This window comes from Panthera leo, chromosome A1, assembly GCF_018350215.1.
Source record: "Panthera leo isolate Ple1 chromosome A1, P.leo_Ple1_pat1.1, whole genome shotgun sequence".
NCBI classification, from domain to species: domain Eukaryota; kingdom Metazoa; phylum Chordata; class Mammalia; order Carnivora; family Felidae; genus Panthera; species Panthera leo.
In genome coordinates, this window is record NC_056679.1 from 22869237 (window position 1) to 23109885 (window position 240649).

Consider the following 240649-nt stretch of genomic DNA (forward strand, 5'->3'; position numbering starts at 1 on the left):
CTCTGTAAAATGGGAACAATAAAATCTTTCATGTTTTAGAATATAGCTGTCATGGATGGAGAGGTCTGTTGCTTTTTTTGGCTAGCTACCTTACTAGAGTCACCATGGATGAAGAAATGAGTATCAGGTTGCTCTGGTTCAGAAATCCAATCTTATTAATCCACCCAGAGTTTGATGGGTTGTAAGAATCTGACTCCTGAGATTATAGGTCACAAGAGATTGGTGGTTCTCTTTGCTTTTTTTTTTGTTTTGTTTTTTTTTAAGTAGGCTTCATGCTCAGTGTGGAGCCCAACGTTTGCCAACGTTAGGCTTGAACTCAACGTTGGGCTTGAACCCAAGTTGAGCTTGAACTCATGACCCTGATATCAAGACCTGAGCTGACATCAAGAGTCAGATGCTTAATGGACTGAGCCACTCAGTCACCCCTCTTTGCTTCTTTTCCACATTTTCTTCCTAGGTCATCTCTCTAATCTCAGGCACTGTTTGTATTTACACACCAGTGACCATCAAATATCTGCGGCAGTCTGGACCACTCTATTAAACTTCATTGCCATGTATCTAAATGGCCATTGGATAATTCTCATTCCCTCTGGGATCTCATATGTTTCACATATTCAAACTGAACTCTTGTTTACTTCGTAACACCTACATTCTCACCCACAGCTACATCTAATCTATCCCTCATTTACCCTTGCTCATCTTAGTGAATGGATGCACCTCTTCAAGCCAGTTGCTCAGGCTGGAATCCTGGAACTGCCTCTCCATCACTTCCAGTCTATCACCAAGGTCTAGTAATCCTATTCCTAAGCATATCATCACAAATCTGTCCTCTTATATCTACTCCCACCACTCTTGTCCCCATTAATGTTATCCCTTGTCTGGACTATCGCAAAATGCCCTATCTGGTCTATTCCTACTTTAATTTTTCCTCCAACCCATTCTTTCTGTAGCAATCAGAAGGATCTTTATAGAGCACAAATGACATCGTAAGTCATCTTATTTTTGTAATTTGTACTCAAAATAATTCCCTACGGTTTCTGTGGCCTCCATGGCCCTTTGTGATCTGACCTGCTTCTCTCTCCAGGTCATTCCTGTGGCCTTTCTATCCCTTGACTCCTTCCAGTCTATATTGGCTCTTCTGATCCTCAAACACAACAAACTCTTTTTTAAAAGATTTTTTAAAATGTTTTTATTTATTTTTGAGACAGAGAGAGACAGAGCATGAACAGGGGAGGGTCAGAGAGAGAGGGAGACACAGAATCCGAAGCAGGCTCCAGGCTCTGAGCTGTCAGCACAGAGCCCAATGCAGGGCTTGAACTCACAGATCGTGAGATCATGACCTGAGCCGAAGTCGGACGCTTAACTGATTGAGCCACCCAGGCACCCCAACATAACAAACTTTTTACTGCCTTCTGTCTGACAGCTTTCTCCTCATCCCATCATCTGGTTGACTCCTGGCTCCACGTAAAGTATCAGAAAAGCCGATCTTACTAATGCAGCACTGGGCAGGAGATGCAGTCGTGGTTTCATTTGTGTAATTACTTGTTTGTCTGTCTCCCCTCTGGACCGTAACATGAGGGCAGGCACTACTTACTGCCATGTGGTGCCGGCCAGAGAGGAGGGGCTCAATAAGTGTTCGATGAATGAATACTCATTTACTCGCTTTATAGCAATTAGTGTTCAAGTTGTTCCCTTTCCTGGTGCCTGCAAGGCTGATCAAAGAAAAAGTACTTGCTTGATAAGCATCGACAGTTAGAGCCAAAATATTTGCACGGTGTCAGGAGAAACTTTGTTCCACGAACTTTACCACTCTCATCTCCTACGAGCATCCCTCTTGATTAGATTGTGCTGGATAAACAATACTAACTTTTTCCTTCCTAGCTCTTCAGCTCCTCTGCCCCACTATTAGGTTTTTGTGATTACAAGCAATCGTGTTGTTTCAGACAGTTGGATCACAATACCATCGATTGGGTGATAGAATTACTCTGATACTAATAACAGTAATCAAAACCACAAACGTTTATATCATACTTTATGATTTTCTAAGTGCTCTTAATGTGCATTATCTCCTTTAATCTTGGAGACTGGGTCTGAAGATACATTTGCTACCTTGATTCATATGGATGGATCCCCAAAACTTTGTCTGAAGCAGCTTACATGTGGCCTGTCACCGAAGGAAGGACTACTTCAGCTCAGGGCTGATGTGGGGCTTTTTTATATTGACTTTCGGTGGTTCCATCTCAAGACAGTGAATTTTCCTCACCACATCCTCAAATTCGGGAGACATTTACTGTATACAGCCCTCAATTTATCAACTATCATTCCTGCTAAGATTGTTAAGACAGATAAATGAGATAATAATAATAGCAAATATTTGTTTGAGTGCTTACTATGTGCCAGACAATGTCTTAAGTGCTTTCCCCACACTAATTTATTCAGTCTTCATAACTGCTCCAACTTATAAGACATAAATAGCCTTGTTGTACCCATTTCTAAAAGGACAACTAAAACCCAAAAAGATGAAATAACTTGTCCCCTTGCTAATCACTGGGGAAGCTGGGACATGAACCCAGCAGACTGATTCTAGACTCCATGCTCACAGACAGTATACATATGGATGTTTATTCTTTAATTAAATAATAACATTTGTTCTTTTTTGAGTTTACCTATTTATTTTGAGAGAGGGAGAGAGAGAGAGCATGAGCAGAGGAGGAGCAGAGAAAGAGAAAGGGAGAGAGACAATCCCAAGCAGGCTCTGGGGCTGGAACTCACAAACCATGAGATCATGACCTGAGTAGAAATCAAGAGTCGGATGCTTAACCCACTGAACCACCCAGGCACCCTAATAACATTTGCCCTTTATGGACATTATTCTTTAAAAACTTATCAAAATTTAAGGAGTGCTCACTGTGTGCCAGACATTAAGGTTATTTCAGGAACACCACTTGCCGTCTAGTGGGGAAGATGGATTTGGATGAATGATCACGAGTGTGCCGTGTGTTAACAAAAATGAAGGACCACTGTGCTGTGGGGGCATAGAGCAGGGGACCTGGGCTCATCCGGGGTACAGAGAAGTTCTCTGTGAGGAAGGGACATTTTAACTGAAGCCTGGAGGACATGCACAAAAGGGAGGAGGGGAGACTTTCTGTGACTGCCTGAGGAACTAAGAGAGGTCGGTGTGGCTGGAGTTTCTAGAGCGGGGAGACAAGCAGTATGTGGTGATGCTGGAGAACAGAGGGCCAGGGATGCCATAATAAGGATTTGGTGTTTTATTCTAAGGGCCTTGGGCGGCTACTGAAGACTGCTTAGCTGCAGAGAGGAGAAGATAGAGGTCATTGGGAGGATTGTGCAGTCCCGCAGGAGAGGGAGGCTGGCAGGATGAGCAAGGATGGGGGCAGCAGGGACACAGGAAGTGGATGCAGCCAAAACAGATCCAGGAGGTAGAATGAGCAGAACCCGGCAATTGACTGGATGTAGAGGATGAGGGGGAAGGAGGAGTCAAGGTTTCTGACTCGAGTCAGGTTTTGATAATGGAAATAAAAATGGACAACAGAAACAGAAGCAGATTTGGATTCAGGGATTAACAGTGATGGATTGAATTTCAGGGGTGTTGACACAGAAGTGAATGTGCCCAGGAGGCACTTGGCTCGTAGGGGTTAGGAAAGAGGAATTTCTTTGGCTCTAAGATAGACGTTTTTCTTTTTTTCTTTTTTAAAAGTTTATTTATTTACTTGTTTATTTATTTGTTTATTTAGAGAGCACACAAGTTGGGGAGGGGCAGAGAGAAAGAGAGGCAGAATCCCAAGCAGGCTGTGCACGGTCAGCACAGAGCCAGATGAAAAGGTTCTAACTCTTGAACCGTGAGACCATGACCTGAGCTGAGATCAAGAGTCAGGCACTTTGCTGACTGTGCCATGCAGGTGCCCCTAAGATGGACATTTTTCATGTTTACTACTTCTGAAATTAGAATGTGGCTTAAAAATAGTTTATTAAAAATAGTGTTTTAATGGTGAACTATAATTGATGATGTCTTTAAATAGACAATAGTCTGTAAAATAAGACTATTTCATAAAAACATAGCTAATTTGGGGGTACCTGGGTGTTTTGGTCCATTAAGTGACCAACTCTTGATTTCAGCTCAGCTTATGATCTCACGGTTCATGAATTCAAGCCCTGCATCAGGCTCTGCGCTGACAGTGTGGAGCCTGCTTGGGATTCTGTGTGTGTGTGTGTGTGTGTGTGTGTGTGTGTGTGTGTCTGCCCTTCCCCCACTCACTCTGTCTCTCAAAAATGAATAGATACTCTTTAAAAAAAGTAACTAATTTGTATTTAATGATTTTTGAGAAATCAGAGAAGGACAGACTTTAAAACACTCTTTTATCTTAAATTTAAAAAAAAGGTCATTCGATGAAAGTAAAATTCAGCAGTAGCACTAAATTTTAGCACAAATGCCAAGCTGGTAAAGTTCAAGTAACGAAGCTTTAATCATAACTGTTAGGAGCTTAAGGTGTCTGTTCTTTCTAAGTCCATGCCATCCATTCCTTCTTCCCGTTTCTACCTCCAACACGATTTTGCCTCCGGGTTAACTTGATGTTAACTTGATTAGCTGTCTCTGGCTCCACATTACAAAGGTATGCTTTGTCAACCTTGGATAGAATAATGTGCCTTTGAAATTCAATCTATCATCCCTTTTTCCCAGACTGTAAAATGCTGAACCTTTTCCTGTAACTATGGCAATGTTTCCCATACCCTGCCCCACCCCCACCCCCCCTCAGCCACACATGTGAGACAAGAGCTAAAGAAAGAGTTATGTTAGTTTAGGAGAAGAAAAAGACTTAGTGACATCCCTTTCTCAAATCCTACATCATTCAGTCTCTGAGTTGTATTTTGGCCAATATGCTATGTTCCATTGTTAATTTAATATTCATAACTGTGCATATAACCTTCCCAATTAGATTTTCACTTGGCAGGGGAACAAACAGCCATAGCTACTCCCTACATTCCTTGGTTACAGTCTTTACCTGGCTTTTTGCTCCAATTCCACCAGATCATTGTGGGTCTTTCAATTAAGACCCGGGTCTTGCACAGAGACCTCGCACTTTGGCCTAGTACAGCCAAAGCTCAAGGGAGCTTTTCATTTTAAGGTTATTCATTTTATTTTGAGAGACAGAGAAAGAGAGCACGAGTGGGGAGGGGCAGAGAGAAAGTGAGAGACAGAGAATCCCAAGGAGGCTCAGGCACTGTCGGCCCAAAGCCCGACACAGGGCTCAAACCCACTAACCGTGAGATCATGACCGGAGCTGAAGAATCAGACGCCTAACCGGCTGAGCCACCCAGGCGCCCTTCAAGGTTAACTTTTTATTGCAACAAAATACACAGGGCACAAAATTTATCATCTTAATCATTTTTAAATTTACAGTTCGGTGGTGGCAGATAGATTCATCATGCTACCCAACTATCACCACCATCCATCTCTCATGGAAACTTTTATGAATTCTGTGTGTCATCCTTGTGCAGGGGCCATGCTAATCTCTGTATTGTTCCCATTTTAGTATATGTGCTGCTGAAGCCAGCACTCTCAAGAAAACTTTTAAAAACAAAACTTTACTTCCCAACTTGCCTATGGGGCCAGCATTACCCTAAGACCCAAACCAGATAAAAATACAACAAAGAAAATTACAGACTAATAAATAGCTCTCATGAACACAGATGCAAAAATCCTCAACAAAATAATAGCAAATCGAACCCAACAATGTATAAAAATAATTATGCACTGTGACCAAGTTGGATTTATTCCAGAAACGCAAGACTGGTTCAACATTTGAAAATCAACGAATGTAATCCACCGTATCAACAGACTAAAGAAAAGAAATCATATGATCATATCGATTGATGCAGAAAAAGCATTGACAAAATCTAACACCTATTTATGATGAAAACTCTCAGCAAACCTAGGAATAAAGAGAAACTTTCCCAACATGATTTTTAAAAATCTACAAAAAAACCTATGTTCAACATCCTACCTAATTGTGAGAAAATGTGTACCGTTTTTAAGGTTGGGAAAAAGGCAAGTATGTCCTCTCTCACCACTCCTATTTAGCAACATACTGAAACTCCTAGCTAGTGCAATAAGACAATAGAAGAAAATAAAAGGTAAATAGTTTGAGAAGGAAGAACTAAAACAGATCTTTACTCAGAAACAAAGGTAGGCACCTCAAGTCCCTTTTAGAATTTGTAGACTTTTAAAAATTGCATATTTGTTTTCTAGTTCAAAGATTTCTACTCTTATTTTTATTATTGCTTTCTTTCTATTTCCTTGTGTTTAAGTTGCTGTTCTTTTTTTAGCTTCTTAAGATGAAAGCTTAAATCATGTGGATTTTCGATTTTTGCTCTTCTCAAATATATACAATTAAAGCTATGAATTTCCCTGAGTCCTGCATTATCTGCACCCCAAATGTTTTGATATGTCATATTTTCATTATTATTCCATTGGAAATAATTTATAATTTCACTGCAATTATTTCTTAGACCTACAAGCTGTTTAAAAATGTGTTGCTTATGGAACACCTGGGTGGCTCAGTTGGTTAGGTGACCGACTCTTGATTTCAGGTCGTGATCTTGAGGTTTGTGGGATTGAGCCCTACGTTGGCCCTACCTGGGCCTGCATTGGGCTTTGAGCTGTCAACACGGAGGCTGCTTGGTATTCTCTCTGTTCTTCACTCTCTGCCCCTCCCCTGCTTGCTCTCTCTCTCTTCCAAAATAAATAAATAAACATTAAAAAATGTGTTGTTTAAGAAACAAAACAGATGAACGTATGGGAAGGGTGGGGGGAAGAGAAGAGAGGGAAACAAACCACAAGAAACTCTTAAAATTTTTTTTTTAATGTTTATTTATTTTTGAGAGAGAGAGAGAGAGAGGGAGAAAACATGAGTGGGGGAGGGGTGAGAGAGTGGGGGACAGAGGATCTGAAGCAGGCTCTGTGCTGACAGCAGAGAGGGCTCAAACTCACAAACCGTGAGATCATGACCTGAGCCAAGGCTAGACGCTTAACGGACTGAACCACACAGCAGCCAAAACCACAAGAGACTCTTAACGATAGAGAACATACTGAGGGTTGATGGAGGGAGGTGAGTGGGGGATTGGCTAGACAGGGGATGGGTACTAAGAAGGACACTTGTGATGAGCTCTGGGTGTTGTATGTAAGTGATGAATCATTGAATTCTACTCCTGAAACCAATATTGCATTGTATGTTAACTAAGATTTAAAGAAAAATAAAAATGTGTTGCTTAATTTTCAAACATTTGCTTCTTTTTATTGATTTCTAGTTTGATTCCACTAGATTTATTGATTTCTAGTTTGATTCCACTAGTCAAAAAAACACATTTTGTATGACCTCAGTCCTTAGGAATTGTTTGAGACTTGCTCTATGGCCTAGCCGACAGTCCATTTTGATAAGTGCTCATAAGCTCTTGAAAACATGTATGTGGCAGTTGGTAAGTGCAAAGTTCTGTATATGTCAGGCCGATTTGGTTGTTCTTGTTGTTCAGGTTTTCTATATCCTTACTGATTTTTTGTGTGCTTGTCCTATCTGCTATGGAAAGAGGTGCGAAAATCTCCCATGATTGTTAATTTATCCGTTTCTTCTTTTCTGTCAACTTTGCTTAGCATATATTGAAACTATGCTACATTTTTCACCAGTTAATGATACGTTATAAATTATTAGGTGCGTGCAAATTGAGGACTCTTTTATCTTATGTGAATTGACATTTTTATCATTATGAAATGTCTCTTTTTCATCTCTAGAAATATTTCTGCCCCTGAAGTCTTTGTTGTCTGATACTAATATAGCTACACCAGCTTTCTTTTGGTCAGTGTTGGCATGGCATATTTTTTGTCCATTCTTTTTTCTTTAAAACTTTGTGTTTTTATATTTAAGTTGGGTCTGTAGTAAATAGCCCATCTATTTTGCTTTTTTATCCAAAAGCAATTTTGGCCTTTTAATTGGATAATCATCTATTAACATTTAAAGTAATTATTGAAATGTTTATATTTACTATCTTGTTATATGTTTCTATTTCTGTTCTTTATTCCTTTATTTCTTCTTTCTTGTCTGTTTTTGGGAGAAGAATCAGGTACTTTTTTTTTATTATTCTATTTTTTCAATCCTATTTTAGCCTACTGGTTATTAGCTTTTAGAGGCTCTGGATTATTTTGTGTGTGTGTGTGTGTGTGTGTGTGTGTGTGTGTGTGTGTGTTTTAAAAGAAAGGCAAATGGTGCAGACAGGTCACCTTAATCCTGTCAAGGATTGGTTTTAGGCTTTGTTAGAATTGGTCCTTTGGGTTTACCTGCATTACCAAGCTATGGTCTTTCTGGGGTCTCAATCAGAGGTTGGGTGTTGCTATTTCTCATTGGTGGGCCTTGTACTCCACCCTCAATCTCTTCAGTCTCTGCTGCTGTAAAATCTTTGCACAGAGCTTCAGCCACCCAGCTGCTGCTTTCTGTTAGCTTTCCTGTGGTTGCGGCTGCACAGGCTTAGCTTGGGAGTTAGCAAACATCTCCATGGGAGATCGCGTCTAGCCTTCAGGGTTCACTTGTCTGTAGTTCCCTCCTCTGTGAGATTTTACCACCTACATCCCAGCCACTTTGGCACCTTTGAACTGCAATCTGTCTCCTCAGCCCAATAGAATAATCAAGTTAACAGCTACTTACTCTATTCCCTGCCCTGTGAATTGGCCAGAGTGTACATGTGCTTGATGTGTTTACCTTCTCTTCGGGATCGTCTTGGTTACCCTTCAATGCCTTCAAATGCTTGTGTTACATGTTCTGTCCAGCTGTTAATAGTTGTTTTCAGCGGGATAGTTGGTTCAATATAAACTATTCTGTTATGGCTGGAATCATCAGTTTTCCTCTATTACAATTTGGGACACTCTGTATTATAAACAAAATATCTAAAACAACTCAAGAACTCTGAAATATAAAAATTTAAAAACTCTATCACCATCCTCAAGGGTTTCCAACTCAGCATTCTATTTAGATTGAATGCTCTTCCTTTCTCATCTTCAGTTTGGTTTTTTGACAGGAGCTTTGTACTTGGACTGAGAAAGTGAAGGTTTGGTTTCTAGACTTCTATATAAAAATTATATAATCCTGGACAAAACTCTTCCTTTTACCACCTTGGTTTTATAATTAGTCAAGGAGGATGGCCATTAATGCCTGCCTGCCTTAACTCTTTTCAGGAATAAGCAAGACAGTTCTTCCCCTGGCTTCCTAACAGAGATGGTGTTCCATCAGCTTAACCATGAAAGCAAGGTTCACAAGGGTGCCATCCCCATAGAGACATGGAGGCTTTCACAGTTTTTCAGCTCTTGGAGAATTTCTTCTCATGCCCTATTTTTCTTTTTCTCTCCTTAATTAGAACTGTGAATCAGACACAGATATGATTGCTGTTTCTTCCGCCATCTGGGTCAGATTGTCCTGCCTAACCCTTAGAATAAAAAAGAACACGTGTTTGAGTGGGATGTTGGTTTGGGAGAGCTGGCTGGCCCAGTGAGCCTGACCAGAGACCATTTCCTGTAGACAGGCCATAGAGGAACCCAAACTATCAGAAAGGTTTTTGCTCAGTTTGGAAACAGAATAGAAAAAGCCATTTATGTGATTCCAAGACCAAATGGCATTAAGCTTGGACAGCCAGATGGGTATGTTGTTATGAGTGGAATTATGTTTTAGCCTTAATTTTTGGGCTTGATGGGGCAAGGCTTTAGTGGCACAACTCCACTTTGTCTCTGACTCTGCTTTTTCTAGGTTTTATCTCTGACTAATCCCCTTCTGGTTGGGAGAGCTTTGTTTAGGTATTTTACTAAAGTCAACCCAGTTGGTGTCTTGCTGTCCATTCATGTTCAACTCACATCTCTGCTCAGATGCTTTATGAGCTCAGTTTACAGATTGGCTCTTCCAACATTGTTGCTTCCTGTTCCTAAATTTGGGGAGAAGACCTATTATAACCTCCGTGTCCAAACCTATTACATAGGTTATTTATATATTTATCTCCTTTGACCTTCACACCAGGTTCTTTATATATTTACGTCCTTTGACCTTCACCCCAGTCTGGAAGGTCATCACGTTCCTTTTACAGATTTAGAAACTGAGGATCACAGAGACTAAGACATCTGTTCAAGTTCACAAAGCTTGAATGGTACAGAGAATGTTCAAACTCAGGTCTGACCTCAAACTCCGAGTTCTGCCTTCTGCTGTTGCTGCAAAGTAAGTACTACATGGGTGAATCACTCAAATTCTCATGTCACCTGCAGAAGAAAAGGGACCTAAAAAATAGTGATTTAGTCAAAGTACCCTCCAATCTAGCATACCTTCATGTCTTTCTATCTTAATTCATGTGTCTCTTCCTAGAATTCTGCTCCTATTTACTGAGTACTTACTATGCTGAGAACACATCGAGTATGAGTAGGGACAACCTACTCATACTCATTTAACAGCTTGTTAAATTACGACATTTTTCATCTTCCAAATGTGCATAACTTTTGACCAGCTGTTCTACTTTAGGAATTATACACATATGCTCATAAAGCTACAGTCTAAGCATATTGATAAACATATAAAGAAATGCAAAGTCTGCAACTTCAAATTGATTTAAGTCCATAAACAAATAAAAAACTACTATCATTCAGGTTTCTACCTGAACCAGTAGTGTGCGTGTGTATGTGTGTGTGTATTATACTGTTTTATTCATGACAGAGAGATTTATTACAAGGAGTTGGCTTATGCAATTGTGTAGCTGGCTAGGCAAGTCTGAAATCTGTAGGGTAGGTCAGCAGGAAGGGGAGGCTGGAAAATTTTAGGCAGGAGCTGATGCTATAATTCCACAGGTGGATTTCTTTTCCCTCAGAGAAACTGCAGGTTTGCTTTATTTTTATTTTTATTTTTTTTAACGTTTATTTTATTATTAAGAGACAGAGCGTGAATAGGGGAGGGGCAGAGAGAGAGGGAGATACAGAATCTGAAGCAGGCTCCAGGCTCTGAGCTGTCAGCACAGAGCCCAATGCAGGGCTTGAACTCATGGACCCCGAGATCATGACCTGAGCCGAAGTTGGATGCTTAACCGACTGAGCCACCCAGGTGCCCCAAAAGTAATCCCCCTTTACTTAAAGTCAATTTAAGTAGATTTTAATCCCACATACAGAATGCCTTCACAGCAACACCTAGATTGGTGTTTGAATGATGGGGTACTATAGCCTGACCACAGCATAAAACAAACTAGCACAAGAGGGTAAACTATCAACAGAAATGGTAAATAGAGATGATCAGCAAGCTATAGTAATATAGCTTATATATATAGGAAAAACATTTTAAAAACTGGTTAAAATATGTTACTAAAGTACGTTGTTAAAGCATGCATTCAGTGGAAGAAACAGAGAAGCTAAATCAAAGTGTTTAAATAATAAATTTATTGGTTTACAGCACAGGAAAACCAGAAATAGGGTGGAGTGCTTTGGCTCTGGCCATCTGTATGGCCCTCTGTCCTTTGCTGGCTCCATGCTCTGTTGCTTGACAGGTGGCTGCCCTAGTTCCAGGCCTCATCTGCATGAGGAAGAGAGAGATCATATCTTCCTATTACTCTCTGAGGAGTAAGAAACTTATTAAGTGCCTCCAGCAAACCTCCTTTTAAATCCCATTGACCCGAGTTGATCATGGGTCCATATTTGGGCTAATCTTGTGACTAGTGAATACCATGCACTAATAGACTTAGCCTTGAGGTCCAGAGTCAGTCAGTAATGAGGGGAATGGAAGGTCATGATTGCCTTAGGCTACAGCCTCCTGATCTTTTTGACAAGTAATAGTGCCCATATGGCTGACAGACTGGAACAGCTCAAAGCAAGTGCCCTGGGGCTCCAGACCTCCCAGGGTCCACCTGGCTATCTCAAGGGATAAATATCTCTACACACCAATGGGTAGCAACTTGTATGTTGCATTAGACCAGTTAGGAACCACCCCCTAGGGAAAGAGTCTATCCCCAAACTATGATACTTCTACCCAGTGGAGGAAGAGTGGACTGGTTAGTAATAACATAATAGATAATAAGGAGAGGGGAGCATACAAGAAGGGTCCAAGGATGTTTTCCAAGGTTCCAGTTTCAGTAACTGGGTAGACGCCAGTGTGTAAACTAGAGCTGGATAGTATTGGCTCATGAAGCAAACTTTTTGTGTCCTGCCTCAATTCTGTATTAAGTGATGTCTCAGAAATTGACAAATGCCACAAATCAGTGTTTTCCTCTAGAAATCAGTTTTTAAGCCTTTACCAGCACATGAAGGGAGTGTCATGTCCCAAGATAGACACACTCGTGATGCAACAGGTTTGCTTTTTATTTACCTGTTGGGAATCCTGCTCATTGTTTTTTTAAATTGAGGTGAAATTCACATAATGTAAAATTCACCATCTTACTCATCCTTTTTTGAAGTGTATTCAAGCTCATGGTTATTGTATCTTTATTGATTATAACATTTTATTTTTGAGAAGGTAACACATTTATGTTCAGAAGGTACAAAAGAATATCCAGTAAAAAGCAGCCCTCCTGTTTCTCTTGCCCAGCCATCTAATTTCCTTCCCTAGACAAAACCCAGGGTAATGAATCTTTAGGGATACTTTCTGAAAATTCTTAAATAAATCAAGCCTTAGAATATTTTTAACCACACACACTGCTCTGGCCTTGCTTTCCTTTATCTAACAAAACACCTTGGGTGATTCCAAAACCAAACAAAGACCTCACTAAAAAGGACAACTACAGATCTATTTCCCTGATGAACACGGATGCAAAAATCCTCAACTCTTAAGATACTAGTCAATCAGACCCAACAATACATTAAAAGAATTATTCACCACGACCAAGTGGGATTTATACCTGGGATGCAGGGCTGGTTCAATATCCACAAATCAATCAATGTGACACATTGCATTAATAAAAGAAAGGACAGGAACCACATGGCCCTCTCAATAGATGCAGAGAAAGCATTTGACAAAATACAGCATCGTTTCTTGATAAAAATCCTCAAGAAAGTAGGGATAGAAGGATTATACCTCAAGATCATAAATGCCATATATAAGAGACCCACTGCTAATATCACCCTCAATGGGGAAAAACTGAGAGCTTTCCCCCTAAGGTCAAGAACATGACAGGGATGTTTGCTTTCACCACTGTTATTCAACATAGTATTGGAAGTCTTAGCCTCAGCAATCAGACAACACAAAGAAATAAAAGGCATCCAAATCATCAAGGAGGAAGTCAAGCTTTCACTCTTCGCAGACAACATGTTACTGTATGTGGAAAACTCAAAAGATTCCACCAAAAAACCGCTAGAACTGATCCATGAATTGAGCAAAGTCACAGGATATAAAATCAATGCACAGAAATCAGTTGCATTTCTATACTCTAATAATAAAGCAACAGAAAGAGAAATCAAGAAATTGATCCCATTTACAATTGCACCAAAAACCATAAAATACCTAGGAATAAACCTAACCAAAGAGGTGAAAAATGTATACACTGAAAACTATAGAAAGCTTGTGAAAGAAATTGAAGAAGACACACACCAAAAAATGGGAAAATATTCCATGCTCATGGATTGGAAGAACAAATATTGTTGATAGTACCCAAAGTAATCTACATATTTAATGCAATCCCTGTCAAAATAACACCAGCATTCTTCACAGAGTTAGAACAAACAATCCTAAATTTTGTATGGAACCTGAAAAGACTCCAAATAGCCAAAGCAATCCTGAAAAAGAAAACCAAAGCTGGAGGCATCACAATCCCGGACTTTAAGATGTATTACAAAGCTGTAATCATCAAGAAAGTGTGGCACTGACACCATAACAGACACTCAGATCAATGGAACATAATAGAGAACCCAGAAATGGACCCACAACTATATGGCCAAATAATCTTCAACAAAGCAGGAAAGAATATCCAGTGGAATAAAAACAGTCTCTTCAGAAAATGGTGTTGGGAAAACTGGAGAGCAACATGCAGAAAAATGAACCTGGGCCACTTTCTTACACCATACACAAAAATAAACTCAAAATGGATGAAAGACCTAAATGTACGACAGGAAGCCATCAAAACCCTAGAGGAGAAAGCAGGCAAAAACCTCTTTGACCTCAGCTGCAGCAGCTTCTTACTCAACACGTCTCTTGAGGCAAGGGAAACAAAAGCAAAAATGAACTATTGGGACCTCAACAAGATAAAAAGCTTCTGCACACTGAAGGAAACAATCAGCAAAACTAAAAGGCAACCCACAGAATGGGAGAAGAGATTTGCAAACGACATATCAGATAAAGGGTTAGTATCCAAAATCTATAAAGAACTTCTCAAACTCAACACCTGAAAAACAAATAATCCAGTGAAGAAATGGGCAAAAGACATGAATAGACAATTTTCCAAAGAAGACATCCAGATGGCTAACAGACACATGAAAAAATGTTCAACATGGCTCATCATCAGGGAAATACAAATCCAAACCTCAATGAGATACCACCTCACACCGGTCAGAATAGCTAACATTAACAACTCAGGCAACAACAGATGTTGGCAAGGATGCAGAGAAAGAGGATCTCTTTTGTACTGCTGGTGGGAATGCAAGCTGATGCAGCCACTCTGGAAAACAGTATGGCGGTTCCTCCAAAAATTGAAAATAGAACCACCCTATGACCCAGCAATTGCACTAGTAGGTATTTATCTAAGGGATACAAGTGTGCTGTTTCAAAGGGACACATGCACCCCAATGTTTATATAGCAGCGCTATCAACAATAGCCAAAGTATGGAAGGAGCCCAAATGTCTATGGACAAATGAATGGATAAAGAAGATGTGGTATAAATATGCAATGGAGTTTTACCTGGCCATAAAAAGAATGAAATCTTGCCATTTGCAACAATGTGGATGGAACTAGAGGGTATTAGGCCAAGTGAAATTAGTCAGAGAAAGACAAATATCACATGACTTTACTCATATGAGAACTTTAAGATACAAAACAGATGAACATAGGGAAAGGGAAGCAAAAAATATAAAAACAGGGAGGAGGACAAACCATAACAGATTCTTAAATATAGAGAACAAACCGAAGGTTGCTGGAGGGTTTGTGGGTAGGGGGATGGCTAAATGGGCAAGGAGCATTAAGGAAGACACTTGTTGGAATGAGCACTGGGTGTTATACATAGGGGATGAATTACTGGATTCTACTTCTGAAATCATTATTGCACTGTATGCTATGGATATAAATTAAAAAATAAAAATAAATTAAAAAAACATCTTGAGGATGGTTCCATACCAGTACCTACAGAACCTCCTTTTTTTTTTTTTAACAGCTACAATGTAATCCATTCACATACAGTTGCTATGAATGACTTTAAACATCCTTCTTTTTGCATCTGTGTGGATCTATCTGTTGGACCCATTCCTACAAGCAGAATTACTGGTCAAAGGTTATGTATATTTGGAAGTTGAAAGATGTTGTTAAATTGCCTTCTGCCGATACTGCACTGGTTTGCATTTTCATTACAATTTGCCTGTTTCCTCACAGCTCTGCCCACAAAGTAGGTCTTCAAATTTCTTATTCTTTGTCAATCTGATAGGAAAAAAAATGGTATATCAGTGTAATATAAATTTCCTTTCCTTTTATTATATGTAAGGTTGTGCATCTTTTTATATGTTCATGGGCCATTTCTGTATCTTTTTTTTTTTGGTAAACTATCTGCTTGTATCCTTTCCCATTTACTCTATTGGGTTTTGGTACTTTGAAAATTAAATATTAGAAGTTCTTTTTATCTGAAGGAAATTATACTCAAACACTTTTTTCCTTTTTGTCATTCATCTTTTGGCTTTGTTTCTGGTGGTTTTCCCATGCAGGTCTTTTTTTGTTTTTAAAATTTTTTATGTAGTTGAATCTACCACTTTCACATAGTAGAATCTTTGATAGCTTCCTGGTTTTTTTTTTATTTTTTAAACATTTATTTATTATTGAGAGACAGAGAGACACAGAGCTTGAGCAGGGGAGGGGCAGAGAGAGGGGGAGACACAGACTCTGAAGTAGGATCCAGGTTCCGAACTGTCAGGACAGAGCCCGACACGGGGCTCAAACTCACAAACTGCAAGATCATGACCTGAGCTGAAGTTGGTCGCTTAACCAACTGAGCCACCAGGCAACCCTATAGCTTCTTGGTTTTATGTAATACTTCTTCACTCCAGAAATTATTAAAAATGTAACACAGTTTTTTCTAGTCCTTTTATGTTTTCATTTTTACATTTAAATCTCTGCTTCATTTGGACTTAGTTCTACTTTTATTATTTTTTCCATGTGGCCATACAGTTGCCTCAATATTATGTGTTGAATAATCCATCTTTTTCTCCGTTGTTTTAAATGCCACCTTTAGGCATTAATTTATAGAAGAGAAATTAGGAAGAGGTATGATACCTGCCATTTAGACAAGAGAACCAGCCCTTGCTGTCTTTGGGAAGTGACAGTAGAGGGATGTAGCTACCCGCTTGACCCAGATTTCTCTGTTTGCTTTAATTTCCTATTAAGAATTCTGTGTGTGGCAGGGATGGGACAGGGAATGCAAAAGTTTTCTTAGGATAGTTGGGAAACTGAGTTACATAATGTGTCGATTTTTGTTGTTCCTTTTGTTCTTTTTTTTTTTTTCTGGAGGGGGAGGTCATATATATGAGAGAAGAAACTGCAGAACTAAGCTACTTCTTGCTTTCAACGACTTGGTTACTTCCTCCCTTTATCAAGAAGTTTCTTGTGTATTTCTTGGGTAACCTCAATTTTGCTATGAACTGAAACTATAGAAAACAAGAACAGGAATGGTGAATACTGTATTAAAATCTATTTCATAGTAAGTAAAATTCCTACTTGTAAGAGAAAACATTTTGAACACTGTTTTGGAGAATGGAGAATTTCCTAGTAACTAAAGCTTATCATGGCTCAGAATCTGCAGAAATGAGACCTTTAACGGTCATTGTTTATGAGGTCAGGAAAAGAAAAAAAAAAGGAGGAACTGCAGAGAGCTGACAGAGTGACCGGACATTGTGGCTCTGTCACATGTTTATCTCCAGAAATGGTCTCGGACCAGCAGACAAAGACTTGTTGGTCTGAGGAGGTGAATGGCCCAGGAATTTTGCTTATTCTTTGTTGTGCCGTCTCCACACAACAGGGTCCTGAGCTGCTGAGTGGAGCTGAGAGATGATAGGCAGCCTATTGGGTAGCTTGTGGTGGCATCCCTACTTCAGGGAGAAGAAGGCTTGGCGAGTTGAGGCTTAAAAATACAACTAACTTTATCATCCAAAGCATGACCCAACACCTAAAGAACCTGGGATGGCCTTCTCCCTTCTTCTGTCAACATATTCTGCCTACATATTCCCGTAGTAGCTCCTTTACACTTTGTGGGGTCCTTGGTGTTAATTTCAATTTGATTTCATTTACGTGTGTTTAGGTGGGGAAAATGGGGTCAGCAGGTAGGAGAGGCACACTGTGTTGTCCCAATCCCATTGAATGATTCTGGGCTCCCTTTCATATCTGCCTTTACAAGGGAAATCTCAGGTAGAATAAAAATAGAAAGCAAGCTGGGGCATCTTTGGCTGCTGTTTCCCCTTGGTAGGTTATTGACCAGGAATGACTTTGGCATAATAGAAGCTTATTCTTTGCAAAACCAGGAAGTAGAGGAATCTTGTCCTTGGTTTTTTCGAACCCCCAACTCACCTCTTACTGCCTTCTCACACTCTCTTGGTGGTCCTATGGCCCTTAGTACCTGATACACAATCCCCTTCATCTTAGTCTTGAGACAGGGGTCAGGACATTCTCTCCTGTCATCGCTACTAGCCTATCAAGTAAAAATGACCAACATACTAAAGTAACCTCACCCTCAAGTAAAATATTAAACCTTTGTTATGTAAAGAAAACACAAGGGGTGCCTGGGTGGCTCAGTCGGTTAAGCATCCGACTTCAGCTCAGGTCGTGTTCTCATGGTTCGTGAGTTCGAGCCCCATGTTGGGGTCTGTGCTGACAGCTCAAGCCTGGAGCCTGCTTCAGATTCTGTGTCTCCCTCTCTCTGCTCCTCCCCTGTTTGCACTCTCTCTCTCTCTCTCTCTCTCTCTCAAAAAATAAACATTTAAAAAAATTAAAAAAAAAAGAAAATACGAAAGCATTAAGCATAACATAAACACAAATCACATTCTTAAAATGTTGGCCTCTTGAAGAGGAGAAGAAAGAGAATGTATTAGCAGAGGAAATAGGGGAAAAGAAAGAGACAGGATATAGGTGGAAGCCATGGATTCAGCGGAGAAAAGCAACCGTGTTGACTCATATATACTCACTTCTCTCTGAAGTATCAAAATATTAAAAAAACCCAACTATTTCCAGCTTTCCATTGCTTTCATTCTCAACTGTTGGTTCTGATTGAGCAACCAAATCATCATCTTCAGTGGAAATCATTTTCTAACCTCAAAAACAGGAACTGAAGTTAACTACAGCAAGGTCCTGTCAGAAGCCAGAGGATAAGAGCCGAATGCCTGTGTTTTCCCAAAATTCACACGTTGTAGCCCTGATCCCCAGGGTGATGGCATTTGGAAGTGGGGCCTTTGGAAGGTAATTAGGTTTAGAGGAGATCATGAGAGTGGGATCTTCATGATGGGATAAGTATCTTTATAAGAAGAGGAAAACAGTGAGATCTTGTCCCTCCAGGGCCTGAAAAAAGGCCATATGAGGTCATGTAGATGACCACCACATATGGGTGGTCATCTACAAGTTAGGAAGGGTTCTTATCAGAAACTAAGTGTGTTGGCACCTGGATCTTGGACTTCCACCCTTCAGAACTGCGAGAAATAAATGTCTGTGGGTTAAGTCACCCAGTCTATGACATTTTGTTATAGCAGCCTGAGATGACTAAGACACCAGAGAATTGGACAACCACCTATTGGCTAAAGGTCATGGTCATAGTAGGGATTGGGGGCACAGACTACATGTGTATGTAATGCAGGAGTCTGCATGTAAAAGTCGTCTCAAGGATTCTGATTCCAGTAAGAATCCCTGGCTGCCCTCATATAAAGTATCTGCATTTTGATATAGGCCTCTTAAATGCCAGGTGTCTGTAATACACAAAGGAATGAGTCACTAATGATGGAAGGTCAGGTGCCATTCCACGTAAAGGTTTGTTTCCTTGCAGGGAGGGGAGAATTTTCCATTCTTTCTCAAAGGGGGAAAAAAAAAACAACACCTTTTTTTCTTTGGTTTCAACTCTGCCATTGGCCCGAGATATTCTTCCTATAAGACATCCTTCTTTGTGGACATATTTATGTCAAAATATTTCCCCCCTATTTCTCACCTCCTTTCTGACCTGTACACATGGTAAGTGCTGCTTATTGAGGAGCTATTGCTGGGGGAAAGGAGAAGTTGTGTTGGGGGACCCTCCCTCTTCTCAGCTATCATGGACTTCTCTGGCTCTGCTTCAGCAGGATGACAGGGAGTGTCCCACCCACTGTGACTAACACTTTTGTTGAAGCACTTAATTGCTGTCCCTCTGACAAGTCTTTATAAGCACAAGCATGCTATATCCTTCCCCCCATCTTACTTCAACAGATAGCTGATAAGCTGCTGCTCGGGATTGGGGTGGAGAACGATTCACTTTCCCCTCATTTTCTAGAACCTTCCATAGCAGAGTGCCTGTAGAGAGCTGGCTAATGTAACCTCTCACGGTCAATGGAGCCAAGGACAATTTCATCCCCAAGAACATTGTTGGTTTGGGGGCAATGATTTGCATTTAATGAAAACAATAACTTTCCACAGCTGCTAGAAAACACAATTTGGCTCTATTGTGGTGACAAGTGCTTACTTTCTTTCATACCAGCCCAAAGAAGTTTCACACTTCAGAAACTTTCCTCACTACCAGTGGGTTAATAAATACAGATGGAAATTTCTTCAGCAGCAGGCTGAGGAGCTGTGAGAGCATAACCAGCCCTCAGCTGATTCTTGCCACCCAAAGCAAGAGGAACTGGTTTTCTGCAACCGGTTTTATAACACCAGTGGGGAAACTGATTACCCTCCAGGTAGAAGCTCGGTAGCCGGTTTGTTCTGGATTATCATGCTTGCCTCCTTCTCAGTTTCTGCCTTGTGTCAACTGTACCATCTCCCTTAGTTTCAATTCCAGAAGCACCCTTTCCCTGAAATGGCTCTTCTCTGACCACCTGGGCACCCCAGGCTCTGGCCACACCTTGCCTGCAAGGCAAATAAGCACCTTTAATAATCACTTGGGAATAATCTCCTGAGTGGAAATAACAGATAGTCATCAAGAACAGAGGGCTCTTGCCTGGGCTTGCTCTGAAAATCCCCTTTGCAGAGGGGGTGCAGCTGTCTCTCCAGCTCCCTCGTTACACATCCCTTACCGAATTATCAGGACGTTTATTCTGTCAAATATTAACCCTTGTCCTTGGTTGCTTTAGTGAAGAGAGATGGAGGTGGAAGGTAAAAGAAGAAAGAGAAAGGTGCAAGTAGAAAACAAAGTGAAAGACGCTAAGGGAGGACCAGAAGTGGGAAGGGAAAGAATGGTGGGGGAGGGGAGGGGAGGGGGCTGGCAGGTCATCTGGGCACAGGGGGCCTCCAGCCTCATAATCTGCTCTGTGCATTCTTCTCACCAGGTTCATTGCTCTGCTGGGGCTTTCATTCTTATTGTCATGAAAAAATATATAATTACCAAGTGAAAAAAAGCCAGGTAAAAACAGCATGTAAGTATGATCCCCCTTTGAAGTATTTGCTGGCATAAAGATTTGGAAGGCCACAGATAGAGATTTTAAGTGTTTATCTTGGAAGGGTAGGATTATAGATGAGTTTTTATTTTTTTTTCTTTTTGCCAATCTCTACTTTCTACAATGGATGACTATTGTTTTTAACAGAAAAGTTAAAATCATGCTAAAGCGGGAAGGGGGCACCTGGGTGGCTCAGTTGGTTAAGGGTCGGACTCTTGGTTTGGGCTCAGGTCGCGGTCTGTGCTAGCCCTGTGTCACACTCTGCACTGACAATGCGGAGCCTGCTTCAAATTTTGTCTCCCTCTCTCTTGCCTCTCCCCTGCCCCTCAAAAATAAACATTAAAAGATAAATAAAAAATTAAAAGGTAAGGGAAAAGACAGACACAGAGGAAGAAACAGTGGACTTAAGGGAAGGTGACAAAGGTTTTTGAGGCTATGTGATAATGCAGATATTTAAACAAACTATGTATGCATTTCCCGTTTTAATTAATTGCCTGTTCTTTGCATTTTGACTACTATTTACAGTTTTTTAAGACCTCTAATTTTTAAATCTTTAGAGCTGTATGTCTTAAGGAGAGGCATACACGGGAATCAGCAAGGAAACTTTTTCAAAATGCCCTGCCAGGGTCCCACCCTCAGAGGTTCTGATTCAGAATACAGACATAGGGACTGGGTAGGAGTCTTCTGGAAAACCTTCCCAGGGTCTCTGATTCTCATCCTGGTTGACAGTTCCACCATGTGCAAGACGATTCACTGGGGGTACTGAAAGGAAATATTAGAACTTCTAATTTTATTTTCTATGGCATCCTTTAAAAATCTCTACTTGTATGTGTATTAATGCTCTATATAATACTGATATTATAAGATATGTATAATTTGCAAATACATTTACGTATTTTAGGGAGCATCAAAGACGTTTTTCTTATAAGGATCTACAATAAAAAATTTGGAGACAACTGCTTCAGAGAATGAATTATAAGTGGGATAATTCAAGTGTCCAACCGAATTAGAAATTTTTCTCCAGACTTAGGTAGAGAAGTGTCACACTATGGATGATGACTCATTTTGACCTACTTAGTCTCCTTCTTAGAAATACATTACTATTTACTGGTCCTGGGTCATGATTTGTGGTGTATTATCTTCCCCAGGTAGGCTGCAGGTGTCTCCTTGGTAAATACACATGCACATACATGCCCTAACTATAGACGTCAGCATTTGGAAGCTCTAAAAGCCTTCAAGAGGCTCATCATTATTCCGTGGTTCCTACATGATAAACTCTTATAACTGCTTTGAAAATAAGCACCTGCATTGTCTTAATGTGAAAAGCAAAACAATGAATAATAAATAGTAAATAAATATTGATTAAAAAATAAAACTATAGGAAAAAGAGTGAGAAGTAAATCTTCTAGGTAAAGAGAGAGAATTGAACATGCACACATCTCCTTTTGCTTTTTTTAAAGCCTCAGTAAGATGATGGTAAATGGATTTTTTTAAAGGAAGAAATATTAGCAATCAAAAAAATTTTAACTCCTCAGAGCAACAAAATTTCGAAAGCTGAAAAGTAAGAAATGTGGCCATGACACAGCAGACAGGGGTAAACGGAATCCTAGCGAGCAAGTGGGGAAATTCAAGAAACCAATCAGAATTTCCCAAAGGCTCAAGAATTGACGGCCCCGGAGACCTCTGTCAGTGAGGTGGGGACATGCAAAACCATAAGGGGTGGTTCAAACTCTATTTAGAAAGCAGTTAACATCCTCTCCCCTCTCTGCAGAGCAAGGCCAGTACCCACTGCAGAGAGACTAGATCAGGGGTCTGTAGATTGGAGGACATTGGGCAGAGATGATGACTGGATGTCGTACTGAAAACAGAGGCATGAAGTGGATAGGTGGAGACCCACAGCTCTTTGTTTGCTGTGTTCCCCCCAGTGCCCACAGCCAGAATGATGTCTTTGGACATAAGCTTGTAAGAGTCCTCTCTGGGGAGTTTGGTCTCCCCAAGAGGAAAAACAAAGGCACTGATTTGGGAGTCCCCCAAGCAAACAGCCCAGCCAGAATGTATGGTGGAGCCTCTGGTCAATAAGCCCCTAAGGTTCAGAACTTCACTCAGCTTTTCAGCTCCTGTTCTTAAATAGGAGCAGACAATCAAGGTTTACTAGACATGGAGAAAGGCCTCTTACATAAAATATAAAGACCAAAATGAATAGAAGAAAAGAACTTAGAGAAAAGGGAAACCAAACAGGTTGAGGAAAACATCCAGTACCCTGTGATTAATATCCTCAGAGCTGGGGCACCTGGCTCGCTCAGTCTGTTAAGCATCTGTTTCTTGATTTCGGCTCAGGTCCTGATGTCACATTTTGTGGGTTTGAGTTCTGCATTGGTCTCTGTGCTGACAAGGCAGATCCTGCTTGGGATCCTCTCTCTCCCCCTCTCTCTGTCCCACTCCCCTACTTGTTCTCTTTCTCTCTCTCTCTCAAAATAAATAAATAAACTTAAAAAAAATCCTCAGAGCTAAGATATGTAACCATCAAATAAGTATATGACATTAGAAAAAGGAACATCCAGGAACAAATATTAGACGCCTTGGAAATTAGAAATAGGATAATAAAAACTAAAATACAATAAAAGGGTTAGAAAATGAAGAAGAGTAAGTCTCTGAAATTAGAGCAAAAGAAAGACATAAGCGAAAAATAAGAAAAAAGGGATATCCAGAACAGAATATCTAATTTATGAAAATAGGAATTCCAAAAAGAGAGAACAGAGAAATCATAGGAGAGACCATTATTAAAGACATAATTGAAAAATATTTCCCACAACAGAGGAGCATGCATTTCTGAAAGGAAAGGTCCATCAAATGCCTACACAAGGATTGAAAATAGACCCACATCAAGACACACCAGTGTGAAATCTCAGAACAATGAAGACAACAAAAAGATGCCACAAGCTTCCAAAGAGGAGGAGAAAATAGCTCCTATGAAGAGGGTGATGAATTAGAATGGTTTCAGGCTTCCCAATAGCAAACCCAGGGGCCAGATGGCAACTGCCTTCAAAATTCTCCAAGAAAATGATTTCCAGTTTAGAATTCTATACCCAGCCCAAACTATCTACCAAGTGTCAGGATGGATTAAAAACGTGTCCAGGGTGCCTGGTTGGTTAAGCGTCTGACTCCTGGTTTCTCACTTTGTGAGACAGGGCCCCATGTAGAGCTCTGTGCTGACAGTGTGGAGCCTGCTTGGGATTCTCCCCCCACCCACTCTCTCTCTCTTTTTCTCCCTCTGCCCCTCCCCACCCTCCCACCTCTCTCTCTCTCAAAATAAATAAACATTTAAAAAAATTTTTTTCAAAAGTTGCAGACATACAAATTCTCAAGAATTTATCTCCCATGCCCCTTCCCCAGGAAGTTCCCAGGACATTTGTCAAAACATGAAGCAAATAACACCAGAGCTTACACAGAAGGGAACTACCCTGGGATGACCACGAAGCGAGATTCCAAGATGAGAGATGTGCCTCAAGTCCAGGTTGCAGTGCATTAGAAGGCTTTGGGAGAGATTTTGGGGGAGATTGATGAAATTGTTAGAGTACCCAAAGATTCTGAATGTCTTGAGAGCAGACACTGACAGATAGCAAATTTAAATGTGTAGAAGATGAAGCAAACAGAAAGTAACAGAGTTGTTAGCTCCAAGGACAACAAAAAGGTGTGCAGGAAAGGAAGTTATCACGATTTGCTGTGGTTCAGCTATGAGTGATGTTTTATACCCACTGTAACACAAACATTGACTGAGATGACAACATTGTGGAATGGGAAGAATGGAGGATGGGGAAGGATGAACATGTATGGTGGGGGCAGTGGAAGGAAAGACACCTTATCTTCTATCCTGGACAGAAATCAGATAATGGCTAACATTGAAAGGGCAAGGAACAGCATTTCAAGCTTGTTAATTTGGAGACCTGGAGATAAATACCAAAAGAAAGAGGCTTAAGTGTAGAAAATGGTGAGGAGGAGAGGGGATTGCTGTTTTTCATGAAAAATTTTGTAGAACAATTTAACATTGTAGATTATGTGCATGTAGAACTCTGAGGGACAAAGAGAATATTTAAAAAGTGCCTATTAATATTTTCTTCAGGAAAAACAAAGCACATCTCCTTTCCTCTCTGGATTCTAATTCCCAGAGCTCTGCTTGCTAGAGACTGCTTGCTCTTCCTTGTGAGTTCCTCCAAACATATTCTGCGGCTCTATATGAGGCTTACACTTGCCTCATAAACTACAGTCCTGATTGAATCTTGTGATCCACCATGATCTTGAGTCAGACACATCCAGGCCACTTTCATTTTTTGAGGCTCCCAATATATCGAAAAAGAAAAAGTTGCAAAAATGGGATTAAAACTGTGGGTGAGCTTTACATGTCTATGTTAATAAAGGAATACATTTATCAGATACTAGAGTGATGCCAGAGTTCTAAATTTCAGGCCCTATGAGAATGTGAGGCCCAGGCCAAGTGGCTTTCCTGCACCCCCACCCCCCAGCACTCCCCAGCCCCTTCCCGTTCTGTGCTCAGTCTTATCCTGAGATCCTTTTCTAATTTTACCGTCTTCCCTCTTCCCTCGCCCCGCCTGTTATTGTGCTATTTCCTTCCCTTCTACAGAATGTGTATTATTCTGCATTTGCCTTCACTGAGCTTCATTCAGTTCCAAGCAATTCCTCTGGCTCTTCCTCACCCTGCTGTCACCTGTCCTTTGAATCAATATGCTCTCCATCCTAACAACCCTCATTAATTAATTAAAATGCCCTCCTCCGCCTGTTTTCCATTTTGGTACCACATTCACATTTAATGAGCATGCTGGCCATTCCATTATTCGGGTCACTGATGAAATGTTACATCACCAGCCCCAATCTCTGTGGACACCACATTTGTTATGTCCTCCTAAGTTAATAATAATCCACAGTATTCATTCTCTAGGCACGCAGCCACTCGTAATTATGTGGTTTAGAATTTAAATTTTAGACCAGTGGTTTGAAAACCTGGTTGCATGCTAGAGACACCAAGGGAGATTTTTAAAATGTGGATCCTAGATCTTACAACAATCCTATCATACTATATTAAAAATAGGCCCAATAAATGAACCTGGTCACCTTAGATACAGAATCTTCTTCGTCTGTTTGAAGAGAAGAAAAGTAAAATATTAGAGATGACGTTCAGGGCCTTGCAATACAAAGAGGTGACAGGCTGTCAAATTTTAAGTTCTAGTTTTCCTTTCCTTGAATTCTAAAGGGCAAAAAAAATTTAACTTGGTCATGGGTGCTCTATTAGTTTTCTATTTCTGTTGTAAAAAAAAAAAAACTACCACAAATGTAGTGGCTTAAAATAACACGAATTGATTATCTTACAGTTTGGGAAGTCGGAAGTCTGAAATGGATCTCACTGGTGTAAAATCAAGGTGTCAGCAGAGCTGTTCTGGCTCTATTTCTTGCCTTTTCCTGCTTCCAGAAGCCACCCACATTCCTTGGCTTGTGGCCCCATTTCTCCAGCGATGTGGAGTCCTACACATGCTGTTACCTCTCTGGCCCTCTCTCCTACCTCCCTCTTTCCGCTTTTAAGGAAACTTGTTATTGCATTGGCCCTGCCCAGATATTCCAGAATAATCTCCCTATCTCAAGGTCAGCTGATTAGAAATCATGTGTTTTTGCCATGTAGCCTAACATGGTCACAATTTCAGGGAGTAGGACATGGACATTATTATGGGCAGGGGGTATTATTCCGCTTACCACAGGAGCATATTCAGTTTTCTCCTAGTAATTTCTTTTTTTTCTTTCTTTATTTTGGGAGAGAGAAAGAACACATGTGCAAAGGGAAGAGGGGCAGAGAGAGGAAGAGAGAGAGAATCTCAAGCAGGCTCCTCGTTGCCATTGCAGAGCCTGACATGGGGCCATGAGATCATGACCTGAGGTGAGATCAAGAGTCTGACACTTAACTGACTGGGCCACCCACGCGTCCCTCTCTTAGTAATTTTTAGATAAGATATGAGTGCATATAAAACTCTTCATTTAGAATTCTACACAAAGCTCACAACCCCCTGGGCACAGTGACACATCCTGCCTCCTACCTAAAGGCCTATCCCCAGAGCCCAGGGACCTGCTGTGATCAGGGCCTCTCATATCAGGCTGCAGGACTATTGCCTAACCTTGACTCTGGAGACCACCTCATTAGGCCAGCAGCCTCCAGTGTGGGATCACTGTGTTCAGTGTAAGCTGGAAATCTCTCTCCCATGGGCACTGGTACAGGGTGGGTTTGGAACATGCAGTACAGTCATCCCTGGGTTAACTTCAATCCATTTTCAGTCTCTATGGCTGCACAAAGGATTCTAAACCATAAGTTTCCACTGGGAAGTCCCTGGTGCCTTTCTGCATTCCCCATTGAATCAGAAGCTTAAGAGATGGGGCCCAGAAATCTGCATTCTTTAATATTTCCAGTTTAATTCTGTGTACTGTCAGGGTTAGGAACTATGGGTTTAGACCATGTTTTTTAGTTTAGTGAATATATTGTAAAGATTAAAACTGAAACCTTGCCAAAATCAAGATTATTAGTAGCACCTATTACTTTTTGGGAAATGTCAGATTCTTACATACAATTAAAATATATTATGTATTTTATATATATTATATCTATATATTATATAGCATATATATTATGATATGTTAATGTATATTAATGACATATAAGTGTTACATATTACTTTCTGATAGAAAAAAATCAGATTAAAAGTATGTTCTATTTAAGAAAATCCAATGGCCTGAAACCAAATTTATAAATAATAACAATAAAAATAATTAGGGGGTAATAATTTATATTACAAAGTAATTCATTGTATTATTTCCTTTAAACAACATTTCCCTCTAGGTCTCTTAAAATGCCAGTCAATACACAAAAATTCAGTTTGTGTATTGTTTTTCAGGAACATTTCTAGTGCATCAAGCATGGTGCACCTGACTCCTGATGAGGTGGGGCTTGTGGTTTGAGGAATTTGAGTGGAAGAAAAAACAGAGTTGACTGGTCTGTGGAATCTATTGCCTAGGTCTTCCTCTCTGTGGTGTCCCAGGGCCAGGTATGCTAGCTTGGTCACACCCTTGTCTGCATTCGAGCCCACGTAGCTCCAGCTTTAGGCTCAGCCCTGTACTCATTCCTGGGATGACTCCTAAAGTCACAGGAGTTTCAGAATCCCTAGCTCAGCACTGAGAACAAGCATCAGATGGCCCTGACCTTGGTCCTCACTTCTGATAATTGGGATTTCAGCTTTCTTTCCCAAGTGTTGGCCTATAGCTTGAGCTTCTGCTTGGGGTGTCTGCCTTCTTTGGAGCTTTTTACTTCTCCTCTCCATGGCAGGTTCTCAGGACGTTTAACTTGAAACCTTAGCCATGCGTGCAGAACCTGAGATTGTCCCTGAAAAGACAGGCTCACACCCACCAACCAGTGGCTTGAGAAGGAACTTGTTCTCCTGTACTAGGATCCTATGATGATCTGGCCATCTTCACCCCCTTCACAATGGGCTCTCTCGAATGCCGGTGACATTGCAAAGCTGGGCTTTCTTCATTTTGGTTCCAGACCCCTGGGTCTGTTTGTGGCCTTAAACTGGGCTCTGGCCTGCTTGTCTGAAAATTTAATTCTCTCTTCATGTTAACATTTCTTCTGACGCAAGGATTAGATCCCATTCTCTATATCCCCAGCTGCTCATTGTGACCCTGCTTCAAACTAAGCAGACCATCTGGATCCATCTTAATGGAATAAGACCTCCCACTAGATGAGAGCCTCTTAGATCTCAACACCTGCCCAGAGTAGCTTCAGCACCTGAGAGTGTAGTGGTTTGCTCTATTGTCCATCCTTTGTAAGACCTGCCTTAAAACTGGTTGGCTTTCCATCTGGACATGTGGTATCATGTGGTTATTTGCGTCCCAATTCTTCCATGTAATAGATGTGAAATCCTCAAGTTTTGCTTAACTGGTTTGATCCTGAATAGATTTTATAGGGTTCTTCCCATCAAAATGTTCTGACCTATTTCATAAGTAGTTGTGGAATAATGTATGTAGAATGCCTTGCGCTTGGCCTATCATAAGGAGATATTACTATTTCTTTTTTCTTATTTGTTCCCCAGTGACTGCTTGTTTGTGTGGCTAAAAGCCCCATGCATCTCAAGGCCAAACAGGTCCAGAAATTCTCTCTGGATGACCTATCTCATCTCTACATCCTTAGAAGTCAGGAAAAGCCTGAGTTATTTGCAATTTTTGAGGCTCTTTGTATATAAATAAATGTTAAAAGAATGAAAAACTAAGACTCAGACCAAAGAAAATATTTGCAAAAAGAAATATCTGATAAAGGACTTGTATCCAAGATATATTAAAAAAAACACTTAAAACTCAAAACAAGGAAACAAACAACCCAATTAAAAAGTAAAAAGTGGGCAAAAGATCTGAGCAGATACCTCACAAAGATATACAGATGGTAAACGCTCATTTGAAAAGATCCTTAACATAATATGCCATTAGGAAATTACAAATTAAAATGAGATATACCAGCACATGACTATTAGAACGGCTAAAATCCAGAACATTGGCAACACCAAATGCTGGTAAGGATCGGAGCAAAAGAAACTCTCATTCATTGCTGATGAAATGCAAAATGGTACAACCACTTTCTTTTTAAAATTTTTTATAGATTTTTTTTAAGTTTATTTATTAGTTTGAGAGAGAAAGCACATGTGTGAGCAGGGGAGGAGCAGAGAGAGAGGGAGAGAGAGGATCCCAAGCAAGATCCACACTGTCAGCACAGAGCCTGACACAAGGCCTCAACTAACGAACCACGAGATCATGACCTGAGCCAAAACCAAGAGTTGGACACTTAACTGACTGAGCCACCCAGGCTCCCTGGTACAGCCACTTCAGAAGACATTTTGGTGGTTTCTTGCAAAACTAAGCATACTCTTACCATTTGATTTTACCCAAATGAGTTGAAAACTTATGTTCACACAAAACCTGCACATGGATGTTTATAGCAGCTTTGTTCATAATTGCTAAAACTTGGAAGCAATGAAGGTATCCTTCATTCGGTGAATGGATAAATAAATTGTGGTACATCTAGACAATGAAATACTATTCTGTGATACGAAAAATTGAGCCATCAACAAGGGGAAGACATGGAGGAAACTTAAATGCATGTTGCTAAGTCAAGGAAGTCAGTCTGGAAAGTCTACATAGTATATGATTCCAACGTCATGACGTTCTGGAAAAGGCAAAACTATGGAGACACTAAAAAGATCAGTGGTTGCCAATGGCCCAAGGGTAAGGAATGAGAAGTGAACAGGTGAGACATAGGGGATTTTTAAAGCAACAAAGCTAGTCCATATGATACTGTACAGTGGATATATGACCTTGTGCCAAAACCCATAGATATGTTCAACACAAAGAGTGAAACTTAAGGGAAATGATGGACTTCAGTCAGTAATTATGAGTCAAGACTGATTCATCAATTGTAACAAATATTCCATACCAACACAAAATATTAATAATAGGAAAAACTCTGTGTGCAAATGAGGGAGGGCAGGACTTGGGAACTCTGTAATATCTGCTCAATTTTTCTGTAAATCTGAAACTATTCTAGAAAGTAGTCTATTAATTATAAAAAATAAATACTAAAATAGGGTTCATTTTAAATGTAGTTTATTTTAAATATTTCCATTTAAAAACTCAGTGCTTTTAAAACAAACAAAAATATAACGCAATGTAATTGTGCTTCTCACAAGGTAATTGTGGGATTATAAATATCTTTTTTTTAATTCCAGTCTAATCAGGGATTATAAATATCTTAATGCATAATGCATGACAGATGAATGGTCTGCTAATGGGAGGCATGTTCCAAGCTGCATGATGAGAGTTTTCTTCCTTCAGTTCTCTGAGTGCATCTCTGTAATGTACATGAAACTTTACTTGGCAATAACCAGCATGGAGCCCCTTCCTTAATGTGAGTCCTTTGGCAATGGAGCACCATGATGGGCCCTACTGGGGCTTAGCTTTGTTTTTCCAAGCCTGCTTCCAACCCTACCCATTCTGCTTTTGAACTCGAGTTGGCTGGCTGTTTGCAGGTAGACATTTCTAGTCCTAACTGCCTATCTACCTAAACATCCAAGGCTCACCTGCTTGTGATGTCCCATTCCTATCCTCTGCCCACCTACTGAGCCTGGGCCAGCCACAACACTGAACAACTACAATGACTGTACATTGTGTTTTGCCAGCTGGACTACTTCTGGTTAATAGCTCTCCACAGAGAGGGACTAGAGATGAAAACAGAAGGACTGATTTCATTATGCATAAGGCTTTCTTGCAGGGTCACTTCTGTGTCTACTTGCCTTTGCTATACTTCCTCTATTCCCAAGGGTGAGGCCTACCTCCCAGAAAGATAGAAATGAACACGCTTGCTGACTTCCCTTTTCTTTCACTTTTTCCAAGTTTTTTCTCATTATGATAGTGGTAAGTACTCTTAGAAAATGTGCAAGTCACAGAAATGAAGAAAGAAGCACAGAAAAAAAAAAGTCACCCCAAACCCTGTGTTACCCCGAGGCAACCCCTAATGTCATTTCACTTCTGTAAATTTTTAGCTCCGCATTCACTCTTGAACCTCACACAATTAGATTTTGCCTCCTCCATTTTCCTGGAACTACGCTCCCATAGGTCAATGTCTGTCACAGGCGACCTTCCCGGTATGCTCTGTATTCCATCTCGTCTTCCTTCTCAAGAACTTCATTTCTGTAATTATTCACTTCTGCCTGCATTATTCGTTCTCCCCTTTAGTGGATCACTCCCATCAGTCTGCAAACCTGTCTTAGTATTGCACATCTTAAACTCTTCCTTAAACCCATTACCTCCTCTCTGTTCCTCTTCATAGTAAAACATCTCAAAAGAGATATCTATATTTACCTCCTCCACCTTCTCCCCTCTGGCACTCTTCGATTTGCTTCAGTAGGGTCCTCTTCACCCTACTGAAAAGACTCTTATCAAGATCATCCGTGGGGCGCCTGGGTGGCGCAGTCGGTTAAGCGTCCGACTTCAGCCAGGTCACGATCTCGCGGTCCGTGAGTTCGAGCCCCGCGTCAGGCTCTGGGCTGATGGCTCGGAGCCTGGAGCCTGTTTCCGATTCTGTGTCTCCCTCTCTCTCTGCCCCTCCCCCATTCATGCTCTGTCTCTCTCTGTCCCAAAAGTAAATAAAAAAACGTTGAAAAAAAAATTAAAAAAAAAAAAAAAGATCATCCGTGACTTCCAGCTTGCTAAATCTAACGGTCAATTCTCTGTCCTCATCTTCACTTCTCAGTGGTATTTGACATAGTTCAGTCTCCTTCCTTTCAGAAATAACTTGTGCTGTTGGTCTCCGTTGACAGCACACTCTGCTGGTTTTCCATTTATTCCACTCTTCCTTGTCACTCTTTTTTTGGTCCCACCTTCTATGTCTGGCTTTGAAATATTGATTGAGTCTGAGGCTTGATTTCAGGCCTTTCTCTATAATCTCTCCTTGGTAATTTCACCAGTCCCACTGTTTTAAATATCATCTATATGATACTGACTCTCAGATCTATATCTCTAGTTTTGGCCCCTAGGATTAGTTTGCATTAGGTTGCATGTATGAGCAAAAGCCAAACAATAGTGGCTTAAACAAAATAAAAGTTTGCGCTTTTTGTTCAGTACTTAAGGAAATTCAACATACAAGGATATTTATTCAATATACAAGGAAATATATATATATATATATATATTTTTTTTTAAGTTTATTTATTTTGAGAGAGTGTGGGGGGGGAGGGGCAGAGAGAGAGAAAGAGAGAAAGAAAGAATCCCAAGCAGGCTCTGCACTGTCAGAGACATGGGGCTTGAACCCATGAACCATGAAATCATGACCTGAGCTGTAGTCAGATGCTTAACTGACTGAGCTATCCAGGTGCCCCATAAAGAAGCATATTTGCTGTGTAAGTTTGAAGGAAAGCAAACTAGGACTTATATGGTGGCTTGATTGCCATCAGAGACCCAGAGGACTTCCCTTTATGTGTTTCATTATCCCAGCCCTTGGTTTCCACCCTCAAGGAGCACCTCATTATTTCAAGATGGCTGCTGGAGATCCAGCCGTATCATAAACATTCCAGACTGCAGGTAGGAGAAAAGCAGGAGGACAAAGTGTTCATTTCCTAGGTGAGTTAATTCCCTTTAAGGAGGCTTTCTAGTTTCTTCACAAAACTTCCACTTCTACCTCATTATCCACAACTTAGTCATATGGCCACACTTAGTTGCCAGGAAGGCTGGGAAATACAGTCTTTATTTCAGTTAGCAATACACCTAGCTAAGTATCAGGGTTCTGTTACAGAGAAGAAGAGGAAAGTGGGTATTGGGTAGAGATCTAGCAATCTCTGCCACACTAACCCTGACTCTTCCTGTGCTGTGAGCTTACGTGTCTCTGTGTCCATAACATCTCCATTTGGACGCCTAATGGGCTTTTCATACTAAACTTAGATAAACCTCTTGATTCCCTCCACCCTCAAACCTGCTCCTCCCAGCCTTTTCCATTTCAGTAAATGGCTTCACCTCATTGTTCAAACTAAAAACCTAAAGTCATTAAAAAAAAAACAACACAAACACCTTTTGTTATGAAAACTCAAACACACTGAAAGGTAGAGCAAATAGTATAAAAAACACCGATAGATCCAGCATCTATTGTGCTTGTTTAACCTTTTTTTTTTTGAACTGAAGTATTTTAAAGTACAGTCATTGTGGAGTACCTGGGTGGCTCAGTCGATTAAGCGTCTGACTTGGGTTCAGGTCAAGATCTCGTGTCAGGCTCTGTGCTGACAGTGCGGAGCCTGGAGCCTGCTTTGGATTCTGTCTCTGTCTCTCTCTGCCCCCGCTCCACTCACACTCTGTCTCTCTTTCTCTGTGCAAAAATAAACATCAAAAAAAGTAAAGTATAGTCATTGTGACATTGAACTCAAATTCTTCAGTTGGCATCTCTAAAACATAAAGGCATTTTTGTGTATATCTGTGATACTATCACCAGTCTTCTCAAAATGAATAATTTTTTACTCCTCTCTTCCTCATCCGCCACAGCGAGTCAATCAATAAGTGATGTCAACTCTCTGGCCACTCCTCACTCTCTCCAATGCCATCCCATCCCAGCCACTATCAACCCTTAACTAGACTTTTGCTCTGCATTCTTCCTTCTAACTCTCTATTTTGCACATAGTATCAAACTATTCTTTCAAAAACTTAAACCATGTTATATCACCTCCTTAATTAAAACCCTCCAGTGATTATCTCTTTGTGATTAGATTAGAATCCAGGCTTCTTTAAGACCTACTTGACCTGACTCCTGAGTACCTTTCTAAGCTCTCCGCCTTCTCTCCCCTCACTCCTGCCTTATTTTGTTCCTTTGAATACCAGAGTAATTCCTTCCTAACTCTAGTGTTTAGGCTATACCTTCTGCCTGGAAGGTTTCCCCCAGATCTTTGTATGGCTGGTTTCTTCTCATTCTTAAGTCTTACCACAAATGTCACCTCCTCAGGGAAGCTTCCTCTGCTCATCCTATCTGGAGAAGTGCCCCCCATCTGTCTTCAATCAATTCGTAATCTATTATCCTGTTTTATTTCATGTGGCCTTTATTGCTATTTTAAATTATATTATTTGTTTACTTACTGATGGCCTGTCTTCCTCTTGTACGGAAGCTCCATGAAAGTGCCTAGAACAATGTACAGTGCAAAATATACAATCAACAAATGATGTTAGAGAATAAATCAATAAATTGATCTCTGGATATTGAAAGACTTTGCTTTGAATTTCAGCTCCATTACTTACCAGATGTAGTGGGAAAGTTACTTAATTTGTCCCTAGAATACCAATGTCACAGGACTATTATAAAACTTAAGAGGGGTAATTATGTAAAGCACTTAGTATAGCTTTCGATGTATAGTAAGCCCTAAAAACATGACAACTGCTATTATTACTACTGCTATTAATTATTACATGTCTCTGCTGCATTTGATCATTGTGAACATTGCCTCCTGAAGACTGTCTCCTCTTCTGGCCTTTTTGATGCCATACACTTCTAGTTCTGCTGTCCTTGGAATGCCTCAGAACACCTTCTGTGTCACAACCCTCACCTGATGACTCCGTAATTATTCTTTCCATGCCTGGTACCACGTATTGCTTGGCCACAACTGACCGGACAAGAGACGAGCACCTGGTCCCAAGGCAGTGTCTGTTCATTGGCCTAGGTGCTACCCCGGCTCAAGAGCTCCAACCACATGTTCTCTATGATGGGTGATTGCTAAGTAGATAAATGAGCTCATTTCTCCTGAGGAATATGAACAGAGTAAGAGGGAGCACATGAGATAGAGAGATACTATATCGGGAGCAGGAGAAGCAGGGACAGAGAATACTTGGTGACTACAAGGACGCCTGGAGTGGGCAGATGAGCATGTAGCCTAGTCACAACAACTTCATTGTATCTTGATGACCTTTCAGGCTCCATTAGTCCTCCATTAGTCCTGCTGCTTCTAACTTTCTGTGCAGCTTCACAGTAACCTCTATATCCAAGGTCGCTTATCTGTTCCTCACATGGCAAAGAACCTAACCAACACCCTCACTGCACAGTTTCACTGGGTTGATTCAACAACCATTTCTTAGCATTTACCATTGGCCACACCCACTCATTTGCTCTCATAACTTGAACGCTCCTCTGTTGGTAATTCACCAATTGAATCTCTAACCTGACCTGTTTTCTGAGGTTCCAACTCAAACTTCTGGGGCCCCACTGGCACTTAAAAGAACTACCTTCCAAACAAACTCATATTTTCTCCCCTTTCTCTCCTCTCATGCCCTGCCTGGCACAAATATGTTCCTCTTCTTTTGTTCCCTGTCTCGGCTGATGACACTGCTTACTCCCAGTCACTTGGGCTACAAATCTTGGAGTGATCTTTGCCACGTCTGTCTTTATTATCTTCCACAGCTAATCAGCATCTGCTGATGCATCTGGCCCCTTTGTTCTTTTTACAATGTCCTTCCAGACTGTAGGTGCCTTGGCCCTCCCCTCCTACTCCTCTTCCATCACTGCTCTCCCTTTGCTCATGTGCTCCCGGCCCACCAGCCTCCTTGCCTGTCCCTGAACAGGCAGACACAAACCTGCTCCAGGGCTTTTGCACCTGCTGTTCCCTTTGCCCAGAACACTTTTTCTGAGCTCCATTCCTCTTCTTCTTCACATCTTTGCTCAAATATCCTTGTGTCACCTTTCCTAATCACCTTGTTTAAATTCTAAGAACCTGACAACTGACTTTCCTTAACCTCTTCCACTGTTTATTTTCTCCACAGCCCTCCAACGTGCTACGTAACTTACTTATTTTTTTCATTTGTTGCATACCCCTTTCTCCACTTGGCAGCCCAACACAGTCGAATGTGTGCACCACGGGGGCAGGAATTAATATCCCCAAGGCTCAACAGTGCCTGGTACGTAGTAAGCACTCAATAACTGTGTGTTTAATCCATTAATTGATTACTCAGTCTCTCTCTGCTACCATTGTTTGTTTGTTTTCTTTTTAAACTGTTTCAAGACTATTTTTAAAACCAGTCACGACACTAAGCTTTTGGCCCGTTTGCCCACTCTACCAGCTACAAATGCTTGCTCAGCAGCTGAGGGGCACTCTTTAGTAGCATGTGTGAAAAGTAAATAAAATCCATAGAAAACAAATCGTTTCCATAGGCTGCATTCTTATAGTCTTGCTACAATGCCAATGCTACATCCTGGGCATATGTTTCTGACCCACAAGGAAAAAATTATAAATCTGGCCAGTTGGAACTGCCATCTGGAGTAGCGCTAGCTTTTTTCTAATAAGCTCTGTGTCTTGGCCCTTCTCAGCCATTAAGGGCTTAGAACTGTCAGAGTTATAGTGGTTTCAGCTACCCCCACCGTTGTTTGTCCTTGCCGCAAAAGGCAGTGTCCTGTGCCTCCTGGAAAAGCAGAGACCCATCTGGTTCCTCCAGTAATATGGTGGAAAGCAAATCCTGCAAGAATCCATGATCTTTTTCTTTTAGTTTTCTATTTGCACTGAAGCCTAGGTCCCTCCCTCTTTTTCAATAAATATCTTTAGAATATTTAGAATATTCAGAGTGATTAATTTTGTTTGAAATCCATGTTACATTCTGCTTTTATTTTTTTAAAGTTTTTTTTTTCCCATTATAAAAACAATATATGCACAGTTTCATTTTAAAAAATGTAAATATGGGGGAGAAATCACCCAACAACTTTTGGAATAATCGCTATTCATGTTTTTCCCTGTTCCTTTCTATGAATATTCTTCTCATGAATATATATTTCTTGCTTTTTTTCAACTAAGATTACACTATGACAATATGTCAATGTTAATACAAAACTATATAATTTTGAATAAATAATCTAATTTAGGTAACGTCATTTATTTTTTCCTTTTTAAAATCATTCTACATTTGGACATGTATTTCGAACTTTTTGCATTAAACTGAAATTGAGATTAACTTCTCTGGGCATATGGTTTTCCTGACTTTGATATTATTGACTTAGACTAGGATTTCTGAGAGAAATTACTAAATCATAGAGTATGAATGATTAGAAAGCTCCTGATGTACAACCTAACTTCTTTTCAGAGCTGTTTTCCTTAAGCTTCTTTGAATGGAAGGAGTCATTCAGGTTGCCTCAGTCATTGGGAAGTTTATAGGAATGACAATTGGAGAAAAACCTAGGGCAGGAATCCAAGCCATAAAAGCCAGGCCTCATGTAATGTCACAGAGTGAAAATGAATTATCTGAGCCATGCAGGCTGCAACTGAAGGTCAGTCAGGATGCAGGGAGCTCTGGGGAGCAGCTTGTCACTTGTCACCCATGAGCACTCACAGCCCAGGAGGCTCTGCCCTAGAGATCCCTTGTTAACAACCGGTCTCTTTCATCTTCTGTTCCTATCACCGACTCCTCAACTCCTTTTCCTATTTTCAATTCATTTTCACCACAGAAGTAATAACTGGTTCAGCCAATAGTCATCATACTTATTGAGACTGAATTTTTACTTCAGACTTCATCATTGGTCAGTTGGACAGATTATATTTGGTTATTCTTGGCTAAGTGCTCGTTTCTGTCTCAATCCTTTGTGGGGTTAGGCAAAATAGAATGTGACCTTCCTTCATTGAACTTGTGATAATCTGCTTGTGATGATTCAAAATATGTAACTACCAATGGCAGAGGCACTGACCAGTCAGTCCCAGCGGAAATCACAATATATATATATTATATATATATAATATATAATGTATATATATATTATGAAAGGAAATCACAATAGGTTACTAATTTTAAAAAGCTGAAAAATGCATTCTGAATATCACAGAATCTTGAAAAAGAACATAATATCTCTACTAACGAACTACCTGACACATGTCTACATTTCTCTCTCTCCCTCTCTCTTTCTCTTTGGTTGCATACAGTGGTTACCTCTTCTAAAGTTTATTCATTTATTTTGAGGAGAGGAGCAGGTGAGTGGGGGAGGGGCAGAGTAAGAGAGAGAAAATCCCAAGCAAGCCCCACACTGTCAGCACAGAGCCAGACACAGGGCTAGATCCCACGAACTGTGAGATCATGACCTGAGCCAAAATCAAGAGCCGGATGCTTAACCAACTGAGCCATCTAGGCACCCCCTGATTACCTCTTCTATGGCCACAGCTTTATAATATAATTTTAAAGACAGAGAGCAGAAAGATAATTCAGACTTCTTTTTAGCATGGTTGGTTGAAATTCTTTTTTTTTTTTTAGTTTGGTAGTTGGGATGCATAAAGCATTCAGTTTCACACAGTGTGATATGTAGTGCTGCTACAAGTTTGTGTCCTACAACTCAGAACCTCTGATAAATTCTATTTCACATGATTCACATCTTAAAAAAAGATTATAAATATATGGTGAATTTATCAAATATGTCCTAGTAGGCAAGAATAGCCATTTTGACCAGATATCTGTAAAAAGTAAGCATCCTGCTTATAATTTTGCATACCTAACAATTAAAATAATTTCCCACAGATTGGCTTCTGGCTCCATTTATTTCGAGCCTTGTTTCTTTCCCACTACCTACATAATTCTAATATCAGGCACCATAAGACATGTTCATATTTCAGTGTGATCTCTGGCCCTGCAGCTTGTTGTCAGATCAGCAGGTGGTTGGCAAAGTAAGTTGTAGGAGTATTTGTGGAAACCATTCCTACACCAGAGGCCTACCAATAACCTGGCTCTGATGGAGGTGACTGCACACCACATAAATGCATCCCACTAAATCCAATCTAAATGTGTCTCCAAGTCAGCTTCCTTTTACCTGATTTCAGGAGTTCCTGGGGCACCTGGGTGGTGTAGGTTGACCCTCAGTAGGTTGAGGGTCTGACTTTGGCTCAGGTCATGATCTCGCGGTTCCTTGAGTTTGAGCCCCACATCTGGCTCGCTGCTGTCAGCCTATCAGCTCAGAGTCCGCTTTGGATCCTCTGTCCCAATCTCTCTGCCCCTCTCCCCCTTGCACTTTCCCAAAAATAAATATTAAAAAAAAATACAATAAAAGGATTTCATGGTGCCATTCCAATGCTGCACTTCACAAAGTAAAGCATGTTGGAGAGGACCTCCGAGTGGAAAGAGAACAATGGTCTTAACCAATTGTGATTAAAATACCTTATTTTGCAAAGGTCTCAAAAACAACATAAGAAGTTGAAAAATTGTTGGGTATCTTCCCAGGGCCTCAAAAAGGGCCTGTGCAAGTGAGGAGTCCCAAAGTTTATGCTTCATTAGCTCCAAAGGAAATCTGCCAAATTGCCCTTCATAGAGGTTATACTAAGTTACTGTTCTACCCATAATGCAAAAGCTTCCTTTCCCAAGGTCTTGAATGCAGAGAGCATTACCAAATTTGTAGATTTTTGCCAACCTGATGGGTAGGGCAAAACAACTTAGGACAGTTGTATATTGCATTTCTCCAATTATGAATTAAGTTGAGCATTTTTTTCTTAACTTTAAGATCCATATGTGTTTTTTCTTCTGTGAACTCTCTGTTCATTTTTTTCCCCTCTTTTTTCTATTGGGTTGTTAGTCCTTTTCTTCTTGATTGGCAGGAACTCTTTATGCATTGGTAGATGCATTTTATCTTGATATGAATTGCAAATCCTTTTTATGTGTTTGCTTTATTTATTTATTTATTTATTTATTATCTCTTAGATTCTTTATTATTATTTTTTGTTGAGGTATAATTGACACATTATACTAGTTTCAAGTGTACAACATAATGATTTGGTATTTGTGTACATTTGCAAAATGACCACTACAACTAGTCTAGTTAATATCTGTCACCATACAGGGTGCCTGAGTGGCTCAATTGGTTACGCATCCAACTCTTGATTGTGGCTCAGGTTGTGATCTCACAGTTCAGGGGATTAAGCCCCATGTTGGGGTCTGTGTTGAGAGCTCTGAGCCTGCTTGGGATTCCCTCTCTGCCTCTCTCTCTGCCCCTCCTTGCTCTTTCTCAAAATAAATAAATTAGCTAAAAAATACCTGTGACCATACATAGTGACAAAAATTGTTTCTTGAGATGAGGACTTTTGAGATCTACTCTCTTAGCAACTTTCAGATATACCATACAGTATTATTAACTATAGTCATCATGCTGTACATGATATCCCCAGGACTTATTTTGCAAAAGGAAGTTTGTAAACTTTGACCCATTTCACCCAGAGAGACAGTGTGAGAGCAGGGGAGGGGCAGAGAAGGGAGACATAGAATTCAAAGCAGGCTCCAGGCTCTGAGCTGTCAGCACAGAGCCCAACACAGGGCTCGAACCCACGAACCGCAAGATCGTAACCTGCCTGAGCTGAAGTCAGACACTTAACTGACTGAGCCACCCGGGTACCCTGAAATTTTAAGCTATTATATTGTTAACTTTATCATGATTTCATTTTTTATATTTGAATTTTTGATCCACATGGTATGAAAAGTTTTTCCATCTGTAGAAGATGAAATTCTAGACATTCATTGAGGAAAGGGTACTGTTCCTAAGTCTCATCTTAAAAAACAAACAAAACAAAAAATCCTATACTTTTAACTAAAGCTTTATTATTAATATGCTTCCTTCAATGAGTTAGAATTTACTGAACATCCATATGTGCTAAATCTTTACATTTCTCTTGTTGAAAAATGCGACTCTAGGTTTCAAAGTGTTCCAAGTAAAGACTCATCCACTCTTGAAAAAAAAAAGTAATAAATAAATAGAATGCTCAGTGGCCAGAAATAAAAATTCTTCATGCTTCCCAAACAACTTAACATTTATAGTATTTTAGATGGTTCTGTCCTTTCTTCATGGTTGGTCCCATATGCTTCCTGTGTCCTTCTCTGGGGATAGCAACCCTCCTTTGTAGTGCAGGTACTTATTTTCCAAGAAAAGATCAAATGCTCCTCTCAGCTGGAAACACCCACTCTCCGTGTTGTTTCAAAGGGTTTCATACTCCTGCATTCCAGACATGTCCAAACTAAACCCTGGTCAGAAAAAGACCTGGCCCTGATTTTCAATGCAACTTGTTGTCTTTTACTCTGGAATGAGATCAGAAAAATGTGCGTATTCTTCACTTATGATTGTAATTTATTAATTACATAATAACTTTACATTAATGCTTATTCAATATTCATCATTACCAAAAGTAGTCTTTATTATTCTCTGGTGTTCAAAGGTGAATTACCACCTGGATTCATTTAACAGTACTATGGTTCTTCTTTTGGTGCTTAACAGAACTCTTTGAGCAAACTTAGGGAACTAGAACATACTTAGTTTTGAAGGAAAGTGCCATCCCTGAGGCATAATCAGGAACCAAAAGACTGAAGTGTTATTAGAACTAAAAGGTGCCTCTGAAATCTCTTGGTTCAATCCCTTCATTTTAAAGATGAAGAAGTAGGGGTGCCTGGGTGGCTCAGTCAGTTAAGTGGCCGACTTTGGCTCAGGTCATGATCTCGCAGTCCGTGAGTTCGAGCCCCGTGTCGGGCTCTGTGCTGACGGCTCAGAGCCTGAAGCCTGCTTTGGATTCTGTGTCTCCCTCCCTCTCTGCCCCTCCCCTGCTCATGCTCTGTCTCTCTCTGTCTCAAAAATAAATGAAACATTTAAAAAAAATTTAAAGATGAAGAAGTAAAGACCCAGAGAACTCTGAGCTTAATGACATGTTTCTTATATTTATCCCAAGTCAGCACGGCTATAAATAATGCCTTCTTTATTTTTATTTGATTAATTCATGTGGTTAATATGTTATTTTTGTTTCTTTTTAAAATGTGTAAGTGTAAAAAACATTGGGAGGAAAAAATCACCCCAAATCTCTCTACTGAGGGGCAGTCACTGTTAAAAGGCAGCATGACCATCACTTAAGGGAATGAGCTTTGGAACCAGACAGTGCCAGACAGAACCTCATCAGTTAACCTTTCTGAGCTTCAGTCTTGATGACAACAAGGGAGATGATAGTATTCACCTCATGGTGAAAATTAAAGTATATTGCATAGGTAAGGCATTCAGGTCAGTGAGCTAAATGTTTGTATTCAATTCATGCTAGCAATCCTTAGTATTACAGTTGAGATAGTACTCTATACATTTTTATACCACGTTTTTTTCACTTACTGCGTCATATGCATTTTCCCAGGTCATCAAAGAATCTTTATTAATGCACTTCTTTTATGTCATGACCATCTTGGTAAAGAAAAATTGGAGTTATTTTCCATTCCACAGCCAAGTTGTGTATACCTTCTCAACAGAAGCTGAATCAGCAGCTGCCAACAAAGGGGAAAGGAAACAAGGGTTAATTAAGAGGAACTATTTTGGAATAAACAGCTGGATTTACAAGGGTGTGCATGAGAATGCTTTGATGCATGCATTTAGAGAGTAAAGGATATAGAATAATTGATGGCTATATTGGCAGATCAAAGTGTCTCAAGGGCATTGCAGGCTTGCAGAGTTAAACTGTTTGCACTTTTCCTGCATTTAGTGTGTGTATTTTGTGAGCATAATAATAATTTGTACTCACATAGAAGCTTTCATCTAGGGAGGAGCTCAAAGCACTTTGAAGATGTTAATAAGAAAAAGACCTGCTAATTAAGATTGCTTAAAAAGAAAAACTCTCCTTTCAGCAGGCTCACATGATTGTTGGGAGGATTCGGACTTAAAGAGATTTGTTATCACAAGTGAATTATTTCGAATGTTTTCCCTTTAAAACACACCGTTGGCCTTAGTTTACTGATAAAAATGTCTTTCTCTGGACAGTCACACCACATGTAACAAGAATAATGGAACAGTCTATGACGTGCTTGATTTTGGAGAGCACACTCTTATCTAAAAAAGTACCGTGTTGGACATTTGTAGTGAGTTTTCAGGTTATCAGATAAAGATGTAGATTAAACGTAACAAAACAAGCTTAGAAGGACAAAGCATTCCCAGGCCTTTCTGGAATTATATTTGTTAAAGGAAATTCAGACAGCAAAAATCGTATCTCAGTGCATGGTGAAAAGGGTGACTTTGTTAAGAGTTCTACAAGCTTCCAGCTCAACTTCCCTGCATCAAATACATGAAAGCAAATCCCTACATAGATGAAATCAATTCATGAAACCTTTCCCAATCCCAACTGTTAGAATCGGATGCCTCCCTTCTCTCTGCTCCCTGGTCAGCGAATGGTATTTGTTTGGAAATATTCTTTGTATGATGACTTAGTATTGGAGTCTTTTTTTCATGCGTCAGATATTTATAGTTCTTCCCCACTAGAGAGTAAACTCCAAGTAGGCAAAAATATTTTTTATTCATCTTAAAATCCTATAACAGGACTTAGCACAGTATGTGATCCTTAACACAACATACCCATTAATAACTATTTCTTTTAATTAAGAATTTTATTATAACAGTTTCATAATAGAAAAAGAAATTGGAAATAGCATCAATGTCCATCTATAGGGCAAGGGGTAAATAAAGTTATGAGACATCCATACAATGGGATACCACGTCACTGTTAAAAAGAATGAGACAGACTTGGAAAAATTCAATGATCTATGGAATGAACAACTCAATTATAAGAATATATTTTAGGATCTCCTTTTTTGCAAAAAAAACCCAAAACACAAAAAAACAAAAAAACAAACCAATGGGTGATTGAGAGATGCCTGGGATGAATACATAGATAGAAAGTTAGACAGACCAATCAAATTTTTTTATTATTCATAGAAATTGGAAGCCCTGAAAAATATGAGCAAATCATCAACAGTGAATATTCCTGGTGAATGGGGCTCCTCAGCCCTCAGTCAGTGGGCTGGCTTTGAGAGGAAAGTCCCTCACTTGTTACTTTTACCTCTGTATTGTTTGAAGTTTTAGCAATGAACAAGTATTATTTTTGGTCATAAAAAAAAAAAGGGAAACTATTTATTGACTTTAAGTTTGTATTTGTTGAACTTGCTTTTGGTCAGGCAGATGACCTAATATCCCATATTTCTGCACTTTGCAGCCTGTCTCCCTGACAGCCTCTGGCACTGAATGAGCTGGAGGGGACAAAGCCTTCCTTTTTTCAAGAGTAAGCATTTAGCCCGATTCAAACTGACTCTCTTGGGCATCTTCCTGGGGCACCTTTCCAGGGCCTTGGTTTCTAAATTCGGTATACTAATGGGCTGGGACAGATTCCCTGGCTGACTTTGGAAGTTGTCAAAATCTCTCTGGTAACTTTCCGAGGCTTTTTGGTCTCTAACAAGACATGGACCTTTTTCAGTTGTAAATCAGCTTACATCAAAATTCATGTGGGAGGCCGTGCTGCTCCTGAAATGTCTCTGCTCACTCTTTTCATCTGCTGAGCTCTCGGTCCCTGGAAACTCCTGCCTCCTGGGATAATCAGAAATAGCCACGTGGGCTAATTTCCTAAGTGGCCATTCTCTTGTTTTGACCAGTAGGAGGGGCGTGATCTGTTTTCTCCGTACAGTTTGTATAGTTTGGCTTGCTGCCAGCATGGTTCTCTCAACCGAAAGAAAACCAAACACTATCGAAAATGGGAGGAAAAAAGGGAATTTGTGGGAATATTATAGATTAATCCAGTTTGCTGGGATCTGGCCTGGCCCATTTTTAGTGGGGGCTGGTTTAGAGTTAGTTTGTGGTTACATAAACTTGCCAACCATCCGGAAGAGGAAACAATACCCTCTGGTGGTAACATTATATCCTGCACCATGTACCCTAAATTTCAACCTTAGGCCAAGTTGCCTTACCTGCACTTGTACCACAGTACATGTGAACATTTTTAGTCACAGGAATCTATACTTTTTTTTAAAGCTTATTATTATTATTGTTATTTTAGTAATCTCTACACCCAATGTGGGGCTTGAACCCACAACCCTGAGATCAAGAGTTGCATGCTCTTCTGACTGAGCCGGCCAGGCAATCCCAGAAATCTATCCTTAAATCAACTCCACCTTTCCCTTGAGTAATATATAGAGATGCAGACGGTAAAATTTCCATTTCCCAAGTATGCTTTTATTGCTCTAAGTTACTGTGTTCAACATCATGCAGATCAAAATTCTTAAGTTTGTTATCATTCTATTAAGGAAAACAATTCCCATCATTCTACAAACTACAGAGCTAGAGTTGGTTTTTGACTATACCATTATTTATGATGTTACCATTATGCTTATTTCAGGTCCATTTCAGTTTTTTCAGAATGTGTCTATTGTGTCATATAGATTTTTGTCTCTCAGAACATATTACTACGTTCTGCTATATGTGACAACATTCAGATATAGTCATAATCCTAGGTCCCGATTTTCTTGTTAATCTACGCACTTGAATTGTCGCAGTCAGGTCGATTGCACAGGGACATTATCACACCAGCTGCTCTGCTCTGCAATTAGCAGGCCTGGTATGGAATGTTCAGAGTAAGTTGGAGTTCCCGTGGACTCTGGACATTTGCCTTTCTGAGTCTCTGCCTTTGACTTTCCCTTTGGGAATCATGCCATAAAGGTCACTGTTTCCTGTTCCAAATACTCCTTTTAGTTTCTGTTTTGTGAGAACTCTGTATAAAGCTTTTTCCCTTGACCATTTGTCCTCCCAAGCCTGAGATTGCTTCTGAAGTGGAGAGAATTGAATAAACCCAGGATTCCTTTCTGGGAACTGGGCACTTGTCATCGAAGAGTGAAGTGTCTTTGGAGAAGCTTGTGGCACCAGGATTTGAGGTGAGAGAGGAGAAAGGGGGCTCAGCCCATTATTTAAAACCTGCATTTGCTTCTTGTCAAAATGCTCATTGGCCATCTGGTAGGTGACCAACTGTGCCAGTTTGTCTGGGTTTGAGGGGTTGCCCAGGGCATGGGACTTTCAGTGTTAAAACTGGCAAAGTTCCAGGTAAACTGGACCGGTTGATCATACCAGAATGGGTTTAGGACTGTATGAATCCTTTCTTTGCTCCTGTCTCTCTCTATGGTTAATTGTTCTTCCTTTTACCACAGATCTGCCAAGTGTTGTTTCTTATGCGTCCTAATAAAACCCATGATGTCTGAAAACAATTACATATTAAGGATTTACTACGTTTCACATGTGTTAACCATGGAAAACCTTTCATTTGAGTTTAAAAATCACATAAAAAGGTGCCTGGGTGGCTCAGTTGGTTAAGGGTCCCACTCTTGATTTCGCGTCAGGTCATGATCTGAAGGTTCATGAGTTTGACCCCATGTCTGGCTCTGTGCTAACAGTGTGGAGTCTGTTTGGGATTCTTTCTCTTCCTCTCTCTCTGTCCCTCCCCAACTTGTACTTTCTCTTTCTCTCTCAAAAATAAATTAAAAATTTTTTTCTAATAAAAAAATTAAAAAAAAAAAAAAGAAATTACCTAAACATGAACTTGAGACAGGCATGCCTGCACCAGTCTACCATAATAATTTATCATCGTTTCTAGGCACGGAGTGAAGATTGACTGTTATGTGCCATGTCGGATGCTGGGGGAATGGGGAGCTGAATGGATAAACAGATAAATGCCACAGAGTTACCAGTGTTGGGCAAGTGGTGTAGGAGGCTAAGGAACAAAGTGATTCCTGTGGGCTGGGACTTAATGCTGGGAGAGGCTTAAAACAGGAAGTGGGATGTGGAGAGGACTGGAGAGGAATCCAGAAGAAAAGGTAGACTCTAGATGAGAAGACTATTCCAGGCAGAAGAAAACAGCTGCCTGTAGACTCAGGAATGTGTGGGTGGGATCTGTATAGGCAAGTTGCCCTGAAGCTGAGTTTTCAAATGGGTGATCAGTTTGAGGAGGGTGTGTAGGACCATTCTAGCATTTCTGTACTGCTGCTTTTGCAATTACTCTAGACCCAGTGAGTACATCTTTACCAAACAGAGAGAGCCCTTCTTTCTCCTCCTGTCCCTCCGCCAGCTTTTGTAGGTTAGGCCGGGCATCTGTAAAGAATGACCTGACTTTCTCAGTAAATATTTGGGGTGCAAAGAACTGGAGCATTGTCAAAACTCTGTGTGACTACTCCACCCTTCCTCCTATTGAGTCCAGCGCAGAGTAGGGCGGACCACAGAGTGTGGCCAAGGAAACTATCCTTCACCCCCTTGTAAACAAGCTTTGGCACAGAGACTTGGAGCACCAGCCCCTGCACCCCAGTTCTCAGCAAAAGCAGCGAACATTTGTAGGTGAAATGGGGCTGTTAAAGGACTACTGGTCTCCCTTACGCTGTAATGCTCATTAGTGGGTTTTCAGTGACCTTATCGTAGACTGGACGTAGCAAATTATCACAGCTCAATTTTACCAAAATGACCTTTGCCTTACACAAATCCCATTGTTCTTTATTGAAAAGAAACTCTTTCAATCTGGGCAAAGACAACGTGAAGATGTGTTGGGGAACCAGATACAACTGTCATCATAAATGGTGATGACCAAGGAAGACAGAGGCAAAAGCAGAAAGTGCCTTCAGTGAGATTTGGGAGGAGGGACACCAGGGAGGTTCTTGTATCTCTTCCACAGCTTTCCAGCTAAAAATTCCTGCTCATGTAAAGAAGAGCTTTAATCTGTAAATTCTCCTGGGAAGATTATGCCTGTCTTTACTCTCACACTAAAGAGACTGCATCAATACTTTCCTTTTGGTGAGGAATAGGTAGGGACTTCAGTGCTTAAAAAGAAGTGTCTGTAAATATGAAAAAATGCTGGCAAAAAGAAGGCTTAGCATCTTAAAATCAAATTCTTTGCATCTAAATTTTTTTTTGGGAAATTTGTTATAGCTTTTATCTGAAATGGGTTGCATCACAACAGCACTCAGGAAAACTGTATTTTATTTTCCTTGCTTTGGATTTGTAGTTCTTTAATACTATATGGTCTTCATGGTCTACCACCTCCCTTTCGTTGTTCAGTTTCCTTCCTTTGCTCTCAAACTCTTTTGTAAACTATTTTAAACTGTCCCATTTCTGCTCCTGAATTTCCCCCTTGGTTCCCAGTGGTCGTGTTTATTTATTAGCTCACAATGATTGCTTCCTTTCTCAGGTCTGGAGAAGTGTGACTGTGCTAAGGTGCATGGATCCAAGACATAAATATCATTGAATTGACGACTGCATCTATTAAAAATACTGGGATCATCTTTCTGCTTTCATTGTTTTATTTGAAAACATAGGTTGACAACTGATACTTCTGTACTGTAAAAAATGGGAGGGAAATTCCATTAGACGGTGTGGATTAATCAGACACACTTTTCTTTAAAAACAAAAACCCTACCTTGATAATTACTTCCTGTGCCTGTTGGTTCTTAATCATAGCTGCAGCTGAAACTCCTCTCCCCATTCTTTTAGTCTCTGGTATCTTCTTACCCACATCTCTTTGTAAATCATTATTATTATTTTTTTTTAATTCGCAATTGGTTCTGCCCTTGGTAGTGTCAGTTAAAACACTCTCATTGGAATTAAATGCCAAGGTATGGTGTTTGCAATTAGGTTAAATGTTTCCTTGGAATGGGTCCAGTTCTTTTTTATCTTTTTTGATAAGCAATGGCTTTCAAGGTCCTGGCTTGAAGATTCTTATTTTGAATTAGGAATCCTTATCTCTACATAATTTGAACAACCCCAGACTATACAGGCATTGCGTAGGTCCACCAGATAGTTCTCCATTAGCACTGCTCAGTGTGAAAGTCTAGAGAAGAACTTAGGCAGTCATGGTGGACCAGGCAGCTTAACCAAGAACATCCAAAGTATCTACTAGGAGAATATTCTAACATTTATGTCAGTTTAAATACCCCTGGCAAGTCATAGTGTTCTCTAAAAGTTCAGTCAGTCCTGGTTCATGGCTCAAAGCACTTTGTGTGTATCAGCCCATTAGCCCTCTGCATTCCTCTGAGTCAGAGAGCTGACAAGTGGAAATAACCCCATTTCCAAATGTGGACTCCAATGCACAGAAAGCTTAAATAACTGCAACGGGATCACTAATTCAAGCAGCAAAACAGTACACACATGGGACCAAGAGCGTATCACAATGTTCCATAGGGTGGGATGTAGTAACAACCTCTGCCGGTGTTCCTTTGAGGGGCAGAGACAGCATCTGTGGCAAGATAAAGCACCTCTGCCTGGACTCCTCTTTATCCCTAATGCTTGGAAGAAAACCAGCTGACTTCAGACAACATCATTCATGTAGGGAAGTTTTGTTTCCTGGGACATCCCCTCTCTGAGCCAATTTTCTTTCAGCCATGGCCAAGAGTATGGACGCTAGGACTAGAAATGCCAACGTTCGAACCTTGATCCTACCAGTATGACCCTGGGCAAGTTTCTTAACCTCTCTATGACTCAGTTTCATCATCTGTAAAATGGTGATTAGTAATAGTATGTACCTCAGACAGGGTGCTGTGGGGATCAAATATGCTAATTCAGGTAAAGCACTTAGAACAGAACCTGGCACATAAGTACTCAATAAATATTAGTTGTTTCTCTTGTTATTTAATATGCTTCCTTTCCTTTTCTGGGAAGCCTTTTCATTCCAGGGCTTTCGCATTCTCTTACTTCCTCTTCCCATCAAAATAGCAAAGGATCCAGTATCAGCTATTAACATTTTAGGGAGACCAGCTGGTTTGCTTATCAAGCATTGTCTCCAATTGTGGAATGAAAAACTTGATTCCCTGTTTCAGGAAGTTGGGGTACCACAAATGTTTTGAGGTAGTAGGGGAAAGTGGGAGATGAGAACGAAAAATCTCAATTAGCCTCAAAGATATCTGAAGGAACCTGCTCAAGTATTTACCAGGCCCCTTTTCTGCTAAAGAGCAGGTCTACCTACTTGACCAGAACCCCTTCCTTCTTCTAAAATCCCTCTCCATCCCTATTCTGTTCCTTCCTATCTCAACACGAACAACTTTCCCTTTCCTCACCCTTAGTATTTTATCCTTCTTTCCTCTCACTTTAGACCAAGACCTTTAAATGCCAGGAATGCAGGGCCTGTTTTCACGAGTCTTCTGCTCCATCAGCCACTTCTGGCCTTGGTTCTCTTTGTCCCAACCCTGCTTTGCCATGATGGTACTATTGTGAGGACCAAAAGTGAGAAGAGTTAAGCTACGAAAGTAAAATTTGCATATACCAGTTATGCCTGATTGTCTACTGGCATAATAATATAGAGTTTGCATTATTAAATATATAAAACATTAATTTTATTTTTTATTTTTTTATTTACATTTATTTATTTTTGATAGAGAGAGACAGAACACAAGTGGGGGAGGGGCAGAGAGAGAGGGAGACACAGAATCCGAAGCAGGCTCCAGGCTCTGAGCTGTCAGCACAGAGCCCGATGTGGGGCTCGAACCCACGAACTGCAAGATCATGACCTGAGCCGAAGTCGGAGCTTAACCAACTGAGCCACCCAGGTGCCCCTAAAACATTAACTTTATTAATCTCTATTCTGAAATAACAAAACTGTTCACATATGCTTGGCGTTCTTAATTAGTCGCTGTTTGTAGCCTTATCATTTGGTCACAGCCTTGTCCACGGCATTTTTCCTGCCAGGCATGTGTAATTAAATACATGAAATTCAACTCCTAACCCTTTGCTACATGGGGGAGACTAAGGCTGAGGAATGGAGAGGAGAAGGGACCCCAGGGGAGGGTAGATGTGAGACAAAGAACTCCCAGAAGCCAGGGATAACTTTCCCCCAGGCCTTTCCCTCAATGTCACCACCCAGAGGTAATATCTGAAAACCACAAGCCTTAAAAATTAATGAATCTCAGATTTAACCTCTAGTCATCCTTGAATGACGATCTACATTTCAGAGCCTTTTTCTTAACATAAATAGAAATTACAGTTCACATCACATGTTTAAATGACTTAAGCAACTTAACAAAAGCCCTGGTCAGTTCTTAGAACACTAGGCAAATTCGAGGTGGTTAGTTTCTTAGTCAAAGTTTTCTCACCTGCTTTTTATGTCCTTTGTTTAAAATAATATCATTTGTATTAGTATATGAAATACACAGGCACTTAAATTTTTTACTCACTATCTCACCAATGTCCTATTATTCATGTTTTAAAAGATTCTGTGTATATTCACAGTAGCTCCAAATAATGGATTTTTTAAGTTTATTTATTTATTTTGAGAGAGACAGTAGGAGTGAGCAAGGGAGAGGGAGAGACAGAGAGAGGGAGAGAGAGAATCCCAAGCAGGCTCCACACTGTCAGTGCAGAGCCCAATGTAGGGCTCAAACCTACAAACTGGGAGATCATGGCTGGAGCTGAAACTAAGAGTCAGACACTTAGCCTACTGAGCCACCCAGGTGCCCCCCAAATAACAGATTTTTATTTCCTTGAAGCTGGTCTCTTGTTAACTGTTTCCCATGACACTGTCAGTCATAAACCCTTCAAATAAAATCAAGATCACACTTGTTGGCATAGACACCAAGCGTTAGAAGGAACGCCTTCAGCAGGCCCAACTTTAAATGTTGCCTCTGGTTATTCTAGCACAAGTGGGAAGTATGCCTGACCTCACTATAATCAGTTTAGGACATACAGTGTTGTTGTTGTTTAAGATTTTATTTTACAAGCACTCTCCATACCCATCATGGGGCCAGAACCCACAACCCTGAGATCAAGAGTCACATGCTCCACTGACTGAGTTAGCCAGGTGCCCCTAGGAAATATAGCTTTTATTTTTGGTCCAATAACGCAATGGTTTCCAAACTATGTTCCATAAAAACTTTAGATCAGTGAGGGATTTTTGAGCATCTTAGAAAAAAAGGGCATATCGCAGAATATGCTTTTGATTTGTGTCCCAGTTCATCTTTTCCAATCACCACCCCATGACCAGTTACTACTCTATGAGCAATTAAGTAGAAATCTTGCTTATGTTTGGACAAATAGGTTATGATTCACATTTTATAAGTCAGGTCATACTTTATACGTATGCTATTTATCAAGTATGTATTATATGCCAGCATTGACTTGGATTATTCACATTAGTCTTAACAACTCTGTGACATAGGTCCCCTTATTATCCCCTTCAACAGATGAAGAAGCAGAGACTTAGGAGATGAGGAAACTTGCTCAAAGTCTCAGAGAAAAAGAAATCAGGTCAAGCCTGAAACCCTAGCATTTAGCTCCCAAGTCCATGCTCTTTAAACACCCTGCTCTGTTACCTCCTTAATAGAGGCAATTGCTGCAGAATAATCTTCTACAAATCAAGCTTTCCCTTTGTATGGTATGTTTGGCCCTCCTCTCCAACATACCCCCCTTGATGAACGTATGAATTATAAGCTTGGCATTTGTGTGAATCATCTACCAAGGGGTACCCTTGTGTAAGAGAGTCCCAGGGCTGTTTTCCATGCAGTTAGTTGAGAGTCTATCTATGTTCCCAAGTTCCACAGGCCAGGAGAATGGCAAAGACTCTGTTATCCGATGACCTTTCTTATGGCACAACCTCCTCCCAAAGGTCAGCATTGCTCAGGGAGGGGAACTGCAGGCCTTCCATACCCCCAGCTCTTTCAGTTCCTGGGCATGCTGTTTTTGGAGACTGCCCCCTCATGGCTGCTTACAGGTCTGCAGGGGCCTTCATGAGGAGGCCATTTCTCCATTTCTTGGAGGGATCAACGGATTACTGTTCTCTTATTATTCCATTTTGTCAGTGTCTGAGTTGCCGTGGAGGGATACAGGTTTTGCTGTGGGTGACCTGACCAAATCCTTCAATAGCAACAAATGGTTCTCTGGAACTCACCACTGCCACACTGAAGCTTGCAAGCAAGGCCACACTGACTGCATTCCCAAATCTCCTCCACCCCTCATTCCCCCACAAGTCTATCCATTATGAGGACTGCTCAGTGGCCCAAGAAACCCATAACGAAGTCTATGTCAAATAGATAGAGCCATTGCCTCTCAGGATTGCTACTCCATGGACAGGGTGTATCAAAGGGTGTAACTGCCCATTTATCTCTCAATCTTTTCCAATAGACTAGAAGCTCCTTAAGGGCAGTTACAGTTAATCACACATTGTTATAAGTAATGTGATGGCCTTTCTGAGCACTAAGGGGGCACCTGCAAATGGCCTTGATCTTTCCATTTTCTCTTTGGGTCAGGCATATTCCATCTCATTGTGACCTCTGACCAACCTCATTAGGCTCTTCAGGGTCTGGGCTAAAGTTCAGTTTATAAAAGACAAGTGGAAAATGCCACACCCTTTGATAATGAAACCAGCCCACTTCAGAAGCAAAAGTAATACTGAGAGAAAACATGTTTTGCAGCTTGGATCAGCTTTCTTCCTTTCTTTTTTTCAAATGAATTACTTGAAGCTTTGAAGCACTGGAAAACACGAATGTCTGCATTATCAAGGCCCTTATCCAGTCAATTCAAAATATTTATCCTGAATTGCAAATTCACTTTCTAGGCTTCAGTGGGTGCACTGCAGTGTTTACAGTTAAAGATGTCTCAGAACAATTATTTTGTCATGCACCTTAACTCTGAACATGTTGATGAAACAAACTACCTTGTAGTTCTTTCTAAATGTTCTAGACCCAGGAGAACATTCATATTTCCAATGGATCTTAACTTGGTGCTCCATCACACCCTCTACAGGCTTCCTAGAATAACCATGGCTTAGACCTGCTTCACTTCCCTGAAGGCAACATTTTGCCCTCCATCCTACTGCTTCAAAAATGTATTAAAGGTCTTCACATTCTTGATTCACAATTCAGTCAATTCTTTTGCTCCACAAAACACCCTGATATGTGTAACAAACACCCTGAGTGTCTTGGCCCTTTGTTGGCCTGACCCAATAATGACTCAGATACCCCAAAAATCCTCTTGGTTAGAAGAGTGAATATAATTAGAACCTGATAGATTCTAGACACTATGCTAGGTATTTTCATTTATATTATTTCATTTAACTCTCAAAATAATATTACAAGGCAGGTAGAGCAGTAGTTGGTACATAGTGGGCACTCATAAAACACTTGGTGAATAAGTGAAGAAATTACAATTCCTATCTTACAGTCTAGAAAACCACAGATGAAACAGATCATATCATTTTCTTGAGACCACTTGGCCAAGCAGGTCTGTCTCTTCCCTGGCCATGCCCTCTGTACCACGTGACTTTGGGCCTGTAAGTGTTAAATACACTCTCTGAGAAGGCTTATGCTGCGTCACCACTTGACGCCCTAAGGATTTTCTAAATCATTGTAATCAACACTTACTAAGCCCCCTCAAGTACTCAAAATCCTTTAATCCTCAAATGTGAAAACAAAAAGTAAGGCTTTATCTTTATGTCCGTGTTAGATAAAAGTTTCTCTTGAACCTCATTGGTCTTGGATATCAATTATCCAAAGAAGTGTAGAGAAATTCTCAGGAAAATTCACAGGGCAAAATTAATTTTAATGGCTTTAATTTACACAAGAGCCATGAAGTAACACTAGCTTCTTGACACAGTCTTTGCCACATCGCCCTTTGTCTGCCCTGATGAGCTCCAACTCCTTTCCATGCTTTGGGTTCCCTCTCTCTCCCTTCTGCTCCCCAGCGTGCTCCTCTGCGTCCTGAGACTTCCACGGCTCCCTCCCACCTCTCAGCTTATTCCTATCTGTGAGCCATTATTTATGATCCATCCCGCACCCTAAAGACTTCTGTGTCTCCTAGGACTTTGTGTATGTGGTGTGTGTGTGGCGGGGGGGGGGGGGGGGTGTTTCCCCATGACTTATTAAAAGTAAGGCCATTCTTATTTCACATACAGCCTGCCTCCTCTTCCAATAGTGGACAATTGCTTTAGTGGACATTTGTGGCACTGGCTATATAGTCCTTAGTATTATCTTCCCAATTGGATTGGACATTTTTTGCCCCGTCTTTTTTTTTTTTTTTAAATTTAAATCCAAGTTAGTTAAGATATAGTCTAATAATGATTTCAGGAATAGAATTTAGTGATTCATCACTTACATATAACACCCAGTGCTCATCGCAAGTGTCCTCCTTAACGCCCCTTGCCCATTTAGTCCACCCTCCACCCGACCACTCCAGCAGGCCTCAGTTTGTTCTCTGTATTTAAGAGTCTCTTATGGTTTGTCTCCCTCTTTGTTTTTGTATTCTGTTTGCTTCCCTTCCCTTATGTTTATCTGTTTTGTATTTTAAATTCCACAAATGAGTGAAATCATATGATATTTGTATTTCTCTGACTGACTTACTTAGCGTAATACTTTCTAATTCTATCTATGTTGTTGCAAATGGCAAGATTTCATTCTGTCCCATCTAAGATACTCCTAAACCTGTCTTAATTGTTCCTGGGTGTAAGAAGTAGGTGGTGAAAGTTCTACTAAGTACTCTTGATAAGCCACTCTCATTCCCTTCTGGGCACCAAATAGAAGAGGAGCTTCTGAATTTCTACAAAAAAAGAATAATCATCCTGGTAATAGCAATGTATATAGTTCTCTTTGTATCCTTAAACTGGACTTTGGGCCATGTTCCTCAAATTCATCAAGCTCAAAGATGAACTCCCCATTTCTCCAGACCTGTTCCTTCTCATGTCTTTTTCATCTAAATTGATGATACTACCTTCCCCACATCACCACCTAATTTAATCATTTAACTCTTCTCCATCCCCCTACCCACACTTCCTTTTCATCTAAATTCAGTTAGTCAGCCCTTGTTATTTATCTACTAAATATATTTGAAGTTGTCTACTCCTTTTCATTCCCCACTCTTCCTATCTTGTTTCAGACCCACATTACTGCTTCCTGGGACTGTTGCAATATTTCTTTACCTGGTTTCCTTCCTCCTGTCTCTCCCAACTCCCCTCCAACCCATTTGCTACATGATTGTGTTGCTCTCTTGCTTAAAAAGCACTCGGTGACCTCTTATAAAACCAAGTCAAATTTTATTGATTTCTAGCTTAATTGAATCCAATCAGAAAAACTTTATAAAATCTCTAGGATCTCTTGTTAAGATTTTCTTTGTAGCTAAATACATGACCCATATTAGTAGATGCTTCATCAAAATAGAAAAGAATATATGGTGCTTGTTTCTATCTCACAAAGAGAAAGGTCTATATTCACCTTTTGTAGTGTCCATATCCTAACATGTTTCTACTAAATTGAGCTTGATTAAATTTTTCCATAGAATGTTATTTTGTGTTTATTTGGTATTTGGAATTTAAAAATCTACTTACCAATGGCTATATTATAATGGTGTTTTGTCAGTTTCCTTATGTTTCTAGTTTTTGGGGGTTTGTTTTTGTTTTTATAATTGGAAGATATAATTAGTGTACTCATTTTTGCAGTTGGGAAAACATTTTTGTTGAAAAAAACTTTTACCATTTTGTTTTTAAGTCTTGGAAATAAAAATGTCTTTCATGATATGACTTTCCTTTAACCCTCCAGACTTTTCTTCTGCTATTCCCTACTTTTCTCTTTACATTCTAGTAATACAGCCTGCTTCTGGTACTTCAGGTCCTTCAAATACACTTGTAATTTTGCTCTTCCTCACATTGCTGTGTAACTATGACTTGACCTTTATGTCTGAGCTCAGCTGTTATATCTTGAACCTCTTTGTAAACCCATAACACCTGTGCTTACCTGTCTTCTCCCTTTCCACCTTATGTTACCTGTGTACATGTCTGTGTTTCTCACTAGACTGTAAGTCCCTGAGAACATGGGCCAGATCATCATTTGTTTTGCTCCTACACAAGGCCTGAAACATGATAGGTTGCTTAATTTTCTTGTACTGTACCCAGCCAAACTGATCTCCCAATGGTCATCACACTTGGGAGCCTTGTCCCATTCCGCCCCATCTTCCTGATGTCCAACATGATTGATCAACCTGGGTTTCCGTCATCCCTTCACTTCCCCCTGGCTCTTTACCTCTTCACCAGGAGGTAGCTTCTCTTCCAGGTTCTTTTGCCACATCTTCCAAGAGTAACCACCTCAGGGTTTGTGCTGTCTTGCCTCAGAAGTGGTTTCTTGCCGTTCAGCATCACCCCCTAGAGACTGAGTGGGAGAGAAACGGGTCCATTAGACATGAGGCCATTCAATACTTTTTGTTCTGAATCTATGCTCTTGAAGCTACTTCTGGATCGTAGCTGGACTAACCACATTGAAAAGTAGTTGATCTGTAAACCCGAACATCTATGATCACTCAGGAGTTATATTTTTCATTATAACTGCATTAATTTGCATTCCGTTTTAATTAATTCACTTCTTGAAGAATTCACTTGTATAACCATTACTGTTTTATTCAAATTCCTTAAGTTGCAAGAAATAAAACTCAATCAAACTAGCTTGTGTAATGGAGCAGGGGTAGGATCCTTTCGATGCAGCAATAAGGGAGACAGAAATCATGGGAATTTATGAACAGAGCACAGGATAAAGCTGACTGAACCTTTTGGGAATTGAACCTGGAAAACTGTCAGGAGCTGGGCTGCTAGGGACTGACACTCACTCCCCTCCCTCTCTCATGGGCCACATGTACTCTTCTTTCCCACTACCCTTTTCTTTCCCTGTACTCTGCATACCTTTCCTTTTCCTCACAGCATCTACATATCCTTACCGCCTTATAAATCTGGCTTACACAATTTATCACGGCCTCTTTGGCTTTTCTCTGTGTTAATTTCATTCTCTCTCTCTCCTTAATTTTTCACAAAGAGAGTTGATGCCAGGTTATCTTTTCAAGCTGTGGATAAAGGTATCTGTAATCAGTCAACTTTCCTCCATCTCTACGACTACGATTGGTCAAATGACTACCATTTCTCACCTGAATTACTACGATGATTTTACTACCACTGTCTTCCTCCCCTCCCAATCCATTTTCCATACACTTCAGAGAATTCCCATTGCTTACACGATAAAGTACAGATATTTTAACATTCTTTTTTTTTTTTTAACGTTTATTTATTTTTGAGACAGAGAGAGACAGAGCATGAACGGGGGAGGGTCAGAGAGAGGGAGACACAGAATCTGAAACAGGCTCCAGGCTCTGAGCTGTCAGCACAGAGCCCGACGCGGGGCTCGAACTCACGGACCGCGAGATCATGACCTGAGCCGAAGTCGGCTGCTTAACCTAACTGAGCCACCCAGGCGCCCCTTAACATTCTTATAATACACTTCATGTTGTAGCCTCATGACCTGGTCCCTAGGTACCTCACCAGCCTCATTTCTTACTTCTCAATCTTGTACTCTACCTCCCATCATACTGAAATTATTTAAGTTGCTTAAAATATGCTATGTTTTCTCTCACCTCTGGTTATATGCTGTTCCTTCATTAGGAAAGCTCTTCCTCTTCTAGAACTGGACTTCTCTTACTTAGTCTTCAGCTCTCAGCTTAAACATCACTTCTTCCAGGAAGACTTCCTTGATCAGGTTACTTGACTATGCTGTTATATGCTCCCATAGCACTGCACTTTCCCTATCTTAGCAAAATAACTTATGTTTGCCTATTTAATTGTCAGTCTTTCTAGGTAGAGTGTAAGCTTGAGGGTAGCAAGGAAGGTGTCTGTTTTGCTCACCATTATATCCCTGGCACATAACAGTCACTTCATAAATATTTGATAAAGGGCACCTGGCTGTCTCAGTCACTTAAGCATCTGACTTCCACTCAGGTCATGATCTTATGGTTCACGAGTTCATGTCCTACATCAGGTGAGCACAAGCCCCACTTTGGGTGAACATGAGCCCCACTTCTCTCTCTCCCTCTCTCTGCCCCTCGTGGGATTCTCTCTCTCCCTCTCTCTCTGCCTCTTGCTCACTTGTGCCCTCTGTCTCTCAAAAAAAAAAGATGACAAATGAGTGTGGCCCAACCTTAGGTCACTGATACTATTAGATATTGGGAGCAGGGGCAGTTCATGACTTTGTTGGATGTACCTTTGTTCTAATTGATATATCTTAAGCAGATCTGTCAGAAGAGAAGCTTCCCTTCGTAGGGGCTGTAATCCTGATAGACAACATGATTGAAATGTTTAACACAGTTACTCAAAATCTGATTTGTCTCTGTGACCTTGAAGATCAAATGACTCCTAGGTTGTTGGAATCTTGTGACGCTCACCTTAAAGCAACCTAATGACTGCCCTCTACACTCCCATTGTAACAAAACTAAAATACTAACTCACTGCATGACCTGCAAAAGCTCTACGGGACACATGATGAGGCCTCTGTGTGACACGCTCAGCTCATCGAACCCACTGCTTCACTCACTATGCTCCAGCCTCCTCAGGGCCTCATATAATTCCAGGTGTTAGGAAACAGCCCCTTTGTACTTGCTGTTCATTCTGCTTGGAACTATCTTCCCTAGATTGCTGCATGGTGAGGTCCCCCTTTTTATCCTTTAGCTCTTACCTAAAATATCACCTTCCTCAGAGAGGCCTTCACTGGCCACTCTATGTAAAATGGCCCCCACTCCTTCATAATATTTATCATAAACTAAAATTATCTGGCATGTTTGCTCATTAATTTTCTTCCATCCCCATTTAGAAGGTGAGCTCTAAAAGGGCAGGGAACTTATTTGGTTCATCCTCTGCTGTATTGTAAGAATCTGGAACAGTACTTACTATCACTGCTCAATAAATCACTGAATGGGGGCACCTGGGTGGCTCAGTCAGTTAAGTGTCTGCCTTCAACTTGGGTCATGATCTCACCGTTCATGGGTCCAAGCCCCACATTGGGCTTTCCGCTGTGCGCGTGAAGCCCGCTTAGGGTCCTCTGTCCCCTTCTCTCTCTGCCCCTCCCCCACTTGCACATGTGCTGTCTCTAGCGCTCTCTTTCAAAAATAAATAAATAAATAAGTTAATTAAAACAAAAAATATCACTGAATGAATGAATGAATGAATGAACAGGAAGGCCTGGGCCCAGAGTTGACACAAGATTTTTTTTTTTTTTAATCTAACCCTCTTCAGTTTTCCACTACTGTATTATTTCCTGAAAGAAATGCGAGAAGGAGACAGTCTAGCCAAATGTTTGCCAACTGTCCCTGACAGAGGCCTGTGCACTATCTGCTCTTCCCTGCAGACTAGTCCAGGATTCCTCGTCTCTCTCTGATCCCTTCTGACCTTGACCCTTTGTCTTGTACCGACAGCCCAGGGCAGTGTCAGACCTCAGCAGTCTCTTTTTCCCTACTGCCTGGGGCCATTGTGAGTACTACCCAGGTCCCTGGGATGCATGCATACCCTACAGAAACCGTGTGAATATCAAGTATTACTTGGAATAAGAAAGAGGATTAGTTGGAGCTTTATAATCCCTGGACTTCTCCCCATCTCACTGTACTTAAGGCACCGACAGGGGCCAGGCTCTCCAGTAGGACTGTGGCTGTAGAGTTGACTGACCAATATCTTAGGATGCAAGCAAACCAAAAAGACATAATTTTGCAAAAGATTTAAATATGCCTCTGTCAGAATGGTCACTTGTCAAATGTTTATGTTCCACAATTCCACCATTTCACCTCTAAATCCAGCATTACACCCACAGCAGGACTGGTGTCTAAAGACTCAGGGAAGAACCACCGATGCAGCTAAAACTGAATGATCTAAATTCACTCAGAAATTGTAAGGCCTTTGTTGAGGAACCACACAGTAGTCCCGCCAGAGCCCAAGAAATACCTTTGGAGCGCTGTGCACAGCACATTGGCCCAACAGGAGCATTGTGTACAAGCCGATCTTGGAAATGGATTGCCTGGTCATCCAGCAAATGAAGCATTATGCGTTTGTCTGGTTGAGAAGAGATAAAAAAGCATGGATCAGACAGAGTGAAATGTGGCCAACGTTTGGCAGGGGCTTTCCAATGAAAATAAAAGGGCCTAACAAAGAGTGGAGCTTGCATTTTCAGATCTCCTAGGAGGGAGAAATTGGTGTCTGTAATTAGAAATTTTATATCAGGTGTTAGATTCACAAAATGGGCAGGCCAGTCTCTGGAAGCCTGATTGCTGAGGACAGAGAGTCACTGTGCTCACTGCTGGCTTGGGGCAGCCTGAAGGGAATAACTTGTGGGTTGGTTGGAGGACCAGACCTGGCCGAAGCCCAGCATGTCAAAGAGCAACAAGTTATCCAAGAAGAGGCAAGGGCCAAGCACCAGAGGATCTGAAAAGACAAAGAAGCCACTGTTCTGTCCTGATGAGTGCCAAGATACCTCCTTTAACCTCATTGCTTTTATTCAAACACTTAGCAGGAAACTCATCCTTATGTCTTTAATGGGAAAAATCTCTGGTTGGGGTCAAAATCAGATAATACGAGGATGGATGAATTTGAAAGTAAATGGAAAAATGGGAAAGAATGATGATGTCATTATACTAAGGGAATATAAATGGTCTGGGAATTTGGTGGTTTTGAGGTGGGTTCAATTCTTCATTTCCTGGCACTTCAATATTTATCTCTGCTTTTGCAGGGGATACAGTGACTCATTTGCACACAGGGTCATACAGTACTTTTTGGATTGCGATAAACATTCAGAGAGACAAGATTAAGGTGATCTGAGGCCAATTTTGCCAATTGAACTATAGTGTTTAGCTCTCACAAGGTGTTTTTCTAAATTAAATCAAATCAGTAAACATTTATCAGGCATCTGCGTATCGTGTGAGAGGCTAACACACGAAAATGAACAGGATTTGAAATGCAAGGAAATGAAAAACAAACCGGCAGCATGGAGATTATAGTTAATCTTTTCTGAATTGTGTCCACAGTTAGAGACAGGAAGGGAACTAACTTTCTAGCAGCCAAAAAGGAAAGTTTTCTGGGAAATCTCCCTCAATCTAGCCAAAATAAATATTTAGATCTCAGAGAAAACAAAAGTTAAAATGAATGTAAAACTGATCTTCACATTAAGATGTGAGGAAAGTCAACCAACTTCAATAAAAATGCTGAACCTTTACTATGTGGTAGGTAGTGGTTATATGAAATTAAAAAGACATGGCCAACATTCATGAGGACAAATTTAAACATGTGTTATTCCATGCAAAACAAAGTTCTTTTGTCCTCAAACTTTTATTTATTTATTTATTTTGGTTGTTGTTTAAGAATGTTAAACGTAGAAGACTTTTTTTAAATATTGTATTTGAAGTTCATGAATTTGGCACGATCTATTATGGATGCCTTGTGTGTCAACCGAAGCAATGTGGGTAAAGGTATAATTAGGTGGATTTGTATTTGGTTAATTGACCATACCCCAGCTGCATTGATTTGTTGAATGATGGCTGCTGCATCCCAGAAGATTCTTAAAGGCACTAAAGCTATTGGGGCTAACTGAAACATCACATATCTTTGCTTTGGATTGGAACTATATTGACTTTATTCAGCAAACACTAGCAGAGAAAAACAGAAAAGAACATTTACAGTGTATGCAATTCATTCCTTCTTCCAACTACCTTAAATTCTATCCTCAAATCAGGTTATATCACCAGAAGACTATATGCCTGCACAACAGTAAATTAGCCTCTCACAAAATCATCCTCACTGGACCCAGAGGACTCTAGGAGGCAAGGCTTCCAGAAAAAAAAGGGGCATGAAAACTTCCTGATAAGTTGGAACTTTTGGAAAAATAAATGAAGAATTGTTGTAAGAGATTAAGAGAAGAAAGAGAATAGAAACTACTATAAAAACTAACAGTTGTATAGCAAGGGATTATGATATTAATATCCTACTTTGTTCTTCCCCGAGCAACAATTATATAAATTATAATATTGTAAACATCGTTGAGCAATTTAACATGGTTTAATGGTAGTTTGCCTGAAAAACATCAGAATTTTGAAAATAGACTTATATTTTAGAATAGTTTTAGACTAACAGAAAAAATTATGAAGATAGTAGAGAGATTCCCATATACTCTACACCAGTTTCCTCTATTATTGACGTATTAATATGGTTCATTTGTCAAAATTAATGAACCAATTCTAATACATTATTATTAACTAAAGCCCATGATTTCTTCAGATTTCCTTAGTTTTTACCTCGTATTCTTTTTCTGTTCCAGAATCCATCCAGGATACCACGTTACATTTGGTTGTCATGATTCCTAGGGCTCCTTCTCTTGATTGCGCCAGTTTCTCAGACTTTCCTTGGTTTTGATGACCTTGACATTTTGGAGAAGTCAGCTGCTTTGTAGAATGTTCCTCAGTTGGGATTTGTCTGATGAGATTATGAGTTTGGAGGAAGACCAGAACAGTAAAGTGCTATTCTCATCACATATCAAGGATACTTATGATTGACTTATTTCTGTTGATATTAATTTTGATCACATGGCTGAGGTAGTATTTGTTAGATTTCTCCACTGTAAGGTTTCTTCCCCTACCCTTTCCATACATACTGCACTCTTTGGAAGAAAGTTACCATGAGCAGCATACATTTGGGGGAGCAGGGAGTTTATGCACCAACTCCTTGTGTGTTGAGCACCTACATAAATTATGTAGAATTCTACATGAGAGATTTGTCTATTCTCCCCAATTTATTGATTTATCCAATCACTTATTTACATCAGCATGTACTCATGGATACTTATTTTGTATTTTAGGTTATGATTCAGCACTGTGTTATTTATTTTGTTATTCAGATTGTTCTACCTTTCATCATTAGGAATTCTTTCATTGGCCCTGATGACCCTTTGACATACCCCACCATTGTAGATTTTTTTCTTTTAACATTTCTTACTTGCTGGAGCTACAAGATGCCCCAGGTTCATCTTGTATATTTCTTGTCCCAGTGCTCAAATCAGCCATTTCTCCAAGGAAATGAAGAATGGTATTAGAAACCAAGAACCAAGATCAAGACCCTAAGTGTGCTTGTTGCTATGAGGGGACAGGGATTGTTGCTTCTAGGCCCTCTCAAGAAGATGGATCAAGGAAATATATGTGTATGTACTAATCAGGATATATATGCACACACACACACATATATAAATATTTCTCTTTGTAACTATCTGTATCTCCATTAAGTAAACATGAGTTCATACTGATGTGTCCAACTCTAATCCACTACCACATGGATTATTCTAGCCTTCTCACCTTGCTTGTTTATAATATCTTACCCCAATAGGGAGAAATCTGGCTCCCACACCTGCCATCTATTTATTTAACTGTTCAATTCCAGCATACATGTATAGTAGTTTCAGAATTGTTAACCTATACTCCATTGGGAAAAAACTTTATTACCTAGACTACAGTATTTATATATCATTTATTTTGCCTTTAGTCTTACAGATGAAAGTTACTTAGATCAGCACGTTTTATACTCACCCCTTTCAGTGAGGTTGATTCATACATTTATAATATAGTAAGTTGATTTTGTCACATTCCCTAGGGTATTCTGACCTCCTAAATAATTTTTTAATTTGCATACATTAAGGTTCACTCTTTGTGCTGTAAAGGTCTATGGGTTTTTACAAAAGCATAGTGTCATGTATCCACCACTGCAACATTGTATAGAATAGTTTCACCACCTAAAAAATCCTCTGTGTTTCACCTTTTCAACCCTTCCTACTTCCTGATCCTCTGGCAACCACGATCTGTTTCCCATCTCAATGTGTTAAGCCTCTTTTAGAATGTAGTATAAACGGAATCATGCAGAATGTAGCCTTTTCAGACTGACTTCTTTCACTTAACAATATGTGTTTAATATTTTTTCATGTCATTGCATGGCTTGATAGCTCTTTTTTTTAACGTTTATTTATTTATTTTGAGAGAGAGAGAGAGTGGAGGAGGAGCAGAGAGAGTGGGAGAGAGAGAATCTCAAGCAGGCTCCACACTGTCAGCACAGAGCCCAACTCGGGGCTTGAACCCATGAACCATAAGATCAAGATCAAGCCAAAGTTGGACGTTTAACCAACTAAGCCACCCAGGTGCCCCAGATAACTCATTCTTTTTTATTGATGAATAGTAACATGTTACATGGACATACTAATGTTTGTTTATTCTATTACTCTTCCAACATATTGAAAGATATATTGGTTGCTTCCATTTAGGAATTGCTTTAATAAACTGCAAACTTAAAATAAATCAGCAAAAATTACATGACTTCCAAAAAGTTACTGTAATACTAGGATGCATTGAGGAAAGTAAAGCAGTTATAATGTTAGTTGCTGTACAACATAGTATAGTGGTGAAAAACACAGTTTTGGAATTCAGATTGTCACCTCCCAAGATGTGTGAGCTGGGCGAGATTGCCTAAACTTTCTGGGCCTCAGTATCCTTGTCTGTAAACAGGGAGAATAATTGTACTTATAGAGCATTCAGCAGTACTTGGCTCGATAAATATTAGCTATCATTATAACATATAATATTTCCACATATCATGTAACAAGCACTTTATATATATTATTTTATGTCTTCCGAGAACCTTTCAAAGGAGTATGATTATCCCCATTTGTAGACAGAGAATCTGAAACACAGAGGCCATAAGTCAATGGAATCAAGACTTAAACTGCAGTCTACAATATTGCAAAGGCTCCGATCTTTTAATTTGACTGCAGTGATTCTCGAGAGCACAAGAAAAGTCCCCTTTTATTTAGCTGTAGACAAACTGTACTTTCACGTTGAGTTGCTGTATATTATGAAGGACCAACTAGAATGTGTGAAAGAGATGATAGAGTAATGAAACATCTAGAAACCCTTTTAAATGAGGTGCTACTGAAGGAACTAGGGATGATTGGTATGGAAAGTAAAAAGCTGGGAAGAAATTACAGTAAAATGGTAACAATATGTGTTTCTTAATGGAAGGTTAAAAGGTGATTTTATTTTTTCTTTATATTTCCTAGATTTTTAAAGATGAACATGCTTTTCTTTTGGTTTGCCTTTATTTTTTATACTTTTTATAATAAGAAAAAACATTAACAAATCATAGTTAAGAGAAAAACTTGAGAGATGGAAGTTAACTAAACTTACTCTGGTAATCATTTCTTAATATACACACATATCAAACCATTATGTTGTATAGCTTCAATTATACAGTATTATATGTCAATTGCATCTCAATGAAACTATAACAAAATAATGGTTATGTATAAATATCCAGCATAATATTTAGCCTCTTTTTAAAAAATGAATTATTCAGGTTTTATTTTGAAATCTAAAACTGAGATTTTGAAATACATATTTGAAAACATAACCACTTTTTCCCTTGTTAATTCTATAAATACAGTTCACACTGAGAAGAAAAAAATAAAGAAGAAAACCTTGACAGCCTGTTCTGTGAAAGACAGATTAAATGTATTACTTATGACCTCAGAACACAGTTTGGGTCCAATGTGTGAAAATTATCATCATGTACTTTGGGCTCAAAATAAATGAAAATGACTGATGGTTGAGGAAGCTAGCTTTCCTCTAGCAGAAAATGTTTAATCACAGGCTGGGGTCAGACTAGAGCAGATGACCTCCGAGATCTCTTTCAGCGTTTAATCTGTAACCTGGACTTTTACTAATGAGCACAAGATTTCTTAAGTTTATTTATTTATCTTTGAATGAGAGAGAGAAAGAGAGAGACAGAAGAAGAGAGAGACAGAAGGAGATACAGAATCCTAAGCAGGTACCAGGTTCCGAGCTGTCAGCACAGAGCCCAGAACAGGGCTTGAACCCACCAACCGTGAAATCATGACCTGAGCTGAAGTCAGACACTTAATTGACTGAGCCACCCAGGTGCCCCAAGCACAAGACTTTTTGAAGCTTATTTATTTATTTTGAGAGAGAGAGAGAGAGAGAGAGAGAGAGAGAGAGAGAGAGAAAGGATGAGAGAGAGGCCAGTGCAGAGCCTGACACAGGGCTCAAACTCACAAACCTGGAGATCGTAACCTGAGCCTAAATCAAGAGTTGGATGCTTAACCAACTGAGCAACCCAGGACCCCCTCACCCCCACCCCGCCACTGCCCTGAGCCCAAGATGTCTTTAATTGTTTTAGCTCATGATACAAGAAATCGACGCTGCTAATATTAATGCATTTAGTTTATTAATCTTCAGGCACCCAAGAAACACTTAGCAATTTGTTTTACTTATGAGAAGAAATGAACCTGTATTTCCTTAGAATCTAATTAAATTTTTTTTAATGTTTATTTATTTTTGATAGAGTGAGAGAGAGACAGGGTGTGAGTGGGGGAGGGGCAGAGAGAGGGAGACACAGAATCCGAAGCAGGCTCCAGGCTCTGAGCTGTCAGCACAGAGCCCACGAAGGGCTGGAACTCATGAATCGTGAGATCATGACCTGAGCTGAAGTCAGATGCTCAACCAACTGAGCCACCCAGGCGCCCCAGAATCTAATTTAGAATGTCTACTCATTCAAACCAGTTTGTATTAGTTTCCTAGGGCTGCTGTAATAAATTGGCATAAACTGGGTAGCTAAAAAACAACAGACATTCATTCTGGGCCAGAAGCCCCAAATCGCTGGCAGAGCTGTCTCCCTCGAAGGGTCTAGGACAGTGCTCTTCCTTGCTTCTCCCTGGCCCTGGTGTCTGCGGGCGTTCCTTGGTTTGTGGCTGCATCACTTTAATCTCTGCCTCTGTCCTCACATGGCCTTCCCTTCTTCCAGGGTCTCCTCTCTGTGTCTCACATAAGGACACTTGTCACTGGATCTAAGGTCCGCTTGAATAACCCAGGGTCATCACATTTTGAGGTCCTTAATTTAACTAATTCTCCGAAGACCCTTTCTCCAAATAAGGTCACGTTTGCAGGTTCTGGAATGTAGACATATCTTTTTGGAGGTCTACCATTCAATCCACGATGCATCTGAGTTATGGGGCGCCTGGTGGCTCAGTCAGTTAAGCGTCCACCTCTTGATTTTGGCTCAGGTCACGATCTCACGTTTCGTGGGTTCAAGCCCAGGATCGCTTTCTTGCTCTGCCGTGGCAGCACAGAGACTGCTTGGGATTCTCTCTCACTCTCTCTGCCCCTCCGCACTCTCATGCTTACTCTCTCTCTCAAAATAAATAAACTTAAAAGCATACTTAAAAAAGAAGTCAGTGAAATATTTTAACCATTCTCTATCTGACATTAACTCCTTACTCTAGTTTTTCCTTCCTCTATCCCTGCCAGTCTTCCTGCCCCATCGGCTTTCTTAGGAGTTTCTGCTTTCGCTTCCTCCAGGAAGACTTCCTTGACCACTGTTGTCTTGTTCCCCTTTACAGGCCCAGCATTTAGTATAGTCCCTGGCATATAAACACAGCTTAGTAAACATTTATTGAAAAAACAAGTGAATCTATGAAAGGAGGCCAGTAATGCTGCCCACCTTTCTATTGAGTTACTGAGAAGCGGTTAGTTTTCAGAGACACCTGGGGAATTTCAGGGAGAAGATGAGACTTTATTTACAGAAGGTCTGTTCATTCCAGAAGGCCTTTCCATTGAAACCACACCACAAATATTTAAAGGGAATAAGATGTGCAACCTAACCTGTTTTTTTATTCTCAAGGCACAGGAATGTAGGGAGTTAAAGACAAATGCCATGCTTTCCACGGGGCTGATAATTTTAACGAACACTGAGCAGTTTGGGGCAGTGGGAGCTTTTGTGCTTTGGAACGTGGAGGATGAGTTCTGATGAAGGTTTCACGATGTAACTAGGACAGGGGTGTGAAGGAGATAAGAGGCTTTATTCAGACTGTGAAACTTCTCTTGATGTAGAGCAGCCCCAGTTAGATATACCAGAGATAACTTGACTTGTTAAAAGCAGTTTAAACGGCACATTTGAGGCTTTATAATTGATTTAAAAACTGATGTTGCTGGGGCGCCTGGGTGGCTCAGTCAGTTGAGTGTCTGACTTCGGCTTAGGTCATGGTCTCGTGATTTGTGGGTTTGAGCCCCACGTCGGGCTTTTGCACTGACAGCATGGAAACTGCTTCAGATTCGCTGTCTCCCTCTCTCTCTCTCTCTCTCTCTCTCTCCTGCCCCTCCCCTGCTCACACTCTCACTCTCAAAAATAAATAAACCTTTTAAAAAACCCACAAAAACTGAAATTGCTGTCTTAAAAGCCAGCAAATTGCTGGGAACCCACCCCTTCCCCCCAGTAGCTTTCTGAGAGGTAATTCATGGTTTCAAAAACTATAAATGGTGTTTTTGAGATGGAAGCTTGATCCTGAATTGAGTGGTATTTTTACCTGGGATTAAAGGCTCTGAAATAGAATGTCAAGGTTTTTTGCTTCTTAAAGACAGTTAATGAATGTATTTGGTCTGTTTTCCTTTTCTCACTGCCTGACTACGGGGAGAGAATTGCCTGAGTCTGACTCTCTACCCCACTCTTAGTGAGTGTGATCTTGAACATGAGCCTTCAAACTTACTTCGGTGACTGGCTGGGGAAATAAGCTTCCGGACTAGTGTTTGTTGGGTTGCAAAGTAACCATGACAGCGTCTACTACTATGCTGCAGAATATTGCATTTCTGGTTGAGGATATTATAAATATTTGGAGTTGCTTTTGAGAATCCTTAAGGAGAATGTGGACAGAAAAGACAGAAGATAAGGCTTTACCATTTAGAGGCAAAACTACAGATATCTACAGTTTGTTTTCAGCATCTTTGGTGATTTTAGCACCTCTGTCAACAACAAATCCAATAATAGTCATCGGTGCCCACTCTGTCAGGCAGCCTTCTGGCACTGGGGCAATAGCACTGAGCAAAAGACCAGAAATTCTGGCTTCATGTAGCCTACATCCCAGTAGAAGAGATAATTAGCAAAACACACATCAACTAACTTTTTTTTTAAGTTTATTTATTTTGAGACAGAGGGAGAGAATGAGCATGGGAGGGGCAGAGAGAGAAGGAGACAGAGGATCTGAAGCAGGCTCTGCACTGACATCAGAGAGCCCAAGGCAGAGCTTGAACTCACAAACCATGAGATCATGACCTGAGCTGAATTGGAATGCTCAGCCAACTGAGGTATCCCCTCAGGGCAGGTGCCCCCACCAACTAACTTATATAGAAGGTTAGAAAAGGACAAATGCTATGGAAAAAAGTAGAGCAGGGGAAAGGGTATAGGATGTGGGGGTAGATTGCAAGTAGGAAAAAGGATGGCCAGGTGGGCTTCTTTGAGAAAGGGCTGTGCCTGCAGATGTGAGGGGAGAAGCAGAGAGAACAGCTCAAAGGCAATCCCAGTAAATGCAGCCGAGGCATGATGGAGATGTGGACCTGAGATTAGAAATGGAAAGATGAGGGGCAGCTGGGTGGCTCAGTTGGTTAAGCGTCTGACTTCAGCTCAGGTTATGATCTCAAGGTTCATGAGTTTGAGTCCCACGTCAGGTTCTGCTGACAGCTCAGAGCCTGGAAACTGCTTCAGATTGTGTCTCCCTCTCTCTCTGATCCTCTCCCATGCACACTCTGTGTCTTTGTCAAAAATAAATAAACATCAAAAAAAAAGAAGTGGAAAGATGAGACATGGACAACTTCTGGGCATGTCCTGAAGGCAGAACTATCTGGATTCCTGATGGACATGATGTATGAGAAACAAGGAAAACCCTATGTCTTTTGCCTGAAAAATCAAAGTGAAGAAGCTGCCATCAACTGGGCTGGGGAGGGGGGGGGTGGTTGGGGCTGCAAGAAGTGTGATATGTGTGTTGGGCGAGAGGGGACGTAGATCAGGAATTCGGGTTTGCCCATATATTTGAGACACCCAGTGGGAACTGTAACAGCCCTCCAGCTGCTCTTAAGGACTAACTTGCTTCAGTCTTACACACTCCTCGCTTGCTGACCAAAGTTCCCTGGTGTGTAGCAGAACTAACCCACTTGCCTTGAGACCTGCAGACTGCTGGCCTAGAGGAGTGAAGGACGAAGCTTCCCCAGAAGGTAAGTCCTGACTGTATCTCCAAACGGCTGCGGCTGATGTCAGCAAGTCTGTTCAGGGTCAGGTCCACCTCGGACTAGCCGCCAGGGCACCTGCTTCTCTCGCCTGGAGCACCTTCCTCCGTTTCCCAAGTCTTTCCCTTTAAAACGGTCCAGCTTCACCTAGACAGGGAAGATAGTGTTTGGGACATTAGCCCACTGTCTTAGGTTACCAGCTTCTGAATAAAGTAAACTTTCCTTTCCCCCCATTACCTGTCTTGCGAATATTGATTTTCCAGCAGAGTGTAGCCCCACCTGAACCGGTTCTCTGTGCAGTAACAGAAGAATCTAGTAAGAACTGGGCATACAAGCCTGAATTCAGAGGACAGGTTGGGGTGGGAAATACAAATTTTGGAGTCAGCATACAGACAGTGTTTAAAGCCCCTGGACTGGGTGAGATGATCAAAAGTGAGCTGGGGAGGTGAGGACTTAGAAGTGTCTCCCAACCATTCCTCTGTTTAGAGGTCAAGGTTGAGTGGAGGAATCAGCCAGAGAGATGGAGAGGGGAGATCAGAGAGGAAGGAGAACAACAAAGAGAGACCGGCATGCTAGAACCCAAGTGGAGAAAGTGTTCTCCAGGATAAAGGAGGATGTTAACAGGTCCAGGGCCTAGGAGCTGCCAAGCTCGGTGAGTGCTGACCATTACATTTAGCAGCATGGCAGTCTTCAATGACCTTTACAATCTGAGTTTTGGTGGGAAAATGAGGATGGAAACTAACTGAAATGGGTATAAGGAAGAAATGGAATTGGAAACAAAGTATTTAGGTAACTCCTTGTAGGTGTTTTGCTGCAGAGGGGAACAAAGAAGTAAAGTGGTTGCTGGTAGGGAAAGTGGGGTAAGAATATTCTAAAACTAGGAAAGTAGCAGGTATGGCGATAGGAATAAGTATATGATGAAACATTGTCATTTGGGAGGTAGGAGGACTACGGTGCCTTCAGAAAGATACAGCTATTGGGAGAGAATTTCTCTGGCTAGGAGCAAGGCAAGTGCACGGGCAGCAGCTAGCCGGGCGGGGCGGGGGGGGGGGGGGGGGGGGCACGGTGCTGGCGGGCAGACACTGGGGGGGCCTCAGTGTGTGAGAGTCCTATCTTCAGATTTCTCCTCTTTCTCAGTGAGTTAGAAAGCAAGGTCCTATGTTGAGAGTGGGAATTGGGGGAAAGAGGTGTTGGAGGTTTGGAGAGACAGGAAATGGTGTGAAATTTCGTCCAGGACAGAGGAGAGGGTCTGAGGTACAGCCAAGGCGGGGTTAGCATCATACGGATGCAGATTAAAGATAGGTTAATATTGAGACCAGTCCATTTCACAAAGTACCAGATACAACAGGTGGGTCATTATGCAATTTCCGCAAATGCTTGAAATCCGTTGAACTTCCCATTCCTTGTGAAAACGACAAGGCGCAGGAGAACCTGACCGCCTTGCTCCTCCCTGTCCTCCGGCTCTCTCTCTAGGTTAGACTGAGAAACTCTCGCTCGCCCATCAGATGGCGCCGCCGCCCTCAGTGCATCTCCAGGAGTATAGGGGGCGCTGTGTACTGGCCTCTTTTCCCCCGCCTCGGTGACTCTTGCTTCCGCCTCCGGAGCCCGCCTCGGCTCCCCAGTGCTCAGCTGCGCAGTCGCGGAAACGGGCCTGTGGGGAGCATGGCGGCGTCTTCGAGTGGAGAGAAGGAGAAGGAGCGGCCGGCAGGCGGCTCTGGAGCGGCAGGCGGTAACAGCACGCGAGAGCGGCTCCTGTCTGCGCTGGAAGATCTGGAGGTCTTGTCAAGGTAATGCCGTCGGCCTGAAGGCCTGAGAGGGCTGGGCCCGGAGGACTGACTCTGCATCGGCCGGGCCTGCCGGGGTGTTCGTTCCCGGTTCCCGGGGCTCGGTGGGGAGGCCGCGCTCCCAGAGACGATACACAGGTGTTGGCACTTGAGGTCTGCAACCCTCCGAGACGCCGACATGGGAACCCCCCGCCCCCCGCCTTAGAAGACGTTTTAATAATGACAGTGACTCTGGAACCCCGACACGGTCAGAACCGTAGAGGACCTTAGAGATCGCCCGGTGTGAGTACCTTCGTCCACGGACACTCGACAGACACTTAAGGAACTCTCCCTGGGTCCCAAGCGCTGGGAGACTGTAGTGAAGGGGGTGGGGGACTAGGTCCCGACGTAGAGGAGCCCAGTGTCAAGGGGAAGAGACAGACGTAAACAGTGACCGTGGTGCAGAGCCTGTTTTTACAGAGTCGTGCACTGCGGGATACTGGAACCCGAGGACTCAGGGTGCCTGTCATGGTTGTAGTCAGGGTAGGCTTCCTGGAGAAAGGACTGCATGGGAAGAATGAGTTCACCAGACTCAGCAGGCGGCAGGTAGCTGGAACAGCATGTGCAAAAGCCTGGAAGCATGAGCACGCACGACTTGGTGGTGCTTACATACTTGCAAGTTTGGGAGGGCAGGAGTGCAGCGTGTGTGGAAGAGGTAGGAGAAATTGGATGCCTTTCTCCTTAGTCTACCGTGGTTCGTGGCTGTTTGTCAAGTTGAAGCCTTCTATAACTCCCTCACATTCACTTGGATGTTAAAATTGTTTTGATTCTTCCCCCTAAAACCTTGCGCAGATTTGACGTCTTGTTTCCACCCCCACTGTCGTTAACTATTTTTTAATGCAGTCTCCGGAAAGTTTTACTTGTCTTTATGCTTCTGCACTTTATCTTACTGTATTGCCCAGGGTCAGAGCTATCTTTTTAAAAGGCATCTCGTCTTACTTTTCTGCTTTGAAATACTTGGTAAGTTCCCACCGCCCGGTGAGGTAGAAACCAAATGTCTAGCTTAGTGTGCCACTTTTCTGTGACTATGTTGACTTCTGAAGAAGTGACACCCCCTTTGGGAAGTAGTGGCTGCTGCCTTTTGCTCCAAGTCTTGGTCATAGAATTTCAAATCTTTGCCCTAGTATAGTCAGTGACTTATTCTCACCGTTTTACTCTGGAGCCCAGTAAATTCATTTCTTTTCTGAGCTCACTTGCTGTAACATAATTTGTCTGTTTTGTGACCCTAGTGTGTATTTCATACTCTGCAAGTTCGGGAACTATGGCTTTTTTGAACCTACTCATCCAGGATAATGGTATTTGAACATTTCTTCTGACATTGGACCACTCCGTAGTCACTTTTAAGATCTTGTTCCGGGATTATTTGGCCGTATATCTGAGGTGCGTTTTCCTGACAATGTCGGTACCTGCAGGAGTGCATATACATGATAGTCATGTAGTCTTCACCTGAGATAGCATAATTCAGTAATTTACCAGCTGTGTTAAATTTGAGACTAAATTGGAATTCTCTTGTATCTAGCTAGGATTGACCAGTTTCTCTCTCTCCCTATTTGCTTGTTTCCTTGAGTACTGAGTATAGCATTTTCTGCTTGGTGAAATGTGTTGACCTGCTGGAGTAGTGGATCATTTCAGTTTTCCTCAAGAATCTCGGTGTTTCAAAAGTTGCACAGCAGCAGATCCTAATGTAGTTTTGCTCTTCTCTGACCTCGTCAGGAAGAGGTTGAAATCCGATGCATTCTTTGTAGAGCTCTTCAGTCATTCCACAAGGCTCTGCAGTCCTTGAGTCACATCAGCTTCTGGCCACATTGGCTTCTAGTCACATCAGGGTCGCAGTCTGTAGCAGAGCTTGAGTGTGGAGTTCTCTCTTGTCCTGAATTTTCCCTCTTTATTTTTTTCTTTCTTGTTTTACTTTCTTTATTATGGAGAGAGAGAGGGAGAGGGAGAGAACCAGTGGGGGAGGGGCAAAGAGAGAGGCAGATTGAGGATCCTAGGCGGGCTCTGTGCTGACAGCAGAGCCCAATGCGAGGCTTGAACCCACAAACCATGAGATCATGACCTGAGGTGAAGTTGGACGCCCAACCCACTCAGCGCCCCCAGGCAACCCTAAGTTTTCTCGCATTATATAATCAACCTCACTTTAAGATACCTTTACTTCTTTTTTCCTCAAGAGAAAGTTGCATCTTCTTTTCTTTTATTGAAAACATGAATCCTACTTTTTTTTTGCAGAGTTGTTTTCCTTATTTATTCTAGTAGCTTCAACCACTACATTAACTAGAATTCTTAACCCTAACTTTTAGTAAAAACTGACTGTAAGCAGTTGCAAACAGTCTGCTGTACCACCATGCATTAGACCAGCATATTCCTGAATACATTTCTTAAGTCCCAGCAATGTGTGCATCTTCACAGCACGATCTTTCAATAAAGCACAAAATGAGTTTACTATGAGACCAAAAAAAAAAAAAAAAAAAGAATGTCAGCATTTCTGAAACCTTCCCCCTTCGGCTTTCTAGTTGTGCATGATTAGTTGAGGCGCTGAGTTCTCTTTTGATTTCTTTAAAAGAAGCTGTCGTTTTTCTATTGCCCTTTCCCCAGGAATGCCACTTTGATTTCTGGTTGATTTGTAGCCTCCACTGAGTCTTGTGACAAATTGGAGATAAGCTGCTGCTTTCTTGAGGTGCTCTGCACCCTGGTAATTAATTGCCTTAAAAGTTTTTCTTTTCCTCTGATTTTCTCATGACTTACTCTGCTGTTATTTTATTTATTCATCTCTAAAGAAAGACTGGGTGACAGTAAGTGAAAATTTATCTTTTATGACCCTGGAGATGGATGGTGGTGGCAGTGGAAGAGATGTCACTTTGTAGTTTGCCACCTAGGATTCATTGAGATTTCACAGAGTGAGGTTGTTCCAGTGTGGTTGGCTTTTGAAAAAAATCCATTTTGTTAGCAATTGGATAGTTACATATACTGATTCTGTCATCTGAAATTTGTCATTATCCTCTTAATGAAATTTTTCTCGTGTTTGCATTTGTTATGAAAAAAAAATGAAAAGAAAACTCACTAGTATAACTTCTTGGCTTTTAGAAAATAGTAAGTTTGAAATTTAGGACGTATCTTTTACTGTAACCTGATTATATAGCTTTTTAGTATATTTTATTACTTTGGAAAATATGATAGAATGAGGTAGTCTTTAGATGAATTTAAAAAAAAACACAACAAATTGTAGTCTGGGGTGCCTGGGTGGCTCAGTCGGTTGAGCGTCCAGCTTCGGCTCAGGTCATGATCTCGCAGTTTGTGAGTTCGAACCCCGCGTCGGGCTCTGTGCTGACGGCTCAGAGCCTGGAGCCTGTTTCAGATTCTGTGTCTTCCTCTCTCTCTGCTCCTCCCCTGCTCGTGCTCTGTCTCTCTCTCTCCCTCTCTCTCAAAATTAAACATTAAAATTTAAACAAATTGTCTAAAAGTTGTTTTTTTTTTATTTTTAATTATTTTTGAGAGAGAAAGAGAGAGAGACAGAGTGTGAGCAGGGGAAGGACAGAGAGATAGGGAGACAGGCTCCAGGTTCTGAGCTGTCAGCACAGAGCCCAACGTGGGGCTTGGATTCATGGATGGCAAGTTCATGACCTGAGCCAAAGTTGGACGCTTAACCAACTGAGCCATCTAGACGTCCCTAAAAGTTTTTCTTAACGTATTTGTAACTCAGAACTCATTGTCCCTCACAAACCATGTTGATAGGAGTCTTGAGGTTTTCACAGCAGCCTATTAATTCTGTTTACCTATAATTTACCTGAACTGTAATACCACTAATACCCAACCTAACCCCCATCTAAATTATATTTCTAAGGGGAATTGTGGATGGATTCTAATTTTTTCTATACCAGGACAGGGCTCTGTCTCCCACACCTGTAACCAGAGAGTGGGCTCAGGGCTTCCTTCAGCCTCTTTTTACCATTGGGGAAGAGAGAGGTTTCCACTTTGTTCCAGATGGTTACTGAACGTACTGTCTTACAGCTTTCTCCTTCCCCTTGTAGTTCTGTGCCTAGGGCAAGCCCTTTTAAGGTTCTCTGTGGATTTATACTCCCAGATTTGCAAGAAAGGCAGAAAAGGCTCATTCCACATCTCCCACTATACCCCCCCAGTGCCCACCTCTCCCACCCCGAAACCAGCCATTATATAGATCAGAGATTCTCAAGTGTTTATATCTCCTCTATGGGGTACAGAAAATGATTAATATAACATGCTACTTTCATGAAATGTTTGTTTAATCCATCATTGTCTTGCCAGCTCTACCTCCAAAATATATTCTGAGTCTGTACATGTTTCACCTATTACCATTACTAAATCCTAGTGGCTAGGACCCAGTCAAAGCCAATGTCATTTTTTGCCTGGAACATTGCAGAAGCCACCTAACTTCATTTCCATTCTGGCCCTCTTACAATCTGTTCTCCAGATAGCTTAGCTTGTTTTAAAATAAATCAGGTCATATCATTTCCCAGCTTAAAATGATCCAGTTGCTTCTCATTCTCTGGAATGATACACTGATCCTTTACCATGACCTACAAGGACCTGACACAGTAGTCTGGCCCCTCCCTCCTTCCCTCCCCTTGTCCTCATTTTGTATCCTGCTCCCCAGTGTATACTACGTTCTGGCCACACTTCTTCAAACCATCTTTGGGCCCCTGAACTAGCTGTGACTTTTTACAAGCATTCTTCCCTCATGGCTGACTCCTCTCACTTGGAGAATCCTTTCCTGACCCTACCCAGGGCAAGTAGCCAGACCAGCTCACTGACACTCTGCTTTATTTTCTTCCCAACCCTTATAACCCTAGTTTTATTTACCTGTTTTCTTGGTTATTTTTGTCTCCTGTATTAGAATTTAAATTCCATTGTTCACTGTTTTTTTTAATGTCTATGTATTTTGAGAGAGAGAGAGAGAAAGTGTGTGTGTACATGTGTGAGTGAGAGGATGGCCAAGGAAAGAGGAAGAGAGAGAATCTCAAGCAGGCTCTGCACTGTCAGTACAGAGCCCAACTCGGGGCTTGATCCCACAAACTGTGAGATTATGACCTGAGCTGAAACCAAGAGTCAGATGCTCAACCAACTGAGCCACCCAGGCACCCCTCCATTGTTTGCTTTTATAACTCAAGCATCTAGAAAGTGCCTGGCACGTAAGAGGCACTCAAGAAATTTTTAATGAATGGGTGAATGAAGACTTTCCATTGCCATATCCCCCTTTTTCATTAATTAGCAAATTCATACACAGTGGTACGAGAACCTAGTAGTGGGGAAGGTTGGGTCCAATTGGCACCATCCAGGAAAACCGTATGAAGGTAGGAGTAGGAAGATGGAAATAGGAGGGTGAAGATAGCCTAGCAGCCAGCAAGAAGGTACAAACACTGGGGCTGACTGGTCGTGTCAGGTAGCTAATTGTGCAGCTGTGCCTCTTGCATAATTTCTGGAGTCCATCTGTCAGCAAGTTTGAAGCTAATATATGGATACTACCAGCGACATATTTTATACTGTGATATATTTTATAATGTATATATTATGTTTATACTAATTTTCATATAGGAAAATTGGTATATCTAGTAAATGCTCATTCCAGAAAGATAGGATTTTATTATATGTAAGAATCCCTCTTAGTTGATAACCTGTGCGGTTAATTAAAATATTCAGGGGCTCCTGGATGGCTCAGTCAGTTAAACGTCCAACTTCAGCTCAGGTCATGATCTCACTGTTTGTGGGTTCAACCCCATGTCGGCTCTGTGCTGACATCTCAGAGCCTGGAACCTGCTTCGGATTCTATGACTCCCTCTCCGCCCCTCCCCTGCTCGCTCGCTCTCTCTCTCTCTCTGTCTCTCTCTCTCGATAAATAAACGTCAAAAAAATTTTTAAAAATTCAGTTAGGAGCACCTGCGTGGCTCAGTTGGTTAAGCGTCCGACTCTTGATTTCAGCTCAGGATCATGATCTCGTGGTTTGTGAGTTTGAGCCCCACTGCTTGGGATTCTCTCTCTCTCTCCCCTTCTCTCTGCCTCTCTCCCACGCATGTGCATATGCTCTTAAAAGAAATAAACTTTATAAAAAAATTCAATTAAAGTAGAAAATGATTAAAAATGATTCATCTACTCCTTGTTTTATTTTACCTTAAAGCATATAAACTTATGTTTTCACTAATCTTTTCATCTAAGACAGGTGTCAGATAACTTTTTCTGTAGAGGAAGGGCCAGATAATAAATATTGTTGATTTTTGCAAGCTATAAATTTTCTGCTGCAACTACCCTATTCTGCCATTATAGTGGGAAAACAGCCCTGGATGATATGTAAATGAAGGGGCATGGCCAATGTGTTGAATGTAGGAGTTTTTCTTGCATAAACCACCCATAATGCAAAGTCTACCAGTTACTAGTTTGTTTGTTTGTTTTTTTTTTAAAGTTGACTTTTATTTTATTATTTTTTTTAATATTTATTTATTTTTGAGACAGAGAGAGACAGAGCATGAATGGGGAGGGTCAGAGAGAGAGGGAGTCACAGAATCCGAAGCAGGCTCCAGGATCCGAGCTGTCAACCCAGAGCCCGACGCGGGGCTCGAACTCACGGACCATGAGATCATGACCTGAGCCGAAGTCGGACGCTTAACCGACTGAGCCACCCAGGCGCCCCACTAGTTTGTTTCTTTAAAGTGAAATGAGGGGTGCCTGGCTGGCTCAGTCAGTAGAGCATGCAATTCTTGATCTCAGGATTGTGGATTCGAGCCCCATGTTGGGTGTAGAGATTACTTTAAATGAATGATAAAGTGAAATGAGAACTTAGATGCTCATCAAACAGTCTTAGGGCAGACTCTTGCTGAATTTGTATGACTTTCCCTGCTTCTTTGAAGTAGGCCTTTGCAGACATCTCTTGAGTCTTTCCCCAGCATTCAGCTTAGGTTTTTACAGAAACAGCTCTTCTCTGTTGGCAGTCATATTTCATTGGTATTTATGTAATGGATATTAATTTATGTAATTACACTAGTAAGTAAAACTTGCATAGATGCATCTGGTAACAATCAAAACTGAGTCTTGAAGCTGGTGAGAGCCCAAGCGCATAGTCACTGTGGAGCAGTGGCTGTGAATACTCAGCGTACTGTGGGTACCATGAATCCAGCAAGTCAGTTAGGTACAGATGGTTGAGAAGGCTTCTACTGTATTTGCTTTGCAAAGGTGTTTTGTTTTTTGTTTTTCTTTTTCTAGAGAACTTATAGAAATGCTGGCAATTTCAAGAAACCAAAAGTTGTTGCCGCCTGATGAGGAAAACCAGGTAAGTGGCTTCTTTTTAAATTACAAACAAGAAATCCCCATCATTTACTGCAGTTTTCCTACTTACATTTACTTTGTTTGAAAATAGGAAGATTGAATTCTATTAAATTATTAATTACAACTTTTAAATTGATACTTTCTTTGAATCTCTTATATAAGGTCATACTGCTTAAGATGCAAATAGTTGTCTAAGGGTGAATAGTATTTTCTCTTATAGTTGTAGTTACACATTTATTCATTTTTGTCTTTTGAATTAACCATCAAAGGCTTGTTAAATGGACATTACAACAATATTTGGAATAAAGAAAGTTAATGCTCCCATAAACCTTTTATTATAGGCTTGTCCCCCTAATGCATCTTGAAAATGAATAGAAATAAAAGAGCATACAACTATTAATAGAAGTTATTTTGTAGATGTTAAGTTTATAAGTAGTTTTTATTTTCTTTATTCCTTTCTGTGCTTTGTAATCTTCTACAGTGAGATTGATTTTCTGACCCAGAAACTTTTTAAAGAAGAGGGTAAATGTCACTTTGTGTTTTTTTGCCATAATTAAAAAAAAATTTTTAAGAGGAAACAGATAGGAAGAATTAGCCTATTTAATGATGTGAGACAGGAGAAATCTCTAATAGATCTTTTCTTTTTACTTTCCACCCCTTCATCATTTTAATTTTATCATATGTTTTGAGGGCAGAGAAATTTGGTTGATTGTCAATAGTGAAGTATCAGAAAACTGTTTTCTTCAAGGATTAATGCCCTCAGGAAGAGAGGGGGGAATTAGATAAAGCTACAGGTAGTGTAAGTTGGTAATTTTAGGGATATTAAAGTTGTTCTTTGTATATTGCTTATTTTGTTTTTAGAAAAAGCTTATAGAGAAATATGGTAATAAAAGAATGCTAGTCTCAGATACTTTATTCATAAATACCTGTGAAGCCAAATAAGAATTACAAAATAAGCAAAATGAAATATAAGTTCTAACTTTACTTCCTAGGCAATTATATGCTTGCTATGAGCCAGGCACACAGATGATTCAGTAGGTCATAACTAACACCTGTCTTATCAGCACTAATATTTCTTACACTTTTTAAAAACTAACAGTTCTGTCCTTAAAAATAACAGTACCTTGTCATATAAGGTTGTTGTGAGGATGTATTATACTGCATTCTTAAGTACACATAGGGAGAGCTTAGTAATGGTGGGTAGTTATCATCACCACTCTGGAACAGAATTAAACGTTATACTTAGTACTGTGAATTTTCATTGAAACTGTTAAATATTAGTGTGATGTGCCCATTTGAAAATTTTCTAGCCTCCATTTTATTTGAATATTCGTATTTTCATGTATGTAGAATTTTACTTAGAAGGGACATTAATGGTCTTTATAACCTCCTGTGTTATAAAAGAGCTTGAGTTCCAGAGTGGATAAGTGAACTAGAGGTTGATGGATGAATAGAACTAGAATCGAGGTCTGACTTCAGTTGAATAATTTTTCTCTACTCAACAATAAAATATCCAAAGAATCTTTACTGCTCTATGGTAGTATACAATATAGGGCAAAGTGTAAACTTCTTGAAACGTGTTGTGAAACAACAAGTTGGTTAATAACTTTTTAAATATACTTTTATAGAAGTGGAAACCCTGCTTTCTCTTGTGACTTGAGAAGAATAGGGACTGTAGGTATATTAAGTAGAATATACTACTTTTTATAGAAGAAACTATTATTCAAAGTAAATACTTTTAATACATGGACAGAAGATATAGCTCAGTCTTTTGTCTGAGTCCTATAAAAATGAGAAGAACTTCATATCGAAAGGAACTTGAAGAGGCAGGTCTATACTTTTTACTCTTTAACAAATTCTTGTTAACAGTTTTAAAATTGATTCTGAATTTTGATAGCCATTTCCTTTCTTGAAGTATTATTCCGCACTTTGCACAGTTAAGTAAGGGTATTTAGGTAAGATTGCATCTTAATTCTGTAGTGGGGTAGTGATGATGATAGCTAGCCTTTATTGGGCTCTTCCTGTGTGTACTTTACATGCATTATATCATAAATCCTCACAATAACCTTATGTGATAAGGTGCTGTTACTATATCCCTGGTAAACGAAAGACTAGAGATTTGGACCCAGACTTTCTGTTTTATGCTTTTTAACCTTCATAGGTCAAAGGTTGTATCTGCATACCACCTATTTACTATTTTTGGAAATTGCTCTTTTTTAACCATCTTCATTGTAAAGCAATACTATGAATGAAATCACAGGTTTAGTGTGAGTTTTATATATATGTATGTTTTAAGTTTATTTTTTATTTGCGAGTGTGTGTGTGTGGAGGAGGGGAAGAGAGAGAGGGAGAGAATCCCAAGCAGGCTGATGGAGGGTTCAATCTCACAAACCGTGAGATCTTGACCTGAGCCGAAATCAAAAGTCATACACTTAACCAACTGAGCCAACCGGGTGCCCCATTTCTCTGTACATTTTTACAAACTTTAAGTTGCAAAAATTTTCTGTCTTAGCAACTTTCAAGTATACAATGTAATATCGTTAACTATAGTCACCATTTCTGTACATTGCATCCCAGAACTTACTTGTCTTATGAGCGTAAGTTTGTACCTTTTGATCATCTTCACCCATTTTACCCACCCCCACCCGTGGCAACCACCAATCTGATTTCTTTTTCTGAGTTTGTCTCTTGTAGATTCCGCATATAAATGAGATCGTGCAGTATTTGTCTTTCTCTTGCTGACTTTTTTCACTTAATATAATGGCTTCAAGGTCTATCCTTATTGTCACAAATGATAAGATTTCCTTCTTTTTTATGGCTGAATAGTATTTCTCTATCTGTGTGTACATACCACACATTTTCTACTAATTTGAAGGGATACATGCCCCTGGTGTTTACAGCAGCATTATCAACAATAGCCAAATTCTGGAAAAAGCCCAAATGTCCATCAGTTGATGAATGGGTAAAGAAGACAGACACACACACACACACACACACACACACACACTGGAATATTACTCAGCCATAAAAAAGGAATGAGGGTCGGTTAAGCATCCTACTTTAGCTCAGGTCATAATCTCACAGTTCATGGGTTCGAGCCCCAAGGGGTGCTCAGAGCCTGGAGCCTGCTTTGGATTCTGTGTCTCCTTCTCTCAGTCCTTCCCCCACTCACACTATCTCTGTCAAAAAATGAATAAATGTTTTTTAAAAATTTTTTTAAAAAGGGGGGGGAATGAAATCTTGCCATTTGTAATGACATGGATGGAGCTGGAGAGTATTATGCTATGGAAAAATAAGTCAGAGAAAGACAATTACCACGTAATTTCACTCAGATGGAATTTAAGACATAAAACAAACAATCATAGGGAAGAAAAAAGAGGAAAACCAAGAAACAGACTCTTAGCTTTGGAGAGCAAACTGATGGTTACCAGAGGAGTGGTTGTTAAGGGAGTGGGGATTAAGGAGGGCACTTGTGATGAGCACCAGACATTGTATGTGAAGGTTGAATCACTGTATTGTACACCTGAAACTAATATTACAGTGTATGTTAACTAGCTGGAACTTAAATAAAAACTTACATACAACATGTCCTTTATCCATTCATATATTGATGGATAGTTAGTTTGCTTTCTATTTTGGCTATTGTAAATAATGCTGCAGTGAATATAGGAGTGCAGATATCTTTTTGAGATAATAATTTCATTTTCTTCAGGTAAGTAACCAGAAGTAGAATTGCTGGATCATCTGGTAGTTCTCTTTTAACTCTTTAAGTAATAGCTTCTATACTGTTTCCCACAGTGGGTTTCCCACCACTAGTGCATGAAGGTTCCATTTTCTCCACCTCCTCACCAACATTTGGTATCTTTTTTTTTTTTTTTTTTTTTTTTTTTTTATTACAACTGTTGTAACTGGTATGAGGTGATATCCAGTTGTGGTTTTGATTTGCATTTCCCTGGTAATTAGTGATGTTGAGCACCTTTTCATGTACCTTTGTTCATTTGTATGTCTTTAGAAAAAGGTCTATTCATTTCCTTTGCACTTTTTTAAAAATTTAAATTTTTTTAAAAATTCACATCCAAATTAGTTAGCATATAGTGCAACAGTGACTTCAAGAATGGATAGATTCCTTAATGCCCCTTACCCATTTAGCCCATCCCCCCTCCCACAACCCTTCCCATAACCCTCTGTTCTCCATATTAAAGAGTCTTATGTTTTGTCCCCCTCCTTGTTTTTATATTTTTGCTTCCCTTGTGTTCATCTGTTCTGTGTCTTAAAGTCCTCATAGGAGGGAAGTCATATAATATTTGTCTTTTTCTGACTAATTTCGCTTAGCATAATACCCTCTGGTTCCATCCACATAGTTGCAAATGACGAGATTTCATTCTTTTTGATTGCCGAGTAATAACTCCATTGTATACGTATACCACATCGTCTGTATCCGTTCATCCGTCAATGGACATTTGGGCTCTTTCCATACTTTGGCCATTGTTAATAGTGCTGCCATAAACATTGGGGTGCGTGTGCCCCCTCGAAACAGCATACCTGTATTCCTTGGATAAATACCTAGTAGTGCAATTGCTGGGTTGTAGGGTAGTTCTATTTTTAATTTTTTGAGGAACCTCCATAGTGTTTTCCAGAGTGGCTTGCATCAGTTTTCCTTTGCTCATTTTTTAAATCAGGCTGTTTATTTTGTATTTTTAAGGATACACAAAAATTTTATCTTTCCTGGGAAGTGAATAAACCTCATTTTGGCATATTGGTAGTTCTTATTTGCATGAAAGAATAGCATATAATGAGAAAAAGTAAAAAGTCTTGATAATCTTCTTTCCAAAATAATCAGAGGTAGGCTATTTTTATTCTTAACATTGATTAGAATAATACTTTGGAGGTGTTAACATTTTATAGCCTAGCCAATTTACATGTAGACTCTTTGTTTCATTGGAATGTCACTTTTCAATATTCTGTTGTCTGCTTTAATCAATATCTGATAGGTCCTGGAGTTGTTAATTCACAGAGATGGGGAATTTCAAGAACTGATGAAATTGGCACTTAATCAGGGAAAAATCCATCATGAAATGCAAGTTTTAGAAAAGGAAGTAGAGAAGAGAGACAGTGATATTCAACAACTACAAAAACAGCTAAAGGAAGCAGAGCAAATATTGGTAAGTTCATAGAAGAGGAGGTAAAAAAAAAAAAAAAGATATTGTTTAATTTATTTCTGAAAAATAAATCTGTTTTAAAGTATTTTGAATTGGCAGAAAACTTAAGTTCCTAAGTGTAAAAATGAGAACTTGACAGTTTGAATGAAAGGCCATTGTCATCCCTTTTTAACTTAATGTTTTAAGGTAGTCTGCATTACTTTTGAACCATATTTTCATCATTTAAAGATTTCACAGTGTTGAATTAATAGAACTAATGGAATTGAATTGAATTAATAGAAGTTGTACTTTTATCCTGTCCTGATAGAAGTTTTAAGTTGTTAGTAATCTAAATCTTTACTTCAACTTTAAAAATATTTTGAAATCAGTAGAAATATGTACCAATTTTATAAATTGATTAAAACTGACTTCATTAACTTATTTCATCCTCCATTCTAAACTAGGTGGATTTGGGCATATGTCCAGGACTCTAGTTCTTGGCTACTATTTCAAAAAAGCAATTTCTTTGCTCATATTTATCCGGTTATTTCACGAAATACTAACTAATGTAATTGTTATATGGTGATATTACAGAAACAGCTGAGTTTGATTCTCATATGGACCAGACACTGCTGGAATCCTTATCCCTGATGAATCTTCAAAATGTGTCCAAATGGGCTCCAATAAATAGAAACCTGAATGGTTCAGGGTAAATTAACCATTCCTGCTGAAAAAATGACCCCAAGTAAATGCTTTAAAAAAAAAAAACAAAAAAAACAAAAACATAGTAAAATCTATTTTCCATTAGGAAAGTAATAGTTGCTTATCAAAAGATATTCAGAGAATACAGAAAAGTAGAAAGAGGAGGGAAAAAATGCTGTCAGTCCCTCTGTGCTGTTATTCATAGTTTTTTGCCTTTCATTTCAGTCTCAGGTGTATTATTTTATTTTTTTTAATTTCCCAGTAGGCTTATAATTGTTTTTTAAATCAAAGTATAGTTGATACACAATGTTACTTTAGTTTCAGGTGTACAACATAGTTTTTTTTTCCCCCTCAGAGGAATTCATTTTGTATCTTGTAACTAGTAGGATACCAACTGGTGTTCTATTACCATTTATTAAAACTGAGGGATTTTTCGTATATTGTATCCATTTTGTTTAGTTTTCCAACTTACTGTTACAAAATAATACTTTGATGAATATCATTGCAAAAAAACTTTGTTTTTCTTCTGCATTTCAGATTATATTCTTTAGATTTCCAAAAATATAATTATGGAGTTAAATAGAGTTAACACAAGGACCATAAAAAGACTGAATTTTATGATTTAGGTAATAGCAACTGACATTGAGCACTTGTGCATCAAGCCTTGTGCTTGCTTGCACTTTAAATGTTTTAACTCACTCTTCTTAATAATTATGCGAGGTTAGTACCATTCCATTTTACAGATGAAGAAACTGAGATTTTAAATTGATAACTACTTTGCCCAGGGAGAGTGAAAAGTAGGGAGATGGAACTTAAACCTAATTCTCTCTGTCTCCATACTCCTAACCACTGTGTTACAGTTGAAGATGCATATACATACTAGCTTAACTTCATTTTACCCTTTCATATATCTTTCCAGTGGGAGTGGGGGGTGGTTGTGGGTGTTTTCATTATAGTAGTTATTAAGCTTAGAGATAGTGGTAATGTATAAATGAATAAGATCATCAATCCAAGAATGTATCTTACAAACTAAAAAAACATTTTGATATTTTATCCTTGAACCCGAATGCTCTTGGGGTGGTATGTGGTCAGAATCTCTTCTGCATGTTTGTGATAGAATTTGTGAATGGAGACTGATTCATGAACATATATTATTTCTTTCATTAACTGATACAAATGATACCCACGTATTTGAGAACATTACAGATAAATTGTGGGGATTTCTAAATTTTGCATGTTGTTCATATGGAATTAATGATTTTGTGAATTAAGCCAAAAACTGTTTGATATAGTTAAGAATAAACCGTATTTCTTTTTTTAATGTTCAAATTAGGCAACAGCTGTTTACCAAGCAAAAGAAAAACTCAAATCAATAGAAAAAGCAAGAAAAGGTTAGTACAGTGGGAAACACTGAATGACTTTCTGAAAAATCCAAGTTTTTGTTTGAAGAAGCAGATGAGAGTGTTAACTGGTAATCATTTGCTGCTTTTGAAATGGTTCCAGTAAATTTTTATTGTAAAGTGCTAGGCTATAGCACTGAGCTATGTATTACTGAGGAGACATCACACCTTTCTCAGGTTATAAGAAGCAGTAGCATATGGCAAGTTACGGCCTTGTATCCAAATGCACAGTAATGACAATGAGTGTATAAAGTTGTTGGGAGAAGGGAAAAGAACTGTAATCTGGAAGCAAGTGGGATTTGAGATCTTGGAAAAGATGGATCTTGCAAAAGTGAAAGAGAATGTGCAGTGGACAAATGGAGCAGGACTAGAGTGTCATGAAGTCAGAACTACATGTGGCTTTGGGGTGAGTGCACATTTAATGGTGCAGAAGCCCAGCAGACCTTCTTTTCCTGTCCTGCTCCTCTCCTTAAAAGACTTCCATTTTGGATTTTTTAGTTTGTGTACTAAAAGTAGAGTTACAATGAAAATTTGGTTACTTTTGTTTTAAAAAAAAATTTTTTTTAATGTTTATTTTTGAAGGAGAGAGAGACAGTGTGTGAGTCAGGGTGTGGGGGGTTGCAGAGAGAGAGGGAGACACAGAATCCAAAGCAGCCTCCAGGCTCTGAGCTGTCAGCACAGAGCCCAACGCAGGGCTTGAACCCACAAACCGTGAGATCGTGACCTGAGCCGAAATCAGACTCTCAGCCAACTGAGCTCAACCAACCAAGGTGCCCCAAACTTCGGTTACTTTAATGGTTTCGTAGATGATTTACCTTTAGTCACCTCAGAGTTGTCTAACTTTCTTCTTCTTTTCCTGTTTCAGATAACTACTGCTAATGTTTGGTGTGTGTCCACTTTTTTTTTTTTTTTTAAAGATGTTTAATACAGATAGAATGGGAACAATACAAGTATATATGTACATATATTCTAAAACAAAAACCAGGTCATGCTATACATATTATTTAGTGGCTTACCTTTTTTAATCTAATGAATGTATTGTGGATTTGTTTCTACTTAGATCTACTTATATCCTTAGTGGCACAGTAAGCCAACAATTAAGTGATATAGCGTGAACTGCTGTTCTAATTTAATAGCTTTGTCATTGGGAGACAAAACACTCTTGCCTCTATTTTGTGTTCACTGTTGCTTTCAGAACAGTAAGACTAATGGTAGCTAATAATTGAGATAGTGAGCATTATCATGCTAATGTCCCAAGTTTGACACTTTGTCAGACGATTTTTCTGGACGTTTTGTTCTTTAGTTGGGAAATCTCTATGATTTAAGTTTAACAATATACATATTATTAACTTTATTAGGGAAGGTAGGTAACTCAGATTATCTTGTATACAGATAATAAAAAATAAAGTATGATGTGTGACTGTGAGGCACGTGTTTATGCCCTTGTAAGTTACTAGACTAACATGCTATGCTCTCGACTCTCAGGTGCCATCTCCTCTGAAGAAATAATTAAATATGCACATAGGATTAGTGCGAGTAATGCTGTATGTGCCCCACTGACCTGGGTTCCAGGTAAAATACTTCTCTTTTTAAAGTAGACATATGTGGTTTTAAATCTTAGGTGATTTTCACATCTTTAATATCTTAGAAGGAATAATATGGGCCATGGGTTTTATCAGTTTGATTTTCTACAAAGCTGTTGCCACAGGAACTGTGTTTCTTTCCTTTTTAAAGAAAAATAAGAAGTTCATGTTTAAAAGTACAAGATGATATGTGATGATTCAAAACCTATAGATTTATATGCCTGTGATACCCAGGCTGGCCAGAAGCCCACCTTTTAGAACAGTTGGAGTTTCCCCAAGGGTTCTGGCCTCGGAAGCAGACAATTCCAGCTCTTTGGTGATAAGGATGAAGCACTGAGCACCCAACAGCAAATACATGGGACTGGAAAGAACAGGAGTAATTAGAAACAGCAAAGAGCAATGAGCTGCAACATACATTGACAGTACATAAGACAGGGACCTAATGTAGAGCAGTGGTCTTCTGGGAGGAGTGGGAGATACATCTCTCAACATCAGTAACTTGTGAATGGTATTTTACCAATTACCAGTTTGGGGGGGTAAGTGATCTGGAGCGAGTAAGAAGTATTACCAAAAAGTCCAAATCTGCCAAATTTTCATCATCCCCAAACTAAACAGTATGCCTTCATGATTGGAAGTGAACATTGGCTCTAGATACTCTCCTGGAAGGTTCTAGGAATTAGTCTTTAAATGACAAGATCAAAGAGGTTGGTTAGAAAAAGTTTTAATTTAGACAGTCCTTCAAATAAGCATTCCAGTCAGTCCTTTCTGTCTTATAAACAGAAGTGTGTCATGATCGATTTATTCTCCCTCAAGAGTATGTATCATTTGTTACTTTCTTGCTAGGAAATGCAGGTAAATTACAAGAATCAAGACTGTTATAATTTTCTTAATTTGTTATCTGGAATTGCTAAAATGACAGACTTCTCTCTCTCTCTCTCTCTCTCTCTCTCTCTCTCTCTTTCTCTTTTTGTATAAAGAGTAGTATATTTCTATGCAGGTTCAGAGAAGAAATGCATGTATTTTTAAATATATTATGCTCTTAATAACAGTTGATAAGATGACCTTCTTGTTCCAAAATTGAAATGTAGTTTGAGTTTTTCAGAGTGAACCAAGGAAAATCAATACTTCTTTAGAGAAGGTATCAATGCTTATTTTGTATATGATTGAATTAAAAGCAGTCTGTTTTTTTAGGGGACCCACGGAGACCATACCCAACTGATTTAGAGATGAGAAGTGGATTATTGGGTCAAATGAACAATCCTTCCACTAATGGTGTAAATGGTCATTTACCAGGAGATGCACTTGCAGCAGGCAGATTGCCAGGTAATGTTGATTAGAAAAATGCTTTCGAACAGACTGAGGTTTTTCAGACATGGTGATGGAATATCTATCTGGCTGTTGAACAAGTTTGAGGTTCTAGACCCAAGTTGTTTTATTTATTTTATTTTATTTTTTAAGTTTATTTATTTTGAGAGAGAGAGGAAGAGCGGGAATCTCAAGCAGGCTCTGCATGGTCAGCATGGAGCATGACTCAGGACTTGAACTCAAATCGTGAGATCATAACCTGAGCCTAAATCAAGAGGCGGATGTTGGACCCAGTGAGCCGTTCAGGCATCTGACCCAACTCATTTTAATAGCTAAGTTTTCTGCCAATTATCCTGCTCTCTGCTTACTCTAGTTTAAAGATTGTTCTAGCTGGAGTTTATGAAACTACAATAAATTGACTTTTCTCTCATTTTTTAATAGGTTATTTTCCTTGGGCATTAGGCCTCTCTTTTATTATTATTAGGATCTAAACATAGCTTTTTAAATAAAATTGTGAAATATGCTATATAAACAGAATAAGAAATATATATGTTCATTTTAAAGAATACAAAGTGAACCCACTCCTGAAAAACTCCATATTAACCAAATGAATAACAAAGCTTTTTACAGACTTTTTAATAACTAAATAAAATAGCACTCTTGTGTGACTCAGTTTATTCTGAATTTCATCCTTAAGTTTTGCATATAGTTTTGTGTTATTCATAACCTTTATTTATGTTCCCCAACTTTTATTTTTTGTAGGTGACTTTTGTTTTTATTTGGTAGAACATTTAATAAGTTTTAATAAAAAAGGTTATAAAAACCAAAAACTATGGGGTTTTTTGAGCAATCACTTTTAATATTTTACCTATTTCATTTTTTTCCTTGTATTTTTTACAGTGTTTAAAACATGCCCTAGATAATGCTTTCTGCTTCATATTTTATTGTAAGGATGTTCCTGTGTTACTGAAAATGCTATGTAAACATTATGTTTATCTAACGTACAAACTGAGAACTCACTGTGCATTAATTTACCTTGATATCTTTTCATTTTCCTCATTTTGATTATACTGTATTATATGCCAGTCACAGCCCAGTCAGGATGCAGAAAGGACATCAGCAGTATGAACAAGGAAAATTTAAAGAATTATTAACTAGTAACAAGATGATACTACTAAAGGGTAAAGAGAACTATTTTTTAAAAATACAGTAGTAATAAATGTGGGAGCAGCTGCTACATCTAAGATCAGGAGAGAGTACCCAAGGAAGGGCCCAACTGAGAAGAGACTCCTCCCACCCCCATCCCAAGGCTGTTTGTTCATATCATGGCGCTCTGGGTGGAGAGGGTATAGCTGTGGCCCACTGGCTGGCAGAGATGTTAGATGGATGAGGTCAGGCCAGAGCTGGCAAGCAGGAGGTGATCCACTAGGGTTCCAGGGAGCCTTGTTGGGAAGCCACCTTTGGCGTAATATGAGACTTAACGCCACGGCAACTTGCTAGGGGGTGAGCACCACTTGATGTCCTGCACGCCAGCCAGGCACTGCGCAGTGAGAAGGAAAACATCACATCGGATCCCTTAGAGGCCTGTTCCCCTTGCAGAGTCCCTCCAGTGCCCTCTGCTGACAAAGATTAACATTGCGGCTGCTGGCAAAGGAGATGTTTTCAGGGTTCAGGGAGAAGAGTGGATTTAAAGCCTAACAGGTAGTTTAAACTTGTAATACTTAGTATAGTAAATATTAGCTATTTAAAATCTACAGAGAGAATAGACAGAGAATGATATAATCTGCATATAATTTACATATATATGCATATATATATGAAAACATTTGATTTGTAATTGTGAATGTCTTACAAAAGAAAAATTAGTCAACTGACTCTATAAAGTTACTTAGATGGAAGCATGATTTCCTAAAAAATAAAACACACGTTCTAGTTATTAAAATATCATGCTCTTCCTTGATAAATTTGCTTTTTCTTAATTTAGCCAAATGTATATTTTGATTCCTGGCCTTAAAAAGAATATTTACTTCAGGTTGTGTGCATGAAGGGAAGAGTAATCAAGTAGTAAATTAATAGTAGAAGTGTTGTTATATATGCTTTCTTTTCTCCAGATGTCCTTGCTCCACAATATCCATGGCAGTCAAATGACATGTCAATGAATATGTTACCACCGAATCACAGTAATGACTTTTTGTTGGAACCTCCAGGGCATAATAAAGAAAATGAAGATGATGTAGAAGTTATGTCAACAGACTCCTCAAGCAGTAGTAGTGACTCTGATTAAAAAACATAAAAGACAAAATTCATACAGAATTGAATACTGTGGAATTCTGTTTCTTACACAATAGCAAGCCTATAAAAAAAGCCAGGTAATACTGCCTATAGTGGAACCGTGCAGCCCATTAAAAATCACTGGACTTTCTTTTTTAAGCCAAAAATTATCGTTTCAGTTCTAAACCACTAAGTGAATATTTAAAGAATAATCAAAATTTATTGTTGGAAAAAAAATTACTCATTTCAGTGCTGCCCTATCCTGTTATGTTCCAGTTATGTTGGACTTGTACATAGTATTTCTGGAAATAAAAGTTGAGGGAAATAACCCATGTACATATCACTAATCAGCCCCTGGAATTATTTAGAGAAGCATTTTGAATAAGGGCAGTGGATCACTGTGCATCGTATCTCAAAATAACAAAACCCTCATTTGAAAGTGAAGGCTGGTAGCTTCTGTCACAGTAACGGGAAGTTGTCTCAATTTTACTGTCTGTAATTATTGTAATATGTGTAAATAAACATATTTTTGTTTGTACTCTGTATGATTTTTTTAAATTTAAATATTCCTTTAGTGTAGGTAGGAAATTATTTCTGTAAATCCAGTTTGATTTTATACATACTTAAGTAGAATTCTGGAGTGTGAATGAACATGATGTAATGCATTCAGCTGAACTAGTAATCACAACTGGTAGGTTTCACAAAGGCCCATGACAGTCTCAGAAGAAATAAAATGAAGTTGTTGCTTTCTTCTTTTTTTCCCCATTAGTCTTCCCACTAGTTTTTTATTTTTTTCTCCTTTCCTTTCCTTTCCTTTCCTTTCCTTTCCTTTCCTTTCCTTTCCTTTCCTTTCCTTTCCTCCTTTACTCTTTCTTTTCCCCTTTCTTTTCCTTTTCTTTACTTCTGATTTCCTTCTTTCTTTCTCCCTTCTTTCCTCTCTCCCTTTCTTCCTCCCTCCTTCCCCTTCCTTCCTTCCTTCCTTCCTTCCTTCCTTCCTTCCTTCCTTCCTTCCTTCCTCCTTCCTTCCCGTCTCCTTCCTTCCCTCCCTCCCTTCCCCTCCTTTCTTTCTTTTCTTCCTTCCTTCATTTCTTTCGAAAAAACTTACCATAATAATGTCTGATTTTAAGACTAACAGATTGGCTGAAAGTTTTTAGAATGGAAAGCACTGACTTGTCTTCACCTTCCCTCTTACTGCAGTTTTCACAAGGAATCACTTTTAAGCAGTGTTAAATTCTGATGGTTAATCTCCATGTTTAAATAATGTGCTTACACAACTATATTTTGATTTATTTTAGTGTACTTAAAAAAATTTTTGTTTCTGATTGCAAAAGTAATACAACATCCATAGTGGAACATTTAGCAAGTATAGTAAAGTACAAAGAAAATAAAACTAACATTCTATCTAGAGATCATAGAAATTAACATTTTGGTTCTTTATCTTTTTTAAAGATAAAAGATGGGATGGATTTAAAAATCCACATATATATACATTTTTTTTTAAATGAGAATGTATTTCCTGAGGTGCTATATAGTTTTTAATCACATCCTTGCAATGAACTGCAAATTTGATTTTTCTAGCTTTTTTTCCTTTTTAATATTTAAATGAAACATGACCTATAGAAAAACATTTGTCTTCCAACTTCTGCAAATTCCTGGGAACAAAGTACATTTTTTAGTTGGATATCTTTAATAATACATGGAATGAAATGAGTATCCTAGTTTGGAATTCTAACTGAAAGTATAAATTACCTCACAGTTCAATTTCTTTACTTTTGTATTAATGTGAATCCAATGGCATACCACTATACATAAATTGCAGTTATAACAGTGTCTATTATACAGTATAATAAAATATTGGTTGTCTAATTAATATATATATATATATATATATACTGCAGCCAAGGAAAAGAAGGAGGTGGAAAGGAGAGAGCTGAACCAAATAAGGCAAAATCTTGGTACCTGCTGAATCTGAGTATAGAGTGTATGGAAGTTCATTGTACTATTCTCTACTTCTGATATATTTGAAAATTTTCATATTAACATTCTTTGTTTTCCACATCAAAAGTTAACTTCACACTCTGGACCCTGTTGTACGAGATGCCTTTGTTGCTGCCAAAGTTCCAATTCAAGGATGGCAGGCATGGAAAGTGTGGGAATCCACAATAGCAAATGTTCATTGATTCTGTTGCAGTTCCTTAAGCTTTGAAATTTAGGCCACCTGTTAGCTTAGTTTGTTAGGTATGCTACAACAAAAACAGACTCATGACTTAAACGGGAATTTATTTTCACACAGTTCCGGAGGTTAGAAGTCCAAGCTCAAGGTGTAGGGAGGTTTGGCAAGTCTCTCGTTGGCTTGCCTTCTTGCTGTGTTCTCATGTGACATCAAACTGCTATCTACAGACTCACCTTAAATTTATGTATGCAGATCTATGACCCCTCATCCAAAACCCTGGGGTCTAAGTGTATTTCACAATTTGGATTTTTAAAAATATTTTAGAAAGCAGGATATATATAGATATATCCACATATCATGTTATATCTATATCTCTCTATATATCATATGTTATATAATACCCCCAGCAAGGTCTGAAGAGGCACCTTATAAAGAGAGCACTTAAGATTTCTTTAGTGGGGTGCCTGGATGGCTCAGTTGGTTAAGTGTCTGGCTCTTGATTTTGGCTCAAGACATTATCTCATGGTTGTGAGACCGAGCCCCACAGAACCTGCTTAAGATTCTCTGTCTCTCTGACATGATATTCTATGGAAAACCCAGAGATTCCACCAAAAACCTCCTAGAACTGATATATGAATTCAGCAAGGTCGCAGGCTATAAAATCAGTGCACAGAAATCAGTTGCATTTCTATATGTCAATAATGAAGCAACAGAGAAATCAAGGAATCAATCCCATTTGCAATTGCACCAAAAATCATAAAATACCTAGGAATAAACCTAACCAAAGAGGTGAAAAATCTATACTCTGAAAACTATAGAAAGCTTAGGAAAGAAATTGAAGAAGACATTAAAAAAATGGAAAAATACTCCATGCTCCTGGATTGGAAGAACAAATATTGTTAAAATGTCGATACAGCCCCAAGCAATCTACATATTCAATGCAATTCCTATCAAAATAACACCAGCATTCTTCACAGAGCTAGAACAAACAATCCTAAAATTTGTATGAAACCAGAAAAGACCCTGAATAGCCAAAGCAATCCTGAAAAAGAAAACTAAAGCTGGAGGCATCACAATCTGGGACTTGTATTAGAAAGCTGTAATCAAGACAGTATGGTACTGGCACAAAAACAGACACTTAGATGAGTGGAACAGAATAGAAAATCCAGAAGTGAATCCACAAACATGGCCAACTAATCTTTGACAAAGCAGGAAAGAATATCGAATAAAATAAAAATATTCTCTTCAGCAAACGGTGTTGGGAAAACTGAACAGTGACATGCAGCAGAATGAACCTGGACCACTTTCTTACACCATACACAAAAATAAACTCAAAATGGATGAAAGACTTAAACGTAAGATAGAAAGCTGTCAAAATCTGCCAGGAGAAAGCAGGTAAAAGCCTCTTTGACCTCAGGTGCAGCAGCTTCTCACTCAACATGTCTCGAGGCAAGGGAAACAAAAGCAAAAATGAACTACTGGGACCTCATCAATATAAAAAGCTTCTGCATAATGAAGGAAAGAAACAATCAGCAAAACTAAAAGGCAACCAATGGAATGGGAGAAGATATTTGCAAATGACATATCCGATAAAGGGTTAGTATCCAAAATCTATATAGAACGTCTCAAACTCAACACCCGAAAAGCAGAATGCAGTCAAGAAATGGGCAAAAGACGTGAATAGACAATTTTCCAAAGAAGACATCCAGATGGCTAACAGACACATGAAAAAATGCTTAACATGGCTCATCATCAGGGAAATACAAATCCACACCACAATGAGATACCACCTCACACCAGTCAGAATGGCTAATTATTAACAACTCAGGCAACAACAGATGTTGGCGAGGATGCAGAGAAAGAGGATCTCTTTTGTACTGCTGGTGGGAATGCAAGCTGGTGCAACCATTCTGGAAAACAGTATGGCGGCTCCTCAAAAAGTTAAAAATAGAACGACCCTACAACCCACCTGCACTAGTAGGTATTTATCTAAGGGATACAGGTGTGCTGTTTCAAAGGGGCACATACACCTCAATGTATACAGCAGCACTATCGACAATAGCCAAAGTACGGAAAGAGCCCAAATGTCCATCAACAGATGAATGGATAAAGAAGAAGTGGTATATATATGAAATGGAGTATTACTCAGCAATCAAAAAGAATGAAATCTTGCCATTTGCAACAAAGTGGATGGAACTAGAGGGTATTATGCCAAGCAAAATTAGAGAAAGACAAATATCATATGACTTCACTTATGTGGAATTTAAGATACAAAACAGATGAACATAAGGGAAGGGAAGCAAAAATAATATAAAAACAGGGAGGGGGATGAAACATAACAGACTCTTAAATGCAGAAAACAAACTGAGGGTTGCTGGAGGGGTGTAGGTGAGGGGATGGGCTAAGTGGGTAAGGGGCATTAAGGAAGACACCTGTCGGGATGAGCACTGGGTATTACATGTAGAAGATGAATCACTAGAATCTAGAAATCATTACTGCACTGTATGCTAACTAACCTGGATGTAAATTAAAAAATAAAATCTTAAGAAGAAAAAATGTTCTCCATCTCTGTCTCCTGCCCCTCCCCTACTTAAATAAATACATAAATAAATAAATAACATGAAAAAGATCTCTTTGGCAAAGATTTGTATACTCTGTGACCCAGCCTTCCCATTCGTAGGTTTACATCCAACAGAAATCAGTACACATGTGAACTCTAAAGAAAGCATGCACACATGCTCATAGCAGCCTTATTTGTAACAGCCTCAATTGGAAACAAGCCAAATGACCATGAGATTTAATTTTCTGAAAAGGCACTCTAGGCGTACTGTCAAAAATAAGTCCGGATAAATTTTATGTCATGTGTATTTGACCTCAATCAGTTAGTTGGAGGGGTAAAAACTGCAGGCGCAGTCTGGGAAAAAGAGGACAAGCACCCCTGCACCAGAGGAGAGGCAGCTGGGACAACCTCAGGGGACATGGATTCAGAAGACATGAAAGAAACAGAATGGACAAGAGATGGTGGCTACTTTACGTGGGGGAAGGGAGTCTAATTTGAGCAATTCAGCAGATGATGGAGTCATCCCTGGAGAGGAATACAAAGGCAACTTCAGTTTGGAACATAACAAATTAGAAGGACGGAAAAGCTCAGGTAGAGATGGGTGGTGTGTGGTTGGGTCTGAAGCTTAGGAAAAAGGTCCGAGCTGTACATAATGTCTTTTGGAGAGTCCTCAACAATGGGTGGAAAGTGAATCTGTAAAGAAGGAAAAGAACAGAGGACAGGAGGATGAAGTCAAACAAGCTGGTGAACAGCTTGGCTCGCCTGCCTGCTACTTTGTTCCTTCTGCCCATGATCTGTTCTGATAAGTAAAATGAGGAGTCCTATGTCATTGCATACAGAGCTATTGAGCATTATTATTAGGCAAAAAGCCAAATACTTAAACATAGCATACTAAAAATGAGAAATCTAGAATGGAAATTTGGGATTAAATGTGATAGATTCAACTTACAATATAATTAAGTACCTATCATAGTACTTGGCACACAGTAGGTATAAACTAAATGCTTATGGAGGATCTTAACTATGGACTCACGTGTTCACTTTGTCAAGTCCATAAAGCGGAAGGCTTGGTCCATGCCTCTCAGTCATTGTGTCCTGTTATCTTTATTTGCATTCTTCACAAAGGCTACTCAAGCAAAGCACTGGCTTCTAAGTACAACATGAATAATCGAATTATTTTTTAAAAAGGCAGCATTGATATGACTGATCTTATGTTGGAAGAAGACTTTGTTTTCTCCCCCGTAGATGATTCCCTGAGCTTTCCTTCTCCACAGTTCTCAGTTAATGTGATTCTTGCTGCCCCAAAGACAGTATTTTATTTGCAAGCATTTGCCTTATTTGGATAGCTATTAAAGAACTGTTTCTCCAAGGGAGGCTGAATTCACCACATGCTCCACTGGGAGGGTTTTTGCTAGGATACTGCACTTGCTTATCAGGGGATACAGGACACCTCAGGGATTGACCTGGCACACAGATGAAGGAAGAGATATTTCAGACTCCCCAGTGTCCTGGCAGAGCGAGGCATACTGCAGGAACTGTAGCGGACATTTAATTGTATGAGAATATTGCTAGTAGTCAGCATTAGTTTTTTTCCATTAAAGGTAATTCTCAAACCATCTAAGAATTAACTGCTTACCTAAGAGTTCTAAATTCTCCAGTCATCTGCTTATTTAGAGAAATATTTACTGAGTGATTACGGATGCCAACGGAGCATATTAGGTGCTGGGGAAAATGCAATCCGCTTCTAACTTGAAACTTAAAAAAATTTTTTTCACCATTTTATTGAAAATACTTATTTTTTAAATTTCATCTCATTTTATTTTTATTTAAATTCAAGCTATTTAATATACAGTACAGTCTTGGCTTCAGAAGTAGAACCCAGTGATTCATCTCTTACATATAACACTCAGTGCTCATCCCGCAAAATGCCCTCCTTAATGCCCATCACCCATTTAATCCACCTCTCCCTCAGATCCCCCTCCAACAACCCTCAGTTTGTTCTCTGTATTTAAGTGTCTCTTATGATTTGCCTCTCTCTTTGTTTTTATCTTATTTTTTCTTCCCTTCCCCTATGTTCATCTGTTGAGTTTCTCAAATTCCACATATAGCCCAGGTTAGTTTTTTTCTTTCCATAAACCTTCATATCTAATTATGTGTATTTAAAACAAACAAACAAAAAAAAACAATCTCATAAGCTCCTAATGAACCTGTCCATTAAGAATTTAAAGTAGCAGACATGGAAAAACTCTATTTTGTGGTAAGTTTTTGAAGCTATAAGACACCTGCTTGGATAAGCACTAACCTGAAGAATCAATGAATTTCCAATCAACTATATTTGAGATAAACCTATGGAACGGTTTCATCCATAAGGCTTGCCTGGTTTCCTCTTAAATTCAATCTGTTACAATACCACACATCACTTAGCCTCTGGACAGCTTCTCTGTACACTCATGAAAGAATGACAATGAGAAAGGAAAATAATGTCCTGCCTATTATGAAAACATCTTTGACCTTGAGTGCCCTTGAAAGGGTCTCATGGACCTCCCCAGACGTCACCTGGAGGACCACTGCCCTAGTCTAATCTCATTTTACCTATAAGGAAGCTGGATCTCACAAAGATTATGTGAGAAATCCAAAAGTCCATGGCCTGTTAATGACAGTATAATATCTCAGACAGTTTGTCTCACTTCACTTGAGGTAGCTTCTGAATCAGAAACCTGGGAAATATACCCTAATGACCTGTCCTGTCACTCCAGTTGCAAAGACTGTCACACTATAGTACCAAAAATTTTGTTTTAAATAAAACAGACAAGGAAAGTCAACAGACAAGGAAGTCACAGACAAGGAAATGTGATAAATTCCACAACAGGCATACTGTGTTAGCATCTGAATTAGGATCTCTATTTGAACAGAAACACTAGGGCAAATTCTATAGCCCTCCATGCCAGGCAGGCTGGTAATGACAAACTGCACAGTAAATATCACAGAAAAATACAGAAAGCAGAATTGCCACAATATCACCATTCACCACATTTTCTGAGTCTGAAATGCAATTGATGACATCATGCCGGCAAATTTTTCATAAGTACTGGCTGAAAGGGTGGTGGGTAAATTAAAAGGCGGGAAATCAACTGGCAACCATGTAGAAGTTTTTACATAACATGGAGTTGTTCTGAAATGTAGATATTTTTCATTCTCTCACAGAACCTATTTTGTTTTTTCAAAGTATATCCGGTTATCTTCTTCTTCCCCTAGAGATGATGACCTTTGTATCCTACCAGGTGATCTAAATCTTCTTTAAATGGATTGTAGCCTTGTTCCTTTAAACACCGCAGTGCCCAGAAAAGCTGGTCCAGTGGAGGAAATTCTTCCCAGGGAACCCATTCCCAACCTAGAAAAGAAAGATACCAAATCAATTTATTTAGCTGGAAGGAAACAAAGAATATTTATTTTGGCAAGTTAACCTATACTTTGAAAAAATTAATTAAATATAAAAATGACTTGCAACTAATAATAACATGCTACTAATCACAGTGATGCTATGCATTAGCTCAGCTGTACCAACATCATTTGCCTTTAGAATGAAGATCTTAACAGAAGGGGGATCATTTAAAACATGCTGTTATTTCAACATGAGACCAAGCTTACAAGGGCCCCATGATGGTAAAATCCAGATTTAAGAGAATTCAATTTTTGCTTGAATATTTGGCTGAACAAAACATACAGAACTTTACACATGACAGGTGGTAACACTACATGAAAACAAACCAGCTGCCCCACCTATAGAATAAAGTAAGTTACAACATTTCTAAGCTATCCTCCATCTTGTTAAAAAATAATGGAAGCTGTGCAGAGAATAAAAATATTCTCTGGCTGTGGTACACTTTAGATGGAAAGACAATATGGATGGGACAGATTTTCAAAAATCCATTGAAAAAGGAAAGATTTAACAGGGTCTATTGTGAAATACACAAAATCCTAGAAAAATGTTCTAGGCAACAGTATTCTCTTTGATGACTTAAATGTAAGGAACATGAAAGCACAGATGTTCACAACAGGTGAATATATAAATATTATATTACTAAGATGTACACTCCATGTTCTAAGTTTCTTCATGGTCACACGCGTATACTTATGTTTAAATGCAGTTTCTTCCACTAAGTGCTTCTCTGCCTGTAACATACAGGTATGCAGTTTCACTCTGGGGACAGGGGACAAAGAATCCATGAAATTAGAACAAGTTCAGGAAGGAGTGATCAGCAACTGTGACCTAAGAGTCTAAGAGAAAGAGAGTAGGACAGAAGGAGGGAGAAAGAAAGAGACAGAGGGAGAGAGGCAGAGAGGTGTCACCCAACAATGTGTTGCAAGATGCGCAATTAACAGTCTCAAGGGAGCTGTCTGTCAAGTTTATCCTGTCTGCGAGAAAATGAAGCATCTGGCTGATCCTCCTGATTATAATTGGATGGCTGGAGAAAAGATGTCATAACCAGTAACCTGAAGCAGGTGATCCAGATCCAGGATCTGACGAACATGGGAGAGAAAATGCATCTTTATGCTATAAATAAAACCACCACCACAGAGCCGCTGCACCCTGGCTGTGGTGCAGCTGGCTACCCAGCAGGAGCTCTCAATGGGCAAAAAGTGAAAATAACTCCTGCTATGTTGTTATGAAGGGCTAGAGAGGAATCAGTGTTTCTTTTTTTCTTTTTCTTTTTCTTTTTTTTTTTTGAGGAATCAGTGTTTCTGATCAAATCTGACTTGGTGCTAGTCACCTTGGGCCTTATAAAATCATACTGTGTGACCTCAGATTACTAGCCTGTGAGAAGGTCAACAAAATGAAGGTGGACAAGCTCAAAAAAAGTTATATAAATGAAAAAAAATCACAAGGCATGTAAAAATGAGTCAAAACTACCAGATTCTAGGAAGGGAAAAACATTACATACCATAACATAGTAACAAAAACTCTAACACAGAACTTTATAACGTAGGATAATAATCTTTTAGAAGTTGTTCAAATGTAGGCCGGTCTAGATACTATACTGAAGAACCTCATCCCCTTGTTCCCTTCTTCCTTCAACATGGTCTGAACAATATACTCTGAATAGGAGCCAGGCACGGGAGAGTCAAAGGTGAATGAGCCCAAACATCTGCTCTTTATGCATTCAAAGTTCAGTAAAGGAAAACTAGCGAGTACGATTTGAAGCTGAACACCCCAACTGAACCTGAGATGCCTTCTAACGTCAGAGGAAGAAATTAGAAATACAGGCCTACAGTGCAGAGCAGGACAGGAAGTCGTGCCTTGCACCCCACAACAGAGGCGGAGGCGGAGAGGCAGAGGCAGCCGGCTGGAGATTGGTCAGAACTGATGGGACAGTCAGTGGCTCTGCTGTTTTCCCCTCAGCCCTTCTCCACAAATGAATACTATGTCTGCTCCTTGTGAAGGACGCTAAGTATGCAAAACCAAAGTATTTCATCATTTTGTCTCATCTTGTGTCAGGTTTTTGCTGCTGGTAGAAAAGAGAAAAATAAGGATATGGTCATTCCTTCCAAGTTTAGGGCTCTCTTTTAAGAGAACAATAATAATCTGTGCTTACTGCCTGAATATATGACACCTCGAACTAATTTTTGTTTTAATTTTTTTTTAACGATTATTTATTTTTGAGACAGAGAGAGACAGAGCATGAACAGGGGAGGGGCAGAGAGAGAGGGAGACACAGAATCTGAAACAGGCTCCAGGCTCTGAGCTGTCAGCACAGAGGCCCGACGCGGGGCTCGAACTCACGGACTGTGAGATCATGACCTGAGCCGAAGTCGGACGCTCAACCGACCAAGCCACCCAGGCGCCCCTCAAACTAATTTTTAAAAATTCAGTTATGGGAACTGTACTTTGCTTTAAAGAAAAAAAGTAAATTGAGTCCTACAAAAAGTATTAAAGTGGAAATATACATATTTACACTTCAATTTAATATTAAAAAGACAAGTAACTGTTCCTCCTCAAAGCTTCAGGATGTCAAGACTACTGAGTTTTGTTTCCACTGTTATCTGGACTCCCCTCTCTCCTATCCCTCCTTTTATCCAGGATCATTGGGGATGTGAGAGATAGAAGAACTTGTAGACAGCACCCCCAGTGAACCTGGTACATTTTCTCACCTGCCCTTCTTAAGGCATGAATGATTTTAGTTGTACCTTAGGCCAACTGAAAGCCTTTGGATACTTCTTGGGTATTGCTGTGTGTGTCACTGTGATATAAGGAAAATATATATATAATATACATATCTATATTATATATATATGTATATATATATTATAGATATGTATATTATATATATTATATATATATATATATATATATATTCCTTATATCATAATCTATATATAGCTTTCCTCCCTGTTTTCTGGCACAGAGTTTCCGAAACCTTTGTATTTTCCTAAGTGATAGGGACGAGAGGAACACTTGCTATCCATAATAAGCCTCTTTCAACCGTACCTGAGTTTATGCTAATAAGCTGATGGGTGGCTGGGCTGAACCTATCCTTAGATAGGTTCAGAATTGGGGGCTGGTGACCAGAAAGATACATCCCACCTGAGGAGAGAGGAGAGGAGCTGGAGATTGAATTAATCACCAGCAGATAATGATTTAATCAGTCATAGAGACTATGATAATATGTACCAATCCCATTACATAGGAACCTCCATGAAAACCCCACACAACAGGATTCAGAGAGTTTTCTGGGAGGTGAACACGTCAAGGTGCTCATTGAGAGTACGGATGCTCTGCGTCCCTCCCTCTGCCCACCTTGCCCAGTGCGTCTTCCTTGTGGCTGTTCCTGAGCTGTTTCCTCTATAACAAACTGATAATGTGAGTAAAGTGGTTTCCTGAGTTCTGAAGGCCATTCTAGCAAATTACTGAACCTGAGGAGGAGGTTGTGGGAACCCCAATTTATAGCCAGGTGACCAGAAGTACAGGAGGCCAGGACTTGGCGACTGGTATTTGAAGTGGGTGCAGTCTTGTGGGACGGACTCTGTAATGTTTGGGATCTGACACTGACTCCAGGTAGACAGTGCAAGAATGGAACTGAATTACAGGGCATCCAATTGATGTCTGGAGAACTATTTGATGTGAAGAAAAGAACCACACATTTGGTGTTGGGGTGTAGTGAGTAAAAATAGCTCAGACGTCGCTAGTTCGCCTTAGATGATTCCAAGTCATTACCTGTTTTATAAAAAGTCGTATACGACTCAACAGGCCTTCGGGTAGAACATGCCCTTCTGTTCACTCAATGAATTCAATCTGCAAACCACTTAACTCATGATTTATCCATTCTAGAAATTTCACTTCTTCCAGGCCTCTGCACATATGCCCCCTCCTCAGAGGCCCTCCATGACCACCCTGTCTGATGCAGCACCCATGGGTCCTTTACACCGTTTTACTTTTATTCTTATTCTTATTCCTTATCATTACATTGTAAAGTATCTGCTAATGTGTTGCCTTTCCCCCGGATTAAAAAAAATCCCCTTAGAGGGGAGGGACTTTGTTCCACACACCACTGTTTCTTTAGCGCCTAGAATGGTACGTGGCATGCAGTACTCAGTAAGCATTTGTTGAATGACAAGATTCTTCCATAGTGGAGAATAAATGAAATGTTTATAGGGGAGGTCCAGTACACAAGACCGCTTGGATAAGGTTTCACAAGGCAAAGAATATATTTGGTAAGTTTGATATTTTATTCCTTCTCATGGAGTTTTATGAAATTTGAAGAGAGATGATCCATGCAAAGCCCTTAGGACAATGCTTAGCACACAGTAAATCACATCAATGTTGTTAAAGCTTTCAGAGCACTCGACTCAACACCGAGGATAATTGTTTTGTCAGGTTAGTCACTCTCCATGCAAGGAAATTTGTATCTTTCTTACACAGGTGAGAAAACTGAGGATGGCACCTTCAACGTTTTGCTTAAAATCAGTCTGAAGCAAAATTAAATGCTAAAAATAAAACTATGACTTACTGAGTACTTACAATGTTCATTTGGTTCTTTATATGTATTAACTAATTTTATCCCTACAACAACCCATCGGAGGTAGTTGCTATTATCACAGAGGAGAAAAGAGACCCAGAGACATGAAATAACTCGCCCAAGGTTACAAACCTCTACGTGGAAAAACCAGGATGCAAGTCAAGTAGTCTGGCTCCAGGCCAGTTCTGTTTCCTGCTATATGCTTATGTCTCCAGGATTTAAGTATATGTATTTACACTTCTGTATGAAAAGACTAATTCTCTTTGCATGGCAAACATAATGTAATACTCAGATGATAAGCTCCTCAAAGAACATGAATTATTACACATAATTCTCTTACTTTCATTTTTTTCAGGCTCTGTGTTCTTTGGTTCTGAATCATAAGTCATGTCCACTTCCCCTTTCATTAGTATTGTCACATAATGGTAATTTTCTTTCTCAGCAAAGGAATTCACGACTGAGGCAAAGCGAACATTTTTCAAGTGAAGAGTGGCTTCTTCCCAGGTTTCCCTTTGAGCACATTCTTCCCACGTTTCACTGGAAAACAGAAGCACAGCACTGTATTCAATTCTAGTTATGTAACTTATTATTTTTTTGCCATGAAATTCCTGCCTAGAAATTTCTAGTCTAAAGCAAAAAACAAAAAAACCCTGTAATTGGCTCTTGCTTTCTAACAGTCAATCAACAACCCTGCCTTTGGACATTCTCTCTTTTTTTTTTTTTTTTTAAACATTTTTTTTAACGTTTTATTTATTTTTGAGACAGGGAGAGACAGAGCATGAACGGGGGAGGGTCAGAGAGAGGGAGACACAGAATCTGAAACAGGCTCCAGGCTCTGAGCTGTCAGCACAGAGCCCGACGCGGGGCTCGAACTCACGGACTGCGAGATCGTGACCTGAGCTGAAGTCGGCCGCTTAACCGACTGAGCCACCCAGGCGCCCCTGGACATTCTCTTTACCTCAAGTATAAAGTATCTGAAGTTATCTGAAGACCAAAAGGACTTCCTATGGAGAAAAAAAGAACATTTAGCCAATTCAGCACTAGTTCACATGCCTGGCAACTGTATGCAATCAGGAGACAGTTAAGTATCCAGTTAAGAGCACAGGCTTTGGAGTCAGCTAAACCTAATAAAAAGAGGTAATACTACTTTCCAATGGGGTTGTTGCAAGTACATCAAGAAGTGGATGATGTCTTTTCCTGCAGTCTCAGAATTTTCGTTGAAGCCTTAAAATTCAGGACAATAGGCAACAAACACCTCAAATTCTAAAGAGTATGGCAAGAGAGTAAACAGATGCCATCTGAAGGCTTGCAAGTCTTTTGACCTTCACCCTACCCAGTCTACATAAGAAAGGAGATTTAGGGCAGGGAGGAAAGTTATGAATTTTCAAGCATAGTAGCAACGTTTCCCTTCATCCTGATGAAAGGACAACTCTGCCTGAAGCCAAGTGAGCGGTGCTTCAAGAAAACTGATCAGAGAGATTGGGTGTGATTCCCAAGGAGATACTGGCGTGTTCCTCCCCTGCTAAAGTCATATCGAGCTGCAGAAACTCACAGGCCTGTGATTCAGAGTAGAGGTGGTACAAAGGTAAGAGCTCTTGGGCAAGTCTAAAGTGTGTCCCTTGGTGTTTAGGGATGTACGTGAATAGAGAAGCTGACGTTTATTCCCACTTTGAGAATCTGGAAAGCAGGAGACTGGCTACAGAAGCCCACGATGAATGAGCAAGGAGAAAGGGTGACAGTGAGGGCATTACTCCCATTGTGAATTTTCTTCTGGGTCCAGTAGATGCTACAAGAGACTGCTGGGGATCCCAGCAGAAAGAAAAAGCAAGGTAGTGTGCTAACAAGCAAGAGCTAAATCAGCCACCTATGTCTGAGAACTGTGCAGGAGAGACATCCTTGTGGGATTTCCAAACAACCAACAGACATACCCTGAGGAAGACGGCACAACATCCAGAGGGCACCAATGGATGGATCACAGCAGCACTAGTCACGTGAAAAGTCTGGCCCACCCTCTCCCTCCCCAACATCCTGGAGAGGGAAGGAAACCAGAAACAGTGAGAAAAGGAGGAGGTCTTCCTCCTCTTTCCTTTTCCCCACTACAGACAAATGCTTGGAAGTGGATCATAATGACCAAATGTGATTTATTTTTCTAATCAAGTGACAGGAAAACAATAGAATTTGCAGGAAATGTCAGAGAACAGCAGAAAAGGGAAAGACAACAGAAGGAGGAGTGCCTGCGTGGCTTAGTCAGTTAAGCCTCCAACTCTTGGTTTCCACTCAGGTCATGATCTCTTGGTTTTGTGGGTTTTAGCCCCGTGTCAGGCTCTGCACTGGCAATGTGGAGCCTGCTTGGGATTCTTTCTCTCTTCCTCTCTCCCTACCCCACTGGCAGTGTCTCTGCCTATCTCAAAATAAATAAGTAAACTTAAAAAAAAAATTATAAAGACAAGGGAAGGAGAAAACAAAGCCATTTTCTATTTGTCTCCTCTCAAACTTAGCCCATTCAGTATACCAGTCATATAAAGATAAGTGAAAGCATACATGTGAAGAGCTTGGCATAATATCTAGCACTCAGTAAAAAGCTCATTAAAGGACAATTTTGCCTATTATCATTGGATATCTGAGTAAAGATTCCAATACTTTATTGTGTTAGCATTAAGATATCTGTCTCTAGCCATTGCAATTGACAAAGTACAATACACTGTGTCCCTCTGGGCAATGTGACCCTTAACCTGGAAATTTTATTAGTTATTAACTGATGGTTTATCTTAATTATCTAGGGGCACCTTGGTGGCTCAGTTGGTTAAGTGGCCGACTTCGGCTCAGGTCATGATCTTGCAGTTCGTGAGATCAAGCCCTGCGTGGGGCTCTGTGCTGACAGCTTGGAGCCTGGAGCCTGCTTCTGATTCTGTGTCTCCCTCTCTCTCTGCCCCTCCCCTGCTCGCACTCTGTCTCTCTCTCAAAAATAAACATGAAAAAAATTTAAAAAAATTTTTTATCTTAATTATCTAAAAATGATAAACTTATTGATGCTTTTTAAAATCCTGAAAACCATTAAAAAAATTCCATGTGCTAAAAGATCATAGGAATTCCATGTTTTATCAAAGACAAAGTCTGATTAAAAGGCACTTGCATCAAGTCTCTAGCACTTTATAACAAATAGGTAGATTACAAGAATATAGTCAGAATGTAAGAAATTCTCCTAATGACCCATACTCTTCAACATGGGATGGTAAAAAAAAAGGGAAAGAGGGATTACTGTTAGATTTGGAGACTTAAATTTATCAATCCCAAATTAGAATCAATCCCAAAGTACAATCTTCCTTTGATCTTGATTGGTACAAAACAATACATTTTCAAGACAAATGGGGAAAGTGGTACAGACTGACTATATCACAGGTTATTAAAGAATTATCTTGTTAAGGTGTGAAAATGTATTTTCTTTAGGTGTGAAAATGGAGTTACATTTTTTAAAAAAGCCTATGACAGGTACATAACGAACTGTTTATGGGCGATATAATAAACGTCCGCGTTTTCCTTCAGAAGAGTCTAGAAAACAAGGGATCTGTGTCTGTTGGGATGGAGCAGTAAAGATGAAACAAGAACAAGCCGAGTAGTAAGTATAGGAGGATTCACCAACTGTTTACTTTCATGTGTGTTTGCACTTTTACACTAATGGAAAAACAAGCGCTGGCTCTGACCGCTTTAGATACTGTTCATCCACCGTTGACTTTAACCTATTCTCACTTCAGAACCCACCTTTTAGCAAAATCCCCGGCTTTCCGCACCATTGGGTAGATCTGACCCTTAACTGTCCAATTTCCTTTATCGGTCTGATCCGCCATCAAACACAGAATGCCACGTTAAAGAGTGCTCCGTCCAACCTCCCCACTGTATAGATGAAGACACCGAGGCCCAGAGTTTCACTAGCCCATGTGCTTGGTCACGGCGCAGCCAAACCTGCGCGGGCAGGAAACAGGCTGTCCATCCGTGTACGTTTAGTGCACAGCCCGAACCGTGCAAGTGCCTGAACTGACACAACTGGGCAAGATCTTCATAAAGACCCACTTTCCGCCTCTTACATGCAAACATTAAGAAAAACACACCCTACACATCAGCCCGCCGGCGCGGATAGAAGGCTGCCGGCAGAAAAAGCACTGGGCGGGCGGGGCGCAGGCCGACCACAGACCCTTCGCCAGACCTCCGCAGCTCAGCGCCCCCTCCCGGCCGGCGCCTGCACCCAGGAGCGCTGCGGCCCGAGGAGAGAACAGAGGAACGCGCGAGATGACGCTTCGTCGGCGCACACGCAACGACGCAAGGACGCACGCACGGGGAGAACTCGTCCTTCCCGTGCACGTTCGGCTTTCCTCTGGTGGGCTCGGTGGTTGCTCACCCGAATTCCAAATGGCCCCCGGGGAGTTGATAACTGCCGGCTCCTACAGTCCCTTTCCTCTTCCCCAGGAGGACGCAACGAGGATGCCTGCTGCTAGTCACCACTACTCCTACCCCGACTCCGGGCCGCCTACCCTGCGGCTCCGCGCGGGCCGTCATAGCGCGCGAGACCCGGCAGAGGCTGCGGGAAGTGACGTTCGCCCCGCCCCATGGGCCACGACCAGTCTCGCTGAGCCTGCGCGGGCCCCTGAAATCAAAGCCCGAGTCCCTGGGACTTAACCTTCGTGCGTGGTGTCTCTGCCTCATGTGGGGATCCCAGCTTGAGAAGTGTCGCGATGCCTACCCCAGGACTGCCCGTCAAGGTTTCGTTTTAAGTAATGCCACTTACTGTTGTACTTTCAACGTTTATTATTCTCTATTCTCAGATTCCTCCATCATGCGTTTACCAGCCACACGCTTTTATAAACCTCTGGGCCTTTGCACTTCCCATTTCTTTGTGTTTGGGTGAACTTCACCACCACAGTAAATTCATTCTAATTGTAACTCCAGTCAGTGTTGGACCAGGACAAGGACGGATAGTATAGAAACAACCTAGTATAAATAATTGAGAGTATTAACACAACATGGGAAAAAATTAAGGACAAACAATAAATTGTGCTGGAAGGAGCTAGATATTTGAGAGGAAAGAGAGGCACTGTTCCAGTTGTTTGCACACCATGCACTGGCAAAATAATCCCACCTGAAACAGAATTGTAATGAAAGTGAACTAAAAACGAGCAAATAACTAGACTTTGGATGGGGAGGATTTAATTTTTTTTTTTTTTTTCATTAAAATAAATTAAGTTTGGGGCGCCTGGGTGGCTCAGTTTGTTGGGCCTCTGACTTCGGCTCAGGTCATGATCTCGCAGCCTGTGAGTTCAAGCCCGGTGTCAGGCTCTGTGCTGACAGCTCAGAGCCTGGAGCCTGCTTCAGATTCTGTGTCCCTCTCGCTCAGCCCTTCACCCGCTCATGCTCTGTCTCTCTCTAAGAATAAGTAAAACATTAAAAAAAATTAAAATAAGTTTTACTTCTACCAAAATAATGTACATATAATTTAAAAAGTCAAATGGTAGAAAATGAAGTAAGGATGGGTAGGGAAAACTTTACCCACTAATACTCCTTTCATTCACTTTTAGCTCTTTGAACTATTATTTCTGACATTTGCCTTTGTATTTCAAAGTAATAAGCTTATTATTTATGTTCAGGTGAGTGACTAAACACTTGTACAGCATCTGTCCTTCCACCCACAAATGCATCCTTTAATAAGTTAGGTATCAGAAAGATATTCTGTAATATTTTCCCAAATAAAAATTGGCAACATATAGAAAGGATAATATGTCACCACTGGACAAGGGTAAAATACAGGGTGGGCTTAATATTTGAAAAATCAATCGATGTAATTTACTGTATTAAAAGAAAGAGGAAACACATATAATCATCCTAATAGATGCAGAAAAAAACTTGAGAGAATTCAAGACTTATTTATGATTTTAAAAAGATTTAAGCAAAAAAATTTAAAAGAGAATTTTAACAACCTTACACTAGGGCATCTACAAAGACCTACAACTAACATATTTAATAGTTGTTATGGTCTCAGTTAGGTCCCCCCACTAAATTTGTCTGTTGGGAGTCCTAACCCCCAGTACCTCAGATTATAGCTGTATTCAGAGATACGGCCTTTAAAGAGGTAATTGAGTTAAAATGAGGTCATTAGGGTGACTCCTAATCCAATATGACTGGTGTCCTTAAAGAAGAGGAGATTAAGGCACAAACACAGACAGAGGAAAAACCATGTAAAAACACAGGGAGAAGACAGGCTAAGAAGAGAGGCCTCAGGAAAAGCCAGTCCCACTGACACCTTGATCTTAGACTTCTAGACTCCAGAATTGTGTGAAAATACATGTTATTTAAGCCAGTTAGGCTGTGGTACTTCCTTATGGCAGCCCTAGCTGCCTAATACAATGGTGAAAGACTAAGATTTGAGAGAAGCAAGGATATCACTTTAAGTCATCACATTGCTGGAGATTCTAGTAAGTGCAACCAATAAAATCAAGAAATATCAGTAAAAGACCGTTAAGTCAGGAAGGAAGAAGTAACTGTCTCCATTCACAGAATCCTAAGAAGTCCACAAAAAAGCTACTGAAACAAATTTAGCAAGTTTCTAGGATTCAAGGTCAGTATACAAAAATCAATTATATTTCGATATATGGGTAGTCCCAACTTACAATGGTTCTATTTATGATTTTTTTTACTTTATGATGGTGTAAAAGCAATACACAATCAGTAGAAACCATAATTTGAATTTAGAATTCTGATGTTTTCCCAGGGTGGGGACATGTCATGTGGGCAGCAGGTTGTGATGCTGGGCAGCAGCAGTGAGCCACCGGTGCCAGTACCTATGCAACCATTCTGTTTTACACTCAGTACAGCATTCAGTAAATTACATGAGGTATTCAGTGCCTCATTATAAAATAAGTAAATAATAAATAATATTTAATAAATTCAGAAACCAAATTCAAAACCAATATCCTAGAAAATATAAAATACTAGGGGATAAATCTGGCAAAAGATGTGCAAAACCTGTATACCGAAAACTATTGAAAATCACTGAGGGAAATTAAATAAAAGGAAAAAAATACGTGATCATGGACCAGAAGTCTCCATATTGGTTTTTTTTTAAGTTAATTTATTTATTTTGAGAGAGAGAACACACACCAGTGGGGGAGGGGCAGAGAGAGGGGGAGAGAGAGGATCCCAAGCAGGTTCCACGCTGTCAGCACAGAGCCCGATGCAGGGCTTGAACTCAACGAACCATGAGATCATGAGCTGAAATCAAGAGTCAGATGCCTATCGAACTGAGCCATATGGGTGCCCCAGAGGACTTCATATTGTTAATCTGACAAATCTGTTCAAATTAATTTATATGGTTTCAATGATATCCCAACCAAAATACCAGGAGGCTTTTTTTTCCCCCAGTAGAAATGAACTGATTTTAAATTTTATTTAGAAATGCAAAGGAATAGAATAATCAAAACAAGTTTTAAAAAGGAGAAATTTGAAGGATTCTTACTACCTGATTTCAAGACTGAGGATAAAGCCACACTAATTTAAAAAATATGGTATTTATAAAAGCATAGACACATAAATCAATGGACAGAATGGAGAGGTCAGAAATAGACCTTTTTTGACAGACGGTGTTAGAACAACAACCAAGGATCATTTAATTTATACTTGGTGCCACGTATAACAAACAGGTCATTCATAAAGGACTATTACTAAATGAAAACACCTAAAAGTATATATTTTCTATAAAAAAATATAAGAGCATATCTTTGTGATCTGGGTAGGCATAGATTTGTTAGATATGACACCAAAGGTATGATCTGTTAAAAAAATTAATTTGGACTTCTATCAAAATTTAAAACTTACTCTCTTTGAGAGACACTATTATGGACTGAATTGTATTTCACCCCTCCCCAACTTTATATGTTGAAGTCGAACCCCCAAATATATTTGATTACGGGGACCTTGGGATTTAGATGAGGTCATAAAGGTGAGATCCTCATGATGGGATCAGTGCCTTTATCAGAGACCAGAGAGCTGATCTCTCCCCAACGTGTGAGGACATAAGAAGAAGGTGACTGCACACTAGAAAGATGGCTCTCACAAGAATCTGCTGGCACCTTGATCTTGGACTTCGCAGCCTCCAGGACTGTTAGAAACAAATGTCTGTTGTTTAAGACACCCAGTGCATGGTAGATACTTGATTTTAGAAGCCTGAGGTAACTAAGACATACAGTATTTTTAAAAATGAAAAGATAAGCTGCAGACTTTGGAGAAAACTTTGCAATCACATTTCTAACAAAGGATTTGGATCTAGAATATGTAAGGAATCCTCAAGACCAAAAACAATAAAGCTAACAACCCGATAAATAAATGGGCAAAATGATTGAGCTGAGATTTCACCAAAAAGAGATATGAGTGGCAAATAAACACATATAAATATGTTAGAATGAATAAGATTTTTTTTTTTTTTTTTTTTTAACCACAAAAACTGGTAATACCAAGTGCTGGCAGTCCAGTTAGGATTCTCATACATTGTTGGCAGGGGATGTGGGAAACAAAAGCAAAAGAAAAAAATTAAATTTCCTTACTGCCTACAGCCCACTGACAAGTCCTTGAAACTGGCAGAGTGGCATTCCTCTAGGAACTCAGATGCCTCAGTGATGATACTTTGCTAAGGGGCCAAAGGGAACCTTAGCTTAACATTATCCCCAGCTCTGGGATCCTGTAAGTCTATGACATATAAAAATTCCTTTGGAAACTTGCTTTATCTCTACCCCCCCCCCCCCAAGATATATGTTAGCAATCATCCTCCAAGAATATGGCCCGCTGATACACATCTGAAGGGTCTCATTACTCAGCTTTTACTAAGCATTAATAAATGACCTTTTCCTAACAATAGCTAGCCCTCTCAAGGTCCTGGGAACCTTGCTTCCAAAATTCCTTAGAGATTTAATACTATCCATATCCCCCTCCCAACTTGAAAGTATATAATCAGTCACTCCTCATAACCCCAATGCAGCTCTTTCTGCCCATACGTCCTGTCCCTGCACTTTAATAAAACCACCTTTTTGTAACAAAGAGGTCTCAAGAATTCTTTCTTGGTCATCGGCTCTAAACCCCAACATTCATTTCCACATCAGTGGGAATGCAAAGTGGTACAGCCACTTTGGAAAGCAATTTACTGTTTTGTATAATGTTAAGCATAGGTTTATCCTACAACTCAGCAATCCCATTCTTAGAAATTTACCCAGAAGAAATGAAAACTTATGTTCAAAGACCTATATGCAAATATTAGAGTGGCTTTATTCATAATTATCAAAAACTGGAAATAATTCAAATGGTCTTCTATTGGCAAATGGATAAATCAGCTGTAGTACATTCATACAATGTAGTAAGTTCGTACAATAGAAAACTACTCAGCAATATAAAGGAATAAACTTCTGATATATTTAACATGGATAGATTTACATTATATTAAGTGAAAGAAATCAAATATAAAGAGCTGCCATGTATATGATTTCATTTATGTGACACTCTAGAACAGATGGAACTACAGACATAGCAAACAGGTCAGTTTTGCCTGGGGCTGAGCTTGTGAAGGGACTGACTATAAGGGCACAAGGGATGTTTGTGGATGAAGGAACTGTTCTATATTTTGATTGTGGCAGCGGTAACATGACCATGTGTTTGTTAAAACTCACAGATGCACTGTGAGTGAATATGCACTAGAATGAATTTTACTATATGTATATTACACCTCAATAAATCTGACTTTAAAAAAAGAAACCAAAAAAGAAAAATGCAATATGAACTTGTGGAAAGAAAAAGTTGAGTTGCAATTCAGCGGTGCAGAGGTTCAAGGCAGCACAGAGCTAAACTGCTCTATTTACCAATGTCAAAAGTTGTCATCCTTGTGTGTGGAGCTGTTTTCTGAAGATTGTGGTGTTTCCTGGGAGCTAGTCTTAGGCTGGAGCCTGAGCTGGGGGAAGGGGAGGGGTGGGTATGTTCTAGGTCACGCATTCCTGTTAAGGAGAGTAGGCCACTCCTAACACATGGTAGGAAGTCAGGGGCTAAAGGAGTGGTAGGTGAGGACAGCCTGTGATATTCAGAAGTCACATTTAGTAGCCAGTTTAAAGTTTTCTCTTTTGGGTTTATAATTTCATTTTACCATCCTGAAGCCTTCAATAAAGTCTGGTTGTATGTAACAGCCTGGTCTTGCCTACACTTTGAAGAATCTTGTAAAGATGTGAAAAAAGAATAGCATCAGCCCAGAGAAGCACTAAGGTCAAGGAGAATGTCTTTGATCTTGGTGTCCTGGGGACTCAGAGCAGTGACTCACCTGTAAGTGCCCTATAGACGAATACTTAAACAGAAGCTTCTCTCCTCATTACTGATGTGGAGAACCAACAGCAAAAGAAAAAAAATTAGATTTTCTTATAACTTACAGCCCATTGGCAAGTATGTGGGACAGGCAGGGTAACCTTCCTCTGGGAACTCAATTGCTTCGATGTTAGTACATTGCTAGAGAGAGGCAAAAGGCAACCTTAGCTTGACCTTAGCCTGACCTCCAGGTTCCTGTAAGTTTACTTAAACGTGTGATAATCCCTTTGGAAACTTCCTTTATCTCTGCCCCTTACCCTCCCAAGATACATGTTAGCAATTATCCTTCAAACATATGGCCCACTGATACATATCTGAAGGGTCTCATGACTAAGGTTTTACTAGACAGTAGTAAACGACCTTTCCCCAACAGCAGCTAGCCCCTCATGGTCCTAGAAACCCTTCTTCCAAATTCCTCCTCCCAACTTGAAAGTATATAGTCAGCCACTTTTCACAACTTCGGTGCAGCTCTTTCTGCTCATAAGTCTTGTCCCCATGTTTTAATAAAACCACCATTTTTCACCAAAGAGTTCTCAAGAATTCTTTCTTGACCATTATTAGCTCCCAAACCGCAACATTTCACGTCAATTATCGGTATAACAAAATAGTTTCAATGTATTTGAGCAAACTAGAAAACAGTTTTCCCTGATACATTTATGCTGTATGTAAAACAGTGGCATGATCCACATGAAATACAAATAGTTATGACGGGAAAAAGACACCATTCATATGTTTATGAATCACACAAAAGAAATGTAAATCAACCCACTTAGTTGATACTTAAGTCTTTTCTGGAGAATCCACATGTCACAATTCCCTTTTGGAGAGTTCCCTACTCCTTGAACAGGGTATACTAGTAGTTACTGAAGCGTGAGAACCTAACACAGCTTCTTATTGCCACATCTCCTTCCTAGTTTATCCAGATTCCCAGCCGAAGGGTAGGTAGCCAGGCACACAAGGGCCCTTTCCCTGCCGGATTCCAGGACTTTACCAGGAGAGGACTGTTTCCCTCGCAGCCTGATCCGTGTTTGATATTCAAAGTTGTAAGTAACTCAAGAACCCACCTTACGGTTTTATGTAGTATGGCATTGTATGCATTATAGCAGAATCACAATTTAATTCACATCATAACTCAGATGTACAAAAATAATGACTATCTCTTTCTCTCTTCCTCCTCCCTTCCTTCCTTCCTTCCTTCCAATTTTCTCCCCAAATTCTTTGTCATTAGTTGGGATATGGGTCTGTAGAGAATTCATTAAATATTCAATCTGGTTCAAAAGAGTCCAGTCTAATAATTTAGTCAGGCCCCTTAAATCACATTCACTCTCTCTTGGCCTTTCAGTCACCTTTCTCCTCCTTATTTTTACTTAAGATGTCCAGATGTATGAAGTTGATATATGTGGCTTGTAACACTTTTGGAAGACAGTTTCCTTGAATCTATGTAGGCTTAACATGTGCCTAGGGATCTGGTAGGCAGGAAATGTGGAGTCCCCATGTAACAACCAAAGTTGGCTATTGGCCAACCTCTGCCTGACTATACCATGTTACCAAGTGTGTTCTGCTTCAGGAGACTAAGAGGCGATATCCTCTCAGAGCCTCAAAATGGAAGTGTGACAAGGCTGGGGCAGAACAAAAGAATCTTCTTCTGCCTTCAGTATTGCCCTTGCTCATCTATGAGCCTTCCTTTTCCAGGCTGAAGATCACAGAAAAGAAAAACTGATGTTTCACTCACCTCTTGCCTCTCTATTTACAACTATCCTTAAGGGCAGGGCAGGTCAGAGTAGCCTGGACTTGTTCTTATAGTGGCACGATTCAGGAACAGCAAAAGGGCAAGCCCCAGTGTGCACACCTCTGCTTGTCACATTTGTTAATGTCTCATTGGCCGAAGCAAGTCACGTGGCCAACTCAGATTTAAGAGTGGAGCAATAGTTTCTGCTTCTTGATGGGAAGATCTGCCCTGTTCCTTTGCAAAGTATGGATGCAGGGAGCAGAAGAATTTGTGGCTATTTTTACAAACTATCAGAGAGATCTTGGATCCTTTAGCCAACCACAGTTTTCTCTTAAAATGAGAATGATGAGTATCTATAATAGCTTAGAGGGTTATGAAAAGACTTAACTAGGACACCATAAGTAGAAGATCTAGTGTAGTATATGCCCCATAGCAGGCATTCTCTGGTAGTTATCCCCTAAGCAACTAAGGATACAATGTCTTTCGTCTTCACTGCATTTTTCCAGTGCTTACCACCATAGTAATTGCTCAGTAAGTGAATGCGCTTTGTGATAGATTGCATTATTATTCCCAAATATTCACTGACCCCCTTCCCTACAAAAAATGATTGCATATCCCTGCCCATTGCCATGTGATTTGTGGCACATCCTTGGAAGGAATATAAGTCTCTGGCTTATTATTAGGTTTAGCCATTTCACTTCCTTTAATGAGAGAGATTACAATATGCCAGCTCTTAGCAGAAGCTTTAACAGCCATTGCTATTTCCCATAAGGTCAACATTTTTGTCTGCTGTAAGAATGTCATATCCAGATAGGAATTGTTCCTTCAATCTGGGTCCTAGAATGAGAAGAAATATGGAGCAGAGTTGCAGCCAACATGAAACCCCTGACACGGAACATGAATGAGAAATAAACTGTTGTAAGCCATTGAGATGTTGGGGGCTGTTTGTTACTGCAGCATAGTCTAGCTAAAGCAGACAAATACACATTTCTAGTTCTTAGTTGTATTGAAATAAAGCATATATCCTTGTAGATGCTTCACATAAGGGACAATTGTGTTTAAAAGTTTCTCATCTAGTTTCAAAGTAATATCCCTCTGAGACAATTAGACAATAAGAGTTGCCTCTACTTTAGTAGCTTGTCATGCTGATTTCCTAAAATGTGTCTTCCTCCCATTATAGTAGCAAGCTTTCTTGCAGCCTTGAATTTTCCTCTAATATAATATAGATGGTGTTTTGTGATAAGTATCAATATTAAGTCGCTAATAGCTGGTGATTTGCATGTTATCTGTTTTCCCAACAGCTTTCATTTTATTAAATTTACTAGGTATTGATTCTTCACAATTACTGCGCCACTGCTAAAAGTACCTTTGGAACCTTATAATACCTTTAGTGCATATTGTTATTGGATGTTGCTGCTCCCAGGCCTCCCTGGTGGACAGAACATGTAAACACACATATTTATATCTGTGATGGTTAATTTCATGTGTCAATTTGGCTGGGCCATGGTGCCCAGATATTTGGTCAAACATTATGGTGGGTATTTCTATGAAGGTGTTTTTGTATGAGATTTACATTAAAACATTGAACTTTTTAGTAAAACAGATTGCTATGACATGGGTGGGCCTCACCCAATCAGTTGAAGACCCACATAGAACAAAAGAGTGGCCTCTCCGGAAAGAAAGAATACTCCAGCCTGATTGGCTTCAGATTTGAAGGAAACAGCATCTCTTCCTGTGTCTCCCACCTGATGGCCTTTGGACTTGGACTGCAACATCAGCTTTTCCCTGGGTTTCTAGCCTGACAGTTCATCCTGCAGATTTTAGATTTGTCAGGCTTCCTAATCCCATGAGCTAGTTCCTTAAAACGAATCTTTCTCTCTCTTAGTGATTAAACTAAGGATCTTGAGTTGGGAAGATTATCATGGATTATAGTAGGCTCTAAATGTACACATATCCTTATAAATGGAAAGATTTGACACAGAAGAGAAGGAGGTAGAGATTCGAGTGAAGTAGCCACAGGCTAAGGAGTACCAGGAGCCACCTGGAAAAGGCAAGGAGCAGATTTTCCCCTAAAGAAGGAGTGTTGACACCTTGAATTCAGCCCAGTGATAGTGATTTTGGACTTATGGCTTCCAGAACTGAGAGAGAATAGATTTATGTCTTTTTAAAACCATCAAGTTTGTGGCAATTTACAACAGCTGTTGAAGATGAACACACTTATTTTTACAAACATGGAACCTGGGACTCAGAATATGTGACTTGCTTAAGACCACATAGCTAGGGGTGCCTGGGTGGCTCAGTTGGTAGAGAGCTAGACTCCAGTTCAGGTCATGATCTCACAGTTTGTGAGTTTGAGCCCTACATCAGGCTCTGTGCTCACAGCAAGGAGACTGCTTGGGATTCTGTCTCTTGCCATCCGTCTCAAAATAAATAAATGAACTTAAAAAAAAAAAAAAAGACCATACAACTAGCATGTGGCAGAACTAGAGTTTAATCCAAGTCTACTGATGTTAAATCCAGTGCTCACCCATAGTGGTTGCCTTTTTCCTTACTGAGTTCTCCAGTGAGACAGAGAGGATAGTGGCGGAAGGAGCAAGACAGGAATGATTGTCATTACTGGGTGCTTATTAGAAACACTGGGGGAACTCTTATAGAATACCACTCTAGGTCCCACTCCAGACAATTGGATTAGACTCTTTGGTGGTGGGGCCTAAGCAAAGGTATTTTTAAAAGTTCTCCAGGTGATTCTTGGATGCAGCCAAAGTTGAGACTGGTTCAGGAGACTCTTCAAGTCAATGTCCTCTCAGAGCCTCAAAACGGAAGTATGACAAGGCTGGGGCAGGACAAAAGAATCTTCTTCTACCTCAACAATGGAGCAGTGGAGCAGTGGTACCACGTTCATTTGATATTTTCATGTGTGGGAGAAATATGACTATTTTTCTACATCTGAAGTTGAATTCTCATCATTAACCTTATTACATCAAGTGCCAGAATCTTAATCTCTGTTAAATCAGGATCTATCCCCCTCCTGCCTTCTTCGATGCAGGAGATATATATGCAGTGACAGATGAACAGGGAACATCTAGCCTTTGGTATTGTTATCTAACTGACATTTATTGTCACATCCCTCTTCCCATATGCTCTGTGTCATTGTTCTTTACAAATCTATCCTTCCATGTTTCTACCTGTCATCTCTCAATGCTTGTCTACATAGCTCTTGAGGGTTCTGCAAGCCTTTGCAGGCTTCCCCAGCTTTGGTAGGATGGGTACATATCCTAAGAATATGATTCAGCTCCATCTACAGGGGTATACTGGCCTGCCAGAGGATTCCACTCCTGTGCTGCCACTGTGCTCAAGGGATTTTGTGTCTCCTTCCAATACTCCTTGTTTTAGATCCCCAAATCTCTTTGGGGGTGGAATTACCCTTCATCCTGGAGACAGTGGCCTTGGAGAGTGCAAAACATAGGGGACCTCGTCAAGGAACCACCACTGTTCCTTGCTTCCCTCCCACTTTCCTCTCTCTATCTTCTTTAGGGACAAGATAATTCCAGTTCTAAAGCATCAACTTTCCTAGAGCCCTTCTTGGTTCTGGCTTTTGAAACTTGAAGTTCAGTCCCTTGTAATTCCAAGCGCTTGCATTTACATCTCAAAACCTGTCCTCTGATGATCTGTACCATCATTCTTTCCTTTAGGTGGTGAATACTATTAACTAAGTGGAGTAAAAGGTAAAAGGTTAAATAAAATGATAAGATGATATGAATCTCAGTTATTATCTCAAATTCTCATCTGGTCAATACAGAATTGGGTTCAGATTTTGTGCTGGTAAAAGCTGTGACTCTGGGAAAATTACTCACTGCGTCTGAGCCTCTGTTTTTCCTTCTGTAAAATGCAGGGTTGTGAGGATTACTAAGAAGATGTATTTCTCTTTGCCCTTTGCCACTGCCGTTCTAGGTTGGTCTAGATAAGTGTTTCTACTATTATTTCTGAGGCTTTAAGAGAACTAAGAGAAATCCTGTGTAAACATACAGCTGTCCCATACTCTGTTACTCATCTTTCTTCACCCCTAAACTTTAGTTCAAGAACCTATATAGATCTGGTAACTGTTTCTGTGGCAGAGGTTGGATGGGTAAAATAAAATAAGATGAAAATCAGAGAATTCTGAAAATGTCTTATGGCACCATAAAGGATAGAAAAAAAAAATGTAAGGATCTGGCAAAAACTAAGTGTTCAGTAAATAGCTATTATTCACTCAGCCCTCAGTAGAAGTTCAGGGTAAGCAAATATATTGGAAGTTGTTTCTGTAGCACTTTGTAATTCTATTAATTCCATAGTTAACAATAGGAAAGTTTATTATTTCTTTTGAGAATTTCATATTTCATTTCTCTGTAAAAAAAAATTAGCAAGAGTAATTTGAACTACATTTCAAACTTTCCTCCTTCTTTTCGTGACTTACAATACAAACCAAGCGTCTTTTCTGTGACTCGTTGAATTTTCATATTTGTTTCTAAGTTTGAATTAGCCTCCATTTTATCCATTGAATTTTCAAAGTCATACACGACAGCCACTTTTCTCATCTGTGTCGATAAGTCTGCACTCACTAACTGGCTGTGTATCTAGAGTCTCTTAAATCTAGTTAGTGTTAACACTGATAGGCAGTGCCTATCTAAGTCAGCTCTTTCTTCTATAGCTCCATTTACATTTGACTCACATACTGCAAAGTTATTTGTTGAGTTAAAGATTTTTTTTAAGTTTTTATTTTAATTCTAGTTAGTTAACATACAGTGTTATATTAGTTTCAGGTGTACAATATAGTAATTCAACAATTCCATATATCACTTGGTGCTCATCAAGTGCACTCCTTAACTCCCATCACCTAACCAATAGGCCTTGCTCTGGGCAATAAAATGTGCAGGGTAAAAAACTTTAATTATTTTAAAGGACTGTGAAAAAATTAAAGTCTTCTCTTCCTTAGGACATCCCCCTGATTTTCCTGCACACCACCTCGGTCCTTAATCTCCAAGTAGAAGGCAGAAATAGACACAGTGGGAGACTACAGGTCATTGTGTGTGAAGAATAATTCCTTTTTCCCTTCTTCCTCATATACTCTTGCTCTACCCTCCACCTTAACATGTTCTACCTTCTTTTTTTTTTTTTTTTTTTAATTTTTTTTTTAACGTTTTATTTATTTTTGAGACAGAGAGAGACACAGCATGAACGGGGGAGGGGCAGAGAGAGAGGGAGACACAGAATGGGAAGCAGGCTCCAGGCTCTGAGCTATCAGCCCAGAGCCCGACGCGGGGCTCGAACTCACGGACCGTGAGATCGTGACCTGAGCCGAAGTCGGACGCCCAACCGACTGAGCCACCCAGGCGCCCCTACATGTTCTACCTTCTACATTCTGCCTACTGCTAGTTTCTGAGATCCTTGCAGATAAGAATTACAAAAGTTTTTGCTGTGGAAAAAGTAGTTTCTTAGTAAAGCAATTTCATTTTTTAAGGCCGATTGTCTAAAAATAAAACAAGGTTAGCAGGTAGGAGTCCCATCATTTCACCTCACTGAATTCTTTTAGTGAGGTATGAAGACATACAGAGCTCTGGTCACAGTCAAGGAGTGCTGAGGAAGGAGTGCACCTCTGCCCCCTTGCTTAGGCTTCCAAAGGAGCCGGCCCCACAAGATCTGCATGTTCTCTTTCTCATTCCTCGGCTTATCCCATATTTTTGCTGCTGCTTTGCCTGTTTTTAAGCTAGTATCGAAAAAGACACACCAGGAGACATGTTTAATGGATCACCTGTGACGTGGACTGGAAGGGTGAGCCAGTAAGGCTCCTAGAAGAATTCTAGCCTTACATCTTATTTAAGTTCATGGACTTGTTCTGTGTTTGCCCATGGGAACTTATTCTGAGTTTACCCTTTAAATAAGCGGCCTTAGACTCAGATGGTTGGTTTGATCTGGTAGCTCAGCTTCTGTGTTACTAGCAATTAGATAGAAATGGCTTGAAAATAAGTACATCCTATTCATAGCTGATGGCATATGTGTTCCTAACAGAAACTGGTAGGTCCCAGCCACAGCTTTTTAGACAGATTATCCAGATTTTTTAAAAAAATGTTTACTGATTTATTTATTTTGAGACAGAGAGAGGGAGAGTGCAAGTAGGGGAGGAACAGAGAGAGGGAGAAAGAGAATCCTAAACAGGCTCTGGGCTGTCAGCACAGAACCCAACTGGGGGCTCTATCTCATGAAACGTGAGATCATGACCTGGGCCGAAATCAAGAGCAGGACATTTAAGAGACTGAGCCTCCCAGGCACCCCAGATCATTCCCCAGATTTTATTTGATTGGCAATGATGGGCAGTAGAAGGGTGGAAGAAGAGACATTTGAACTACCAGTGTCTGTTTTTCCCTTCCCTGTTTCTAACTGCACATGGTGTCTTTTAGTGATGAAAGGAGCCTTGAGGACAGTCCTTCATGAGTGCCAATGAAATGAAAAAGTCCTTGAGAATGTCTTGCCTTTAAAAGATCAGAGATTCTGGGGGCTGCAAAAAGCCCCTTTTCATTCCATAAGCGGAGAGGCTGCTTGTTTCGGATTCACTTTTTTCTTTATACATCGCTGTTCGGTGCATTGCGCCACTGCACTTCAGAAGCAGGTGCCAGAGTCTGGATGGTACTTGTCAGCCACACCCATCCATTCCTGGGTTAACATCTTATACTGAAAACTTTGACACATTTTATAGCTAGATATCCAGTGAACAAGCGCCCAGTCATCCGTCCAATGGTCAATTCTTGATGGGGCACACGTCATCAGGGTTTTCAATTGTCAATGTGTGTATCTCATTAAGAGATACACATAAGAGATACACATAAGACTCTACTCCTCAGATGGGCCTGGTGAAGGAAATTTTCTAAAGCTTCCCAGATGATGCTGGTGTGCCATCTGGACTGGTAAGTAGTGACTGATTTTTTTTTTTTTTTTTGAAGGCAGAATCGCCTTTTTTTTCCCCCTCACTGCTCTATGAACGCAGACATTGAGTACTTATTTTTTTAAATGAACCCCATCCTACAGATAAGGTAACTAAGGCCCAGAGAAGGGAAGATCTCACCGATGGTGGCGATGGTCATCTTTCCAATACCACATCTTACCACTTTACTAGGAAGTGTTCAGGTTGCCTTCTGGCCACAGGTTGGCTATTAAGGCTGCGGTGCTGACTTCTAAGGGTCAAAGTTTGCTCCGTGCCCGCCAAGCCCAATTTAGCTTGAGCTGGTAATCCCGGCTGAGAGAGAGAGTCCGCATCTGCAGAGTTAACCGAGGTCCCTCCCGCGAAGGGTGGGGCGAGGGGTGGAGTGCGCGTCGCTAGCAGCTGGGTCGCCGGCCGCCTTGCGCCTCTGCGCCTGCGCACGGCGCCGAGGGGACGGGGTCGGGCTCAGAAATGGCGGCCTCCATGTTCTACAGCCGGCTATTGGCCACAGCCGCCCTTAGAAGCCGCGGGTCCCGGCCGGCGCTGCGGGCCGCCGCCCAGGTATTGCGGCCCAGCCGGCTCTCGCTTGGAGGGCCGGCAGGAGAAAGGGCGAGGTGGGAGACCTGGTTCCTGTGGGCGAGGTGTGAGGGGATCTGAGGCCCGGCTCGGGGTCACTTCGCAGTAGGTGACATTGCGTGACATGGGGTGCCCAGCCGGGCCCGCGGGCGGCGTGCCCTGGAGTGCTGCCTGCCGTGACAGAGAGCGGGCCCATGTTTGCGCTGCTCTGCTCCCGGGCCATCTGGCTGCGGCTGCTCACCCAGTTGCCGAGGGGCCGCAGGGAGGCGGGTGGAGGGCGCTTCCAAGTGGAGGTGGAGGTGCCTGGGCAGTTTCTGCTCCTTTTTCTGTGCCCCGCGAGGTGGGCCGAGGCTTCTGCGGCCCTTCTATGGGGAGGGGGAAATGCCCTTCACGTGTACTTTCGTGTCCCTTGGGAGCTGTCATAGGTGGGAATGACTTCACAGGACCAGCTTGCTGACTGGCCTTTTTTGGGGACGAGGCAAGAAGTTTCCCACGTCTCCCAAGGAGTTGTGTACTGTTGGTGTTAACCGTGGGAATAAGATGATGTTTGTTAGCTTACCAACTGGGGAAGACAGTTATCTTTTGGATCACTTCATTTCTGTAGAGAGTATAGCATAATAAGCACGGGTTTTTGTTTCGTTGGTGTTTTGTTTCGGAGTGTTTACCGTTTCCAGGTACTGTGCTAAATAAATAAGCATTTTACGTCTCGTTAGGCTTTTAAGCAACGCTCTAAGGGCGTCATTAATATACTCATCATTGATGAAACTGTGGCTAAGAGAACAAGTAATTGGGGCCAGGTCGGGAAGCAGGTAGGGTCAAAGCTAAGGCCTAATTCCAGACTGGCTGGCTCCAAAGCTTGTGTGCTTGAATCTGCTCTTCACTTTTTTCTTCGCTTTTTTTCGGAAAAACTTGGCCTGTGTTTTCCAAAGTTGATACAGACTTGTGAAAGGGCATGATTGGTTTCATAAGTCAATTTCAGGGTTTTAGATTGTGTTCTGAAATTAAGTCCTTAGACATGACAAAAATAAATTGATTTAGACTTTTATTCTTTTTGGAAGCTGTTCATACTTAAAACTTGGAGATGGTATATACTATGAGTATGCTTCTTAATAAGAGAAGTGATTTTTTTTGGCCTTGAACTTCCTTCTTATGAGTCTTAAAAAGTGCTGTCTAGTTTTCAGAAAATGAGGATTTGGTGAACAAATATGTTTTCATCACAACTTTTATCCTTTTGGAAATTGTTTTAAAAGCTTTTGTCTCTCCATATGGAGATGCCTAGCATGTTGTCTTAATATCTCTTTTCTTCCACTGTCACATTAAATAATACAGATTTAGAATTTGGAAGGCCCTTAGTCCAACCCCTTGCTTTTGTAGATGAGAACACAGAGGTGCAGCGTCCTAGAAAACTTGTTCACCGTCACACTGAGTTTAGCTAATGCTCTTAAACGTTTTGTTTAATTCTCTGACCCCTTCTAGTTTCTGTATCTTCCTTATCAGTATATTTCTGATAAAATAGTTCAGGTTATAAGCAGATGAACTAATTTAAGATATTTTCTTAGTTGTCGTGAATCACATTCCCCAGTAACTACATTTACCCACTTTTGAGTACATATTATTTAAACTAGGTAAATCATTGAATGGGTGGTGGGTTAGGAATTTAGCCAGGAATTGGGGCCTTTTGGCAGTAGGAATCTTCTGAGTGATGATGTCAGGAAAGACAAAGACTTAAATGTGGGAATCCTTGTGATTATGCAGGGATTTGTATTGCCAGTGAAATTAAAAACTGATATTTCAAGTCATAACTTCTAGTGGTGCAAGGAAAGGATTATCAATACCTTAGATATTAAAAAACCTTTAAGGTAGTATAAAAGCAATCAACATTACTTTATGAATACTACTGATTCTTTGTGAATATAGGTACTTGAAAGAAACTGTAAAAATATACTCAGAGCTTTGTGTCACTCACTGGTTTGCCTTGAACTTTTTTGGGAAAAACTTCAAACTGATAGAAATGTGCCAGCAGTAGTACAGTGAGCACGTAATTGCCTTCACCTAAATGTAACATTTTGCCACATTTGCTTCATCTTTATAAAATTGTATTCATGTGTGTGTGTGTGTGTGTATAAAATTCCATTCCGTTTATTTTTTGCTCAACCATTTGAGAGTAAGTAGCAGGTAGCATGGCACTTTATCCCTAGATGTTTTAGCATATGCCTTTTAAAAATGAGGACATTCTCCTAAATAACCACAATATGGTTATTATATACTTAGGAAACTTATAGTTATCATACTTAGGAAATTTAGATTCAGATTTCCCCAGTCGTTCCCAAAGTGTTCCTTATAGCTGTTAGTTTTTTTTTTTAAACTGAGATCATGCCTCTGTAGCATTTTTTCTAGTCTGTTCAGTTAATTAGGTGCTGCCTCATGAGTCTGTTAATGCTGTTATATGTGCTATAGTTGTTCATTTATATGTTTGTATATACTACATGAATTCTGCAGCTGACGCCAAGTTGGCTTTATTCTTTTAGCATCCCTAGCACAGTGCTGGTATATAGGCATTCGAAAAATGTTTGTATAACTAACTTACCAAGCTGTGCTAAAAACTCCCTTTCCCCCTTATTTTTGTTATTATTTTGAGGTATAATTTATATAAAGTGTACAATTTGGGTAGCTAGATTAATTTTTATGTATGTATACATCTGTGTAGCCACCATTCTGATCATGGTATGTCATATTTTCAGCCCTCGAAAACACCCATGTCCTCTCTCCCTATTAATACTCCCTAACAGAAGGTGACCATTAATTCTATCACCAATTTTGACTGGTTTTGAACTATATAAAAAATATAAGTATGTGTTCTTGTGTGTGGTTTCTTTTTCTCAAACTTGTGTTTTTGAGATCACTGCCCTGTATTGTGAGCAATAGGTTTTTTTTAAAAAAATTGCACTGTAGTATCCTAGTATATGAATATAACATTTTATTATCTTATTGATGGGCATTTGGGTCGTTTTCATTTTTTATTTATTAGGAATAAGCCTGCTATGAACTTTTTTTCTTTTTTTTAAGTTTTTAAAATATTTATTTTGAGAGAGTGTGCATGAGCACCACAGTGCCAGTGTCGGTAGGGGAGGGACAGAGAGAGAGAAAAAGAAAATCCCAAGCAGGCTCTTGTGCAAAAGCCCCAGGCATGGCTGTATCTCATGAATCAGGAGATCATGACCTGAGCCGAAATCAAGAGTTGGACGCTTAACCAACTGAGCCACCCAGGTGTCCCTGAATATATATTTGCCTTTTGGTAGACTGAACACTAATTTCTGTTGCCTTTATACCCAGGAATGGGATTTCAGAAAGTAGAAGTGTGCTGAACAGTTTGGGATGTTGCTGGGTTTTAATATTGAAGTGACACTAAATCAGGGAGTTGAGCTACCCTGGTGAAATGTTATCCAGGATTTTGGCTTACCAGATGAATCAGAAATAAGTGGTTACTAGATGTGATTGGCTTTTTAGACTAGTGGCTCTCAAACTGTAGGGTGCTTAACTATCAGGGGAATGACTTGTTACGAATGCAGCTTTCCTGAGGCCCATTCCAGAGATTCTGAATTTCGGGTGTGAGTGGGGCCCCAGAATCGGCAGTTTTAGACACATCCCAGGTACATTTGCATTTTGACGCAAATAGTTCATGAATCCCCTTTAAGAAGTAGACTGTTTATATATAATTCCTTTAACTTCAATTCTTATATTGTGTGTTTGATATGAACCATATTTCAGTATTCTGCCTTCTGTGAATAGAGAATGGAAATGTATGGGTGATAATTAAATGTGTAATTTCAATTCACTCTTTCAGAGCTTCCATAGCACTTAATTTGTTCTACATATTGCCATATAAGGTTGGTAGGATTGAGGAATTTGAACGGTATTTGCAGGCTGTGAAATGAAGAGTTTCATGGAGGAAGTCAACTGGAGAGGGACATCTGGATCAACCCCTGTGGGAGAGTGAAGGGAGGAGGGTTGAATAGAGGGAGAAGTAGAACTGTCATGTAGTTGCAGTAGGAGCCTTTGCCTTTCCTGTGGGAGATCTGGAACTAAGATGGTCCTTCAGAATTATCCAACATTGGGGCGAGGTGCTAGGACTTTATATCCTTGCCTTAACCTCCATTGACCAGTCATTGGATGTAGGCTGCAGTGTGAAGGTGTGACTTTGGGCAAGGAAGTGCCAATGAAAGAACTCAGCTGAGAGCTATCAGCAGCCCACACGCCCAGCAGTTGGGGCTCTGAAAGGAGAATCTGAGCAGCACACTACAGTGACCACTACAGGTGAAACCAGGGTTTTGAGTCTTGTGTGTATGAAAGAGTAATGGTACTAGATCATTCAACTACTGCATATCTAGTGCCAAGCAATTGGGTAGGTGCTTAAAGAATGGTGGAGACAAGAAAGGGAAGGATGAGGTTGGCTTTAGATCTGCTGAATTTGGCACTGAGGTAGAAATCTGTAGGTCATTAGAGATATAGTGGTAAAGCTCAAATAAAAGATAAGGACTAGACATGATGAGGAAATAGTTAAAACTAAAGGGTAACGTTTGATATTTAGCAGGTAGGTTAGCTCTTAGGTTATAATTTAGGTAGCCTGAATATTATACTTTGATGATTTAATGTAACAGTTTTATTATAGTTATGAAGAACCAAATATTCTATATAAAAACGTATTTTGAGAAGGTGTTTTTAATAATAATTTCCAAATCACTATCATGTATAATATGTCTCCAATATCTCTAGGTTCTGGGAAGTTCTGGATTGTTTAATAACCATGGACTCCAAATACAGCAGCAGCAAAAAAGGAATCTCTCACTACATGAATACATGAGTATGGAATTGTTGCAAGAAGCTGGTGTCTCCATTCCCAAAGGACATGTGGCAAAGTCACCAGATGAAGCTTATGCAGTTGCCAAAAAATTAGGTACTAACTTAAGAAAAACTTTTGCCACTTTGACATGGGCACTCTGATAAGATGTGAACTTTTGGTTTATAACAACTTAACAGTTTTTATTTTATTTTATTTTTTTAAAATAAATTTTATTTACTTAAAAGAGAAGATGGCACTTTATGATTGTTGGCATTCTAAAATTAGTATGAGATTATTATGAGCTCCCATAGTGCTAGTAACTTAAGAATCAATTACATTGGTATTAGGAATCTAAAGTCCTGTTTTTAGTTGGAATATAATTATGAGGAAGGAAGTTCTGCTTAATACTCTGAAGCTGAAAAGATTGGTGCTTGTGATGATTCTTCAAGGAAATGGTGAAGGAAATCTTAGCTGTTTATATGGTTTGATGGGAAAAGTATGGAACCAAAGGGAGGGAAAAAGAAGCTGAGCTCTAGACTGTAAGCTCCATGAGAGCAGGGTTTCTTTGTCTTCTTTTGTCCACTGATATATTCCAGACTCTTAGGAGAGTACCTGGCACGTAGGTAATCAATAACTGTTGTTGTATTTTAAATGAACTAAATATTTGTGCATGTTTATTAATAGATTCTTTTATTGATAAGAGAAACCTTAATAGCTTTTGTTAATGTGAATTCTGTTAATTTATATTAATCTCTTAATTAAAAAATAAATTTTGACTTTAGAAGAAATCCTTCACTTTACATTTTTAATGGTTTAATATGGGGCCATAATAGTCATGTACTAGCTGTACACTGCATTTTATTTTTAGTGGTATTTAAGATCCCAGCAATTTTATGGAGATTAGCACAATCTCTCCTGTATGTATACGTGATTAATATAGCTTTAAATGTGCTTTGATGAAGACTTTGTTTTATTAGTTCTTTAAGAAGGCTATGGAGCATTTAAAAATGTTTAAAAATTTTAAAGCTTACTCATTTTGTACTTGTTTCTAGAATGGGTTTTTCTTTCAAAAGTGGGGGCATGGACAAGTTCAGAAATATATCCTATATTAAAGCTATGTTTTTGAATGACAAGTTGACCTGGAAACATGATTTTTTATAGTTTAATTTTTTGTTAATCAGAAAAAAATACTTTTTATTCAGATTATAAGCAAACTTCTTTTTATTTATTGAAAGCCTTGTGTAAAATAGTATTAATTTTGGTGAAATTTTTGTTAATTAATGGTGACCTGTACTTTGAACTTGTGCATGATGAAAGATGTGCCTCAATTTTACCCTCAAAACAGTGTATATTAGAGGCTCTTAAAGGTCAAGTTTAAAGAAAACTTGTGATTGTACTTTGTATTTCTGTAATATTTCTTGGAAAGATTTCTTTCTAATAACTATTCCCTTGAGAACTGATCTTATCTATATGACCTAAACTTTAATTTCTAAAGAAGACCCAGCTAAGTAGGAGGGAAAACTCTGAAATGCAGTTGAGAAAGTATAAGGTTTTCTTATTCTGCTGTTCCCTTCTTAAGGATGACACTTAGACCAGTTTGACTTCATTCTTTTAATTTTGTTAGTCTGATCTCTTGAGAGATGATTTTTTGTTTACCAATTCATTCATTTGTAATAATGCTGAACCATAAAATGTTTTTCATGCCAGTGTTGGTAAGGCCTGTTTTATATATAATGAGGTCAGTAAAAGCTGTATTTTTCTATTTCCAAATTATTATAATTGGTTTTTCTGTCTTCTCCATATATTTTCTCATTTAGTCAAAGTTCATTGTTTTGTCAGAAAAAATAATCTATGTAGAAACTTTTTCATAAAACAAGTAGGATTTATTTGGATGCCGGTTTCTTGATTTCTTTATTCCTTGTAAAAATCTTTAATGGCGCTTAAATGATTAAAAGAAGAAAAAATAGTTAATATGTGCAGGATATACTATGAGTATTGATATACTATGAGATCTGGCAAGGTCTCTGGGACCAGGACTTCTATGAAATAAGGAGCAGGTAGGCAGCTCTGATTATGAGCCCATTTGAACAGAAAGTGTCTTGTTCGTCTAGAAAGTATGTTTTTGTCAAATAACACTGCAGATGATGATTACAGTGTGGAAGTGGGATTAGTGACTAATGAGGACTTTTAAATTTAGCGGATCAGAAATGCTACTTTTTAAAGATATGTTTGGTAACTACTATGAAGATGTTGAGGGCAGTTTTGTCTTTTGTTGGGAGTCATTAATATCAAAAGGTATTGATTATGGGATCTAAATGCCTTAGAAATATACCTGGTTCTGTCTATCTAGCTAACAATTCCTAATGCTGATTTTGGCTACTTTGTTTTTTGCATTACTGAAAAATTCACAGAGTATTAATTTCATTTATTAAAAAGCTCTTAAATCACCAACCAATATAGAGAGATACAAATGCATTATAGGTGGGCTAAACTTGCTTCCCCTCAGTTCTGTGGGTGGCATGGGGACTGGGGCCACTGAGCCTTAAAGCTGGTGACTCCTCCTGAAATAGCCCTGGCCTCTTTCCCCAGTATTCCCTTCAAGTTCTATAATTTTCTTTGTACATCATGATATGAAAAAAGCTGGAAGCACCTGTTCTGAAGGCAAGTTTTGCCTGTTGTGAATAATTGAAGTTGGGGATGGAAGAGTGGTTGGAAGGAAATCTAATTCTAGTTTGTTTGTAGACTGGTTTTCTCATATCCTTTTTTAATGATAGGCCTTTGGTAGACAGCTCATTAGTTTCATGGTTCTGTATTGCCAAGAATAATATCTTTTAGGCTTGGGAAGTTTCTCCCTTTTGTTCTAATTTTCAGAGGAACTATAAAAGCTGTGCTTCATAGGGGTGCCTGGGTAGCTCAGTCGGTTGAGTGCCCGACTTCAGCTCAGGTCGTGATCTCACCGTTAGTGGGTTCAAGCCCCATGTCAGGCTCTGAGCTAATAGCTCAGAGCCTGGAGACTGCTTCAGATTCTGTCTCCCTCTCTCTCTGCAGCTCCCCGTTCACACTGTGTCTGTCTCTTGAAAATAAATAAGTGTTTAAAAAAAAAAAGCTGTGCTTCATAGAATTTTAAGAGCGGAAACCCTAGTACATAGCTCAAATACAAATACATCTTAGTTCCCCATGACTGTAAATAGAATTGCATCTGTATTGGCTTTCTATGTTTGAAATTACAATGTAATTATTTTGCTGCTTGAAAATTGTTCAACCTAGTGAAATTTATGTTGTCTGACTAGTCTTTTTGTTGCATATTTTGTTGACCATTTTTAGAGTATAATTAATTTCATTGATAATAGTACTTCTATCTGCTACATATTTTTTTAATTGCTTAAACATAAATTTATTCTTACATTTAATTAGGTTAGAAGTTTGAAATGGGTCTTAGGTCCCATTTGTTTTCTTTTTTTCTTTAATTTTCACCCCTTTCATCCATTTTTTTCTCTCCCCCACCCACTGCCTCTGGCAGCTACCAATCTGTTCTGTGTATCTATGAGCTTAGGTTTTTGTTTTGTTTTTGTTTTTTTTCCAATTTAATATATAAGAGTGTTCATATGGAATGTCTTTCTTTGACTTATTTCACTTAGCCCTTCAGGTCTATTCATGTTGTTGGAAATGGGAAAATTTCATTCTTTTTTATGGCTGAGTACACACACACACGTACATGCATATACCATAATTTCTTTACCCATTTATCCATCAATGGATACTTCGATTGTTTCCATATCTTGGTTATTGTGAATAGTGCTGCAATCAACATGGGGTACATGTATTTTTTCAAGTTAGTGTTTTCTTCAAGTAAATACCCAGAAGTGGAATTGCTGGATCATATAGTAGTTCTTTTTTTTTTTTTTTTTTTTTTTTTGAGATTATTTCATTTTTTAAAATGTTTATTTACTGAGAGAGAGAGAGAGAGAGAGAGAGGAACAAGCAGAGGAATGAGGGGAAGGAGACACAGAATCTGAAACAGGCTCCAGGCTCTGAGCTGTCAGTACTGAGCTGGATGTCGGGCTCGAATTCATGAGCTGAGAGATCACAACCTGAGCCAAAGTCAGGCGTTTGACTGAGCCACCAGGCGCCCCTGGTAGTTCTATTTTTAAGTTTTTTGAGGAATGCCTTTACTATTTTCCCTAGTGGCTGCACCAATTTATATTTCCAACAGTGCATGAGCGTTCCCTTTTCTTCCATCCTCACCAACACTTGTTATTCCTTGTTTTTTTTAATAGCCATTCTAACAGGTGTGAGATGATAGCTCATTGTGGTTTTGATTTGCATTTCCCTGATGAATAGTGATTTTGAGCATCTTTTTGTGTGTTTATTGGCCATCTGTATGTCTTTGAAAAAAATGTGTGTTCACATTTTCTGCTTGTTGTTTAACCAGATTCTTTTTCACAATTGAATTTTATGAGTTCTTTATGTTTTGGGTATTAACTCCTTATCAGATATATGATTTGCAAATATTTTCTCCCATTCAGTAGGTTGCCTTTTTATTTTGTTAAAGGTTTCCTTTGCTGTGCAGAAGTGTTTCAATTTGATATAATCCTGCTTATTTATTTTTGCTTTTGTTGCTTTTACTTTTGGTGTCACATTAAAAAAATCATCACCAAGACCTTTGTCAAAGATCTTGTCGCCTATGTTTTCTTCTAGGAGTTTTATGGTTTTTTAAGTCTTATGTTCACCTCTTTAAAGCACTTCAAGTTAATTTTTGTGTATGGTATAAAATAGTGGTTAAGTTTCATGCTTTTGCACATGGCTGTCCAGGTTTTCCAACACCATTTATTGAAGAGACTGTCCTTTCCCCATTGTATATTCTTGGTTTCTTTTTGATAAATTAACCATATATACATGGATTATTTCTGGCCTCCCAATTTTGTTCTATTGTTTTATGTGTCTACTTGTATGTCAGTACTATACTATTTTGATTACTTTAGCTTTGTAATATAGTTTGAAATACGGGAGTGTGATGCCTTCAGCTTTTTTCTTCTTTTGCAAGTTTGCTTTGGCTACTTGGCATTGTTTTTATGGTTCCATACAAATTTTAGAATTGTTTTTTCTATTTCTGTGAAAAATGCCATTAGAATTTTGATAGGGATTGCATTGAATCTTTAGATTGCTATGGACATTTTAACTGTATTATAACAGTCCAGAATATCTTTCCATTTGTGTCTTCTTCAGTTTCTTTAATCAGTGCCTTATAGTTCAGTGTATAGGTCTTTTACCTCGTTGGTTAAATTTATTCGTAGGTATTTTGTTCTTTTTGAGGCAGTTGTAAATAGGATTTTTAAAAAATTTCTCTGATAGTTATGAATGTATATAAATGTAATCAATTTTTGTATTGATTTTATATTCTGCAGTGTTAGTGAATTCATTTATTCTAATAATTTTTTTTTTAAGTTTATTTCTTTATTTTTGAGAGGGAGAAAACACAAGTTGGGGAGGGACGGGGCGGGGGGGACGGAGGGAGGGAGGGAGACAGAATCTGAAGCAGGCTCTAGGCTCTGAGCTGTCAGCACAGAGCCTGACATGGGGCTTGAACTCATGCTTAACTGACTGAGCCACCCAGGTGCCCCTAGTTCTAATAGTTTTTTGATGGAGTCTTTAGGGTTTTCTGTATATAACACTATGTTAAATGCAAACAGTGAGAGTTTTACTTCTTCCTTTCTAATTTGGATGCTTTTTATTTCTTTTTCTTGCCTAATTGCTGTAGGTAGAACTATATTGAATTAAAGTGGCAAGAGTGGACATCCTTGTCTTGCTGATCTTAGGGCCAAAGCTTTCAAATTTTCACTGTTGAATAAGATCTTAACTGTGGGCTTATATATGGCCTTTATTATGTTGAAATATGTTCCTTCTCTACCTGCTTTGTGGAGTTTTTTACATAATTGGATGCTGAATTTTGCCATATGCTTTTTCTGCATTTTTTGAGATGATCATATGATTTTTTACCCTTCATTTTGTTAATATCACATTCACTGATTTGTGGATATTTAAGTAGCCTTTGATTCCTGGAATAAATCCTATTTGATGTTGGTATGTGATTTTTTTTTTTTTTTTTTTATGGTATTGATTCTTTTAATGTGTTGTTGCATGCAGTTTCCTAATATTTTGTTGAGGATGTTTGCATGTGTGTTGATCAGGGATATTACCCTGTAATTTTCTTTCCCTTTGGCATCCTTGTCTGGTTTGGGTATCAGGGTAATTCTGTCCCTGTAAAGTGAATTGCAAGTGTTCTCTTCTATTTTTTTTTTTCAAAGAGTTTGAGAAGGATTGGTATTCTTTTTTTAATGTTGGTAGAATTCACCAATAAAGCCATCTGGTCCTAGACTTTCATTTATTGGAAGGTTTTTGATTACTGATTCAATATCCTTACCAGTAATCTGTTCAGATTTTCTGTTTGTTCATGATCTAGTCTTGGTAGGTTGTATGTTTCTAGGAATTCATTTCTTCTTGGTTGTCCAGTTTGTTGTCATTAATTGCTCATAATAGTCTCTTATCTTTTGCATTTCTGGGTTAGCAGTTGTAATATCTTTTTGTCTGATTTTATTTATTTGAGTCCACTCTTTTTTCTTTTTTTGGTGAGCCTAGCTGAAAGTTTGTTATTTTGAAGAAGCAGCTCTTATTTTCATTGATCTTTTCCATTGTTTTTCCTTTATTTCTGTTCTAATCTCGTTATTTCCTTCCTTCTACTAACTTTGGGCTTTGTTCTTTCTTAGTTCCTTGAGGTACATAGTTAATTTGTTTGAGACTTTTCTTGTTTCTTAAAATAGGCATTTATTACTGTGAATTCAAACTGCCCTTTCTGCATCCCATAAATTTTGGTGTATTTCCATTTTGCTTGTCTCAATGTATTTTTTTAATTTCTTTTTTGATTTTTTTCTTTGACCCATTGGTAGCATGTTGTTTAATCTCCACGTATTTGTGAATTTTCCAGTTTTCTTTAATTGATTTCTAGTTTCTTACCACTGTGTTTGGAAAAGATGCTTGATATGATTTCAGTTCTCTTAAATTATTAAGACTTGTTTTGTGATTTATCATGTCATCTGTCCTGGAGTATGTTCCATGTGCACTTGAGAAAAATATATATTGTTGATTTTGGATGGGATGTCATTCAATATATATATTCATATATATTTAAATATGTGTATATATGTTATATATATATTTAGACCATGATTGAATTTGTTATTTAAGGCCTATATTTGCTTTTTGATTTTCTGTCTGGATGATCTATCCATTGATGTAAGTGAGTGTTAAAGACCCCTACTACTATTCTATTACTGTCTGTTTCCCCCTTTGGTCTGTTAAGATTTGCTTTATATATTTAGGTGCTTCTATGTTGGGTGCATAAATATTTACAAATGATATATCATCTTGTTGGATTGACACCTCTATCATTATTTAACACTCTTGTCTCTTATTATAGTCTTTGTTATGAAGTTGATTTTGTCTGAAATAAGTATAGCTACTCTGGCTTTCTTTTGGTTTCTGTTTGTGTGGAATATCTTTTTTCATCCTTTCACTTTCACTCTGTTTCCTTCCATCTAAAAGTGAGTCTCTTGCAGCATGCATGAGTCTTGTTTTTTAATTTATTCAGTCACTCCATGTCTTAGTCCTAGTGTTTAGGATTCTAGTATAATTAAGATGGAATTTCTGTCTGGTTGAATAAACATGTACAAAGGTTGCCAATTGATGAATGCCAGTCTGGAGGGAGACTTCTAATGGCAGACAATAGCGCTTTGCCTTCTTTTTTCTTCTTCGTAGTGTTTTATTGGATGACTATATAGAAGAATGCTTAAAACGTTTGTGAATAACTGAAGCTAGCAGGGATAATGAATATATTTTAAATAAGTCTTGGAATCCATAAAAGCTCTTGTCTGACTAGAGCAAAGGGCCAAATCTAATAAAGACTGTAAGCTCTCTAAGGGCAGGGTAGGTCCCTTTTGATCATTGTGTCTACAACTCCAGCACAGTAACTGGTATATAGATGTAATTTTTAAATGAATTAATGGAATTGAATAAAATCTTGTTTCAATCAGTTGTCCTCAGATGTCTCTTGTAATCCTTCTCCTTCTCTTGATTATTGATGAAACGGTATTCATTAACTTTTTTTTGGCTTTTCTTTTGTTGTGAAAGGCTTTTATAGAAGGAACTTTTGAAGAATCATCTCTGCCCTTAAGGAATTTATATTCTTATAAATTTTATAAGACAGAAGGCTCTTCCCTCAAGGAAGAAAGGAAGTTGGCACTTGGGGGAAGAGTCTTCTGTCTTATAAAATATTTTTGAAAAAGCAGAGCTTTACTACTCAAATAGGTCAATATTTTAAATCCTCAGCTTAATGTGTGAATATTTGAATCTAGCCTAGCAAAGCATCAGTTTAACTCTTGACTATTTTTACATGATATTTACACTGTTGGGATTACATTTATCCTCTTTGGATATAAATGAATATTTCTAAAGTACCAGAAAACCAGGACTTGGCAGGTAACCAGAAAAAGGTAAAATGACTAGTGGCTGCTTCTTTTAGTTTGGGCATGAACTCTGTAATTTGCCTTTGTCCCTGAGGCTACCTGTTGTCTTCCCGTAGGAAAATTATTGTTAGTTTTAAGGAAATTTCTTAAGTTTTCTCTAGTTTTTTATCTAATATTAAATTGTTTTCACTTGGGAATGGTGGGGACTGTGGCAGATAGAAAAGGGTCTATCTTGAGGGCTATGGCAGATAGAAAAGGGTCTATCTGTGTAAACAAGGCACTTCTAATCAGCTTTAGTTGCAGAGCCCAGTATTTCCAGTTCTCAGTTTTTTATTTTTTTATTTTTTAATGTTTTTTCATTTTATGAGAGACAGAGCACGAGCAGGGGAGGGGCAGAGAGAGAGAGGGAGACACAGAATCTGAAGCAGTCTCTAGGCTCTGAGCTGTCAGCACAGAGCCTGATGTGGGGCTTGAACTCAAAAATTGTGAGATTATGACCTGAGCCAAAGTCAGTCACTTAACTGACTGAGTCACCAAGGCGCCCCCAGTTTTGAGTTTTTTAAAGAGCAGTGGAAAATCTAGATTTTTTTACAAATTCGTTCCATTTTTTTTTAAACGTTTATTTTTGAGAGAGTATGAGCACAGTTGGGGGAGGAGCAGAGAGAGAGAGAGAGAGAGAGAGAATCAGAAATAGGCTCTGTACTGACAACCGAGAGCCCCATGAAGGGCTTGAACTCATGAACTGTGAGATCATGAACCTGAGCTGAAGTTGGATGCTTAACTGACTGAGCCACCCAGGCATCCCAAATTTGTTCCATCTTTAAATGTTCTTTTATTCAACATTCAGAAAATATATTCTAGGAACCCTCCCAGGAGCTTGAGAACATCAATAACCACGACCAAGATTTTGCCCTTCTGGTCTATATTCTAGTGGGCGAGCAAAACAATAAATGATAAACATGAGAAAATTATGTATTATGTTTGAAGGTGATGAATTCTATGGGGAAGAAAAAAGGGCAGGGTGAGGGGGATTGGTCACAGGTAGGCAGATCGTAGTATTAAGTAGAGTGATCAGGGTAAGCATCATGGACAATGATATGTAAGAAGAAAAAACTTGAAGGGAATGAGGACCTTTCTCAAATGGTTATAGGTATCTTCTTGTATCTGAAAGTAGAGCATTCTTGTGAAACATTTTATAAGCCAAAATGGCATAAAGCAAAAGAGCACCTACCAACAATTTATATGGAAATGTTTTCAAGCATTCCCAGACCCAACAGATGACCCCTCCTAGGCTTTTCTGATACCTTAGAACACATCTTGCTAACAGAGATGCACAAAATAAGTCAAGATAAAGCACAGACGCTCAGAGACACAGTTCAAAGCTATGGTGGCTTGATGCTGAGGCACTGAATTTAGTTCCTGGGTAAGGAGCTTGGTGGGGCCACTCTTGCTGTTTGGGGTGCATGCTGCCTCTGTAATGGCTCTGCAAAACAAGCACTGAACATTGTTCTTATAGAAGTGAAAATCATTTTCGGATTTCTTTTGGTTAGTGAAAACATACTGATGTAGGTCTTTTGTAAAAGCAAAGTGATGTAATGCGAACTTTTGAAAAACGGGATTCTTGTACTTGGATGACCAATATTCCAGGTGGCAGGAGCATTAGAGCCAAGTCCTGTAGGCAGGAACATGCCTGGAAACAGCAGAGACTAGTGTAGCTGGAGTGGAGTGAGCAATGAGGAGGTTATAGGAAGAGTACTGGGAGATTCTATAGGGCCTTTAGGCCATTGTAAGGAGTGTGAATTTTACTCTGAGTAAAAAGGACATTGCAAGGTTTTAAATAGAGGAGTGATGTGCTCACTTTGCTGCTTTGAGAATACTCTGTCAGGGACAAGGGTAATCTAGCTGAGATATAATGGTGACTGGGACCAGGATCCAAATGAGGTGATGAGGAGTGGTCAAGATTCTGGATAAATTTTGAAGATAGAATCAGTATGATTTCCTGACTGAATGGGTACGGAGTGTGAGAAAGAGGGTTCTTTTAAATACTGCCTTGACTGACTCAAAGAACCGTCTTCTGGCTTCTAAATGTACACTCATTTACATCATTAATTTTCTAAATATTCTTTTGTAATAGTTTAAGTGTAAACTTTAAGTCATTTCTTACTGGTTTTATCACAAACTGCATTTGTTACCTCTTTGATTTGGTTGCTTTATCTGATTAGGTGGGAGTCCCCTCTCATTCTGCATGGTGTGGGCATGGATTGGTAGTTATATCCCAGGGACTGCTTTGGGCTTATAAGGAATAAGGATAAAAGTGTCCCTAACCCTGACCTCAAGGCTTATTATTTTGCCATAATGTAATACTAGTGTTTCACTGCTAGTATAGGCAAAATGCTGTAAGAGGGAAAATGAGCAGGTTCTGAAATTCTCCCTCATTCTCAGGGAGACTGAGAATGCCCCTCCAAGAGCTATAGCTCTGGATCATGAATGATGAGTGTGGTACCTAGGCTAAACAGCTGGTTTGCTGATTTTATTCAGCACTTTAGAAAGAGGAAGATAGAAGAGAAATCGATCTACCTGTTAAGAAAAATTCAGAGTGTTTATTTAAAAGATTATTTATTTTTTTAATGTTATAAACATAACACCCCTGAATCTTTTGATAAATATAATTTAATTCCTGATAATACTCCTCATAATAGTATAGCTCAAGAATGTGTATATTAACAGGTCTCTCTGTTAGAGGAACAGTGTGGTATCAATATTGGCACTTACCCCTTAAGTCATGGTGTATTTCTGCGCGAAGTAGCATTTTTAACTCAAATGTTCACAGAATAGCAATTTTACATGTGAATAGAAAGGGAAGGAAATGTTGGGAAGACATTTGAGTCTCAGTTTTGTACTTTTAATACCTTCCAAAGCACTGGATACTTAAAGTGTTATAGAAAAGGAAAATTATTTTCAGTGTACTTTAAGGAATGGTGTCATATGAGTGGCTAGTTCAAGTTGTGGATCTTTAGATGATGGATGTTTTAATGTTCTAATCTAGAAAATTTATACACGTGGAATACTTCATTTTTTTGACACTGTGGGTAAATGAGACTACTACATTTGATAATATCACTTAATATGTATGCTTAATAACAAAATACTGTCTTGAATGCTGTTACGTGCTGCTTATCTAACAGAAGTGTTTTTCTTCTAGGTTCAAAAGATGTTGTGATAAAGGCACAGGTTTTAGCTGGTGGTAGAGGAAAAGGAACATTTGAGAGTGGCCTCAAAGGAGGAGTGAAGATAGTTTTCTCGTAAGTCATGTTTTTTAAAGCAAAATCATTATTAAAGAAAAAGATATATTGTAAAAATTGCCCCTTATTATTGAACTGATGAAAATGCTGAAATTTAAATATTAAATGAGATAAAATTTTGGCTGTCATGTGCTTTTGTTTTCCTCAGTTGGAGGAGAAAAGAATTTGAGTTCTTTTTCTTATTTCAGTCCAGAAGAAGCAAAAGCTGTTTCCTCACAAATGATTGGGAAGAAGTTGTTTACCAAGCAAACGGGAGAAAAGGGCAGAATATGCAATCAAGTGTTGGTTTGTGAGCGAAGATATCCCCGGAGAGAATACTACTTTGCAATAACAATGGAAAGGTCATTTCAAGTGAGTAATTGTAGACATGATACTTTAGGATGATTTTATTACATTCAGTTTCAAAAGTTGATTATTTCTATTTCTATGGGAAGGATTAAAAAAGGTATAATCCATAATTTATTTGTATGTGTCATGAGCACAATTTTTATTTTTGTGTCATTAAAAAAAAAAGCATGGTTAATGCCATAAAATTTAATATATAATATTGTGGTAATAAAAGCTATAGGCAAAACTTTGCTGAAATAGAATCCACAGGACTTCTAAATTGTTAATTTGCTAAGAGCAACTTAAATCCTCTCAGATTCATCTCCAGATTCCCTAGACTGAGAAAATAATTTCTAGCAGAGTAAAATCTAATAAAGACAGTTTCTGAACCCATTAAAAGAATGTGTTTCCATGGCTTCATCTTCTTTTTCAACCTTTTGGTGTTTTTTTACAGTTTGGGGTTTATTTTACTAGCTGATTTAGTATTTGGCAAGTTGAAGGGTGACATTCACTAGCAAACAATATGATTCTAGGGAGCATAACCCTAGCTCTGCTCTTCTCTCTTTATGGAACCTAAAATGCTAGTTTTTAAGGCATCCGGGGAAGAAGAAGACCTTTCATAGACCCGTTGCCATGGAGAGAGCATTGATAATCATTTTATACTCTAATTATTTGGCTTTTTGAGTACATTAGTTACACTAAATGGGCTGAATCTTTGTGCTGTATACCTTGTTTTTCCAGGCAAGTTGAGTACGTATTTGGAAGTCCTAGTAAGGATTTGATGTAAATTACACAATCACACAATGAGTAATACAACAAAACTTTTAAGAATAATGAAATTAGTTTTTGTATATAAAACATCTTTTTAAAAAGCTATTTTCCATACTGTGATTTTTTTTTTCTTACAGTTAATTACATCTTCTGGTAATGTTTGAGTGATATTATAAAGTGTCTTTCATAACTTAATTTTTACAAGAAAGTATTTCTTAAGGTATAACACTAGATGGTAGTAAAAACCCACTCAGGAGATAAGATAAAAGACATTGTTTTATTTGTAAGTAATATGTTTACCATTGTAAGTTTCTCTATATGGTAGAATTTAGATTTGTAAGTTATTTTAGAAATCTCATGACAATAACCTCATATATTTTACACATGTATAAAAATTACACTTTTATAAATTCAGTTATTTTCATTACGTTTTCTTTTCCATTGATGTTTTATATCAACATCTTTCATTTTGTTATTTTGTTTTTACTTTTTGTTATAGAGATAGGAGTCCTATAACGTTGCACAGAGTACCTCATTTTGATTGGAGTAAATATAGCAAACTGAATATGTGTTATTAAAGATCTAAATATAATACACTGACTATACTTTATTAAAGATACAGCATTGGGGAAAAGAACCAAATTTGAATTCATTTTAAGAACTTGAATTTTTAGAGAATTATTTGAGTCTCATTCAGAAAGATATGTTTTCATTTATATTACATAGTTGTAATAATTCAGATTAAAAACTTGATAGTACCAGTAAAACCATTTGGTCAGACGTTCTTTGATGCTGACATATTAGACCAGTGTAAGAATTGGCTGGTGTTACTTTTTGGGTTATGACAAGCTCTTGTGGGAATCTCTATTAAATAACAAAAAATCAGCTATTTAAACTGAAAAGAGAAGAGCATTTTTGATTGAATTAAAATTCTGTGTATAGGAGTCGACTGATCATAAAATATTGCTTTTGTTCCTTATCTGTTTTTAGGAGTGAGTCATAGGGTCTATTGGTCTTCTTTAGTATGTGTGAAATCAGGAAGCTTGGGCAGATATATATCATATTTACCAGATTTGGTATGCCAAAAAATCAATTTAAGTAGCTCCTCTGTTTTGGCACTTGTTAAAAATTAGATTTCTTAGCATTTACCCAGTGCCTGTTGGGTACTTTTGGGCTGAGACAAATCTAATTTAACAAATCACATTTGCAAAATATTTTCATTTATTTTTCTAGTAAAATATTGCAATCTGCTGTAAATGAATGGCACATTTAACTATGTCAAGTTGTTTTTACTTTCCTTGGAATAGATATAAAATGTGCCACAAGAATTCCAAATTTTATTTCCCATATTTATATTGTTTTTAAAAAAGGTCTTTATTTTATTAAGTGACTTATTTAAAATTCAGACCTATTTTAAGGCAAATTTTTTTTTATGGTACTAATGAGAAGAGGAATTTAGGTTAAGAAGGAGAAAATAGCATTATTCATTAATTTGAAATTACAGCTATTTGTTAGAATTTAATTATTCTGAACGTTTATTACTAAAATTTAAAAGTTAAAACCAAATCACTTAAACAAACAGCATTCATTCAGCAGTCACGACCAAATGCAAAACTATAGTCATTGTTTTAACTGATTTATATTTACTTTTGTAAGCTTTCTTCTGACCAGCTGTCTACAGTTTTGGGGTTTCTTTCTAATTGGTTGGGAATTAGTACAGAGAAGGGCTGTTCACTTTATTTTATGTTATTATTTCATATGGTTTTTTTTTTAGCCTTTCCCTCCCCCCCCCCCCCCCCCCAACTTACAGCTGACTCTTGGAGACTTAATCATTACTTTAATGAGGATTTGATATTATCTTTTTTCCCCCAGACTTCTATGTGGCTTTTTATTTCTCTTGTCAGTATATATTAAAGAAAAGTAAAACTAAAATAAAATGTTCAAATATTTTACACGTTTGTTGGTTTCTACCTCTTTTGTTGAAAAAAATTACATTTTGGGGTTATCTATAGTTAAATTTACCTATATTCTACTTCAGTAGCATGCTGTTAGTTTGCTATTAGTTGAACAAGCTCTTCTTAAATGAGTCGCCTCCCCCCCTCCCACTTTAGATCTTTGTAAAAGCTCTAGCCTTGCTAGAGAGGATATGAAGAATACCTTTTCATTTGAAGCTTATAGAAGAACTAAAAATTAGAGTATAATTTCAAACATTTCTCTTTACTTAAGCTTACTACTTTTCTTGAGGCTGAGAAGGCACAATTAATTCTTTCATTAAAAATTTGTCTGCTGTGTATGTTGTAGTGAGTTCTGACACCAAGGACCCAGAATTGGGCCAAACCTCACAGGTTAAGGGTATAGTCCTCCGCATGCCTGTGTTCTCTTCAGACACCAGCCTCAAGTTTTGGGTTCCTTGGGTTACTCTTAATGCCCACTAGCTGGCTAGAGATCTACTTTCTGTTTTTAAGAGTTTGACTGTTGTAGATATAGTCAGACCTCATGTAAGTGGAATCATGCAGTATTTGTCTTTTTTGTGACTTGTTCATTTTACTTAGTGTAATGTCTTCAAGGTTCATCCATGTTGCAGCATGTGTCAGGATTTCCTTTTTAAAATTTTATTTATTTATTTTTAGTTTTTATATTTTTCAAGTTTATTTTGAAAGAGTACACATATGGGGCACCACGGTGGCTCAGTCGGTTGACTGTCCGACTTCGGCTCAGATCATGATCTCAGTTTCTGAGTTCGAGCCTCACGTCAGGCTCTGTGCTGACAGCTCGGAGCCTGGATCCTGCTTTGGATTCTGTATCTCCCTCTCTCTCTCCTCTTCCCCTGCTCACATGCTGTCTCTCTCTCAAAAATAAGTAAAGATTAAAAAAAAGATTAAAAAAAAAAAAGAAAGAGTACATGTGTGAGTGGGGAAGGGGCAGAGAGAGAGGAGAGAGAGAATCCCAAGTGGGCTTCATGCTGTCAGTGCCAAGCCTGATGTGGGGCTCGGTCCCATGAACTGCTGAGATCATGACCAGAGCTGAAATCAAGAGTCAGGATACTTAACTGACTGAGCCACCCAGGTGCCTCAGGATTTCTGTTTTTTTAAAGGCTGAATATATTCCATTGTATGTGTGTATATATATATAGTTTTTCTTATTTTCTTTATTTTTCATCTCTTGATGGACATTCAGGTTTCTTCGTCCTGACTATTGTGAATAATGTTGCAGTTAATGTAGGTATGCAGATGTCTATTGAGATACCATTTTCAGTTCCAATGGATATATACCTCGAAGTGGGATTGCTGGATCATATGGTAATATGGTGTTTAATTTTTTGAGGAACCTTGATACTGTTTTTCACAGTGGTTCTACTATTGTACATTTCTACCAACAGGGCACAGGAGTTCAATTTTTCCACATCCTCACCAAATGCTTTTTTTTTTTTTTTGACAGAAGTTATTCTAACGGGTGTGAGGTAATATCTCACTGTGGTTTTGATTTGCATTTCTTTAATGATTACTGATAATGAGCACCCTTTCATATACTTGTTGGCCATTTGTATATTGTTATGAACTGACTGTTTATCCCCCCCACCCCAATTCATATTTTGAAGCCCTAAGCCCTAATGTGATGATATATGGAAGTGAACCTTTGGTAATTAGGTTTCTGTGAGGTAATGTTGCGACTATGAGGTGGAATGCTGCTATAACAAATAGATAAAAACACTGAAGTGGCTTTGGAACTGGGTAATGGATGGAAACTGAAAGAGTCTTGAGGTATGTGGTAGAAAAAGCTGGGGTTATTGTGGAGGGACTTTTGAAGGTGATTCTGGTGAGGACTCAGAAAGAAAAGAGCTATAGAGAAAACCTCCATCTTCTTAGAGAATATATAAATAGTCACGAATAGAATGTTGGTAGAAATATGGGTAGATATAGATATGGAAAGATCATTCTTTTGCGGTCTCAGACTGAAATGATGAATGATAGAAAAAAGGTGATCCTTCTCACAATGTGGCAAAGAACTTGGCTGAATTGTGTTTATGTTCTAGCGTTTTGTGGAAGGTGGAACTTGGGAGGGATGAATGTTTAGCTGATGAGATTTTTAAGCATTGTATTGAGGAAGCAGCTTGGTTCCTTCTGACTACTTACAGTAAACTTTGAGAAGAGAGAAACAAATTGAACAAGGGATTGTTAAGCGAAGCAAAAAGATATCAGAATTTAAAGATTTGGAAAATTCTCAGCCTGCCTAAACTCCAAAAACTAAGAAAGCTATTTGGAAAAGAATATGAAGGATGTGGCTGAAAAACCATTTGATAAGGAGATTAGTATGAGTATAAACCATGAACTGTGAGAAATAAATGCCTGTTGTTTAAATCACCCAGTTTACTGTACTTTGTTATACTACCATAAGCTGATGAAGATCTGCATCTTCTCTGAAGAAATGTCTATTCAAGTCCTTTGCACATTTTTAAATTGGATTGTTTGGGTTTTAGTTATTGAATTGTGGTTCTTTATATATCCTGAATATTAATCTCTTATCGTGCATATGGATTGCAGATATTCTCCCGCTCTGTAGGTTGCCTTTTCGCTCTCTTGATTGTTTCTTTTACAGTGTTGAAGTTTTTGAGTTTGATTTAGTCCAGTTTGTCTCTTTCTGCTTTTTTTTTTTTTTTTTTAATGTTTATTTATTTTTGAGACAGAGAGAGACAGAGCATGAACGGGGGAGGGTCAGAGAGAGAGGGAGACACAGAATCTGAAACAGGCTCCAGGCTCTGAGCCGTCAGCACAGAGCCCGACGCGGGGCTCGAACCCACGGACCGTGAGATCATGACCTGAGCCGAAGTCGGACGCTTAACCGACTGAGCCACCCAGGCGCCCCTGTCTCTTTCTGCTTTTATTGCTTGTGATTTGATGTCTTATCCAAGAAATTATTGCCAAATCTAATGTCATGAAGTCTTCCCCCTGTTTTCTTCTAGGAGTTTTGCTGTTTTAGATCTTCCATTTTGGTCTTTAATCCATTTTGAGTTAATTTTTGTTTATAGTGTAAAGTAAGGATCATCTTCATTAATTTGCACGTGGATATTCAATTTCTCCAACACCATTGTTGAAGAGACTATCCTTTCCCCATTGTGTAGCTGTGGCACATTTGTCAGAGACCGTTTGACTATATATGAGGATTTATTTCTGTGTTTTCTGTTCCATTGGTTTATATGTCTGTCTTTGCCAGAACCATACTGTTTTGATTACTATAGCTTTATTATGTGTTTGAAACCAGGAACTATGAGGCTCTAGCTTTGTTTTTCTTTTTCAAGATTATTTTGGTTATTCAGGATCCTCAGAGAGTTCATATGAATTTTAAGTTTCTTTCTTTTCTTTTTTTTTTTTTTTTTTCTATTTTTTCAAACAAGGGACAATGGAAAAATACCGTATTGGGAGAAAGTGCTAGTAGGGATTGCATTTAATCTGTAGATTGCCATGGGTAGTATTGGACATTTTAATAATATTAAGTCTTCCAGTCAGTATCTTTCTGTTTATTGTGTCCTGTTTAGTTTCATTCAGCACTGTGATACAGTTTTTCTTGTACAAGTCTTTTATCTTTCTGATTAAATTTATCCTATTTTATTCTTTTTGATGCTATTGTAAATGGGATCATTTTCTTTAAAAAAATTTTTTTTTAACGTTTATTTATTATTAAGAGACAGAGCATGAGCATGTGAGGGGCAGAGAGAGGGGGAGGTACAGAATCTGAAGCAGGCTCCATGCCCTGAGCTGTCAGCACAGAGCCCGACACAGGGCTCAAACTCACAAACTGTGAGGTCATGACCTGGGCTGAAGTTGGACGCCCAACTGACTGAGCCACCCAGGAGCCCCGGGATCATTTTCTTAATTTCCTTTTCAGATTGTTCATTGTTAGCGTATAGAAATGCAAGATATATTTGTATGTTGATTTTGTATCCTGTGACTTTGCTGATCTCATTTATTAGTTCTTAAACAGTTTTTTGGAGGTTCTTTAGAGTTTCTATATCCAAGACCACATTGTAAACAGAGGTAATTTTACTTCTTCCTTCCCTGTTTGGATACCTTTTATTTCTTTTTCTTGCCTGATTGCTCTGGCCAAGACTTCCAAATATCATAGTGAATAAAGTGACAAGAATGAGCATCTTTGCCTTTTTTCCTGATCTTAGAAGGCTTTCACTTGTTTGCCATTGAGTATGTTGGTTGTGGGTTGTTTATATATGGCCTTTATTATGTTGAGGTAATTCTTTGTATTCCTAGTTTGTTGAGTGTTTTTATAAAAGGATGTTGACGTTTTTGAAATGCTTTTTCTGCATCAGTGGAGATGATCATGTGGTTTTTGAACTTGATTCTGTTAATGTGGTGAATTATTTTGATTTTTATAGGTTGAAACATTGCATTCCAGGAATAAATCCCATTTGCTCATGATATATAATCCTGTCAGTGTGTTACTGAAATTGGTTACTAGTGTTTTGTTGAGAGTTTTTGCATCAATATTCATCAGGGATGTTGGTTAGTAGTTTTCCTGTGGTATCTTTGTCTGGTTTTGGTATCAATGCTGACCTAGCTGAATGGGTTTGGAAGTGTTCCTCCCTCTTTAATTTTTTGGAAAAGTTTGAGAAGGATTGCTATTAGTTCTTTAAATATTTGGTGAAATTCTTTAGTGAGGTCATTTGGTACTGGGCTTTTCTTTGTTGGGAAGTTTTTAATTACTCATTTAATCTCCTTGTAATATGTCCAGATTTTTTTTTTCTTCAGTACTCATTTTTGGTCTATTTTGTGTGTCTAGGAATTTATCCATTTCTTCTAGGTTATCCAATTGGTTGGCATGTAATTATTCATAGTAGTCTCTTATCCTTTTTGTTTCTGTGGCATCCATTTGTAATGTCTTCTTTTTCACTTCTAATTTTTGTTACTGTGTTTTTTCTTTTCTTAGTTTACCTAAGGGTTTGTAAATTTTGTTGATCTCTTCAACAAACCAGATTTTAGTTTTATTATTTCTGTTCTATTTTCTTTTATTTATTTCTGCTCTAATCTTTATTATTTCTCTCTGCTAACTTCGGGTTTAGTTTGTTCTTTTTCTAGTTCCTTGAGTTATTAAAAAAATCCATGAGCTGGCTGCTTTTCCCCAATTTGTGAGAGCTATGTTGGCTTCTTTCTTCAGTGTTATATGTTCTGTGGTGGTGCCCTAACTGCTGAGCTCTCACAGGCAATTACAATATGCTTTTCCCAGTTTTCTAAGTTAGGTAAGACAGAAATCAGTTAGTGTTTCTGTGGGAGAACGAGTCTAGGGCTTCCTGTTCTACCATCTTGGTGAATCTGATGTCCACAGTTTTTTGGGGGTGCTTTAGTAAATAGGTATGGTGGATTAAATCATTGACCACTTTGTTGAGCTTAAACTCCAGGACCCCTTTGCTTCCAGAAGGTTGGGCTGATATCATGTGGCTCAAAGCTCCAAACCTCTAATCACAGTGTTTGCCTTTCTGTCCTTTGCATGCCTTCTGCCTACCTGAGTCATCTCCTTTGTATTAACTTGGGCCTACCATGAGTCACCTCATTAGCATAAACTCTGAGTTGTACTGGATGGTTTAAAGGTGCTTTTCAGACATTGGGGATAAAGGTCAGCCAAATTCTTTATTACACATGCATATTGAAATCTAATCACATAATGTAAAATTTAAAGGGTGTGAAGATGTACAAGGAAATATCAGTCTTCCACCCACCCCTGTTTCTCAGCCCCCCAGTTTTTCTCCATGGAGGCTGGTACTATTTTTTAAATCATTTTTTTTTCACCTAAGTAACAGTTAATTACCATAAAAAGTAGTAGGTTTTTCCCCCCTTTGGCTATTGCTTATTTTGAGGATTTGAAGGACTGTTTTGTTCTCCAAACAGTAATGAATACATTTATGTGAATGAATCCTTTACTTTAAATCTTGAAATGAGTTTGTTACTGAAACACACTAGTTCCTGGGATAGAAAAGTGAAAATAATCTTTTGCTTTTGTTTTTTTCCCCATGAAAGTCATGCTTTCTTTTCTCCTGGATTAAGAATACTATGTTCATTGTAAAAAAATTTGAGGGGGGAGAATAGTGACACATAGGGTAACAAAAGTCTTACCATTTAATGTTTTCCCATCTTTTTTTGCAGTTTGATTAGTGAGTGGTTGCACATTTAAACATACTTTATGTTAAAAAGCTTCACATAGTTTTGGAAAACAGTATGGAGGTTCCTCAAAAAACTAAAAATAGAACTACCCTACGATCTAGCAATTGCACTACTAGGCATTTATCCACGGGATACAGGTGTGCTGTTTTGAAGGGACACATGCACCCCCATGTTTATAGCAGCACTATCAACAATAGCCAAAGTATGGAAAGAGCCCAAATGTCCTTCGATGGATGAATGGATAAGGAAGATGTGGTATATATATACAATGGAGTATTACTTGGCAATCAAAAAGAATGAAATCATGCCATTTGCAACTGCATGGATGGAACTGGAGGGTATTACGCTAAGTGAAATTAGTCAGAGAAAGACAAAAATCATATGACTTCACTCATATGAGGACTTTTCAGATACAAAACAGATGAACATAAAGGAAGGGAAACAAAAATAATATAAAAACAGGGAGGGGAACAAAACAGAAGAGACTCATAAATATGGAGAACAAACTGAGGGTTACTGGAGGGGTTGTGGGGGGCGATGGGCTAAATGGGTAAGGGGGCACTAAGGAATCTACTCCTGAAATCATTGTTGCACTACATGCTAACTAATTTGGATGTAAATTTTTAAAAATAAAAAATAAAATAAAAAAAATAAAAATAAAAAAGATTTACATAAAACCTCTAAAAATGTAAATCTACTAGGAAAAAAAAAACTCACACAGTTGACAATAGAATCTAGAGTTTTATATCATTTTTTCCTGTATAACACTACTGAGATCATTTTCCTATACCTTAAATAATCTTCAGTAATATAGTTTTACCATTTCCTCGTTTTTGCATGTTTCCAGTTTTGTGCATAAATTAACAAATCTATTAGATTATTTTGCTTTAAGGTTTTTTTCTTGATTGATTTTAAGAGACTTAAAATTTAATTATTTATTATTTTTATCTTATATCATTCATGATCATAGTCAGAACTATTGTTTCAAGGTAAGTAATTTTTACTGACTTGCAGTAGGGCTAGAGCTTACAAAATTGACTTATTTATTAGACTTTTAAAAAATATCAGTATCTTTTTAAATGATTTTTAAAAATGTCCTTTAAACAATAGTTGTCCTTCAGTTCTTAGGAAAAATTTGTAGGTTATATTTTATATGTACATATTTATATTAACTTAATTTGGTATAAGTTTTGTGTATATTTTTAACCTTTTTGTCTCACAGGTGAGCTCTTGTCTTCCTCTACTTTTTCGCTTCTTTTCCATTATTTCAGTTGAACATTTATAAAGGGGTACTGTGCAGGAGATGTAAGGATAAATTCTCAAGGAAATTTAAAGATAGGAGTGGGGAGTGATAGATACATAAATCTGATAGTGTGCATAAGTAGGTTTTAAAATTTTATTGATGGGTCCAAAAATAAAATCTAGATGTTTTGGCTGTTTCCCCTCTTGCTAGGGTCCTGTATTAATAGGAAGTTCTCAAGGTGGTGTCAACATTGAAGATGTTGCTGCTGAGACTCCTGAGGCCATAGTGAAAGAACCTATTGATATTGTAGAAGGCATTAAAAAGGAACAAGCTGTCCGGGTATGTTGTATTCTGAAGAATTTCTACCTAGCTTTATTGGATAATTGTAATACTTAAAAAAAGAAAGAGAATTAACTTTGTATAAGTTAAGTGATTGACAAAACTTTTTTAAAAAACTTTTTTAGTGTCAATGCATGTTAATATCTTGTTTGAAATTGGAGCCTTTAAAGTATCTACAGTAGGGGTGCCTGCATGGCTCAGTCAGTTAAGCATCCAACTTCTGCTCAGGTCATGATCTCACAGTTTGTGAGTTCAAGCCCCGCATCGGGCTCTGTGCTGACAGTTCAGAGCCTGGAGCCTGCTTCAGATTTTGTATCTCCCTCTCTCTCTCTGCCCCTCCCCCACTCATGCTCTGTCTCTCAAAAATAAAGAAATGTTAAGAAAATTTTTTAGAAGTATCTACAATATTTTCCTCAAGTATTTTAATACTTGTCTTTAAAAGGCAAGGATTATTTTAATTAGCCCCTATACCATTGTCATACCTAGTAAAATTAATAATTCTTTATAATCATTACCTACCCATTCATTCAAATTCCCTTGTCTCAAGTTTTTCATTTTTTTTTCTTTTATAATTTGTATATAATTTCTCAGGCTGATTATCCTCTACTTACTGGTATTTGACTTTTTGCAAAAATCATATACACCCTTAAAGAATTTAAGATTTGTATGAGAATTATAATTTGTATGAGTTGGGATCCATATAAGGTCTTTCATTGCTATTGGTTATTGTCTCATAGGTCTTTTTCTAATTTATAGGTTTTCTTTCCCTCACTCTCTTCATCCTTCTTTCGTTTGTTGAAGCAACTGGGGTGATTATGGTTTATTGTTTATCATAGCCTGGATTTTACATACCCATGGTAGCATTTAATGTGTTCCAATCTCCCCTTTGTTTCCTGTAAATTGTATGGAATGGTAGGGACACTGTCTTATATATTCCTATAATCTGATTTTTTTGGAGGGAAGTGGTTGATGGATACTTTTGAGAATCTGATGAAAGCTATGGGCTTTTAGTGTCTGCACATAAACAATAATTTTTGCCTATACTTTAGTCTTCTGTACTGTCCTTTTTTGTGTGCTTCTTCCCCACTTTCTGTCCACCACCTTCTCCAAAAAAAAACAAAAACAAAAACAAAAAAAACACCCAACCGTGAAGTTTAATACCATAGCCTGTGAGAGTTGACTGGTAAGGTTGGAATACTGCTATTAAATTGTTCAGTTTGGATATGAAAAATAAGTGACCCATCTTAAAAGAAAAGTTTGAATGTTAAAGTTTGAATAAAATTAATGTGTATTAGTGGGAAACTCTGTCAAAATAAGCTTATGATATTGAAGTACAGTAGAGCAAGAATTTTTGACTAGCACAAAAGTTTAAAGGAGATAGCGAAATTACCTTGATAAAGTCATTGAAGCAAGATAATGGTATAAAGGTTTAAAGGGGACAGAGAGAGACTTGATTCATTAGGTAGTTATGTGAGAATGATGACTGGACAGTTAAATTTAGATGAGAAAGAATACTTGATTTCGAATAACACTTGAAGGAATAATCTACTCAGGTTATAGCTTTTTGAGTGAAGAGCAGAAATGCTACCTAGCACAGTGTTTGGCAAATTAATGTCTTTCTGGGTTGATCAGAATTCTGTTGCAATTCTCAAATATTTAGATCTACAATGGTAGATTATAACCTAGTGAAAATCTTTCTTAATGAAATAATATTTAATTATTTCTCATTTATTTCATATTATTCTCTATATGAAATAAGTCTTAATTGAAAATGCCATATTTTTTTTGGCTGATTATCCTCTTTACTTACTGGTATTTGACTTTTTGCAAAAATCATATTCACTCTTAAAGAATTTAAGATTTTCTGTAATTAAAATTCAAATGTATTGCAGCCTTAGATAGTAGTTAGAAAAGAGGAAAACCTCCTTCATAGTGTTCTTGAGCAATTGCAGCAGTTAGAATAAATATATAGACATGTAGCTTCTATATCAGTGGTTCATAATTGCTTATGGAACTTCAAAAATTATGAAAGGCTTGGTCCACTGTAGGACTTGTAAACCAGAACTTCTAGTTTGGAACTTTGGTATGTGTATTTTTTAAAAAGCTCTTCAGGTATATATTTAGTTAGGAATCTCTGTTCAAGACTATACACCCCTCTGTTAGAATAGAAGCTTAAGTAACTGTATCTTTTGGGCCTATCTTATATTAGATACTCAGTAGATTTCTGAATGAATGCAGTTATACTGGTTTGACTGAATGCGTCCTAATTGCTTGGTAGACACTGTTCATACATTACTTAAAAGATAAAATCAAGTGATTTAATATTTTTGCCGTCATTTGGACCATTGGGATTGTCAGTCCACCTTTTATATGTCTTTTAATAAAATATAAGCCTCTTTCAGTTTAGGTTTGCCATAAGGCTTAGAGGCAGTATGAAGGCAATGGAATAAACACTGGAACTGGAATCTAGTCAGGACTTCATTTCTCTGAATCTCTTTCTCATTTGTAAAATGGCCATACTATTTGTCTTGTGGGAATTTTGAATACAAAGTTTTATTGAACCATTTAGTAGTAGTGGCTGCTATTTCAGTCATTCATGTTTGACTACAAACAATTCATACTTATTATTTAAGTGATAAGCTAGAAGGTTTTTATTTACGTAATTTCATGTTGATTGGACATATGCAACATACATATAATAAAGAGACAAATTGATTTCAGCTTGCACAGAAGATGGGATTTCCACCTAATATTGTGGACTCTGCAGCAGAAAATATGATCAAGCTTTACAACCTTTTCCTGAAATATGATGCAACTATGGTAGAAATAAATCCAATGGTAGAGGATTCGGATGGAGCCGGTAAGCGATCTTTCTTTTTTATCAAACACTGATTCTGTATTTATCCACCAATTGTATGCTTCAGTAAGGAAGTTGAATTCATAAGGAAGTGAACTCTTTCCTATGTAGAAACTTATTTTATAATAAATTGAATGTGAACAAATATGAAGGATAAATACCTATTAAAAACAAACACTTAAAGTGTATATTTATGTACACACAGGGAGGTTAAAGCTGCACTGTCCAGTATGGGGGCTTCCAGCCACACGTGGCGATTAAAATTAATTAAAATATTCCTCAGTCGAACTAGTCACATTGCAACTGCTCGGTAGCCACATGTGGTTACCTTATCAGATAGCACACGTACAGAATATTGCCATCATTGCAGAAAGTTCTTTTGGGCAGTGCTGATGAGAATAATTAGTGTCGTAGTGAGTAAATGGCAGTAGTTTTGAGGAACTAGCCATCTTAGTCTCCCACAAGTTTCAGACTTTAGAGTTGTCATGGGTCTTTATTATACAAAGGGTAGAGTCTGGTGCTTGCTTCCTTTTAATATTTCTATCCAACAGAGAAGTAAGATTAGCTTGTCACTTTACACCTTTTCTTTTGCATGTATTTAAAGGAAAATCAGATTCTGAATAATCATACCTTCCATGTATAGCCATTTAAAAAATATAAGTTGCATTATTATAGCCTAAATTTTTCTTGATACTTTATATTAACTGCATTACTTGATTTTGTTTCAAGTCACTTTGGATATTTTAATCTCTTAAGCATTTGTAGATCATCTTTCACTTGTATACTTTTAATTAGGTACATTCTTTATTATAGAAATGGATTTTTAGTTGGTCATTTATATGATTGTATAAAGAAGAATGAGTAAATTCTCTTGTGATCATAGAGGTCATTTATAAAACTAAAAATTTTTTTTATAAAGAGTAAAGGCTGATGCACATTTTCAAAATGAAATGTTCAGTGAAGGAGAATTATTTGTATAAAAGTTTTTTTGTTTTGTTTTGCTTCTGTAATAATAACATTGAAAGCAAGACTCCTGAATTACTTTCAGCTGTGAAATTCTACAGCCATATTCTGTTGGTGAGGGAATGTCTTTGTTCTCTTAAAAACTAATTTTTTTCCCTTTGTATTTTAGTTTATCTTTTCTTTTCTTTGTATGCATTTCTATATATTTTGAAGGAGTTTTTTGTTTTTTTTTTTTTCCTTTTCTGATTAAGGGCATCGTATTTACAGAAAATTTGCAAAGTACCAAGAAACATAGGTAGGTTGGAAAAACTTCCTATAACCTCATTACCTACCATCGTTTTTTTTTTTTTTTTCTTAAAGTTTATTTATTATTTATTTTGGGAGCGAGAGGTAGAGAAAGCAGAGAGGGACAGAGAGAGAGGGAGAGAAAATCCCAAGTAGGCTCCACACTGTCAGCACAGAGCCTGACATAGGGCTTGATCTCACGAACTGTGAAATTTATGGCCTGAGCCGGGATCAAGACTTGGATGCTTAGCTGACTGAGCCACCCAGATCCCCCCCCACCCCGCCACAAACATCCTTTTTAATATTTTAGTTCATTTCAGCCTGTTCTGTAATTGGGATCATATTATCTATTCAGTTTATATCTTTCCCTTTTTAAACTTAAGACTACATGATAAAATTTTTGATGTTAAATATTTTTCAGTTTTTAAAGGCTTGTATATTATTTGTATATAAGTCTTTGCAGCCTTGATTAGCTTTCACATAGATTCTTAGAAGTAGAATTTTGGAATTGAAGAGTAATGATATTTTAACATGTTTGATTATTGGGCCAGGATAATAACATTTTGAGATGTATTTTGCCAGATTGTTGTCTGGAAAAGTTGTTCTAACTTACAGAGTGTCCATTTCAATGCCTACTTGTGCCAGAAGTGACTGTTATCTTGGTTTTAAACTCTGTCAAACTGCTAATCAGGACATGGTATCTTATTTTTCAATTCTTTGATTATTTGTGATGTTGAGAATTTTTCATGTTTATCGGACATACATTTTCCTCAGTAGACTGCAAAGTTTCTGTTGATGTCCTTTGGCAGCTGTGTTAGTTCCCAGTGGTTGCTGTAACAAATTACTATAAACTGGACATAGAAATCTAGGTTGATATGTCTTTTTTTGTCCTTTCAAATACTTTCTCCTGCCCCATTCTTCTTTCTACTTCCAATATTACATGTTAGATAACATGATACTGTTTAACAGGTCACTTCCCTCCCCCCCCCCCCCCCCCGCCCCCTCCAGATTGGATAACTTCTGTTTATCTATCTTAAAGTCCATTGACCCATCTCTAATAAATATGTTGTTAAGCCCACCCAGTGAATTTATCATTTTAGGTGTTGTGCTTTTTAGTTCTAGATTTTTTTTTTATAGTTTTATTTGCTACTGAGGTACCTATCTAGTCCTTTATTATGGCCATATTTTTCTTTAAATCCTTAAGCATATTTAAAATAACTTCCACAGTCCTCTGATTTTAAATCTGGATCGTGTTGGGTTTGGTTTTTCTTGTCTCCTTTTTCCTCTTTACCATTGGTCACATTTTCCTATTTTTCTTTCATGGATATAGTAATTTTTAGTTGCATACTGGACATTTTGTAAAATATGGTGTAGAGACGAAATTCCTTTATTTTCCTCTGGAAGAATGTTGATTTTTATTGTTATTTGTAGTTAACTTAGCAGGACTTGAAACTTTGTCTCATGTTGGGCAGGCTTCTGGGCTGAAACCGATCACTTCTTTCAGCCTTTTATCAAGTACAGCAAGGAGAATGTTGCAGTTATATTGGGGTGAGGAAGGGATAAAGCACTGAAAGGTGAAGTTGGGAGAATTGACCTTCATATGAGTCATTTTGGTAGAGTGCTGGAAGTAAAACCTGATTAGAATGGGTTTAAGGGAGGATTGCAGGAGAAAAATTTGTACCATGAGTTGAGGCAAAGGGGCTGGCAGATGTAAATATTTTAGGTTTTGTAGGCCACGAATGATGCTTTTCTTCATATTTTTGTTCTCCTTCTTTCTTTTCCCTTCTTTGTTCTTCACAACCCATTAAAAATATGTAAAAATGTGAAACCCATTCTTTGCTTATAGGCAATACCAAATAGGCATAGGCCATATCTGGGCCATGGGCCATATTGTTTTTTTGCTGACCCTTGGTTTAAACAGACAATTTGTTCAAGGACTTTTGCTGTACATGAAGTGAAGGGTAAGGGGGAAGAGGTTGCAAAATATATTTTTCTTTCTTTTTTAAGGTGGGAAAAATAACAGCATTTTTGCAAGTTGTTGGGATTTAGCCAGTAGGTAAAGGGGGGCACTTTATAATGCAGGAAAGGTAGAATTGCCAGAACAATGTCTCTGAGTAAGTGAGAGGGAGTGGGGTCCAGGGTGCAAGTGACGGGGTTAGCCAGGTGCATGGATGGTTAATTTTTGGCAATTTTAAAACAAATTTTAAGTGTTTTTGAAGTGGACTTTTTTTTCTCTTTTATCTGTTATCATCTGCCTAGGGTGGGTGTGGAACTACTAACTTTGATGGAGCAGTTTTAATTCCCAAATATTCTTTTTTAATAAATGGTTTGAATACATTGTGAACATAAATTGAAATACTTTCAATAAATAACAAAACCTAATTTTCCCCTAAACTAAGAACTATTATTGGTTAGTTTATTGTGTCTGTCTTGAAATTAAGATCACTTTCTTTTTCTTCCTTTCACAGTGCTGTGCATGGATGCAAAGATTAATTTTGATTCTAATTCAGCTTATCGTCAGAAGAAAATCTTTGACTTACAGGACTGGACCCAGGAAGACGAAAGGGACAAAGATGCAGCTAAGGCAGATCTGAACTACATTGGCCTTGACGGAAATATAGGCTGTCTAGGTACTGTGTGTTTTTATGTTAAAGTTGGATTGGCTGAGCTTAGTTTGTTTTCTCTGGGTCTGTTGCTTATACAAATCATTTTCCCCTCTTGATAGTAAATGGTGCTGGTTTGGCTATGGCCACAATGGATATAATAAAACTTCATGGAGGGACTCCAGCGAACTTTCTTGATGTTGGTGGTGGTGCTACAGTCCATCAAGTAACAGAAGCATTTAAACTCATCACTTCAGATAAAAAGGTAAAATTTGAATGACGAGAAGTAACTTGATTAATTAGTAGATGTGGTCATTACAAGAGTAGACCGTTATAATTAAAAAAGACATCACTAGTTTGGAAAAAGCTCCTGAAATAATGCAATAAAAGTTAACTAGAAAAAAAAGATAAAGATTCCCACTCTAATTTAGAAAACAAGATGAAGATATATTAGATGGTATTAGGTAATACTATAAATGGTAGTGATCTGGTGTAGAAGCCATTCCTGTGGAAAAATTCTGGAGATGCTAGTTGACCATAAAAGCTCAGAAATCTCAAAAATCTACAAAGCTACAAACAAGAAAATTAAAATTATTTTAAATTCTATTCACAGGTAATTTTTGTTACTATTGACTTGATCATTTTTTCTTGACTTGTTAGTTCTTGTATATTTCACACACATGCGCATGCACACACACACACACACACACACAAAATTTCTCATACACACACTTCCTATTTTCCTTTCTCTCTCTTCCTGTTTGCATATATATTTTTATAGAAACAACTTTATTTGCATATGTATTTTTTATAGAAACAACTTTATTAAGATATAATTCACATGCCATCAAGTTCACTCATTCATATATGTCTTTCAAAATATATATTTTGAATTTTTTGGCTAACATATTTTGAGCCACTTTTTCCATTTACTATGGTGTGCTTGTAAAACACTCATTTTAATGTTTGCATAAATCTGTCATATGCAGATATGCCATAAGTTAGAACTCTGACTTTATAAATGATTATCAGAACACAAGAGATGTGAAACATGATCCAAAAGATAGACATATTATCGGTCATTTTTAAAAGAAGTATATCTACTATGTGACCAATGTGGGTTTTGTAAGACTTAATAGAAAAATAAGATAGTGGCTACCTTAGAACTAGTTTTACTGAATTTAGAACTGAGAATTCCTCATTGGTAAAGATAATTTCTTACTCTTTCCTTTTCCTGTGGCTGGAATAATGCTTAGTACACAGAGGTCATTGATAAATATTTATTATTGATGATGCCGACAATGTACATTTTACTTGTGATGTCAGACTCTAGAATTGTTTTTAAAAATTTAATTTACCATTCTTTGAGCCTATAGAATTATTTGCCATATTTAGTTTTACAAAAAGCATTGAACTAAAATGAGAAATAAAAGTGCTTTATTTCCCTTGTTTAATAACTATTCAGAAAAGTAAACAAATCTTATTAGAACTATATTTCTGTAGCTTCTTTTGGCATAAACTCTAAAAAGCAGAGTATTATCTAATTATTTAACTGTTGAATACTTACTAACGTGAACTAAAATTCTAATTACTTTTCTAGGTATGGCTTTTAGGGCCTAGGGACAAGAATAGAGAAAAGCATATGAAGACTTCCAGTGTTGTGGGCTGACAGGAAGGGCATTGGAGTTGGAAACAGGCCAGGAACCTAGGGAGACAATGTAGATAGCATTGAAGTAGCTGTATACTTACCATGTCTCTTTGTGTTGGACACTGTACTTGGCATTTGGGAATACATGGTTAATTTGCTCAAGGCATTTATAGTCTGACTGGGGTGATAAAGTGAGTGTAGTGCTGTGGAAGAACAGAAGACTGAGCCGGTAACTGGGAGAATCAGGGTGGCCTTCACTGAATGAATGATTCCTTGAGCTGTCTTGAGAAATTGAATGAGTTAGGCAAGAGGAAGAATATACAAAGGCATGTAGAGTCCAAAGAAGACCACTGTGTTTATGGAATGGGAAGATGCTTATGCATAAGAATATAGCATTATTGGAATGAATGATTAATGTTGGCAATTGAGACCACACTGTAAAGATCTCTGTTATCTGTAGTTAGGGAATTTGGATTTTAACCCCCTTACCCTAGTCCATATATATCATATATATGTGTGTGTGTGCGTGTATGTATATATCTCCATCCCCCTTCCTCTTTATTTATTAATTGTATATATGACAATATATATTTAATTATAATTATGTAATTATTATATATTATATGTTATAGTTATATAATATATAATAATTATATTAAACATGTAATATATGTTTAAAAGAAAGTAACTCTGCTACTATAGGGTGAAATGGAGAGAAGAGAGGCACTGTCAGGAGAGATCAATTTGGTTGTTATACCTACTTGTTCAAAAATATTGAGAAGTCCTGGACAAAGGCAGTGTCAGTAAGAATAAAGCAAAGAAACCTGATTTAGAGGCATTTCTGAAATAGAATCATTAAATTCACTTTTCCCCCTTTTTGTGTTGGGAGGCCATGGAGAAGGGTTGGTTAGGTTAACTTTAGGACTTTTGGTTGGAGGGAATCATTGGGTGGTGATACCTTTTGTGCTGTCAGAGGCAAAGTAGAGAAATAGGTATTTCTGAATGAATGTGTTAAGTTTGGGTTGTGGTGACTGTATCTAGCAGGCAGTGGTAAGGATACTAAACTTCCTATAATGGTTGGATGTATATTTGACAGTCCTCAGCACTGTGAGAAAAGTTGAAGTGTTAGGAGTTGGTAACATGACCCATGTGAGTGAGGTGAGGAAACCAAGAGTGGAACCTTTTCCCCTTCTCCTCCCCTCCCCTCCCCGCCCTCCCGGATGAAGGATTGAATAGAGAAGGAAGACCCAATAAAAGAGAAAAAAGAAACCGACAGATAGTTGCTGATGAGGAGAAAGTGGTGACATCCAAGGGCAAGGTGCAGGGTTTTGAGAAGTAAGGGATGGGCAGTAGTGTCCATCTGCAGGAGTGATCAGGCAGAGTAAGGATTGACTGATGATTGGGAACCCTAGCAAGAACAGTAGGGGAGAAGGGGGCAGAGACCAGGTTGTAATGGGTTGAACTGTGATCAGGAATTGAGGGAATGGAGACATCCAGGCGAGATTACGTTTTCAGGGTACTTTTTCTGAAGGCACAGAAGAACATAGTGTTAGCAGTTGAATGGAGGTGGGGTCGAGGAGAGCTATTTAGTGTGTGTTTGTTTGCTTGTTTGTTTAGAAGACCAGGAAGATGAGCTGTTTCTAGCTGGAGAGAGAAGAGATTTGAGGATGAAGAAGAGAGTGAGTATAGTCAACAGAGTGAAGGCCTGGGGAGATACAACACAGTAATTAGGGGATGAGATTAGTTTTCGACTCTCTCCTTGAGGTGTCATTGGAGAAAGGAAGATCACATGTTAAAAATTAGAGTCCTTGAAGTGGGATAGGAGACTTATGAGGGAAGTGAGATGTATGAGACAGACCACTAGAGAAAGGGTTGCTGATGAAGAGTCATTATTGTGCCACCCTTCAGGTTACGCTAGTGTTTCAGGGTTGTTGTTGTTGTTCTCATTTTTTTGCTTTTCCTTGAAGTTGGGATGAGTAAACTGATTGGTTGAAATCATCCAGTGGTGCACTCTTTGAAGGGATGGCAGAGGCATACTGGTCTTGACAGAGGTAGGGTATGGAGGAATTAAGCATGCAGCTGACAGTATCATTGGATTGCTCAGCCACAGGTTCTGGGCTCGGTAGTGAAGAAAGTCAGATCTGCTGAGAGTCTGGGAAATTAGAACAAGGTTCAGGGAGTAGAGGCTTTTAAGAGGAAAAGACTGGGTTTTGATGGAGTTAGAGATAATAGGCACAAGGAGAGGAGGTTAAGCAGAGTGTGATTTACATAGCTGATATTCTAGAAACATTCATTCTGGTCAAGTCAAGGATTTGGCTTTGGTGGTAATTAGTTGAAATGGACTGGAGGTAAAAGTGACATTGTAGAGATCTAGTAACTTTAAGTCCAGAGTGTTAGATGATGCTTGGGGTATGCGTTGAAGCTATGCAGGATGAGGTGGGAGGGAGGGAGATAAGAGGGTGCCAAGGTCATTATGAATTCTAGTCTATTTCTTCATTTCTTAAAGGTCTAGAAATAAGAGTGGTAAAGATAAGGAATGGATAGCATTGTTCAGTGTTTTTCAACCTTTTTAATGTCCTGTCATTCACAGAAGATGATATTTCAAAGGGGCATAGGCGATAAATAGAGAAGGTTGCTTATAGTCAGAGGCCACTGTCCCAGAGGCCCTAGCTGCCCCAGAACCTTCCTAGCTGCCCAAAGGGTAGAGGGGAACAATATCTTGGTATGTCTGTAACCCATTTGTATCATTTGTAGCTCACTAGTTGGAAGCTCTGGTATAGGTGAATGAAGACTTTTTTTTTTTGTTTTTTTAATGTTTTATTTTTGAGAGAGAGAGAGAGAGAGCATGGGTGGGAGAGGGGTAGAGAGAGAGGGGACACGGGATCTGACGCAGGCTCCATGCTGACAGCAGCGAGCCCGATGTGGGGCTTGAACTCATGAACTGTGAGATCATGACCTCAGCTGAAACCAAGAGTCTGGCACTCAATCAACTGAGCCACCCAGGTATTCCTGAACTAAGACTCTTTAAGAAATAAAAAAGATTTGGGGGAGGAAATGATCAAAGAACAGTGATTCAGACTTATCAGTGATGATGAAAGAATGCTGATCCAAACGGGCCTTGAGGTTTGGATGTGAAGTGTAGCCAGGAGTGGGTATTCAGGAGAAGTTGAGTGATTTTGAGGTTCTGCTTTGTGTGAGAAGTTGGTTGAGTTGATGGGGATAAATGAAGAACGAATGATAGTCAGGTAGTGAACACTAAATTGGAGATCTTGCATGTGACATTATCTTAAATCATGATCTGGGGCAGTCTTGTTGGTGTGGTGTATGGCTATGCTTAATAGAAAACGAGTAAATGCAGTCCGGAAGTCTTTGTCATATGGGAGGAGACTAGAGAATATGAGCCAGTCATTGAAATTACCCAGATTGGGGAGAATAAGTTCTGGTGGGTGGTGGGCTGCATAAATTTTAGTGATGAGAGTACAGAGAGTATGATGGTTTGATCTGAAAATGTTACCATGGAATTAATTTGTATCCTAAGGCAGACACTAGTATTTTCTTGGGAAGGAAGGATACCTACTCCTTGGTTTTTAAGTTTTAATCTACAAAAAGCATTTTATTCACAGGTACTGGCTATTCTGGTTAACATTTTTGGAGGAATCATGCGGTGTGATGTTATTGCACAGGGTATCGTTATGGCAGTAAAGGATTTGGAAATTAAAATACCAATTGTGGTACGGTTACAAGGTGAGTGTAAAAGATATCTTGCAGTTGTTCCTTGAACTCGAATTGTTTAAAAGTTCCTAATTCCAAGGAGTTCGGTTCATTTAAAATACAGTTTTCAAATAGCTATGTCTTTCAAATAAAAATGTTATGTAATAGGAATTTTTTTAAATGTGGGTTTAAAAAAAATTCTGACATTGGGCAAAAATATTTATAATTTTGCTTGGTATAATTTGGCACATGATTTATTTGTTGTGCTTTGTTTTGAATTCTGACTTTCCTGAGTTACCATTGACATGGTAAACCAAGATATTTCATGAGGTAACTCTGGACTTTTACAGTATTTTCTTTGGTTTTAGAAGCATTTATATTAAATAATGGAAGTACTCCTATGTTGAAATTTCATATTGTGGCAGACATTTTAAATGATTTTGTGTAAATATTTAAAACATCTTTATATTTGCATAAATCATTTCCAGGTACAAGAGTTGATGATGCTAAGGCCCTGATAACAGACAGTGGACTTAAAATTCTTGCTTGTGATGACTTGGATGAAGCTGCTAAAATGGTAAGCAGGCTATGCTAATCTAGGGACAGATTTGCGAAGTGTGTAAGATGGATGATAGGTGTAAGGGGTCCAGTGCTCCTAATATGCAGCTAAAACACTCATTATTAGCAATATTAGCCTGTTCATTTTAGAATCTAAGTTTTATTTATTTATTTATTTATTTATTTATTTATTTGACAGAGAGTGCGCACATATATGCACGTGGAAGGTGGGGGTGGGGAGGGGTAGAGGGAGCAGGAGAGAGAGAGTCTTAAACAGGCACCACGCTCAGCACTGAGCCTCAGCCAGCCCAGGGCTCAATCCCACAGCGCTGGTTCAATACCTGAGCTGAAGTCGAGTTGGATGCTTAACTGACTGAACCACCCAGGCACCCATAATTTATTTATTTTTAAAGGAATTTTTGTTTTATATTATATAGATATTGCGTGGTTCCAAAGTCAAAACTATAAAACAAGGTATATTCAGAGAATCTAGCTTTTATACTCATTCCCTGTTTCTTCTTTCCCCACACATAACCAGTTTTTAAAAGAGGTCTTTAGTTCATCCTTCCAATTTTTAAAATGATAAGCAAATAATGTGTGTGTATATGTATCTGTGTGTGTTTGTCTGTCTACATTTCTCACATTATTTGATGGTAATATGTATTTTACCTCACTTCTTTTACTTAATAACCTATCTTGAAGCACACCCCATAGTAGACATAAAGGTGTTTTGAAAATGAGAACTTTTGATTCTTTCCTACCTTTGTTTATAGACATTTTACGGAATACTCTGGGGCTATATGGTTTAATCAGCAATAGGCTTTTGAGATTTGCTAAGTTAGTATGTTATCATTTTGTAAAAATAATAAAGGTCTTTTGTCCTTCTTTGGGACATACTTTGGGAAAGTACTCACTGGTAAATAAAAATCAGTTGCACTTTAGTGACACAGGGACTTACACTTAATCTTGAGTTTAAGATTTTGAGCAAAGGAATGGTAGACAGAGGTGTTCCAGAAAGCTTTGTGGACATGGAAAGAAAGTAGAAGAATCCGTAGAATCTTGATTAAATGGACCCCTGACAGATAAAAGTGAGCAGGTGGTTTAATTTGTGACTAGTGTTTTTCTTCTGACTATGAGATTATGGAGGTTATAATAGTATAGATGATAATATGGTGATGATGATGATCATAGCAACTGCTGCCATTTATTGCTTTTTGTGCATGCAATGCTAAGCTTTCTCTACAGGTATTGTCTCATTACAAATGTGGTTATATAATTTCTGGCTTTATAGATGTGGAAACAGAGGCTAAATAAATTATTCATCAAGATCACATCATACGTATCAGAATGGGATCTGAACCCAAGGGGCCTAACTTCAAAACCTTCTCTTTACTACTCTATTGGGCAGGAGAGAAGCTGAATTTGTTGTTTGTTTTTTGACATGTTTATTTTGTGTAATGCTTTGTATGGTACCAGCTGGTTAGTCTTAGATTATAGAGACAACATTGCAATTCAGCTTGATGAAAAGTAAAATACTAACTAACTCCCTAAACCCAAGCTCCTATCCCAATATTGCAAGTTAAGGTGTATACATATTATTTAAACAGACTTTTATTGAGATGTGCTTTGCACTGTGTGGCATCCAGCTAAGACAATTACAGTTTCTATCTTTAAAAGAGAAAAAAATTTAAGCAATAAGGAAGATTTATATACATATATCACACATATATATTCAATTGGAATATGTATAAAATATATATACATCTTCAGTCGGAATATATATAAAATCAGTAAGTATTGAACTGAGGCATGAGTTGTGAATAGTGTCAGATTTGACTATCCTTCAAGAGTGGCAAATGCTTGTAAGAGTGTGAAGTGATTTATAACAATGTCAGAATAGCCCAGATGTTTTAAATGAAAAAGACTTAATGTGCATTAATTTCACATTCATCAGTAGTTCTCATTTTATGGTTTCGTGAAAAGAAGAGATAAAAGATGCTTTGTATTTTCCTTTCAGGTTGTAAAGCTCTCTGAAATAGTGACCTTAGCCAAGCAAGCCCAAGTGGACGTGAAATTTCAGTTGCCGATCTGATCCGAGAACCCAGAGGATGGCTGAAGGTTTTAAATGTGATGTAATCGTTAAAAATACTGTGTTCTGTATTATTATTGTTCCTTTTCTCTTGATTGTGTGGAGATTGTAATTTCCAGCTCGGCACAAAAACTTTTAAAAGCATTTGCTCTGCATTTAATTCTCTGTTCAGAGTGGGCTCTTTGTATAAAGAATGTGTAACGCAGTGATCTCTTTTTTTTGTTGCAACCTTCTTTTTTACTTCTATGGAATGTCACTCGCAGTATGCCAGTTTATTGTTAGATACAACATTCTTCATTGATAAGAGTCCTATGAATAAAATAAATATGAAGATAAAGCTTTATTCTTTAGCTCTAGAAATATATGTAATTTAGCCTCATTAGTAGAGCAATGTATTAAAACAATGTTTTATATAAGAAGTGTTTATCTTCAGAACCAAATACCTATCTAAATATATCAATTACTATTTATAAACAGAGCCTTCAAACACTCCCCAAAATATTCTTTTTAAGTATTTCAGTGAAGTAACTTGTTATTTGAACATTGTTTTAACCATTACAAAACACTGATTACTGTATGTTTTCATGATCCTGTGGTATTGATAAGAACCTGTAGGTTTATATCAAATAAAAGGTATATTCACTAAGGACTTGGCAGACAAAATTAATAATGGCAGTTTAAGTTAATAAAAATCTCTCAGTGTAACTCGGATTAATGTTTTTTTTTTCTTTTCTTTTTCCTTTTCTAAGTAAACACAGTAGACGGTGATGTGTTCATCATTGCACTGAACATCTCCAAGGAACTGATTTGTAGATCACGTACTGGGGCATGACATTACATATTATGGAGCTACCTACAAATATTTCCCTTGAATTCTGATATTTATGTGTGAATCATCTAGTACTTTCTTTAAAAAAAAACACAAACATGTTTTCCTTTGTGTCCTTGTGTGTGTATGTATCAGTCTTTTGTTCATTGCTTAGAACAGTTGATATTTAACTGTTAACAGTGTTAATATCATGTGATTAACTGTGTAGATACCATGGAAGGAAAAATCAGTCAGCAGTGACTATGTAACCGTACTGGTGAACATAAAGACTTCTACCTATTTTGATGTTCTTAGTATGTGATCATTATACACACACACTATGAGAGACTGCATAGCATAGTGATTATGAGCACAGAATTTGAAAGCAGTCGGTCTGGTTTGAATCTTGGCTCCCTTACTTACTACCTATAAGACTTTGGACAAGTTTTTAAATTTCAGTGTATCTCAGTTTCCTTAGCTCCTTTCTCATCCTGACTAGAATTATTTAGTGGGGAAAGGGAGACATAGACAGAGAAGGACAATGGGTGGTGGAGGGGGAAGGAGAAAGGAGAGAGATTATATAAAGAGAATAGGTAATATATTCAAGTCAACTATACATATATCATTATCTATTAGTCTTTCTTGCTCATATATAAAGAGACTAAATTAGAGCCATAAAACTATTGAAAATTGTGATAAAGTTATAATTAAAAGTCCAAAACTTTGGCTTTTAATTAAAAAAAAAAAAATTATTCCAAAGAATGCTAGCCAATGATGAGAAGAGATTGGCATTTTGTACTAGTTGGGGTCTAGTCAGGAATTTAAAACAATGCTTGGTATTTTGGAGAGGATATAACATAGGTTGTTGGTAATACTAGTGTTTCAGTTATCTAGACTTGCATGATAGATGGCCCTAAAATGTAGTGATTTTCAGACAACACTTACCTCATAGTTTCAGTGGGTCCGTGATTTGGAAGCAGTTTAAGTGGTTTTGCTGCCATAGTCATTTGAAGGCTTGACTAGGGTTAGAGGACCTACTTACAAGATGGCTCACTCACATGGCTGTTGGCCAAAGGCCTCTCAGTTTCTCCCCATGTGGGCCTGTTGACAAGGCTGCTTTAACATCCTTGTGACATGGCAGCTGGCTTCACCCAGAGCAAGTGATCCAAGTGAACAAGGGTAGGAAGCCACAATGCCTTTTGTGTTCTTTTTAAAAATTTTTTTATGTTTATTTTTGAGAGCGAGAGAGAGCATGAGTAGGAGAAGATAGAGAGAGAGGGAGACGCAGATTCTGAAGCAGGCTCCAGGCTCTGAGCTGTCAGCACAGAGCCTGATGCGGGGCTCCAGCCCACAGACCGGGAGATCATGACCTGAGCCAAAGTTGGCTGCTTAACCAACTGAGCCACCAAGGTGTCCCCCTTTTGTGTTCTCATTTCATTGTCACTTCTGCCACCCTCTTTGTTAGAAATGAGTCACTGAGTCCAGTCCACAAGAGGAGGGGAATTCAGCTCCATTCTTGAAGGGAGAAGTATCAAAGAGTTTATCAACATATTTTAAAACCATCACCACTTAACGCTGGGAACCTGAAAGAGCAGGTTGGTTGCTGAGTTAACCTGGGGCTAAGACTGAGGTAGTGAGGAGAATCTGGGAGCTGGGAAGGCTTCTGGCGCTTGCGGCCCTGATAAGGAGAGTGCCTTGGCTGGCATGGGGAAACCCTGCCTCAGTGGTGGTCCCAGGAGAACCACAGGAACGTTTATCAGGGAAGGCAAGGAATGAACTGTTTCTAGGATAGAGTGATCAACGGTGGCAAATACAGCCAAGAAGTCTGTGGAATTGCAACAGTATCTAGTGGAACTGAAACAGGATGTGACAACTTGGTAAGAATGACTGCAGTGTAAGGGTGTGGAGGATGTGGGAGTTGAAACAACTGCCTGGTAGCTACTTGGACACCCTCCCACTGCTTCCCCGAAGCGTCACTTCACCCTTGAATATTCTTTTTACAGGCTTGATACTTCCGTCCCTACAGCCCTACCTGCTTCGCGTAAAAAAAAAAGCCTACTTTAACATGTGAATTCTTTCTGTTACAGTTGAGTAAATCCATATAAATGACTACTTTCTACAAAGAATATAACCAATTTTGACTATGATATCAGCCTTACAGCAGAACCTAGGATACCAAGCCTGATAGATATTCATACTTTGTAGCAGATGGGATTTTAGAAATCCACACATTAAGGGGCGGGGGGAGGAGACATGTTACAATAAAAACAAAGGGAAGGAGGGAAGAAAGAAAAAGAAAAAGGCAGGCAGGCAAACAGGCAGTACCCCAACAGCCTTAGCAGGACATTGAAGGTTTTAAGTTTTAACAAATATTTTGGTGAGTTGTTTCTGCCTGGCTAAGAATTTTATGTAAAATTTTTTTAAAATGTTTATTTATTTTTGAGAGAGAGAGATACAGAACGTGAGCAGGGGGAGGGGCAGAGAGAGAGGGAGACACAGGCTCTGAGCTGTCAGCACAGAGCCCGATGTGGGGCTCAAACTCCTAAGCCTTCGAGCTGTAAGATCATGACCGGAGCCGAAGTTGGCCGCTTAACCGACAACCACCCAGGCACTCAGAATTCTGTTTAAACAAACGTTAAGAGCATGGGCATAAATGTTAGCAGGCTAGGGGGCAGGTGTACTGTAATTACTATGATGCTCTTTGTCCTGTTGAAACACAAGGAAGCAGGTGAGATAAGGCCTGTGGAAAAATCAGTTATCAGATTTGTGTGATTTATTGGGTGGTGGTAGAAAATCTAAAGATTTAGAGGTCTGCACTGTAAAATGAGGAAAAACAAAAGGTTGGTAATTCAGTTGTCTAAAGTTTGATTTAAAACAAAGAGGTGAAGGTGAAGGGATAGAATAATAATTATTTAAAAGTTGGTGTCCCAAGTGACAGCCCGAGGAGAGGACTGGGCAAGGGAGGGACTTGAGGTCATAAAGCCAGGCATCCCGGGGCACCAGCATTTTCTGCCCTCCTCCTCCCCCTCCACCCACCGCCCCTACCCACCTGAGTGTTCTCAGGATGGACTCTAGGGCAGTCTCTGTTCTCCTTTAAAAAAAAATCTAGCTCTGTCAGCTTCTTTTTCCACTTTGAGGAAATTTGAGGGTCTTTGTTATTCATGACCTGGCCTCAGAAGGAGATGACTATGAACAACTTCTGTTTCTTCCCCAGTAACCAACCGTTTCTCTTTTTCATGTCTTTCAATCTTGTGTGTACGTGGTGGCTTTCCTGTGTATTGCCTCCCCTACATGTTTAGTGGGGAGGGGGAACTGCCGTGCAAGCCACCCCCACTTCCCTTCCTTCGCTTGACCTTCTCACTGATGGTGCAGTCAGCGGCAGACTTCCACATCACCTCCTGTGTCATCCATTGTTACTGCTTTCATTCCTCTGGCTTTAGGCTTTACCTACACGAACAAGCAAATATGTGAGGACTCCTGGACTTCACCTGACCCTGTCCATTAGACAGAATAACAGTCCCTTCACAGTTATCCACACCCTAACCCCCGGAAACAATGTGTACGTTACATTGTATGGCAAAGGGATTTTGCAGCTGTGATTAAGGCTGTGGACCTTAAAATAGGGAGATTATCCTGGATTATCCCTGTAGGCTTGTTTTAGTCTGTTTGGGCTTCTACAACAAAATACCAGAGACTGGGTGGCTTATAAGCAACAGAAACTTATTTCTCACACTTCTGGAGACTGGGAAGTCTAAGATCTCCAGGCACTGGCAGATTTGGTGATTGGTGAGAGCGTGCTTCCTAGTTGATAGGCAATGCCTTCTCACTATATCCTCACATGGTAGAAGGAAAGGGCTAGGGAACTCCATGGGGTCTCTTAAAAGAGCACTAATACCATTCAGGGCTCCACCCCCATGATCTGAGCATCTCCCAAAAGTCCCACATCCCCATAATATCCACATTGGGTATCAAGTTTCAACGTAGGAATTTTGGAGGGACAAATAGTCTATAGCAAGGCCCAATCTTATCGCTAGTCCTTAAAAGCAGAGAACATTCTCCAGCTGGAGGCAAGACAGGTGTGGCCAAAGGGGACGTTGAGAGATTCCAACATGAGGAGAATTCAGTATACTATTGCTGCTTCTGAGATGTAGGAATCCATGTGCAAGGACCACAGAGAGGCCTGCAGCTGAGGGCAGCCCTCAGCCGACAGCCAACAAGGAAATGAGGATCTCAGTCCTACAGCTAAAAGGAACTTGATTTTGCTAACAATTGGAATGCATGTGGACGTGGCTTCTTTCCAGAGCCTCCTTATGACAGCAGAGCTGGCTGACATTTTGATTTTGATTTTGTGAGACTCTGAACAGAGAAACCAGGCAAAGCCTATCTGGACTTCTGAGCTACAGAACTATGAGACAATAAATATGTGTTGTTTTAGGCTGCTAAATTGGTGGTAATTTGTTATAGCAGCAGTAGGAAACTTAATATGCTAACCTATTCATACTAGTACATATTAGTTATAAAAGAGAACTCCTCTCAAACTGAGGTGAAGGGCCATTTTGTAAAAATTAGAAATTTTAATTTTTCTAATCTGTCATGTACTGATCCTTTTATAAAATAAAATCAATTAGTAGAAGAAATGAATTTTTTACATACAAAACATGAGCCCCAATTCTTTATTTTTATTCGATAGCATAAAACTTCAAATTGCTAAAAAGTGTCCAAGTGTTTAGTCTTAACCGCTTTTCTCTTGCAGATTTGTGAACTGTTTGTGGATCAGATCAGCATCAGTCCACAGATTACATTTTGAGTAGGACTGAGAAAAGCTCCCTCACATCCAGTTGTGAGGATGTAAACATTCGGATTGGAAGGAGGATGTAAACACATCTAGGGTTGAGAGGCTCAGCATTGAATAGTTTCTAGTCAATACGATAGTACTCACAGCTTTGTAAATTTGTGAAGCAATTGCCATCAGTCAAAAAAGCCACAGAGGGCTGTGTACCCTGGTGCGTCTAGTCAATGCCAATACAGAAGATCAGTTGGGCAAGTTGGGGTATGCAATGAAAGGGTGGCCCGAGCTTCATGTCTGGGTTGTATGTTGCTAATTTGAACAGTAACATGGTCACTGTCTTTGGGAGGAGTTGACCGACCACCACTTCAGACCTTGCAGTCATGCATTTCAGAGTGATAGTTCCAGGGTGATGGGATGGACATTTCATAATCTGGGAACTAGAGACAAACCTTAAATGGTTTAGAATTTTTCCTATGATCAGTTCTAAAAGCAGAAAAGCATCTTTTTATTCTGTTTCTGATATATGTGTTTGATGAAACCACCCTCGTTTTGGAAAAAGAGACCATCGTTTCAGTGAAAATGACACACAGTCATTGTAAAAACAAATAAAAACCCCACTGATACATAAAGTACAAAGACAAGTAAGTTCAGTTGCAACACCAGAACCCAGAGATAACAACTGTTAGCAGTTTGGTAAATATTCTGGTCTTCTCTACATATGAACATATGTGCACAGATATATGAATGTACTTTTACATAAATAGGATCAAATTCTATACCACGTGCTTTTCTTCAGTAAACACTTAGGCATCTTTCCATCACGTCCAATACAGGTCTACATCATTTTTCATGACCGCACACACAAGAGAATGCGTGTACCATTGTTTTACATACCCAATCTCGCACTGTTGAAATTTGTTTTCCACACTTTTAACGTTCTGAACGAAAGAGGTGAAGGTTCTGGTGCATAAACTGTCCTTCGGATAAAAGCCCCTAAGTGGGTTAGCTGTGTAAAAGCATAACTCTACTTACCATTTTCATGGCAGTAGCTGAACTGCTTTGCAAGAAATCTGTACTGGTTACTCTCCCATTCACAGTGCATAACAGTTTTTCCGCGTCTTTGACGACAGTGCGTTGCTAATTCCAATGGGCAAAAGACAGGTCTTTCCTGTTTAATGTTGATGAGGCTTTCATCTGTTTACTAGTCATTTGTGCAGGAGCGTGTGTGTGTGTGTGTGTGTGTAACTTCCATTTCATGTTCCTCGAGTATTTTTTTTTTTTTTTAATATTTATTCATTATTGAGAGATAGAGCATGAGCAGGGGAGGGGCAGAGAGAGGGCGAGACACAGAATCTGAAGAGGCTCCAGGCTCCAAGCTATCAGCACAGAGCCCGATGCGGGGCTCAAACTCACAAACTGTGAGATCATGACCTGAACCAAAGTCGGACGCCCAACCGACTGAGCCACCCAGGCGCCCCCGTTGAATATTTTTCTATTGGCTGTTCATTCTTATTGATATTTAAGAACTTTTTGCATATTTGAGATTAATCATTTGCCTATTATATATTACATGTCTTATCATATGTGATATTTACAAATTGTGGTAAGAACACTTAACATGAGATCTAGCCTCTTAACAGATTTTTAAGTGCACATACAGCATCGTTTACTACAGGACAGGGTTGTACAGCAGATGTGTAGAACTTACTCATCTTGCATAACTGAAATTTACACCCATTGAGTAGCAATTCCTCGTTTTCCCCTCCCCTCCAGCCGCTGCCAACCACCATTCCAATCTCTGTTTCTATGACTTTGACTATTTTAGATACCTCATATAAGTGGAATCATATAGCATTTATCCTTCACATATGTCATCTTTAATGCAATCAAATGTACCAACATTTATGGTTTATGGTTTTCATGATATATTTTAAAAGGCTACACTTATTTTGGTATCAGTTCTGAGCTTGAGTTATGGGAATGCAGATTTTAACTCTCCCTACATGGCTGGCCAGTTTCCCAAACACTGTTTGCTATTTCACCCATTCCCTACCAGTGTTGGAGTGCCATCTTTTTCAGGTACCAATTCCTTGTATGTTCCTAGGTGTATATGAAGTTAGCATTTGCAGGGACACTTTTTATTTAACTTTTACTCGGGCTGGGAGGTAGGAAAGTGTTGAAACCATAACAGGGTGTGGCAGGGGAAGCCCGTTTCCCCCTTCAGTCATTTAGCTATCAAAGCTATCGGCGTTTGTGTGTGAAAAATTGAAATTTCCTCATTCTGATGATTCAGATTCTACTGGAGGAAAACTAAGCTACAGTACATCAGGTGTATAAGACAGTGGGGGCTGATAAGGAAGAAGTGGAAATAACGGGTCTGAGTGTTGATCCACTTTGTGTCTGGCGTGGCATAACTCTTGTGAAGTGAGAAGGCATAGATCTGAGTCTTTTTATCTGATCTTTTCTTACTGCTGGAGGAGGTCAACAAAAGGACATGACCACTGGTTGATCTCTGAACTAGATCTAAGCCATCAGAGGCTCCTCACCTGCTCCCCATCTTTGAAAGATACCTTCTGCCTGTTGGCCATTCCCTCAGCTGGAACCATTTTCAAGGACGCCGCTGTGAAAGAGTAACATGTAATTGAGACCATCTGGACTAAATATGTGATTGAACCCAGTGCCGGCCTCTATATAAACTTAAGATTATGGTGGGCAGGTGTGAGCATCTACTTGTCTCTCGTTTGCCCAAGATAAACCTCGTAAGTAAGTCCTGTTGCTTATTGAGACAGCCACCTACCAGTCTGGAGTGGCCTGTCCCTTTCTTCAGGCTCTCCTTGTCTCTCTGTGTTTGGGAGTCAGTTTGTGATCCACCATTTACTCTGGGAAGGATACTGAAGAGTGATAGCCAAAGGAACGGTGTAAACAAGTGGGTCATAGCTTTCTTCAAAAGTGTGATTCAACTGATATGGACCATGTTTTCGGCTTGTGAGAGCTTTTTCATTATGAGTCAACCTTTTAAAAACCAGAGACTTCACTTGCCCAGGCTGTCGGTTCTCATGTGTTTGGTATCATACGTGTCAGTGTGAAACATTCACCCTTGCAGAGACCGCTGAACAGGTAAGAGGCTGTAGCCGACTCCTCTCCACTGGCAGACCCAGCATTCCTGACCTGTGGTGCCTATTCTGGCTCCTTGGTGTTCACCCTGTGGTTTAGATTCTGCCCTTGATCCCTGTTCTGGTGTACTTGACTGTGTACTGAGATCAGTTGCTTGGCTGAGCATTAATGCCACAATAGGCAAATGTAATTTTTACGGTACGGCACTTGGCCTAGTGCCCGTCTTACAGAGGTATCAGTGTTTGTTTGTGTTTTAAATGTTTATTTATTTATTTAGAGAGAGAGCATGAGCAGGGGAGAGTCAGAGAGAGGGAGAGAGAGAGAATCCCAAGCAGGCTCTGCACTGTAGGCACAGAGCTGGATTCAGGGCTCCATCTCACGTGAGATCATGACCTGAGCTGAAATCCAGAGTCAGACGCTTAACGGACTGAGCCACCCAGGCGCCCCTAGAGGTACCGTTGTTGATAAGGCACTGTAGTGAGGGGATTTTAAAAACTGATAGCCCATTTTACATTGTCACTGCAGTGCCAGGTGATTTAACTTCTAGCCATGTCCCCGAACCTGCTTACTTGAGCAGGCTCTGGCATGCCAGTCAGTTACGGGATTGTGAGAGAAACGCCATTTGAAGGAAGTCCATTATGTTGAAATTTCCTCACTGAGAAAAATGTTGATTGAAATCCCAGCTATTTCTAAGATGAGGAAGTTCTGTTAAAATAAGAAATCAAAACCGAAGGACCCATTGTTCCTCAAGTCAACATAATTGAAAATTCAGTATTGTACTGAGCAATGGGCTACCCAGAGGCAAGAATCCTATGAGGTTAATGGCAGTTAAACAGGGGCCAAGGACAGGCTGCCCCAAAATGTGCCACCTTGGCATATTGATTACTTTAAATGAAAGTTAAGAAACCGTCCATGCAGAGACCCTTAGAGCCTCTTTTGTTCCCCTGAAAGCAAAAATCAATTTTCCATATGAAATGTACCCTCCCTGAACTAAGTGGTAAAAAAAAGACATCCTTATTGCCAGAGATAGGAACTTTAAAGCCAAGAAAGCTGTAGAAACAAACCTTGCTACTTTTTTTTTTTTTTTTAATTAATCTACAGCTCAAATTCTGCTTAGAATTTCTTACTAATTAAAGCTCCCAAACACCTGTTTTCTTTATCAGGTCGGTTCCTCACAAATTTATCGTCTCTTTGTCTAAAAAGTATAAAAACTGCATGCCTTGGTCATTTCTTGAGGTCTCAATTTCATTATTAGGGCTCCACACACATGCAATAAAGCTTTTTTTTTTTTTTATTTCTGTTAATCTGTCTCATGTAAATTTAATTCTCAGTCCAGCTGGAAGACCTTGAAGGATGGAGGAAGAATTTATCCTTCCCTACACCACACACTGGTTTGCTTCAACAGTAAATGATAGACAGACTGGAGGGCAAAGCCTGTTTATTGTATGAGCAGTATTGGCATTGGTTGATCAGCTACACTGCGGCAAGGACAAAACGTTCTTAATGCCTACTTTTGGCTTTTGTTTTTTTGGCAGCTGTAAAATCGTGTGAACAATAAGGTCTTTTTTACAGTCTCAGCTAACCTAGTCCAGTAGTTCCTAGGTTTTGGTGTACATAAAAAAATCTTTCGGATGCCTGTTAAGCAGGTGGTTTCCTAGGTCTCCTAACCAGAGATTCTAATGCAGGAGACCTGGCAACATGCAGGTTTAATAAATTCCTTAGGTGATTCTAATGCAGGTGGTCCTTTGAAAAACAATGGATTGGGGCAGGGGTAGGAGAAGATGAGTTGATACTGTTTTATGCACCAACTGTGTACCAGGCTTGGTCATGCCAGGATACCTCATTTCGGTGGTTCCCTCCCAAACCTCAAATACTGTTCACCCGGTCTAGAAATAATATATGTGTGTTAGAACCCATACCTAGGGAATTGTCCCTTTTGGTTTGAAGTTTCCTATTGTCCTTTAGATACCCCAGGAAAAAGCCATCATTTGATGCCTACCATAATGCTATTGAAAGTGCCAGTCTCTGAGCTATTTGTTACTGATTTGCAACCAGGTAAGGATCTTCTGCCAGGATTTTAAGTCAATTATGTCACTACACACACAGTCTAGTTCTCCTGATAAATATTTTTGTCTTGGCAGCAATATTTTTCCAATGAAGGAAGTTTCAGTGTTTTGATTTATGAGCTGGTGTAAGTTCTTGTCACCTGCTGGTGACAAATGGATTCAGGTACCATACTTTGAGTAGCGCTGCCTTAACAGACATTTGAACCTTCGGGGGGTAAAAACAAACCACTCTGAGTGAAGAGATAAGACTCTGAGTGGAAAAGCTCCCAAGAGACAACCGCAGAGGAACCAAATACCAACACTGCTTCACCAGTGGCTTTTATAAAAGCTGCCGAAACTCATGCCCCGTGATTGGCTTGGTTTCTTTTCCCTGCCTAGCCTGTCCTCCAGTGGAGGCGGCAGAGAAGAGAAACCCAATATATGTTGCTCAGAGAAGAGGACTGACTTAGTTAATCTGCAACTCCTGGATTGACTGAAATCTGAGGATGGAAGTGTAGATGAGTAAAATGTTTCCCTCAAGGAACTTTGAAGCTGAGTTTTTGCTGAGACTCTAATGAATACTTTTGAACGTCATTATAGAAGAAATATCCTTGAGGGGCGCCTGGGTGGCTCACTCGGTTAAGAGTCTGACTTTGGCTCAGATCATGATCTCGAGGTTTGTGAGTTCGAGCCCCACATTGGGCTCTGTGCTGATAGCTTGGAGCCTGGAGCCTGTCTCCCTCTCTCTCTGCCCCTCCCCTGCTCATGCTCTGTCTCTGTCGGTCTCTCAAAAATAAATAAATGTTAAATTTTTTTTTAAAAGAAGAAATATCCTTGATATTAATTACTGTTGCATTAAGTGTTACTTTACATAGATTAAATTGTTTCATTTCTTAAATTGTTCGGCCTAAATGGGAATACTTGATAATAAGTAACTGAAAGGATTGCCAAGGTCTCTTCTAATGGAAAGATTCTGTGATTCTAGAATTCTTTCATCTACACAATTATTTCAGGGATCTACTTCCAGTATTCATTCAGTTCCTTCAACAGATATTAATAGAGCACCTCCTATGTGCCATACAATGTATCAAGGTTACACTGGCCTACAGGGATAAATAAAAGGCATCATCCCTCATGGTATTCATAATGTAGCTGGGAAGAAAGACATTATACAATGAAATAAAAATAAGCATATGAATAAACATAGAGCTGAATGTGAATCTAATGTGAAAAGAGATGACAAAGAGTTTAATGATGGTCAGATATAAATTCCAGTTCAACTGAATGCGGCAGATGGTTTTTAAGTGCCTACTTTGTCCCAGACACTGTGTGGAGTATTAGAGATACAGAGATGGGCAGGAGAATGTTCCTGACTGCAGAGTCTCTTGGAACTGTACCTGAATAGCAGCCTCTCCCTCTCCTTAATCTCATTTGATTTTGTTGGTAGATTTGTGTAGGCCTGTTGATTTTATCTGTTTTCCATCCCATACTCTTGGTGTAACAATGAGCTCAGGCCTTTTGGTACCCATTTGTCTGAAGATACAGAGCTGCCCTTCTGGGTTTGTGAATTTGACCTGAAGAAAATCTTTAAATGATTATGGCTTTTGAAACTCCCAGCTGAGCTGCTGAACCGACACAGACTCGGCAGAATGGAGAATTATTATCGAACATCTATCACAAAATCGTAGTTTTTGAGTCAAAGTGATCACAGGGTATGTTCATGCCTTTGTGCAACAAACATATCTGGGTGATTTCTTCATGCCAGAAGCTGTTCTGGACACAGGAGGGACATAAGCCAACAAAGCAGATATGATGAGTTCACTTATGTTCCTTTCAACTTAAACATTTTCAACATCAGGGAGCTCGTTCCCTTACTGGGAGCCATCCCGTTTTCAATCAGTCCTAAATATTTGAAATGTATTGATCCTAAATCTGTTTCTCTATAGCTTTTTTCTGCCAGTCTGAGGGTCTATCTCTGAGCCCCTCTAGATACATCTAAACCCTCTTTCACATGGCAGTCCTTCGAATATTTGAAAACTGCTCACGTTCCTTTTAAGTCTCCCCATTTTGTTATTCGATGTGTAGAAATATGCATAGATCCATGAGAGTGTGATGTAACTGGAATCGATCTTCTGCACGACATATCATAGTCAAACTGGCAAAATACAAGGATAAAGAGAAAATTCTGAAAGCAGCAAGGGATAAACGTGCCCTCACTTATAAAGGGAGACCTATAACAGACTCGTGACTGATCTCTCTTTTGAAACTTGGCAGGCCAGAAAGGATTGGCACGAGATCTTCAATGTATTGAACAGAAAAAATATGCAGCCGAGAATCCTTTATCCAGCAAGTCTGTCATTTAGAATAGAAGGAGAGATAAAGGTCTTCCCAAACAAAAACTGAAGGAATTTGTCACCACTAAACCAGCCCTACAAGAGCTCCTAAGGGGATCCTGTGAGACAAAGTACCAGAGACATCACTACAAGCATAAAACATACAGACATCACAATGACTCTAAACCCGTATCTTTCTATAATAACACTGAATGTAAATGGATTAAATGTGCCAACCAAAAGACATAGGGTATCAGAATGGATAAAAAAACAAGACCCATCTATTTGCTGTCTACAAGAGACTCATTTTAGATCTGAGGACACCTTTAGATTGAGAGTGAGGGGATGGAGAACTATTTATCATGCTACTGGAAGCCAAAAGAAAGCTGGAGTAGCCATACTTATATCAGTCAAACTAGACTTTAAATTAAAGGCTGTAACAAGAGATGAAGAAGGGCATTATATAATAATCACAGGGTCTATCCATCAGGAAGAGCTAACAATTATAAATGTCTATGCACTGAATACCGGAGCCCCCAAATATATAAAACAATTACTCACAAACATAAGCAACCTTATTGATCCGTGAGAGTGTGGATGTAAGTTAACAATGTAAATCAGTGGGATCTTAATTGTGCTTGTCATGTGTATTTGTTCTTTAGTTCTCAGAATCCCTGAAGTAGAAGTCTGTTAACCAGCCCTCCACCCATGGTTGAAATGAAAACTTACCCTTGCTCGGTGCATCAGTCTCCAGAATTCTTTCATGTGTATCGTTGTCCGGTGCTCACTACAATGTCACTGGCAGGTGTTGTCCCCATTTAGCAGATGAGGACAATGAGCAGATAAGGAGATGCAAAGAAGGCCAAGTTGCCTAAGTAAGGTGTCAGGAGTCCTATTCCCTGAACTGGGTCTTCTTTTTTTTTTTTTCTTTTTTTTATTTTTCAATATATGAAGTTTATTGTCAAATTGGTTTCCATTCAACACCCAGTGCTCATCCCAAAAGGTGCCCTCCTCAATACCCATCACCCACCCTCCCCTCCCTCCCACCCCCCATCAACCCTCAGTTTGTTCTCAGTTTTTAAGAGTCTCTTATGCTTTTGCTGTCTTCCACTCTAACCTTTCTTTTTTTTTTCCTTCCCCTCCCCCATGGGTTTCTTGAACTGGGTCTTGTAATTCAAACCTGTGTTATTCATACCACACTTGTACATACCTTCTGTACACCTTGCTGACTTTAAAGTGGAAGTGATGTTAGGCTTTAGAATATTCTGTCATTTGATAATAGTTTCTGGAAGAACCCTAAACTCAGTTCAGAAGTGTCCCTTCTCCAGGAGGACTTGGGCAGGGGTAGCTCCTGGGACACGTCTCCTTCCCCTCTTTTCTTCCAGTGGCCTACCTTTCCTCTCTATGCTTCAACTTTCTTTTTGCTCTTCTCTGCTGATGCACAGGCTTTAACCTCCCAGGGTGGAAAGGTCTGTGACTTGAGACCTCAAGCATTCACCGACGTTGGCAGGAGCCGAGGGCAGACTCAAAGTATGTCTGAATCTGCAGAGGAGCCACAATGATGAGCGTGCTCCTCAAGCCTCCAAACTGAAATGTATTTGCTCCAGCAGTAGATGTTACGCCCCGAGGTAGGAGGTGGTGAGAACAACTCGTGCGAAGGAAAATATGCTGCTTGGTAAGCTCTAGCAAAGCTGGAATACTGGCTAAGGACTCCTACACCAAATGTATCATTGGATAGTGCTTTTATAATCACATTCCCCCAAAAGCTGCCAGCACCTCATAGAAGTAGGAAGAACATCAGAACTTGTGAGAAGGAATGAGGCAGGAACCCCTCACAGGTGGCAGAATCAAATGAGCATCTCCGCATGAATTTGCAAGGCTAAGAGATGTCTTCTGTCTTTCGCTGGAAGTAACTCCAGCAGTTCAGTTCATTGCTGCTGTGCCCTTAATCAGCAAAGAACACAAGTTTCAGTAGTAAATAACTTACAGAGAATCTGATTTGTGTTTAAAATTTGCTTTAATATTCCTGGAAGCTGTCACATTAGGTCAGCATAGCTCAATATGCTGCTTTTTTCTGTTTCTCAACAAGACAGTGCTTATAATTAAGCAGCCAATAAGTGGCTGCTTTTTCTCCCATGAAAATCTCAGTCACCCTGAAAGACAGCACCTGAGGTTTATTTCCTACAAGTCAGAGCAGCTAGTTCATTACCGGGTAGAGATCCCTCCCTTATTTTCTACCGTGCCACCTCAGATTCACCAAAGGGCATTTGCAAGGATTATTCCTTTTCTTGAGAGGTAGACCTACTGCCTACTGAATTTCATATTTCAGACTTATAATCCCACAGAAGGATTTTGGTGGCCTACAGCAAAAGACGTGCAGTACGGTTTAAGCGAACCAACGTTTGTCAAGTTCTAGATTCTTTAGTAGGAACTGGGGATACAACCAGGACCAAGACCTCTGCCATTTTAAGAGCTGAGAGGGGAAAAGGGGAGGAAAAGTCGCTACTTCTACAAGAATGTGGTTTCCACATGGGTGAGGCTATGGTTAGGGCACGGTGTGGTGAGGTGGGCAGATGCCCTGGGGACATCAGGAAAGGTGTAGGTTTCGATTTAAGCTTTAGATTTTCTAAGTCGAACGGTGACATAGATGTAAAGTGGCCTATGAAAAGCGTAAGTGGCCCAACAAAATGTACCTCTTCAAGGTGACAACAGAAAGGAATGAATGGTGATCATTTCACAGAACGCTTTTTTGAGCATTTTTTAAAAGTTTATTTATTTTGAGAGAGAGAGAGTGGGGGGGAGAGAGAGAAAGTCCCAAAGAGGCTCCGCACTGTCAGCACAGAATCCCATCTCACTGAACTGTGAGATCACGACCTGAACCGAAACCAAGAGTCAGATGCTTAACCGACTGAGCCACTCAGGTGTCCTCAGAGTCTTGTTTTGGATTCAAATCAATATTTGTATGTCCTTCCTTCCACAACGAGGATCCTGTATTTCAACAATATGAACATACTTAGTCTTTTGATGAGTCAGATAATACATCCAAAACTGTTTCAGTAGTGTCTTGCCCTCACCACTACCATAAGAAAATACACACAAAAAAAGTGGAGGATTTCAGGGCACCTGAGTGGCTCAGTCAGTTAAGCCTCCGACTTCAGCTCAGGTCATGATCTTGCAGTTTGTGAGTTCGAGCCTCATATCGGGCTCTGTGCTGACAGCTCAGAGCCTGGAGCCTGCTTCGGATTCTGTGTCTCCCTCTCTCTTTGCCCCTCCCCTGCTCATGTTCTGTCTCTCTCATTCTCGAAAATAAATAAACATTAAAAAAAAAAAAGTGGAGAATTTGTTTGCAGTTTTTCCTCACCGGGTATCCTAACCTTAACCTGCCTCAGACTGAGGGGCTATAACAGACTTTGCCAGACTGTGTTCATAAACCACCTGCATTCGTTGCTTATTTTTCCCCCTTCAGTGTGGCTGCATTTTTCATTTGAAGTACAATTAGATTTATTTGTTTCAGTTTGCTTTCAATTTTAGGGATTTTTTTCCTTCCCATTCTTACTGATTCAATGTTTTTTTTTTTTGAACAAGAGATCAATATGCTTTCAGAAGTCAAAACTATACAAAAAGTTATTCTCAGAAGCATGAGTCTTGTATTTCCAGTTTGGTTCAGTGTTGTTGTTGTTGTTGTTTTAACCGTGCCTCCTGGAAATCACTTCATATCATTTTATAGAAATTGTCCTCATTCTTTTATTTTTTTGATGATTTTATTTATTTATTTATTTATGAAATTTATTGTCAAATTGGTTTCCATACAACACCCAGTGTTCATCCCAACAGGTGCCCTCCTCAATACCCATCACCCACCCCCCCCCCCCCCCCCCCCCCCCCCCCCCCCCCGCCATAAACCCTCAGTTTGTTCTCAGTTTTTAGGAGTCTCTTATGTTTTGGCTCCCTCCCTCTCTAACCACTTTTTTTTCCTTCCCCTCCCCCACGGTCTTCTGATGTTTCTCAGGATCCACACTAGAGTGAAAACATATGGAATCCGTCCTCCGTGTCGGAGAGGGGAAAATGGGTGATGGACATTGAGGAGGGCACTTGTTGGGAAGAGTATTGGGTGTTGTATATGAGTGATGAACCATGGGAATCTACCCCCAAAACCAAGAGCACACTTCACACGCTGTATGTTAGCCAATTTGACAATACGTTATATTAAAAAAATTAAACAGTATGGGGAGAAAGCCAATACTCCTCTCACATTTGTTTCAAGAAACTAATGATTAAATGTTGCTTAAAACATGCATCAGTTAAATGTCTCTAGGAAGTTATGGGAACACAGATGGTTAATCCAATTCATTTTCATTAATGTATACACTTCTGAGGATGCTATATCATGTGACATGTACTCTATCCTTCTTCTGGATTAAAGTTTATGGCATGTCAACTACCACCTACCAGTAAAGACTGGTAGGACTAAAACTATAAAGCATGCCTGTGAAATCCAATCCTGAGAAGTGTGAAGTTAAACCTCTAATTCTTTCTACCTTACTTGCTTTCCCACCCCCACCTCCTTCTCCTTGGATTAGAACTGTTTAATTACAAAGGGATGCAGAATTTTTTTTCTTCCTCTATTTTATATATTTTTTTCTTCAACTGAACTTCTAATAGGATTCACTTCAGGGTTTGATTTGAATATTTAACCATTTCTTGAATATAAAATAAAGTCAAAATTGAACCATTAAAAAAAAGAAATAGTATTTTTGTATTCTTTCGGTAAGTACCTAGTAGTGTAACTGCTGGATCATAAAGTAGTTCTATTTTTAACTTTTTGAGGAATCTCCATACCGTTTTCCAGAGTGGCTGCAGCAGTTTGCATTCCCACCAGCAGTGCAGGAGGGTTCCCCTTTCTCCACATCCTTGCCAACACCTGTTGTTTTTTGTGTTGTTGATTTTAGCCATTCTGACAGGTGTGAGATGGTATCTCCTTGTAGTTTTGATTTGCATTTCCCTGATAGTGATACTGAGCATCTTTTTATGTGTCTGTTGGCCATCTGGATGTCTTCTTTGGAAAAATGTCTATGTCTTCTGGCCATTTTTAAATTGGGTTATTTGTTTTTGAGTGTTAAGTTTTATAAATTCTTTATAGATTTTGGATACTAACCCTTTTTGTGGATATGTCATTTCCAAATATCTTCTCCCATTCCTTAGGTTGCCTTTCAGTTTTATTGATTGCTTCCTCTGCTGTGGAGAAGACTTGATGAAGTCCCAATAGTTTATTTTTGCTTTCATTTCCCTTGCCTCAGGAGACCTATCTAGAAAGATGTTGCTATGGCTGATGTCAAAGAAATTACTGCCTCTGTTCTCTTCTAGGATTGTTATGGTTTCAGGTCTCACATTTAGGTCTTTAATCCATTTTAAATTTATTTTTGTGTATGGTGTGAGAGAGGTTCAGTTTCATTCTCTTGCATGTTGCTGTCCAGTTTTCCCAACACCATTTGTTAAAGAGGCTATCCTTTTGCCATTTGATATTCTTTCCTGATTTGTTAAAGATTAATTGACCATGTAATTGTGGGTTCATTTCTGGATTTTCTAACCAGTTCTATTGATCTAATCCCATTACCATACTGTCTTGATGACTACAGCCTTGTAATATAACTTTAACTCCGGAATTGTGATGCCTCCAGCTTTGCTTTTCTTTTTCAAGGTTGCTTAGGCTATTCAGGGTCTTTTGGTTCCATAAAAATTTTAGGATTGTTCATTCTAGCTCTTTGAAAAATGCTGGTGGTATTTTGATAGGGGTTGAATTGAATGTGTAGATTGCTTTGGATAGTATAGACATTTTATTTAAAAAAAAAATTTTTTTTTTAACGTTTATTTATTTTTGAGACAGAGAGAGACAGAGCATGAACGGGGGAGGGTCAGAGAGAGGGAGACACAGAATCTGAAACAGGCTCCAGGCTCTGAGCTGTCAGCACAGAGCCCGACGCGGGGCTTGAACTCACGGACCGCGAGATCATGACCTGAGCCGAAGTCGGCCGCTTAACCGACTGAGCCACTCAGGCGCCCCAGTATAGACATTTTAACAATATTTCTTCTTCCTATCCAAGAGCATGAAATGTCTTTCTGTTTCTTTGTATCACCTTCAATTTCTTTCCTCAGTGTTTTTAGTTTTCAGAGGATAGGTATTTCACCTCTTTAGTTAGGTTTAATCCTAGGTATCTTATTATTTTTGGTGCAACTGTAAGTGGAACTAAGCCCTTAACTTCTCTTCTGCTACATTATTGGTGTATAGAAACACAACAGATTTCTGAACATTGATTTTTGTATCCTGTGACTTTACTGAATTTATCAGTTCTAACAGTTTTTTGGTGGAGTTTTCAGGTTTTCTATATACAGTATCATGTCATCTGCAAATAGTGAAAGTTTGACTTCTTCCTTGCTGATTTGGATGCATTTGATTTCTTTTTCTTGTCTGATTGCTGTGGCTAGGACTTCCATTACTATGTGAAATTGAAGTGATGTGGGTGGACCTCCCTGTCTTGTTTCTGTCCACAGAGGAAAAGCTCCCAGTTTTTCCCCATTGAGGATATTTGCTGTAGTTTTTTCATATATGGCCTTTATTATGTTCAGGTATATATTCCCTCTAATCTACTTTGTTGAGGGTTTTTATCATGAACGGATGTTGTACTTTGTCAAATGCTTCTTCTGCATTATTGAAACTATCATAAGGATCTTATCCTTTCACTTATTGATGTGATGTGTCACATTGCTTGATTTGCAAATATTGAACCACCCTTTTGCAACACAGGAATCAATCTCACTTCATTTTGGTGAATGATTTTTTAAATGTATTGTTGGATTCTATTTGCTAGTATTTTTTTTAAGAAAATAATGTATTGTCAAATTGGCTTACCCAGTGGTCATCCCAACAAATGCCCTCCATAATGCCTATCACCCATTTCCCCCTCATTTCCTAGTATTCTATTGAGGATTTTTGCATCGATGTTCATCAGAGATATTGGTCTGTAGTTCTCTTTGTCAGTGGTGTCTTTATCTGGTTTTGGGATCAGGGTAATGCTGGCTTCATAGAATTTAGAAGTTTTCCGTCCTCATTTTTTGGAAAAAGTTTGAGAGGAATAGGTATTCTTTAAATGAATATTTAAATTCCTTAAACTCCTCTTTAAATGTTTGGTAGAATGCACCTGTGAAACCATCTGGTCCTGGACTTTTGTTGTTAGGAGTTTTTTGATTACTGATTCAATTTCTTTGCTGGTTATAGATCTGTTCAAATTTTCTGTTTCTTCCTATTTCAGTTTTGGTAGTTGATCTATTTCTAGGAATTTACCCATTTCTTCTAGGTTGTCCAATCTATTGGGATCTAGTTTTCATAATATCCTCTTATGATTATTTGTAGTTTTGTGGTGATGGCTGTTACTTCTCTTTCATTTGTGATTTTATTTATTTGGGTCCTTTCTTTTTTTCCTTTTGATGTCTGGCTAGAGATTTATCAATTTTATTAATTTTTTCAAAGAACCAACTCCTGGTTTCATTGATATGCTCTACTGTGTTTTTTTGTTTTTTAGTTTCTATATCAGTTTTTTCTTATCTCTGTTGTTTCCTTTGTTCTGCCGGCTTTATTAGGCTTCATACGTTTTTCTTTCTCTAGCTCCTTTAGCTGTAAGGTTAGATTGTTTATTTGAGATTTTTCTTCTTGAGGTGTGCCTGTATTACTATAAACATCCCTCTTAGGCCCACTTTTACTGCATTCCAAAAGTTTTGGATGATTTTGTTTTCATTTTCATTTGTTTCCATGTGTTTTTGCTTCTTTGATTTACTAGTTGGCCCATTCATTGTTTAGTAACATGTTGTTTAACCTCCATGTATTTGTGTCTTTTCAGGAAATCTTCCTCATTCTTAGAGCTGCATGGTACTCTCGTGTGTATATACCACAGTTTTTGCAGCCAATCCCTTTGGATATTTAGGAAATTTCAAATATTTCACAGTTACAAAGTAATGCTGTAATGAATAATCTTTTGCACACATATTTTGGTGTTACTGGAGGTATGTCTTTAGGATACATTCCTAAAAATGGGATTACTGGTTAAGGGTAACTGTATATGTAGTTTCTTAGATCTTGCCAAATGCCCCTCCACGGAGACTATGCCATTTTGCATTCCCATCAGCAAAGTATGGGATTGCTTGTTTCCCTACAGTCTTGACAACAGAGTGTACTGCAACTTTGTGATTTTTTGACAAATGCTATCTCAATAAAGTTTAAATTTGCATTTTACTTATTATGAGTGAAGTTAAACATTTTTTCATGTGCTGAAAGTTCATTTTTATATCTATATTGTGAATTATCTGTTGTTTTTCTCATTTTATTTATAACTTTTGGTCATTTTCCCCTCAATTTTAAAGGTTTTTTTTTAAAAAGGGAAATTGGCCCTTTATCTTTGAAATATGTTGCAAAAACTTATTCCTAGTTTTTCATGCCTTTTGACTTTGCTTATGGTATTTTTGACCATGTAAAAGTTGTAATTTTTTCTTTATGTAGTTAAATTTGTCAATCTTTTATTGCCTCTAAATTTTGAGTCATAATTAGAAAAGCCTTTTGTACTCCAAAGTTAATTTTCTCCTCATACTCGTCTAGTTTCATATTTTGCATTTAGATCTCTGATCCATTTGTAGTTTAGGCTGTTCTTTGGTAGGAGCAATGGATTTAATTTTTTTCCAAATGGCTATTCAGTTATCCTAACACCTTTTACCTCAAATGGTGACCTTTGCTCTAATGCTTTGAGAGAGACTACTTTTATCATATGCTTGATTTATTTTATGTAATTGTGTCTGTTTCCAGTGTATTTCTTTTTGATTTGTCTATTTGCATGCCAATAATACACTACTTTAATTATAGAAGCTCTGCAATATGTATTAATATCTGGTTGGGCTGGTCTTCAGAACTTTTCCACGTGTTTTCTTACCCATTCTTGTGTTCTTATTTTTCCTTGTGAATTTTAGGATTATCTTTTATCAGACATTTAATGCTTGATTCTCTTTATTCCTGAAGGCATTCTAGGACTCCTTGTTAGAAGCTATCTATCTCTAGGAATTTCCCTTCTACTGCCCCACAAATAACCACAGCTATGAGAACCTACTGCTGATGGCATATATCACAGCTCCCGGGTATGTTGGAGCATTAGAACTATAATTCTTAACCTTGGCTTACACAGCAGAATCACCTGAAAAGCTTTTAAGAATCACCAATGTCAGTGCCCTCCATTATATTAGAATTTCTGAGCATTTGTATTTCTAAAAAGCTTTCCAAGTGATTCTGATGTGCATCTGGGGTTGAAATCCATGGCTTCAGAAGTATATGGATACCTGTGTTTAACATTACAGGATATATGGGGAAAACAGAAAATTTCAGGTAATGGTCTGAGATTCAGGCAGAGAGCCAGATTGGTCCCAGAGGAGAGTGGAGGGGACTGAAAGTTGGTGGCAAGTGACAGAGTGGTGATATTTGGGAGGGAAAATTGTAAGAGAAGATGGTAACTACCACAATGGCCCATGAATTCTCAGAGTGGGTATAGAGCATAAACTTGGGGCTTTGTAGTTATACTTCTTGAAATCACTCAGGTACAGATGTTTTTCTTAGACTGTAATTATTCCCAGGAGTGTTAAAAGGTGGTTTTGAGTGTGTGTGGGGGAGAGGGCAAAGGTATTTACCCAAATGGTAACAAGAGAATTCACGTGATGGTACGCTAACCAGAATCTATCCTCATGATACAAGAGAAACCTTCTTTATCTCTAAGGGCTGTGGATGTGGTGAGAATACATGCCTCACGGTTCTCTTCTGGGAAATGTCCACAGCACACTAGGTTACCATCTGTCTTGGTCAATTTGGGCTGCTCTAACAAAAGTACCATAGACTGTATGGCTTACACAACAAACATTTATTTCTCAGAGCTCTGGAGGCTGGAAGTCCAACATCAGGGTGCTGGCGGATCGTGTCTGGTGAGGGCCCACTTTCTGGGTTAGTTCTATCTGTATCTTCACATGGCAGAAGGGGCAGGCTCTATGGTGCCTCTTGTATGAGGACACTAATCCCGTTCATGACCTCATTGCCTCTCAAAGGCCCCACATCCCAATATTGTCATATTGGGGGTTAGGATGTCAGCACCTGAAATTTCAGGGGGAGGGTCACAAACTTTCAGTCTGTGACATCATCAGTGCCTAGTACTCAGCAACCATCATGCCTTTGTAATTTTCATGCCCTGTGCTTGTGTGTCCTCAGTTATTCTTCTTGAAGCATAGTTCTTATCCTTCTCCATACGATTTGACCAACTGCAGCTGAGATATATTCAAACAGAAATAGAAAAAAGAATGAGAATGTTTTGAGATTTTTTAAAAATTGGAGACCATTTCCTGGAACATGCTTCTCACCATATATTCTCCCTGGATTGTGTCCGTCACATTGTCCTGAGGTTGATTACAAAACCCATCTGCCTAACTGCAACTTCCCTTCAGCAAATCCTCTGGGTGAGTGGGTGACTGGGCTGCTCCCGCCCCCCACCTTTAATCAGAGGGTTAACATCAGAAATGGCATGGTGCTTTTTCTTCTTTTGGATGTTATCCAGTCTTTCGCATGATGTGTCACCTAATTAACACAACAAATGTAATTTTTTGACTTTCCCTTTTTTCATGGCTCATTATTCTTCCACCAGTGTAGGAAATTGCTGCCCACATTTTTCCCTCTTTCTCTGAGAGAATGCCCAATTTGAAAGACATTTTCTTTAGTTTACTCCTATAAAGGCCCTCTAGTGACCTTTCTGCTTGCCAGCAAGAGAACCATTTCCTGACCAGCATCAGCAATTGGTCCCTTTACAGTCGATTTAGTTTAAGGTCAGTGTTGGCCTATAACTACTTCAATAAGTGCAGCTTTAAAGGAAAATGGAAAAAATGTATAAGACTGCGAATGAAAAGCATCTTTCAGAAAGCAGTTCATTTTCTGATGTGTTGAAAGCAATAGTAATGATGCGATGCGGTTTCTAAAGAAAGCTCATACCACGCTGGAAGCCATTGGTACATCCTACAACCATAAACTTCCTTCATATGTTGTGCCACGTTGTCCAGTTCCCATTATGCAGTTTTAGGAACCATGGTAACAAGTTAGAGGAAGGTGTTCATGATGTGAAGGCACCTGGAAAAAGTATCTTGTTGAGAGTATTGCCAAAGTTTAGCTGGGCATAAAGAAGGTAAGGTTGGGCATGATGACCATTGTCCTGTCTTTGAAAGGGTATTTAAGTATGAAAGATAGGCTCGTGTTGCTTTCTTTCAAAGCTTAATAAGATTGTACTCGAGTACCAATGAGTGTAAATGTAAACGGGACAAATGATAGCAGGAACACCCCCTAAGTTAGGGAGTAGCTCATCTCAAAGTATTAAGTGAGAGGCTGGATGATCATTTGCAGGACTGTTGTAAAGGAGTTTCCTCTGCTGGGAGGGTTGCTATGATTCTCATGTGAGCACATTGTATTTTTCATGTTGCTAAAGAAAACTTTATCAATTTTAAGTGGTTTAATTTAAAGACCTGAGTCCTTTCATATCATAAAATGTAGGGTAAAATTTTAGGTTGCAGATAAATTCTCAGATAACTGAGAAACCGTTATTCCATATAAGATGTTAATTGTATGTGGGTTATTGTTTATAACTTTTTATAAACAAAAGCCTACTATAAGTCTGAATACTCTACACAACCTTTGCTGATTTCCAGCAAGCACTATAGATGGAGCACTTTCTCCAGCCTTCTTTATTCAGCCGCAGGGAACGGGAGTTCTCTCAGATACCCATGGGGGCCAGAAGTCGGTTGCTCACTGTGCTGGGAATCCTAAGCCATAATAGGTCAAACTGATAAGCTTCAAGAGACTGGCCTTTTCTTTTAACAAGACACTTTCACAAAGCCTTGACATAGTGATCAAAGTCAGTATCTGTTGTCTTTGTGTTTTGAAAATACCATCTTGATACTGATAACATGAAGTTTAAGGTGTTAAATCAGTCCTGGAAGGATGTATGTTTAAGATAGCCAGTATTTCCTCAAATAGTACATTGTTCTCTTTGCTCTGTGGAAAGAAAGAAACACAGGAACTTCCCACCTGCCTTCCCTGACAGCTAGAAAGTTCCCCTCCTGCCACAGTCCCATCAGCTTTTTGGCCTCTTTAGAACTTTCTTATTTATAGCTTCTCACTGATAAGTGTCCACACTTAGTGCTCATCCTTAGCAAATACGAGCATCCTAAGGACACAGTTTGCTGCTGTCTGCTTCACAGGGAGGGATTAGCCCGGGTACCTGCAGCATGTTACCCTCTTGCCTTTCACTTTTTTGTGACAAGCACTAAGGTAACTTATATGCATTTTTTTAAAACAAATTTTCGAAAGCATGAGATAACCCAGTGAAATGCCGTACGTTAGCAAACTGCATACGATAGGAAAATCTCCACTTTAGCAAAAACAATTCAGTATGTGCAAGGCACTCTCCTCCTATGATTGTTTTGATTTCAAAATAAAATTAGAAATAATCTACACTTGAGTGTGTCAGGCAGGGTACGAGGTACTTGACATATTCTTTCTTCCCTGCTTAATTCTCTCAGTGACACCATGAGGTAGATAGTATTACCCTTACTTTGCAAATGAGAAAGCAGAGGCTGGCCCAGCATCAGCTGGTAGATAGTAGAGCTGGTCCTTTTAGCTCCAAAGCTGATGCTTTTCACTACGGCCAAAGGATTGCTTAAGTTAGGCCATGTGGTGGAAACCCATCAAATTGTTGTCCACCATCTTTTTTTTCCACTGGTTTCTTCTTCCCTCATCCATCTAACATGATTACGGTAGCAGTTGCCATTTCTAGATGATCCTGACCCTCCCACATTTTCTTGGCTGGAGCATTTTACCCAAGCTGGTCAATCAGTCCTTTCCTTGAAATTTTAGTTTTGGGAGTAAGAGCGTGAGATGGGCTTCTTGTTGGGTGCATGAGCTGGAATGTATATATCCTGGGAGCAGGGTGGCCACATGTCACCTTCCAGCTAGGGGGGTAGAGGAGGCTTGTCTGTGGTGGCTGGGAAGAAGAGAGCAGATGCACAGGGAAAACAGAGGGAGTGACGTGGAGAGACCTCCAGGTTCCTATAGGGCTCTAGGCTGCTGCTCCGTTCTGGGGGCCATGTTTCTATCTTTGACTTTTGTGAAACACCATGGGTCTTGTCTCTCTTTCTCTCTCTCTCTCTTTCTTTCTTTCTTTCTTTCTTTCTTTCTTTCTTTCTTTCTTTCTCCAAATTGGCTTACATACAACACCCTGTGCTTATCCCAACAGGTGCCCTCAATGCCCATCACCCTTTTTCCCCTCTCCTCCACTCCTTCATCTACCCTCACTTTGTTTTCTGTATTTAAGAGTCTCTTGTGGTTTGCCTCCCTCCCTCTCTGTTTGTAACTATTTTCCGCCCTTCCCTTCTCACCATGAGTTTTTCTGATGAACTCCTCTTTTCACTTAAACTGGTTCAGATTGGACTTCTTTACTATAGCCAAGAGCCCTATGAAATAACATAGGATTTATTTATTTATTTTTTTAAATGTTTATTTTTGAGAGAGAGAGCATAAGCAGGGAAAGGGCAGAGAGAGGGAGACACAATCTGAAGCAGGCTCCAGGCTCTGAGCTATCAGCACAGAACCCAATATGGGGCCGGAACTGACAAACTGTGAGATCATGAGCTGAGCTGAAGTCAGAAGTTTAACTGAGCAACCCAGGTGTCCCAATAGCACAGTATATATTGAAAAGACTCTGGGGCAGTCCACAAAAGGGAGGGAAAATTGGCAAAAGAAGTAAGGGAAAGGTAGGAGCAGGTGGCCCTTTGGCCGCGGCCATAGGAGCTTCTGGCTCTGGCTGAGTGACGTGCCTCCTTCTACTTCTGTGTGTCAGTACTGGAGCCTCATGTGCCCAAGGGAGAGACTGTGGTGGGACACTGCTATCTGTCTATCCCTTTTCCAGAAGAAAGGGAGGATGAGTGCTGGCTGACAAAAGCAGAAGCCACTCTATCTGGACCTGATTTGTTCTCTTAGAGCATTCCTCGTTCTTTTGTTCTTTCCTTCAATCTTCTCTCTCTCTCTCTCTCTCTCTCTCTTTTTCTCTTTCTCTTTCTCTTTCTTTTTCTCTTTCTCCTTCTTTCTCTTTCCTTTCCTATCTTTTCTTTCAATCTATCTGTCAATCTTTCTTTCTTTGATTCTTTCATCTATCCATAGGTATATCCATAAACATCTATCTATATGTTTATTTTTGAGAGTGAGAAAGAGAGGGTGTATGAGTGGGGGAGGGGCAGAGAGAGAGGGAGACAGAATCTGAAGCAGGCTCTGAGCTGTCCGCACAGAGCCCAACGTGGGGCTCCAACCCAGGAATCCTTGAAATCATGACCTGAGCCAAAGTCTGACACTCAACTGACTAAGCCCCCCAGAGCATTCCTCATTTTAATGTGTTGGTTGCTTGGTTGGCTAGGGAAGGAGAGGAGTTTCTGTTTCTGAAGTTTTGATTAGTCTGTTACCAAGAAATGTGAAGACCTACGGCAGCTGAACCTGGAAATCTTTCTTTCCCCCTCTTGACAACATTGTGTCCCTTTAGCCTGGGTGGATCTATTTTTGTGTCCTGACTTTGCCACTCAGTGCAGCACAACCTTGAGCAAGACATGTCTTCTGTAAAATGGAGATAACAACAGCATCTACCTTATGAAGTTGCTGCAATATTAAATGAGGTCATGTTTGTAAAAATGCCTGGTCTAGAGCCTGGCACTTAGAGAGTGCCTAACAGATGGTAGTGATTATCATTATTTGTTTGCAAATATTTCAGTTGTACCCTCTGAATCCTGAACTATCTTGAATGCTGAGCACTGAAGCCTGAGGGCTCCAACCTGAGCACCTCTAATTGAAATCTTTTATTTCTCACCAACTTAAGACTGAAGTCCTGAGTCTCAAAAGCCTGTGCCTTAAAATTTTTTTAGTGATATAATATATAGAGGCGTCTGGGTGGCTCAGTTGGTTAAACCTCTAACTCTTGGTTTCAGCTCAGGTCATGGTCTCATGATTCATGAGATCAAGGCCCACACTGGGCTCTGACCAGACAGTGTGGAGCCTGCTTGGGATTCTCTCTCTCTCCCTCCCTCTCTGCCCCTCCCCTGCTCTTGCAAAATAATTAAACTTAAATATATATACATATAAAGTACACAAATTATTTGAATTTTTACCTAAGTATATACTCATGCAATCACAATTAGGGCAACTATCTAGGACATTCGCAGCATTCCAGAAAGTTCATGTATGTTCCCACCCAGTTAATAGCCACCCACTACCCCAGAAGTAACCCCTTTTTTGACCTCTTTCACCACAAATTTCTGTTACCTGTTCTTGAACTTCATATAAATGGAATCAGACAGTATGTACATTTGGTATCTAGCTTCTTTCCACTCAACATTATTCTATATTGTTGAATATAAAAGTGGTTTACTCTTGCTGTGTAATACATGAATATGCCATAGTTAATGCATTGTATTGTTGACATACATTTGGATTGACTCCAGGAGTCTTCTGGAGGAGAAATGCCCACATTTTTCCGTGGGTATGATGCTTTGCAGTACAATTGCTAGTTCATGAGACAATCCTATGTTTAACTTTAGTAGATTTGGTCTAACTTCTTCCCTGAGCCTCATTGGAACCTTGAACTTTAAGCTTTTGCCTTGGAGAGCCTCAGAACCCTCAGCTTCCCCGTGATACTTTTTTTCCCCTTTTATTTATATTCAAGTTAGTTAGCATACAGTGTAGTCTTGGCTTCAGGAATAGAACCAAGTTATTCTGATGAATGCATAGAGAAAATGTATGTACACACACACACACACACACAAAATGGACTACCACTCAGTGATGCAAAAGAATGAAATTTTGCCATTTGCAACAACATGGATGGAACTGGAGGGTGTTAGGCTAAGTGAAATAAGTCAGAGAAGCCCGCTACCATATGATTTCACTCATATGTGGAATTTGAGAATCCCCATGATACTTCTGAAGCCAGAGGTTCAGGAAAAGCTAGGAAGGGAAGTGACTGGGCGCTAAATGGAGCCTTGCTGGAAGGTCTCTGGGGAACTTACAAGGATTTTAGGAGCTACAGTCTCCACTGACATCCATCAAAGGTCAGGTGGGGTAAAGTAAGCGCTCCCCATATGATGTGAGAAAGCCAAGGCCCAGAGAAGTGACCTGTCCTCTCCAGGACAGGCCAGAAAGAGCTCCAATGGCTTAATTCCAATCTCAGCAAGGGAGGTTATCAGTGAAACTTGGTATGATTCTGGATGGACATATAGGGAAGTACCCAGTTCCAGCAGGGAGTCCTGAGAGCTTCTCCCTGAGACTGAGAAGTCAAGGTCCTGCTCAAGTGGTTTTTCCTTGCTTTAGAGGCTCCAACAGCTATTTGTTGCTGTCACCCACACCATGGGCTTCTTATCAGTACTTCTTTACAAACCATGCTTTGATTCTGATGGTGATATCTCTGGCAAACTTGAGAATGGACATTGGTTCAGAGACTTTGCTTTTCATGGTTATTGTAATTTTTTTAAATATTTATTTTAGAGAGGGAGAGAGAGAGAGATTGAGAGACCAAGTGTGAGCTGAGGAGGGGCAGAGAGAGAGGGAGACACAGAATCTCAAGCAGGCTCCAGGCTCCGAGCTGTCAGCACAGAACCCAACGCAGGGGTCCAACCCACGAACCATGAGGTCATGACCTGAGCCGAAGTTGAACGCTTAACTGACTAAGCTACCCAGGCGCCCTGTAATTTCTTTTTTGAACAAGATATTTTAGCTCTTTTCACTGTACATCTTTATTTTCCCAACTGTTTGCATTTGCCAAACAGAAGCTTTACAAAGTATCTCAGAATTTATAATGGCTAACTAACACATTAAAAAATGAATTTGGTTTCATAAGCCAAGCTGATACAACACAATTTCTCAGATAAATTAATTTCCCAGTTTTGTCATTGTCTCAGTAATTTGTGCCCTAAATTACTTAGCTATTTACATCAATTTCCTTTGGGCCATTACCAAAACAGCAAAGGATATCTAGTTTATTTCTCTTCTTCTAGGAAAAGGCACATGTAATTTTTTTCCAGACAAATGAATATCAAGACACACTTAAAATCTTATTCTGTAACTCATTCAGAATCAAACTTTGCATTTTTCTTTGCCATATCATTTTACTTTATTTTAGAGAGAATGCAGGGGTGCCTGGGTGGCTCAGTCGCTTAAGCATCTGACTTTGGCTCAGGTCATGATCTTGTGGTTTGTGAGTTCAAGCCCCACTTAGGGCTCTGTGCTGACAGCTCAGAGCCTGGAGCCTGCTTTGGTTTCTGTATCTCCCCCTCTCTCTGCTGCTTATGCTCTGTCTCTTTCTGTCTTTCTATAATAATTTAATAATAAATAAACATTAAAAAAAAGTGTGCATGCATGAGCAAGGGAGAGGGGCAGAGGGAGAGAGGAAGGATCTTAAGGGAGGGAGGATCTTAAACAGGCTGAGCCTGGTGGGGGTGAATGGGAATGGTGCTCCATCCCAGAACCCTGGGATCATGACCTGAGCCGAAATCAAGAGTCAGATGTGACTGAGTCACCCAGGTGCCCCTGCTATATCATTTAAAAAATGTATTTTCAGGGGTGTCTTGGTGGCTCAGTCAGTTGAGTGTCTGACTTCGGCTCAGGTCGTGATCTCATGGTTGATGAGTTTCAGCCCTGCATCCAACTCTGTGTTGACAGCTCAGAACCTGGAGCCTGCTTTGGATTCTGTGTCTCTCTCTCCCCCACGCACACTCTGTCTTTCTCTCAAAAATAACACTAAAAATATTTTAAATATTGTTCTGGAGAGTTTTGTTCACATATATCATAGAATGCCTGGGTTCAAATCTTGTATTTGCCATTTTCTCACTCTATAACTTGGCAGGTCTCCCAATGGGTTTTGCCATCTGTGAAAGTCAGGAAGGCCTACTTAGTGCAAGGTGCTGTTGTGTTGATGTCACAAGTAAGGAGTTTTGCCAGGGTGTATGGTCCATGTTCATTAAATGGCAGTAATTATTTTTGATATTCACAAAGTATATGTATATTAAATTGAATAATTTTAGAAAGAAAATTGTGTGATTTATATATTACCACTTATGTTAATTCAGGGTTTATTCAACACTGACAAATACTCGGTGTGGGGAATAAGCTTAGGAACTCCCTGAGCTTGCATCCATGAGTTAACAAGGTATATAGGAATAGGAAGCCTCAGGATGAAAGCATCCAAGACTAGGTAAGCAAGATTAGGTATTCGGGGTGGAAGCACCCCCCAATTCAGTACAATAACAAAAATCTGCTTTCACAGGAAGGAAGGACCAAAATAGGTAAACAGGTAAACAGGGCCCCTGACCACAGCAGGGTGAAGTTGCCCAGAGCGGGGCTAATTAGCAAAAGAAAGATGCCTTGTTGACCCTGAGGTAGCATGCTCTGTCTGTCTGGTCCCCTAAGCTAGCTAAGATAAACAGACTTGGAGCCTCATGCCTGGCGTAAACAACCATCTGCCCGGGACCAGGACTTTGTTTTGTATTGACCCAAACCCCAGACACCACGTATCTTCAAAACCCCCTTCCACTCAGACCCATGAGTTAATGTTCACGGTTTCATTGTCTCTTTGTCCATCATGCTTCTAAGCCTTCTGATCCTAATAAAAATGGAGTAAGGACACTTACTCGGGGCTCTTGTCTCCTCCCAGACATTAGCCTCTCTTGCATTTTAACCCTGCATCCGCTCTCTTACTGGACAAGAAAGAACTCCAGACCCAGAGTCCATGACAACCCAGGACCTACTCTGTGTTGGGAGCTGTCTTAGGCAAGCAACAGAAACCTCCTCTGGTTAGTCGAATTAGGAAGGACATTCATGAGAAAGTACTGGATAACTCAGGAGTCTCCAGAAGGCCCAGCAGCCTCTGAGGACTGCCCCCACCAAGTCAGGCTGCAGAGCTTGTCCTGCAGAGACCGTGGTGCCCTTGCTCTCAGGTGCAGATGTCACTGCTGGTGCTGTGGTGTCCAGTGGCTGTCGCACTGTGTGCAGTGGCTGCCACCGTGTGCCATCTGCCTGGATTTCATGGTCCCTGCCTCTGCATTGCTAGCTGGCGTGCCACATCAGTAGAACCCTGCTCGTAAGTCCTTGCCCAACCCCAGCCGGTGCTGGGAAAGCGAGGAGCTGGCATGTTCAAGTTCGTAGTGGCAAGTGGGTTTACCTCTTGCGTATGTGAGCTACAGCTGTCCTCATAAAGCTCACAGACCGGGTGCCTTCCACAACAGACGCTTACTGCCTCATGGTTCTGGGGGCTGGAGGTCCCAGGTCAAGGGCTTCCCTCTGAAGGCAGGAGGGGAGGATTGTTCCGGCCCTGTCCAGCTTCTGGTGGGTCCTCCATCTGAGGTAGCAGGCTCCAAACTTCACCTGGCACCGTGTGTGTGTGTCAAATTCCCCTTTTTATACAGACACCAGTCACGTTGGATGGGGGGGGGGTCTGATCTACTCAGGTATGGCCTCATCTTGACTAATCACATCTACAACAACCCTATCTCCAAATAAGACCACATTCTGAGGTACTGGGGGTTAATACCTCAACATTAGGGGAGACACAGCTCAGCTCATAACACCTCTTAAGGTAGCAGACTCCTCCAACACAGAAAGGGCAGCCAAAAAAGAATGAAAAATACCTACTATAGATTCGGAAAATAGTGTTTCCAATCTGTGACACTTTAATAACTTACTATTGATAAAAATCATGATCTTATGAGGGCTGAAGGTTGTTTTTTTTATTTAAAAAAAATAAATTAAAAAAATTATTATTAAAATTAAATAAAATTTTTAATGTTTATTTATTTTTGAGAGAGAGAGAGAGAGTGAAGGGGGAAGGGGCAGAGGGTGAGGGAGACACAGAATCCGAAGCAGGCTCCAGGCTCTGAGCTGTCAGCACAGAGCCCAATGCGGGGCTCAAACCCACAAACCATGAGATTATGACCTGAGCCTCAGTCAGACACTCAGCCTACTGAGCCGCCCAGGTGCCCCTGAAGATTGTTTTCTATGAACGTTAACCAGAATGATTGAAGAAACTAAAGCCATGACAACACTTGGGGCTGATCTGATCTGATCAGAGATTGATCTGATACTTGCTTTCTTCTAGTGATTAAAAACAGAGGTCCAGAGAAGTTAGGTGACTTGTCCAGGGTCACACAACAAAGATGGAGCTAGACCCCAGAGACTCTGAGTCCAGGGTTCTTCCTTTCAGGACACGTGGTGTCTGTTATATGTTCCTTTAACAATCCGGTTTCTTTCACACCCAAACACCAGCTTCACATTTATGCAAATCTCAGACCTTGTTTCTGATTCTCTAAGATAATTGTCCACAGAGCATCCCAATGTCCATTTGCTGCTGACAAGCCCAGTTTCAGGCAGATGAACCCTTCCTGCCTTGGTCTGCAGGCCATCGATGGTGAGAGCTACGGTTTGGCCTAGGGTTGCTGAGTGCTCTGAAGACTTAGCCCGAAGTCCTGGCCTGGGCTGTGGGGCAAGGATGGAGTCTGCACAGCCAGGTCCTGGAAGCAACTGCCAGCTTTTCTTGAAAAAGGAGAGAAGACCTGGAAGGATAGCAGCTGGCCTTCTCTGATGGGGAAGGGTATAAATAAAGAGAATTTCAAAACGGAATATTTAGAAATAAAAACCTTTATGTTCTGCTCTCTGGCAAGTACCAGGCTCCAGGAATTAAGCTAAAGATCTTTGTCACTTGAAAAGCGAGAGCTCTGGGCTCTCTTGAGGAGGGCCACCTTCCTGTGATCCTGGCAGGGCTTAGGTCCCCAGTGGGTGCACTAGGAACCTTCAGGGCAATGTGTGGAACTTTTTAAGATGCTGAGATAGAATATTTGGTCTCTGTGTTCTCATTCAAATGCTGTTGATGGCTTAGAGGTTTGTGATAATAGAATGGCTTCTAAAGATCTTCATCTCTGATAGGATATTAATTATAAAAATAAAACAACCTCCAGATCTTTCTTTCCCTCTTGCCATTTTCCAGGCCTCTTTGCCTCTCTCTGTTGCGTCATATTTTTATCCAAAGAAAGAGCTCCGATGTGAGATTTCTTTTTTTTTTTCCCACGCTTTTCTGGGCATAGCTGAGAAAATGATGTACATGCTTTCATACTGTTCTTTTCCATTCAGGAGATGCCTGCCTTAGTGATTACAAATGCCAGAAAGTCTTCTCTGTCTCTTTCCTGCCTGAATTGTCTTCTCCCTTTGAGAGCAGGAGTCCCTCCTGGGGAGCCATCTCGGCTTCCCCTCTGTAGCAATGGCTAATCCAAGTCTGTGGATTTCTATACTTCGCTTTGTTTTCCTGCTTTCTTGTGGCTGATCAGCACCTCCAGGAGAGACTGGGCTAGCCCCAGGCGAGGAGAATCCATCAGTTGTTGGAGGCGGAGGTCACATATGGAGAGAGGAGAGATTTAGGGGTTTTGGCTGGTGTTAGATTTTTGATTGACCTTTCTCCATCTCCTCTCAATCCCAAGACCTTGGAGAATTACGTGTGTACTGCTATTCCCTCTTATAGTGGCTGGCATCCAGCCAGAGCTTGTTATATTGAGTTGCATCTTATTAGTCATGGCACAGAGCCCCAGGCGAACTGGCTGAGTGTCAAAAGAACCAGAGGCTGTTTTAGTTGAGGAAGTCCTCTTCCTGGACAATTTAACCTTTTAACAGTTGGTCTGTTACCAGATGCATTAGTTTGCTAGGGCTGTCATAGCAAAATATCACAGGCTGGTGGCTTAAACGACAGAAATTTATTTTCTCCTAGTTCTGGACTCTCAAAGTCCAAGATCAAGGTGGTGCCAGGTTTGGGTTCTCCCAGGACCTCTCTCTTGGGCTCGCAAGTGGCAGCCCTCTTACTTTTTCCTCACGTGGCCTTTTCTCTGTGAGTCTCTGTGCTCCTGTGTCTCTTTGTCCAAGTTTCCCCTTCTTAAAAGGATACCAGTCAGACTGGATTAGGACCCACCCATATGACTTGTTCAACCTTAATTATCTCTTTCAAGGCTCTGCTTCCAAATGCAGCCATGGTTTGAGGTGCTAAGAGTTAGGGCTTCAGCATACCAATTTTGGGGGACACAATTTAGCCCATAACACCACGTTTACCATACCTGGAATGGATCCTAAGTCAAGGATTCCGAGACTCTTAGGACTGGAATGGACTTCAGATACCTGGTCTTTCCGCTCACTTTATAGATGAGGATGCGAATTCAAGATGCAGAATTGGAAAATCTGGATTAGAAAAAAATCAAGGACCCTGAACTCCTTCCCACACAACCCTACCTCTTTTGGGTCCAGCGCAGGCTGAAGTTATGGGCCCTACCTGCCGCTGTGGGGACAGAGGACAGTCAGTCAGAAACCTGCTCAGAGCAATGCCACGCCGCAGAGGCAGGAGGGCAATGGTGTCCAACTCTTTTCTTTATACAGATGCTTCTCTGGGCTCCAATGGAGCCTCCTCCAGCCCCCAGCCTTCTCTCATTGCTGATGTGCTACCCCCAGCCAGCCAGCCAGCCAACCAGCCCAATCTCCTTTTAGAGCTCTCCCAGGGAAGCAGAGAGGGCAAGTTGTCTTCAGTCACCCTCCTCCCCCAAGCACCTCGATCTTTATCTTTTTCTTTTTCCAACACCTCCTGCTTTCCTCCTGGCTCCTTCCTTTGCAGCCCCTCTTCCTGTGGTGTCCTTTCCAGGGCCCTGCTCTCTGGGCCCTTTCGAAGCATCTTTCCTGCTATTCCTCCCTCCACCACAGGCCGCCTGTCCCTGCTTGAAATTCCGGCTCTTCAGAGGTTCCCCCATCTGTTGCTCCCTCCATGGGGCTCCCACCGCCTCCTATAGGAGGCCCTTCCCACTCTGCGCTGTGGTTGTAGGCGGACACATCTTCTCCCTCAAGACTGAAAGCAACCGAAGCAGCCCAAGTGCAGGGGCGGCATCCCCTTTTCCTGTGTACCCTCAGAGTTTGGTGCAGTGTCTGCAACAGAGGAGCCATTCACTAAGTGCTTGTGGAAGGACTGAAGTCCCTACTTTCCTGGCCACTGCTCAGCACGATGGCAGCTTGACTTGGGCTCCTGATCCACTTGCTGTCAGTCTACGGAGGCGAGGCCATCGATTATTTGTCATACCTGTCTATGCGGCAAAGCGCCCTGGATCTTCACTTGGTTTCCTCATTCAGGCATCACTGCAAACATCTTTTAGGCACTTACTACGTGTCAGGCATTGGGCGGTGAACAAAACCTGCTTCCCGTTCTCAAGAACCTCAACGGGGACACTGAAGAGCTGGACAGTTTCCCTCTTCCATTTGACATCTTAGATCTGGCAGAATAGAGACTTGAGGTTACAGTGCTGGGCACATAGCAGGCTTCTTAAAGATTCGCTGGTAAGTTATTTTGACTTGTGTACGTCTGCCATCATGGATGAACGCTGTGGTATCACGGTGCAAAAGCGTCAGCCAAGAAATAGAGGCTGACTAACCTGATCCTTTGTGGTTTCATCTGAACGCTACTGGAGATCCATTTTGGCTGTCTGCACTCCCCAGGCCAGTGACAGCTTCCACATCCTCCATTGTTCTCTATTTTTTTGGGGGGTGGGGGGAGAATGGGGGAAGAGACTGCAAGTCTTTTTGTGACAGTCCTGCAATTATTGTTCACATTCCCAAATTAATGCTCCAGGCATTAAAAATATAATTTGCATTATGTTTTGGGGGAGTGATAAATCTTGTGCCAAGAATTTCTTTTTGGTTGAGAGATTGCTAGAGTTATGAAATTCACGATGTGTGTGACAGGAAGCTGGGGTTGGACGCGGAGGAGAGGGAAGAAAGGGAGAGAGTCTGTTCCCTGCGTCTGTGGGAGCAACAGCAGTGAGTGAATTTATTTACATTGATGAATACATTTACACACAGATGCAGTTTTTGGCCTTTGCAGTTTTTTTTCTCAATAACTTACCATTTCTAAGATATAGTAGATCCACTTTTACATAGTTGAAAGCACATCCTATAACTGTATAAATCCCTTAATTTAAAAAAATCTGCTTTAAATAAGTAATACATGCCCATGAATATGAATGTATGGAAGAGTCTACAGTGAAAAATGAGTGTTGTGGGTGTTTGCAGCCCTTTTTTATGACTGCAGTAAAAAAATAGATAATATTTATCATTTTAACCATTAGTAAATATACAATTCAATGGCCTCGAGTACGTTCACGAGGTTAAGTACATCACCACTATCTACACCCACAACTTTTTCATATCTCCTTCAAAACCTCTGTATCCATTAAGCAGTGGTTTCCCCTTGTTCTCTCCAGCTCTCGGTAACCACCATTGTACCTTGTGCCTCTGAGAATTTGACTACTCATAAAACAGGAATCAGACAGTATTTGTCCTTTTGTTGACTCACTTATTTTACTTAGTATGTCTTCAAGATTCGTCTATGTTGTGGCATGAATCAGAACTTCATTTCCCTTGAAGACTGAATGATATTCCATGGTATATATACATCACCTTTTGTTTATCCATTCGCCCATCAATGGACATTAGGGTTGTTTGTGAAACCTTTTGGTTATTGTGGATAATGCATCTATGAACGTTGGTACAAATAACTGAGTCCCTGCCTTCTGTGTTTTGAATATGTACCTGCAATTGTAATTACTTGGTTGTAATTCTTTTTGGGTGCTTAGATCCTGAGCCCCTGTGCAGAGTTGGGAGGGTTATTCCCTCCTTCCTTCCTGCTCCTCACTGCAGAAGGTAGAATTGCTTGGGGGCACTGCCCTTGACTTTTGAGTCCCCCATGCCTGATTCGGGCAGTATCAGGCCATCCACTATGGATAGTGCCATCCACTATCCTAACAATCTCCTTCCCTACTTAAATTGGCTTCAGTGCTTGCAATGCAAATGTTGACTGACAGTTTTCACACATGCCTGTTCCCAGCCCAGCACATCTACTCCTTGATGCAGCCACTAGATAATCTTCCAGTATTTGAAAATAAAAGTGTATATATTGCCTTGTTCACTAGCTCTCACCTATGACTAAGGTCTTGAGAATATAAACTATGGCCTATAAGTGTTAAGGATCTTCTAATATCTGTGCTTGGGGCTGGGCCAAAGACAGGTGTACTGTGGGCTTTGTCAACTCTCTGATGGATGAAAAGGTGACGGATTGCAAAGAGCTCAGTATAAGGGCAAGAAGTGAAAAACAAGATGCAGTCCTATGGACAACATGAGAGCTGAGGCTGAAAAAAACCCATGTCTGAAGAAACTTTGCTACTTTTTTTTTTTCTTTTTTTTTTTTTTTTTTTTTTTTTTTGCAGTCTCTTCTCTGAGAACCTTGTCAGCAGGTTCAATTGCTACTGAAATCAGTAGCAGTCTGGTGGGTTAGAGATCAGAGTGGAGTTGGTTTGGGTCCTATGTACCAGCGTCAGTATGTATTGCATCCTGGAGGTTCCCTTTTTAGGAAACTCCTTAGATCTCAAACTGGGGTGTCTGCCATGCTTTGTCCCATGTGGGGGCTTTGGGCCTCAAACCACGTCTTTGGAAAAGGCCACCCTTGCTGGAAGGCCCTGGAAGGCAGATTGAAGGAAGCCCAGAATGCGTGTGGGGACCTAGTGAGGAGGTGACTGTGGTCATTAGGTGAGAGATGATGGCAGTTTGGACGAGGGGAGTAGTGGTGGGGGTGGAGAGCTGTGGTAGGAGTTAAAAAACTACCAGGACTTGGTGAAGGATTTTCAAGGTACCTGTGAGAGACGAAGATATTAATGAGAGTCCTATGTTTTTGGCTTGTGTCAGTGACGCGTGGTGGGCCATTTACAGAGACCGGGAACCCCAGGAAAGGACTAGATTTGATGGGGGAACAGTGACCTGTCCAGAGAGCTCCTCAGGAAAGAATGCAACAACAGAGTAAATGCATTAGAATTCCTCATTCATTCATCCATCAGTTATTTATTCACAACCTAGAGACTAAACCTTTCTGAAAATGGGCCTAACTACATGGTCTACTCCATGTGGTTGTAATGAGGAGTCAAATGAGTGTTCCAAATGGAGCACTCAGCATGGAGCCTCATCACTCTCACGAATGGGTTTGGGATGGTTTTAATTTTCTCGTTTATAAAATGAAGCCATTCACCTGGATACTCTCCAACATCCCTTGTAGTTATTGTATTATGAGGAATGAAAGCCATTTCTTCTCTCTGCCTCTAAGAGGCCCTGGACTGTAAGCTAGAGGAAGTGAGGGCATTGTCTGTTTTTGTTCACCAGTGTCTCCTATATGTTGACTCCTCCTGGGGGTGGAATGACTGGGGTGTATATCATGTCTTCTTTACCCAACTGCCCCTATGGAGAAGGGATGTAATTCAGCTGAACATCCAGTACCAAAAAACCCAACATACTTCTTGTTTTGCATTCTGATGTTAAACAGAAGAATATTTTCTGTGGTGATTCCAAGTCCCAGTCACTTGAATATATTTTTTATCTGCATCTGTTTCTGGCAGTAAACTTGTTTCAGATTCAAGAGAGCAAAAAATAAAAAGCTAGCTTCTATTATCCTATCCTTGTCACTTAATAATCAGGGGAACTAGATCCAATGTGACTATTCTGAGCTCTTTCCCAAAACATACCCTGGGGAAAGCATCTTGAGATCCAATCAAAACGACTCAGGGCAATGAGAAAGACAGGTGCAGAACCCACTTCACGGAGCAAACAGAAAAACCAAACACCAAAACCAAAAAATCTGCCCCAAATGACAACCAACGTCCAAACAAACAAAAGCACTGTCTACCCTACCCTGCCTGTCGCACCCGGCCCACTATCCATCCAGTTGTAGGGGAGTGGGTAGAACACTTTCTCTGTCAGGCTCTTTTTTTTGCTTGGCAGAAACTTTGCATCTCCTTTCTGCTACCCATGACATCTGAGGACTTTCTGGTGGTGGACATAACTGTAAGCAGTTTAGATGTTTTATTGGCCCCCTTCAATCCTCTATGTGTCACCTCTTGCCATCATTGGCTCTGAGATCACCATAACCATTGCCTTCGTGACATGAACATCTTGATCTTTGTTCAAAAGTCTGCAGCCAAGGCTTTTTTTCTCTACGAAAAGACTTTCTCTCCATGTTTCTGATTTGAGGCAGTTAGAGGAACTTAGGGTATCTTGTATAAATGCAGCTGCCAGATAACTGGTCATATTTCTCAGGGGCCTCTTAAAGTTAAGAAAATTCTTGGCCAGTATCCTGTTTGAGGTTCCTAGTGTATGCCAGTCATTCACTCATTCATTCATTTAATATTTTTTATTTTTATTTTTGAGGGTGAGAGAGACAGAACATGAGCAGGGGAGGGCAGAGAGAGACGGAGACACGGAATCTGAAGCAGGCCCCAGGCTCTGAGCTGTCGGCACAGAGCCCAATGTGGGGCTCGAACTCATGAACTGTGAGATAATGACCTGAGTCAAAGTCGGTGCTCAACCAACTGAGCCACCCAGGTGCCCTCCTAGTGTATTTTAAAATGTAAAGAAATGCCAAGTTAGGATATTGAAACTTGTGGTATAGTTCACATGTTTAAATGTAATAAGGAAATATCTTTTTTTTCTTAGAGTTTTAATTTTAATTCCAGTTAACATAAGGTGCTGTATTAGTTTCAGGTGTGCAATATAGTGATTCAATTCCATACATCATCTGGTAGTCATTCTGACAAGTGCCCTCCTCAGTCCCCATTACCTATTTAACACATCCTCCCACCCACCTCACCTCTGGTAACCATCAATGTGTTCTCTTTAGTTAAGAGTCTCTTTCTTGGTTTGTCTCTCTTTCTCCCTCTTTTTCCCCCCATTACTTTGTTTTGTTTTCTAAATTCCACATATAAGTGAAATCATAGAGTATTTGTCTTTCTCTGACTTATTTTGCATAGAATAATATTCTCTAGTTCCATCCACGTCATGGCAAATGACAAGAATTCATTCTTTTTTTATGGCTGTATAATATCCCATTGTATATATATACCATATCTTCTTTTTTTTTTTAGTTTTTATTTTATTTATTTATTTATTTATTTATTTATTTATTTATTATGAAATGTATTGTCAAAATGGTTTCCATACAACACCCAGTGCTCATCCCCAAAGGTGCCCTCCTCAATGCCCATCATGCACCCTTGCCTCCCTCCCTCCCCCCATCAACCCTCAGTTTGTTCTCAGTTTTTAAGGGCCTCTTATGTTTGGGCTCCCTCCCTCTCTAACCTTTTTTTTTTTTCCTTCCCCTCCCCCATGGTCTTCTGTTAAGTTTCTCAGGCTCCACATAAGAGTGAAAACATATGGTATTTGTCTTTCTCTGTATGACTTATTTCACTTAGCATAACACTCTCCAGTTCCATCCACGTTGCTACAAAGGGCCATATTTCATTCTTTCTCATTGCCATGTAGTATTCCATTGTGTATATAAACCACAATTTCTTTATCCATTCGTCAGTTGATGGACGTTTAGGCTCTTTCCATAATTTAGCTATTGTTGAGAGTGCTGCTATAAACATTGGGGTACAAGTGCCCCTATGCATCAGCACTCCTGTATCCCTTGGTATACCATATCTTCTTTATCCATTCATCAGTTGATGGACACTTGGGATCTTTCCATAATTTGGCTATTGTTGATAATGCTGCTATAAACATTGGGGTGCATATACTCCTTTGAATTATATTTTTGTATTCTTTGGGTAAATACCCAGTAGTGTAATTGCTGGATTGTAGGGTAATTCTCTTTTTAACCTCCATACTGTTTTTTAGAGTGACTGCACCAGTTCGTATTCCCACCAACAGTGCAGAAGGGTTCCTTTTTCTCTACATCCTCACCAACACTTGTTTCTGTGTTGTTGCCATTCTGACAGGCGTGAGGTGATATATCATTGTAGTTTTGATTTGTATTTCCCTGATGAGTGATGATGAGCATCTTTTCATGTGTCTGTTGGGCATCTCAGTGTTCTTTGCAGAAATGTCTATTCATGTGTTCTGCCCAATTTTAATTGTATTGTTTTTTGAGTGTTACAAGTTTTTAAAATATATTTTGGATACTAGCCCTTTATTGGATAGGTCATTTGCAAATACCTTCTGCCATTCTTTGGGTTGCCTTTTAGGTTTGTTGATTGTTTCCTTCACTGTGCAGAGTTCAGAAGAGTTCCTTTTTGCACTTGTTTCCCTTGTCTCAGGGGACCTATCTAGAAAGAAGTTTTTATGGCTGGTGCCAAAAAAGTTACTGCCTGTGTTCTCTTCTAGGATTTTTAAAGTTTCAGGTCTCACATTTAAGTCTTTAATCCATGTTGAATTTATTTTTATTTATGGTGTGAGAGAGTGGTCCAGTTTCATTCTCTTGCGTGTTGCTGTCCACGTTTCCCGACACCATTTGCTGAAGAGGCTGTCCTTTTGCCATTGGATATTCTTTCCTGCTTTGTCAAAGATTGATTAACCATACAGTTGTCAGTTCATTTCTGGGTTTTCAATTCTGTCCTATTGATCTAGGTGTCTGTTTTTGTGACAGTTCCATACTCTTTTGATTACTACAGCCTTGTAACGTAACTTGAACAGTCCAGTATTGTGATGCCTTCAGCTTTGCTTTTCTTTAGGTTGCTTTGGCTATTTTGGGGTCTTTTGTGGTTTCATACACATTTTAGAATTGTTTGTTCTAGTTCTGTGAAAAATGCTATTGGTATTTTGATGGGGATGTCATTAAATCTAGAGATTGCCTTGAGTAGTATAAACATCTTAACAATATTCTTCCAATTCAAGGCATGAAATGTCTTTCCATTTCTTTATATCATCTTCAATTTCTTTCATCAGTGTTTTATAGTTTTAGGGTACAGGTCTTTCACCTCCTTGGTTAGGTTTATTCCTAGGTATCTTATTACTTTTGGTGCAATTGTAAGTGGAACTGATTCCTTAATTTCTCTTTCTTCTGCTTTGTTATTGGTGTATAGAAATGCAACAGATTTCTGTACATTGATTTTGTATCCTGCAAGTTTGCTGAATTTATCAGTTCTAACAGTTTTTGGTGGAGTCTTTCAGGTTTTGTATACATAGTATCATGTCAACTGTAAATGGATCCTTCCTTGCTGATTTGGATGCCTTTTATTTATTTTTGTTGTCTGATTTATATAGATAGGACTTCCAGTACTATTTTGAATGGAAGTGGTGAGAGTGGAGAGCCTCATCTTGTCCCTGACCTTAGGGGAAAAGCTATCAGTTTTTCCCCATTGAGGATGATGATTTTTGTGGATTTTTTCATATATGGCCTTTATTATGTAGAGGTGTAAAGTAAGCCTACTTTGTTGAGGGTTTTTTTTTTTTTTTATCATGAATGGATGTTGTACTTTGCCAAATGCTTTTCTGCATCCATTGGAATAATCGTATGGTTCTTAATAACCATATTAAGAACGTTTCATTAATGTGATGTATCATGTTGATTGATTTGCAAATAGTGAACCATCCTTGTAACCCAGGAATAAATCCCACTTGATTGTGGTGAATGATTTTTTGAATGTATAGTTGGATTCTCTTTGTTAATATTTTGTTGAGGATTTTTGGATCTATGTTCATCAGAGATGTAGTTCTCTTTTTCAGTGGTGTCTTTATCTTGTTTTAGTATCAGGGAAATATTTCTTCATAGAATGAATTTGGAAGTTTTCCTTCCTCATATTTTTTGGAAAAAGTTTGAGAAAAACAGCTATTAACTTTTCTTTAAATGTTTTATAGAATTCACTTGTGAAGTCATCTGGTCCTGAACTTTTGTTTGTTGGGAGTCTTTTGATTACTGATTCAATTTATTTGCTGGTTATCAGTCTATTCAAATTTTCTATTTCTTCCTGTTTCAGTTTTGGTAGTTTAGGTGTTTCTAGGAATTTATCCATTTCTTCTAGGTTGTCCAATTTGTTAGCATGTACTTTTTCATAATATTCTCTGAACGATTGTATTTCTGTGGTGATGTTTGTTATTTCTCCTTTCTCATTGTGATTTTGTTCATTTGGGTACTTTTTTTTCCTTTTGATAAATTTGGCTAGAGGTTTAATTGATTTTTTTCAGAGAACTATCTCTTGGTTTCATTGATCTTTTCTATTGTTTTTTAAGTATTTGTATCATTTATTTCTTTTCTAATCTTTGTTGTTTCCTTCCTCCTGCTGGCTTTAGGCTTTGTTTGTGTTCTTTTTTCCTCTCGCTCCTTTAGGTGTAAGGTTAGGTTGATTATTTGAGATTTTTTTTGCTTCTTGAAGTAGGCCTTTATTGCTTTAAACTACCCTCTTACAACTGCTTTTGCTGTATCCCAAAGGTTTTGGACCATTGTATTTTCATTTGTATCCATATACTTTTCAATTTCTTCTTTGATTTTCTGGCTGACCTATTCATGTTTAGTAGCATGTAATTTAACCTCTGTGTATTTGTGGTCTTTCCAGATTTTTTTCTTGTGGTTGATTTCTAGTTTCATAGCACTGTGGTCAGAAAAGATGCATGGCATGAGTTTAATCTTCTTGAATTTGTTGAGGCTGATATGTAATCTGTTCTGGAGAATGTTTCATGTGCACCTTAAATGAATGTGTATTATGTTTTAGGATGGAATATTCTGAATATACAATAAAACCTTGGATTGTGAGTAACTTGTTCTATGAGTGTTCTGCAAGACAAGAAGACATTTCTAATAAATTTTAACTTAATAAACGAGTGCTATCTTGTGACGTGACTTGTATGTGAGGCTGAATGTCACATCATAACTGAGCCAATGGTTCTTGAAATTTGCTTTGATATACAAAGCATGATTTGCTTTGGATTACAAGATGTTTCTGGAATGAATTATGCTCATAAACCAGGGTTTTACTGTATCTGTCAAATCCACCTGGTCCATTGTGTCATTGAAAGCTGTTGTTTCCAGGTTGCCTGGGTGGCTCAGTCGGTTAAGTGTCTGGCTTCTGCTCATTCATGATCTCCCGGTCCATGGGTTCAAGCCCCATATTGGGCTCTGTGTTGACAGCTCAGAGCCTGAAGCCTGCTCCAGATTCTATGTCTCCCTTTTTTTCTGCCCCTCTCCTGCTCATACTCTGTCTCTCTCAAAATAAATAAACATTAAAAAAAATTAAAAAGAAAAAAAAAGAAAGCTGTTGTTCCCTTGTTGATTGTCTAACACCCCACTACATCAATGGACTAATCATTTAAAGTCTTCTATTATTTTATTATTATCAGTTTCTTTTTTGTTTGTTGTTAACTGTTCTGTGTATTTGGGTGCTCCTATGTTGAATGCATAAATATTTCCAATTATAATATCTTCTGGTTGGATTGTCCCATAAGGAAATACCTTAACACATGAAAATATAATTATTTTTGTCCTAAAATACTTAAAAAATTAATAAAACATTAACCGTTATCTTTTATAATACAAAATGGTGATTTTTAATCAGTGGAAAAAAGATGGTTAATTCAATAAATGGTGTTGTGATGCATCATTATACTAAAAATAAATTCACTGGGGCACCTGCATGGCTCTCTCGGTTGAGTGTATGACTCTTGATTTCGGCTCAGATCATGATCTCATGGTTTGTGAGTTTGAGCCCTGCATCAGGCTCTGTGCTGACAGTATGGAGCCTGCTTGGGATTCTCTCTCTCTCCCTCACTCTCTTCCCCTCCCCCACTCATGCTCTCTCTCAAAATAAATAAACTTAAAAAAAAAACAAATCCACGATGGAGCAATTTAAATCTGATGAATGAAATCATAAAAGTACTTGGAAAAAAAGCCACCAAGTTCATAGATAAAAAGAACAGATTGGTGGTTTCCCTGAAGCAAAAAGTGGTGGGGAGGTGGGTGAAATGGGTGAGGAAGACAAAAGCTACAACTGTCTAGTTGTAAAATAAGTCCTAGGAATGTAATGTACAGCATGGAAAATATAATTAATACTATATTGCATATCTGAAAGTTGCTAAAAGAGTAGATCTTAAAGTTCTCATCATGAGAAAAAAAAGTTCTGTATGTATGATGATGGATGTTAAATAGACTTATGGTGATCATTTTACAATACAGTAAAACCTTGGATTGTGAGTAACTTGTTCTGCGAGTGTTCTGCAAGATGAGCAAATATTTCTTATAAATTTTAACTTGATAAACAAGTGATGTCTTGCAATATGAGTAGTACCTGAGGCCGATTGTCACATGATCACAACTGAGCCAATAGTTCCTCCCTCCCTCCTTCTCTTTCTCTCTCTCTCTCTCTCTCTCTCTCTCTCTCTCTCTCGCTTATTGTGGGAGATGGTCTCCCATACTCAGATGCTTGGTCTCAAGCTGCAGTATTTAACAGTAATCAGTGATTTTTCAGAACATTGGAAGGTGACCACAACTGGCACTAGTGTATTTTTTGTCACTTCAAAGCCCCTTTGCTTGCCCCTTTGAAGTCCTTTGCTTTTCCATACAAGAGTAAGGTTAGGAATGCTTTGCTTCATTCTAGGTTAGGCTGCCTGCAGATATAGACCCTTCCCTCTGCTGTCTTATTGCCAGTTACATTAAATACAGTATATTACAAGAATTTCTTAATACTGTACTGTAGTCAACATCTGTGCGAGCATATACAATGGCCCCCATGCAGAAAAAGGTTGAAAAGAAAGGTGGTAAGAAGGAGATGATTGTGGTGAAAGTTAAGAAGGAAATCATTGAGAAGTACGAACGAAGTATGCAGGTGGCCAAGATTGCAAGATTTTATAAGAAGTCTGCATCTGCATCTTGTCTGCAGAGGAGGAGGAGAAAAAGAACCCCTCACTTCAAATAAGATTAGGGAGATGTATAAAATGTGGGGGACAGTGCAAAATTTTATGGAAAGCACCATCCGGATAAGGCTGTAGCAATGTGAGTGATGAATCTGTTTAACGACAATGCAATGTCACATTTCTGCAAAATCCTCAAAAGGAGGCAAAAACAAGTGTCATTGGACAGATTCCTTGTTAAAGTTGTATGAAAAGAAAAAGATTCCATTGAGCCAATAGATAGCAGTGATTCTGTTAGTGATAGTGAACGTTGTCCTACATAATAACCCTTCTCTCTGTCTCCCTCACACACACCAGCCATAAAGGTTTTGAAAGGTAAGTGCAGGTTTTTATTTTTCTTTATATTTTGTATTTTCCTTATTATTTTGTATTCTATTACAGTATTGTAATCATTTTTTATATGAATATTTTTGGGTTGTGGAACGAATCATCTGAGTTTCTATTACTTCTTATGGGGAAATTCGCTTTGCTATACAAGTGAATTAGATTACAAGCATATTTCTGGAATGAGTTTTGCTTGCAAACCAAGGTTTTACTGTATATACAAATATTGAATCATGTTATACACCTGAAAGAAACATAATGTCAATTATACCTCAATTTAAAAAAATGAAAGTAACCAAGAAAACTATGGGAGAATCAAAAAAAAAAAAAATATCATCTTGGTGGCAAAAGACTTAAGTATGACACAAAACCTAGAAGCTGAAAAGATATTGTTAATGTATTTAAATAAAGGAAAGTATAAAATTCCTGCAAGGTAAAACTTTTATAATCAAAGTCAAAAGACCACAAAAGAGAAAAAAAATGTGCAACTCCTATCACAGACTTGCTGATGTCTCTAATATATGAAGAGCTCCTATAATTCAATGGGAGAGCAACAAACCCATAGGAAAATGGGCAAAAGTTATAAACTAATAGTTTAAGGTAGGGGAAATGGAAGTGGCTCAAACATAAATAAGTGCCCAACCTTACTCCTTATAAGAGAATGCAAGTGGAAATATCACGAGGATATAACTTTTCACCTATTACACTGCAAAGTATGAAAATGTTTGCTAAGGCTGTTAGAGAAGGCATGGGAGATAGACACTCTTTTAGATTGATGGTGGGCATAGAAGCTCCATGGAGACCCATTTGCAAGCATGGATGTATAGTACAAGTGTAAGTGCCTTTTGGTCTGCATGTGCCACTTCTAGAACTTTATAGTTACACTCAATACAAGTATAGCATGACAGATATATGAGATCCCTCATTGCAGCACTGTAGAGAATATCGAAAGCAGTTACATGTCTACTAAGGAGATGAATTCAATAGAATATTACAAATGTGTACAATGGAACATTACACAACCATTAAAATGAAGTAGATCTTGGGGCGCCTGAGTGGCTCAGGTCACGATTTCATGGTTTCTGAGTTCGAGCTCCACATCGGGCTCACTGCTGTTAGCACAGAGCCTGTTTTGGATCCTCTGTCCCCCTCTCTCTCTCCCCCTCCCCTGCTTATGCTCTCGCAAAATATAAACATTAAAAATTAAAAAAAAATGAAGTAGATCTTTATATACAGATATGGAATATGCTCCAAAATATATTGTTAAGGAAAAATAAAAATAAAAAACAAACTACGTGCAGAACAATTTGTTGAGCATGTTTCCACTTTAAGAATGTGTTATCCATGTAATATGCACACATATGCCCATTGTTGCCTGCAGATGTATAGTCTATCCCTGAAGCTCACAGACAAAATCTCCCAGGAGAGTAGGAGGGTTCCTGGGAGACAGAGATGGGAAGGAGGTCTTTCACTGTGTTGCATTTGAACTTTCAAAATTTGTATATCATTAGCATGAATTATGAATTTAATAAATAAATTGGAAAAATTGTGCACTCAGAAGTTTTATAAGTATTTTAGGACAAAAACAACTATATTTTCATGTGTTAAGATATTTCCTATAATGGGACACCAGCATAGATTTTTAAATCGCACCCCCCCATCCCCCGCCCCAACCTGACTAGAACTGGGACAGGTCCTGGAAGTCTTCAGAACCATTTCCTCTTATTTTGCTCCTCACTCCTGGGTGATATCTGAAGGTCACTTTATACTACATGGTTCTGTTACATTTAATAGCTTCCAAATTTAGAAGATGCTGCCATTCTAACAGAGAAGGATACCAGGACCCAGAGAGAGATTTTCTGCTTAAAGGGAAGCCTTCTTTTCTCCTAAGAACCTCTTTGTGCAGGTAGATGAAATTGCTTTAGTGGTGATAGGAATAGAGAGCTGAACCTTACGATTTTTTTTTTCTGATAGATTTTTTGAATCAGGCAACTGTTTTTCATGCATTATAAATGACTTTTTTAAAGCTTTCATCCTTCGTTTCTCCATCATTTCCTTTCTCCCATCCCTTCTTCCTTTTCTCTTTGTTCCTATATAAATCTATTTTGCAAGTAGGTGCTGTTGGAAGTTCTATTTGCCTGTGATAGCCAAATCACAGCCCCCGTTTGGTGGCACAGGAATTCCCTACAAAAAGATTCTGCAGACTGAAACTTAAACTGTCAGGACTTTTGTTTGCTAATTCTTTTTTAAAATTATAAAGCTGTGCTAATTATCTCAAGATCAAACTCTGCACCTGGCTTCATTCTAGAGATGTTAGCTCCCAAATCTACAACTTTAGCTCTGGGGTCTCTCGTGAGTTATGGATGCATGTTTGTCTCCAACAAAGGTCACGATCTACGTTTCAACTGCAAACCTCTTCCCCCTTTTTTTCTATACTGGCTAGTGATGTGTGAGTTCTTCTAGTGCAATTGAAGCAAGCCCAAGGAGGCCAGCATTCTTTTTGTTGAAATACAGACTCGGATCCAATAGGTCTAGAAGGGCTCTTCATTTCTTTTTTTTTTTTTTTATAGAATTTAATTTTATTATTTATTTGTTTTAAGATGAAATTTATTGTCAAATTGGTTTCCATACAACACCCAGTGGGGAGAGCACTCTGCTGCTGATTGTCTCTATTGTAATATCTTGTTTATTCACATTCCAGAGTTATGTTCCTTATTTGTTTACTTGTTTATTGTCTCCCCCACTGAATACAAACTCTATGAAGTTAGTCTTATTTCTATTGTATCTACTGCATGCCTATTACGCTGCCTGGCATTTAATAGTGGCTAATTAAACATAGAATGATACATGAATGAATGAACCTCCTGAAGAGACTGTCATGGGAACTGACTCCAGCTGGAAGGGTTCTTATTTAGCAGATTGTTGACGGAAATACTCAGCTGTCAAAGGCAACTGAGATGAAAGTTTAAGAGAAATTAAGAGCATGAATGGAGGGTGGGCAGCAGTTGTTAATTGAACCTGTTGCAAGAAAGGAGTAAGGGTTTAAGCGATAAGTGGATAATATCAGGGTTTAGGAATCTAGTATTAAAATTCTGAGTATTCTTGCTATGCAACTCCTTGTGTGTCATAGACATGTTGGTAGCCTGGACAAATGATATCAATGTTCATGTTCAAGTTCTTTGGAATGTCATTGAAGCGTTCAAAAGCTTACTATTAGCTCTTTTATCTAGACTCATTTCCCAAATTATTCTCCCTCTTCTTTCCGAGACTTGGCTACATTGCTCACCAAGACATTGTCTTCCAAGCGCTCATTACACTTACCATCTGTTGATCTGCCCTCTTATTGAAATCCTACACATTTTTCTGGGTCAGCCCACATGCCACCTTCTCCTTGAAGCCATCTTTAAGGCTATTGATATTATTTCCCTTTTCTGTACTGCTTTGACACTTCAGTTATAATCCTTAACATATTTTGCCTAGTCATCAGTGTGTAGTGTATCACCTCAAAGAGATTAGAATCTCATTAAGGGCAGGTCCTAGTCTTCTTAATCTGTATGTCCTCCGTAGTGCATTATAGTGTTGTTGTATATAGTTGGTGCTCAATATATATAGTTGGTTGAAAATGATGCATACTAAAAGAATGGTGAGGGGTGCCTGGGTGGCTCAGTCGGTTGAGCGGTCGACTTCAGCTCAGGTCATGATCTCGCGGTCTGTGAGTTCGAGCCCTGCGTCGGGCTCTGTACTGACAGCTCAGAGCCTGGAGCCTGTTTCGGATTCTGTGTCTCCCTCTCTCTGACCCTCCCCCATTCATGCTCTGTCTCTGTCTCAAAAATAAATAAACATTAAAAAAAAATTTAAAAGAATGGTGAAATTGTACATTGATAGATGGAGGTTATAACTTTTCAGAACTCATTCATAGACTTCCTTTTCTGACCATAATTGAGGGACTGGATTTGAGACCATCTCCCAAGTAATTACAAAGCTGAAAAAAATACATGAAACACTTGTTTTCAGCCATTAGACAACAGGAGACACAGGGTTGTGATTCTTGAGAGAAGGGAAATGGATGAGAGGAGCCCTGTGATCACTGCAGTTTTTTTCCTGGAGGCTCTTTCCTCATCATAAAGCTGAGTGGTTGTGTGTTGATCCTAAGCAGGCAATGATGATTTTTCTGAGTTCCGGAGACAGTGATCAGAGTTGACAAAGTCTGAGGAAACTAGAAGTTACAAGAGCAATGCAGAAAAATAACTCAATATATTTGCATGGGATCCTCTTGTGTCTTTGCTGAATACTAAGATGTATGGTTATAGAGTGGAACTCCATGAAGTAGAGCAAAGAGTTTCCAGGTTGCTGTGGGCTGAACAATTGCCAAACTTTGCACAGGGCTGGGAGGTATTTGAACTGTGACTAGCCAGACTGGAAAATCCTTGTTGATTACCTGGACCGTTCAATAGAGATTCTAGAAGGACCATGCCTTATTTGCATGATAAATTATCTGTAAAGTAAGGACTCATTCATACTAGCTCTAACAAAACTTAAAAAAACAACAAACAAACCCAAACTATACTGCAATTTACTGACTGCCCAAACAAAGACCAACAGTATCTAAGGAAGAGAACAAAATACAAATTCTCACAGTGTAAAACTCAGAATGTCTAGGGTCTAACAAAAAATTCTAAATGTACCAAAAAGCAGGAAAATGTAATACACAACCAGAAGAAAAATCCACCAGCAGAAACGGACTGAGAAATGAGAGTTGGTAGGATTAACAGAAAGAGTAAAACATCCAGCTATTATTATAACTATAATCAATATATTAAAAAATGAACATTGTGAAAAGAGAAATGAAAGATAATGAAAACTGGTAGGGATGAAAAATTCAGTATTTAAGATAAAAAATGTACTGTTTGGTATTAATAGCAGATTAGACATTGTCTAAGACAATATCAGTAAATGCAAACAAATAACCCTAGAAAATACCCAACATGAAGCACAGAGAGGGAAAAAAAAGGAAGAAAAAAATAAAATAGAACTAAGCACTAGTAACTAATAAAATTTATGGAACAGTATCAAGTTATATAATGTACATAAAATTGGAATCCTAGAAAGAAAGAGGGGTGGGAGATGGGTGGGGCAGAAAAAAGATTTGAAGAAAAGATAGATGAAAAATTTTAAATTTGATGAAGCTATAACTCAACATATCCAAGAAGTTTAAAGTATAAGAATGATAAGCACAAAGAAAACCATCTTCCTGAAATCAACCTTCTGAAACCATAGATGAGAAAATTTAAAAGCGGTCAGGGGGGAAAATAACTTGCATAAAAAAGGAGCAAAAATAAAAATCATCAGAGATAATGGGGGAATTATGAAAGTGAAAAGACACTGGAACAGCATCTTTAAAGTGCTGGGAAAAAATGTCAACCTAAAATTCTACAACCAAAGAACGTATCTTTAAAATTTGAAGATGAAATAAACATTTTTTCAAACAAAAGCTAGGAGAATTTATTACTATCAGACATTAGTTATAAGAAATTTTAAATACTTGTTCAGGTCTTTAAAAGTTCGCTACATATAAAATTGGATCTGCTCAAAGGAATAAAGAGTGCTAGAAGTGGTAAATATTTGGGTGAATATAAGTAACTTTTATTTTCACTTTAAAATTTCTTTAAATTGTAGTTAACTATTATTTATTTAAAAAATTTTTTAATGTTTATTTTTGAGACAGAGACAGAACATGAGCAGAGGAGGGGGTAGAGAGAGAGGGAGACCCAGAATCCGAAGCAGGCTCCAGGCTCTGAGCTGTTGGCACAGAGCTGACACGGGGCTCAAACTCATAAGCTGTGAGATCATGACCTGAGCCGAAGTCAGATGCTCAACCCACTGACCCACCCAGATGCCCCTATGGTTAACTATTTAAAGTAAAAAATGAATTGTGGAGTTACAACATGTAGAAGTAAAATATATGACAATTATAGCACACACTATGGGGGAATGCTGCTAGGTTCTTACATTGTAAGTGAAGCAGAATATTATTTGAAAATAGATTATGACAACTTGAAGATGTGTATTTTAAAACCCTAAGGCTACTATAAAAAACAAAAAACAAAGAGACATAGATAACTAGTCAATAGTGGGGAAAAAAAGGAATCCTAAAAACAAACAAGTTTAACAAAAAAGCCGTGGATAGACCGAGAGGGTATTATGTTAAGTGAAATAAATCAGAGAAAGACAAACATGACATGATTTCACTTATATGTGGAATCCAAAAAAACTAAGCAAATGAACAAACAAAAAACCATAAATAGATTCATAAATACAGAGACAAAAAAACCTTCAATTAAGCCAAAAGAAGGAAAAAAAGATGACCAAAGAAGAGTTGAGATAAATAGAAAACAAATAGCAAGATGGAAGATTTAAAAACCAACAATAATGGGGGCCTCGACTGGGCGTCTGACTCTCAATTTTAGCTCGGGTCATGATCTTATGGTTCACGGGCTTGAGCTCCACATTGGGCTCTGTGATGTTGCTCTCTGCTTAAGAGTCTCTCTCTCCTTCTTATTCTGCCTCTCCCCTGCTTGTGTGTGCGTGCACGTGCTCTCTCTCTCTCTAAATAAATAAATTAAAAAAACCCAACAATATTGATTATGTTAAATGTAAATGGTCTAATTCTAGTTAAATGGTAGAGATGATCAGACTGGACACAAAAAACAAAAAACAAGACTTGATTATATGCTATCTACCAGAAACCCATTTTTGAAAATAACAGATAAGTTAAAGGTGAAAATGATAGAAATATGCAGACATTAACCTTAAGAAAGCTGAAGTGGTTGTATTAATACCAGAGAGTACTCTTCATACAAGAAAGATGACTAGGGATAAAGAGAAATATTTTATAATGATGAGGGGCTATATTGTTAGCATATATTTAATTTTTAAAGAAAACTGCCAAATCAGTTTTCAGAGTGGCCATTTACATACCCACCAGCAATGTATGAGGGTTTCAGATTTTCTACATCCTTTCCAAGACTTGTATTTTTAATCTTTGATTCTCGCCAGTCTATTGAATATGTAATGGTATTTATTACCATTTAACTTGCAACTTCCTAATGACATTTTCATTTCACTTGGGTTATTGCTGGGCTTGCGTTATCTTATGACTTGTTGGGCCTGACAGAACTCGTTTTATGATGGTTCTTCTGGATGCATGGTCATTTGGTATGCCGATTACCAAGTGTTCCGTTTCTTCCATTTCTGTTCCCTGCTACTGTAGGGCCCAGTAGCATGCCAGAAATTGTTTTTTTAAAAAGGTGTGTGATTCTCCACTTCAGATGACATGGCCTTGCTTCAGAACCCTAGGGCCTGAGTTGTAATTTTTTTTTCACCGAGGTTTGCCATAAATTCTTTATGGCATCTTTTCTGACCATTGAAATATCAATCACCATAGGTTAGCCAGGTCATATGGCCCAAGTGGCAGACTGTTTGTACCACTTGATGATCCACCTAAAGCTGGAAGCTTTTTGTCATCTGGTATATAGGCTAGAGCAGTCACCCTAGGTGTGGAATGTACTGCCTCCAAGACCTGAAGATGCTCATCAAGTATTATTCTTTCTTCATGGAAGGGGTTGCAAAGTACAATAATTTGCATCTTATTTTGAAGAATGACTCAGCACACCCCTTACCATTAAACCTCTAAATTCTTTATGGAATTGACTTGTCCCTGAATCTTCATAGGGTTTATCTCTCAAGCCCAGGAGTGCATAAACCTCTAGCATGCTGATCTTCTCTTGCTCACCTGTCTTGATCAGCATAATATCATTGATGTTATGGAGTAATGTGGTGTTTGGAAAGATGCCCAGGTCTCCTTGGCTTTTATTATGACAGGGGGCAGGAGACTTAACAGAGTCCTGGGTCAAAACTTTAAATGTATCCTGTTGCTCCTTTAAAATAAATATAAACTGTTTCTGGCCCTCTCTCTTAGATAGAAAAGAATGCATTTGCCAAGTCCTTGACCACATAATCTAATATGGGGGTTGGCAAACTTTTTCTGTAAAGGGCCAGAAAGTAAATAGTTTAGGCTGTGGAGACTAAAATTAGTCTCTGTCTTAGCAAGATGTTTTGGGTAGGAGACCAGGTTAAATTTTCTGGTCTTTCTTTGCCTGGGTTTAATTCCCTGGCTGCATCAAACAGCATTCTCCTTTGTAGGCAGTTTGAATGACAGTCCTGTCTTGGGAGGCTTGCAAGGTTAGCTTTGGCAATTTCTTGTGTTCTAGACTCTCCTAGGGTGGAAGTCCTATCTCAAGATTAAAACCCCTCTGTGTTTCACAAACTCAGACTGTTGTAAGTGATGTGGGGAAGGCAAAAAGAAATTAAGTCTGTTGTGAATTCTTAGAGTGAGTGTATGGGGTAGTTATCACTCAGACTGGTGTTTTTCACACCTGGACTGGTGACAAGCGTCTTTGCTGTCATGCAGGGTTTAGATTTACAAGGCAAGCACCTGGTCCAGCTGTTGCTACCTCCCTATGCTTTCTCCCTACAAATCAGAGCAGAACTGTGTGGGATCAAGGATTTCTTCAGACAAAGGTTAACTAACCATAGGTTATCACATAGTTAACCAAACTAAACTTTGGTTACAAAAGTAATGCCATTCATTAATCATGTACAGTCAATCTTCATCATTCATGGATTCCATGTTTGCAAATTCACCTACTTGCTAAAACTTATTAATTCCCAAATCAATACTCATGGTGATTCCATGGTCATTAGTGGACATTTGCAGAGTCATAAAAGACTTGAGTCACCCAGCATGCATGGTCATAGCTGAGGTTAAATAAGGTGATGCTCTGTCTTCTTGTTTCGATTCTCACACTGTAAGTAAATGTCCTTTTTGTGGTCTGTAAAGTACCATGTTTTTCATTGTTGTGTTTTTTTGGGGATGACTTTGCTGTTTAGGATGGCCCCCAGACATAGTGCCAAAGGGCTGTCTAGTGTTCCTAAGAGCAAGAAGGCGGTGACGTCTCTTTCAGAGAAAATGTATGTTAGATAAGCTTCCTTCAGACATAAGTTACAGTGCTACTCACTGTCAGTTCAATGTTAATGAATCAACAATATATATGAAATAAGATATTTGACACCGAAACACATATGAAGCAAGGTTATGTGTTGATTGGTCGATCAAAAGATTGTGACCAGAGGCTTGTAGAAACCTAGTTCCATATTTCGCTAAGGAGTGATGGTTCAGTATTCACTAATTCAGTGTTTGCAGTGACTTTACAGAGTATAACTACGGTGAAAAATGGGAATTGACTGTGTATCAATCCCAAATATACATTCTAGGACTGGGGAAATAGCTCCCGGATGGGTTCTTGGACTCAGTGGAGCTATTATAGGCTGGATCTTAGCTAGGACTCACTTTCTTACCTAGTCTCATATTTTCCTACTTTAATAATAATGGCTAAGAGGGTTGTGGACCCTGAGGGAGGCACTTGTTGGCTAGCTGGGGAGAAGCCTCCACATTGTCTTCCAGCAATAGGGGTAGGAGGAGTGTGTTGTAGCTCTTAACAGGGAGGAACATACCAAGTCTGTTTTCTCAGAGGGTTCAGAGGAGTCTGGGGAGTAAAAATCCTCAGGGAAATCCGCCAAGATTTCCCTACTCCATGTTTAGGGTCCCAGGTGTTCACAACCAGGGCCTGACCTTGACATAACAGATCAGCCTTGGTTGAGCCTTAACCATCTTTGAAGTTCAGCACTCAGAGTATTCTGTTATAGGATGTGAGAGTTTCTGTATATGTGAGACCCTCCGGCTTTCATGCCTGGCTTTCAGGTGTTCCATATCTTTCTGCAGAGCACTAGTGATGTTGACTGATCATCATCCAGTCCCACTCTCCTACGGCTACTATTTTTTCTATATATCGCAGATTTCTCTATATACCTCATACATCTTGCCTGCTAATACATTTCCTGTACATAACCACAGTTCACCATTAGTGAGTGTTTTAACAACTGGACCCACACTTTGTGCCAGACTATTTGTACTCCAGTATCAGCCACTGAGTCCTCATGGCCTACCAGATGGCGAGTGGTCAGGCTTCAAAACCCCATCTTTTGGCCTGCTTTCCTGGACCACTTCTGGGACCAGCTTTCGAAGGCTCTTTGGAAGCAAATGCTGGGATGGAATTATATAATAGGAATTGACGCCTGTGGAAAAAAAGTAGGGGAAGTAAAATTGGGCAGAAGGAGAATCAGTATGCAATTTGGGTTCACTAAAGTCTTAGTGAACTTGTGAGGGAGCTCGGCAGTCAAGTTTGCCCTTCACAGTTGTCCCATGTTGGACCACAATAGCTTGGCCTTTATACTCCTGTCTGGTTCAGTCACTGGACATGGGCTGCTTTGGGAAGAATGTGGCCTCAGAGGAGGTGACTGCAGACTCTGACGAACAAACAGCTGGAGTTGCTGTGCTGAGGGCATTTCCATCAGCCAGACACCAAGTTCTTCTTGAAGGAGGATGTGGGTGGTGCATTTTTATGTCTCCTACAAGGATGAACCCCCATTGCACCTACTCACTTATGTTGTCATAAGGCCTTGCTTGAAGATTCAGAAAATATTTTGTATTATTCCAAGTCCCATCCAAGCATCCCTTGTGCTGCTTTGTGGGCCTGAGGGTGCAGGGTTTGTGGTCCTTTGATGCCAGGATAGTGGGCAGCACCGACTATCACAGATCCTTTTGGCACATAGTGGGTGTCAAAGACAAACCCCAATCTCATAGAGGATGGCAAGGAGCAAACCCACTACCACTCTCTGGGTGCCAAAAATAGACAAGACTTAAGCGATCAGTACAACACACTTTATTACTCATAGCAGAGCAAACAGCAGGAGCATCAGCAAGGTGGGACAAGTTCCCCAGCCCCGAGCCCCTTGCAGGGCACAATGAGTCCACTGGGTGCTATACGTTATGTACATTGCAGCAGAGGAACCCGGGCCCAAATGCCCAGCAACTTTCTGAGCAAGCAGCAAACATGGCAGCAAGAAACAAGCTAATTTCCTCCCTGGGCCAACAGTTACATGGTAGTTACATTTGGCCACACCTTCATCTTCTTCAGTATCAGGAGATGGAAGAGGTTTGCATTCTGGTACAGTAAGCAAGAACATACAGAATGTTCACCGCCCCCCACCCCCCTGGGGTGGGTGGCCTCTCCCAACAGGAGGTGCTGTTGAATGAATAAGAATAGTGCACTCTGCTTAAAGTGGGGAATCTTCATCTGATTTCACTGGGTAGCTTGGAATGGAAGATGTGTTTCTGTCACAGTGTATAGTTTTAATTAACTACGTAGTTTTAACTGTAACTTGTTCTCACTGTACTTGGGACCTTGAGGAGCGCTAGAAAGAAATATGGGTGTGTAGGAGGAAAGGACATTGGCAGATGAAATGCAAATTTGCTGGGAAAATAAAGAGGCATTTTTGAGAAACAGGTTGATGAGCCTTCGAACTATTTGCAAAGCCGCTAGAAATTTCTGCAGAGTGCTTGCTGTGATTGGCTATTAAGTTGCAGCTGCAACTGTGGCACAAGCTGCCATCCAAGTTTTAAATAATCCTTTAAAATGTGCAATTCTCCACGGGATGGTAGATTAAAATTCATGCTCTCTATTTTCTATACTTGGGGGCATTTTCCTTTTTAAAATTCACTTCCATTTGTACTGGGGAGAATGAGAGATACTGACACAAGTTTGTAAGATAACAGAGGTAGCAATAGCCTGAAAGGGACTGGCTGGGGTGAGAATTTCACCTGTAGGGTGAGGAATTAATAATGTTGTCTTGGTAAGACTCTAAGGACTGCTTGAACTGTTTAAACTGAAAGATTAAATTGGATCAGATATCAGTGCCCAGGACTAGACTGGGTTATCCTAGACTGGGTTATCCAGTGGATAAGACCAGACATAGTTAAAGAGAGAGGATTTGCCCCTATCATCAGCATGAAGCCTCCAAGACCCAGGGGAAAAATGTGTTGAGGACCCAGTACAATGGGTACACTCTGCTTTGGTGCCTCATTCTCCCCTCCCATACCCATTTCCCAGATCTCACTTAGACCCTGAGATGTCTTCTCTGACCTCTTCTGCCCTCAGAGGTCCACCTTCTTGGAGTCTCAGAGTCATCATTTTTACCAGTGTTTTTCAAACTTCAGTGTGCACCAGAATCATCCAGACTTATGGGCCTCACTTCTAGAGTATCCAGGAGACCTGGTGGTGGTGCCAGTGATTTTGCATGGCTAACAAGTTCCCAGGTGCTGCTGCTGTGCCCAGTACAGTCCTTCAAGATCCATCTATCCATGTACCTTGTGTTTTGCACTTAATTGTCAATGTCTCAGGGTAGGAGACCTCTTTTCCCATACTGCTATGAAGCTTTCACACGAATATATCTTGTCTGGCACACATAGCTATGCAATAAATGTTTCATTTAACATCCCCCAGGTCTTTATTTACATTATAAAATTTTTGAAGAAAGGAGTCTTTATGCAGCTATGTACTTAGGAAGCATTCGCTAAATATTTGCTACATAAATAGGTGCATAGAAGGTTCTTGATATAAATCAAGGTTTTTTCCCTAAGACATCTAGATTTTGTTGCTATGAATACCTCCATTTTCCCTCAAACACAGCTCCAGTAATATAAAAATATCTTTTACGGGTATTGTGGTAAGGCCTGACAAATTAAAATGTGTCACTTCATTGTAGTTCCCAGTCGACCCATAAAAGATCATTTTCCCTTCTGGAGGCTTTCACCCTGTTGAGCTAAATGATAAGGTATTGGGTTTTTCTGACTGATGTCCCTGCAGTCTCTTGGCACTGTGTTCTCACTGGGGTTTGGTTGAACTGTTGGAGATACAATATAATGGTTCCTTTTGTCTCAAAGACAGTTTTCACCTCCACCCTGACAGTGGCAGCAGGGATGAGGTGGCCAGACACCTGCCATTTTGTTTCTCTGTCCTCAATGGGGCTTGATTCTTGCAGCTGTTTCCAGTTTGGGAGGTGAGCTTGGGAGAGAGATGTAGGGACTCTTTTCTTTCCCTGTTATCAAGTATAGGAATAGAATTTCCACTGGACATTAAGGAGGGTTGCAGTAAGTCACTGTAGATTTCAAACATCCCAGTGGAACTCTGCACTTTGAAACAATCCCCTAAAGAGTCACATAATTGGGGAAATATAAACATTACCCCCTAACTGGTCTTTATTTTTTAAATGAATTTCATAACTAGCTTTTTTAAAAATTATGGATGAATCCTATCCTCTATTCTGTCACCTAAATAAGAGTGGAGTCTCCTCTGTGATTATTAGGGTGATCACGTTTTTCCTGCCTATAACTGCTCCTGTGAGGATAGTGAAAAGAACATAGATTTGAGGTTACATAGGCTAGAGTTCAACATTTGGTTTACTGCTGCATTAGTTCTGGTCTGCTGAGAAGCAGATGCCAGGACAGGATTAGATATTCAGAGATTTATTGGGAGAGGGAGCAGAGGTAGGTGGAACGGAACAGACCTTCAGATCACAGGCAGGTCTGACACCTGGAGAAAGAGAGAGGCAAGGAAGGTTGTGTGGGAAGTCTTGAAATACAGTGTTGAAAAAAGTTTGGCTAAGTTTATGGGGATTCTTCAAGCCAAAGGTGTCCACTGGAGGACTTCCGTGTCTTGCTGGAATGACCCCTTATTATTCCTCACTTCTCACCCCTACCCTGTTCAACTGTTGGCCAGGAGATATCCTTGTAGCAGGAGATAAGAGTGCCTCATATCCATGGCCACCCCAGCCTCTGAAAACCTATTCTCTTTTTATGGTACCATGGATACAATATGATGGGAATAACAGTTGGGATGCCCTACCATGCCTTAGCTAAGGATGGCTATGAATGATTTCTGCCAGAACTTGCATTAGGATAGAGTGACCAAGAGATTAAAAACAGCTGGGGTGAATTCATCTCAGTAGCCACTGCTTTGGTTCCTAACTGAAAATTTTGAATCTGATTTCCAAACTTTCTGTTCAGTTCTTAAATGCTTGAGTTAAATGTGTGTTTTTGGTTTTTGTTGTTTTGTTTTGATTTTTTTTTTTTTTTATTGCTTGAAACTAAAGCAGCCTGTCTTGTCCCCTATAATATTGGGTGTTTACCTAATTTTTTTTTGCTCCACTTATTAAATGTGGGAATTGGGCAGGTTAAATAAGAAAATATGTAAAACATTTGGTACATGGGAGGCACCCAACAATTTTTCCCATTTCAGAATAGATTTCATATTTTAATGATAGAAATCTCTGAGACTTGGGTTTTTTTTTTTTTTTAATGTTTATTTACTTAGAACATGTGTGTGCATGCACGGGGGAGGTGCAGAGAGAGAGGGAGAGAGAGAGAATCCCAAGCAGGCTCCATGCCATCAGCACAGAGCCCAACCTGGGTTTGACCTCACAAACTATGAAATCGGGACCTGAGCCAAAACCAAGAGTCAGATGCTTAACCGTCTGGGCCACCCAGGTGTCCCTGAGACTTGAGTTTGAAGAAAATTGCATTACGTTGTAAATGTTTACTTTTTTACAAATATCACACCACCACTATTTATTGAATGTCAGTAATGTGTGAAGTAAAATTCCACAAAGGAAACTCAAGACATGGTTCCCAGTCTCAGATGGAAACAACCACTTTCTCAAAGATCTTAACTCCCTGGTGTCTAAACTAAAATTCAAAATACTTCTCTTGTCATTTAAGGCTACTCTGCATCTGACCTTGTCTTTCCTCTCTGACCTTGCTTCATGCCCAGCACATTCCCAGGTGGAACCCACCTTCCCCTTCTCGTGTCAGGGTTTTTTTTTCATGACATTCCAACTACCCTTATGCCTTCTGCCACTTGTCCTGCACTCTAGGGTTATACTGTGACAATCCTACCTGTCCTTAGAGCTGACCTCAGATCAGATGTGCTCTACATGAAGCCTTCTGTAGCCTAAACCAGCCCCAGTGCTTTCTGATTTCCTCCTCTGTCCTTCCCCCTCATGGTTGCTTCTTTCTCACAGGATGGTTATGTGTATCCACTCTTGTAGGGTTTCCACCTCACTACTCTGTATCTCCGTATTTCCCTCAGAATACCCAGCACAGTGTTTGTGACACAAGTGCTCCCCAAGTGATAACTAAAATCACATGAGAGGAGGGCAGCTGGGAAGAAGACAGTGTGATGATAGGAGATAATAGGCAATCAGCACTCTGTGAAAGGTAGAGAAGTAGAACTCTTTTACAATTTTATCTGGAAATATTTTTCAAACTGAGAGAAAAATTGTAACTACAGTACGGAGAACTCATGCATACCTGTCACCCCAATTTACCAATTGCTAATAATTTGCCACATTTGCTTTATCATTTTTCACTTTCTATATATTATTTTTGAACCATTTGAGAATACTTTGCAGAAGTCCTGTCACTTGCCCCTGAATACATTAATGTGTACCTACTAAGAATAAAGACATTTTCTTTATTTTTAAAAAAAAAAATTTTTTTTAACGTTTATTTATTTTTGAGACAGAGACAGAGCATGAATGGGGGAGGGTCAGAGAGAGGGAGACACAGAATCTGAAACAGGCTCCAGGCTCTGAGCTGTCAGCACAGCTTTCCTGAGCCGCAGTCGGCCACTTAACCGACTGAACCACCCAGGCGCCCCAAGACATTTTCTTTAAAAAAATTTTTTTAAATGTTTATTTTTGAAGGAGAGAGAGAGAGAGAGGGAGGGGGAGGGGCAGAGAGAGAGGGAGACAGAATCGAAGCAGGCTCCAGTTTCTGAGCTGTCAGCACAGAGCCCGATGCGGTGCCCAAACTCACAAGCTGTGAGATCATGACCTGGGCCGAAGTCGGACGCTCAACCGACTGAGCCACCCAGATGCCCCTGGAATAAAGACGTTTTCTTACACAGCTACAGTACAATGATCAAAACCAGGAAATTTAATGTCAATACAAGATTGATCTATAACTTAAGTTTCTCCACTTCTCCAATTGTCCCAATATCTATATGGTTTTTGTTTTTGTTTTGTGTTTTGGTGGCTCAGGATCCAAAGTAGGATCATTATGTTAAATTTAGTTTTCATGGCAGATAAAGTTTTAAGGACAAAAATATCATTTTTTGCATCATGTTCTATTCAAATTCAAGATGCATGTTTTTGCTCATACCAGCAAATTATAACAAAAAAAGAATCCTATGCCCTCATCCAGGGAGACTGTTTCCTGTTGCTTTTTATTTGAAGACCCATCGAAGTCTCTGCCAGGATGGAGTGCCCCCCACCTTGGTGAGGGGAAAGGCTTCCAGGGAGATGAGGTGACGGAGTCTGCTTGCCATTGTTCACATTTGCCAGAGATTGGCAAGGAGACGGACTCCTCTCAGACCCCCCATGGCAGGGAACACTCGCTCAGAAGTGATTTTTGTGAAGTAATATTGTGGATGCTAATTATTAATCATATTTATTTTAAGATTCTAAATTAACGCAATTAACACAGTCATCCATGTCTAACAATTATCCACATCTTAAAATTACAGAAACACCAAGTATTAGCTTTTTGCTTACAAACGTGTAAATACTAATTTTAGCATTCAATGAGTTGCATGGCAAATTTCTCCAACATTAGTGACTAGAGATGTTAAAGGAGAAGAAAGATCATCTGTTTTATCCCGTTGGTGTGCCTGAAATCGTTAACGTTTCAAAGCCCCGAGGTTCATTCTTGTTGTAAATTACTTCACTTGCAGGAAAGTAGCTGACCTTGCTTGGCTCCCACCCGCCGTCTTTTTGCAGGGAGACAGGCTTTCTTTGTCAGAGAACTTTTTCTATGATAGACCTGTCACCTGCCAGCTCTTCTTTTGGAGTACCCATCCTCCCCTGGTTGGCTTTTCTCCTCCTCCATGCTGAGCACTGTTACTTCACCTGGCATTTGCCCCTCCATGCACCTCCAGCATTTGCTCAGGGTTATAGCAAGTAGCCCGCTGTGGTGTAAAGTCTCTATTTCTGCTCCTGGAAGTCATGAATGAATTTCACCTTTTCTTCTCCACACCCAAGAAGTTCTTGACAGATAGAGGGTGACCAAGGAATGAACGAATCCCTGACACGATCTCACACTGACCTAAGAATCCCTGAATACTCACCACTTAATTTTGGAAGCTGCCCGGGGCGCCTGGGTTGCTTAGTCGGTTAAGCGTCCCTCTTGGTTTCAGCTCAGGTCATGATCTCGCGGTTTGTGAGTTTGAACCCCACATTGGGCTCTTCAATGACAGCTGGGAGGCTGCTTGGGATTCTTTCTCCCTCCCTATCTGCCCTTTCCCCTCTCACTCTTGCTCTCTGTCTCTCAAAACAGATAAAAAAATTGAAAAACATAAAAAATCTTAGAAGCTGCCAGTTCTACCTCTCTGTGCTTTCCTTCTCTCTGATGTCCTTTGCTTACTTTGCTTTTCGCTTGGGTGAAATCGATCTTCAGCTTTGTTGCTGTTGAGAAGGCTTTCAGATCGCAAAGCCCATGTGGTGGTTTAGGAGGATTATTCCATTTGAGGTCTATTAGAAAGCAGAAACCTGGAGGGGTCTGTGAATTCGTCTTGTCACTTCTACTCTCTTTTTCTCATTTTCCTCATTCTCAAAGACCTCTGGGGACAGCAACTTTGTATGGCCCTGGATAGAAGCTTTACAGCGGCAGAGTGATGAAGCCTGTGTGACAGTTTAGAAACATAAAAATGGGTGTTCTCAGATGACTCAGCGTAGAACACTTCCCAGCCTGCCAGGGCTGGGGCCAAAAAGAAGTCTAGGCACACCAGAATGGTACCAGTGCAAACTTCTCTGTCTCACAGATGTGCTTCCTGGCCCCACAGTCCTTTCCTTTCACCTCGTTAATTCTGTGGGTCTGGCCTAACCCAGACCACTGGCTCTTCCTATACTTGGGAACTTGTGCTATTAAGCTGGAGTCTCATCTTATACGATGTCCTGTTCCATTTTTGCTCTATCCCCCAGGCCCCTGGAATTCTATCCACATCTAATCTCAGCCTCTGAGCACAAGCACCTGTGTATTCTGTTACCACTGTAATGGCTGGCCTATAAGGGGTGGCTTAAAAAAGCCAGAGTTACCCATTTGCCATTAGAAGGTAGTCTTGGCATCTTCTATAATGATGCATCCTGTATCCTAGCAAGTAAATTCAGTAATGTGTCACCTACCCATTTTAAGTGCTAATAAATGAGTGCATCTCTCTATCACAGTGGTGGGAGTTGTAAGAAAAAAAAAAAAAAGGCCAGATGCGTATTGCTTTGTTTCTTAGTAACCACTATCCTCTTTGCTCTATATCTGTGTCTCAGTGATGTTCCTGTCTTGCTGCTTGGTCAGGTCTATAGTTAGCACAGCACATGTGGGCCGCCCCGGCAATTTGTGTCCTAGGAGGTTTCAGTTTACAAAAATAGGCAAAACCTGACTTTTCACAGTCACTTCCTCTGTAATTAAAATGGCATATTTCTTAAGTTAGAAACAGATGAGTTCATGGTAAGGGGAGTAAGTCTTTTCAAAGAGACTGAATTTATACTTTTGAACCATTGCCATATATAATAAAAGGTTTACTATCACTTGAAAGTCAGTTTGAATGTTGGCTATAACGAGATAGTGCAAATTGGACAGATTATGCTTCAGGTTCTTATCTTTTGGAGAACATACTTTTTTTTTTTTTCCTTTGGTTGATCTTAGTGGAGTGAATGGAAGCATTTTGGCAGAAGTTTCTTTCTTTCTCTTTTTTAAATGTAGTTAGGAATATGCATAACTTCCTCTGGAATGAGTGGTGGGAGAATCTTTTTTTCTTTTCAATTTTGTTTTTGACTTCAGGTACTATAGATCTAAAGCATTTAGCTTCCTATGCTTGATGCTTTGTTGAAAATTCTCAACGGGTTTCTGATTCTATTGTTGGGACCAATCTCGTCTCACTGTAACAATCTAGTTCTCACTCCCTTGGATGTTCCAGGAATGACAGCCTGTTTGAAGTTAATGAAGGAGTTAGTGCTTGTTAACACGCTGCTCACCTGGGACTAGTTTAGACTAGAACAGTGACTTCTATCTTCAGTAAAAAGGATTGGTGACAAATTGCTTCTCTGAGTTGCCCACAGCCACCAGGGAGAAATTAGAAGTTGACAGAAAAACTTGAGGGGAAAGTCTGCTGCCTCCAGAGGGGAGGAGAAAAATCTCACTATTGGCAAAAACTCCTGCATCGTCTTTTGAAGTAATTAAAGTGAAAGGGACTTTTGCTCCAGTTACTCATCTAACGGCCTCAGTTTTCCACCTGGCATGTCAATTGAGAGCTTTAATGTAAATACCTGGTTTTAGTAATGATTGAAATAACTAAAGTGCAGGGAACCATGAAGATAATGTCCTTTGCTTTTGAGTGTATCTATTTAGCCTATATTCTTGGTCTACTGCACATACAACTTTGCACTAGGAAGTGATGGTCACAATTCTGTCCTCAAAAAGCTGCAGCTTAACTAGGGATTCTGTGATGTGAATACGCTAGTGAGCCTTTCCAGGGCAAAACCGGGTGGTAGTTTCCTGATCATCTGCAGACTCTGATATTCTTCCGTGCCAAAGGGAAGTCTCCTTTCCCTCCATGTGAAGATGAATGTGAGCTGCACAGGTGGTTTGCTTCTGCTGAATGGAATGTGGTGGGTGTGATGTCCTAGTGTAGGTCACGAAAGGACACAGCAGAGAAACGGAACTTAGCTTTGTTGGGATAGAAGTTCGGAATGTCAAACTCACATTGCATTCTTATTGAACAGATAAATCTTTTAATCTAGATGAATTTTGTGTAACCCAGGTGAGTCATGCTAGGCTATAAAAATTGGTCAGTCCAGACTTTGGGATTGGTGAGAATGGCAACTTATATTGGGCTTGGTTAGGGTTCTACCTACCAAGTGATGTAAATGATACCTACAAGATCGAGGTTGCATGCTGGTGTAAGTGGATGTGGCTTCTCAGTACCTCCTGTGTCCCTCATGGAGATATTTTGTCTAAAGTTCAGAGATCTCAGCAATCTTCAGTGAGGGAGGAATATATCAGGTCAGGGGAGCTCCTGGATTTATAATTCTTTGCGACACTACGGTTAAATAACTTAATTATATGATATATCTTAGCCTGGGTTCTCCAGAAAGCAAAGCTGGAGGCAAAGGCTTATGTGCTCTTAGGTTATCGATGAGTGCAATACCAACGAACACAGGTGAGAGACAAGGGGAGAAAAGGAATGAGAGAGCCATTTGATGTATCAGGTGTGATAATTGCTTGCTTTCAATGGAACCATCTTCCAAGATACCATGTAAATGACTGCTTCTTGGGATGGTCCATTGGGGGAGGATGGTGAAGAGTTTCTCTGCCCCCTCCATTTCCCAAGATCCAAGTTTTGCTTCATGGGACATTAATTCCTCCAGTACTTACAGGTTACATGTGTGTGGGTGCAGGTGAGTCCCACAGTGTGTCATACAGTGAAGCCCTGTGGCAGGAAGTGAGAATGGGAGACACAGACATGAGAGGAAGTCCTGATGGATTGTAACCCCATCAAGTTGGTCACAGTCCATGAAGAATGGGCCACTGGCTGCTAGGTCAAAGATACTGGTGACAGGTGAGAAAAAGAGGATCAGTAAGAGGTTTCTGATACACTGTGCTTACAATCTATCACATTCCTCCTTGCATCTTTGCTGGGTCATTGGACTCACTGAGATTCCAGAGTAGGAGTCCAGAAATAGACTCACACAGATTATTTTAAAAGAAAGCTTTGTCACCCACCTGTGTCAGAATCCTCTGAAGGGAGAGGATGCCTGGTAAAAAGACAGATTTCTAGGTCCCACCTCAGATACACTAATTCCAAATCTCTGGGACTGGGAACCAGGATTGGCCTATTTAACAATCAGCCCAGGCAATTCTTAAGCGTATTAAACTTTAAGAACCACCAGGAAAACATAGGATATCAGATCCTATTAGAGTTAACTTTATTGAATCTTGCTCTACATATTCAAAAACAGTATGTATCAGAGTAGACTCTGAAGTAATTTCCACATAAAGCAATTTATCTACCAGGCTCCATTTATTTCAAGAATCTGGACAGGCTATTACCATTTCAATCCATTGACTATATTTTACTTAAAATGAAAGTACTGAAGCTGCTTTTGATACTTGAGCACATTTAACAACATTTATAATAGCTCTTATAAATACATGCTTTTGTCATCACCCATTATTTTTATGAATGTTCCTAGAACCATGAAGTTAGCTGAACAGGACCAGCTTTCTGTGGCCTCAGGGCTCCATTCCCTGGACGTTGCCCAACAGGCTGAGGCTGTTCAGGGAGAAAACTGTTGTGCAGCTTCATAGGTTTGAACATAGGGTGCAAAGAGGCCTTGAATTAATTCCCCAGACTCCTAAATTTATGAGGATATATGGTCAGTGAGTTCACTTTTGTATTTTGCTTTTAATTTGGAGACTTATACCAACCCTCATACTGCCCTACATAGGGGGAAGTTGATTCCTTTAGGTAGTTTGTATATTTACAGAAAGGGTGACCTATAACTTCTCTCAGTGTCCCGTACCTGTGTTTGTAAGCCTCAGAATCAGTAATTTAAATGATTCATTTGATCTACCCTGGATTTCTTTTCCTGGAATTCAAACCCAGAGAGAACCTAGTGAAAGCCAACAGGAAAAGAAAGGGGGTAGTGTGCAGTGAACTTCATTGTAACTCATTTTGATTTCAATAGCTATAAATACTAAGTTAATTGTAATAACAGGTATATCTGTGATACAAATATAGTTTTAGAGTGAAAAGGTCAATAAGGAAAGGAATGTGTGTTTAAGAAGGCATGCAGGTAGAAATCACAGGGAAGAATGTTAATAGGCATGTTTGTTGAAGAACATTGCTCCATGGGGGGAGCTACCCAGAGCCAGACCTAAGATCCCTGGTAGCACCATCGACTGCTAAGACATCCCAGAATCAAAGGGCACAATGGACAGCTGGCCCAGACCTTCCAATAAGACCGAGGTGAGATATCTGGTCTTATCCAACATCAGGACTGCCCAGCAAGAGCAGTGCTAATCTAGTACAGACCCTATTCTTGTTCTTAGTAACAAGAACTCAGAAAAGAGGAACTTCTCTAAGGCAGTCCAAAAATCCACTGATTTTTGGCTAACTGTGGCTAATCAAGCCTACAGTTTGTTTACTAACATATAGTAATTTTGAATTAGGACTGTGTGTGCGTGTGTACTGATGAAATTTTGTGTTTAGGAAACTCATGAAATAGGAATTTTGTCACAGACTGTTTTCTAGGGGAGGTAACTGAAACAGGAGTGGACCTAGAAAGCAGAGCCTCAAGATCAATTTTGAAGTCATATTGCCTATCTGTCTCAAAGCCATAGGAGCTCCATTGCTGGTGGTGAGTGGAGTGTTAATAACCCTGGTGTGCAACAGCATCCTGAATTAGATTTTTATTGCTATTGTGACAGATTACTGTAATTTTAGTGGCTTGAAACAACACAAATGTATTGATTGCTTTTCTTAAAGTCTGGTAGGTTAGAAGTCCAACCTGGGTCTCAGTAGGCTAAAATCAAGGTGTCAGTAGGGTTACGTTACTTCTGGAGGGTCTGGGAGAGAATCCATTTCCTTGCTGTTTCCAGCTCCTAGAAGCTGCCTGCATTCCTTGGCTTGTGGACCCTTCCTCTGTTTCAAAGGCCAGCTATGCAGCATCTCCCTGACCCTTCTTCTAAGGTCACATCTCACATAGAGAGCTATCTAATCCAGATAGGAAAGGTTCTGTTTTTAAGGACGTGTGATCAGATTGGGTCCACCTGAAAATCCAGGATAAACTTCCCATCTCAAAGTATTTAACTTTGATCACAGCTGCAAAATCTCTTTTGTTAATACATAAAGTAACATTTCATAGTTTCTGGGATTAGGATATAGACATTTGTGGGGGCATGATTCTGCCTAATACACATGTCGGTTACGAAAGTTTTCACTTGTGGTTTATTGAGAAGTGTAGTTGGAAGACCTATTCCTGATGCACTTGGATGTTATGGGAGAAAGAAAATTTATAAGGATTGTGGCATGGGGCCTCTTCTTTTGATGGCATTGGCAGCTTTGTAAACAGAGTCACAGACACATTTAAGCGATGTTCTGCTAGCCAGTGTAGCTACCATACAGACTGTGCTGAAAAATCAACGTCAGGGTTTAATTTTAAGGATGGTAGGAGTGTAAAGCTTTATATGCAACACTGCAACAGGTCTCCTATGTCAATGTTAGGACCCTGATAAGAAAAGATGGGGATTTTGAGGCAAGCAATAGGTAACCTTAAACTCCAGTTGCTCTGGATCCTTATTTGGCAGAAGCATCTCCTTTGCCCTTTACAAAGGAACCCCATCCCCACCCCAGTGGCCTGGGTCCCATGCAAAGCCTCATGTGAAGTGGGTAACTTCTTTGCTCCCACCCTCCCTCGTTACCTAATTAGGCCAATAACCAGATTCAGGTCTCTGCTCAGCCTGAAGAGGGAAGTATGGGTCTGGCTTCAGGAAGAAATGGTCCTCACAAAGGAATCACAGAATCTGGCTAAAAGAACCTAGAGAAACTGGGGAAACACATGTGGGGGCACATCTTGAGAATGTTGGTTCTGTGAGGGGAGGAATGTAAGACTAGATAGGGGAGAGTTCATTGACAGAGAGGCACCCAAACCCAGGACTCAGAGTTCCAAAGGACACCTGGTGCTTGTCTTCATAGCTTGCTGGAAGGGCTCCTGGAGACCTGAATTAGGCATTGGATTCTGGTAAATAATGTGGAGATACTATGGCTTCCTTAAATGAGAAAGTGGTCTCTTTGAGGTTTTGAGAATGGATGGACCATGTTTGACTTGAGAAGCTACTTTGTGACTGTGTCCCTCACTAAGCTTTATATCTCTGCTTATTTAAGTTTAAAGTGGTTTCTGGATTAGTGAACTTGAGGCATGGGACAAAACAGAGCTTCATTTAATTGCTGACTCATTTATTCAACACTCACTGAAAACCTTTTAAATGTCCACCGGTATGTAAAGGTGCCGATGACACAAAGAAGATCCTTTGCGTCAGGAATAACTAATCTGGTACGGAAGACATATATCTAGGGAGAAAGATCATCTTCTACTCTCAGGGTCATGTCACTGTAAATCCTTTGGACATTTGTGTTATGGCATATGAATTCCAGTGTCATGGTCCTATAATTGCTGCTTTTCTGACACGACAAAATAATACAATCTTATGCTAGATGCAGAAATAAGCACGTACACTTGAATGAATTTAAATACTTTGTAGCTTTTGATTTGAAAAAAGACTCAAGAGGAAAAAAAATAGAGATTTAGATACTTGTTTCTTAAATATATTTGTATAATTTCTCTATCTTTTGAGATTGTTATTTGAAGGCTACCGAACTGTTTTTCAGGAGTCTGAAAAAGCACACATCATTTTGGTGAATTTCTAATTTAAATAAATGTAAGCTTAGAGGGATATGCTTTAAGCAAAAATCTCATTAATTTTTCATATTCTCCATTTTGAAATTAACAAAAAGGCTTATGAATGAGGGGCAGAGGAAGAAAGATGAATTTCTGTCTTATTTCATCTGCCACTCAGACGTTATAATTTTTTAAGCAAGGAGAACCAGTTAGTTTTTGATAATTTAAATTCTCCATATAATTAATAGATAGTTTTGCTGGTCCATCAACTTCATCATTTTTTCCTAATCTTTTGTGACTTGCAGTTCTGAGTTAGCACTGCTGTGATAGTTGAGTGAGATGATTAATCTGTAAAACATACTCGTTTTGATGATTTTTATTCCAATTAAAATTTTAGAATATTATTAAAAAGATGAATGCCAACTAAATTGTTTTGGAACAATTCATGGAAACTATTATGGCAGATAAAGGGTGATCTATAAATATTTGCATGACTATTGCAGAAAAAGCAAACTTATAATGTGGCAAAGCAGCCTTTCCTTTCCTAAACAATTTCATTCTATTCCGTTGCATGAAAGGAATGCTTGTTGATTGATGCCATGTAATTTAATAGAAAATGCTGCAGTGGGAGTGCTGAGTTCTGGCATCTGTTCCTGGATGAGCTTTGGTTTTGTTTTGCAAGTAATATTAAGAACTTATTGCTTTTTTTCTATTGTAAAAATGGTATGTTGTATATTCACAAAATATGAAGGTTATTTGTAATTCCACCACCAAGAAAAAACAATTGTTAATATTTTAGGAATCTATTATTGTAGTCTTTATGTATGTGACCATTTTGTCAAGTGGATTTACCTCAGTAGGATACCATCAGGAAAAGGCATTATTTTTCCCCCAGGGCTTTCAAACTGTTACTTCTTCCTTCTCTTTGACAATATCACTGGCATTCTTCATGTTCTTTTTATTTTTTTTTAATTTTTAAAATTTTCTCTCTTTCTCTCATCACATTGGCTGGGGAGGAAGCATTTATACCACCGAAATTGGCAAATGTTGCAAATCCAGACCTTGCCCTGCCCCCTCTGCTCCCACAATTGTTTCAGACCACCCGGTTTAAGCCATTCAGTGCGTGACATTCCCATAGTCCCAGGGGTTGGTTCAGAGGTTGCGTAATCAACGTGACCCTTAGAAAATTTACTAGAGTTCCAGGACATAGGAAAACCCATTCTCTTTCTCTCTTTTCTCTCTCTCTCTCTTGCCCTTTCTCTCTCTCTCTCTCTCATGGATGATGAAGAATATGGATATAAAGACTGGAATTCCTGGCATCATTGTGTCCTATTGTGAAGCTATCTTGAAGTTCACACACGAGATAACCATAAAGAGAAGTGCAGAGATATTGAGCTGGAGTCTTGAACAAATCATGCCTAAGAAATGTGCCAGCTTTGAGTTGTAAGTTATGTGAGCCAATAAGTCTTGTTCAATGTGTGAGCCAGTTTAAGTTGAGTTTTCTGTTTCTAGCTACTGAGAACATTCTAACTGGTGCACGAGTGATTTTTAGAGATGCTAGTTGGAGACTATGCTCATTTCCTCTTGCTGAACTGTCCCTCAGCTCAGTAGAATCACATGCTTTGTGGCATTCCAGAGTTATTTTATGGAAATGAAGACCCAATTTCAGAACAAATTCACAGACATTTGAAGCATATGAATTTTACATTAAGTTTCTGCAATAGTCTTTGAAATGCAAGCCTCAGGACGTGATGA

At 39.4% G+C, this 240649-nt stretch overlaps 3 protein-coding genes, 1 long non-coding RNA gene and 1 other non-coding gene across 12 annotated transcripts; 2 read left to right on the forward strand and 3 right to left on the reverse strand.

Moving 5' to 3' along the window:
- Window positions 1–5472: 5472 nt before the first annotated feature.
- LOC122202605 lies at window positions 5473–5576 on the reverse strand. Its single transcript, XR_006194759.1, has one exon. It is a non-coding gene; the product is annotated as a U6 spliceosomal RNA (small nuclear RNA).
- Window positions 5577–33715: 28139 nt separating this feature from the next.
- LOC122207231 lies at window positions 33716–63394 on the reverse strand. Of its 2 annotated transcripts, XR_006196733.1 has the most exons (6): window positions 63229–63394; window positions 60890–60997; window positions 57168–57293; window positions 42508–42656; window positions 34512–34554; window positions 33716–33753 (listed from the first exon to the last, which is right to left on the reverse strand). It is a non-coding gene; the product is annotated as an uncharacterized LOC122207231 (long non-coding RNA). The 2 variants fall into 2 exon arrangements; XR_006196737.1 differs by lacking the exons at window positions 33716–33753; window positions 34512–34554 and adding an exon at window positions 40988–41441.
- On the forward strand, window positions 46033–93081 carry MED4 (mediator complex subunit 4). 3 transcript variants are annotated; one of them, XM_042917094.1, is made up of 8 exons: window positions 46033–46076; window positions 72508–72821; window positions 80082–80148; window positions 85136–85306; window positions 87318–87375; window positions 88870–88956; window positions 90159–90290; window positions 92384–93081. In XM_042917094.1, exons 2-8 carry the CDS (start codon window positions 72697–72699, stop codon window positions 92554–92556), a joined length of 813 nt encoding a protein of 270 aa, XP_042773028.1. In that variant the 5' UTR covers window positions 46033–46076; window positions 72508–72696; the 3' UTR covers window positions 92557–93081. The 3 variants fall into 3 exon arrangements, with proteins under 3 accessions (XP_042773028.1, XP_042772868.1, XP_042772952.1); XM_042916934.1 differs by lacking the exon at window positions 46033–46076 and adding an exon at window positions 72162–72382; XM_042917018.1 differs by lacking the exons at window positions 46033–46076; window positions 72508–72821 and adding an exon at window positions 72890–73100.
- Window positions 93082–99395: 6314 nt separating this feature from the next.
- NUDT15 (nudix hydrolase 15) lies at window positions 99396–109989 on the reverse strand. The gene is made up of 3 exons (XM_042917658.1): window positions 109685–109989; window positions 105632–105828; window positions 99396–100667 (listed from the first exon to the last, which is right to left on the reverse strand). Exons 1-3 carry the CDS (start codon window positions 109987–109989, stop codon window positions 100528–100530), a joined length of 642 nt encoding a protein of 213 aa, XP_042773592.1. The 3' UTR covers window positions 99396–100527.
- On the forward strand, window positions 109975–168069 carry SUCLA2 (succinate-CoA ligase ADP-forming subunit beta). 5 transcript variants are annotated; one of them, XM_042917429.1, is made up of 12 exons: window positions 124772–124910; window positions 129699–129879; window positions 141487–141586; window positions 141775–141937; window positions 152303–152431; window positions 155153–155291; window positions 159005–159166; window positions 159262–159404; window positions 164411–164531; window positions 164987–165075; window positions 167074–167174; window positions 167895–168069. In XM_042917429.1, the coding sequence occupies exons 1-11, from the start codon at window positions 124821–124823 to the stop codon at window positions 167146–167148; spliced, it is 1392 nt and encodes a 463-aa protein (XP_042773363.1). In that variant the 5' UTR covers window positions 124772–124820; the 3' UTR covers window positions 167149–167174; window positions 167895–168069. The 5 variants fall into 5 exon arrangements, with proteins under 5 accessions (XP_042773427.1, XP_042773507.1, XP_042773363.1 ...); XM_042917493.1 differs by lacking the exons at window positions 124772–124910; window positions 167895–168069 and adding an exon at window positions 109975–110045 and having other exon boundaries at window positions 167074–167881; XM_042917573.1 differs by lacking the exons at window positions 124772–124910; window positions 167895–168069 and adding an exon at window positions 110042–110057 and having other exon boundaries at window positions 167074–167880.
- Window positions 168070–240649: the final 72580 nt, after the last annotated feature.

What these genes read in the sequence shown, in the direction of transcription:
- MED4 (XM_042916934.1), top strand. Translation starts at nt 72,320, where the DNA reads ATGCAGATTAAAGATAGGTTAATATTGAGACCAGTCCATTTCACAAAG. An exon ending in AGGAAGCAGAGCAAATATTG is followed by an intron (nt 85,307 to 87,317) that starts GTAAGTTCATAG and finishes TGTTCAAATTAG; the next exon opens with GCAACAGCTGTTTACCAAGC. An exon ending in AATAGAAAAAGCAAGAAAAG is followed by an intron (nt 87,376 to 88,869) that starts GTTAGTACAGTG and finishes CTCGACTCTCAG; the next exon opens with GTGCCATCTCCTCTGAAGAA.
- NUDT15 (XM_042917658.1), bottom strand. Translation starts at nt 109,989, where the DNA reads ATGAGGCAGAGACACCACGCACGAAGGTTAAGTCCCAGGGACTCGGGC. An exon ending in GGGGGCCATTTGGAATTCGG is followed by an intron (nt 105,829 to 109,684) that starts GTGAGCAACCAC and finishes TCTGTTTTCCAG; the next exon opens with TGAAACGTGGGAAGAATGTG. An exon ending in AGAGCCTGAAAAAAATGAAA is followed by an intron (nt 100,668 to 105,631) that starts GTAAGAGAATTA and finishes TTTCTTTTCTAG; the next exon opens with GTTGGGAATGGGTTCCCTGG.
- SUCLA2 (XM_042917429.1), top strand. Translation starts at nt 124,821, where the DNA reads ATGGCGGCCTCCATGTTCTACAGCCGGCTATTGGCCACAGCCGCCCTT. An exon ending in TGCAGTTGCCAAAAAATTAG is followed by an intron (nt 129,880 to 141,486) that starts GTACTAACTTAA and finishes TTTTTCTTCTAG; the next exon opens with GTTCAAAAGATGTTGTGATA. An exon ending in TGGATGAAGCTGCTAAAATG is followed by an intron (nt 165,076 to 167,073) that starts GTAAGCAGGCTA and finishes TTTTCCTTTCAG; the next exon opens with GTTGTAAAGCTCTCTGAAAT.